The sequence below is a fragment of the Sander lucioperca genome, chromosome 18 (genome assembly GCF_008315115.2).
Source record: "Sander lucioperca isolate FBNREF2018 chromosome 18, SLUC_FBN_1.2, whole genome shotgun sequence".
NCBI lineage: Eukaryota > Metazoa > Chordata > Actinopteri > Perciformes > Percidae > Sander > Sander lucioperca.
In genome coordinates, this window is record NC_050190.1 from 20,527,233 (window position 1) to 20,789,422 (window position 262,190).

The 262,190-nt window shown below is 39.9% G+C and overlaps 5 protein-coding genes and 1 long non-coding RNA gene across 11 annotated transcripts; all 6 read left to right on the forward strand.

Moving 5' to 3' along the window:
• The first annotated feature begins 25,572 nt into the window (after window positions 1-25,572).
• On the forward strand, window positions 25,573-82,568 carry dph6 (diphthamine biosynthesis 6). Its single transcript, XM_031310096.2, has 15 exons — window positions 25,573-25,732; window positions 26,217-26,308; window positions 27,603-27,787; window positions 41,026-41,099; window positions 42,082-42,200; window positions 49,773-49,834; window positions 50,380-50,474; window positions 50,643-50,736; window positions 52,574-52,724; window positions 53,066-53,191; window positions 54,714-54,843; window positions 54,965-55,139; window positions 71,510-71,758; window positions 76,725-77,112; window positions 81,605-82,568. Exons 1-15 carry the CDS (start codon window positions 25,710-25,712, stop codon window positions 81,721-81,723), a joined length of 2,082 nt encoding a protein of 693 aa, XP_031165956.1. The 5' UTR covers window positions 25,573-25,709; the 3' UTR covers window positions 81,724-82,568.
• A 3,091-nt stretch (window positions 82,569-85,659) lies between these two features.
• On the forward strand, window positions 85,660-89,614 carry LOC116057382 (zinc finger protein 770-like). 3 transcript variants are annotated; one of them, XM_035994534.1, is made up of 3 exons: window positions 85,660-85,789; window positions 86,115-87,187; window positions 87,257-89,613. In XM_035994534.1, exons 2-3 carry the CDS (start codon window positions 86,517-86,519, stop codon window positions 89,475-89,477), a joined length of 2,892 nt encoding a protein of 963 aa, XP_035850427.1. In that variant the 5' UTR covers window positions 85,660-85,789; window positions 86,115-86,516; the 3' UTR covers window positions 89,478-89,613. The 3 variants fall into 3 exon arrangements, with proteins under 3 accessions (XP_035850427.1, XP_031165666.1, XP_031165667.1); XM_031309806.2 differs by having other exon boundaries at window positions 86,115-89,614; XM_031309807.2 differs by having other exon boundaries at window positions 85,665-85,695; window positions 86,115-89,614.
• Window positions 89,615-89,795: 181 nt separating this feature from the next.
• Window positions 89,796-146,612, forward strand: aqr (aquarius intron-binding spliceosomal factor). Of its 4 annotated transcripts, none has more exons than XM_035994532.1 (36): window positions 89,796-89,909; window positions 90,399-90,482; window positions 90,997-91,053; window positions 91,328-91,368; window positions 91,475-91,510; window positions 91,618-91,738; window positions 91,917-92,057; window positions 95,472-95,540; window positions 95,692-95,792; window positions 95,909-95,985; window positions 96,954-97,018; window positions 99,314-99,430; window positions 99,560-99,673; window positions 100,120-100,223; window positions 103,037-103,139; window positions 105,763-105,883; window positions 107,427-107,568; window positions 108,164-108,342; window positions 109,341-109,508; window positions 111,407-111,576; window positions 112,480-112,721; window positions 112,930-113,079; window positions 113,776-113,845; window positions 115,368-115,478; window positions 116,066-116,175; window positions 122,591-122,726; window positions 124,591-124,800; window positions 126,821-126,958; window positions 127,038-127,109; window positions 127,983-128,170; window positions 128,323-128,494; window positions 134,405-134,575; window positions 140,091-140,176; window positions 143,986-144,160; window positions 145,433-145,543; window positions 146,126-146,612. In XM_035994532.1, exons 1-36 carry the CDS (start codon window positions 89,850-89,852, stop codon window positions 146,390-146,392), a joined length of 4,479 nt encoding a protein of 1,492 aa, XP_035850425.1. In that variant the 5' UTR covers window positions 89,796-89,849; the 3' UTR covers window positions 146,393-146,612. The 4 variants fall into 4 exon arrangements, with proteins under 4 accessions (XP_035850425.1, XP_035850424.1, XP_035850426.1 ...); XM_035994531.1 differs by having other exon boundaries at window positions 89,797-89,909; window positions 146,123-146,612; XM_035994533.1 differs by having other exon boundaries at window positions 89,801-89,909; window positions 90,378-90,482; window positions 146,123-146,612.
• Window positions 146,613-149,408: 2,796 nt separating this feature from the next.
• Window positions 149,409-152,512, forward strand: LOC116057715. The gene is made up of 2 exons (XR_004106876.2): window positions 149,409-149,626; window positions 151,886-152,512. It is a non-coding gene; the product is annotated as an uncharacterized LOC116057715 (long non-coding RNA).
• Window positions 152,513-173,419: 20,907 nt separating this feature from the next.
• On the forward strand, window positions 173,420-176,749 carry LOC116057592 (actin, alpha cardiac muscle 1). Its single transcript, XM_031310128.2, has 7 exons — window positions 173,420-173,521; window positions 174,049-174,192; window positions 174,451-174,775; window positions 174,858-175,019; window positions 175,370-175,561; window positions 176,172-176,353; window positions 176,432-176,749. Exons 2-7 carry the CDS (start codon window positions 174,064-174,066, stop codon window positions 176,573-176,575), a joined length of 1,134 nt encoding a protein of 377 aa, XP_031165988.1. The 5' UTR covers window positions 173,420-173,521; window positions 174,049-174,063; the 3' UTR covers window positions 176,576-176,749.
• Window positions 176,750-178,668: 1,919 nt separating this feature from the next.
• On the forward strand, window positions 178,669-181,840 carry gjd2b (gap junction protein delta 2b). Its single transcript, XM_031310188.2, has 2 exons — window positions 178,669-179,146; window positions 179,872-181,840. Exons 1-2 carry the CDS (start codon window positions 179,076-179,078, stop codon window positions 180,713-180,715), a joined length of 915 nt encoding a protein of 304 aa, XP_031166048.1. The 5' UTR covers window positions 178,669-179,075; the 3' UTR covers window positions 180,716-181,840.
• The last annotated feature ends 80,350 nt before the right edge of the window (window positions 181,841-262,190 follow it).

Consider the following 262,190-nt stretch of genomic DNA (forward strand, 5'->3'; position numbering starts at 1 on the left):
TCTACGCAGTCTTTCTTCCCTCAAAAAGTTGAAATTTTAAAGAAAGAGAGACAAGAAGCAACAATGTAATTTAGTATAGGTGAGACTGAAAATGTATTCGTAGTCTGTCTCTGTGACTGTTGCATAAATCCATTAAACGATCTGACATATCAAATAAAAGTCCCTTTTTTCATTCCTTATCCCCTCCCTCTTTCTCTGTGGGAGCTTTCATGACAGAGAAGGAGCCAAGGACACTCTCTCCAGGCCAGGTCACTTCTTAAACTTCGCTTAGCCCCCATTTTACTGCCTATGGGCAGTTTAAACTGATTAGCCTCGACCCTACTAAGACTGGCTGACCTCCCAACGAATCCAATACCACTTATTGATCAATATTCATATTGATCCAGGCCCCCCATGCCGGATCAAGGGCGAATATTTCTATTGATTTGACCAGATTAGAGAAGACAAAAGGTTGCCAAATCAGTTTAGATACACCCTGCCAACGGGATATGACAGCGGGCTGCATGAGGATTTCCAGCCAGGATTAGATTTGATGAGCGTTAACTGTGGAATTAATATAGCTGTAGGACTGTACCGGTCGGTAGCTAATCAAGTAACACAGTATGTTAATGCAGTCATGCTTGCCCTTTAAATGCATAAGGTTATACCAATCGATCTACCTGGCTAAACCCAGCGTTAGATCAAATGCAGATTGAGTCATTCATAAGTTATAGCTGGATTTTGATGAGGGTGAAAAAGAAGGCAACCGCAGTGCAGTGAAATATTTATGGGTTGGCGATTTTATCCCTGGCTCCTCCTGTCCACATGTCGAAGTGTCCTTGAGCAAGACACTGAACCGACACTCCCGATGGTGAGGCCCAGAGCCTGGCATAATAGCTTGCCTCTAAGTAAAGTGCTAATTGTTTAATCATGGGTTGCTGTATACATTGTTTCAATAGCTCAGTAATTCCTTTTCAAAATCAATAAATAGTCCTTATGTTACAGTAATTAGACATTAAATAATATTAAAATAAGTTATTTTCAGAGTCACTTGCAATGAGTAGTGTATTGCTATGGTAACGGAAATATTACACTTGAATATCACTTCCATGTTTTCCCTTTTCAAAAACTAAAAGGAAACACCCTAAGTTCCACATGACAGAAATTAACTGGGCTTATATGAAAATGTGGCATAAGCAGCTAACAATAATACGGAAATTAGACAGAGGCTGCAAATTGACCTGACTGCAATGTTTTTTAATTACACTGAGGCATCACAATTAACTTGATAATGTGTAAAAAGCTATATCCAAGGCAATTAAAATGACTAATTTGTATAAAGTTTACATACACTGTGTTGTCCTGCCTGCTGACTGCAGGTTTGACTGAAGACTCCACTGACACTGATTGTTCTTCACCATACACGTAGAGATGGCAGAGAATACAAGCTCTTATACCGCTGCAGACAACACTCACATATGCATTCACATACTGTGCATGTGTGTGTTGTGCATGCACACCGTATCCATCATTAAGCCATGGGAAAACATGCTTTCATCACCATTAAATATTGATGTCTTTAGTGGGATAAAATGAGTGAATAAGTCATGAAATACTGACAACACAACACTCAAAGAAATAGAGAGCATGCGGACATTTGCAATGTGTGATGTGTGAATGTTACTACAGAGAGTGCGAGGGAGAGAGAAATACAATAAAAAGGAGAGAGGCATTGCATAGTAACATCTGTGGTGGTCTTTCCACATGACAAACGTATTTAGGAAGGGGTACACCAGAAGATGTGACCATTCCATCTAAGCCGTTGAGGTTCGTTGACACTGAATAGACCCCACTTTGTTCCTTTAAAGTGGCTCATGAGTACTATATGCTAATGGAATAGCTAGTTTTACTAGAATATAGATGGTTTCTCCATACCTTTGCCTTGGCTAGCCTTATGTATGAATTGGCAGCTTCCCGTTAGACAAATAATCCCTAGTGGGGAGTACCTTTTCTCTTTGAGAGCTAAACGACAGTAATTGAAAGATCAAGGTTCACCGGCTGACTTTGGCCCGAACAGCTGAAGAAAAGACTACTTCTCTTCCATTGTCCCTGGTGGTCTCATTTTGTGGACATCACTTTTTTGGGTCAGTGAGTTAATCCCAAAAATATGTCCTGCCAGAACCTTGCCATTTATCTGGGTGGGTATTCTGTGTCAAGCTCAGCATGGCTAATTCTCTCCGGGACTCCCCTCTGCTATGGAAGACAGACCTGACTGGCAAACTCACAAATTAACGCCACAGTCATCTGATCCGCCTCTTCTCTTCTACTCCCCTCATTCTTCCACTGTAGAGATCTGTAATGTGCATCAACAAGCAGCAGGTTAGATATGAATGACAATGAAGACTTCATGTGTTGCAGGATTACAAATATAAATCTACAAATATAGCTTTAATGAACTTAGGTAAACCCTTACACAAACCGTATTGTTGCCTTAGGCCAGGCATTTGATCTTCAAGGACCTTTATATAGTAAGCACTAAAAACGTTCCAGTCTTATCAACTGGATTAATCATACAGTATACCATAATGTTTGAGCAACTTCTCACTTGCCCGCTACCACTTCCAGTTTAACCTTTTTTGACATCCAAAAAGAGAACTTATACCATCAAGCTGAAAACCATTTAAGTTGTTCATACAAAGTCTAAACGCATTTACAGAATGCGCTCCCACAATCCCAGACGCAATGGGTATTTTTTCGAATCAGGCCTTTCAGGAAGAAGAATTCATAGGCCTGTCAAGTGCCGCACAGGGGTTGAATGTGGTCATTTATAAGAAGCCGAATGGAGCACAAAACAAGCAAGAGAAGCCATTTTGGTGCTGTCAGAGGGTTTTGTGGCTCTAAAAGGCTGTGGTGATATGCTTTGACATTTGGAGTCTTGTATGGTCCTTTTAAGAGCTCTGCGTGGGCACTCTCTGCATCACACACTGCCGAGCAAGACAAAAACATACCTGTCACTGGCAAACACTACTGCTGCACTTAAAGAGATTCCAAGCTGATTTCATGCCAGCAGAAGTCTTGAGGTGACTTTCTGACATTTTTGTTGTACAGTAAAATGGGGATTTGTGTTGCTGCTGGACATTGAAGCCATAATTCTTTACGTTTGTTTCTATAATTCCTCTGAAAAAAAGAGTTGAGTCTACATAAAGTTGTTTTAGTTTTGTTTTAGTAAAACGAAATTAAAAAAGATATATAATTCTCACATTTTTACACTTTACAATATTGTAAATTCGGTCAGCTGAGAAGGTGATTGGCTGCAATCTGCCACCGCTCCAGGACCTATACGCCACCAGGACTCTGAAGCGTGCTGGAAAGATTGTGGCTGACCCCTCCCACCCCGGACACAAGCTCTTTGAGACACTCCCCTCTGGCAGGAGGCTGAGGTCCATCAGGACCAAAACCTCACGCCACATAAACAGTTTTTTCCCCTCCGCCACTAGCCTTATTAACAAGGCCCGGAACCCATCCTGACTCTCTCCACACCCCACTGTAAATACTCTGTACCTACTGTACCTACTCTGTACCTACACTGTACCTACTCTGCTGTAGCGTTCCTTTTTACTACTGTTTAACTTATTTTACTATTTATTTAATTTTATTTTATCGTTATTAATACATACTGTGTGTATATGTTTATACTTATATTGTTTATATTCTTTTTATCCTTCTTATATTTGTATGTGTGACATGCTCCAACAACACCATGACAAATTCCTTGTATGTGCAACGTACTTGGCAATAAAGCCCTTTCTGATTCTGATTCTGATTCTGATTGCTCCTGTAGTGTGAATACTGATTGGTCAACAGACAAGTAATGTAATGCTAACCATTTGTTATTTGACACATTATTGCCCATGAAAAAATAAGTGCAATACTTTTTTATTTGGCACAATATCACATTTTTAGAGAAGTTCACTTTTTGCTTAAATGAACTGTCCTTCATTTAAACCCATTGCTTACAGGAAGGTCACAGTGTGCAAAACACACAAGAGAAAGGACAAAGGAGAGATAATCCTCCATTATGCCCCCCCTTACTTCCTTCCCTCCCTTGCTTTCTCTTTCCCTTCATCCCCTGCTACCTTTATTTGCTGCCCTATTAACAACTGTTACTGCAGCTTTAATTACGCCCCTGTGATCTCCAAGAGTGGCGGGCACGTGTCATCTCCTTCCCAGGGGAGCCTGGGTAATTACCAGCATTCATCCAAGGGCCGTTGCTCCTGTTCCTCGGTCGCCGTGGCGATAATCACACTGCCGCCGCTAACATCTGTTCCTTGGGCTAGAAGTCCAAGTGGCCTAAGCCTGTCACACCATGCCTCCCTGTGTCAGGTTTGACCTCTGACCCCACCCATGGCTCGACAGGGCTAATTTGTTTACTCTCAAAGACAGGAAGGGACAAACCAAAATCCCTCCAGAATGCAAAAGCTTTCGATCTTTAAATATGGACATTCTGTATGGACATTCTGAATGTTCTGTATGTGCTGTATGTCTGATCATTGCTCTTATTTCTTTACCCTTACTTCACATATATACAGGATTTTTGTTTGGAGTTAATTGTTGAATTGTGCAGTTTTGCTCATCATTTTGGTCTTTAATTCTGACTCAACTTCAGATTTTCAATTCAGAGTTTTAATTGTCAGCTTCCAAACACCCACTCCTTATGTCATTTGTAAAATAAAGAAATGATGATGATCAGTTACAGAGGTTTTATCATATGCATTTGCAAACCTTGGCATAATGTATTTAGACCAATTCATTGCTTAAGTGATTACTCGTTTTATATCAGATCTTTGATGTTTCCTTTGCAGCATGAAACCATTCCAAAGTGCACCGTAAACTCGATAAAATCAGATGCTTGACAAATAGAACAATATTTGATCTGCTAAAAAAACAGAGATTTTTAATGCAGATTATGATCTTCAGACGCAATGATGTATTTGTTATCCATTTCATAATGTCATAGCCATTTACTGTTGTGAATTTCTTAAGTCAGAGTTGTCAATCTTAAGAGGGAAATGTTCAATCTCTATCCTGAGCTCTTATGACCCTTTCTCCTGTTTGCAGTAGGCTGCATCAGTACTGTCACTACAAACCATAAAGAGATACAAACCATCCAAAAAAATACAAACCATCCAACAATATTCTCAGTTGGAGAAAACCATGGTAAAACCACAGTTTGAACTACAGTAAGTTTAATCAAAGCTACTAAATTAAATCTGAAATTTTACTGATTGTCTCATCTAGGCCTTTGTTTAAGCCCCACAGATGCTGTACAGAGGCCACACTTAAAGCAAATCTCTCTGATGGGACTATTTGCCCGAATCAGAACTGAGATTTTACAGCAGAGTAGGACTTGTCCAGGTCTATATACATCTCTTCAAAAGTCTTCCTCTCATGTGCAGCACTCTGCGATTCTTTGCCAAGTTTTCATGGGAAAAGAAAGACACAGTTACAGAGCGCGAGTCAGAATTAGGCAGCAATCAGCATTCAAATCCTCAGAGACTATAAAGCCATTTCCCTCTTTCTCACTGATGAGACCCAGCAGCAAGTTTGCCCCTCTCACAAACTTTTCCTATAATGAGAGCACTTAGATGTCTCTGACCACACTTGGACACAAGAAAAAAGTGGGAGGATTAAGTGTGGGTACAGTAGATGAAGGGATAGGTAGTTACTCTAAATAAAGTTATATTGCATATTTGCAGATGAGGTGGCAGAATATAAAGAAGCATGCAAGGCTTAAATAATGAAAAGCTTTCTGATCAAAGGGACAGGAAAAGCGATGTAGTTAAGCAGGTCAGAATCTTTAAAAGCAGTTTTATTTATGCGCTTTTTAAAAGAAAGTCATAGTCAATATTTGGCAGCTGTGACATTAACGAGCTATGTATTATAAGGGAGGGGGACTCATAAATATGCATAAAGATATTAGTGGGGTGTTAACAGTAAGCACCTGTCTACTTAACCGTGACAGGAACTCTGTGAGTGACTTTACAGAGACCCCCCCCTCACCGAGCCACATGTGTCCTTCTATACTTAACGTCGCCTCTCCCTGCCAGTGACAGTACCACTGACAACCCACACTTGGAAAAAAAGAACATGTTTTCAGAGATGTCAACCAGCGATGGTGGAAGCTCAAGGTTAGAGTTGCTCGTTCACTCGTTGGCTGGCACATCCGCCAGCCCGTCCGCCTGCCTGCCTGCTCGCCTGCCTGCCTGTTCTTCCTTTGCACTCTATGAATATTGGCTATCCACATTGTGAAATTAATAATGCATTTTCATATTTTTCCCATCTCAAGATGTGGGAAAAAGCATAGCATCTGTCAAGTCGGCTTCTACATCCAAACTGTCGAAAGTCAAAGGGTTATGCATCTTTTTATTCTGTTTTGACATCCTGAAGTGAAAAGCTGTCAGGGGTATTAACTTTGACAGGGAGCGCTTCTTTACTCTTGGCATGCATAAGTATGTTAGAAGTTTTATTAGAGAAGGTTAATCATCATTCTTTGTCCCCTCTGATATGAAATGTGCAGGTTGTTAAATAGCATTTTCTCTCAGTCAGATAAAATGCAATATAACAGTTCACATATGTTATGTTTAGTTTCTGCAATAACACAGATTTACAGTATGTTACTACATTAACTACCGCATCAGTAACAATTTTTTATTTTTTTTAATTACAATTATTACATTACATCTGAAAATATACTGAAGTCTTTATATGTGTTTGGTAAAACCAGCTTCACCACTTCCCAGTGTTTTTTTTTATACTTATTATACTTTCTCTTGTACACTTTAAATCAATGTGCCTAAACTGATTCAGATTTTAATCTGAACTATTAACTAGCTAACCTTTTGTAGTATAAGTGGTAAAATATCTGACCGTAAATGCATGCTGGCCACTTGTTCGTTCCCATTCCTCAAAGTCACACCAGAGTGGCTGTCCTTGGGAGGTGGCGAAAGCAATGGAGAGAGAGAGAGAGAGAATGAAAAAGAAACAGAGACAAGGAGAGGGGAGGAAAAAGTGATGGCCATCTGGGATGACTCAACATCCATGTCGGGGATTGCTGAATGTACCACATGCATCTCTGACTGTCACACGCCGTAGGATGCCAGGCTCAGACAGATGCAGGACAAAAAGTGTTGTTGTTTACCGCTATGTTTCCCTCTCTCCTGCCCTCCCTTCAGCCTCCTTTCCTATGTTTGTCTCTACGGGAGACAGGCCCCTTCCTGCTTTAGTCAAGCAGGGCGCTGTGTGGCTGATCTGAATGTGATGGCGGAGGATAAAAGGAAGGCAGGTTGGTTTGTAGAGATTGAAGGCTGTGGTGGGTCAGAACCCAGCAAGCTGTGCTGGGAGGCTGTGCTATCTCTTCTCTTTTTTCTCCCAGCACCAGGTGGTGTGTTGCCTGTTTCCACCTGCTCACCTGAAATGCCACTGTGCCTCTCCTGGACGATCACCACATGTCATGCAGATTACTTACCAACACAAGGCAAAGAGGCAGACATGTGTGTAGGACACGGAGGTTGGTAAACAGGCATCCTAACTGCCACCCACTCTTGTCAAGGCTGACTTCTGTTCCATCTGTGCCTTTAAAATAACTTTGAGGACTTAGAATTCAAACACAGACTTGGTACACAAAATATCTTTCATTTGTAGCATACTGTGCTGTTTCTATGTTGCTTTATTCTATTTCTTAATTAAATCATTTTAATAGTATTGCAATAACTCTAAAACAGTCCCATTGAGTTGCCTTTTATAACAATGACTCTTGACCACATGATTCATCAAAACACACATTCTCAGCCTTACTGAGAGTGTGTTATACTTGTTTTTCCCTTCCTCTCTCCCATCCGCTGTGTTTGTTCTTTCCTGTGTTTTGTGCTCTTTAAGACATAGAGAGTTGGGCCTCGCAATGCCACGTGGGACCGCTGAGAGCCAACCTTCTCAGACTTCTGGCTAACCTTCATGTTCAATCAATAACTCTCTATAGAGGCTCCATCTTTGGAGTTTGTTTGTTTCTGATCTCCTTCTAGCCGTGCTACTTACATCACAGCCAAGATGATGAAATTTATCAACCTTGACGCTTTTAACCCCAAAATGAACTTGAGCATTTTAGAAAGGGGAGCAGAAGAGTTGGTTTCCAACATGTGAAAAAAAATAGAATCTTTTTGCTTTTCTTCAATTGAACTTGGCTGCCAACTGTAGTTCATGTGTTCTTTGTCTTAACATATACTCACAACTGCAGCCACGCCATATTATACCTTTCATAAAATCATAAATAATCTCTTCAATTGTGTAGCCTGGGGTTCCAATTAAGTCTTGCAAGTAAAAAGGTTTCCCCCTCACCGTCAGCTATTTGATACCCAACAAAAAATACCTTCGGCCCTGAAGATGGATGGACTCTGGCTGCTCCGACAGAGGTCAATGATTTCCCTTCCCATGTTAGCTGAGAAGTAAACACCAGGACACAGGCAGCTATTTCAGCTCAATGTCTGGACCCATGAGCTCTGCTGTGAAGCTCAAGATCCCTATCTCTGAGAAAAGAAAGAGGGCCTGCTCTCCTCCCACTCTCCTTCTCTCCCCTCCCCTCCATGCCCACCCCACCCCACACCACCCCGTTCTCTGTCCTCTTACCTTCATTACGCATTTTTTGTTTATGCTTGGGCGCAACTGTGGCTGCTCCTGATGGTTTGAGGTCAGGCGTGACTGGCCACGGGTTACTCTAAATAAATACACACGGACTAGCCAGGAAGGAGCGGGTAGGCTGCGCTTGCCGCCGAATCACCCTTGATTAATCAGCTGGCAGATTCAGGGTGACTTTTTGTCTACACTCCCCACCGCCACTGTTCCTTCCCCCAATCGACCCCCACTCCCACCACCCTCCAAACCTATGGAAGGTGATGGAATCGGGGCGGCACAGACAGAGCAATCCAGGCAGCCAGGCAGATGGAGCGTTGCCACACAGCCCTGCCTCTGCAACAAACATACATATATACACGCCGGAAATATGAATATAAACAGCACCTTGCCATAGTTCCTCTGACCAACTATACCAGCTTGTGGTCTCTCACTACACTACTCTCACAACACTGCAGTGAAAACAGAACACATGGGCTCCTGTGGTGCCAGCTAAGTGAATAAAAACAGCATTATTACAGTGTGAATAGTGAAAAGTGGTAGAATGTCTACCACTTGACATCCAACATTGGTACTATGAGTACAAATTTTGCCTATCAAATGCATTTCAGTGGAGTTGCATTGATGGATAATTATGTGGTGGTTCCGCTACAGCACAACAGCTGCACCGCAGTCACAGCTAGGCTGAGGCCCTGCAATTGATCTATGATTCGAAACATCAGTATAAACAAAAGCTTTACACACAGCAGGCTATAACGGTTGAGTCAATCACTATCCACAGCTCTGTGTCCACCCCTCACTTCTTTCCCTCCTTTCACCTCACCCCTCTACCACCCCATCAAACTCACCTCACAGTGCAAGAGTGCATGCCAACCTGCACGAACATCTCCCCCAACCCCTTCTGCCATCATTAGGGGTGGTGCTGTTCTCTAAACTGTCAGCTCCACTCGACCATGGATCAGTAGAGCCTCAGCTGGACCGTGCAGACCCCTGTCACTAACCCTGACCCTTCCTTCTCCTCCTGGCTCTGTATCCCTGCCTCTCACCCCGCTCTGCGCCCCCTTGCGCCTGCCCTGACCTTCAGGCTCATGCAGCTGCTGTCCCAGCATACAGCTCGTTTCCCCCCTGCTCCTGCTGCAGTTCAAGCTCCCAGCCCCGACTCTAGACCTAGCCCCCGGCTTTAGCCCCCTGGCCTCTGCGCCTCTGTTGCCCCCAGCATGGATGGACCTATCCTCGGGCAAGGTGTGGCCCCATGTGGCAAACCTGTCCAGAATACAGGTTATCAGCTCTGATCGCCACAATAGAATTCTACCCGAACCTGCTGCCCTGAGGGGACTAAGAGATGGAGAAACTGAAAGAAGAAGAGAGAGAGGGAAACTAGATTGAGCAAAAGAGGAAGTTGATGAGGGAGGGGAGAATGAGAATAGAAAAACAAAAAAAGAGTGGAGGTAGATATAGGAATGGAGTTTTGCCTGGAGGCAGGGATGAGGCAATGAGTACCCCTCAAAAACAAGCAGCAGTTGGAGACCACCACAGGCACTTCTACAGAGAGAGAACATGGGGGCTTTCAGGTACGTGTCAAACACTAAGCAGCATGCTCTTTGTTCTCTGGTTCCTCTCCACAGCGACATGCTTTAGCCACCCCATGGACATCCTATGGGAAACTCAAACCAGACAGCTGAACTGCCGTTTGATGACTGTTTGATTTTGTAAGCTCCCCTTTTTTATTTATTTTTTATTTTCATATTATTTTTTTGTTTATCCAGTTACTCTAAATGAACTTTTAATCTGAAATTAATATGTTTATGTGGTGCCATATCACTTCCAGTCCAACAGATTTCATATATGTTGCTGGACACTGAGTGTAAAACCAAACCATATGCCACCAATTGCTGCAAATTACCCTGGATCCAGATTATCAGCAGTAAAAAACCTGTCCGAGTTTGAAGCGTCATTAATTCTCCAGCCGTTTTGTTTTGCAATCAGATTGCCAAGCACTCTGTAAGGGTTGGTTTGTTATCGTGGTCGCAGACATTGTAATCAGGCCTCAATAATCACACTTCCAGAAGCGGAATGCGCCTGGGGTCCGCGCCAACAGGCCCTAATGTGGGGCGCCGCGGGCCGCTAGCCTGCAGACACACAGGGCTGGCAGATGGAGGCTGCCATTAAACACGGACAATCAGAGAACACAATCACTGAGCAATATGTTGTGCACAGAGAGAAAGACAGTTGTAGATATACAGGCTTATTGTAGCTTTAGTGTCATTACAGGAATCTGTATGATCCTTTATTGTGGTTGATGGCGTATATAAGATCCAACACATGCAAGTTCATAATGAAAAGACTTATTTTTACAAACACCTTTTAAGATGTTAAAGTGCTCATATTATGCTCATTTTCAGGTTCATAATTGTATTTACAGGTTGTACCAGAATAGGTTTATGTGGTTTAATTTTCAGAAAACACCATACTTTTGTTGTACTGCACATTGCTGCAGCTCCTCTTTTCACCCTGTGTGTTGAGCTCTCTGTTTTAGCTACAGAGTGAGACATCTCACTTCTGTTCCATCTTTGTTGGGAGTCGCACATGCGCAGTAAGTAAGTACTGCTAGCTAGTCAGTTGCGGAGCATGAGGGAGTGCCATGCTAGCAGCTAGGCGAGCATTATAACATGTGTTACAAAGTGATGCACGTTCGTCACGGAAGTAAAGGCTGGACTACAATAGAGCTGTTTGGAGCAGTTTGTAAACAGTGTTTTCTGTTGGAGATGGTAAGTCCCTTTGGGATGGACTTTGGGCTTTTTCACTTTGTAAACCTATAACGTGCACAAAAACATATATAACACAATAAAGGAGCCAAAAAGCATAATATGAGCACTTTAAAAGATGACAGTGATCCTGACAGTCTCGACTCCTCATGTAGCGAATCAGATTCAAGTGTTGGGATTTTAGCAGTACAATCTTTACCTCACACTTAAAAAGTAGCTTAGGATCAAAGGCCCGAAAGGTCAGTGGTGTTTCAACAAAATAATGTATGTTGCAAGATGACGTAATGAATGCTGAGCAATGCAAAGCAACACATTACTGTGAAAAGATATAATTTGAGTCATGACAGAGAGGGCAGACCCAAATTTTACTCTATTCTCTAGTTGTAGAAAACATAACTGGACTTGTTTTTGGAACTATTGACAAAGTATGAACTGGGATCTACAATGACAGCTGAGATTTGAAATACAGCCACAACATTATCTGCTGAAATACCAACATACTGTAGAATTTATCTAGAATCCATTCAAGTCTTGAATGAGTTTAACCACAGAAAGTTTTTTTAGACAAGTTGACCTGAACATTATGTAAATGTCATTGTAATAATTGCTGTATGCCATACATGAGATATATTTTTAATATAGCTGGGTGTCATCTGCATAGCAATGGAAGGCTCACATGGTTTGGCCACTTGACTGCATTTAAAGTGACAGTTAGTATACGTATATAATAATAATAACAGAGATTTTCTTTTATAGAACATCTGCACCAGCTTTTTCTTTCTCTGTTTCTTTTTCTTTGTCCCTCTTTCTCCTTTCATTTTCTCCATTTTCTCCATTGTCTCACTGTTTCCTCCTTCACCCTGACCCTCTCCCTATCATGCAGTCTTATATCCTTTCTGTGTGTTACAGAACTTCGGGTTCCTGGAGTCTTGGAACATGACTACAAGTGTTTCCTGTTTCTCTTTCTAAGTGGAGAGGTTTTGGTGGCAGTGGTTGCAGGGGTAGTAATCTAAAAGACACCCTGTACTGAGCAAGCTCTGCCATCATGCCATATATCTTATTGTGACTCATGACACGTATTACATCTGCCTATGTTAACACGACAGTGAACAAACAAAGAGGACATGTCAGTCACAGCACAGCACCATGGAACCAGAGAGGATGTAATGAGGCCACCAGTTTTAAGTGATACGTGAACATAGTCCTCTACTGAATCAGACCATCAGCACTTTCTAATCAGACTTTCAATTTAAAAAATAGCACCTCTGTAAACTGTAAATCTTTCTCTGGAGAGCTCTAGGCTTTTGTGTTTCCCTTTCTCTAATTGTCCGGTGTCTCTGGATCGTAAATCTCTCAGGGAAGAGCCATTAGCAAAAATGGCTGGCAAGGACTCTGCCACAGGGACATTGCTGGTCAATTCACACTGAGAGGATGTCCAGATACTGACTGAAGACACAAGTGTATGGAGTTGCAGTCCATTTACTGGGGTCAGATGACAGCATGTCTGGCTTGGCAGCCCTGCTTTTCATGTCAGCAACTTGCCAGCTGGTATTTGGGATTTCTGTGGTTAGAATGGTTTCCTTCCTAACTCTCAGAAGAATTGCATTTTGGTATAATATGCCCTCTGAATGTCATTGTGTTTAGTGCTGTATTCTAACTGCTGCAAATAGTTTACAATGTGATCTGTTTCCTGAGCTCATTTGCTTGATGCAATGTGTCTCAACACAGCACAGTAGGTACAACACATGACTGACTCACTACATTGTAGACAAAAACAATGGCATCAAACAAAGTCTGACTAATTCAGTACTGCGGAACACAGCTACCCAAGTCTCTAATGACTAGCAGGTCTTTAATATTTTTTTTTACCATGTAAGCAGTGCTGTGAGTTGTGTGTTTCATGTGTTTAGTGCTTAACCCCGGGTGACGGCCAGCTCTGGGAAAACAACATGGAAAAAGCCTTCTCACAATCAGATATCCTGTCTTAAGTGTTTTGGGGGAGTTTGTGTACATATGACCCAGTCAGTGCAGCAGTATAATGATTTCCTGTTACAAGCACAGTGGTTTGCTGATGAACATCAAGAGGGACACAGCAGGAATTGGCATCATGTGACACAGGCATGGAAGCAACATGGAAGAAATGGAAGGGCGTTTTTGCACAGGCCACATGACTGTGACAAATATGCATTATTTCCATGTGGTGGTGATTATCTTTTCCGTGGTGCTTTTCAGCATGTGTCATTGTCTGAAGAGGAAAATATATCATCTATTTTTTAAGAAATGTCTTTCTTCAAATTTCCCCATGCTTTTAAATAAATGTAAGTAATTCCCTTCCATATCTGAAATGGACAGTAATATTATCTTTAATATGGTAATCATTGCAGAAAAAAAACACCTTTTTGCCTTGACTTTAAGACTGTACGTAAGTGTGGGGGATTTATCACTAATATATATAAGCATACCTTATTATTACTATTAATCATTTAAGAGCAGAGGAACACGAGGTATAAATGACCTTAACCATTTCATTAAATCTAATTAAATTGAATTGACATTAAAAGTCATAATTTCTGCAGATTAGATATGAGACATGCTGGATCTCCTCAGTGTTAAACACATACTGCGTACAGTATTACAGAGTTAATGGGACAGATAATTGACAGTGAACCATAGGAGGTTAATAATAGATGCTTAATTGACTCCTATCAATTTGTAACACTGAACATCACTGTCTAAAGATCTCATTCATTCAGGGAGCAGGCATATTCCCAGCAATGACCATATTTCTTTTTTATGATCAGCATAAATACACAATACAATGAAGTGCTGCATTAGGACAGTGCAAGACAGACAGATGTGAAAGACAAAACAGGTAACAGTGACAAAGAAAATACATACACATTTAAAATACATATCTGTATAGCCTAAATATCTGAATACTTGTTCATTGCTGTAAAGTATAAAGTCACTTTATATTGATCACATTGCATTGGACACAGGTAGATGAAGAGTGAAGAAAGAATTTGACATGAACTTTGTACCTCTCCAACAACGATATAGATATATATATATATATATATATATATATATATATATATATATATATATATATATATATATATGTAAATTACTTCTTACATGGTCCTGTCACTTACATACAACATTGAAGTATATGTTATGTACATAATATGATAAACAACATACATCGTAGTGTGTTGTCCTAAACCTGCATACACAAAGTGAAAAATATAGGTATAGAGATGTTGGAAATCTGTATTTAAATGTCTGTATTTTATTAAGACAAAGACAAAATGCTCAAACATTGTATATGGGTTGGCTACAGTTCCTTAAGTGAAGCACAACTCACAATAACCTAATGTATACTCTATTACTGTATACATATTCTGTACAGCCTGACGTGTGTATGAGAAATGTTTCCCACTGGAGTATGAATTTGTCCATCAACATTGGAGGAAGTGAGAGTTTATTTTTTCTGACGCCACTAGACAGAATAAGACAGACCTGGCTCCTCAGTGTTAATGGTGAATATGACAGGTCAGCTACTGTCCCAGGCCCTCTAGTCCTCTCTCGACTTTCTGGAAGACCTCCGCTGTTTATACATATCTGTTTCACCTTTTTCCTTCTAAACAATTAGTGTGCAGGCCAAGAGGAAACCCGTCCTGTGAAAGCTCCAAGCACATTCCAGTCAGTGCAGCCAGCTGTAGGACATCATGGACATGGACATGAAGGGGTGAATGTGGACAAACACTTTTCTATCTGTACAATTCACATGTATTCACTTTAAAATTTTTATAGTAAAAATTGTTTGGAAAAGAAGACAAACACAGTACGTTTTGATGTCATCATTTCAGCTGACACACAGGGAAAATTCCCCATTGTTGCACAATGAAGTTGAAACAATTAAATTGTAAATACTCTGGTCCGCTCCCTCTTTTTACCTCTTTAACTCATGGTAATTTTATGCTCCAGAGGCTCATCGACTCATAATTTGAATGGATGTAAATATTTTGTGTTGAAACAAAGAGTTGGCAGTGTGCCATGCATCACTCGGAGGACCTAAACAGTTTGAGAGCAGACTGATAGATGAACCTCGCTGGAGATATGTGGCTGGATGGAGAAGGGAAGGTGTTGGAAGGTTGAGAATATTAATCATAGCAATTATTGAAAGTGTTTTTCGCTGACATCATCGTGCAGGCCCATATATCAGCCAGGAGCAGCATGCTTATGACTTAGTGACACGGGCTGAGTGGAGGACATTGAGCAGTAAAAATTAGCAAGTTATACCGAGTGAAAAATGAAGCAATCAGAGAGCCATAAGCAGGCAACATTTGTTGTTCCAAAGAACCCTATTCAGGAAGTAGTTTTTATGGATGTTAGTGTGTGTATCGTCGTTGTCTTTACTGTGAAATACCTTAACAGAGTTACATCCATTGTGTGCAATCATAGTTTCTTAGGAAATAAGTGGGCCAGAAGACGGAACAGCAGCTGAATGGTATTTCATATCTGCAGGAAACAAAAGAAGCACAGGCATAAATTGATAATGTCAAAGATTCACACGCAAGTAATCTAAAAATGCTAGAGGACTCTGTGTGCATAGATGTTGGTGTTCTCTTTGTCCTGCAGAAGGAAGCAGCAGATAACAGTCTCTTGAATCAGTGTTCTCAAAGCCGGAAGACACTTCCTAAAGTAGAATTCAGCGGCAGTGGGGCACAGTCCTCCATGGAATTAGCTTAGAACTGAAATAGAAAGAAATCCACCCTAATTTAGATGCTTTCTGTAAAACACTCCATAATTTCACAACTTGTTCTAATTTTCTTCCTTTATGCTGTCTCTTCTTTATCTCATTATTTATTACTTATTTTTATGTCTTTATTTCCCTCTTTTAATTATTTTCTCCCCAACTGGCCAGTAAGTGGAAGGAAAGGTCACTACTGTGTCTTTCATTGTGTGTTCATCTTCAAGTGTTTAGAACTTAAGAGAGATTTAATTATATTACAATAAAATACCTTTTTTGTACAGTCTATGGTGCGCACTTAAAAATAATAATAAAATAAATTAGGGTTTGAGTCCCTGCTCTATATCAAAGAAGCCATCAATGCGCATGTCATTCTTTTATCTGCCACCATTCAGCTGTTTGACTGCAGTGAAAGAATCAAATACTTGTTTTTACGTGACACTTATTTATCCACTGTACTGCTCTTTCGTCATGCTCTGTGTAAGCCTGTGCATCACTCCTTCCCTACCTAAATTAAAGATGTTGTAAACACACTGCAGCCTCTCCGTCTTTGGAAACTCTCGGGAACATCAGAGGGGTCCCTGGGTCTCTTACGTCTCACCTGCTGCTCACGGCTGCATCAGCTCCTCTGGGCAACCGCCCAATTTGGCTGGGAGTCTGCTGCCCTGACCCTGAACCCTGAATATGAGGGGTTAGCCAAGGGCCAGCGCAGAGGCTGAGGGTGGGTGTGGTGGCGGAGGTCAGGATGGAGGAGGTGGGGAGAGGGAGACAGCTATTAAACACAACAGAGGAAGGCCCATCAGGATGTGTCTTTTATAGCTGGCTGGTACTTGAAGGCATCAAACCCCACTCCCACAGATGAGAGGCAGGCAGTCCAGCCAGCAGATGAATCCTGTAAGGGTGGAAATGATGGGGTCAGGGTTTTTACAAGGTCAGGACAGGGTTAGTGGAGGGGCAGGGACCCAGATAATCCCTTCTCTTCAGTCCAGGACATTGAATGTCTGTTAACTTCTCCACACGTACCTCCACACGGTATTATTTAACACATGTTAAGACGTAGGTGACTTAAAACAAATGTTCATACCCATATTTGTTTTCTTGCCGGGAGTTAGATGAGAAGATCAATTCCACTCTTGCGCCTATACAGTAAATATGTAGCTGAAGCCAGCAGCAGCTTAGCTTAGTTTAGAATAAAGATTAGAATAGGGGGAAAAAGCTAGCCTGAATCTGTCTAAATGTAAAAAATCTGCCTTACAGCACATCTAACATGAAAGCGAAGTGTAAAACAACAATTCACGGTTTATGGATGTGCTTGATTGTTTCTTGGCTAGGAACAGTTGCAAGGCAACTGACGGAGACTCCAAGTTACTGAAAAAATAGTCCAGCACATGACATCCCCTGTAAAAATGGAAATTGTCATTTTTGCACTTCTTTTTTTGGACATGTATAAAAGCAAGATATAACTACAAATCTCACATTATTTACTTTATTGCAGGCCAACACATGGTTTTAAAATCATTTCTTTTAAGGCAGTTATTGTACCCTTGAGATTTTTAATCTATCAAAGTGATACTTGTATCAACTGCTGTTTTTTATTCTCTGCTGGTTGTAGAAAGAATTGCCCCATTCGGGGATTATAAAGTTTACTTGACTTACTGTACTTGACTTGATACTTTTGTAACCTTCGTTTTTTTTACCAGTGTTATATTTAAACAGTGTCAATATGGGACCATTTTGAAAAGCTTCTTACATGCGTTCATTTCATGTATGACAATCTGCTGCCAAAAATGAAGAAGACAAACAATAAGCAAACATGTTTTTAAAAGTTTTTCATTTTTTACTTAAACCTTTGCTTTTTTTTTTTTTATTTCGCAGTGAAATGTACGGATCTCAAAGGCTCACCACAAGGTAGGAAATCAATCTTAAAACTTGTGACAAGGGTTGCTACTTGTGTAATAGCTACACCATTTAACCTACATATCCTACATCCACAAACACATAAACTCATACAGCTGAAAATCTGCAGCCATGTAACACTATCATCATCGTCACCACCCTCCAGATGACCCCATCCCACTCACACCTCCTACCCCTTCACAACCTCTCGACCCTCCAACCTCTCCTCCCTAACACCCTCTCGTTCCTTGTTTCATTTTCATTACAACCCTCCTGCAGCGACTTGAACTTGTTGCCCCGCCTGAACTGGGGTGACAGCTCACTAAATCACTGCCTTTTAGTGGTGCTGCCCCCTTTTTTATACACTTTAATCACCAGACTCCAGTAACCAGGAATATTGGGCTCAGTGTATGGAATTCTCCTGATAAAAGAAAAGACAGAGGCCACTGATGTGCTTCTCATGGCAGAATCGCGGCTAGAATTCATCTCATTCTTGCTGAGACGGTGGTGGGGAATTGATGGAGGCGGGGGCTCTCTCTTATGGGTGACAATCAATTGCTCAGGATCAACAGGTTTTAGGCCGTAAACTTGAGGCCATCTCCTATCTAGCCGACAGTTTCTCATCTGGCAGTGCCGGTGTTGATGCTGGTGGGAGGCCTTGGATTTTGTTTGTTATTTATGGTTAGTCACAGGTTTAGAAATGGTTCTGAATGATCGGAGGCTATTTTTCACACAGGGCCTGTCACAGCTCTACAATGGTTAACCCCCTGTGTACACATTGTGGCTAGGAAGTGTAGAAATACAAGCTGGTAATGTGGAAAAGTTTTGTTTTAAGAACCTTTGCATATAGAAACATTTTTAACATACAAATAAGATAACTCCATAAATCCAATGCTGAATGCTTCTTTCTTCTCATCCTTCTCCTCCTCTGCTTGTCATCATCATACACAGTATCTGCCTTGATCAATCCCTTTTCTCAATGCTCATCCCGCCGCTGTCCTCCTCCTCCTCTCCCTCTATTTCATCTCCAGCCCAGCATTAATCCTTATCCTCCCTAAGGAAGCCCACTTCGTGCAGCAGCGAGGGGTATTTAGAGCCAGTGTTGACATTGGACAGCACGTTAGACAAATATCTCCAACTCAAAAACCACAAGACAAATGGCAGACCCGAGCTTGCTGTGTTCTGGCAGTGAGCTGGCTGGTCTGACTCAGCTGTGGCCAGCTATTCAGCACAGGTGACATCTTACTGCAAGAAAAGAACTGACCACAGAGGAGAGTAGGTGGATAGATGAAAGGAAACGTGGGGACAGAGTAAAATGAGGCAGAGATGGATAGAAAATGAATGCTGAAAATGAAACTGTAATCAAAAACAGAATGTTTTTGGATGGCATTATCAAGAAATACCCCAAAAGGTTTAACATACAGCATTAATACTTTGTCTGTGGCACAACTGTTGCAGTGATGATAATGTTTGATCTTCAAATAGAAGGAAAAAACATTACTAATTCATTTGTCTCCAGAGACCATAGGTGGAGGGTTTTGGAAAACCAGGAACTCCCACAGACAACCAGGTGGTGGCCTTGATTATGGGTGCACATTACATCATTTCAAGGTGGAAACAAACACACATACCCACACACAGACAGCACTCACACGCAGACAGTGCCCTGCGACTGTGACAAGCTATCTACACACACTCAACACATTACCACAGGCATACACACAGCAACACAAGCACCACACAGACACGCTCTTCAGAGATATGGGGCTCGTTTTGACAACCGCCAAGTTGACTTGGCATTGGTCGGACTGGAGTGATCCAAGAAAAGCAAAGCGGACCCACGAGAGGGCTGGGGCTTTTGTGTTTGTGGAGTGTCACACTTCATCATGAGGGAAACCCATAACAGGCCCAGGAAGACCTTTGAAGCTATGGGAGGAGTGTGTGGGAATCGCCTCTGTGGCTACCTCTGATGTCAACTCCAATATTCTGATTGCAGGCTATTTCCTGGATTAGGATTGTGTTTGTCGGCTGAGAGGGAAACTGTTCTAGGATTGTATATCAGAGAGCAGACGAGCTAATTACAGCATCCCACCAGACAATTTACAGATTAAAAAGTATTTTCACTAACGTCGTAAAAGTTAGTCAGCTCAGTTACAATATTTTTTTCATCAGTTACTATAAGCAAAGCCAGAATTGATCATTTTAATGTAACACAGATAAGATGTGAGGAAACTCACACTCACTTTTCATTTTTTTTATTATGAAATTATTCTTCCATATACATATTAATAAATATATCAATCTGATGATTTTATTTAAGGAATGTGTTTGCATATGCTATGTATTAGTAAGGCTTTTAATTATGGTTTGACCATAAAGACAGGTATATAAATATACATGTATATATAGTAAATGTGGTTTTATTTAATGCAGCTGTATGTCCAGTGGTTTGGATTGTCTCTGTAAACCATTACACTAAGATCCTGTGTATAGAACAGTGTTTGGCAGCAGGGTCAGATGATAGCAGTGCATGCTGTTTGCTTTGGCTTCTTCATAATTAGTGGAATGGTGGCGTACTGTAATGGACCACATCCTTTTGGCTGGAGCTTCACAGGGCTCAACCACTGAAGACATGATTTGATTCTGGGATAGTAGAAACAGGGCAAGACAATTTCAAATCAAGGAGAAATATTCAGGAAATTACATTTGTACCTAAGGAGGGTTGGCTGGTTTATATGTTGGAAAGTTTCTTTTCCTGTAGGGTTTGATGGGTCAGAGCATGATTTTTTTTTTTTATTCATTCTGAAATTTCTGATTGATGCAAAAATCATTTTTGAGACTATCATTTAAGAATTTTATATTTGTATCTCCAGATTAGAAATGAATAAAGACACTTGTTTAATAGTACAGTCGGCTCACAGTGTGGTATAGGCATACACAAATCGGAGTTCATGATTTGATGCACTTACAATATTTAATTTGAATGCAGACAAACTATTACTTACATAAAATCTCTCATGCATTACTTTTAAGCCATAAAAAGTGCCAAAGCAGTTTTGAAAAGTTCTCAACAGCTATCATTGCTTAGTCTTTAGTCATTGCTCTATGGATGGCAATGTCTGCCAACTGGTCTGTCGGTTGGTTGGTCAGTCGGTCAGTCAGTTCAACACTTTGGTTAACGCTTAAATAATTCAACAAATATTGGATGTATTGCCATCACATTTTGTAACTAGAGACCATCATGCGATGGGATCACGCCAGCCTTGACGCCAAATCGGGCTAGGGGTGTAAAGTGGGGGGGCCAATGCCCAAAATCAATCCAGGTTGGATAAAAAAATTAGACATAAATACAAGTAACACTGAATAATAAAGTAAATAATAGTTATCAGCAAAATGGTCTTGGCTTTTACAAAAGAGCAGCAGCTTATGAGGCAAACATTTTTCATCCATTGTAATGCTTTTTGGAACTCAGAAGCCAAATGGAAGAAGGGTAAAAGCCAGATTTTCATTGGGGGATTTAGAGGGAAAAAAAACTCAATTACTGTTTGCAGACTAGGGCTGTTGTTAAGGACGATGCCGTGATCAAACACAATTTGGATCAAACCACGACTTTATTTCACATTCTCTCACATTTCCAATCAAGGACCGATTAGCCTCAGACATTAATGAGCCTACTAATCCATTTGGGCCCCTCATGATAACAGTTAATTGTCTGTAAAAATGTGTACAGATCCCCGTTTGGGTTGTTTACTAACTGATTTGGATGTGGTTAGGCCCTAAAGAGGTATCATTATGTTGATAGTTCTTTGGAAAATGAGCCCCTGAAGGAGGCAACACCAGAGTGGAGCAGAGTTAAGAATACACAGGACTGCTTTCAACCGTTGCTCACTTGAGTGCAAATGTATCACTATCTTAAAATAACATTCGTTTGTCATCAGCCCTCATTGAACTTCATCTATAATTAGCATGACATTTCTGTTTTGCTCAGTACACTATAGTGAAGGAAGTAAACATTATTTTACATAAACTTCTGACGTTTGGATAGACGGTGATTCACACTGTAAGGTCCAGGAAATAAATCCAGGAACTGGACTACCAGATGTTCCAGGCATCGGTTTGATTTGGTATCCTCTGTGTCCTCTGCTTCATGTTCGTGGCTTGTTGAAACTTGAATCCAAATTACAGTAAAATTCAAATCCAATTTGTGTTCTGCATAAAGTCAGAAGAATACTTCTACATTGGCTTGAGTTGTAGCAGAAAGTTCTGTTTGACATCAGTTCCTAATGTTTACTTAAATGAGAGGAAATTGGGATTACTATGACAAAGCTGGGAGGAGGCCTCGGGGAAGACCCAGGACTAGGTGGAGGGATTATATCTCCAACCTGGCCTGGGAACGCCTCGGGATCCCCCAGTCGGAGCTGGTTAATGTGGCTCGGGAAAGGGAAGTTTGGGGTCCCCTGCTGGAGCTGCTACCCCCGCGACCCGAGACCGGATAAGCGGACGAAGATGGATGGATGGATGGATGACAAAGTTTGCTGCTCACATTCTTTATGTCATAGAGAAAAGGTCTCTAACAGAATGAAATCTTATAATTTTGCTACCGGTTTAGAGTTCAGTCACACATGTTTGCCCAGATTAATATCAGTATTCCTAACCATATTAATATCAGCATCTCTTTGACAGAAAAATCAACCCCAAGTATATCCGGAAAGGATTGACGTAGTTTGAGTAAGTGTGCAAGACAATTTAAATGATGCAATAAAATAAAAAGGAAACCGTTTTGTGGGTCTGTAATGTATCGTATGGAGGGTAAACTATGGACTTTATACTGTACAATTAGTGTATCTGTTTTGTTGAGAATGTTTACATGAAAATCCATGTAATAAGTGTAAACTATATGTCACTTTTACATTAAGTATTGCATTATAGTTGTCAGAGAACTACAGTATATTGTCATCACATAAACAAGATGTAAACCTTGTCAAATGCATTTCTGCATTACAATAACTGTGATAGAAAGTATCAATGATAAGTAATACTAAAATGTCCATTTTTATGCTCCTAATGTTACTGTTGTCATTAAGTTGAATTTTTATTGGTGAGATTGTTTTCATCATTTATACCTGTATACCTACTATACGCTCAAACATCACAACATTTCAAGTTTTCTTTAAATTGTGCCTGCTTACTGTTGCATGTCTAATCAATAAAAAAGTAGTTTTATTATCATGAAACTTAAACTTTGAGTTTTTATTTTGGTGACATTACCAGCAAACGTTTTGCAGATACCCACAATCCACTTCTCCTATTCAGAAAGAAGTATACATGATTTACTGTGTTCCTGTGCAGCACATGTACTTGCTTTGTCATGTTGTTGAAGGGACCACAAGTGCGTATGCGTGTTTGTATTCTGGCCACTCAGCGTGCAACCTTGGCTGGCCTGTTCTGACACTCAATTTATCGTCTTGTGATTTGAGGCCTTAGTTTCTCATTACACCCAAAGTTTTTGTGTCCTTGTGCGACAAAAATTAGTTTGTGTGTCTGTGTAAATCACCTGTCATATGCACATGCTCCTTTAAGGAAAGGCCAAGGGTGTCATTTGATTCCTGCTGCCTTGCTTTCATATTTATGCGTCTCATATTCACGTCCATTGGCTGTGTCTCAGTTGGCCCATCCATCAACACTTTTTATCCCCATCACACCAACAATACGGACATAAAACGCTCTTTTACGTCAGCAAAATGCTGCCACAAATAAAACCGGAACAACACACCTCTTTATTTGTCAGGGTAATAAGCTACATAAATTAAAACTGATAAGTGACAACATTTGCATGAGTCATATCCTATGGGCCTGTTGGAAATGACCAGAGGCAGTGAAGCTGTATTATAAAGTACTGCCCACAAAATTGGAAAACATAGGTGATATATTAATGAGTTTACAAAACTGAGGGACAACCAGACCCAAGGGGATGTGTCCTGCTCTCTCCAAGATAAGGCCATTTTTTAAACCAGCATGTCAAAGAAACATTTTGAAAACTATATCACTCATCCTGTCAAATGAAATGTCCAACACTTTTGAAATATTCATTATACAAATGTATTTGTTGCTTGTTTTCGTGGTTTATGTATTGTATTTTGGTGCACCCAGGGACGGAGGATGAATATTACCTGTCTAGTAACTGGTATCTCAATAAAATATGTCAGACTTCATGGAAGTTTATATTTTTATTGAAGCCACATCACGTAATAAAAGATTAATGGTCCATGTTAAATAACTAGAATTAATAATACTGTACATGTAGAAAGAAGGAAACAATTAAACAAAGAAAGAAGGAAAATTTACCTAACAGAACACATTTCATCTTTTATTTACTCACCTTTTCGCAAAGATTTGGAATACAAAAATGAATCATATCATATGTGCAAGAGCACATTCATTCACTGTAAAAGTGATCCCATGTGATCTCATTCTGTACCGCCTGTGCCACAACACAAATGGTGCTCATCTGCAGGTTGTAGATTTTGCCATATATTCAGGATGAATAAAACAAAAACCAAACAAAAACAAAAAAGGGAACCTAGTTAAAAGCAATGGGTTGAAGAGACGTCTCTCTCAATTTTGTACACTCAAACAAAATCAGTTGCCTTTAGCCTGCTTAGGGGTAGAAGGTGAGGGAAGCACACAAAAGCAGTGCAATTATTCTGCTCTGGCACAACAACAGAGAGCAAAAAGAGCATCAAAGGCTTTCCTCTGAGCAAAATAGGGCTCCCTCAGAGGAAAAGCACAACCTGTGTGTGAGTACCAGTGCATGGACTTTTGGTCCTCTCTTGAGACACAAGAGGCAAAGGATGTGTCTCAGTGTCAGTATTAGAGTTACAGTGCATGTCCGCTTTGGTTATGTTATAGTAGTTTGCATCGGCAGTTTTTTTTTTTTATTTGCTGACAATTTAGTAAGTTTATGAGAGCTGAAGAATAAAATAAATCATTTTACATATAAAATGTCCAAAACCCACATTTCCAACATTTGTTTCATGCACTATTACATGTGAAATTGTTGCTTTCATATGTGATGTCTTACATGTTACTCACATTTGATATGTGAAATAAAAAATAACGTGCATATGCTTAAGCTATTTAGTTATTTGTGTGAATAAAAAGAGATTTGCATTTTTATTAATCTATTTTTTTAAACATTTATTTCATTGTTTTCATTATTATTGTTATTAGTATAACTATTATTCATTATTACTTATTTTAGTTATTGTATGTTATTAAATTACTTATTGTCATCGATTTGTCTTCTAAATTCTAAATTAGTATAATTGCATGTTTTACTTTGAAAAACCTGTCAATGCTTGTACATAAGTATGGCCATGCCTGTTAAACAAAACTTAATTTAATCGAAAAGGGAGAAAAATGCCAGGGAGCGATTTTCTATCAGGCATATTAGAGGGCAACTCGGTATATAAAGGGGTCCTTTAACAACCCGGAAGTCTAACTCTCACATGTTGTTGTGTACATCACATCCCGGTGTACATTTAGCGGTTGCTAAGCACAGTTATCACGTTGTGTACCATTATAGCCAATATTTTTAATGTCATTAGTTTTTTGAGCAAAAAAATCAGAATATGAAAGTTGTCGCGTTAATAAGGTAACCACGTTTCTTTGCTGTAATTGTCTCATAGTTCTATCACTTATATCACTGATGTTTTTTCTAGCGTGGCATTAACTAAATCTCAGATGGATTGCTGTAAACAAATGCTAGATAACTTTTTCCTATGAGGTGTAAGGTGTTGTATTTCGCCTCTGACTTTGTTTAAAGCGAGAATACCATGTCACTTGTAGAAATCCAAAGGTATCGACTATAAGGGTGTTGAAAACCACAACAAGAGTCGCACACAGTAGCTAACTCTTACTGTATGGTCAAGACTGTTTAGAATAGAACATCCTCAGTGTAGTATGTAACATTAAAGCCAAAAACAGGTTCTTCATCACTGAATATTAATGCTGCTGCATCACTTTCCTAGATCTCTAAATGTACATCCCTGATAATGGCTAATAATAATGGATAAAGGGCTGCATAATGATTCAAACACAGCTTTACCTCTATGCCTATTTCTCATGCTGTGTTCCAGTGGGGGCAAAGACAGCTGCTACAACATGATGCAGTGTGTTGTTGCTGGGCACCGGATCGTAGCTTTGGCCAACCTACGTCCTGCTAACACAGGTGAGAAAGATGCGCTGCAGGGGCTAGCTGGGCTATATGGGCCAGCCAGCTGCACTTCTGCGGACCAAGAAACTAAGAACTGTACACAATCCAAGTACTGCAGAACTTTATGTAGGCTACTGTAAATCCCACAGGAGGGTTTGTAGCATGCTAGCTTTTATACTTAGAGCTGCAACGATTATGCGATTAATTAGTTGATCTCCAGAAAATTAAAGGTCCACTATTTTGATAATCGTTAATTTTGAATAAAGAATTCCTATAATTTGATGATTCCAGATTAATTAATGTAAGATTTGCATACTTTGCAAGTATTACATTATTGTCAATTTTATAGGTTTTTGATCACTTTGGTAAATATGATGCTCATGTTTCACTATTTTCTGATGTTTAATTGAGAATCTAATCTGCAGATTAATGGATAATGAAAATAATTATGTTCTATATATTATAATATTTATTTTAAAAAGGTTTATGGTTACTCTTGCTGAAAAGAAGATGGATATTAGATAAACACATGAATATAAAACATGAATATGTTATTAAAGTTATGATTTTTATTATCTTCTAGTCATCTAGTGCACACTGTTCTGGTTGTTGAAGTATGGTCCAAAAGTAAATGACTAATGAAAACCCAATGAAATAAATATTCATGTGAAATACAAAATAATGAATTGTGAAACACTTGAGTATGTTATTAAAGCCTAGCCTAACTTTTATCATTCGGATATCTAATGGTGATGTTTGTTAAAGTTTATTTTTATATCATTACAGTGATTTTTTTTTTGTTTTTTATTCAAAAGGCTTGTTTTTATTACATGTTGACATTTTTTCACAGTGACACTTTTATTTCATTGTGTCACTTTACAGAATAAAGTTAATATCATGATAAGTTGAGTTGGAATGATTTCAATTTGATTTAATTATTTGCTTCATTTTTAACACATTTTGATTTCTTTATTTTACTTTGACCCATATGGATCTTAATTTAACTACTCAGTATTTTGATTTCAATACATTTATCCATGCCATTAGCGTATTGTTGTATAATTAATGGTTTAAATTGTGAATGTCATAGTTCTCCTGTTCATTTATGGCCCTGTTGTCTCATGTTATTTATTGCCAGTATTTGTACAAAATTTTGTTGACATCCGAAATGACCTTCTTGATAATTGTTCACCCTTAACTATTTCCATGAAAGTGCTACATCACATACTCATTATTACTGTTTATCAGATACATGATCAGGGGTTGATAACCAGACACTGGCCTAACTACCCTTTCCTCCATGCCACAGATGAGTTGGACAGCTACATGTACCAGACAGTTGGCCACCAGGCCATAGAGCTGTATTCTGAAGCCATGGATCTGCCCCTGTATAGACGCACCATTCAGGGCTCTAGCCTGGACACCAGCAGAAACTACAGTGTGACGGAGGGGGATGAGGTGGAGGACCTATATGAGCTGCTTCACCTCGTCAAGGTAGGCCTCCCTGCCCCTACCATTAGTGAGAAATAAAAGGATTTTATTATTACTATATTGTATTCATTATTACTGCCTGACATTCAGGGCTCATCCCAGGTCCTCTGGCCAAAATGCCTTAATAATTAAGGAACCCACCCACTTTTATTTTTCCATACACACACATACATTTAACTAGTTTATTTATTTTAATGATAATGATTTTAATGATTTAAGTGATACTTTTATCACGAACAGTGACTAATACAGCAAACAAACTGAAGGATACTGTATTGCTGTATGTATCTATTACATCATTCCAATTAGAAGAACAATTAAGTGCAAACTGCCATACAGCAGGCCAAAGCAGACTTGTAGCAACAACTGTAGTAACAATTGTTGGTAAGCACATCAACAATTGACTTACCTTTTGCACACACAAAAGAAACAAATCAGCATTGTTGTCCCACCATTGTTCTTATTCTTGCACCTGACAAACTTAAGTCCAATTTTCAGATTTGATGGCTCCTTAGAAACACATCTGGGTCTCTTTGTCTTGCTAAATGTTCCAGTTTCTTCACACGCCATTTGTTTGCTTGGCTTTTTTCTCTCCATTTTGTACTGGGCAGATACAGTACAATCGGATTGAATAATCCCTTTCTATAATTTCATGTTAAAAGATATACTATATGGACACACACCTTCACATAGATGAACACAAACCTACATACGCATAAATGTATATATCATAAAAAGCATCTGACCATAAATCAGGAAATAAAAAAATAATCATTCACACACAGTGATATAGAGAGGGAATCTTATTCAGAATACTATTATAGTACTTCATAATTATGTGAACTTACCATTGCAATGCTTTATTGAGCATATACAATAGTCATCGTTTTGACTCCTTGCCACCACTGACATATGCTTGACTGTTTTTTAGTGAACAAGCTCTCAGAGTACTACTAAGCTACTCATCTCGGCTAAGGTTCATGACATGTCACACTGTTGAGATGTTTTACAAGTCATTCTCTGTGAATTCAGAGTCACTTTGTAGCCCATCAGCACCGTCTCAAAGAGACCCTGCTTGTCTAGTTTCATCTGGCCTGCTATACACTAACAGTCCTTAGCACCTATTGTAAAGTGCAACCAAGCTGCTCAGTAGATTAAAAAGCTATGTTAGTGCTTTTAGGCTGTCTCATTTAGTATGTCTTGATTTCACTTTCAAAGTTTTCTTTTGATCTTACTCTGGGAAAATAGTGTGCCTGTTGTATCAGTTAATCAAAGTTTTACGTGTGAAGTTGGAGAGAGGTGCCCTTCAACAACTGGCTACACAGGAAAAATTCCATTCTTTTTTTTATCTCACTTGACAGAAGATCAGATGTAAAAATTAATCACCAATTAATATTTCATCAAATACCACTTTTGCCCGGACGTTGAAAAAAATATTCATTTGATGCCAAATTATGTATGAGACCTCGGTGGTCTGATTGTGCGGGGTGGCTGACTGACAGGTTTGAGACAACTGTGTGTGTGTTTAACACACCTCTGGCACTGCCTGCCTACCTGACCGCCTGCAGCCATGAGGAAGCTACCTGGACACGCACTTCAACAGCTCTCCCTGCTGTCAGCGCAAACAGGGTGTGGGATTGATCCTGTGTAACACTTTTTCCCCTCTGCAGCCCCACACAACCTCTCATTTTAGCTTGCAGCATCAAAATTTAAGAGCTTCTTATGGGATGGGGGATAGGAGTTGGTTGTTGAGATGGGAGTTGGCTTGACATGGTGTAAATGAGAGAGGGGGGTTGCTTGGTTCTTTCTGTAGGTCTGTGTGGAGACATGTTCATCCGGAGCTGAGGGTTGCTCCAGGGCCCCTGCGTGTCCGCACACCGCCTGGGTGGCAAGGGCCAGTCAGCCTGCCTCAGGGCATTTCGCGCCCTCTGCCTGACTTTCTTTGTGGTCTTCTGTATAAATCGCAGGCTTTACACATGCAGCCACATGAGAAAGCTCTTGTTTGTGAGTGCGCACACATTCACACAGTCCGAATTCTCATTTTGGGGCTCTCGTGAGTATTCACCGTCAAATAGTGGACATCTCTCTGGTGCGTGATGCAATATACCGTCTCTGGCTGTGGTCAGGGCTCTAATTGCAAAGAGCTGCTAATTTCCCACTTCCAGGGCTTCTCTGGTCTGACCTCACCAGTCAGACGGGCCATAGATCAGGGCAGTTGGACTCCCATGGGGCCCTCGCAGCCTAGCAGACCTCCAGTCGTCTCTCCGTTTACCCCTCTCACCATCATTAACAGACCTGCACCATAAACAACAGGCTTCCTCTCTCTCTCTCTCTCTCTCTCTCTCTCTCTCTCTCTCTCTCTCTCTCTCACTGAGTGATATCAACCATAATAACAGACTTTCTTATCTCAAATGTCAAGTTACCTGCTCTCTGAAGTTGCTTTTTTAACATTTTCACTAATTGGTAGGTTTACTAACTTGTACCATTTGTACCACATTGTGAAAGGTAGTAAACTCATCCCCTGTAATTATAAATTCACACAATTCTATCAGAGCATCTCAAATATCCTCTTAAAAAGTCATGGATTATAGTCACAGTTAGTTATGTTGAACACACATACCTGGTTTACTAGGGTTTTTTTCACCATAAAGTTTGTGGTGTTGTTGATTAGTGAAGGAAATGATAGATGGGGGAGAAAGAGAGAAGAAACACTTCTTTTGATAATGAGCTGTTAAATCACCCTTACTGAAAAAAGAACAATTTTAGCATGAAAAAAATGTGTTCAGTTTGGAAAGTGTGATATTTTGAAAGATTTTTCCTTGCAGTTTGAATTAATTAGAAGTTACACGATTATATTTGGCAAATGACACTTGAGCATAGATGAAAGATTTTTTTTTCTCAGATCCGGAGTTGATGAGTTTAAAGTGGATATTCTTCCCTCCTCCTCCTTTGCATTGCTGGGAAACAGACCCGTAGCATGAGCCAACAGTGCCATCTATGGATCAATCCCAGAAGCTGGCAAACCATAGAGACTCTCTACACTTTGGCCTCTTGGAGAATGTTTGGAGCCATTGAAAAGATTCAAAGGAAGAGATCATATTCTTCAGAACCATTGTTGATGGAGGAAAAAAAGCCCAATTATGATAGAAAAAATGAGCCGTCCATCCCCTGGCAGTAGTGATAATGGCAGAATGACAATGTGGCCCTATCCTTGGCCCCTTTGCTCTCATCGCTGGCTGTGTATGGCAGCCTGCCTTTGAAGTGTGTAACCTGATAGACATGCAAGCCACAGCATACCCTATCCCATCCTGCTAGGTGCTGATCTTTGAACCCGCTCTTTGAGGGGGAGAAATAACAGTTTTGTCTGTGGCTGAAAGAGTATTTTTTTATAGAATAGGTGACTTCCTTGTGTCCTCTGCCAGGCTTCAAAGGCAAGCTGGAATATGAACATTATGTGAAAAGATAACAGTGTGTAAGTCTAACATTTAGATTTGTAGTTTATTTAAATACTCACTTTTTTTTCCATGTCCTTTTTTTGTGGATTTAGAAATTGGATTTCGTAAGTTGTGTGTCCATACTTCATGTGTGTGGTTGGTCTGCTCTCCTCTGCTGTGATCTGCTCTGATGTGTGATACAGATCAGCAGTGTCAGTCACCCCTGGCTGTAACGCCAATCCCCCCGAAGGCCAGCAAAACCCCTCATATTAGTCATATCACATCCCTCAAGTCCTTTATCCTTCTCTCTGTGCTCTGTGACCTGACACAGTGGCTCTTTATGCCCCGTGACCCTGCTTGCGTGTGTGTGCACACACACGTGCACGCTTGTGTGTTCAAGGTTAGGTCAAATCGGGCCTCTGTTACATGATAACAGGTCTATCTCTGTTCTCCTTGCACACCTCTGCCTCTCTTCTTTGCCCCAGTTTGTCTTCTTTCAACACTCTATGGTAGAAAGAAGTGCTCTCACTGCTCTCATCCATATACACTTATTTCCTCTCTGCCAACTGTAAAATACTCAATGTTGCGCAGAAGTCAATGTTAGTATGTATTACTAGCTTTTTAAAAACAATGTTCTCCAAGACATTTAGCATTTTTCATATTGTTTTCAATTTCAGCAGATATAACATTTTACAAAACAAAGATGTTGTGCCTTGAAAGTAGCACAGCCTATAGGGCACGGATGGCAGTGCGTTTTGGGAAGATGCAACCAGAGCTTCAATCACTTGATGTAGTAATAGATGATATATAAAAAGATAGTGACTCTGCAGCAACTCTGCAACCTCTGAGCTGATGAATAAAGACAAAGACATTTAAGCTCATTAGAGTGATGAGGAACAATAGATGATATCTACGCACACGTTCCTTTCTGCCAGCGCTAATTAGCAGCACTGTGACATCTCTGTCGTACTGAGACCCAGCTTTGAGAACGATGGAAATGTTACTTTCAAATCTAATTTCATATCCTGTAATGCGTTCGACTTTTTAGAAACACTGCTTCTTTTATTTTTTGGATAACTGATATTGCGGTCAGTTAACACCCACCTTTCTCCCTCCCTTTCTTTTGTTTTTGGAAAACCAGTATTTTTTTTTTTTTTTCTGGAGACGTCTGGGAGAAGTCTTGAAGAGGTGCACTGAGACCTTTGGCCTTTGTAGATGAAACATTCCCTTCTATTGGTGTGTGTTAAAACACCTTGTTTTTAGTGTGATAATCCTTTTTTTTTTTAAACACACACACACTTCCCCCCCATTCCCTGATTCTCCTGACCTTTATTACACACACACACACACACACACACACACACACACACACACACACACACACACACACACACACACACACACACACACACACTCATCCTTAGTCTCTGCCGCCGCTCTATTATCGACATCAGCAGACAAGAGGGCCCTCTGAGATCGCAGAGGCAGTCTGTCCACAAGTCCAAACATTCTTTTTCATTCTTCCTTCTCCCTCGCTCCTTCTTTCTTCCTTCTACTGGCATCTTTGTCTCTATTGTATTATCGTCGCACTTTCATCTGGACCCTTCAGAAGCCTGGCACTGCGTTGTTGCGAGTGCCCTGATGGAGGTGTATCCTGCTGCGAGGAAAGAAGGGAAAGGGATTGAGGGAGAGGAGAAAGAAAGGAGCAAAGAGGAGGAGGAGGAGGGCAAGCTGGCTGGCTGGCAGGCAGGCGGAGGAATCTCCAGTTGAACCAAGAGCTCTGCGGTATTGATTAGGCAGCTGAGGTGTTGTGAGACAAGTCGTTGAGGAGGGGTGTGAACTATAGAGGGAGGGGGGGGGGTCAAAATCAAACACGTAGCCCTTCTCTGATTACCGGCATGGTGCAGCATTAGACGTACATTGGGGGCTCAACAGGAAAATGGATTTCTTTAAAAAGCTGCTTAATACATAAATCATGACCTCTGGGGTCACAGCGGGGGTTTAGGCGATCAAATCAATAACAAAGCTAATGCAAGCTTGTTGTAGCAGGTTTGTGGTGCAGAGAGACCTCTAAATGGTGTTTTTGGAAGTAGCTTACAAGCAAACCGATGGATAATCACTTTGTAGAAAGTTTTCTTTTATTGCATTTTCAGTGCAAGTTTAAAGCACCGCACTTAAGGATATATTTCAGCATGGGCTAGTATAGATTCCTTCAAACAGCTGTCTCTCTGTGTCGCCTCTCTATGTGATAGCCATTGTTATCTTTTCCTTTGGTCTGAGAGTGCTTGTATTTATGTTGGTCGACACAGTGGCAGTGGGGTTGAGATTGCAGGCTTGTTTTGCACATGAGGAAGGATAGCATTAGCGCTGAGATAATGGTGCTGTGTATTGTTCGCTGGCCGTGTGGAAGTGGTGGGACAGGATCTATTAGATGCAGGCCCATTTCCCTCCAACTGACGCTAACAGTCCCCACAAACATTAGATAAAGAGCCTTGCCTCAAGCCTTTGTAATTTGTTTGTATTTTTCTGCTTAATGTACTTTGCTCAATCTTGTTTAGTGATGATGGAAGCTGATAGCCTTATCTCGCCTTGCCAAGGGCATGAGCCACTACCACTGCTTGGTTGAACATTGTTCCAATGAAGAATATGTGTGTGTGTGTTTATGGTCTTTTTTTCAGATTTTATTTTGATGCCTGATGAATTGTAGACGCATCTAGCGGTTATTTGCATTTGAGATATTGGCTAATACGTTTTGTTATGCACTGATGTAAATACAGCATTATGGAAAGTCTATTACTATAATTTCTCTTTTGTTTGATTGTTCATATTAAAACTTTAGGGAAATGCTGTGATCATTTTCTAAGCCTGGCTGACCAAATTTGATTTCTTTTCTTTTTGTCATTGTGTGTTTTGTCATTTGTGAATTCTTTCTTCAAAATGCCTTTGGACGTCCTTCCTTTCAAAACAAATTCTACTTTTGATCATCACAGATCTATTGTTACATCTTCACTGTCACCCTTGATGAAATTTTTTTTTTTTTCACTCTGCTTTCTCCTCAAGAAAATTTTAAGTGAATCTGAAAATATGAAGTCAGATTTACATGGCTTCCACGGGCTAACGTATTCCTCCATTTGGATTCTAGCCCTGTGTAAAAGTGTGAAGGATAATGCAGCCAGTCACTGAGGAGGTTGGACTTGTAATACAACCTTGTAAACTCACCTGTACTAACAGCTAGCCCGGCCCACTACTGCCTGTCTCAGAAAACAGCTGAGGAATAGTGCTAAGTCTTTTAACTCCCTGCCATTCATCTACTCCAAAATTAAGATGGCTTTTTTTATGTTTTGTTTTGTGAACCATTCCCTTCAGAAATATTTGTGTCAGGCCCCATCACCTCCCGCAGCTAAAGTCATAACCAGCCGTAGAAAAACACTGTCTGGAGTCTGGAGAGTGGGTTAAACCAGCATCACTGCTATATTTTCCTCCAGTCTCTCTCTGGGGAGGAAAGTGGGGGGGATGGGGGCGGGGGGGTCATGATGTCTGTTGGAACTATGGAGAATAGAGGACAGGAGAGCCAAGATGCCAAGAGCCTGGAACCTGACCTCACCAGAAAAACATTTACATTTTGGAGTGTGTGTGTGTGTGTGTGTGTGTGTGTGTGTGTGTGTGTGTGTGTGTAGGCCAGTTCTTGACTGTGTGTATATACATGGACGTCAATACATGTGCATGCATACACCCTGTGGACTAGGTGGTTGTTATGGACCATGAACTGACATAGTTTACCTCTCTGTGGCACGAGACTCCTTCTTTGATTCTGTCCTACTCGCTTTCTTGAAGCAGCTTCCTGTCTCAGACACTCAAACACTCTTACCTTAGCCAAGTGGGAATGTTGCTATGACAGAGCTGGGGTCATGGCTTTGTTTTATGCTCTGTAGAAAACTGTACTAATGCTTATTTATTGGAACACCTTATCCTTTTAATGACGAGACCTTGAAGAAGTTACATGATTTCTTGTCATCTTAAAAAAAAATCCCATAAAGGCACACAAGTGACAATTTGTTTAATGTAGAAACAACCATTAAAATATAGCATTTAATAAGAGCCAGTAATAACTAAACTTGTTTGCTTGAATTCCAAGTATTCATGGACATGCAGTACATCGATAAACAACCTTGTGTCTCCCCGCTGCTTCCCAAAATTTAGTTTTCCGTGCGCTTAGATATGGAAAGCCTCCTTGTCCTTGGCCTGCTGAAACTAGTGCTTTGTGCTTGCTTTGGCCAAGGCCCTCTCCCTCCCTGCCTGACGACTGGCTGGGCCTGTGTTTACGTAACCATATATATCTGAGAGGAAACTCGTGAAATGTTAATCTCTCTACTTTTTAACCCTGATGAATTTCTACATTTTCCAGCTGTGCGGCATGGCATATTTACGCTCAGGCTCTATCACTGAAAACAGCTCTGTCATTGTAAATGAATCACTATCCAAGACTAAAGAGTGTGTGTGTGTGTGTGTGTGTGTGTGTGTGTAAACTTCAGGCTAGGAAACTGTACAAATACAAGCTCAGCCATGAAAAGCTGCAGCGGTACCTTCATGGATTAAATTTGCTGCTTCTTTTTCATTCCTCTCCTGACCCAAATCAGTGCACACTGGCCTGTCACTTTTCACATTTCTGTGGGCTGATAAGCGTCCCTCACTCATCGCGTTGATGAGACAATGTCTCATGTCATATCCTCTGTTGGCTGGTCACACCTGCATCGTGGCCCCAGAGGAGGATAATACTTTCCCCTATTCTACTTCCTCTCTCCCCTTCTTGTAACTTCTCAGGAACCGGTCGGGGTATTTAGGTTTATGAGCAGCTGGCTTTGTGAGCCGTTTGTTTTTCTTTTTCCACCACTCCGTATGGTTGAGGACTGACACGTGGTGAGTCATCCCGCCAGCCCATCCACGAGCACAAAGGAAGAGCCCGTCTTTCAACAGCTGCTTCAAACAGACAGCCCCACCAATTTACCAAAGGGAATGTCTCTGAAAGCCTTTTAGATCAAGGTTTTGCCCGATGTTTGTTTTACAGACATTCGCTAAGCTTGCATGTCCATTTGTTGCTTTATTTTGATGGATCAGGCATTGTTCATAGTATTTTAGCCTCAGTATATATAAGCAGCGTATAATCTTGTAAGCATTAGGTGTAACTTATAACATTATAATTGGTCCAAACTAGAGCTGCACGATATGAGGAAAATATGCGCTGTGCCATAATGCTGTTGAAACTTGCGATAACTATATTACTTGCGATAAATAAATATTAAATATTAAAGTGCACTCTAAACTGCTTGTTGAATTTAAAACAAACGTAAGGAAATCATTTCCAGCATTCTTTTATTGAACAAATACATTGAACATTGAATTGAACATAAAAGGCACCACTAAAGAAGAATTACATTACGTTACATTTTAAAGTGCAGTTTTCTTCTGATATTCTCTTTTGACTAACACAAAAAAATCTCGGCCTTTTGCGATATGTCGCAGTCTTTAGCAATGTGTATATTGCGCCAGTTGATATAGCGATGACGATAAAAAAAACAATATATTGTGCAGCCCTAAACTATATCCTGTACCTTGTGCACACTTCTTCCACACCCTATCACTCCTTCACCAACTCAGGGAGTCACCTTGGAGTGTAACCGTACAGAATGGTAATGAGGAAGCTGATTTAAAACAAATAACCAGTGTCTCCTCCTACTAAGCTTCCTGTCAGTTTGGCATGTCTGAGTTGTCAGGACAGCCCAACACGCCCCGGGACTATGTCCGCATTACATTAAACACAATCGCTTGACCCTAGCCGGCCCTATCCCCTGTACCACATCTACTTGAGCTGCTACAACAAGGTACAACCTCCTCCCACCATGTAGGGGAACAGGGGAGAACAATCCCATTACATTACAACAGGCCCAGAGCTGATCTAATGGAGAGAACATTAAAACCATGTCGCGTCCACTCACTTACCTGATGGATCCTGGAGGAGAGGGATGGAGGGGTTGGAGAGAACGGGGGAGGGATAGGAGGCTGTGGGGTCAGATGTGGTGTTGATATGACAGTGCGGAATGGATGCGGCAATGGAAAGCTTGTGATGGTACCCCTGTGCCCTTGAGCAAACTGTCATTCAAACCACTTCAGTTAATTTCTCCACTTTATCTCCTCCCTGCTATCACACACAAGCATATTACACAGGAGGCAGTAATAGAATAGAAAGTATGTGTCAACAACATTAGACCTGATAAAAAGAGTATTTTGTAATGGAAATATGTGGCCTTGTGGCTGTAATAGCCAAGATCTGCCAATGCTGGCTTTCTAGTTGTCAGAACAGAATGAAGCAGGCATTTTGGAAACCCACCATTTGGCAAAATGGAGCTTTGTATTGTTAGGGGTGTATAATTAAGTTCTCATTGTGACAACCATTGAGAGAGAGCTAATGAGGGTTCTGATGTATTCCATATGAACATGAGTATTGAATTTTTAATATTTTATGGCTTTCTAATTGCCTTGGTTGCTGTTAATAGTTTTGACTGTTGAATATTACCCTGACTGAATGTGTGGCATGCGTAAGTATCTTTAAGCTGAGAGCTGATGAAATTCTCATTCTCAAGCTGAATTTTTTGCTTTATGATTGTCGCCTATGTATCTTTGGGGCAGATACATATCTTTACTGACGGCATGTCTGTGACTGTGAATACATTTGAACCACTCATTTACTCCCTTACTAAGATGAATGTATATATAATTACAAAGTATATCACGCACGCTACCTTGATATAGAGTTTAATGGCCGTATCGTTTCTTTGTGGAGCATGTCTGCTGGCCTTAATCTTCCCCACAGCTGACATCTTAATAACTCAGTCCTCTCCATCCATTTCCACCAGAGACATCCGGATGTGGGGGAAGGATTAGTTTAATGAATTTGACAATTAGTAACAGAAGTTAATGACTGCATGGGGCTAAGTACCCTGATGGACATGGCTGGGGGGACTGAGGGCTTCCATTGCTCTCGGCCATAGATCCTCATTAATAGCTTTTCTGCCCGCTGGAGAGGACAGGGGAAGCCAGGCCAGGCCTTTGTTTAGTCTGCCTCTGAAGGCGCTGCTACGGGGTTGCACTGTTGCACAATGCCATGCCAGAATTAGTCCCGCTCAGGGCGTGAGTTAATGCAGGGCCTCAGGTCCTGGATCAGGTGAAGCTTCTTTTAATGAGCTGGGGTCATTAAATGTAGAAAAAAGAAAAGTGACATGGAATCTTGTGCCAACAGTCATGAAAAAAGAAAAGTGGCTTGCGGGTCACAGGAGTCCTGATGACCTCTGCCTTGATTTATCGTTATGTTAGCTTCCTACTCGGAACCCACCTCTAATGTAGTCAAAACATCGTTTAGCCAGATAGCTCTCATAAAGATTTTATTATTATTTATTATTATACTGTGCTTCATGACTTACCTTGTCGCTTTGTCAGGTATTCCCACTATAAACCATTTTGATAAATTTTTCAGCTACCATAAAATCAAAGTTTGTATTTTTTATGGCATCATGAATACACATGAAACAATTCCCATAATATCCATCAATTCAGATTTATACATAGATATGCCACTTCTCCGCAATCATTTATCCTACCTTTCCCACAGAGGATGAGAAAGTATGTCTAGAATTTGTAAAATGGCGTCTGGAGCAGCATTAGCTGCCCCCTCATTCCTGCCTGTCTCCTGGTGATAGCTTTAATAGCGACAAAAACATAACAGCATCCAAAAATAATCATTTTCCAAAGCTGTTTGCCAAAAGGTCTACTAGCTGGAGTCTCCATTGAAAACAAGGGGATGTGTGAGAAATTTGTCTTGTGTTATCATTAGTGGTGAGTATGCCTGGGTATTATAAGGCTGCATGATGTAATGTAATGAGAGCCAGTGAAAAGAGAAGCCATTTAATTGGTCGAGGCTGAGTCGAACCTCAGAAGCCTGAGTACCTACAACAGTCTGCCTTCAGAGAGAAGTGGAGACAGAGGGAGACGGAAAGACAGAAACACAAGACGAGGATGTTGTTTGCTGATGCTCTGTCGTGCTGACTCCGGTCCTGCCAAGTTTAAAGCCAAGGGACCAAAATGCTGTTGATGTAGCGCACTTCTTCAACACTTCCATTCCTATCTCTTTTCCTCTCTGTCTCTCCTTATCTCACTCTTTACCTCCTAATATGCCTCTTTAGGAAGTGACAGTTGTATTTAGGGAAAAGGTTATCATTGTATTAGAATAGAGTGCTGGCCCTGAGGCTTACCTAGAATTACATGACACCGCCTGCAGCCCCCTTCGCTCTGTGCTGGGCTGAAATGTTATCAGTCTGACTTAATTACTGTCACCGGGCAGTGGAATTGACTGTAATGTATATTCCCGTGTTGGACACGTTGGAGAGATATTAAAACTTGAGTACTGAAACCCAAGTTCTTAAGATCTCTTGGTGTTTAACTTTAGGTCAAATAGTTAAATCCTGGCTGTGTATTTGTCTGTATGTGTTTAACTTCAGCTTTATACCTCACATCCTTTGCTGCACCGTAAACACCACACACACACATACGCACATGGCCACACACACACAGAGCACATCCTTTATCTGATTAGCTGGCACGCCTACATGGAGCTCTGTGTGTGAGGCACTGTGTGTTGCAGCGCATTGTCAGGCCCCAGGCAGGGCATGGATTTCATTTAGGAAAGTATCAAAGGTTTACACGCTGTTCGCTTTAATCAGCATGTTTATCAGGCAGAGAAAAATTGCAGGAAGGGACCACAGGGAGAAGGAGGGGTGGGGGGGGGGGTTATCTTAAGGACCAGTAGCCAGGGAAATTGATAATGGCTACAAGGTAATTTACTGGAGACTTGTGCATCCCTCCACTGCTTCTACTCTTGCCTCTCATTCTAATTACAGCCCATGTAATGTTCTGTAATGAATCTGCAGGTGTGCGTCTGTAGGGTAGGGTCATGAAGGTAGGGAAGGGGGTTTTGCATATATATGTATGTGTGCGAGCATGCACCCCTTGCTTGCACCTACTGTAGGTTTGTTTGTTTGTGTCACTCCGGATCAAGCCTATTTCCGTGAGAGAAGATTGAACGCATCTCAAGGCTGTGTCAGTATCTCTCGAGTGCATAGTTGTCTCACTGTTTCTGAAATATGAATATACTATGAAAAGTAATTAGATTAGCCCTCAGCAATATTAAAGATACATGCCACTCACAGACACAATGCTCCACTGATACTTCAAGTTGTCACTGTGGTTCCGTCTTCCAGCTGGGCGCGTAGAGGATGGAACTTGCGGCCAGACGCACTCCTCTCCCGCTCACACTAGACTGCTGATAAGGTCCAGGGAACTGCCTTTAGTTGTGCCGGTGCCTCCAGTCACACACACACATGTACGTAAAAACACACATCCACACACAGAGCTATGTACGAAACCGTCCAGGGGATATGGGCTGGACCATAAGGCCTTGATACAGTCAGAGTGTAAACATCCCCACAGGATTGCGGTCCGACAAAAGGAAAGAGCCGTCAGGAATCTGATTTCTTTGTCTCTGTTTCACTCTGTGTGTGTATAATGTTTACATGTGTTTGTGTGGTTTTGTTCAGATAACACTTTGGGATACCATTGGAGGTTGTGCAAAGAGTATTTGGCCCCATGGGACAGTGACATCATATTGCTGTTACATTGCACGTTGCACATACTGTATAATGGAAAAGGCAAGAATTCTTTGCGGTTAAATTTCCTCCCTCCATCTTTTCCTCCCCACAGGAAAAAGAGGGTGTCGAGGCAGTGTCTGTAGGGGCCATTCTCTCCGATTACCAGAGGGTCCGTGTGGAAAATGTGTAAGTCATACAGTACGCACACGCACACTGATGATGCAGAACACGCTTTCTAACTAAAGTGCACACACACCCACTGTTTTAGGCCTCTGAACTCGATTGACGCACACTCTGTGGTCCACTGAAGGAAAAGAGTACATCCTCTGTAGTCACAGTGTGTTCCAAAACTTAGACTGATTTTGTTTAAACACACACACACACACACACACACACACACATATACACACACTGAGTTTTGTTTATGCCATTTTATTTAGACTAGCTTTGATTTTTATGGTGCAGCTCTGTTTTTATGGAGCAGTGATTTCAAGAGAAGGAATGAAACTGGTAGTTTCATAATCGTCATGTGATTTTGTTACATATAAAAAATGCACATTCCCGTTATGGGTGAAACACAACAGTCTTATTAGCAGAAAGACAAGATGGTTTCCTTGTTACACATGTAACCCATGTGTTGTTTTTTTTAATTCTTGTTCTTATTTTATTGTTCCTCTCTTTGTTTTTCTTTGCCCTCCGTCATCTCTCTTTGTTCTCTCTTGCTCTAAACTTACACAGACTGGACTCAGCACAAAAGCTCCCTTCTTATTAACAAACCCTGCTGTCAGTCAGCTATTGTTTCCCCTTATACACACTGGATGCAAACACATGAACATCTCACGCGTTTATTGAGCTGTAGAAATTTGTGTGCAGGCTTTTTGGGTCCAGTTACCTGCTGTGGATGCGTGTTTCACATGAGTTTTTTCGACAGACAAGCCACAGCTTAAGATGGAGTTTTTGTTTTGTCTTTGAATAAAGCCACTGGCAGGTGGGAGCATGTCGTGTGGGCCTATCAGGGTGGCAGCCTTCCCGCAAATAGAGAATGTGCCTAGCCCAGTTGGCTTTGAAGTAGTTCTGAAGCTGGCAAATTTTCAATATTAACTGCTTTACATAGCCTTCTCTGTCTTCAACCTACTCCTCTCCCTCTTCCCTTTCACCTGTTCCCCAGATGTTTGCGGCTAGGTTTGCAGCCCCTGGCCTACCTGTGGCGCCGAGACCAAGAGTCCCTGCTCTCTGAGATGATATCATCTGACCTCCATGCTATCCTCATCAAAGTCGCCGCCTTCGGTGAGTTTGTATCCCACTCTCTTGTGTGTCAGGCAGCTGTTTAACTCTCTTTTTACTTTCTCTGAAGGTGCCATGTTGGTTAAGTGGTGGCACGGGGATAGAAGAGACATAATTTGGATAAGTGAGGGATAGGAGGAGGAGAAAGGGAGGTGTAACCAGAGAGGAAAAAGAGAGGCATGCAGAGTAATGCCCTAATCATTAATCTGTGGCTTAGCAGCGGTGTTGAGACTTGTGCCAGCGGCGACGGTATTGAAGCAGAGAACAATATGAAAAGATAAGAAGCACAGAAGGAGGAGGTGTGAGGGAAATGCAGTTGTATTGGGTGGGTGGGTGGGAGTAGGGAGGAGGGAGGGTTGGCAGTTGAGAAGTAATCACAGGTGATTGCCCCTCACATTAATGCAACCTGTCAATAAGCGACGCATGTCCCCATTGTGTGAGAGAAACACTGCACTCTCTGCTTATGCATAGCTCAGAATACATGTTCCATGAAGCGAAGATTAAAATCGCTCATTTATGTTTTTCAACTGCTTCAGCGGCACTGGGGGAAGAGGTTAATGTGGTATCACCTGCTCTCTACCTGCCTGTTTTGGAGCCCGAGGACAGGAAGATCAGATTACTGAATAACAAGACAGAGTAAAAAAATAAGTTTTCTTTTTCTTTTCTCAGGTACATGACATTAAGATCCCTACCTGTGTCTACTTGAAAGTGCAGCAGGATCCCTTTTAGACGGTGCCAGTGATAAATGATAATTACGGCTACAAATGGTTCTTTTTACTCTCAAACTACTCACAGCGATAGATCATCATGTAGACACTGTTTACGTGCTGTTAAGTGCTTGTTGTCACCTTTGGTAGCAATCAGTTGAAAAGGGGTCCCCAGCTGACTGATGACCCTGAGAGCTGAGCAGCGCGTTTAAGATATTCTGCCTATGTCTTTCAACGTTGCTCGAATAACCTCTTATGGAATGCACTTGTCAAGCCATTTATCTTTGGTACTTTATTTGCTGGACCCATTTCTCATTTTTAATGGTCTCATGATAAAGGACTTTTTGGTAATAAATAATATGACTTGTCAGATGCCCATCAGAGGAGAGATGATGTCAGATTTGAGATTTTTTTTTCCTGCGGGATTATAATTACTGTTTACCAGTCAAAATGTATTTTTATTTCCATTGCACTTCTAACAAGATATAATCAAAGTCTGCATTTCATATTAATTTATCAATCATAATGCCAAATTACCCTTCTGGAATAAGACACATGTAAAGAAAAACCACACCTTAAAGACCTCAGTCACCTTGTAACCCAGCTACCTCCGCCAAGCCTTCTATTCTAAACACAACTTTGTCTAAAAGCAAATTCTTAACATATTTTGGAAGATTATAATTAGAAAGGAAAATCACCTCGGGTGCCTCTGAGTGTGTATCTTGGCCTCCCAGTGTAGGTGTTTGTGTGAGTATGTGTGTTTTGGCTGCAGGTAAAAGGGAAAGATCTTATCAGCCCTGACTCCTCACCTGTCCCGAGGCAGTGGTAATTAGAAAGCAAAGAATTGAATAGGGGTACAAGCGCCCAAGGCATTTTAGGCAGCACTCACATAATTGCAGCTTTGGTGGGAGCAGGTCTGAGCAGTGAGGTGTGCTGTTTAGGGGAGATTGGGTGACAGAAGGGCGTACCTGGTGGCCTTTTGTGTGTGTGTGTGTGTGTGTGTGTGTGTGTGTGTGAGAGTGTGAGAGAGAGATTTGGAGGGATTTACTCGTGCAGACCTCATGAGGAGAAAAACATAACAACTCTCACAGGGCAAAGGTTAAGTCTGCATCTGAACTGACGGCCAAAACGCCTTATGATTCTGTAGTAGTATGAAATGGGTTTTGGTGAGCTCTGAATAGTGAGAAGTCATTCAAGATTAATATTCCTTCATTAGGCACTCAGAAAGACAGGTGGAAATTAACAATGAATGGATAAAGAAGTACAAAAAAATACTATCTGTTTTAAGGGTGGATATATTCCTTGATGTCAAATCCCTGCAGTGAAAAGACAGCTGTCCAAATACAGGATGATCCTCTAAGTGAATTCTCTAGAAGTGTTCATTTGCGTGCTGATGGCAGCCTAAAACCACAAAAGGGAGAAAGAGGATTTTAGTCTTTGAAGATGTAGAGAAGTAAGTTCAACTATCGGAGTCTAAGGCTATGAATGTCAGAGAAATGCTTCTAATTAGCAAAAATGCATTTCTCTCAAAGGGAAATGCATTTTTTTTTTTGGGAAACTGTCTCTTTGAAATGCAATATCTCTTGAGCTAACCACAATAATTGGCAATTCTAAAACCCAGTATTAAATATTCATGTAATTAGTTAATTGATTGATTAGCACAGGTGTATATGAGGGCACAGGTTTAGCAGTTAATTGGTCCTCAGCTCCAGAGATAATTGGCATGTGTGAAATTAAGGTCTATCTGAGGGAAAACCTTTTATCACTGCATGATCTTTTACCCTTCACACGAACATAGCCTTTGTGCTATGAAGAAGGGAATTTATGTCACATATTTGCTTTCACTGATCACCTTACCCACTTAAGGACATTGAATAGAATTGAACATATACCTAAAGGACAAATAATGTTCAAAGACATTAAAGAATATGTACTGAAATGTTTTTTTCAATGTGGAATGCAATACATAAGCAAATTAAATAAATGCATTCTTTCTGTTATCTAAAGAAACTTTTTTTTTCAATTACCTGCCGTATATAAAGTAAAGCTTGAGATATAGTGGCAAGGCATATGGATATGACATACATTTGTTTTTAAAGTGACAAGGTAGTCTCGCATTGCCAGACCTATCTCCACAGCGCTGTGGAGGAAGGTCTGGCCCTTCCACACAACATTCCTGGATAGGAGAAAAACGTGCTCTGGTTTATTTCTTTTAACCAATCACAGTCGTCTTGGGCGGCGAACAAGCAACGGCGCCTCTGCAAAATAGCCTCGGGAAGGAACCTATTTTGGTGGAACATGTGCTCGTTCAAAAGTTGTTTTAGTCGTGCAACAGAAAACTCAGATTGGACCGCTAGCTGTCTGGATTTACCCTGCAGAGATCTGAGGAGCACTTAACCATTGACCGGAGTTTAGAATGCCAACACAAAGAAAGCAGAAGGTGAGGTCCGGCTGAAAATGAGGGACATCCTGCGGATCTTCCGGCAGCACCTAAACAATCCTGGAAATGATATATAGGATATATACTAGGGATAAAGTAATGGGAAGATAATGACATTAAACAAGGTTGCTATTAGAAATTCAGTGTGTTAAGCCCCTCACTGGTTTATCCCTTTTTTTGAATGAAAATTATAAACTTCCATATTACTCAAAATTTGCTAACCCACAATAAGAAAATACACACGAAATGTTAACTCATAAAGTTAGGTACCTGGACAAATGTTTTACCTGCGTGTGCTGTTAGCCACTGACCAGTTCAATTTAAACAGAACGGGTTTCAAAGCAGCCTTAAAGGTGCAGTAGGTAAGACTTATAAAACTAACTTTCTGTCATATTTGCTTAAATTGACCCTATGTTCGAGTAGAACTACATGAAGCAGGTAATTAAAAAAATCTGGCTGCTCTGGCATCACCTACAGCCTGTAGTGCGATTTGCAAAAATCCACAGCTCCCTGTTCAGATGCACCAATCAGGGCCAGGGGGGGTGTCTAACTACGTGTCAATCACTGCTCATGCACACGCAAGGGAGAATGAATATTCTCTCATGGGAGAATGCCTATTCTCCCTTGTGGGGGGAGGGGCTTAGGAGACCGTTTTGGGCTTTAGCAGAAAAGGGGGAGGGACTGAGAAGTTGTTGATGTTCAAATGTTTTGGCTAAGTCCTGGATCTTCACAATCCTACCTACAGCACCTTTTAAATAGTTTAAGTATGATGGAAGCAATTGCTGCTTTTTTATTTTAAACCTGCTACACGTTGGATATTCATGTAAATTCCTTAAGCTGAAAAAAAGATCTATTAATTTACACAGGTTAATTTTGTCCGGGTTAAATTCTGTATGGTTGAAAGTACTCCCAGTTTCTCCTTTTTGATTTGTTGGACTGAAAGGATTTCATCTTGATGCAATTGCTACAATTCATGCTGCCTATTATTCTGCTCACAGGCACTGAATTTCAGATAAGAGCCTGACAAATTTCACATATAACCTTAATCTTATCCTTTGTACGGTGCCGCCTCCCTCCCTTCTTTCTTTCTTTCCATTCTGTATTTCTCTTTCACGCTCAAAGATTAGGTGATAGTGAACAGCTATTGTTTTTGCGCGGGTCTTTGAGAGTGTTGTTTGAAGGCTGATGCAGCTCACCTACTAGGGAGGAGATGCTTATTTCATCCATTTAAAGGCTAAAATGTTACACATCATGAATCCAATTTTCTCTGCCTTTTCTCTCTGAAGGCAGGGATTAAAGCCGAGCTGTCAGCCGGCATGCCAGATCTTAAGACAACCCGTGGATGTCTGCGATACTGCGCTCAGCTCAGCTCAGACAGTATCTAGAATCTCCCGGCTTTTAATTTAGCATTAGGCTCAGTAAGCAAAATCACAAGCATTTTCAATTACTCACTGCAGTGGGTTTACATGAATCAACCTCTTCAAGGTGGGAAAAGTCCAATCATGATCGTTAAAAAGGATTAGTGCAAAAGTGTGCTCTGGAAATAATTACCATTGACTTCTATAAGGGTAGAAGTGAGAACAGCATGTTTTTTATCTGGAAACTTTAAAATCTGAAAACGCCTTTTGGTACAAGAATTGACTTCAAAAAGTGAGTTTCTAAGCAGAATCAAAGGGTTTTCTAGATTTTACTTCTAGTTATTGTAAGTGTTCTGCTGTAGGGTAACTAGTATTATGTCTAAAATGTTCTGCATCCGTTTTTCATATCCCCGTAGAAAAACTAACTTGAATGCCTAAATGGCTTTTGGTTTACTGGTAAACTTTTTATTCTTGGCTAATTTCAAGGCCCTAAATGTCAACAAGGTTTTTGAAAAATGCTCTCCCTCATTACTGGGCTCCCTGGTTTTAAAGTTCACTAAATTTAATTGGAGTTTTATAGGATAACACGAGGTAAAAAGCCCTTTTAAAGGAGAGCCATTCCTCTCAGTCTCTCTTTGGGAAGCTCCTCTCTCTCCAAAGTGCGGTCTTGCTGTCTCTGGCGGCAGACTAATGGCAGCTTCTAGTGGGCTTATTTGGGTTTAATGTGGCATAATGAGGTTAGGTAATTGGGTTTAGGTCAAGTTGTATAACAGGTTCAGAGGAGACAGAGATGTGAAGATCATGTAAATGAGTGGTGTTAGATCGCTGAAGGCTCACACCAGTGGCTACTCAAAGACTTCTCAAGGCATGTATTGTACAAGTGCAAGCTCATTCCACCTATCCTCATTTCCAAAAGGTTTCAGTAACCTTCAGTCAGTCAGGAACTTCAATTAAGAAAACACTCATACAAGTGCTAAGTGGTCATGGGAGAAATGCCTTCACGTTAATGCCATCTTCATATCATTTTATCAGTCACTCCTGTCTTCCAAGATTTTCACCGTCCTCTTCCCCCCTTGTAAATATCAAATCATGTATCATGTATTATTTAAGAGCAGAGAAGTTAATGAACATAATAAAAAAAGTGGCATCCCCTCAGCAATTTGGAGCCAATTATTAAAATTTGTTAAAAGGCATGACTAATTAAAGAGGATATTTAAATGGGATTGAATTTTAATGCTTTTTTTTCTCTCCTGTCTTATTACCTTTGTGGCAGGGTTAAGATGAGAGGATGTTGAGATTAGATATTCTCACACTAATTAAGACCACAGATCCCCTGGGAAGAGAATAAGGGCCTGCTCATTCTCTCCCTCCACACTCTCTCCTCCCTCCCTCCCTCCGCTGTGGCCCTCCATCTCTCCCCCGTAGTGCTGGACCACCGGGGCTCAGAGGACAGACAGCTGGGATTAAGATGAACCCAGGATCGGATGCGACGTCCTTCCTTCACGTTCCCTAACCCTATTCTCTAGTCTCCCATCCATTGCTCCCCATGGGGCCCACGGATGACACCCTAACCTTTGAGGTTGTCAGGCCATGAGAGAGAAGATATTCTCACATTACGATTAACTTTGTTCCTTTAATTAAACACATGAACGTGCCGATGAGCGGGACCACGTGAAGCCTCGGAATAGAGGCGCTACATTGGATTTTCAGTGAAATTATTAGGGACAATTTCAGCTATTTCTTGTTATTGCGATGGCATTCCTGTCACAACTGCACGTCACTTCATATAGGTCATCAGTAACTTGTTAATGATTCTGTCAATCAATTAAGAGCCACAGAAAAAAATTAATCGTAGGAGAATAAGGCGAGCATAGTCAGTGACCATTAAGATGTAATGGTTTGGTTCCAGTAACTTTGCCGTCATATTTTTGATAGCAATCAGGTTTTCCGCTACACATAATGGCAGGACTATATAACTACACAGTTTGGAATTTCCTAAAATGTAGCATTTTACATTAACGTCCTGTTGTGTTTTTACTGTTCTATTCTTTGTAGAAAGCACCTGGCTTTTTTCCCGTCAGAACAGTGAGGTGTACATTCCTCACTGTTCCGACGGGAAAAAAGGAAAAGGAAAACGCTGGCTGCACTTTTTTGGTGAAAGGACTTGTTTACAGGGTGAGCTGGAGTTCAGCGTGGTGCCATCAGGAACTGCCGTCTGAAAGACAAAATCGGGATTTAGTGTCACGAAGCAGTACAAGCTTAACAAGCTGAGAAAAGTGTTTATGGTTTAAGTACACTTTTTTATTCCTGCTAATGTACATAATCCCAAAATGAGACTGATCAAAGTGCTAATCTTTGGGTGAAGCTATGGTCTAGATTTGGATATCTTATTAAAAGGGCAGGAGGGTTTTTCTAGAAGTCTGCTTGGTTGGTTTGTTGGTTTTACTTCTTTTTTTTTGTCTAGGGGGTGAGCTTGTATTTTGAGTGTGGCACCACTGGGTATTCATACAAAGCTCTCCTCCAACCTTCTTTCCCCTCCTTCTTTTCTCTCCCATGCCTTTGAGTCACTTCCATGCACCATTTCAGGGGAAGGGGAGGGAAAAAGGCAAATAAACAAGATCTCTTTCCAGAGTTTATATTCTCAAAGGGAACTAGATGAGGGGGCGGGAGGCGAGGGGGCGTGGGGGGTCTGCGGCCAGCAATTGAAAACTGTTGCCCTTACCCGGAGAGATCTGTGTACACTACTTGCAAAGTCAAACAAATAGATCCAGGGTGCAGGTTTACGTGTGTGTTTGTGCGACTGCCCGTAAACCTCCCTGCCTGTCATCTTCAATCACTACTCTGTTCCTGATCAGACCTCTCTCTCTCTCTCTCTCTCTCTCTCTCCCTCCATACGTGTGTCTGTGTGAAATTGTGTTTGCGTGTGTATTGCTGTCTTTGTGTGTGTGTGTGTGTGTGTGTGTGTGTGCGCATGTGTATTGCTGTCTTTGTGTGTGTGTGTGTGTGTGTGTGTGTGTGTGTGTGTGTGTGTTCGTATGTCTCCTGAATGCGTTTCCCACTTGGGTGCCAGGCCTGGATCCAGAGAAGCACTTAGGAAAACCTCTGGCTGACATGGAGCCCTATCTGAAACAGGTCACAGACTGGTAGATACTCTGCCACCCAGTTTACACTCTTGACTGCAGTACTTACATGTATTCTATTTGCACATCATTTGCTCAAAGTCAGGTTACCTGATGTTCAATGTTCAAAGTCTTAAAACATCTTGAAGTGCTTAATACTACAGTGAAATATAGTTTTCTTTCACTTTTAGCTTTAGATGATTATGATTATGATGATTATATTCTCTATTCTTTCTGTGCTTACTGTGAGAAAGTATCCTAGTCATACCAATGATATTCTGGTACAGGTGCTGTTAAAATGTTTGTTTTTTTAAACTGGTGTCAAAAGTAAAACACTTCTAAGATGAACATGAAGACACTCTTGTTAATTTAAGACTTACTTACGTTCAATTTATAGTCTAGAAATACCATACAAGTACTTGTATGGTATTTCTATAAATTGAAATGTTCGGGGAAATTATGGAAATTGGGAGTGGAAATTGACAGTGAATAGTGTGTTCAAATAAAATACAGGAGTTTCGAAGTATTTTAATAAGGTGTTTTGCTTCCACTGATTAGCTCTCCCAGAAGTATGGAGTTCATATTTGTGGAGAAGGAGGTGAATATGAAACCTTCACCCTTGATTGCCCCCTCTTCAAAAAGAAGATAGTTATGTGAGTAAAGAAATATAAACTTACAATCATTTGTCTACATTAAAACTCAGTTACACTTTTTCAGCATGTGGCTGCTGTAAGTTTGGAAAGTGAAACTTATTTTCGTGTGTGTGTGTGTGTGTGTGTGTGTGTGTGTGTGTGTGCGTGTGCGTGTGCGTGTGCGCGCAGTGATGCAGCGGAGACAGTGATCCACTCAGCAGATGCCTTTGCTCCAGTTGGCTATCTGCGCTTCACCGAGATCCACACCGAGAACAAAGATGCCGTGAGTCAAACGTCTGAAGGAATCCATGAGTTTAACTTGTTTTGTAAATAAGATCAATGCATTGCAATGCTGAATCAATCATTTCACAACAAAAGTTTGAGTCACTTTGGGGTTGATTACTTCAAAACCCCTCTGAGGGCAAAACAAATACAAGAAGAAAACCTTTCGGTGTCTGATAACTTTGTTGAGCAGAAGAGAAACACAGCACTGTAGGGCAGGGTTCAGATCAACCTCCAGAGGGCCTCTCTCTGTCTTTCGCACACTCTTGCTCTCGGTGTCTCCATTCATCCCTCGTTCTCTCTCTCCTCTAGCCCCACATGGCCTACTTTGACGTCTGCAATATTCACTGCAGCCTGAAACTAGGCCCAGCTTAATAAACATGTCTGCTCACATTAAGGCGCTTTGCATTCAGGTAGCTGGCTAAGCGGACACAGGCGGGGGTTGCGGGGAGGCAGTAGGAATTGGCTTTTGGTATATTAGAAGGAGCTGAATGGGGCTTCACAGACAAGAAGGGTGACACTTTGAAGCATTCTACTTTCCCTGCAAGAACAGACAACTTTATGATCCTTAAATTATTGTCACAAATTCTGTGATGGAGACATTGACCTCATTTATGTGTAGTTTTAATTACTCTGGTTTCATTGTCTGGTTTAATAAGACACCTACTAGTTGATGAGGGTTCCTGGCGACATGAAGTGCTGCTTGCATGCCGTGGTATTTGTTGCAGCGAGGTAAGACTATAAGGGGGTAAAGCATGCGATTTGCACATGCGTTTCTTCGCACGTCACACAATAATGTGCACATTCGATTTTGTGTTCATGTTTGTAGACCTGTGTGTGTATGTTTGTGTGTGTGTGTATCTGCATGTTGGGTGGGGGCTGGGACTGTTATGGACAGAAAACATACCCCCATCCCACAACCTCCGTGACCCTGCAGCCTCACTCCCTACAGCTATATATTTTTTCACTCCCTGCGCCGCCGCTCCCACCCCCTTCACACAAACACACACGCACGCTCACACAGCCCCTGTAGCCCCCCTTAGGTTGCTGGGGGAAGAGCAGGGAGATCCAGGGCCTGCAAGGGGAGGGGAAGGAGGGGGCAACCAGGGGAGAACCTGCCCTGGTTCAGCCTTCTGAAGCTCTTCTCGTCAGGGTGACAGATCTGCAGTGACACCAGCACTAGAGGAAACTGCACCGGGCTCAGGGGGTGGGGATGGACCACCATCATTTGCCCTCCGTTAATGCTAGTCAAGCTATTTTTCATGCTGGCTAGGAGAGAGGGGCTGAAGTATAATTAATTTGATTATCATATGGCGTAATGCAGTTGACAGCAGATGAGGGGGGTGAATGAGTGTTGGACAGGGTGAGGGGGGCATTGAGGAAATATGAAATATGTATTCATATGTGTGACGCCCCAGCAGGATTTGGCAGGTAATATGTACGCCTTAGAGAATGGTAATGATTTGTTATTTAAAGAAGTAGCAGGCACAGTAAAAGTAAACAGAAGGAAAAGACTGGTGAAATCCAAAACATGTCTCACCCATCCAGTCATGAGTTTTGACTGACAGCCAGCATGATTGAATCTACAGTATCAGAAAACACCACTCCCTATTCGCCTGAACCACGAATATGTTAGCATGTTGTTTCATATTCATTCACCTTGAAGTTATGTGTGTCTGGGCCCTTGTCATGAAAGACTGACACACACACACAGCCCGCTTGGTGGGGTATTTGAAAAGGTTGGCTAATTATACAGCGTTTTGTCTGTCTTTGCAAAAGGCTCAGCACTCTTTGGTGGGCGTTTGGCCTGATGTATTCCCTGTGGTGCTTTATTGCAGGATGTGGTGGCGAGCGCTTTGCCCCATGGTAGTTGTCCTTGCCAGAACGCCATTGACAACATGACTGAGGAGGTGGAATATGCTGATCAAGCTCAAGACAACCAGCAAGAATTTACATCAAAATGTGACCTTAGTTGTCAGCGGGGCCACGGTGAGTTTCATTTATGGTGAGGCATGCACATGCTGACATGCAAGCTTGGGTGTGTGTTGATGTGTGTGGTGTGTGCTTCCTGAATCTGTGTCATGCGGCCAGCATCATGATGCTAGTATTTCTGAGTGATAGTTTGACAAGAGCTGTCATTTCAGCAGCGTATTTGTGACAGTCTTTAAATTCATTCCTCCTTTGACATAAACCACCTATGCATGAATTACCTCTCATACAACATATGCCCAACAAACATTATACAACCATTTGTAGTGCTGCCTGTACAAAGTACTTGTGGAAATCCAAAACAGCTAACCCTCTACCTCTTCATGTATCTCTTCCTGCAGATCTCCCTCCATCCTGCTCACCAAGAAACTCCAGGGGCTATCAGTGGATCTCTGGCATCAATGGCCTTCAGAGCAAAGATCCCGCAATCCAGGGCCAGACATCGGCGGCTTTTACACAGCTCCAAAGTAAGGGAAAGTGTGAGGGAGAGAAAGTATTGAACAAGGGAGTGAACCTGTTTGAAGAACATGGTGTACCAGAACTGTGGACATGCTTTTAAATATCTCTACACTCAGGAAAAACACGAGGGTCTACTAAATAATTCTTTCTTGCCTTCCTTAAATCGCAGAAGCAAAAGGCACACAGAATGACACTCACAAGTAAACTAACCTTAAATAAGTTATGTTTTCTTCAATCAAATAAAAATCTTCTTCTTTGATATGATCAAGCGGGGATGATACAGAATTCCTTTGTCCAAGGTTGATTTAGACAGCTCAGTAAAACAGATTCTGCAGGGCTTACTGTACAACACTCCCTACTTTAGCCCCCAAATGGCAATGGAGAGAAACATATGTGGAAATCTTCTTTGTCCCGTGGGTGTCTTTCTTTCTCCTTGCTGTGTTAGTTAAAGACACACAAGGAGGTGTGGCAGTGCTTAAGAAGTCGTTTCTTATTCAAAAGTGCTTGTCAACCCAGCAGGCAAAACCCTGTGTGTCAGGGAGTCAGAGACTCTGTCCGTCACAAGATGGGGATCGTGAGTTGGCCACCAAACAAGGACAAGCACTTCAAATTAACCCAAACCAAGCCTTTTTTAACACACACTTCTGACCTGCAGAAGTTTAAAAGCGCACGCTTTTACAGTGTATCTAAGTCTTTTTTTTCTCTTTCTCTTTTTTTGATGGAGAAAGAGGAGTGAAAGATGAAAAGCATATTTAATGTTTATCGTGGTGCTCGGCTGAACAGCCTTCACAGTGCAGAGACAATATTAAACAAGTTAATATTTAATGAACAACCTCTTTGTATGAGGGCGAAGTAGTCTGAGACGCTGGTGTTGGCAAAGGAAAAACAAACTTGAAGCTCTTTTCAAATGATTGTAAGGAGACGGGCTTTGCTTTGAGCCCTGGTGCCTGTGTTTGCATCTAAAGCCCAACATTTGCACACATACTGTGTTAGACTGCTCTTTATAGAAGGGGACAAATACCATTACCACTTTAATGCAGTTTCAATGGATTTCAGTGTCAGAAAAAAAAAATTTGAAACTATCCACCTCTCAACTACAATAGTGATAGCCTTGAAATTACTGTTTAGACTCTGTGAGTGTTTGTTTACTGGCAAGCTTGCCTGTTGCAGTGGGAGTAGATACAACTCATAACTTCCCCAAAACAAGATATCAAAAGAGAATAGAATACGTTTATAGAGGTAAACCAAAATCATGAGTCCCACAGAACCAATTGCATGAAATTAGTGAACACTTACAAACAAGGATGTACTCAGGCCAAATGCAGCACTTATTTTGGGTCACAAGCCTACCATTTTGCAGGAGTTTAAGCTGCTATATATAACTTATATGTGGTATACAACAACATTTACCCAAATATGCATAAGTTAGCTTAGCCAAAATGGGAGTAAGGTTATGGTAGGTTAGGCTATGTTACTCCAATATACAATATGCTACAGTGATTTACAGTACAATGTGTTTCCTGTATCCAGGTGAGTTGGACAGCAGAGGCTGGAAAATGAAGGACATCATCCTGGTTCACCTATATGTGAGGTCCATGGAAGACTTTGTTCTACTCAACACAGTCTATAAGAAACACTTTGGCATAAACCCTCCAGCCAGGTAAAGGTGCAAACACACATACAGTACAGACCTTTCCTGTAGTTTTTTCCTCTCTCTCTTAGGGAACATCTTTACACTCCAAAGCATTCATTCTACGTTTCCCCTTTTTTTTTCCTCGTAGGGTGTGTGTTCAGGCTCCTCTACCTGCTGGTCAGCTGCTGCAGATGGACTGTCTGCTCCATGACTGGACCGAGCCCCTGGAGGAAGGCTGCTTCCACCAGAGGGAAGCCCTGCACGTCCAGAGCCTGTCCCACTGGGCCCCAGCCAACATCGGGCCCTACAGTCAGGCCCTCAGGGTAAGGCTCCAAGGACCACAACAGGGAGCGGTGGTGTTCCTGGTTGTGGGTATGAGTGTTGACAGTTGACAGTTTAATATATTATATATATAAATTCTAAACGAAACTGTTAATAGACTCATCCATTATTCAGCTAATCATTTCAGCAAAGGCAAATGCTTTGCAGGCCAGGTTATTTACATTTTCTTCAATTTATTTATTATTTTCTATTTATCATTTTCTGTTCATTTCACCCCTGTTCTTCACATAACTTGTTTGGTTAGTAATTGCAAATGATAGTGAAACTTAATCCACTGAATCCCTTGATTCTTGTCTGGGGGGCTGAGCCAAAAACATCGTCATTGTCATTGTTAGCAAAGCAATTCAAAGTCACTTTATGAAGGTGAGTAATAGATCAATGGTGGAATACCAAAGATTATTTGGATGAATGATGAATCTGGCTGGTAATTCTTATGATGCTTCGTTGTGCTCAACTCTAACAAAGCAATTGAAGTGTCTCCGATTACGTGCAGTACTTTGTGTTTGTCTCTGTTGTCTCTGTTTATGTAGAGATGCATGTGTGCAGCTGCATGTGATTGTTGTTATGTGTGATAGTTTGTTCTCAATACTACTTTTACGCATACATGTAAATATGTATCCCTATTATAGTGGGCAGTGTGTATCCATTTTTGCACATGTTTGCAAAGCTACGAATAGAACTTCTTTCATATTGTTTCAAACCCAGGAAGAATGTCGAATTCAAAGGCAGATCAGAGGAAGTGTGGGCCGTGGTTGCACGGTTGGCTTGGTGTTTTGTTTACCCAGTGTGTATTATATGGGATTACACTTGTCAAGGTACTGTCAACAAGGATAGTGTCCGTCTCCTCCACACTGTCCTTGATCCTGCAGCCAAATCCGTCTATGAGTGAGAACATGTGTGGATTAGCCATTCATTTAGAGCTTGACGGCATATCTCAACAGTGTTTCACTGAAGCTCAATGGGTCTTGTGCAGTTTGGATTCCTGAGATGTAACCTACAGAGTCAGGTTTGCTTTTTAAAATGCCAGCAGTGTTTGATTTCCTCAATGGATTCTCATTGAGACATGAAATTGAAGTCAGCTGTAGGCGCGTGCTATTGCCTCTGGAAAACAGTCTAATCTCTTATTCCTCTAATGATCATTCATATCCAAAGCAATTTGAGAAAACAATGAGTGGAGTTTGCTTGCTCAGAGCTGTGCACGGCGCTTCACACGACCCCTGCGTCGCCTCTGCTCCTCTTCCACGCTACAATGACTTAATTTGATCAAAAATGTATTAACAACTCCTCAGTACAGCAAGAGATTTTTACATATTGATACAATTACCCCCTTGCTGTGAGCAAGCATGCAGTGCCACCCTTTCTCTCACCAGTACGTTGACTCCATCTTAATGACAATTTTCCTTGGTGACTGTTTGCGTGTGACACCATGGTGACAGGGTTTTGGCAACAACTGAGACAGAAAAGCTGCTGTCTGAGACCAAATAACCTGGAGCCCTCTGCATTCACTGTCTGTGGAAAAGAATTAGTAATCAAAAGAAGGCTATATAAGGGTGTTGGAAGGGGGGTGGGGGGTTGAACTTGAAATGATTAAAGGATGAATTTGTGATCTTAATTATGTCCAGGGAGTCGGTTTTGTGCAGCAAAAATGTTTTTGTGATGAGCTCTTTGATGGGGCAATGACTTAATGGAGAAAAGAAATAGAAATTGAGAGTCGACTTTGATGAATAATTGTGTAACATTTTACTTCCTTGTTTGTTATGTTAACCATTTGAATGTGCTGCATTCCAATAGGGCTATAAACTGATAAATGTTCAGCTCTATTGGGACCAGTTTATTCTAGGGCTGTCAAACGATTAATTTTTTTTAATCGCGATTAATCGCCAAATTTCTATAGTTAATCACGATTAATCGCATGTTTTATCACATGAATACAATTTTATTATTTTGCATTTCAGAACTGTTTTAAGTACATATTAACAATGGAAAGCAATTCTTACCAGTGTATCTTAATTGGGAATCAAATTAATGCAAAGAAAGTTACTTTTTGAACTTGACTTTAAGATTTGTATTTGTTTATTTTTTATTTACTGTAAACAAAAGAAACGTGTGAATCTGTCATTATTGCACAATTCCTACAAGTACCTAACCTAACTGAGATGTAACACTAACACTTTGCTTATACAGTACAAACAAAATGGTCCAAAAACCAGATGCCACAGCAGGACATTTGTAACCTTTACATTTTTCTAATAAGGAATGTAACAATTCTCCTGGACAGAAAAGGGGGTGGACAATGTCCCAAATGACAAAAACAGTCAAAAAAACGATACAAACAACACAGTCCTAAAACCGTATGCTAATATACTGTCAGTATAGTGTTTAGTAACTCCTCAATAATGTTGATTACTCACTGACGTCCAGTGATCACCGGTTGATGAGACAGCGTTTGCACTCTGCATCAGTTCCCATTGGGCTGCTTTCTCCGTGTCACACAGGCTGTGTATGTGTGAAACTACTATCCCCCTCGACAACTTTTTAAAAGTAAACTTTCCGTTCAGAATCTTATTGACATCCATTTCTGCGTCTCACGCTCGCCATCCACTCAAAACGTAACGTTAGCCTACTACTCTTTGGCCGGCTCGCAAGCCCAAACAAGTGCAGGCATGCCTGTTGTTTTGTTTCTGGTCTAGCTAGATCCGGTGTGGTGTTGTAGTTTCTCTATCGTTACTAGTTGTTGCAACAGCATGTGAAAAAAAAACTACAAAGTTTGTTTGGCCAAAGAGAACGTTAATCTCGCGATAAAAAAATTGACGCCGTTAAAATGGGTTTGCGTTAACGCAGTTTATAACGCGTTTAACTGACAGCACTAGTTTATTCTTTTGACAAGTGTCCAGTGGTTTGAGAGACAGCACATGGCTGCTGACAGAACGTGGCACTCTGGCCCTGCAGGATTGGACCACAGTAGGTCTCCACATTAAGAGCGTGGTACCTGTGGAGGTAGAGAGAGCAATGGCATTAAGGATTGGCACGTGATGGATGCTGGACCTTCAAACTCCATCCATCTCTTCATCTATCTGCCTGGCTTGTCATGTCTCTCAGCTTCAGCTCTCGGGAATGGCAAGCTGACTGACTGTCGACTTGGCCTGGCAAGCTGACAGATTCAGATCTGACTTGATTTAAAGAATTAGTTAACCTTTACGATATCAAAGCTGCAGGCCTCTTGGTGTATTGTAGTTAATGTATGATATGCCAGTAGTTTAGGTACAAGCCGCAAGCTATAAAGACAAAAACAGTGATTTAATATATGCTTTGTTTTTACACTTTCATATTGTTTCGTACCTGATTGACGTGTGTTTAGAGGTTGTATTCACCATAATATATTTTACCTATAGTATAATATATAATTTCTGAGCGTGGCAGTATAGAAGCTCTTTCCACTTGTTATTTTTGTTTTGCTGTCTTATTTATCAGAGGTCTAATGCAAATTTCGCTGTCATTTGTTTAGACACAATTTGCATAATCTAATTAAGATATAAGAAATGTCACCGTTTTATTACATCAATCAATTCTTTGAAAACAAAAGATACTCTTAGACATCCAGTATTTTTGTTGCAAAATATCAAAACAAATGATCTCATTACAACAAAAGCCAAGCAATGGGCATGCTTTTAGAATAAATAAAAGTTATTACTGAATTTTCTGTCCATTGTTTCTTAAAAGGAGCTTTTAAACAATTCTGTTGCATTAAGATAATGGCAGGAAAAAAGAGCATGGGTTTCTTTAGCCAGCAATGTTCCACATTTTTACACAGAAATCCATTTGTACTAATAACAGACGATTACGCGTATGGGTTGCCAGATGGAAAAAATTGACCTATCATTAACTAAAGTCAGACTTGTTAGCAACAGGAGTCTCACACTGCAGGACCTTTTCCACATCTATTTAGATTAATGCTGCCTGTTCCATTACATTCCCTTTGGAGCCACATTTACAGAAGCAAACACAATAGCCAAACCAGGTCTGAATAGAAAGACTATCAGTTGAATGGCTGTTAAACATCTCCTCTTTCCTGTTAAGGTAAGTGGCTCACCCCTGGGATATTTGCTAGGAAATTATACTCACTGATCAGATTCTGCGGGGTGTGTTTTGGGAGCTGACTGCACTCGCCTCAGGTTGCTGGTGAACACTAACCCCTTGCCTCATTCCCCTAATTGTGAGTGACAGTCAATATTGTGGAAGACCGTCTTGCACAAGCCCGCGATAGGATTTGCATTGGATTTTAAAAATTGTCAAAGTGGACTGTGAGGCATCAGGAGGGAAGTGGATCTGACGCTGCCAATTAGCGTCAAAGGGAGGAGTGTACTGTGGCGGGTGGTTGAATTTGAATAATCACCTAACAATAATCTTAATGTTTAAAACCAATGAGCTGAACTTTGTCTGACCCTCTTGATGAAAAGTCCAGAGGTCAATCGGAGCCATAGTGAGTTTGGGCCACCCATGTAGGAACAGAAAGGGTGTGCAAGAATGACTAAAAGAAGAACATAGGTAGAAGTTCCCTTTGTGTGTTGGATGCCTCATTTGGATTTTGTTTATTTCAGCCAACAAAGTAGCATAGATTATATTATCAAAGATTACTTTAAGGACTTTTTAAGGTAATTGACAGTAGAGAATGACAGCAAAGAGATGGGAATGAAATGTAGTAAAGATCCCCAAAGTGAACATAGACTTTGTGGTTACGTGGTATGCAGCTGAGCCTGCTGCCTCACATTAATATACATGTTTTAACCTATCATTCCACCTGTGTTTTAAAAGAAACCGTGATTTTCATTCGAAATGTAGTAGGAGAATGCATAGTACACGTTTGTGAAGCTAGCAGCCCTGCTTTGTGGTGAACAATCAAAAGGGCTGACAGCTAAATATGAGCTAGTGTGGTGAGTGAGAAAGCAAAAAAAATTGTGATGAATAGCAGAAATTAAGCTAAGTGCTTTATTTTTACGGTGTGTTGTTCTCACCCACAATGTTTCACTACTGTAAAAGAGCCAACATGCACAATTCAGCAGCGCCCCCCCCCCCCCAAATCCATCACATCAAACATCCCTCCACCTCCCCAAACTTCCTCAGCCTACATCTAGAGACTGCATCTACCTCAATTACCACAGAAGAGTAATTAGCCAAAAAGCAGTGTGTGTGCGTGCATCTGCGTTCGGGGAGGTATTCATGCAGCACGAACAGATTAATTAGGACGTTTAACTTCATTTCTAATACAACAAAATTAATCCCATAAAATATGAGGGATCTCAGAGGAGGTGCCTGTCAGCATCTGACGCCTCTCCCCTGTTTGCCACAATCTATTAAAACCTTGCTTTTATCTCACCTCTCCCCTGTCGTACTTTATGGATTTTTTCATAAACACAGCCCATACTTCATAAATGTCTCAATTTTCTAGTCTATTAACATTACTTCAAAAGCGTTTGATAAAAGAGGAGGGCATGCGTGAAATAATGCACCAATAATACGAAGCGCTGGAGGCTAGAACAGTAGGGGCGGCTCTCTGGCGTGCACACTCAGACAATGCAAGGGATGTTATCAACTTTAATAAAGAACAAATGATCACTTCCAACCAAGGAAGAGGGGGAGATGAGGCAGGGAGGAAGGGGTGGAACCAGGAGGGGAACAATTGTCGAGTAATTGAGTCGATGAAAAATTAGGTCTTGAAGGCTCAGCGGTTTGAGCAGTCATGAGATTGAAGGCTTCTCAAAACTACGGTGTTCTTCAGCACTTGTAGTTACTTGCTCCTAGTTGAAGTGGAGAATGTTAACACATATTTGTTTTTTCTTTACATTTCACTGAAGGCACAAGTAGAATAGACTGGTTGTTTCCTTTCCTGAATGCCTGAATGGAGTGCAATGAGTTTAACCTTTTGTCTGGGGAGAGTCAGAAAGGTTTTTGACTGACAGTTGGGCTTCACCTCACAGCCTTTCCCCAGCGAGCATCGATTCAGTTCCTGTCTTTGTACATCACCCGAGTCTGTCTCTGTAGGCTTTACTCATCCTACCCAAACAGTGGGGTCAACTGTCTTTGCTTGAACTGGACACACACAAAACACACTGATCAAACCCAGTAAGACCTTACCGCGATGGCATGTCGGCTGTATGCCCCGAGGCCAGGTCTTACGCACACACACACACACACACACACACACACCTGTGTGCTCTTTGTGAAAGGCCCTGGCTGTATGACAAGGTAAACTGGTTTGGTCATTACAATGAGTCACAGTTGACTCACTGTAACACACTCATGGCTTACAGGACAGGTATACAGCACTGAAACTGCTTTGATTGACATGCAAATAGATAAAGATGCATGCAAAGGCAAACAAAATGGGCGATTGACTGTTCACCCGTTATCTCAAACCATCAGCACCTAAACATTTGTTGGCAAATGTTTGCTTTTGTGCAGGTCTGTTTACCCACAACATGCATTCATACTCTTCAACACTCTTTCATGCAAAAATGGGGACTTCCTTCCCCCTTGTCTAATACAGCTCCGCATCACAAGACGTATATCTGCGTTGACACATTGTCATAGCTCTGTCCTGGTACATTGCTGGAACTATTGGACGGGGGTTGTGCACTTGTGCCTGTAAATGTGTACGCATATATGTGAGAGGTCATATGAGACTATATTTTTAATCTGATGAGGGGGCAGTTTTATGGGAAGTGGTAGACGGTAGAGGAGGTAATTATGTTCCACCCCACCCTATCCCACGTGCCCCCACGTCCGTCCCCCCCCCTTTCTCTCCTGCTGTGACCGCGTAGAGGCTGACCTGCCATAGCGGTGGTCATTTTCAGGAGTCAGTGCGTTCTTTAATACATTATACTGCGCCACTGCTGCTGTAGCACCACGTGGGGACAGACTGGTATCAGCTTGTACCAGGCGAGGACAGGGGAAGGACTGGATCTGTCAGAGTGCATCGAGTCTCACGCGGCCGCGTACGCCGCCGCTGTGCCTCTGCCCCGGCCCCTGCCACACTCCCACTCATTAATGGGCCCGGCCCTGACAACTGATCCTAATTGCCTTTGAACAGCTCTTCATGTATTATTGGTGCCTGACTGCCTTGGTTCATGTCAACAAGGGACAGGATAGCCAGAGCCGTCGTCCCTCTTCCTCTTTTACATACTGAATGATGTGGAGATACACGTATACTAGATATGCATGTAAATATATATATACATCATGTGTGTACATGTACCACTAGACCATCCTTAATCACCTGAATGTAATCAGTTATGATGTATGAATATGATTTGATAAATTGTAGACTTTTGCTTTCTAATTTGAGACAACGCATGCTACATGAGTGTGTGCGTGCGCTTGTTTTCTTTTCAGTTTGTCACTGCTGATGAGCAGTGGAGGGGTGAATGGTTCAGAGACATCAATAAGCCATCTGAAAAGCGTCATGTAAAGATCCCACCACAGCAGATATCTGCCAAGACACTCGCACTATTACAATTGCAATCACAAACACTCAGTCAAAACACATCATTATTTGTAGTCCCATGTGTGAATTATTACCCCATATCTAACTATTTACTTCCCATTTTACCCCTCTATTTGAATAAGGAGAAAGGAGAGGTACAGTGGCTTGGCTTTTTATTTGTGGAATGAAATAACTGAATACCAAATGCATAGATAAAAAGCATAGCGGCGTGTCCTGTCCACTCCCATCACTGTCTGAGAGAGGAGAGACGTATGACCATCCCATTACTATGGTAACTAGCCACTATATTCAGAGCTGCCCGGGTGTGTTTCTTCCCCCTGCAGTGACGAGAGGGCATAGCTGACAGGGCCTACACACAGAAACACACAAAAACACACACATCGGGAGGGTCTGGAAGATGCTCCTTGTGAAATATACACATGTGTGGCAAATACAGACAGAACAAAACAGGAGCCAGTTCCCACACATACTAGTTTGGTGACATACAGAAACTAATAGGGAACAGCGTTAGGCAGAAATATATCCCCCTAACTTTTCAACATTTCACTAGCCAAAATAGTTAATCCAAAACATAAGAGGAATCTAGCAATAAGATAATTCAATTAAACTACTCACAATAAAAACTGCATAATGCTTTCATATTTGTGATGAACAGTATAGCTATCAGTCAAACAGAATTGAATAAAAATGCCTAGCATTGTATTAATAGAGTGCTTTGTTAGCACATAATAAATGTAGTAACAGAGAAACCATGATTGATATGTTACCAACAAACACAGGGTTATAACACTAATTGTCACCAATCCAGATTGAGTGGCTGTTAGAGACAGCCTGTTACTGCAGCAGATTCACCTACTCACTGCTGCACAGCCCTGCACTGTAGTATTGTGTTTTTTAGAAAACTGCTATTATGGATGAGTTCTGTAATTATTATGCTTTCCTATGTTTCTGCCATTCCATAAGTTGGACACATTAAAAGTGGCAGTCAGCGCCTCTGGTTAGAAATGCTTATTACATCCACATGCAACAGTGTGTGAGCATTGCCATTTTGTCTTCATTTATTAACAGATTTTTTTTTTTAGCAGTACTACAGATGAGTCAGACAAGAGTTAGCGCTTACATTCCATTTACTTTTGGCCACTCGCTTCATCATAAATTTCACACGGAGCAATTTTTCGGAGTAGTAACTTTTAACCTGGGTCATTCATTTTTCAAATGCCATTGTCATCAAAGCACGCTTTACTGGAGTAAAAACTGCTGCAGATTAATAATATACAGCCTTCTGTTTTTTTCTGCGGACATAGCATGTTCACTTTTAATATATATTTATTATTGATATTATGGATTTATTATGTAAGAGGGTGTCAGGCCCCGCAAGTCTGGGTAATGTAATGTAGTTGAGATGCTCAGAGTATGAGTTCATTCAATATAATATAGTGTACACAATATTTTCCACATGTCAAAATTTATTGAGTTGAACGTGATGCTCCGACACAAATTTTAATAATTGCTCTATTTTTCAGTGGGGATTCACTTCATTTTCAGGCTATTGTATTTTATCAGTTTGCTTTAGTGATTGTCTCTGGTGCGCATTTACAGTAAAATAACATTTTTAATCATTCCAAAGGATTTCATCAATAAAAACTCTTTATTTTTCGCTTTTCAGTTATTTTTATTTAATTCTTTTTATAGACACATTTTCGCTACATTGTATTTTGAGTTTTTGATGATAAAAATAAATCTAGAACAATGCTTGTGTAGCACAAACACAAACAATTTGTATACAGTTTTTTAAATCATTTGCCCCCACATGTTCCTTCATCCATATTCATCAGCATCTCACTGGTGGAATTCGTGGCTTATTTATGCAAACATTTTGACTTTGCCAAAAAAAAAAAAAAGGAAAAGAAGAAAATCCAAGACGACTTCGATGCTGTCTAGCCAGCCTGTCCATGGTTTGAGTGGACTTTGTATAAACAGCATTGTTGATACTCCAGCTGCCTTTTTAATGCAGCCATACTGCCATCTGTTGAGTACAGGAGGAACTACATCTCTTTTTTTGCTCTCCTCTGCATTTTCTGCACCGTCTTGTTCAGTCTGTCTTTCATTTTTCTTGTCTGTTATTCATCTTTAATTTGTGAATACTGAACTACATATTGTGTCCATTACAAGCTACAGAGTAGCATCAGGGCAGAAAAGAGAGGGTTTGTGTGTGCATGTGTTTAACTGGATGGACTCGCAGCTTCATGTCGCTGGGTCGCAAGCTGATTTGTTCTTGACATTCACACTGTCTCATGTAGAAAAGACATTTCACACTGTGGTCTTACCCTTCATATCACACACACTCCCACACTTTGTCACACACAGACTAACTTAACTTCACCACTACTGACAGTTACACTTTAATGGTTGTGCCACTTTGTGTTGATATCATTTTTTGTGCCCAGGTTAAGTTAGTGCTTCCATTACCAGCCAGACCATGAGATGTAGCTTCAAAAAGAAGAAAAATATGAAAAGACAGAAGAGACAAGGTGGTCACAGCTGGGAAGGGAGAAATAACGGGGGTTGAGGGTTGCAGTTTCAGCATCATTCAATCAGACAACATGCCCCTCAGCTGAAACAGCGAGACCCTCCCATATTCTCTCGAATTAGGGAGATTAGCAGGAAAGCGCATAATGCAGGATGATGGAATTTGTCATAATTTGCATTGTCCTGGAAAGATTCGGTTTGATAGAGCGATGCATGGAGGGGCTTGTCATGTCCCACGGGCAGGTCATAGAGGAAGCTTGGCAGAAATGATTTTTGCGATATGTGCATCAGTCGTAAAAGCCTCACAACCAATTTGTCAAAAAATGTGAGGTCGGGACAGTTGAAGGCAGCAGGGCATTTTGCCTAACGCAATGAAAATCCATGCACCTCCATCACTCTTCATCCACAGCCCAGCTCTGGTGTGGCACAGTACTCAACAACAACAGACAATTTTAATACATCAGCTATTGAAGAGTATTTTTTATTTTTTATTTGATCCTATTTCTTCATTTCAGCATCATAAGAGCGACAGTAAATTTACACAAGAACGAAACACGAATCGTATCAAAACTAGTTGTATTTTGTGTTTAGGAATTCTTTTTATGATGGTGGAAAGATGTATTTATTTATTAGTTCATTCATGCCTGTTGGCATTCAAATGTGTCTCCCTGAGCATCCAGCAGTCAGGCTCCCCTGACCTTGGTTATAGCGATGAGCGGCAGCTCCTGACCACTAAAAAGTTGAACAGAACTGACATGACAGTGTTACTCTTCCACACGGTTCAGTGTCTATGGAGTGGGCATGTCGAGGGCAGACATACAGGCACAACAGAAAATACACATAAGCTTAGAGAAGGTGGGGGTTGGGGAAAGGCCAGTGTCCCTGTCTCAGACTGACCACACATTGCCTCAACAATGGCTCATTGTAATTGTGTAATTGTAAGTATACTTCTAGATATGTCATTGTAATAACCTTGTGTTTTGAACATATGCGTATGGTTTGTTTTCTAAATAAATGTTCAGTTTCAGACCTGAGAGAATGCAATCAGAAGTGCCCTATACTAGCCTTTCTTTGTGCACTTCATACGGCTATTTATGTCGCCGTTTAAGTAACACTGATTTTGTGTGACAGTTGAGCATACAGGGGTTAGGCTCAAACTGGAGCACAAACAGGAAGAAAAAAAATAGAGATAGTAGAAAAAAAAAGAGGAGGGAATAAAAAAGGCAAATATCTCCCTCCCCCTTCCCATGAAGCCTTAAATGAGAAGCCTAACATGGGGAGAGATTCTGTAGAGGGAAGAACGGTTGTGGTTCTCCTGAAAGGTTTGTATTTGTAGAAATGAGGTGTCAGAAGAGGCAGGATTTCCTCAGGGCGCAGCACAACATGAGCCCATCTCTTATCATTTCCCACTCCCAGACGTGATCTGCTTTGAATGCACTAATGCTGAAAGAGCCCCACAGACTTGAAGCCAGTTCAAGATGAAATCACAGCACACATCCCTGACAAACTGCCATCCACCACACAAGGATTAAACAGTCGTTGCATATAAAATCCCCGCCAAAAAGCAGAAATAATATATGCACTTAAATACATTCAACAAAACTTCAACCTTCGTTTTTTGATCCCCACATTTTGAACTATTTTGAGCTATTTGCCAACCCTAAAATATTCAAGAAAAGAAGAAAATTACTGTAAAAAAAAAGAGTCAAGACAGAAGTTTGGAAATTTGTCACATATATTAAGAATGTTCCATCAGGGATTAAAAGTGAACCAAAGAGTGTCCCGTTTAAAGAAAATTACAGTTTACAAATCAACTTTTGAATGGAACATACTATGTAAATGCAGCATCCTTAGTTTGAATGTGTGCCAGTGCTACTCACACGTCATACTCCTTTTAACATTTTTTCTAGATTCACTAGAAACTATTTAATGAAGGCATACAGCTATACATTTTTGTTAAGTTTTAGCTCTGAGTTAGAAAGCCTTGTGCTCTTAGGATGCACTTATTACCCTTACTCATGGTGAATCTGTAAACAACACTCAAAAGATGTAGTAACATCTCCATGAAAGGACATATCACAAATATGAACAACATTTTGCATTTAATTACTCACCCTGTAGCTGATACTGTGCTGCCATTACCCTTTTAGCTTGGTTACATGTGTCCTTGCATAAGTGAAAAGTTACACCATATTAATCTAACCTATTTAACACATTTTGTATTATCATTTTCCTGGTAAATTATGCATGAGGTCTCAATGGGGAGAAATGTGACCATTAGCATATCTGATAGGAGCGCTGGAGCAGTTTTCCACCTCTCTCTGTCCTTGGAACCAGGCAGAAAAACCTGACTGTTCGTCAATACCAGGTCATTTTATCCAGGCCAGCCCAGTTCATCCATACCATTCCAAAGCTCTGCTAATAACACTCGGAGACATCCTTAACACAATGGGGGCCCAGAGGGCTCCAACACCAATGTGAATAGTATAGCACTGTCTGGTCATCTCTGGAAGCTCTTTGACAAAAACTGCAATTAGAAACACCTTAGACACACCAGCCTGAAACAAGACACCATTAAAGGTTGGAAGTGGACACAGCAAGGCGCTTCCTGAGGACATTTACATATATGTTACTGTCTGCAGCTCACAGGGATGGAGAGAGAAAATGTCTTTGGGGAAGGTGACCTTTTGACATGTCATTGGGTTTATTAGAAAAGTGATGGCGTTTTAGTCATAAAATAAAGGTTGATAAAGCATGAATAAAAAAAGTGCTTTGTTAATATCAAGCAGGACAGCGTTGTGGTCCATTTTTTACTGTTAGGGCTGCTTGATCACTCAGTATTGTTTTATTGACTCACAATGCAAAAAACAATGACAAAATTATCAGAAAGAGATGTTCCATTTTTGTTGTTATTATGTTTAAATTAATTATAAATTTTTTTGTGAAACTTTAAAAAAAAACGACAAAAACTAAGCTTTGTCGACCAAATGGTTATTTTTTTTTATCATAATTGTTGTTTGTAAATATCATCAAATATTGAAAATTAGATACTGCGTTGATATTTATTGTGATATGAATTTGGTCCAAATTGCCCACCCATAGACACTCTTATGTTTTTTCTGATGAAAAACTGATCTAAGATACAATAAATAATATTCATTTTTGCTCCGAAAGGCAGCTAAAGCCTGACATTTCAAAAAACCTTTAAAGTTACGACAGGAAATATCAAATATTACTAAGAAGCAGTAGAACAGAAATAAACCAACATGAACAAGTAGTATTGATTCCCCCTTTTCTCTGTGGGCCATTTAGTCTGCTATGGCTAACATTTGAAAAATACTTACCTTGTTATAGAAAGTTTAATGTCATATGCAATTGTTTGACCCTTATGAATATTAAAGGATCCCATCTCTGGCCTATTAAAAATGCATGTGGCATTGTGGTTGTTGATCACGTTTAGAACGCCCATGCAAATTGGACTGTCTTCCCTGTCAAGGCCTAAGATGAATAATGTAGTTGTGTTGTATATTCAGGGACACACCATTGACAGTCAATTAACAAGTTTGATTGGTGTGCGAACTCATTCTTTTGAACTGTTAATTTTATGTAAATAGTATTCACTCTCCCTTCTCCACTGTATCTCCCCCATCCAGGTTCACCACAGAAAGATGTAACCCCCCCACCACCACCACCACAAACCCCCAAATTCCCAATTCCACCTCCCACTAAGAGTAACCAGAGAGGGATCCTTAATAATTGATCATCACACACCTGCTTGGTAGAAGCTATGGGAGTCTGCCTTTAACAGTCAAGGGGCTCCATGCCAGCTCCTTTTGATATTCAAATTGACAAATGGTAGCCAGCCTTTATGAATTCAAAGTGGAGCGAGCTCTTTTCATGGGGACGAGCTTGTTAAAAGATTCTGGCCACCCGTCCAACCTGATGGAGCCCTTTTTGTTGGGGTAGATATGATGGCATTTGATGGCTCATAAATGGAATGCCAATGACAATTTGTTGTTGATGTGTGGGAATCTGGCTTTTATGTACGACTCGCAGACATAGTAATGCAGGCACTCGGGCAGATTGTGCTCGCAGGTAAATGATCCGGTGATTGATCCAACTGGTTGAAAGCAGCGAGGGCCTTATGTACTCCCTTTCTTCCCCCTCACTCACTCGCGCCCCTCTTCCCTCCATCTCTTGTCTCCCGCACTGTCCCAGTAATTTGGAGCAGCAGAGATGGAAGCTGAAGATTCATCAAAGTTGACAAGTGAACCCAGGAGCTGGGGATCATGGCAAACCCATCTGATTATGGAAATGGCCATGACCATGTCTGCCCTCTAGCTAAACAGTTGTGCAGCTAGCATCTTGTTCTGCCAGTATCCCATTAAAGACATGTATTGCAGTAAGGGGGAAATATTCCATTTTCAGTTTTCCTCCTTTGAACAAGTTGTATCGTGGCCTATATCTGTGTAGGCCTCAAACTGATCCAAGTAAAGGAAACAAAGGGCTTGTTTAATGTAAGCAGGAGAGGAAGATTGGTTGAGAGGGTGCTAAGTCTTAAGTAATACCTCTGGTCCATGCTAACTCTGGTAATCTCACTGTGAAACATGATACCCCTGGCTGTGTCTTTGGTAATCAGTGAAGGACCTTGTCTCAGGTCATGTATCAATTGATTCAGGCCTTCTTGATCCTCCCGAGAGATCTGCGCGTGCTCCAGGGTCCCCTAGGCCAGAAATTATCAACAAGTCACCAACAGCTATTTGCATTGACCGCCAGCTATTGTCCAGCACTAATGCCATCTAACCTCAAGCACTGGTGAGCTACAGGGTCTCTAAAGACCTGACCTCCTTAATGCCACTCCTCATCCCTGACCATCTCTCTGCATTGAACAGATAGATTTTTTTAGGTTTCATTATACTAGAAGCTTAATTCTAACAGAGGTATTTAACTGAGAATTGAGCTAATTATCACATGGTTTATTATTCTCATAATTAACACATGTGCAACGTAGATGCATTTGCAGGCTTCTCAGAATACCTGCTTGTGAAATGGGAATTGTTGGTGTTAAGATGCTGAAAAATGGCAAGAGGTGAAACCTGTTAATTAATGCACTGCTACTCAAATATACACTTAGAATGAATGTTAATTTGATTATAGCACCTCATTGATGAATATTGTCCTTTTTTTATAAAAGTCATTTTGGAGTTTGATGACTTGTTTCTTACATCTAGTTTTCTGGTTGAATAGATGTGTTCGTTCATAATTGTCAAATTAAAAGTTCTTTTTTTTTTTTTTTACTTTTTTAACCCACTTTCACTATAAAGGCACATTTCCACAATCACTGCTGGGGTTACATACAATTACATTTATATAACTTAAATGTTACCAAATTAATGTATTTTTAATTGACATTTATGACTCAAATTCATGCTCTATGGCCCTGTAGGGAAGATTTTCCACTTAGCAATAAGTCTGTATTGCTTTTGTTAAGATCACTTCTAAACACTGCCTTACCAGAACAGTTCTCTAAAAGACTGTAATTAAGTGTCAACCATGGATTAGTAGAGAGATGAAAGCCTTTAGCCTGTGTGCTTTTGTGAAAGTATGATATGAATAAGTTCAAGCATTGGATTGGTGGCAATGACATTAATCTTAAACCTTATGTTGGAATACTTATGTTGATCGTATTTATTGTCTGACTCTATGGTTTGTATTTCTGTTTGCCTTTTCTTTTTACTTGCTTTATTTTTTATATAGATATATTTTGTGTGTGTTGTGTTTCCCTGTTTGTTTGTTGCATTGCTTGTTTTATTTATTTTTTGTAGAGGAATTATCATGTTTTAGTTTTTTTTCTCGTTTGTATATGGGAGGACTCTAAATAAGATTTTTTGGGCTTCTTTCCTCTCCTGCACTGAAATTGCATTTTTTTTTTTTTTAAATCTATTCTATGTGCTTTATAACTCTGTGCAAATAAACAAAAACAATAAAATACCTGAACAAAACTGTAGCAATTACTTATCTTACCCCCAGGATGAATTGTAGTAAATTTGGTGATTACGTTCCATCTAGCACCACTGTCAGGTTAAAATTTGTCCAATATTTTGGTTTTCAACCAAATACAAAACTAATTACATTTCTATGAGCTGTACTTTGTGTTTATTGCCAAGTAGCAAATGTTAGCGTTCTAACACACTAAACTAAGATAGTGAGGTACAAAGTACAGCCTCATTGAGCCGCTAGTTTGGCTGTAGACTGTTAATCTTGTTTTTACCATGATAAAGCCAACATTGTTGTGTTTTTCATGTATGCTCATTTCTCTAGGTGGAAGAGTCGGTTTTCTGTGCAGGCCAAATTGCTTTGGTCCCTTGTACCATGCAGCTGGTAAAGGCTGGCACCAGGACGCAGGCCCATTTGTCCTTCAGCTATGTGAAGAAGGTTTTGGAGGCTGTGATCAGCAGTCTGACTCTAGCTCACGTTGTCCAGGCCCACTGCTACACCACAAGACACCAAGACATCCCCATCATCAGGGCCGTCTGGGAGAGCATGCTGAGGGCTGCAGAGGAAGAGAAGGTCAGTCTCTGTGGAGTGAGATTTTTGTTTATGCAATATATACCAGTGGTTAAGAAGAAGAGCAATGACTGGCTGTTTTATTATAGATGCAGAGGAAATATTGATCATACTTATAATACGATACTACTACTACATATAATGAAAACATATTTAATGGATTAGAAGATAGTGGGATCCATGTGTCGATGAATAAGTAAAAGAAGAGGAACTTTATACGGTACCCCAAGTTTTTCCATAGAGGCCTTTCAGAATTGTGTTTTATAGTTGTGAAATAAGGGAAAGTTCCTCGCCCCTCTCAGCCCCCTTGAGACACAAGCCGCTGCGACTTATATTTACCAGTGAGTGCGCTCATGAAAAGTTGATGATGTGGGAAACGCTGGTGTCTTTGATAATGTGGAGCTTGGCACAGAAGCAGATGTCTTCCTCAGAGCTTCCCTAATCCTTTGCCCCCACACACCATTTTGGAGCGCCGTTCAACTCTCAGAGCAGCTTATCCCCCTCTCCACCCCTCTTTCCTGCCACCTCCCTCCATCCTTCCCTCGATTCCACCGCCCCAGCTTACAACCCCTGCTCCATACATCTAATAGGGGCACCAGTCTCCCCTGGCAGCCCTTCTCCACCCACAGTAATCTGTCTCGCCATGGGAATAGGGCCTAAGGGAGAGAGTCAAGAGCCCACCTCCAACATGTGGCTCTGTTCAGTGGTGAGAGGTGTTAAAGACAAGAGACAGGGTATCTTCTTTGTGTCAATTCCACAATAGTATAGCAGTATATATAAAATGTGTTATTGAAGGCCAGCAGTCATATTCTTAAATCTTTAAGTGATAATTTCTGAATTTAAATACATATACTGCAGTTCAGCTTATCTCAGTCAAGAGCCGGTGTCTATTTGTGAATTTATTTGGCTGATTAAGCCTTATTGTACTTCAAGCGTTGACAGTGTAACAGGGTTGTTCTTTGGGAGGTGACAAGGCTAGGCTCATGTCAGAGGTCACTGAAGATGGACAACATCCTCCATCTGTTGTGCTTCCATGTCAGAACAATCAAAATATTCATTTGACCCAGGATAGTCACCAGGAGACCATGTTTTATTTTCAACTGATTCCCAGATTAAGCAGCTCTAATTGACAGCTCCATCTGCAAACAGGTGAGTTCTTCCCTTAAGAATAGATCTGGCTGAGATGGTGGGTTACTGAACTGACCTTACGCTCCTACTTTGCCTGTGAGGCAGATCATCTTGATGTGTCTTCCCAGCTTGGCCCTCACACTTTCTTCTCTCTTTCACTTCAAGGAAAGATAGGGAGAGCAGCCAGGGTGGGTGGGTGGGGGGGGCTACTGTTTCATCCTAAACTAGGTGAAATGCTCTCTCCCTGGGGTGGGGATTGACTGTAATTAGAATGTTTAACTTAGGTCAAACACTGATAGCACAACTCCCACAGACAACAGAAGAACTCCGTTGGCTAGCACTGGAAAAAAAGAGTTCAAATGCACAACACTGTTGTAGCTCTATAAGTTAGTAACTTAGTAAACCTAATTTATATAGCCATTTTCAAAACAAAAGTGTTTTACAAAAAGACAAAAGAAAATAAGACGGGCAAGACAATATGTTAATACAGGGACAAATACCAACGAAAACATTAAATTATGCTAGGCAATAATGTGATGTCGTATTTTGCTGTATAACTTAATCTATTATGTGTAATCTAATATGTTTACTTTTGGCATTCTGGTCCATGAAACTGAAGTAGTAACAAGTACATTTAAAAGTAAAAATAAAAACGGAAAGTTATACCTAATATTTTATCTTAAACTTTCATTGACAAATAAAAACGAATTAAATATGTCATATTAAGTACTGAAATACATTATATTGCATTTTGTTTAGAGTCAGTATAGGTTGAAACAGTGAGCGCAACATATAGAGCGATATGTGGTTAAGTTATGGATACTAATTGATTTCCAGTTGTCAAATGTTGGGTTATGTAGCATTACACTTTTATATACCAAAATATAATTGGTATACTTTTCAGTGTATTTTTCAGACACCAGACCTGTGTAGAAACACTAGTGCCTGGCGTGTTTGTGAAGCCACAGGGCCATGTTGTTGTTGTGCGTTGATAATTTCTCTAATCAGGTGGATGAAGAAGCTTGCAGGGTTAATTGGGAGCATACTAGAGTCGCTACAAGTGTGAAATTGTATTTACGGTGCATTAAACCACAAAGAGCCTGTTTGTCTGTGTGTGTGCAAAGGGTTTGATGAACAGGGAGATGTTGATGACATAAGTCAAAAAAATTTTAAACATATGTGTCTTTGTGTAGCAATAACAGGTTCTGAAAACATGTCAAAAAAGTAAACAACAATTATGAAGCCGGTTTAAATATACTTTTGTTATAAAGTGTAAAAATACTTTTATATTGTATTACACACTAATCATAAACACTAAAGTTATTTTGGGAATGTGGAAACAAAAAAAAAAGATTGGTTTTGTTGACATTTTGATTGGTGAGACATTTAATTTAATAGTACTGAATGTGCAGTGTGGAGAGTTTCCTCCTTGCATATCACAGTAAAACCTTTTTTTTTTTTTTTTTACATTATACCTCTCCTGCTTACTTGGGACTTTTGAAGTAACTGTGGCTTCTGGCATGGTTTTATAATGCCATTATACCCTTAAACTTTTCTTCACCCCACTGACATGGCCCTGTGTGTTTCATTTACACAAACAGCCTGACGAGCTTCAGAGTGGAATCTCAAGAAAAGTCAGTGAATTAGGGAGTGAATGGCAAGGGATATTATAGCAGACTGACAGCACTACAGTAAGTGCTCAGACATAGAGCCACATGCTGAAGGCATCCCGCTGGGCAGGAAATGTAGGGGAACTGGCTAAGCAGCGCAGTCCCATCAGCTCCCCGCTGTTCCCCCGCCTTTACACCACTTCCTTATTACCGTGTTTACCGTTCGGCTTTCACGCCTCTTGGCCCTCCAACCCACCGCACGCTCCAGGCGCACGGACGCGAGTTAGAGGGAGGAAAGTGGGGAGAAACAAAACAAACATAAGGAGAGGCAGGTCACACCCCATCAGTGTAGAGAGCTGAGTGCAGCAGATCCAGACTTCATGCCTTTACCTGCTGCCTATGGAGTGAGAGAGCACTGTGGGAATGGCTGCATGCCCTGAAACTGAAGTGGGATGAAGTAATGAGATGGATTGTGTTAAGTGGCTGATGTAGAGCGGAACAGAGCCCTCTACGCGCACACATTCTGCCACCCGCCTGCCCTCCCAACTTGCCACTACAGCACTCAACTCCACCATATATCAAAGTTTGTGTTTTATTGGATTCAGCCAGTGTTCCCCCTCTCACTCCTCTGGCAGGGTAATGGAGTTCTGACCACAGTCGAGTCTGAAATACATACACACACACACAATAATGCACCTTTAGCACATTTAGTTCCACAGAACCGCTCAACAAACTTCCCACCTAATGTAACATTTTGGCGGATACATTAATAAACAAAACAAAAAGGGACTGATGTAACCTCGTCCGACAGCTCTGACAAAAAGTCAGCAACTGTGCCGTGACAGTAAAGTCCTGCCAGAGGCTGGAGCTGCAGTGCTGAAGTCCCCTGATCTCCTTATGGTCGGTCGGTTGGGTATAGTACCTCAGCACCCAAGGCCTGCAGGGTGGCCTTTAAGCCTGGCTGAGCAGGACCCCCTGTCCTGTCACTTCTCTCCCCAGTTCCCACTCTCTGTTGCATGTTCAATCACTATTGACAAGTGCAGGAGCAGTTCCCTCAAGGGAGAATAACTAGCCTGTGCCAGAAGTGCTAATATAACATTTATCAAAGCATAGGACACGTATGTGTGCTGTCACTTAGTCGGACATCCTAAGAGGTCTGTGCTGACACGGCTATTGTTCTGTGCTCCTGTGATTGTTGATCACTGCAAGCTAGGCTCTCTTCAAAATGAGCAGAGTGAAGAAATCTTAACCCATGCACACATACGCATTCAGGACACTTGCTTTTTTTCATGTTTCACTCTTCAAGGCAAGATGTTAGCTGTTGATACACAATTAAGCGTTTACTAAAGTTTAATCTGAGGGCTGAAGTGCTGCTTCAGTGAATCTGGCTGATTGGGTCATGCTGGGTTTGTCTTTTGAAGGGACAAAGAGGCCGTTGTCTGCTCTTGTCAATGATTTCTCTTTTTTGTGAGTGAATATCAAAATAAAATGTAAGTAACCTGTTATTATTCTGCACTTACAAAGTGGGGTGTAAGTGGTTGAAAATTGATCCAGCGAATTGAAGAGGGGGTTAAGTGTTTTTGCCCTATCGACTCAGACTGAAATGGCATTTATATAAAACACTCATTTCTCTCCCATTAGCAGATGAAGCCACAGCCAAGTATTATTAGAGGGCCACATTGTAGCACTGCTCCAAGACATTTTGTTACTGCTAATGGCCCTTAGTCCAGAGGAGAGAAAAATAAATAGATTTTGGCTCTATAGATAAAATTGAGGCAGTTTTCCGCTAAATGTGTGGTGAAAACTGCCATAACATGTTGTGTGAGTGATCTTCTTAGAGAGGTGAGAAGTCATCTTGGATAGGACCTGTCATGTTAGCAAATGCAGCTCAAAGTGAATGCATTTGTGCATTTTATTCACGGTGGCTGCAAGCAGTATGGCTGCTTTTTGAATTGTTTGTACACACTATCATTACCAAGGGTCACCTCACAATCTCGTGTTACTTGATAGCCTGTCAGTCTGTCAAGTAAAAAGCCTGTCTTAGTGCTCTGTGGTAGAATTTTACGAAATGCTTTGCAATAATGTTTAATGTTGATGGAGCAGTGTTTGTGGTCAGAAAGCACAGCATGTATCCCAGCAGGAGGGCCATACATTTGATTGTGGTGTGTAGCACAACACAGCATATAATTTGCCAGCCAGTTGAATATAAATTCCATCTGTCTGTATTGCAGGACTTGCTGTGGGAGCCTGAGACCAAAGCCGCGTCGTTATTGGTCGTAATGGTACCAGCCTTACCCAAGGGTGCAGCTGTTGAGCTTCATGTAACTGCAATTCAGGATGACCCCACCAAAAGGACTTCCTGTCACGTGACTACAAAGGTGGCGTGCGGATCCATAGAGTGCCACACTGTAATGTCTGCTGACACATGTAGTGCTTCACTCTCACTTTCCCTGGCTGTGCCCGGCGATAACCTGGAGGTCACTAGTGTGGAGGATGTAACAGAAGCAGTTGGCGCTACATTTAAGAAAGCCATGACGAAGATGGATGCTGAGCTGGTGCCACTGTGTGCCAGGGTGTTCTACAAGTGCAACCACTCACTGGCACAGCATATTGTTAAAGGTATGTCACTGGACATGTTGCTTACATCACATTACACATGAGCTTTGCACTGATCTACTATTTAGATTCTTTAAGAGGATTTAAGCTGTTCCGTTGAAGGCAACACTGTTATTGTAAGTTAACCTCCACATCACTATATTAATGGAAACAAAGTGACAGCCCATCTCTCTCTGCAGTCTCTTTTCAAAGAAAGTTTGAGCTGACATTGGTTAAGTAAACTCCATAAGATATTCTAGGAAGCATTCTCTCCAGAGGATCTCCACTTCTTCCTGTGTTTAATTATTGTAAGCCATTTGTTGTGTCGGCGCTGTGTACAGTAACCCAAGCAGCTGGCACAGTCTTTTGTCATCATTACACTTTTATACGCCACCATCTCCTGCTCCCCGGATTGTAGGTTCTCGTCAAGGCAAATGTGGAACGGTATTTGTTTTATCCTGAGAGATGTTCTCTCGGAGGGAAAAGGGCGACGAGCACATCGATCACACAGGCTCAGTTGTCAAGTCATCGCTAAGGCAGTCAATTAACATTTTTGAATCTGTGCCAAACCAGCCATCTTACTGTCATTTTTAGCTTTGACATAACTCATCTTCCAGAGGACGTGAAATTATGGTTACCAGTGATGAATGGGGAAAAGGTTGATCCGTTTCGAATACGTGTTGATATGCATGACAAAACGAACAGCGCTATTTGTTTTTTTACCTAATTATATAATTGTTATAAAACACTGTTTCATGATATATGATGCATGTCATTTATTTCTTCTGTCGTCCACAATAGAAGAGAGGAGCGACGAGCAATTAGGAGGAATCTTGTTAAAATATTTCATATATAAATTTTACATGCAAAATTGGTAATAATTTGTAGATATGGCAAATAAATGCTAAATGTACATATATATTATAGTACAATTGAAATCAAAAAGTACTATTGAAGCTTCTCTATAGAAGTACTCCAAAATGTTGTGTATGTTGTGTGTGGTACTGGGTCGTTGGTTAACTTTAGCAAAGTCAACCTCAATCTTCACCCTTGAAATGTAAGTTTCTTTGATTATGGACTGCACGGACTGCTCCCCTAAAACCATTTACTGACTCATCATTGAGCTGGAATCTGTTACCTTACCCTGCATGCACAGCCAAGCCCCCGGAAGCTTACCCATGGGCGTTTTTATGGGTCACAGCCTATGCTCATCGGGCGATGAATCCAAAAAGTCAAAGGAGGAAAAGTAACACCTCTGGCGCTAGCAGTCACAGCCTCACAACTGCTGCTGTCAGCGGAGCAGACAGACAACAACTCTGGAGCAAAATGTGACTGAACCCCCCCCACCCTTGGGTTACTTGCGTTAGGATTCACAGCTGATAGACATGACATATGCTCCAAATGAAACCTTTAAACATCTTGTCTCAACTTGTTACTTACGATAGAAAGGTTCTCTCAAAGATAGGCCCCTGCCACTAAAACCTCAACTTTTAGAGAAGGACCAAAATAAGATCTTGTGATTAAAGAAATCCACTATTTAACACAACAGTAAGTCAAAATCAAATGAGTTATGATGTCTTTACTTTAATGCTAAAATAAAAAGGGTGCCTCATATACTTAAACCTGCAATAACTGATTTTGGCCACTTGGGGGTAGCTGAAACAAACTGTGAACACAACATTGACATGTTTTGAAGTTTTAAAATGGTGAACATATTAGCAAACAGTTGCTTATTTACACATCCAGCAGATACAGAGCACACAGCACATTAGAATTTATTGGAAGCTGTGTTTGTATACATCTAATGAATGAGTTCAATACCCACTCTCCTTTAAGTTCTGTTTTGGTCTCCACCAATTCCTGAGGAAAATATCTGGTGTCATTAGCAGCTAAATGCTCCACAATGTCCACTTCTTGTTTACTGTCTGTCTGTTTGGTGCCGGCAAGGTAGTGTACAGTGTTTTTTTTTTTTTTTACTTTTTTTTTTACTTTTTAGCTTTATTAGCCGCAATGAGATGGGTGAGAGTGAACTAAAAAAAAAAACAGTAAGGTCCTGGGCCGGGAAACCCAAACAATTAACTAAAGGACGTATACATCTTCGTAGAGTTGAGGGAAACTGCAGTCGGGCGATATTTTCTTTGGATTTAACACTATGAGCCACTCCTTTTCACATACAATTAGGCGTGTGATTCGTTGTTGCTATACAATTTTTGATTATGGCTGCTTTAAAGGAAGGCGAGGAAGCTTTCTGTTTCTCTTTTTCATTACTCTACTGCACGCACCCAGCCCCTCGTCTTTTTCGTTCATTCTTCTTGGACAAAATGAAACATTTTCATGAGCCAACACTTGCTAATTACCACCTTGTTTACCGGTTATTTTGACCAGTATGGAAGTCAGTGTAGCACAACTAAAAACCACTGGCTCTGGGCCTTGGCCACTGCTTAAAAGCCCCATACGCCCAGCAGGCATCAATCATTCCTCTCAGGAACCCCCTTTCTCTCTCCTTTTCACCACTGCCTTCACTTACACACCACCTTCTATTCACTTAGCCTTACAATATTTATATTTTAATCAGTTTGAACAAAAATGGCTGTCGATGTTTAGCATAAAGTGGTGTTGTGGGCATTAGTAATAGTGTGTTTTTGAAAACAGAGATTTAACAGCAGCCTTCTCAGCTCCCTGTGTGTTCGCCGTGAAGCCGAATAATGGCTCGTCCTCTTGGGTAGATGGTTTAGTTCCATCCCATTGCTAATGTGATGGCTTTTTGAATCTTACAGCCTCTGTCCACTGGGCCTCTCAATGAGGCTCCCTGTGTAGCCCAAAGGGGGGCCGAGAGACCAGAGGATGGAGATTGGGTGTGTGGTGGGAAGTATTCATAGGATTTTGTGTGATTTTACAGAAGCATTTATAGGGATTGGGGAAAAGCGGTCCGTGGTTTTACTCGCTTTTCACTCACAAAGACAAAAGAACACAAAGTTGCCTGGTAACTCTAGTCACCTTCACCCCCCTCATGTCTCTCATTCATGCATAAGCAGGAATGTCTGTGTACACAGACACTGAAAGTGACTCTCAAAGAGAGAGTGCAATTATTTCCTATCTGTTAGTACAAAGATTAAAACGTTGTGACATAAAACAGGCTTAGTGTGCGAGGTGTGATGAAGGGTGTGTTTCTTCTCTTAATAAAACCATCCTCTGTCTGTGATCTCCCTAGCTCGTTCAGTTGTCAGCTAGCCATCTCCAGATGATCCCGCTTACCAGGGTGCACCACATGCTCTGATAACTCATATTTAGGCTTTTAACGCCCTCCAAAAAGCCTCGTGTTCAGTGGGGGTATTTTAAGCTGTAGTGCATATTAGCTAATTAGGGTGTGTGGGCTGTTTGTAAGGATGTGTGGCATGCTGCGTGTGCTTCAAAGGAAACAGAATGAGGCTTATTAAATAGTGCTGAACTGCTCGCGTAACCTCTCTGTCCTAATTTCTCTCTCTACAAGTTTACATAAATGTCACATTGTGGTACTGCAGTACTAGTAGATGTTATTAAAATGGCATTGGTTTGTGTTTCTCCACTGAGACTCAAGATAAGTGGTCAGGAATTACATTTTGATATACATCATATTACGCAGATGTTGTTGTTTATGGAACAAAAACAGATTGAGTTGCAATAGTGATGGTACAAAAGTGAGACAGCATACTTTCCTGGATGTGTATCTCTATTCTAACCATGTCAGATCACAGTGACCACACCCAAGTCCCATCCTACATGCTTTTAAATCAGAAGGAATAAGCCAGGACAGTCAACCATGAGACAGGAACACTTGTGTCCAATTAGTGCACGAAGCAGAAGAGGGAATGGGCAACATCCCAGCGGGCTGCTGCTAAATAGACAGGCTGTCATCAAGACCAGGCTCTGAGACGCTCAATGAATTCTCACATGTCCACTGGCCGTCTGTAGTCCGGCCACATTCGCACGCACGCACACACACACACACACACACACACACACACACACACACACACACACACACACTAACAACATCTCTCAGCTCCTATAAAACTGAGAGGTAGTCCCAACACAGCTTCTTAACATCCCAACACAACAGGAGCAGAGGATCCATTGCACTAGATCCCCCTAACAAGCTGCTCAATTGTCCAAAAGGGCATGGCAGGGTTGCGCCCCACCCCCGTACTTCTGTGTGTATGTGTTTGGTTGTACATGGCTCTGTGTGTGAGTTTAGAGTTCTGTCCTCGCTGACCATATGTCTGCACACTGCAGGGAGTTGAATTTGGGGGGGGGGGGGGCTACAATCTGCCATGGATTTAAGAATGCCAATAATTTGTAAATAGGTCTGTGTTCCCTGGTCGAAGGGTTAAGTGCAGCCTCTGTCCTGGGACGGCCCCAGTGGGGCAGCTATATGAAAACCTAATGTCCAACTCCAGCCAAAGTTCTCATGAAACTAATCTCTCTCTCTTTTTTTCCCCCTCCCCCCCTGATCTCCCTCCCCATCTCTACCCACCAGGACTTGAAGAAAGTTTGAGAAGCTCTCTAGGAGAGTCCAGTCCGTCCATGGCCCTGGTTCCAGTCCTGGACTTGCCTGACTCCCAGATCCTCCACCTGTCCTGCTGGCTCAGTTTATAGAAACACAGCCAGAGTCAACAACCAGACTCCAGTCATCCATAGCACCGGAATTCAGTGGGGCTTTTCTAGAGGAGCGACTCTGACAATCCAAAACCTAATGACTTACTGTCAGGACAGGACATCAGTGCTCATTAATGTTGACTGTTTATCACTGCTGATTGTTGAAATGTAAAGCTTTGTCTGTCTCCAAGTGGTTTTGATGATGTGCGGTTTTGAGGATGTGTTTATTCCACTTCACATCCCAGAACTTAGGCCAATAATTCACTTTGTCCTCCCCTGGACTTGTATATTGCAGCAGCTGTCGTTCTGCCTCGGAAACAAGTCTCATGGAACTTCTATTAGCTGAAGCTGCATACCAGAAGACTGGAGACCATAGTCTACAAAAGGAGACACCAGCAGTGTCTCATTCCATGAGGCGATAAACTGTATCCCCTGATATCCCACTGTTTCTGGTGGAATTTCTCTCACCACGTTAGCTAACACCCCTCATAAAGGCCTAGCGCCACCGCTGACACCATCTGTTCAGTTGTAAACCTATAGATTTACTGTGTGACTGGTTTGTGAGAGTGTGTAATGTGTATGGATGAGGTGACTGTGTTTCTCCCTCTCATGCTTCATGGGATTCAAGGTGTGTTATTATTGTGTAATAGGCAATCAGCGCCAAGCACCTGAAAAGATTAAGCCTCTTTATGTTTTCTATTGATTCTAAGGCAACCTGGTTAATAGGAGAGGGACACTGCAACACACAGCTGCAGGGCAGGTGTGTGTGTGTGTGTGTGTGTGTGTGTGTGTGTGTGTGTGTGTGTGTGTGTGTGTGTGTGTGTGTGTGTGTGTGTGTGTGCGTGCGCGCGCGCGCGCGCGTGCGTGCGTGCGTGCGTGCGTGCGTGCGTGCGCGTGCGTGCGTGTGTGTTGGTGCTGTCAATGGACATTGTGACGATGTGGGAAGAAAATACCACTATTAACCATTGCTCCTGGAACATTTATTTTCTCAAAGATCATGAACCATATTGATGATCTGAGTTGGAATGCATCTTCACTCCGGCTATTCTCTTCATCACGCTTGTGATGGCGGGGGTGTGGAGTTGGCTATTGATCTTCACCAACCGCAATGTTGTTTTGATTGTTGTTATCAAAAATTGAACAATAGAGGCAGCCAATAGAGCCTGAAGATTTTTATTGAGGGTTGAAAAACACAAACAAGCAATTATTTATGAGAGTGAGCAAGCCCCATAAATATACAGTGTGTGTTAATTTTCACCTGTTTGGTTTTAAAGGGCCCCGCCAGGGGGAGATTCAGAATTGTTGAATGATGCAGCTGTCAAATAAGCTCTAAGGTATGGGTATTTTTAATAGTACTTAGAAGTACTTTTATTATGTACTTGTACATTTCAGTCAAGTAAACACCCATACATTTAATCAACAAATATTTGATTATATTTCAGTGTTTTCAATAAATGTAGGTGTAGCCACAGATTTGGCAATGACACAAATAGCCGAAAAAGACATGAATCAAAAAACAAATTATTTGTCAATTTTTTTGGTACCTTAAATTTCTAAATGTGTGTAACAGGAATGCCAAGCACATTGTTGCCGAACAAGACTGTGCTGGGCAAACATGCACGTTCAGCAGTCTTCCCTGATAAACAATGGTTTACAGGGAAGATTGAGAGGGGGGTTTTGTTTAAATTGAGCAATGAATATGAAGAAAAAACACACACCAGTCAATGGAAATGTATTTCAATTATATATAGGCACTGGATTTAACTTCATTATTAAAATTCCACATTTGCAAGTTGTTTCTGTATTGAGTTTTGAATGCATGTGCTTTTTTACTTAGTGGAACAATGACTAAATTTCAAGGAATTTTATGTCACAAAACACAAAAATACAAGACTCAACATTTCAGTAAACACAGAGGAGGAAATCAGCCATTAAAATTCAGTGTACGACAACTTATTGTTGATTGCACTGTAAACATTACATTCTGTCTTTCAGTGTGCGTGTTTTCATACAGACACAGGCAAAGCCACAAGTATATCATCACAACCTCAACATAGCTGATGTGATGGCCTATGGCAAACACTTCTTTGTGTCTTTACCAGTGTGTTTTCTCACAAAATGAATAAAGACAGGGTGACATTTAGTTTTCTTGTGTGTTTTGTCAAATGTACATTTTAAGCTGACCTGCAACCGCTCTGCAAACAGACTGGCTGTTGTGGCTAACATTGTCCTTTGTGCACAGTGTACAAAGCCTGCGGCTCTTGTCATTGTGGCCTTGCACATGGACTTTAACTGTGTGTTTCTTCCTCCAGGCTAACCAGGCTGATGTGTGTGACTCTCTTTCCCCATAGCAGTGGGCTACAGTAGGGGAGCCCAGCTCAGGAGCGGCCTCGCTGCATGTGATGCCTCCTGACATTGTGGTCTGTGTGCCTCAATGGCTATGGTTTTGTTTGTTTGCATATTTCAATCCTTTTTGTTTCATAATGTATTGTTTTCTTCTCCTGACACATTGTGAAACATGTCTTCATGGTCACAGCACTTACTAAATGAAACTTGTTTTATCTTCTGAACTGGCAAGCCATCGCATGCTATTGAGTGGTGTCTGCTGCCCTCTAGTGGTCAACATAAATGGTGCAATTTAAAAGCATAAAAGTTTTCAGTATTTTCACTAATATACTGAAACAATTTTATTTATTTATATTACAGTGAAACAATTTATGAATTAAGAAATGTAGCATTAGAACTACAAGTATTTAACATTTTTCTCTCTCCTATAATAGATCACTGATATATTTGGTTCAGTGCTCAATGTTCCATGTTAAGCCACAAACATAGACTTACAATAGAATTATTTTCTAAATGTTCACTATTTTAATTGTTTAGGTATTTTGAATTAATGGTGGTTATTGCCAATTTTTTTTTTATATATATATATATATATATTTCTGATTCAATTCAGATTTTTTTCTTACTTTGTTATAGTAAAATTATCTTTAATTTCTAAAGTTTTAGACTTATGATTTGATATTTTGCTATGCACATTACATCTTTCAAAAACTTTCTTATATGACAACTTAATCAATAATCAAAAACAGCCGTGATTCATTCTTGTCGATTTAGGTGAGAAAAATAGAAACAGCAGTACATCCAACTGGGTTTGAAAACCTGTGGTTACTCTGGGTCTTACTAGACCAAAACCCTAAAGCTAGACGCAAGATGGAATCATATTGTCATCTCCCAGTTACCTCTGAATGGTAATGGTCTTATATTTTTTTTAAACCTGAGGCATACTGTGTATATATGTATATATATATATATATATATATATATATATATATATATATATATATATATATATATGTATATGTATATGTACATTGACAAAACCAAACAACACAAACATTTGGCGCAGCGGGTAAAATCCTTTGGCTCAGAACTCAAAATTGTTTATCCATTTATTTAAAAAAAAATAATAAAGGTTTGAGGACCAAATGGACCATATCAGAGGGGGCAGATGGTTTAAATGAGGAGTGAAAAGGGCCATAACATGTCAAACTAGAGAAACACTCGGTTACAGAGGAGGACTGTGAACCCACCTGTCTGCTGCTTACAACACTAACACCACTGCCTTTCTCCAACACTCCTCCACAGCCCTGCCCTGGGGATATTACAGTCAGAATGCATATCAATTATGGAGCCATCTGAATAGGTAAAATGTAGGACTATACATTGTATGTCTTATGAGTCTTGGTCTAACTTTTTACACTATATAGGTCATGGATGTATTAAGAGAGATATAGGTTTGTAGGAATTTCGCATAGCCTCCGTATCGTCAATGTAGAAGATTAAGTATCGCGAGAATAACATCCATAGCATGTGGTATACCCGCATCTGCAGGTCTGCCACGGATAGGAACCTTATACCTTTGTTTCCCGCCGTACATTTTGAGGGACGTACATGCTTGTTGCCAAGGTAAGTCGTTAGCATCGTTAGCAAGAAAGCTAACAAGGCACATTGTCAGCTCATAATGAATACATTAGTTGTAATAGGACTTCAAACGTATATAGTAAGTACTTTTGACTTATACTCCCTCAAAGCAAAGGGTTGTTAGCCAGTTCCGACGTTTGCTGCACATTTTGGCTAGTCCCTGCTAATGTTAGTTAACGTTATAACGTTATGGAAATTAATGCACGGTTTATTACAGCACTATATTTTAGACATTATACATATTAAACGTAATTCTGGTCACAATTTTCGGTTTTCGAAGACAAACATAATAGGACATAATTTGAATATATATATATATAATCATTTGTTTCCTATTGTCAGTTGCACTGATTGGAGTTCCTCCATGCTTGCTTTACGTTTTAATTCCATATGCTTTGCTCTAGGTCTAATGAGAGGATCGCTACTCAGGGGGGAAAATCACTAAGGTGGTGATTTAAATATGCATCAGTGACCTGTTTGTCCAAAATATTTCTCTTCGCCACATAAACTTCAAAAACATGATGTCATTCATACTGGCCAGAAGCCCTTCATCTGCACAATCTGTGGAAAAGCCTTCAAGCAGTCTGATCTTTTAAAAAAGCACTTGCAGAAAGTCCACCATTCAAGGCGTCCAACACATCGTCTACGGGATGACATTGTAACTCATAACCAACAAGCAAAATGTGATAAACCAGCTGCGGGGATTAACACACATGGCAATGGTTATTACACTTTAATGCCTTTGATTGTGTCAACTTCTGTGGCCTCCCAACCAGAGTGGAAAAGGAGACTGGAAATGAATATATATGCCACATGTAAATGATGCCTCAGTGATTCGGAGCAGTATCTTCAATTTTATGGATCCAGTACCTCAGAAGCAAGTTGATTCTGCAAATATAGACACAGCTGCATTCAATGCCCACAATGGATACACCTGCAAAGTCTGCTTGAAGTCATTTTCTTCATCTCTTCAGCTTTGGATTCATTCGCCAGCTCATAACAAACTAAAACAATGTGAGGGGGGCAGAGAGTCAGGCCAGACTTTTTCTAAACAGGCTTATTCGAAAGAGCACCTGCAGTCACAAGAATTGAGCTCCAGCAGAAGCAAAATGACTTTGAATCACCAGTGTCCTAAATGTCTCAAAACCTTCTGCACACCATCCAAATTACAACGGCATTTCCTTATTCATACGGGGCAGAAACCCTACTCATGTATGATCTGCTTGAAAGCCTTCAGACAGAAGGTACACTTGAAATCCCATTTAAGTACAGCAAATAAATGTTCACTGTCTGTCGGCACTGAAAGGAAAAAAGAGAGGTTTGGCAATAGCAGACAAACCACAGGTCTGCAGCCTCAATCATCACTTCATCTTCAACCCACCAGCCATCACACTCCTGTGAATTCCTCAGTGGAACTGGAGCAACAGTGTAAAATAAGTGTAAATGCTGTGCAGGACCTGAACAAAACCGAAATCAAGTCGGATGCATTTGTAAAACCAGAGCAATCTTTAAATAGAAGCAGTCAGTGTTGGAGTATTTGTCACAAGTCAGATAAACAAGAGCAGCAACACTTAACACACAAAGACTTGAAACCATTCCAATGCATGATCTGCAGCAGGTCGTTTCAGTTGGAAGTTAATTTAATACGTCATCATAAAATTCATAGGAACCAAAAAGAATTGGGAAGTTCTACCACTGAGCAAAACAGCAATGATGTGAAAATGTCTGATTCCGAAGCAATACAACATTTACCTGAACCCAGGCATGCAGATCCTGTTGACTTGAACATCTTTGTTAAGTCAGAAACATGGAGTGGAAATTGCAGTGACTACAATGACTCTCTTCCCCAGGATTCTGTGTTCATTACATCAGCAGAACAGCAGAGGGAAACCTACCATGCCACCAGTGAGCAGCAGAGAATTTACTCATTAAATCAGTGTCATGAATGTTTAAAATGTTTTCCATCGGTATCAAAACTTCAAAGGCACATGATGAGTCATACTGGACAAAGGCCCTTTGGCTGTGAGATGTGTGGAAAGAGATTCCGTCAGAAAACACACCTGAGGGTCCATTATCGCACTCATCTGTGGTCTAGATATCACAAGCAACGATCATTGTATATCAATCGGCCACCTTCTCGCATAGGTGGGTTTAACACAAGGACTGCAGCAGATGTCCCAGTACAGGAAATGTTACTACATAAGAATGATTTTGAGACACACACGGGCAGTGATGTAGTCTTTGTAAAACACCTGGATCAGAGTCCTTCTATAATAACTATTCAGAATAACAACAGGGAATCCGATAACAAGTTGTTGCCACATATCTCAAAGAAAAATGAGGTTGTGCGAAAGGTTTCTAAAGTGACTGTGAAAAGGACACAGACTGCTAAATCAATGCGTCATCCAGGCAACGTGCAATACAAGTGCTTCCAGTGTTTAAAGTGTTTTCCAAGTGCCTCTAAATTACAAAGGCATGAGATGGTACACACAGGCTTGAAACCATTTCAGTGTGTTTTGTGTGGGAAAGCATTCAGGCAAGCTCCACATCTGAAAACTCATGAACGGTCTCACTGGGAGAGGAAACCACCCAGGCCAGTCAATCTACAGGGGAACATCAGAAAACTGAAAGCAAATAGACAACAGCAGCTTTACCCAAGGATCAGTGTCCATATCCCACAACAGAATAGATCTGTGAACACAGAAACTACACTTTCAAATTCTGATGGTGCTGAAGATAATGGAGTGAGAGTGTTGCTCCGCACCAGGCGTGAAATATCCATCACAAAAGTTAACAGTCTCTTTAAGACAGAAAAAAATAGTAATGTAATTGGTAAAAAAGGGAAACTTAACACATCTCCAATATCAAGGCACCCGGTCACTCACTCTGGGGTAAGGCCATACAAATGCACTATGTGCAGCAAAACCTTCACACAGTGTAGACATCTAAAAGTTCATGAGCACAGATGCAGACAGGCTTCACATAATATTCAAGGAGAAATTAAAATTACCAACAGTCTCCAGGATAAATGCATTGAAAACCTTTCTGATTGTACAAATTTGAATGTAGATGCAACAAAAGAGCAGCCGGAGTCACATGCCAGTGTTGGCCATCACTCATTTACTGATGGAGATTTATCTTATTGGTCAGAGGCAATAAACACTGAATGGTTGGCAGTGCCAGAAGTGGGCTTACAAGAGGAGAAAAATGAATCAGAGAAAAGACAGAGAGACCATTATGATCTGGCTACAGACCATTATAGTTATTCCTTTCCCTCTCAACTTACCTTTGAAATAAATAAGCTTGTCCAAAATCAAAACACGGCAGCCCCATCTTTGTCACACCAACATGACGGTACTTCTACACATAATGTAGAAGTACCATGTCAGCCTAAAGGAGTTATGGCTATTTCAGATAGCAACAAGCTGCTCAGTGATGAACTTGTGAGTTCTGTAGTTGAGAATCAAATGCAGCCAGATAATTACTGGTGTGAACCACTATCTGTGTTTGAATGTGAGAAGTGCTCTGCGAGTTTTACGAGCAAAAACAGTCTTAAGCAACATATTTGTTCAACCAATGTTCAACCTAAAATGACAGAGTCAGCCCAGAAGTATCGTTGTGACATTTGCTTCAAACATTTTGTGTCTCCCTCTAAACTTAAAAGGCATTATCTCATTCATACAGGTCAAAGGCCGTTTAGGTGTGACATTTGTGGCAAAACATTCACACAGTCGGCACATGTCACAACACACCGGCAAACTCATTGATTATCAACATGTTACTTTTTTGCAGTGTAAAATTGTATTTATGATTATCATGATTTGTCATTAGTGTGATGTTTGTGTATACTGTATGTATGTAAAATATATGTAATATTAACTGTAAATAAATTAAACGTCTTTCATATGGTATTTTGTAGTCCCTCTTGTTGAATTTAATTCAATATTAGAATTAGAGTTATATTATTATTATTATTATATAATTTAATATTTTATGATAGCCTTTTTGTACTTCAGTTAAGACTCGTTTTTAAGAACGTACACAATAGGAACGGAAGATTTGCTTTTGTACCTGGGGACGATTTTAGCGACGTACCCATTCAGGAAGTTAGTCGCACACTGCGCGTTTTGGTTGTGTACATGCGCAACCGCAACCAACCGTCCAACGGCAGTTACACTGATGCTAAAACAAACATAAAGGTTTGTGAGCTTAATTTATTATCGTCATATATTTGTGTACGCCATGGCGCTAACAGTAACATTATATAATGTTATTTCGGAGGCAGCCTCTTAGTGCTAATTAACGTTAGCTTAGCTCACCAACTGATATTGTGAAACAGCTAACGTTTAACGTTACTAATGTTAGTGTTTTACGACGCTTTGTTAATAATAATACGTTATAGGAACGTAGCTATATCACTAATATGATGTATATTAAAGTATCGGGAGGCATTAGAGTTATTGTAATGTTTGGAATTGCACAAACTGATGAAGTTTTTAACCTAGCTAGCTAACTTTCTCAGCACTATTCTTGCGTATGGTCGCCCCATATTGTCAAATAGTAGTAGTAGTAGTTCAGTTAAAATAGTTAAGTTCAACGCCTGCTTGTATCGATGAGTAGCTACGGTTACTTTCCTACAATGTCGTATTTCCCTCTTTTTCTGGCAGTCATCATTGTAGCTGCTTCAGATGGCCACCATGGAGAAACAAACCCCCGCTAAAAAGGCTGCTGCGCCTTCTGTGTCTCAGATTAATGCAGAATATGTCACACAGGTAATCATTGTGCATGTACACTACACTTGTGTGCTGGTCCAGCACTGTGTGTTGTAATACGTTCTCACATGCTGTTTTTATGCTGCAGTCAGTTTTGTTTTGATTTACCTGTAATTGATCTATGTCTGTTAGGTGAACCTGAATTAAGCTTGCATAGAAGATCCTACTACATACAAAAAGTACTAATGTGAGAGGGAGGTAACGGGCAAATGGGAGGAGTGAACCTGTGACAGAGGATTTGAGTCTGTGCTGTGGATCACATACTGTTCAGTTTAGTAGAGAGTCAATCTAAGTTGGAGACATTTCCCTTCTAGATAGTTCACTATTAAACCAGAATAATATACTGTATATCTAAACCACAAAAGAATATATCTAGTTGAACCTCTGAATTTTCCACAAATACACCACCCTGTAATGCATCATTTGTACCAACCTTTGTGTTGCTTTATGAATTTCTCTATGTTTGTGCTGTCATTTTTACTACCTTTGATGTTTTTCTTATTTCTGGTTTCAGTTGGCTAATAAATATTGGGCTCCTCATGCAAAGAATAAACTACCGTTTGACCCTAAGGTGAGTTATATTCATTGCTGCATCTTAGATATGTCAAAATATATATATATATGTATAATTTTTGTAGCTGAACTACTTTCACAACGTAAGTTGCAAACACATGTCCTATATACTTTATTTATCAAAATGTTAGTTGTGTGTTTTCGTTGTATACAATAAAATAGCCAGTCACCAGTCAATGAACTAATCACACATGTTGTGTTTTTTGCATTGAGGTGTGCTCCGTGTTTGTCTTAACCCCTAAGAATTTTAACATTCTTTGCTGTTTGTTTAGGTGATGGAAGATGTTTATGAAAAAGAGATTCTCAAGTCCAAGTAAGTACATATTTAGCATATCTGCCTTAAAATGCTATGTTTAATCCAATTAACACATGTTACACTTATTTATCTTTCTGTTGTCTTCTTTCCCTTACGCTTTCAGATTTGCCATCAGAAAGATTATGCTGCTTGAGTTCAGGTGGGATACTTCAATTCCTCCTGTTCTCTCTTTTTATGAAACAGCTAATGAATAAAAAGTGTTAAAACAACTTATAGATATTCATATATTATTTTCTAATTTTTCAGCCAGTATCTTGAGAACTACTTATGGGTGAACTACACTCCCAAGGTGTCCAGCAATGCCTACCTCATGTCCATTTGTTGCATCGTCAACGAGAAGTTCAGAGAAAATGTCCCAGCCTGGGAGGTAAGAAATGCAGTATCTCATCTTAAGACTATGTGTCATTGCATGGTGACCCCAGCTTCTGAAGAGACCGTACTTACACAAGTTACTTTAAGCCTGTACGTTCACAATCTCTACAGTTACCATTTAAATGGATGGCTATCTACAACATTGTTTTTGTTTTTTGAATTGTGTGTATCAGGTGTTCAAGAGGGAGCCCAGCCATTTCCCATTCTTCTTCAAATGTGTGATGGAAGCTGCATTGGCAGGAGAGGAGGCCTGCCTCACTCTGAAGGAACAAACTGTGCTGCTGGTCTTCCTCGACCACTGTTTCAACAGTCTGGTGTGTACCACTAAACGGATATTCAATGCCTTGACTCACTGGAGGAGTATGTAACTTTTATTATTATGCTGCTGCTTGTAGGGTCAATAAGGGAGGTTTGTTTTCATGTCAATACCTAGATTACTGTGAGTTAATCAGCTAATATATTAATTACAATATTTACATGGTTTAAAGTAATCACGATATTTTTGACTAAATACATCGATGTCGATATTGTAGGGTTGACTATTGGTGCTTTCACAAAATATTAACTAGTGCTGTCTAACGATTAAAATATTGAATCGCATTAATGTCATAGTTAACTCGCAATTAATCGCACATTTTTATCTATTCTAAATGTCCCTTGATTTCTTTTTGTCCCATTATTTTTTTCTCATTTTAATGCTCTTATCAACATGGAAAAGTGGATCTGCTTGCTTTGTGCAAGTGTGCTTCTGTCTGAAGTCATCCATTGTCGCCTGGCTTTGACGAGGGGGCGGAGAATTCGCATCAGCTGTGTGCTTGGTATCAAGTGGTATTTCAGACTGGACGTGCTGCGATGATAGCTCAGTTCACAACGACAAAACACACAGATCACTTTGGTCTTGTCAATGGCAATGCCATTTGGCAACTTTTTAAAAGTAAACTTTCCATTCAGAATCTTATTGGCATCCATTTTGCCGTCTCGCGCTCGCCATCCACTCAAAACGTAACGTTCGCCTACTACTCTTTGGCCGGCTCGCAAGCCCAAACAAGTGTGTCCGGCGTGCATGTTGTTTTGTTTCCGGTCTAGCTAGATCCGTTGTGGTGTTGTAGTTTTTCTAATGTTACTAGTTGTTGCAACAGCATGTGAAATAAACTACAAAGTTTGCTAGGCCAAAAAGAACATTAATCTCGCAATAAAAAAATGTACGCCGTTAAAATGGGTTTGCGTTAACGCCGTTAATAATGTGTTTAACTGACAGCACTAGTATTAACACAACAGATGTTCACAAGTCATTTTTTGGAAGTCCAAGTCGAGTCTCAAGTCTTTGAGGGGCAGGTTCAAGTCAAGTCTCAAGTCTCTGGCCATCTGATCTGTCCCTACCACTGTATTGTTAAATCTTATGAATTCAAAGCATGTCCTGTAGCTACCATCCATACAGTACAGTATCAAAATCAGTTGTAGGATAACTTTATGGGATCTACTTAACACATCCCTCTAGTCCTCGGACCTGGTGAAATATTAACCTAAGTCTGTCACATCATATGGATACAACTATAAAGATACAATTTGCCTGTTCCCAGCATTAGCACAATACTTTGCGATGGTTAGCTTGTTACCTGTGATGATATATGCTAAATGTAACGTCTCTTTCACTCAAAAAAATGTCTAATGTCGAAGTGGAAATCAAGAGAATACAGTTACAGAACAACATGCATCTCAGAGTCAGTCCAAATTACGCACAATAAGCAGTTTGAACTCACTGATGTAATGGCATTTATTTTCTAAGTGTTAGTACGCTCAGTGAAACTGAGTCCAGCGCGAGGGAGATCCGACTCAGAGGAGGAGAGGTTAGTGAGGCCAGCGTCTCCACAGTAGGTGACCGTGATAGTTCATAGATAGTTCATCCACGCATGGATGAAATAATGAAATATTAAATAGGACTACAGTAACAGAAATATATGCAGAATTAAGACAGTCAAGACGGCCCAGTGTTTGGTGGACCAGGTACACCTTGTTCACTTAATAGCCTACAAATCAGCCACGGGATCAATTACGCATCACATGAGTTTGCCCACCCGACACAGCGTTTGTTCCTGGGGAGATGGATCCGTGCGTCCCGCCTCCTGTGCACCATGGATGTCTGAGCCTCAGCAACTACTATAAAGATACAATTTGCCTGTTCTCAGCATTAGCACAACACTTTGCGATGGTTAGCTTGTTACCTGTGACAATATATGCTAAATGTGAAATGAAAACATCTTTCACATTGCAAGTGACTGACCTATCTGGGTGCGTTTTGAGATGCCTGATGAAGTCCGACGTTGTTGATCCGTCATCATTTATCTTGGTGCCACACACCTTGCATGTAGCTGTTGACTTACTGCCACTGTTTACCAAGTTATTGAAAGCAGAACTAATGACAAAAGGCACAACTCCGGGAGGACTTGGTGTCGCATTCGTCAATGCATTTCTTTTATATGTGAGTGTGCGCACATAAGGCATAACGCATGTGTTACGTGGAACATTATGGCAAAGGGCAGGGGACATGTTGCTCTTCATACGTTTCCCCAACATATATGAGCCAATAAAAGAAAATAGAAATACATGAATAAATTTAGATTTAAAAAGCAATAATTGCATGAAAACAAGTTGTTGACGAGTCTTGAAGCTCGAGTCCGAGTCAAGTCTGAAGTCTTTTGGGTCGAGTCGCAAGTCAAGTCTGAAGTCAGCTGTTTGTGCGACTCAAGTCCGAGTCTCAGACTCGAGTCCCCATCTCTGTAACACAATGAGAGTTTTGATAAATAATCACCAATAATGTTGATACAATGACAAAGTGGGTAAAGGCAAATAATAAAACGGTTAGTAAATCTGGCAAGTTCAGAAAATGACATTACTTTACTGTAATGCAAAAATTACAGGAAAAGACAACACTTGACATATCACGATGTTAGGATATCCAAAATTATAGACGATATCTAGCCTCATATATCGATGTCGATATAATATCGACATATTGCCCAGCCCTAGTAAGATGGTTTGTCTAATAAACTTGGGTTACACAGATTTATTTTTAAATAAGCAGCCGGCCTTGGTAAGCCTTAGCGTTACTAGTCTTGGCTGGAGTGTTTATTAGTGCATGTCTGGATAACAAGATAATTAAGATGCTGTGTACAACATCTGTATCTAGGGACGGATAACCACGGTTTGTCAAATATACTGAAAGATGGCAGAAAAGTGTTCATCTACACCATTCTGTTGTTACTCTAAATATGATCTCAATGATTTTACATGGGGATTTGAATAATCAGGGTTTTGTTTCAAACAGGTTAAAACATCTTCCCACTCATTAATGTAAGCAATGCCAAAATACCTTGTTGGTCAAGATAAATGTGGATATTAAGGCAATTGTCCGTAATGTCCACTAGGCGGCAGTAGTAGCCTAGGCAAAACAACTTGGGTCAGCTCCCACCCATCTGTATCCTCTGCAGCCGCATTAAACCACAGGGAAGCACTGCAGATTTCTCACTTTAAAATATGCTGTGATAGCCTGCTACACTTTGATTGTATCCTATAAAGCCCTCTAAATATTTTAGTTGCAGACTTTTATTATGGGCTGAAGTATAATAAAAATCTGTCATACACAGTGCATTTTGATAACTTTCTCTCTCTCTCTCTCTCTCTCTCTCTCTCTCTCTCTCTCTCTCTCTCTCTCTGCGCCTCTTTCCCAGGAGGTAGATTTGATCAGAGAGCAGGTGCAGCAGCTCATCTCTCTGCCTATGTGGATGTGCCTCCTACCAGTAAGATGTCAACCTATTACTCTATTATTTTTTTTTCTGGTGGTTATTGGTACACCAAGTAATGACGTTGTTTGATAATTTCATTGGAAAGAATTGCCTCCTTGCCATCACACGAATACTGTTTACTGATTTGTTTCTGTCATGTTTACAGTCCAGACTTCAACAAGAGCTTAAGAAAGTTCCAAAGCTGCAGAAGTTCTGGAATCTAATCAAGAAGAAGTGTGATAAGATGGATGCTGACCCAGCTGAGCAGTAATATTATTTTCTTAACTTACATTTTCAGATCTATACACACTAGGAAATTGTGTTTTTTATCCTTTCAGTGTCTAAGCCTTATTTCTGATCTGCTTTCTTTGTGTCTTCCTAAGGGCAAAAAAAGAGAGGACCTTCCTCTCAGCTCTCATTAAAAAGTTTCTTGGAGTTCTCATGTCAATTCCACCATCAGGTAAACAGAAAAAAAAATGTATTCCCTTGGGATTTGATAGTGTTATTGTGTACAACTACTTAATTCCTTCGGCACGAGGAATGACCATTCGAACCTGGTTCTATTTTAATATAAAAAATGTGTTTCCTGGTGTGGATTCCTACCTCCAAATATTGAGTAAAATTAATGATACTGGGTGACTCTCCCTTTGGTCCCAAAGCAGGTATTTGCATGTGCTCTTTCTACCTTTCCCAGCATGATTAATGTACTTAGGATTTTCTAAAGCTTGCACAGTCAGAGAGCACATCTCTTCAGTCCCGGGCCATATTTCCAGTATGAAACACAATATTGCCCTTTTTCATCACTGTTTTAGTTGCACTTATCCCTTTTTTCTTTCTGCGTCGTGCAGCCGCCGAAGGAGCATGTGCTCCAGCTGCCATACAGCCAACGGCACTAACTACTATGTTATAATGTAGGCCGACGCAGAGGCCCCCCCACCTGAATGCTAAAAACAGAACGTGGTGTATTTGTGTGTTTAGGTAGAATTCAAACCTGACAGAGTAGATTACAATCTGAAGCCCAGCAGGATCCACATCACTCTAATGCGTGCTGCATGCCTCAACTTTAAGTACACACACACACACACACACACACACACACACACACACACTAACATGCTTAATGAGGGCTGATGCCCCAGCATGCTGCTGTGCTGGCAATGCAGTATATCATAGTGAGGCTCACACACTCAGCATGGCACCTTGGTGTTGTCCACATGCATTTGCTGTCCTCATATCCTCAGTGATAACTACACAACCTCCTTTCCACTGCTACATCTCATCGTTCTTGTTCCCAATCTTTTTTTGGCCTTGTATGTTCAAATAGTCATGTCTGCTTGTCTGTCAGATTGCATTTATCATTGACAACATGCATTTACTGATATGAAGTGAAGTGCTAACCGCCATGATTTCCTGCTCCCCTTTCAATAGGGCCTGTATCCATGGACAAAGTACATTACTGTGAGAGATTCATTGAACTCATGATTGATTTGGAGGTAAGGCACATCCTCCCGTTCCAAAGCCTTATTCAGTACATTTTTACAATCCTTTGCCATTTGAACTTTTTCTCTCCCTAGATTTGATTGCTTTATTTAAAATGTACAGTGCAAGATGATGCACTCAATCTTAACCCAGACTAAGCAGACATTCATTTCCACTGTGTATGTACAGTGTATTTGCTTAATCATGGTATTCTGATGAAGGAAGCGGTGTAGACATCCGTCTCTGCTGAGCTCATTTGCCTTTTGTCCTTCATATTTATAGCTAACTCAGGTCAATGCGTCTCTGACAGTGCTGTCTGCAAAGCTATGCAGTATTTGAAACAGTAGTCTTTGATTGGAGTATGGCTATTTTCAGCCTGATGGCTTTAACATCTGGTATAAGGTGTTTGGAGTAATGTGCAGTGTCTGCTAGCCATAAGGGTTGTGACCTGAGATACAATTCCTTTTTGGAATAATCCCAATGTTCAAAGGAGCAGTTGATACACACATGCATTGTATTTTCCATTTTTTAAATTAACAACGACCTGTTTTCAAATACCTCACCTAAAATTCTTAATTTATCTGCTGTGTGCTGTTGCCATCAAATTTGAGATAAATGTCTTGTAGGTGAAATACACTCTGGCAGAGAGCATATTGTAGTTGTTTTAAAAAATGGATTATTTCTGCTATCAGCCATATTTGTTTTAATCTGCAAATGTATATTTGTTTTGAAAAAATATATAATAATCCAACAATCTAGATGAAAATCAAAGAGTACTTTTACTCTTGTCCTGTCTATTTATTTCATATTTGTTGAGATTGGCTGATATGTAGCTCTACTCTAATGTAGGAACAGTATCCTCTTGCCCATTTACATCGGCAACGTTGGTTTAACCCGCCGCACTGCAGTGGTCTTAAAAAGGGTTTTAGTTGTAAGATATCTACTATATACCACAGAGAGCAATATTTTGTTGTTGCTGTAGTTGTCATGCAGTGGAGTATAATTTGCATTGGTACTCATAGTGCATTGTCAGTCACCTCAGTTATGCAGTAAGACTTGGCATTGTCAGGGCGTTATGAACTTTCATCATATTTGTTCATTTAAAAGAAATAAAGGAAAATAGAATTTGTTAGTGTTTCAGGGAGCAACTTGCCAATGAGGTTGGCTCTCTGGAGTGAAGACACTATGTCACATAAGATTGTGGCTGCTGCTGCCTGTGCAGGTCTCCTGTTTCTAACGAGGGAGCTCAATAGATTTCATCTGGCTGTCCTGCTGACAGGCCGGCCTTGCTGTTCCTGGCAGCGGCTAGTGGCCGGCCAGCTAACTGTCTCCAGAGACATCTCTTGTCCTTCAGCGCTATCCTTTTACAAAGCCTCAGTTGCCTGAAATCCATACTTACCCTCTCTGATGACGACCTGAAAATTAATGCAGGGAAAAAGATCCCTGTTTTCATGTCTCTTGTATGCTGGCTGTCAGGACTGTGTTGAGATCAAAGATGGCTGAATGGATATAAAGGTATCTGCTCTCTTGTGTTTAGGTATCACTTGCTGCACCTGCTGCCTTTGAAGAGCAGTTTTTAATGAATAAAATAATAGATATTGTTTTGTGTTTCAGTATTTCATTTCATATTCTATTTCACAATGCAGTTTTTTTCTGGACTGTTCTTCTTTTTCTGCCTTTTATAATGTGATAGTTTGAACCCCTTTGTTGTTTTGTGTGCACCAATCATTCGCTCTCTTAAACTGTCAGTTCATCAGAATTTTTTTCTTATATTCCTACCAAAGCAGCTCTGTTATCTTATTTTGACTCAGATTGTTCTGCACTTGCCTTCATGTCATGTTTGTGTGTTACAGCAAGCAAATAATTGATGGCAAAGGAAGTCTTCTTCACATCTCACAGCCAGTTTGCCTTATCGTTTGCCTCTATATCATATGTTTCAAAACAACCTCAAGACAAGAAAAGATCATGGATCAATCAGATGTATAGATTGTCATGGTCCAGATGCTGGGAAATGTGGTCGTTCTTGAGCCAATTGATTATTTAATCTCCTGAGAGATCTGTTCATACAATACCTGATTCTTTTTTTTTTTTTGTGATGGAGGGCCGTCAGACCATTTTCCTGCTAATTTGGCTTGTCTTTCTTAGTTATTTTAGTCCTGTCCACTGAAATAGAATTTCCTCCTACATGTTTATGTTACCAAATGCATTCCAGTTACATACAGTTGTTGTGTGAACTTGAAAGGGTATTTTAGCCACAACTGTGTAAGCATGTAGTCTAAAGCTGTTAACATGGTGTCCTGTGTGTCTAGGCCCTGCTGCCCACCAGGCGTTGGTTCAATACTGTGTTAGATGACTCTCACTTGGTAGTCAGCTGCCACCTGTCCAGCCTCACCCAAAGAGAGAAGGAGGGACACCTCTTCTGCCAGGTACAACACTAGCAAACACAACAACATGCAAACATGTAAACCTGAAATTATTGTATGGAAGCACTGAGATTCAAATCACCTCTGCTCTCAATTCAGTGTGAAACCTGTATTGTTGTCTTATCTCTGTAGTTGCTGGATATGCTGAAGTTCTACACAGGTTTTGAGATCAATGACCAGACAGGAAATGCCCTGACAGGGAAAGAGATGACCACTCTGCACTATGATAAAATCCTCTCCTTGCAGGTAAATAGCATACATAAAGAGCAATAGACAGACATGTAGGGCCATATCTCAGCTGCCTGCTTTGGTTCTGCTGTTGTTTTTCACTGAGAATGTTGAGGATGTTCTTCATTGATCTCTTTAGGTATTATTGTGCATCAGGGGTACGTGGCTTCATGTTGTGTGAGAGTGCAACATAGATAAAAAAGGATACTGCCAGCTTCCAAGTCTGATTTTCATAGTTGTGATAAAAAATGTAAGGAATCCTTGGTGTTGTGTGTGTATATATATATGTAATGCCAAATTCTGTACTAGTTCTATTTTTATAATGTTATTCCATAATAATAAGAGTTGTTTATCGTGGTCACGCCAATACAGTATATATAATAATGAGTAAAATATTTTTACAGTGGTGGTGTGTATTTGGACATCAGTCTTCAGTGTTTTACACTGTGTTTTTTGTCTTGCAGAGGGCAGCTTTTGCTCATTTTCCAGAGTTGCAGGACTTTGCTCTGTCTAACGTAGCAGCAGTAGACACTCGAGAATCCTTGACGAAACACTTTGGGCATCTCAGGTAAATCAAAACATCCAAAATGAATCATGAAATGAACAAGTGCCCAGATGGAGGGGCGTGGTGGGAGGATATGCATGACTGGATAGAGTACATTTCAGTGAACTGTTAATACTATAATGCTGTAGCAGCAGAGTGTTGTTTTAGTTAAGGGGACTACATCGTGATGTATAAATGTACTGCATATCTACCTTGAGGTGGTTTAAATTCTGCATCATGTACAAGCACTACTTACTGTATGTACTTGATGTCCTTAAGAGAGCACATCATAATTTCTCAAAGCGCTGTTGGTGGCAAAGAGTTGCACAGAAACAAACCCTCCAGCAGTTCGTCAGCAGAGGTTCTTCTGATCACCAGAACATACAAGCCCCAGTTAAAGTACAAGCACACATGCAGACTACGTATCTTGGTCCTATGTTGCAGTATAGCATCAGCACCACCGTTGCTGCCTGACTTCCTGCTAAATGGCAGCTAGTGAGCCCTTGAACAAGCAGCTGGTACCAGCCAGAGAGAGAGGCACGCCTCATTAATTTAATCGATTTGCAGTGGCTTGAGAATAAACTCTCTGAACAGCTGTGTTTGTCAGATCATATTAGCTTGCCAAAGAGCTAAAAAGCACCCTTGCTTTGATGAACTGGCCTGTGTGTTTTTTTTTTTGTTTTTTTTTTTTGTTTTTTTTTACTTGTACACGTGTGAAGGGGAGTGAAAAGACATTGATTTATTGGTAACTTGTAATTATTCAGGATTTCTAGCCTTTCTTGGCATTTTGATTTCATAATGTAAATTTTAAATTATTGACCCAAGGTCTTTAAGCCACGAATGTTTTGGCTCTACAACACACTCTAAGTGAGATTTGTTTGTCCAGTATTTAATGTCTTCATTTGCCATGATTGCTCTGAGTTGGATCAACACAAATTTCCTCTTTGCAGTCAATGTTTGTATATCCATCACTTCTTTTTAACTTTTGTAGTATACATTTTTAAACCCCAAACTAAGTTTCTTTGAGTCAGGCAGAGGGTTATGAGCCGAGCTGAGCTGAATCAGGTAAAGACTTAGCTGAACCATTTAATGTATTTGTAGAAGCTCCGCTCCTTTTCCCAGAATTAAGGTTTTGAATATAGCAGTAACTGCATTGTTCCCTGCTCTACAACTGTCACCAAAGCAGCTCCTGGGTAACTCCAAATATGCCGATCAGATTTAACGAGGCACATTTCATCCAAACAACTCACGCTAATGCCAGTTTATTCCAGCTGCGCTACCCACAGGCTTAGCTCCCAGACACCCGCCGCTCTGAATTTATCCGCTAAGTCCCCACACAAACGCAGCATTATTGCTTAGTCTGCCCACACATATACACACCCATTCTCACATGTACACACACACACACACACACACACACACACACACACACTCACTCTCTCTCTCTCTCTCTCTCTCTCTCTCTCTCTCTCTCTCTCTCTCTCTCTCTCTCTCTCTCTCTCTCTCTCTCTCTCAGTTTCATAAAACATGTAAGTTTGTGTGAGTGTCATTTCAGGCCAAAATGAATTGACTACATGATCACTTTGTGAAATGCTAGCAAAATTGAAGAGAGTCACCACTACTGGAAATGCCAAAATAATGGGTGTAATTAGTTCTTCAGCGTGATCCTGTCATTACAAAAAGAACGGCCTGTCGGGCTTGTGATGTCTCATGTTGTGGCTGTGTGTACACACGTGTCAAGCTGAATAAAACTGCCAGGTAATATCTTTTGTTAATTTGCCCTTTGCAGTGATGAAACTACACATTAGCCTAATAAAGTTGCTGTTTAATGGCTTATCCAAATTCTGAACAAGGGTCGAGAAAGCCTTCAGGCTGAAGGGTAAACTTACTGTAGACCAGTTTCTATTATGTCCCCATCCTTACCTTACCCTGCCAGTAGCTCAGCTGTCAGTCATGACCTGGTCCAGTCATCTTCATTACTCAGAGTGAGTTGTTTTGCCGTTGTTATTTTGTTGCTAAGGGAAGAAATGTCCACATGACCTATGCCAGGTCATCCACTGGGCCACCAAACCGCAGCATTGGCAGAATTGCCACCCCATAACTCAAGCACGGCATCAAGTAGCAGAATGCATGCACATACACGAATACAGTCGGTCAGTGCCACGTGTGGCTGTCCAGGGCTGTCACAATGTGTCCGTGTCCTGTCCTTCGTTGTGTACCAGACCCTGCCTGTGTCACAGTGTGTCAACCTGATTAAAACGGGTCTGTATGCAAAGAGCCATGCCTCAGCTTTCTGAGACGGAGGTGGGCTTTGATTTTCATAATCCTGTCACATCAGTGTGCCCCGGCCCCTTAACACACACATGCTGACAGGGCGGGAGGGAGTGTCAAAGCAAACAAGACAATTTCTTTGTGCCGCAGTGCTAACAAGCACAACGAATTTGATAAGGCTGTGTATCTTCACACATGTAGTGGTGTTGATTGTCGCCATTTGACATGTCTTTCTCAGAAGTAAAGGTAGTGTCCCAAAAGAGAGGCTGAAACTACACATTTTTTTCTTTTTGTATATATGATGCACTGAAATAATGATACATAGTCGGTGTTTTTTTTTTTTGTTTTTTTTTTATCATATCGTATGAGTAGACATTCTTTTGTCCCTGTCTCAATCTTAATCTTCACATTTCACTCATTACCAGGACAGCAATTATTATTTCATTGTATTAATTATTTGCTTACTGTCATCCCTGCTCTGCATAAGAGTGTCAGCTAAATGTTTAATTTGCAAATGCAACTTTTCTAGCTGACTAATCACTTGTTTATCTTATCTTTCTCCGTAGTCCCAATACGCTCCACCAGGTGGCCTCATATCTGTGTCTGCTGCCAGAGCTGCCTGAAGGTCAAGACACCACCTATGAGAAGGAGGTTCTCCTTGAGCTGCTGGTAAGTGCAGTCTTGGCTTTCAGTAAATTGTCCATGCGGGCTTTTGAGTTTTTAAGTCTCAGTGGTCATGGTTTAAGCTGGGACCAATTTTAACAGAAAACATGGTCTTATTGCTTTCCAGTACCTCAAATATTAAAATATTTATCCTAGACCATATTCAATGCCTCAGACATTTAAATTTATAAAAAAAGTGGAGTTGTATGAGGGAATGAAGCAATACTTCAGGCACTATGTGCTTGTCACCTGGCATTATAAAAGATGCATAATTGGTATTGGTGCACCTTTACAAACAATGTTGGTGCAGTTATTTTCCAGAACAATAACTGGCCAGTCAGCGCTACGGCATAATAGGTTTTGTGTTTCTCATTTTAAAGTCATTAATTATAGCCCTTGACCTTGGAATACATATAGTATCCCCTCTCTGCTACCCGTCCCTCTTGAATTTGCCTTCTAATCCAATTACTGCTTTATGTGGGCATTTGTGTGACGTAGGGTAAATTGAAGACAGTGCTGATGAGATAGAGAGCCTTTTTTTCTTTTCTTTTTTTTTTTTTTTAACTATCTCTTGAAAGGCTAGAGCTAGTTTGATTGTGCTCTCTGGTTCCCCTTCCCTTGCTCTCCCAATTTTCATTTTTAAAACCCCTCCGGGAAACTACTGGACCCTTATCCCGCTAGTCTGCCCAATACACATTCACGCATGTGTTGGAGACCTCTTGATCAAAGTGGCTGATCCAAGGCTGCCCTGAGGTTATTCATAATTGCCCACTCAGACCCTCCCCAGGTTCTCTCTGAAAAGCAATGGAGAAAAGCTTTTTCATAATTATCTGATTAGATTGTTGCAGAAGACAATATCAGGGGACTCATTTGTTTGCGCCTGAGGTTGCCCCCAACAACCAACATCTCTGACTGAGTGGGTTTAAGTGGAAGGGGCCACAGAACTAGAACTCTGCCATAGGGGTCGAACGATACTGTTTTTTTTTTTTGTTTTTTTTTTTGTAGTTAATGAAACCGATAACCGATATTTGGAACCAATATTTACAGTAAAAATGAAATTTTCTTAGTCAAAATTAAGATTTAAATAAAATACTTTGATACAATAGATGTCTTGTATTAAAAATCTTAAGTAAATGTTATTGTAACAAACAAAAAATACTAAATTTAACAACAGCAAACGTCCATTTCAATATAATATATAATTACTGATGCATTAATGCATTCAAAACTTAAATGTTGCAGTTGGTAAATGTGGAGCTCATTTTAATTGATTTTAAGTCATAGTTTTAAGTGCATGCAATGTCATCATTGACCTAACATTACGTAATCTGGCTATAGGCCTAATGAACCAGCAAATGAATTCATGGATGTTTGCAAAGGCGTTCAAATTAGCTGTGAGACTCAACGTTGTTGTCAGCTAACATTGCATATAACTTGAAAACATTGTCTCATACAGATGAGTAATCTTCCGTTTGCAGGGTGGAAGCTTAAGTAAGTCACTGTTGCACTGGAAGCAATGCTAGTTTAAGATTAAACATTTAACTATCGCTCCATATTGATAAACTCCTTTTATGCTAATGGTCATGTTAACACTTCAAGCTAACATTATCACCACAAAAAAGTTCATTATTCTGGCTTTTAAGTGATATAACTGGGCAGGCTTGTCATTATAGAAATAGATCACAGGATTGGGGTTTTTGCAAATTCAGTGTGGAAGGTTATAATGTTTTTAACTTTGGATATTCCGGCAGCCTACCTTCCAAGCTTAGCGCGACCAACTCCACTGGAGCAAAGACGCCTCTGCTCGAGGCTGCTGCATGTCAGCAGCAGCCAGGTTGTTGACTATTGATTGGCTATTAGCAGCGAGGTTGAGTGTTGATTGACTATTAATCGTGTAACATCTAGCCAATCAGATATCTAAAACGATTTTGTCTCCTCGCAAATCTTTGGTCTGAACTGGGCTTTATAGACAAAACAAACGATTAATCAAGAAAATAATCGCCAGATTAACTGATAATGAAGTAATCGCTAGTTGCAGCGCTAGTGTATACATATGAAAAAAAGCCAGTGACATCATAATTACTCAATAACTTTCATATGTGTTGACCATCTTTATCTAACATTAAAAGATTATAATACCTGCATAATACTGTTGCTTTTGTTGTAGTACTTCTAGATATCCTATGATGTGGTTGCCAGTCCTTCTAGACACAAACACTTGTAAACAAATATATAATGGTTTGATTATCCAAAATATGTTGATAATAAGTTCAGCCCTTAACGTAGCCTTTATTTATATGCTCATTAACAAGCACACACATTTTAAAACACACTGGCCACCGGAAGTCTAGCTGCATCCTCTACATTGAGAATGACAAGTAATAAAAGGCGTCCGTTAAACCAGACGTTTACCGTGGGTATGATGTAACAGATTTGTTGTGTGACCTGATTTTGTCAATGCTTTTTTCTTTATTCCCTGGTCTGTCTTCTAGTAAGAGAGAGGATATAGATCCTAGACATTGAGCCAAAGGGACAGAGGAACATTTTGGTAATTAACCCAATTTTTTCTGTCTGTGTCCTCTGTCTCTCTCTCTCTCTCTCTGTCGCTATTTGCCACACACACACACAGGTGTCCCGTCATGAGCGCAGAATCTCTCAGATTGAGCAACTTAACCAGATGCCTCTTTATCCAACAGAGAAGATAATCTGGGATGAGAACATCGTCCCGACAGAGTACTACTCAGGCGAAGGTGTGTATTGCATTTGTAAATTGTGATTGGGTTTGCATGTTTGTGTGTGTCTGTGTGAGTTAACGTGCACTTGAGCACGCATGCTAATTTCAGTGTCTAGTCGGTGCCTCCTACTCCCAAGTCTACACCCTCACCTTGTGTTATCACTTATCCTGAGGGCACTCATCTGGCACTGAACTGGCACCTCTCTTGGAGAATCCTCTTTAGTTGGCAAGGACACCTTAAACAACTTGCATACCACTGACCTTTAAAACAAAATCCCTTAAGTATATTACTTTGGCTGTAACAGGTAGGCATTAGGGGTGCCACGATTCTCCAAATCCTCGATTCGATTACATTTTCGATTCTAAGGTCACGATTCAATTCAATTCTTCAATTCTTCGATTTACCTTCTTTTTTTTAAGCACAGGTTGCTATGCCATTTTTAGACTAGACTTGTATGTAATATAATATCTGACCTTTGTTCCACATTACATTGTCAAATTTAAAACATTTATTAACAACATAATGTAACAATAACATATCTTCAGTCAATTGGAAACTTGACAATTTGTCAATAAAGTAAAAAGAAAAAAAAAGTTTACAGACAATCCTGAGGGCAGACGCTTCGCAGCACACAGTTTGGTGTTTGAAGCCCCCAACGTTGTCTTCCAGGCAGCGCTGCCTGGAAGGCACTAGGATTAGGCAATGGTTATGGTTGAAGACGACAGTCGCAGCGCTACCTTGAAGGCCTAGTTGGGGGCTTAAAACACCATCGAGCCAGCACAGCAGCTGAGCAGACAGAGAGCAGAGAGGGCGACTCAGCGGACGGTAGTCTGCTAACTTGTTGCTCTCTCTAATATAACCAATATAAGCTGCTCTGTTTAGGCTACAAAACGTGCATGCAGGCTGAAATTCAACTGTGCAGTTTTGTTGGGAAAAGCTATAAGTAGAAGGAATATCCACTAGCTGCTAGGCTAATGTGCAATGGTTAACACACAGAATATGGTACACGCACATAGCAGAGCTTCCAAACTGTGTTTTTTTTGTCGACAACGCGAACGTTAACTCACTGGAAATCCAAAATACTTCCACACTTTCATACACTTTAGTGAAAAGAGTAGGGAGCTCAAGTTCTGTCGAAGGGTCTCCTACATCTGCAGTTGCTATCTTTTGACTGGCTCTAGCTAAGTTACAGGAGGTTGACTGACTCGCACTTCAACACGTGTGTTTTTTTTCCGCTTGACAAGCCAACTAGATGTGACATGGGGGCGTGGCAGTATCGACTATTCCATTCTTTAATTCGATATTCAAGATTGTGACTTCATTTCGATTTCGATTTAAAATCAAAATCATGACACCCTTAGTAGGCATTCAGTAGTCCGTGTAGAAGCAACATTTTACACAGTTGATATTACAGCCGTAGCTTCATATAACTTTGGTCATTTTGTAATTGTATAGAAGAAATTATTATGAGTTTTAATGACTGTGTGTAATTACTCACATATTTAAATTATTATTCACTCTGTCCGTCTCTGTCTATTCATTTGTTTTGTCTTTTTAGGCTGTCTAGCACTACCTAAGCTGAATCTCCAGTTCCTGACTCTCCATGACTACCTGTTGAGGAACTTTAACCTCTTTCGTCTAGAGTCCACCTATGAGATCAGACAGGACATAGAGGATGTGGTGTGGCGTATGAAACCATGGTGAGATGTCCTCAATTCTGTAAAGCTACAGGAAATTTGATCCAGAATCTCTTATTATTATCTTAGTGCAAAAATGTAGATGTTCTCAGATTTTTAAAAAGATACATACACATACTCATATTGTCAATACATGCAGTGAAATGCTGGGTGTAGATACTCAAAAGGAAGTGGTAAAAAGTTCATGTGCAATAATAATAGTTAGAACAAAAGTTTAACTTATCATATAAAAGTTACAGGTTCTGAGTGTTAAATAGGATTCTGGCACACAGATAAGCATCTCTGGTTCCTTTTTCTACCTAGGTAGAACAAATTTCTACCATTAACTCAGCTACACCTTGTCTTTTTAGATCAATGAATGAAGATTCTTATCCTCTGTCTACCTCTCACAAGGTGGCATGGCGCATTAATAATATTTTGATAGAATTTTATAAGTGCTCCCATTATGTCAACTTATGTAGCAACTTGTTTGTTGTTCCTGCAAAAGTAAATAAGTAAGCAGTAGTGCCATGTGTTGCCCTAAATCCAACTGATTTCAAACTTGACAACAGCCCACAGTGCTTGTCTAAGTTGTTGTTGTGTCTGTCCCTCTACGCAGGCAATCAGAGTACGGTGGAGCGGTGTTTGGGGGCTGGGCCAGGATGGCTCAGATGATCACCTCTTTTTCCATAGTAGAGGTTGCCAAGCCCAATATTGGAGAGAGCTGGCCTGCCCGTGTTCGAGCGGATGTCACTGTTAACCTCAACGTACAAGATCATATTAAGCACGAGTGGGAAGGTAATAGTATGTGTGTCTGTCCATTATTGGTAGACCATTTTTTGTCAATGCCTTTTTATTTTAATCACATTTGTCTGTCTAGCTGTCCTGCATTCTCTATTTATTTTTTTACTCACAAAGGATAACGGGAAGGCAAAATAAACAAAAAGATAATTGATCACAAAACGCATCCTCATACACCTTATGACTATTATTCATCATTACACTCCCCTTTCATTTTGCCTTGCTACACCGTTTCTTTTCGTCTAGTTTCTCTTATTGTGTCTCCTAACAGTCTTCCTAGTAAGCAGTTTATAACCTCCATAAAGTCTTCCCTCACCACTCACTCTATTCCATCCCACTAGGCCTTGACTCATGACCCTTACCTACCTCATGTCTGTGTGAAGACATGCTATTTCTGTGTAGCCTCTACCACTGAGCCTCTTTGTTTTATTTTCTGATCGTTTTTTTTTCCATCTCTCTGTGTGGCTGATAAGGGCACTGTAGATAATGTTAACAGGAGCTTGTCAGCCTTGAAATACATTGAATTATTGGGAACATAGAAAGCACAATGAAGCCTTCGGCAAGCTGACTGCTATAGCTCTCCAAAGAAAGATATAGGATATGTTCACACGCCAATGTATGCCAATGGTGTATTGCACTAATTCATTTAGAAAAGAAATGGGCTCTTTCATTGGGTTAATCCTGTAGAGGTAATGTAGTGAACGCCCAAATTGATGTCTTCACTTTCACCCTTTTATGGTTTTACTTTCTCTCTTTTAATTCTGTGGAGGTATGAAGTATTACTTCCTTCCATGTACTAACTCTTCCCCCATCGTATAATTAGAGCTTCATGTTTTAAAGATCAGGCAAATGCTGACAGGGTGGTTTCTGTCACATCTCCAAAATCCCCCACACTACTACTCTGTCTCACCCTCCCATCACTTCTTTCTTCCTGTGTCCTCTCTCTCTCTTTCCTCCCTGGCTCTAACCCCTCTATCTATCATTTTTCCCTATAGGGCTGCGGAAGCATGACGTTTGCTTTCTGATCACGGTGCGGCCCAACCTGCCCTACGGCACACGCTTCGACCGGCGCCAGCCCTTTGTGGAGCAGACTGGCCTGGTGTACGTGAGAGGCTGCGAGGTGCAGGGTATGCTGGATGACAAGGGACGCGTCATTGAAGAAGGTATGCTCATATCGGCCCCTGCCTTCCTGCACACACACACACACACACACACACACACACACACACACACACACACACACGCACACACACACACACCACACCATAACACATGACACATCCACCTAGTGGAACCCCACTGACAAATCTTCGGTAGAGGGTCAGACTGGTGTTGTCATGGTGACAGTCACAGTGAGACCTGACCTGTTTGCATTAACATTCCATTAACCTGAGGTCAGCAACAACACCTGAGAGATTTGGGCCCTGCCCCCGTTTTCTTTATTGGATTTAACTGAAGAGCTGCATTGGCTATATCTGGATGTGCTTCTGTAAGAGAACACTGAATGGGCTTGTCCTGCAGGATAGAGTAATGTGTCATATAGATACGCTCACCTATATCTCTGAAACAAGGTATTGCCAGTAACAATGCATTCTAGCATTATTTGAGCACAGCATGAAATTGTATCCGTGAACTACCATATTTCGCTAATAAAAGCCTCCAAATTTGCTGTCAACAAATATAAGACTCAGAAAGTCTGTTTTGTGTGTGTGTGTGTGCACACAGGAGAAATCCCCGCAGATCAAATTCAAATCGCTGGTCTTCCCTGGGAAGTAAAATATGTTTATACAGTAACATGATCTCCTCTGTTTACTGTGTCGTTTTCTTCCCCACAGCCCAAAGCATTCGGTCTGAGTGGTTGCTTCACCTAAGCTAGCCTGCAGCCCTGCTATTTTAAGTGTTTGCCGGAACATGTGTCCATGCACTGAAGCACTCTTTCCCTCTTATCTGTTTGGATTAAATATGTAGAGGGCAGGGCCTTCTACACAGACATGCTGCCAGTGTCTGTCAGTGTCCGCTTGGTTAAACTTTCAGATCCCCAATGGCCTAAGTGCTACTATAGGTAACTGGTAGGTAGGGTCAGACATAAATCACTGGGCACTTGGCGAAGGTGAGACGGAAGGTGAGACGCAAGCTGAGAGGTGCATTTTGGGACACTAATAATTGACTTACATATTGTCTTATAAAAACTGTATTGCTCGAAAATGGAATATTTGTGTCAAATATGTTACAAACATAAATTCAATGCATCTATGTTAAAATCTAATTGTGTATTGATTTAATCCCACCTTTTATTAACTGACAGTTTAATACAATGGCACATAACATGTTTTAACTGCTCACACACCTTGTCCCAGCTTTGTCCACATTGTTATCCCATGGTGTTGAGGGTGTAGCTTCCACTCTTAAGCTATCACCACTCCTTTTAGTAAGGGGGATTTGATGATCCCCACATAGCTGTACACGTGCGCACAGACAGACGTACACATGGATGGGCACACACACACATCAGAGGCCAACAGGATTGAGTTTCACTTTCCTGCTCTGTGCCCTGCAGCTGCATTCAAGAATCTATTTAGACGTATGTGAAAGCTGCACTTGCTGCACCACACAGGCTCCCTATGGGTGTAAGCCTAAAGCCAGTGGCCTGTCAGTCAAGCATCTAAGCAATTCCTGTTCCTGAGGAGCCATAGTACTGTAGCTAGCAAGGCAAGCCAGGGTGAGCTCTTTTTTAAAGGGTTTTGTCTTTAATGGAAGGATAGGGTGGGAATTGTTATTGAAACCATGGTTTTAGAATTAGCTTTAGATTCAGTTGTGATATTAACCTTTGTCCTTCTAAAGATTTGCCCTGCCATTTTCTGTTAGTTTTCTGTTTTAATGTCCTGGCCTATGTTACATTTGTTATTTAGATTGTATAACACTTTGTAACAGTGATGTGAAAAATGGCATTTATTAATTATTATTATTAGATTATTATTATTTATTAGAATTATTATTTATCACTAAGGTTATCATTACTCTGTCGCTGTAACAAGTAGTCTCCCCAACCATTCTGGTCTAGGACCTGACCCAAAGCCTAAGCTGCGAGGAGATGCCAGAACCTTCCGTGTATGGCTGGACCCAAACCAGTATCAACAGGACATGACCAGCAGTATTCAAAGTGGCACCGAAGACCCATATGAGACTTTCAACATCATCATGAGACGCAAACCCAAGGAGAACAATTTCAAGGTTTGGACAATATGCTGAAGCAAACAGATCAGCCCTCACTGTACGTTGTATTTGAGTACTTTATCTTCAGACCCTGAGCTCTGGTCCTACCAACACCACCCCAGAGTGATGTATCGCACATATTATACTCTCTTGGGTATTGTAGCTGTAAGGTTGGGGCCAGGGGAACTCTGAGATTACCACCCACTCATGGCCCTCCCAGTGATCCCAATGAGAGACACTTCTCACTAGAAGTAGTCATGTGAAATGTACCTCCACCTCTCTCTCACCTTTTTAAGAAACCATCTGTGGTAGCAAGCCAACATTGTATAGTAGAGCTTTCTATAGCCATGTTATATTGTCAGTGTAACATTCAGGTGCCTGCAGCAGAACTGCTGTTAAGAAAAAGGTTAAGAGAGATACATCTGGTGTATGAAACTTTTGTTAAATATCTTATCTTCTTATGTTGTTTTGCTGTATTTTGTTTAACTTATTTTTTGGAATGTTAATCATGCAATCATTCGACAATGTTAATCATGCACAAAAGCATTTTTTTCCTGCTATTTCTAATTCTGCACACCCATTTCTGTCTTTCATAGCCAGAGCAAATGACAGATGATTTTGAAGTTGTTGTTTTTTATGAATTTGAAAAGAGCAGGAACTAATGGGTATTCAAGAAACATTCTTCTCCATCTTTGATGTGTGACATAGATAAAAGTTAACAAGTTCCCTTACCCAATGTTTGACGCTCAGGGTATTAAGACAGTTTGCAGTTCATTAAAATATAATTGACAGACATACAAATTACCTGCTGTCCCATCAGCCCACCACAAAGCTATTCTTATCCAGCTAAACCACCTCTTGTGGGATGGTTGTCTGTTGTCTGTGCCTCAATGCTCACATTTCTCTGTCTCTCTGTTTTAGGCAGTGCTAGAGACCATCAGAAACCTGATGAACACAGAGTGTGTTGTCCCAGACTGGCTTCACGACATCATCCTCGGCTATGGCGACCCAGGCAGTGCCCACTACTCCAAAATGCCCAATCAGATCTCCACATTGGACTTCAATGACACCTTTCTGTCCCTGGACCATTTACGTTTGTGTTTCCCTGGTTACACCATAAAGGTCACCGAGGAGAACCCCGATCTGCAAGTCTTCCCTTTCAGGTGAAAGTCAAAGATCCAATAATCAAATGATAAAGAGAAGGGTTTTGTTGAGGTTGATTTACCTTGATCAAAGTAAATGTATAGACATTCATATTTTATTGAATTGCTGTTGTATAATTTGCTTACTAGGTACAAATGAGAATACATACATATTGCATTGTATTATATTGTATTACAATAATCCATCTTCTTCCTTTTGCTTTACCAGAATCAAGTTTCCCGTCTCAAACAAAGCAGACAAAGTTAAGAAGAGAAAGGCTGATGAAGAAGTGGAAGACAAAGAGGAGGGCATGACCTTGATCGTTGAGCCCTATGTCACCCTCAACCGTGGCCCATATCCCTACAACCAGCCCAAACGGTGAGAGGTCAAGGCCAAGAGTCAGGCCTTCCCATTCACAATTCAACAAGGTTAGGGGTCAAAAGGTTGTTCAGTGTTTGGTCAAACCTTGACTTCTCTCTGAGGTCAGTGTACTGAGCATACCTTAAGTCCTTAACCTCTATCCAAAACATCTTTTTATTATAAAACAGCACAGAGGCTTATTATAGGTGCCCTACTCTGGCCCTGACTATTTTTATGTTTGTCCGTGCTTGTCTCCATGGTATTTGCTCTGACTTGTTTGCCATGTAATGTGTTGGTGCTATTTTGGTTGTTGTTATGCCTACAATTACTGATTTTTTTTTTTTTTTTTTATGCAATTAAAGGTGAACAGAATAGGCTTTAATATTCCTGTACTAATTATAACACCACAATATAATTGCCCTTCATGAAAATGTAAGACTCATGTGGTGGTGTTTTAGTATTTCCAGTTTGCACTTTGATATTTAAATGTTGATAGGAACAACGAGGCCTTTGGGGATGCCCTGACTTAACAATCTTTAAAGATGGTCTCAAAAAACCACACAACAAAACTTACGGCATTAAGCATCTCTTTTAAAAAAACAACAACAACTTGTGAAAGCTTTTGAACACAAATGTGTTTATGCTGTCAAGGCTATTAAGTAAATCTGACTAATTACTTGATTTATTAATATCAGCAATCTACATGTGTTACAGGAATACAATTCAGTTCACTCCTACTCAGATTGAAGCCATTCGAGCCGGGATGCAGCCAGGACTCACCATGGTAAGGACTTTGTTTTTTTCAGGTTTTATTGTATACATTTCTGACATAAGTTTCAAGACTGAATAGAAGCCACCCACAGAAAATCTGCAAGATCTAAATGATCTATTTGACATTTCAACGGACTCAACCAATCATACATAAGCATAAGTAGTTATCATGGATATCTGGCTTTCATGGAATACTTGTGTAGTATATTGTATATCTATTTTTCTTTGGAAGATTAAGTTGATAGCAGTACAGTCAATCCTAATGTTTCATTTTGTTTTTTGTTTCTAACTTTATTCTACAGGTAATAGAAAAAGGGAAAGTTTATAGTAGTAGACTTAATTAGTCTTAATTAGACGAGCTATGTGTTAAACCCATCCCTATAAAATCATCATGCATATCCAGGAGTGTGATGCTGTCTGGGTAAAGCCTCTAGTCAGTCCATTGATGCTGATACTGCAGATGCATACTGTTCCAGCTTGCTGGTATAAAGCCAAAGATTTGCAACTATTAATCTTAGTGTTGTACACCAAGGGATTTTCCTCACCAGTAAATAAGCTGTTGTTTGATGTCCCTATTCCATCACTCATGTAGAGTGATGAAAGATTTCCCTGAAATCCTCTCTTTTGGCATTGTCAACCACACATAAAATGACATATTACAGCTATGGATACACCCAGTTCATACGCACATCTACAGCTCTGTCATTCTAGCCTGCTGTTGTCATCTGAACAGAAGTGTAACACACACTTGTTTTGACAAAACTGCTATTCTGATGTGGTGATTGGAAGCTGGCAGCAGGGTCTGAGTAATTTATTGTGCAGCTAGCCTAGGTAAATATGGCAAGTAGGCTATCAGCAGAGTCGTAAAACAAGTCTACAACTCTCTCCTTTCCTCTCCGAACCCCCTCTAACCTTCGTCCTTGGCATATGTTGTTAGCAGCCATAACAAACACACACACACACACACACACACCCTCTTATGTAGGGGAAACAAGAAACTGATTATCTAGATATTCCTGATTTATTATTATTATTATATTCCTGATTACCTGAGATACCCAGACTAAGAGTAACTGTTTTACATGAATATTTATTTGGTAAATGATATGCTATTCCCCCCAGGTAAATATGAGGCTCATTATCATGGTAACCTGTATACATAGATGAAGTGCTACTAGCATTCAGATGACAAGTACAAAAGGAAGGCTTGAAAGATACTTATGCCTCCTATAGCTTTTCTCCATTTTCAGTAGCTCTGTGTTTTTACCCATCCGTGCAGTCATTGGGTCTTTGCATGCCAGGCAACACTGAAGTCCTGATGCATTGTATATCTGAGCACGGCCAACGATGGGGCTCCAGCCTAGCCCGTTCTGACATGCCCAGGGCCTAGCTGTCACAACCACTAGGGTGTCTCCAAGGCAAGCGCCTTTCCCCTGCGACCGAACTTCTGATTGTGCTTTTCTTCTGCTTCTTTCTGTTAATTTTTTTCATTTCCTTCTTTCCACCCCCTTCTTCGCTTCCTGCTGTGTCTCTAGGTTGTTGGACCACCAGGTACCGGAAAGACAGATGTTGCTGTTCAGATCATCTCAAACCTCTATCACAACTTTCCTGAGCAGAGGACCCTCATAGTCACACACTCTAACCAGGTTAACCCATCACACACACGCAGCACATCTACATCCAAACCGGCTCAGCACGTCTCTAAGCTAAGCTATGAAAAGTTTCCCTAACGCCCTACTCAAAAAACAGTGAAGCTGTCTGGAGAATTTAGGGCTTGTACTCAGAACTGCCCATTAATCCGGCAATGACTATATTTCAACCATAAAGGAAAAATTAATATCTAAGCTCCCTTGTTGTGACCCGGTCCTCTCCCCTCAGAATTTAATCATAAAGTAATCTGCTGTTGTTATACACCAGTGCCAAAAGGAACCTTGGCCACAAGAAGCATTGCTGGCTATAATGATAAAAAATCTTATTCTCCTGCAATAGTTCCCCCTTCCATTTACATTCCTTATACAATAATAGACACATGTTTGATAGCATTATAAATACCTCAAATATATTACAAACAGCACTGTATGAAGAATGAAACCCAATCCATAGAGACTGAAAAAGACACAAGTCAAAACAGGTTCATACGGACAAGTACTGTTGAGAAAATACACACACATTAATGAAATGATTTTCCATGTCTGATCATGCTTACATGTTGACATGGTTCATTCTACATCAGGCTCTGAACCAGCTGTTTGAAAAGATCATGGCTCTAGACATCGACGAGCGCCACCTCCTGCGTCTGGGCCACGGAGAAGAGGAGCTGGAGACTGAGAAGGACTTTAGCAGGTGATAACAGCAGGGGACAGGTGGGGAGGGAACAGACACAGATATATGTACCTAACCCAACAGAAATGCACATGTGATAATTGAGACAATTTTAATTCACACATGCATCTGTGGTGCATTGAACAAATGGTTACATACTTAAAGTGCATAAACATTGCAGAGGCAACCCTTACAGTTTGATCAAAGCGGACAATACACTCACGCATACGTACACAAAAGCAGTCCAGCTGCCCACATACATAATCAGTCTGACCCAACATAGTGACAGGGCTACTCGATACTCCCATATGCCAGGGCATGGACCTGGTTTGTCTTCATTAGGCGTTGTTGGCCCCTCAGGCCATTCCACCAGTGTAAGGGATCTCTTTCTACAGCCCTGCACTCAGAGGCAATTCCTGTCTGATTAACCCTCTCATCACTGGTCTGGACCACAAGAACTGACCTCATTCCATTCTTAGTAGGAGGATGGCAACAAGCTGTGTAGAGAGACATAGGTAGATATGGTGATGATGATGATCATGATTTTTGAAAAGATTTTCCAGGGCTGGCTAAATACATAATTATTAGGGCTGTCCATTGATTAAAATATTTAAAATTTAAAAAAAATTAGTCGCACATTTTTTATCTGTTCTAAATGTACTTTAAAGGGGTGATAGATATTATATAGGGTATTTCACACTGTTCCTTAAGGTCTCCTAATAGGGTATGTAACATTGGTTGGGCTGAAAATTGCCCGAATGCTATTTTATTAGGCCCTTAACTACCCTGTGAATATGGCTCTATTTGGAACAAGAGCTTTTCTTCCAAATATGGTATGCTCATGAATATTTAGATGAGCTGCGCGCTGATTGGTTTGAGCGAACCCCATAGAAACACATTGGAGACGAGACAGAAGGTCTCATATTTCAGACACTGCAAAGTTATACATTGTTTGTCGGGCTATTTCGTTATTAAATTCACTTCTGAGACTTTTTTATGCGAGAAATCAACTATATAAAGCTCAAATATGGGCCGTCTTACGAAAATTGATGGCTAATTGCAAATTTGGTAAGACGTGTCGGACTTTAGGAGCTCCACACAGTCTGACGAGAAAACGGCAACCTCCATACCCAGTGAAACTCACCGTTTCTCGGTTACTGGACTACCGGGGCTCCGCGGAGCTGGCTGGCTGCCAGCTGCCGGCATAACTGGAGTATATTTACAGTTTGAATTTCGTCACGCCACTTATATAACATCTACCCCAAGGTCTTATAAAGCTAACAATGGTGTCCGATTTCAATTTAATGCATTTTTTTGAACATTAGGGATTTCGTTAGCTGCTACTGTCCCTTCAATCCTATGGGTAAAGATCGCAGCTAGCTGCAGGCCCTGGAGCTCCATCAGGGCCTCGGCATTTTGTAGTCCAGTAACCCAGAAACGGTGACTTTGCGCGGGTATGGAGCGCCGCGGGCTTCCCTTCGTGACGGAGATCCAGCTAGCTCATAGCGAGCCGGAGTCTATGAAGTAGGACACACCGGGCGGCGAGGCAGCACCGGCCACTGTCACATAGTCTGCTGAGCTCCTGCTGAACTGCGACACACAGTCGGACAAAATTTGCAATTAGCCATCAATTTTCGTAAAACGGCCCATATTTGACCTCTACATAGTTGATTTCTCGCATAAAAAAGTCTCAGAAGTGAATTTATTAATTCATAATTAATTAATTAATTAATTAAATAGCGTACCTCTGGAGATCTGCATGACCTAGCTAGATTCAGAAGACTAAGCTGACCTCAGGTCGGTGGTGTAGCCTATGCAAATGTTGGGGCGTGACAAAGACTAGGAGTTGAGAAGTTGACGTCAACTTTTAGCTTTGTTCAGATTCGCCCGTTTCCAGCGGCAGTTTCAAAATGTGAGATTTGCAGAGTAAAGGGGTATCAATGAGATTTTGAGCTTCTATGTATGTCCTATTTACCCACGAACTGTCGTTATTCAACTATGACAAGGTAAAATCGGTTTTACATTCTATCACCCCTTTAAAATGGATATTCTTTAAGGTTTGAATGGTCTTATCAACATGGGAGCAGACAAATATGCTTTATGCTTTATGCAAATGTTTATTTCTATTGCACCAAAAATCGCATTTTGATGAAAACTTGTCAAGAAGCAGTATTAATCCAAATACCACTACCATTCCGTCTACTAAATCTGTAGTTAGTTATGGCTGACCAAAATAAAAACATTCATTAAACAAACAAATGCTTAATCCACAATGTTTCATGTAATGTCCAATAATTTGCATCCGTTTGATATAAATTTAGTCTATATTCACGACGTTCCACTTCCGGGATTACCCGACGCGTGTCTTTTTGCCGATTCCTTCCGCTTTCTTTGTGTTGGAATTTTAAACTCCGGTGGATTTATGAGGACTATGGTTAACTGCTCCTCAGATCTCTGCAGGATAAATTGAGACCGTTAGCTAGACTATCTGTCCAATCTGAGTTTTTTCTCACACGACTAAAACTATTTTTGAACGTACATTCCACCAAAACAAGTTCCTTCCTGAGGCTATTTTGCAGCGGCTCCGTGCGGAGCTTGGTGCCGCCCATGATGATTGTGATTGGTTTAAAGAAATGACAATAAACCAGAGCATGTTTTTCTCCCATCCTGGAATGCTGTGTGGACTAGCCAGGCCGCCCTCCGCAGCGCTGTGGAGAATGGTCTGGCAAAGCGAGACTAATATAAGTTAAACAGGGAAGTCGCTATATTGATGTAATTTTCCAAGTTCAGGAATACATTAGGCCTTTTTAATGAATAATACATTTGCAACAATAAGACTGAATAATTAAATGAATAAATACACATAAATAAATAATTACATGGATAAATACATTTAATTTCAGGTTTTTAGCTCAGTCAGGAAGGGGCCCTCTTAGATTTTTGGTGGGGGCAACATTACCTGATAGCACAGGTGGCATGGCCAAGAACATGCCTCTGACAAGAACCACTGGAGTCCTATTAAAGAAGACCCAGAAGGTGTGTGTGTGTGTGTGTGTGTGTGTGTGTGTGTGTGTGTGTTGCCTTGAAGGATAGTGACTCAGTCCTTACTACTGAGACAGAGTGAGCCAGGAAAAGAGAAGTTTGGGGGCAGCACACTGTAAGCACTCATGGCACACTTGGTAAATAGAGATTATCTCAAGATACCCAAAACATTTACAGTTCTACATGACTGCTGCTATATTTAACAGCTTTATGAGATGAATCTGCCAGAACCTTCTTTTTTCTTTTCTTTTTTTGCTTGCAAAGCTTTTTAGCCTGCTCCTAAATATAAATTGGGCAGTGTTATTGAATATTAATTAAGTTTTTAGGCTGTTACTTTATAATGTAGCCTACATTAGTAATTACCACCTTATCCATCTGTAGCACTGAGCAAATTGCACCCTATAGCTTTTAGCAACACTTCCAGTGGAGGAAGGGAGGGGTGATGCATGCATTTGCTATACTCTGTGTATGATTACTGCTCACTTTGAGGGTATGACTGTAGTATGAATAGCAGTGTATGGGAACAGGTGTCTGCACATGGAAGCAGTCTGTTACATTCTTTAATTATGCAGCAAATAACTCCTACATAAAAGAAAGAGCTTTAGCTAGCAGCATTTAATATATTCCCGCCTGCCTGGCTGCCTCATAACAACATGCAGACTCCACACTCCTTCCACCCCACTGACACCAGCGAGAGGAGAGAGCCAGAGAGTTTTAATTAACACTATACGAGATGGAAAATGGAAGGCAGTGCTCCCCCGAATGCCTAACAAAGGGAAAGCTACAGCACCATCAATTATCAATGCCTCCCTGCATTTCATAATGCATTTTTGTGCTGTTTTAATGAGATTGTAGGGAGTGCATGTGTTTTTGTATAGGGGAAATCTTCAAGAAATACCAAGTCGTATGTTCAGATGTGGACAGTCTACATTTGTACCCTAGGTTCTAGGTCAAAAAAGATTTTTTTGTAGAGGTGTGACGTGATATCGCGAGATTAATCGTGACGAGATTTCTCGTCAAGGTAAAATGTGTCTCGCGATATCAGCACACAAGTGCAGAGCAACAGCCTTGAAATTAGCATAGAAGATCCCCCGCCCGTTCTCATCGCAGAGCGATCGCGGAACAAAAAAGCTGCTTGTAAAATCCAGCGTTAGAACGTTAGAGAGTACCGCCGCTCTCCGTCTCCCTCGCTCTCTCTCTCGGCCGGGACACACGCGTCCGCAGCGTGCAGTTCACTGTGGCGCTGTCTCGCGCAGACCACTCTCTTTCTCTGTAAAAATGAGTCGGAAAGCGGACAGCAAAACCTAACTTTACTTTTAATGATACTAAACAAAGAGAAATGTTCTCCGTTCGTCCTATAATGGTCATAAATTGATTCTAGAGTAGCCTACTTCCTTATTTATTGCTGCAATTACTAAAATGCAGAGGAGAACAGAGCATCTGTCTTCACAAAAATCATCTTTTGAGTGTTTGATGGTAATTTATTTGTGCTTTAGAACGTAATCAATGTGAAACAATAGTAAAATAAGCTTTATTTCTCTCTGTCTACTGTACAATGACAAATTTGACGACAAATCATTTGGTCTCAGCTACTGCCAGAAAACACTTAGTTATGTTGTAACCTTGGTTCTCTGAGTGAAGAGACTAGCTCTCCATCATACATATGGAATAGGTAACCGTGTTAGTTATACAGGAGAGAAGCCAGTTATGAGTTTGTGGCAAAACCTTTCAGTGCTCGGTTTTCATTTTGGGACTTTCGATTGAATAAAGGTCTTTTTTCCAGTCTTACTTCTTTATTGTAGTTTTCTGTAAAATAGTGTTAAAATCTTGTCTCGATCTCGTGAACCCAATCTCGTGTCTCGTCACACCCCTAATTCTTTGTCAAGAAAATGTCATGATACCACTTTTGCTCTTGTTGGAAAGGAAATGCAGCATCCTCATTCAGATTTAAGAACAGTTGTTGCTGTTGTGTGCAAGTCTTATATTTATGGGATTTTACAAAAAAAAAAAAAAAAAGCTATTCTGTCGATAACTGCCGTTTTTCACACCTGTGTATCTATTCTGGGTTTTCTCTCTCAGGAGCTAAATTCATTACAGGTCCTGGGAAGCAAGGTCACTCCAAATGTTTATTTAATTTTATTCAGGCAAAACAGGCAGTCCACTGTGATGGTCTTTGAGTCATCTGCTGACTGAGGTGTTTGCAGATGGTCTAAAAATAGAGATCACCTCTAGTATTACCCTGTGACCCCTCCCATTTCCTGTCTTCCTGTGTGCTGCTTGTCTCGTTGCCACCTGATAATTGCTTTTAAGAAGTATTGTTTAGCTGCACAGTAGGATGCAGGATAGAACCTAAACAAACCTTGTGTACAGTCAAGGACAGTCATTGCCCTCTTTAAACTTTTGTACTCCATTGGGTCATATTTACAATATACAGTGCTCAGCATAAGTGAATACACCCATGCTAAAGTTGACTAAAAAGAGGAATAAAAAATTAATCTTTTGGAAATTGATCTTAATGCCTTAATTAAAAAAATGAGGAAAAATCTGACCTTTAAGGACACCAGTTTTCTTTGTGAATGAATAATGTATCGTAAATAAATAAATGTTCTTCCTTAAAATACAGGGGCCATAAGTAAGTACACCCCTATGTTAAATTCCCATAGAGGCAGGCAGATTTTTATTTTTAAAGGCCAGTTATTTCATACCTAGAGATTGGCATGGGGTACTTTCCATAAAATCATCTCTCAATGTAAATCAAACCAGCTATTAGGCTAACTGAAATAAAACCATGCCAATCTCTAGGTATGGTGAAGGGTATGTGATGTGATGATATTGTGTTTGCTGGCGCAAACACAATATCAGTAATTACAGCAAAAATTCGACAACTCAGAAATCACATAATCACTGTTAACTCTGTTCTATTAATCCACTCATGGCAATTTTAACAAGCTGATGCCACCGAGGAAAATTATCTATATCAGATCAGAGTCTGAATCCACAGTTAGAAGAAACGTCCGTTTGTTAAATACAGTAGTTTGTCTGAGGTCTCTGTCGGGGTTGCCATACCAGCATGTAGGTCGATGAACCTGGGTCTTGATACCAGTTGTTTTGTAGTGAAGTTGATACTGGAGCACAGGAACAGACAGGACTCATTCTGATTACGCAGTGCATCAGAAGTTTACATTACATTAGCGTAACAGCATTAGCAGAGTGTATTTTTGAAATGAGACCACGACCTGATTTATACATTTAATTCTAGAAACAGCCATTTGAACCTTAAATGTTAATCTTCTTACATCATTGTACCATTCTTAACCTTTTGTCCCTACGGTAATAATAAATGGTAAACTGTTAGCAGATTGTTGATTAACTATGCTGTGCTGTCTCTCTCCAGATATGGCCGAGTAAACTATGTCCTAGCCAGAAGACTGGAGCTCCTCAGAGAAGTGGGGAGATTACAGGAGAGCTTGGATGTCCCAGGAGATGTTTCTTACACCTGTGAGACTGCTGGACACTTCTACCTCTACCAGGTAAGACTAAAACTATGTGTGTATATGTTTCTGCAATGTGCAGAGAAATTCACAAACTGTAATTGTCAACCAATGTTGCATAGGCTATGCTTCTGATTTTGCACTTAGCATCGGTTCATACTGTGCATAATATTACATCAAGCTAAGAGTGTGTGTACTGTCCAAGTAAAATTCCTAATTGCATACAGGAAACAAACAAACCTTAAAAAAGTCTAGATGTTTTTCTGCCTCTCAAAATCCTTGAAATTTGTGTTTGGATATTAATATTGATTTTCAAAGAGAGCGTTAAGGGGATACAGAAGCTATTTTGCTGAATTAATTAGGATGGATTTCTGCATTGCCTGTCCTGTTCCTCGGAGATATACACGGCAATCAAACCCAGACATTATCAAAGTTTCCATTCCCCAGACACACTGCTCTTTTTGCCTGGACTGCAAATACCCTAGAAACAGTCTCAAGCCTTGCTGTTTATTCCTGTTACCTAATTATCACTGTCCTCTCGTGCTGCAAGAGAAATGCCACTGCAGACAATTACGTACTTGCATTCCTATGCTTCTTTGGAATGGTTCTAAAATAGACATTATTGTCAATTGTGACATAAAGAAGTGTGGTGTGTAGCTGTCATCGTCATCGTGTTATGGGGAGCTCAAGTTAATATCCAACCTTTTCAGTCATTAAGTATCACATCACATCTCAACAGCAATGCGAGACATACAGTATAAAAGCAGTGTAAAGATGGCAGTTACATAGTTCTTAGTGATGGTCATAGCTCAAACTCCATTCTATAGCACATACTTCACTGGTGAATAAAAGTCATAGCAAATACTTGGATACAATGGTTTTTAGTGTCAGAGTTTATGTCTGATGAAGTTCAGGCTGCGATTTTTGCACCTTGCCAGAAATCTGTCACACACACAAGCACACCACTTTGTTTCCTCATTAATTTGATGTTGCTTGGAGACTGGATTCTCAACCCACACTTAATTTTAGTATAGCTCTTGTGTTTATTTTAGCTCTAAAAACTGGCCAACAGTGTAGTTCTGTGACATTTGATGATGTAAATGTCAAGAAGCTGAGAGTAGTGAATCTGTGACCATTAGCAGACTACTTCGTCAGTGATCAATGATAACAACGCACATGTAGACATACTTAAAGTTTCGATAGTGATCCTAATAGTGCAATTAGGCTGAGTCCTCTAGTAGACTCGTTAATGTTGTTTTTCATAGGGGTATTTATAGAACTAGGCTTCCCCGCTGTTTGGTTGAAGCTGGTTTATTAAATGCTCAGCGGGGGCACCTGTATACGAGTGAGGCTATCGGTTCTCATTTGTTTTGCTATAGTCAAATAATAATAGAGAAAATACAGGCTGGGCAGAGCCATGCAGAACACCCACTGTGTGCTCGCATTTTGGTAGACCTCAGAAAGGCATCACCTAAGTCAAGGCTCATGCATACCAGAAAGTACCTTATTGTGTTTCTTTATGTTGTCGCTAAATCAAGTCATTAATTAAAACACTTGTTTTGTTGTTGTCCAAATGTAAACACCACTGTGCTGCCACAGTCCTTTGGTGTGAACAGGTATGATTTTTCTGTCAGTATAATACCACCAGTCATGCACACGAACTCACTGTCAATCAATCAATTCAAGAAATCAATCAATTTTATTTGCCACATGAAATCATACAAGGTACAATTCCAGGTTTGTATTTGTGTGATCACACAAAAACACATATAACCCAAATTCATACAAGCCACGATCATGTGTGGGAATTTTTAACATACACTAAACACAGACTATCACTACTGGAGCTCAGCCTCTTTACATTGGCTGTAATCTGTATGTCTGCTCTCCCTCCCTACCACAGGTGATTTCTCGCTGGGAAGAGTACATGAGCAAAGTCAGGCCTAAACAGGGCAAGACTGTGGAGGTGCAAGCTGTGGCTGCATACTTTCCTTTCCACAAGTACTTCTCCAACGCCCCCCAGCCTGTGTTCAAGGGCCGGTCATATGAAGAGGACATGGACATCGCAGAGGGCTGTTACCGCCACATCAAGAAAATATTTACCCAGCTGGAGGTAAGAATCTCACACACACACACACACACACACACACACACACACACACACACACAATACTAGTTCCCTCGCTGCTGAACAACACCCAGTGGGATGTAAGGAGGTTACTTCAGTGCAGTAAGGCAATTTTATTTATAGTGCATATGTCATTAAAGTTAAATTCAATGTACTTTACATTCAAATGCTCACAGCGACAAATAGCATACACAGAAGCAAACATCATCTCCAACTTCTCTCAAACTGAGGTAAACATATATAGCCCTTTCCTTCTTTTACTCAAACATACACACACAGGTTTATGTCAGCTGTATTTGATGGTACTTCTGCCACTTTTGCATCTCTGAGTTTTCATCACCTGTCCCTTTGATTCAGTTGATAGAGTGAATCATTATAAAAGATACTTAACAGTACTTGTACTATTTATTCGTAGATATGATTGCTGACCATTTTGAAAAGATAAGCAGTACAACAAAGTAATGAAGGCTATTACCACTTCTCTTTTTTACTCTCCCTGTCACTCTTTTTGACACTCTTTCGCACTTACAAACAGCTGAATTTGTTATTCCGCCTCAGTCCATCGAGTGTTTCTATAGGGATAACAATAACATTTCAGATTTATGGGAACACCAAGAAGGTCTCAGAAAAGCAATAAAGAAGTTATTGGCTGGAGGTAATATCCCAACATGTGTGGTGACCTTGATTTATCTGGCTGGCCTCTGTATCACTGCATCACAGCACCTCTCCCTCCTCCCTCAGCCTCACCCATGCTGCAGTGAAATCTGTACACCTATTAGGAGGTATTGCTGTCTATGGTACAGGGTAGACAAATCAACATTCTGCTGAATTTGCTTATCTGTCTGCCTCTTAAAATGTAAAATCTGTTTGGAATAAGCTGTCATAGGAATATCCAAAGAATGTATTGCTAGCTAGACAGACGGCAACAAAGTGTGCCTCCTGGGTTCCTCCTGTATAGACATCTCCTGTTCCTCCTCTGCAGTCCCACCACATCTTTACCGCTATTTACTTTTTTTCTCTCTTCGCTCTCTTCTCAGTGTCAGTGAATCCTTACCGTCTTGATTTCACCCTTCAACCGCTCTGGAGCCATGGGGGTTAAAAATAGATCTCATCAATATTGCATGTTTTGATTGGTTTAATATTAATGCTAAAATAGTAACGCATTAAATATTTATATCCTAGTGCTGTCCGAGTCTACTTCTTCCGTCTTCCCTTCCTCTCTCCCTTCCCTACCCCTACACAGCTAGTGTGGCAACCTGAATATAGCACCCCCTCTCATATTTCCCCTGTGTGCGTCTCCCCACAGTGTGGTTTTCATAGTGCCATGATATTGGCTAAATCTGTGCTAAAGTGCTCCTCAAGCTGCAGCTTTCGAACAGCAGAGCAGCCCTGTGGTTTCCTGACCTCTGTTACACTGCATCATGTGAAAAGAGGAGACCATTTCCTAATGAGGATAGGAAGCAGAGGGATTATGTTAATAACAATATGTTAAATGAAAAGGCGAGTAGGTTGCCAATCACTTCATCGTTTATGAATGTCTTGTCTTGAAAGTTTGGAGTTATAGGGAATCAAAAGTAGAGGCAATTGGAGCTATTACACTACTAGGGTTAAGCCACTGAGTTTTCTACACCTAATTTCTTTTTAATTGTGACACAACTGAATCTGAATATTAAACTGTGCCTTTCTTTTAGATGTGTGATTATTTCACCCTATAATCACCTAATCCATCATCTTCACCAGATCATCCATCATTTTGTCAGAATGCCATTTAAGTTTCACAACCCCACTGTATAAAACATGAAAGTAAAACTTTAACTTTTTCATTTAGAACACATCTATTTAAATCCATGATTGTCCAAGTTCTTCCCAGAGGTCATTAAACAAGTAGTTTTTAATTACCTTTTAGGACATTGCTCTTTTTTGTTGATTTCTTTTTGCTATTTGTGTTCCCAAACATTTCTGTGTTTTTTCTGGATCCTCACCTTTTCTCCTGTCTATCCTGTAGGAGTTTAGGGCCTTTGAGCTGCTAAGAAGTGGACTGGACCGCTCCAAGTATCTGCTTGTGAAGGAAGCCAAAATCATTGCCATGACCTGTACACATGCTGCACTCAAACGTCATGACCTGGTGGAGCTGGGATTTAAGGTACACTCTTTTCAGTTGACATAAAGACAATAACGTGGCTAAACTTGTATTTATTATTTTTTTATTTTATCTTTATTAGTATGACAACATCCTGATGGAAGAAGCTGCTCAGATTCTGGAGATCGAGACCTTCATCCCCCTCCTGTTACAGGTAACCCTATTCAGACTAAGTCTTAAGCTTTATGACTAAGACTGTGAACATTTGAGCTGTTAATCTTGACTATTGAAAAACTACAGACATGCCTTGACAGAAAACTCACTGCCAGGCCATAACACTGTCATAAGTTCTGACATCAAACCTAGTTTAATCCTTTACTCAGGACTCTACCAGACTTCTACCACCTGAGTTTCTCTGTTAAGGTCTGACTGATGGGCTCCAAACACAGTAATGGTGCTTGTCTTTGGTAGTTGTGCCTAATTGTCCGAGATAGTGCTAATGTCTGTTTACAGATGAGCTCATTAAGCACATCAGCCCATCCAACAACCCTGCCAGAGCTCCTCTCTTTATCTCTCTTCTGTACTGAGTCACAGTCTGAGAATGCCAGGTATATGTCACAGCGAAACTGTTAATTCCTCCTCCTTCTCCCATTCCCTTTCATTATCAGGCCATTCAACCCTTATTTCAGTGATCAAATCAACTCTTGACTTGCCATGGTTGGTATATTAGATTTGTCTGAGGTCAAGCTCCAAATAAACTAAATCTAATTAGCAAAACCTGGCAGCATGACATAAACATTAGTAGAAAAAAAAACTGTACAGGCCCTTCATGCTTCACTGCCCTGCTGGACCTAAATGTTATTCTATGCTGAAGATCTGATTTTACATAAACTATTGAATAAAGTTGGACAACGTGGTAATCAGTTAGACTATATAGGTTAGTTTTTAATTCATACAGCTAATATACCGATCGATTACAGATCAAAGTCTATTACCTACATTTTAATAAGACTAGTACAGACTCCTGCATTTTATTTAGGTGTAACCAGGTGTACCACTTATTTTTTCTATCTTCCCCTTTCTACAGAACCCAGAGGATGGCTACAGCAGGCTGAAACGTTGGATCATGATTGGAGACCACCACCAGTTGCCCCCTGTTATCAAGAACATGGCCTTCCAGAAGTACTCCAACATGGAGCAGTCTCTCTTCACCCGATTTGTGCGCCTTGGAGTGCCCACCATAGATCTGGATGCACAGGGTCGTGCACGTGCAAGGTGGGTCACCCTGCTGCAGCATCAAGCTAGAATCACTTTGGACCAACTCAATTTCACAAATGATGCAGTATCTTAGTGATTGGTACTGTCTCCTCACACAAAGGACATGGCAACAATGTGACTTAATGTGTTGCTATCTTCCTGTCCCACAGCCTGTGTAACCTGTACAACTGGCGCTACAAACACCTGGGGAACCTGCCTCATGTTCAGCAACTGCCTGAGTTCCAGGTGCCCAACCCTGGCCTGACCTTTGACTTCCAGTTAATTAACGTGGAGGACTTCAATGGAGTGGGAGAATCTGAGCCCAACCCTTACTTCTACCAGGTCAGTAGTAGTGCACACCACAGTACACAAATACAAACACAGCACAACTGTTATTTGTGCTATGGATGTCTACCAGTTATATTACACATTCAAACCACTCTTTCTACTTTAGAAAAATAAAACTATGACCAAAACTGAAATAACATAAATATCAAATGAGTAATTTTTAGAAAATAACAACTTTTAATGTATTGTGGAAACTAACTAAAACAAAACTGGAATTGAATACTAAGGGTAGACATGATTTCAACTGTAAATACCCTGCTGCCTACAGCATGAACCTACACAGACCCATATATGCATTACTTCAATTTGGAGAGCTGTGAACGCACAGTATGCAACACAAAATTCAGTATATCTGTAGCACATACACAATGTTATAAAAGCAGAAATAGTTTGTGTTACTCAATGGGTGGCAGTTTCTAAGCACAATTTATACACTCCTTTAAACGGATACACACTCATGCACACTTAGTTCCACTAGAGCAGAGAACCGTATTCCTCCGTGACCTCCATTTCCTCTGAATCGGTTGTTGTACAGCAGTTCATTCATTTTAAATGTTTAATGGTTTAGCTACTGGTCCTTATGATATATTCATAACCCTGCTTAGTCTGTAGCTAGCACTAGCTGCCCAGCACAGACCAGTGTGTTTGCCTTTCACACCAAGAGCTAGATTGTGTTTCATCATGACATTGCTGAGACACTCAAGACTGTGTGTGGACGGAGGGCAGGGTCGATAGGGCTGCGTTAAAATAAAAATGTTTTCTTTGGCACCACACCAGCACAGGAGCACAAAAATTACTGTCAAATAGAACAGCATAACTGTGATAAAAACATTTTGAGTACATGTAACATGAATCTAGTTACATTAACTGGATTAATAGTGGTTCTGAAAAACTGTATTCCTTTTTAATAAAGGAAGGAAGCTAAAACCTGAATAGACACGACATACATTTTACAATAAACAGAAAGACTTCCAGGACACAACAGTTTGTTTCAATCAGAAAGTCAGCAACACTTGATTTCAAGTAAAGTCTATTTGTCTAATGATTACAATAGATACTAATTAGTAAATACATCAATTAAGACACTAATTTGTTAATAAGCTCATGGCCAATGAACATTTATCAGTGCTTCATGAATGTTACTGCAGCGTTCAACACTGTGCATGCTCATGTCCCTGAAGCTTCTTATTGTTCTTAAATCCAGACCATGTGCACTTCTTGAGGCACCAAGTCACATGAACCTCAATTCCATTTGCCTGTTGCCATTTTCAAGCTCCTCAAGGGAATTGCCAGTACCACTGACTATGCCTTTCGCACACACTCTCACATGCACTTTCCTAGGAACCTGAAGAGATAAATTGGACACTAGAGAAGCAGTTGTACCCAGTGCATGCTGAATGCCTGTCACAGCTGAACAAACAGTGCCACAACCCTACTTTGCACTTACACAGGAACTGCAAGACCATCATACACACAAACACATATGCGTTGTGCACTCAGACACTCCATAGTCCAAAGGTCTGTTCCTGCTTCTTCACCTCATTTGTTAAAGCCCTTTCCATATTAAGTCTCGGCCCATTGATAGTATTTCCTAAGTTGTCAAATGGCTCATAAAGGGTAAGATGCTTATCTACAGTGCTCAGCATAAGTGAATACACCCTTATGCATTGAGAGATAATCTTATGGAAAGTACCTCATGCCAATCTCTAGGTATGTGATGATGTGGAGCTATTTTAATTCCATAGGCCAAGGGAACTTTATCAGGATGCATAGTATCCTGGATCCATGAAATAACTGGCCTTTAAAAATAAAAATCTGCCTGCCTCTATGGGAATTTAACATGTATTTTAAGGAAGAACATTTATTTATTTATTGATTTATTTACGATACATTATTTATTCACAAAGAAAATTGGTGTCCTTGAAGGTTGGATTTTTCCTCATTTTTTTAATTAAGGCATTAAGATCAATTTCCAAAAGATGATGTTTTTGTTCCTCTTTTTAGTCAACTTTAGCATGGGTGTATTCACTTATGCTGAGCACTGTAAATCCACATCTTCTGTTGTTAGAAAATGGCTTTTCTCAGCCACTAGGCTTGTTAGTATAAGCTTTTGTGCTGCACAAGTTACATTTTAAATAACCTAACAGCAAAAAGCATTGTGGGCTTTACTCACAGGTAGTCTAGATTTATTTCTCTCATATTACCCCTTATGCGTTTGTATCTACATCACAATTTCCGACCCTTTCTCCCCTTCTGTCTTGTCTATATTTCTGCCCATTTTTGTACCTCCATTCTCTCCACTCCTAATGGAGCCTCCAGCCATTGGCTCAAACTCCAGTGGGTTAGGTCTGACCTTGTTGTTAGGGTTAACAAGTTCTCTGGGGTGTTAGGCTATTAGATTAGTATGGTAAATATGCATACCAGGTAGGCAAAGCTGGAAAAGCTAACCCTGTGTCTATTTAGATATTACTAAACAGTAGGGCTGTCAATCTTCCTCTATAATAGTATTCAAATTCCATTCCTTATTTTATTTAATATTCGAATAATTTTCGAATATTAAATGCTCAAATTCATCCTATAAATATTTACGACATTACACAGGCTTATGGATCGCCAATGCCACTATCAGCATGTGGTTGTTGTTACAGGTTCTGTCCACTAGAGGGACTACTAACATTACAATACAAACATTTGTAAACAGGTGATCGCTTTCTTTTTAACAATAAAACAGCGGGACAAAATGAATGACTTTAATTTGTCAACTTTAATGTACCTTGGCTCAAGCTCGTGAATAAAATCTTTAAATCCAGACCCCTGCGTGATGTTGATCGGTCTCATATCTTTACAGATGAATCGTGTCAGTTTGTCTTTTATCGCCTTTTGGCGGACAGCTGTCAGGTGGTAAGCCCCATGATGAGGAGAGAGGCAAAAAAGAACCTATTCTTGCCTGTTTTAGCGGCGGTTCCTCGGACAGATCGGCTAGCTTGTCAGGGTGTAACGTTGTCAGGTGTGCCCTCAGGTTGCTCGTTGAGGAGTGATATTTCATTCGGATTTTGCATATTCTGCAGATTGCCACTTCTTTATCTGTAATTTTTCCATTTATGGATTGAAATCCAAACACCTTCCACACATCGCTTCTTAAATTGTCAGGTGCGATGATCTCCGTTTCCGTGGAGACGTCGCGGGAACATGTACGATTGTGATACGATTCAAAAACTTTATTGTTCGTCAGACGAAACAAAAGCATTTCATTTTCACATGCGTGTTGTGGCGAGAAAGGCAATGCATATATATGTATAGATATATATATATATATATATATAGATATATATGTATATAAAATACATTAAAAAAAAGCAATACTCAAATAGTAATTTTAACATTCGAATAGTATTGATTTTTTTAATATTCAAATTATATTCAAATTTCGGAATTCGTTCAAACAGCCCTACTAAACAGTAAGGGTACAGCCAGAATGAACACGGTGAGGCCATCGAGCACCACATGTGCCTCCAAAATCACTCCCATGATTTTCAACCATTTGTAGATAATGTTGAATATTTTTCCTTAAAGGACCAGCTCATACCTTACATTCACTGCTAAACTTGAATAACATTTCTATCAGTGAAAACATGGTTTGGTCATTAAAGTTATGAATTTGTGCCATTCCGAGAGATGTAATAGGGGAAGAAGAACAAAGGATGTCACTGTTTTTGATGTGTTGACTCCAGTGCAGCTGGATCAGGAACTGTTGATGAAGCTGCATACATTATTATCATAGATGTAAGGCTGAAATCCAGGCTTAATAGAAACTGGATGAATAATGCATGCTGTTGCTTTTTTTCTTGTTTGGTCCCATTTGAAGGGCAGAGTGTAGCCTTGGAGCCAGGATGCACATGCACATGCTGGAGAATTTGTTGATTGTAAAGTGGGTGAATGCTGCATGCAACACTGGCCTTAACATTTAGACACAGTGTTTCCCACAGGTTGAGAATTTACTTGTGGTGGTGGGTGACGCAAGATGTGACGGTGCAGCGCTATTGTTCATAGGGTTCAGTAAAAACTAGTCAAAACGAAGGTTTATGAACTATTTATTGAAAACAATGATAGGCTACATAACATTAACAGATACTTTCGAAATAAATAACTATTTACATATTAAACATATCAGACTAAAAGATGATACAGATGAAGTGTAGCCATGATGTGCTTTGTCAATTAAATCTGGTTGGTTTGTCAAATGTTATGGTTCATCAGATAAAATACCTGAATACCCAGAGCCCAAATAGGCTATTATATGTAACTTAACCTTAATACTAAAAAATGTTAATAAAAATCTCAACACTGTCTCCTCCTAATTCCTGTTAAAGCATATAAGACTAAGGCTAGCTAGACTAAAGTTACTTTTTTTGTTGTTTTTGGGTTAGGTCTTTGTTCGTTTTTTTAAAGTGTTTTAATCCGTGTTTTGGGGATCGTAAACACACTGTTTTGTAGGCTACTACAGCTATGTCCTCGTTGAATTCATTAAGGTCTAATCTGAAGATTTCTGTCATTCAAACAACTCTGAGTTGTAGTTTAAAACTTTTACAGCCAACTTAATAAAATCTCGGATTTTAATCGGGCTCAAGTTCATAAATACATGGATTCAGGCACGGAGAACGGGAACTGAAGGCTCAGTTAGCAACGATTAGCTCCATTAGCGGTTAGCTCCATTATAAAGATATAGAGTGGAGGAGACTGCCGCGGACAGGGGTAACAACCGAACTCTGATAAATGAGGTTTCACAGCAGTGTTTCTACGGTTTGTTAATACAGTTAATCCCATGGTAAGACCACCAGCAGCATGCTACTACTAACAATAGCCTCTGAGCCTGAAGTGAAGCATTGACGCTGTCATGCACGCGGAGCGCGACTTCATAAGGGGTAAGGGGCTGGAGGTCACTGGTCTAGGTGCGCTGTAAAAATACATTGTTGATTGGGGAAAAAATGTAATTCGGATGTTATCTAGCTGGGCTGGTCTCAATCTACCTGGGTGGTGCGCGTGGTGGTGCAAGTAAAACCTATGTATGGGAAACACTGAGACACATTTGGAGGACAGGATCTTGTGGTGGTGACCTCGGGCCTGGACATTTGGTCTGATGTTTAGGATAGTGTTTGTATGAAAAAAATATATATATATATATATATATAATTTTATTTTTTCAAGTACCAAGCGCTCCTGTAACAATCATCTTTGTATAGAATCTGGAAACAACTAGAACCAGCTGTTCTTGAAAATCTTGCTTTTCCTAGTTAAATTTAAATCATGTGATATTGGCAGTATATTGTGATAACATTCTGCCATTAGACTGAGTAATGAAACCTTTGATAATGCGGCCTTTCCTCACACTTCTAAAAACACAATCAGCTATTCCCCACTTAATGAATATCAAAGCCACGGTAGACATATGCCATTCACCCTCCTCGCTTCTATGTAGGGGATCCTAGATTGGGACATTTTGTCCCAGCCTAGCTAGTGGTGGTGTTGAACTCTGTCCAAGGCAATTAATTCCAACCCAAATCAGATGGTTACTCATGCATGAATGAGTGGGCTTTTATCTGGCTGAAAAGTTAAACACTTGACAGGCGAGAAAGGGCTAGAGCATGATGTTAAAGTACAAGAGAATGGGAACAGCAAAGTGTCAAACACAGCAGACAGCCCTTGCTGTGCTGATAGTAAGAGAGACCCGTGTGTTTGGGTAACTCAGCGTATTGCTTTGATTCACTACAAGATTACCAAATTGATATACGATAGCAATTCCCAAACATCATTGTTTTTCCTTCTCTCATTACTTGTACAATAGTGTATAGTTAAAATATGATAATGTTAATCTTGCCCTCTCCTTTTCTTTTTCTTCCTGTGAAGAACCTGGCAGAGGCGGAGTATACTGTCGCTTTGTACATGTACATGCGTTTACTGGGCTACCCTGCTGACCGCATCAGCATCCTCACAACCTACAATGGACAAAAACACCTGATCAGAGACGTCATCAACCAGCGTTGTGCTGGCAATCCCTTCTTTAGTCAGCCTAACAAGGTAAGGAGGACACACATGCACCAGTTGACACTGACCACAGGGAAAAGTGCATACAGCTGCATCCAATGATTGTATTATTTAAATTGTTATTAAAGCAAGTATAAGAAGTATGTCCTCGTGAAATGTAAATTAAATTGGAGAAAACTTTTTATTATACAAAGGAAGCATGAACGCGAGTCTGTAAGCTGAAATATGCAAATGCATCATCTTGTAATAGAACAGGATGTTTATGGTATTCAATTGTACAATATTCAATAATGGGCTACAATCTAAATCAAAATGGTATCTTAATGTAATATCAAACAAATGGTACATCATCATACAGCTTTTTTTTCAGTAATACCATACATTATAAGCACAGCAGTATTAAGTCCTGTTTTGTTTAATCTCCATACAGTACTTTCTTTGACTGTTCTCTTACAAGGATGGTCTTTAATACACCTGAAAAACTACTTAAGCTTTATTTTGGTTCCAGACCTCTGAATCACCAACCACATCTCAATTTGTTCAGCGATCCTAATATAATGAAACAAAATGGCAATTCAGTCTAAATTAACAAGCACTGAACACTGAAACACACCTACACACTTCTAATATCACTTGAGACACATTTCTTCTCTCCTGTCAGGAAGGAATCCACAGTCCCACAGGCATGTTTTCACCTAAATATATAAATTCGCAGTTCTCAATTCTCACATGGCTTTTGCTGTTTCTGCCTCCCATTACCACAATCATACACAGTCTCCTCTTTCTCCTTGTGCAATTTAATTAGATTTGTACATTTTACCTACAAGTTTTCCCAATGGGTCTCATACTTGAATTGTGACATACAGTATCTCCTAGAAATAAGTGGATCTGTGTGATTCTTGCAGGGTGAAAAATTAATGAGCAGCTCATGGAGGTTCTTTATTCACTATTCCCTGTTGTAGGTAAAGCAAAAGAGTTTTTTTTTTCTATTTCGCCCTGGTCTTTATTGTCTTGCTCCATCAAATCATAAGACCATCAGGACTGATGCAGGTCATAAGACCCAAATAGAGCAGGACCTTTTGTGCCCTCTGTTCAACAGTTTATATACCAGCTGACTGCATACCTCTGTAAATCAAACTAACTGAGTGTGTCTTTGTGTGTGTTGAGGAAAGGATTTAAATGTGCATACTTTAAAAGTGGGTGTAGTCTCCATGATGTGTTCATCCCTGAAGAATACTGTTGGATTGTTTTTCAGCCCACGGTATTCCCCCCTACTCCTCTTGTCTTTCTTCTCTCTCTCCTTCCTTTACACAGTGTTAAATCAGCAGCCCGTTGGCACAGTTTCCCATCCATTTTCTGTTTGTACTGCTAAATGCTTTTAGCCTCAGGTTATCCTTTCCTCTCACTCGTTTCTTTTTCCCTACTCACATTCTCTCACCTTTCTTTGGTCTCTGTTCTTCAGGCCTTTCACACACTTTACAATGTCACATACTATTTAGGCATGCCAGCGAAAGTTTCAAGATCGGAGTGTAAATGGCACATCACCAGTCAGTTGGCATGTCATTGTGCCAAAGTGGCAGAGTGTGTGGGTAAGCATGGTGGTTTCCCCACTGGCCAATGAAGTTTCAACAGTATATGTCAATACAGCAGTGTTCAGCCCAGACTCACAGTATATTAGATACAATTAAGTTTCTTCATCTTGCAGGGTTTTTATGGAATAGATAATGCTGTTGATTTCTAAAAAAAATATTGTCAACAAATATAACGAAAAGACCAAAACCTGTCTGTCTCTTGATACATTCCATTTGCCCAGCCTGATGTAATACGTAAATCTTACAAAACGGGTCACAAATACATAATTGTTTTTACAAAATGGAGGTCTACGGCACAGAGGAATACGCTGTATTTGTTAGTAGGACAATTTTATTGTTGGTTTTGGTCTTTTTATGGGATTTGCTGACAATAAGAAAAATATAGAATATCATCAGGCTTATCCTTGAACGCATGAAGGCACAAACACAAACCGCAGATGTTACGGTTAATTAATTGTCTAACAAGCAAGCAGGACGTGAATCCCTCTTATGTTTTTGTGTTTATGGTGCATTCTACCACCTGCAGGGCTGGAGTCTTTAATCTGCTGTTGGTGTGTCTGTATTTCGTGCTGTACATCCATACCTTCCTTGTTGCTTTGTCTTCTCTGTTCAGACAGCTAGCCAGAAATTGTGCTTGGTCATGTTAAATGTCCAGCAATGTTGAGACAAAGTGTCATTCATTGTGCTCATGGCCTTAGTCAGTATGCATGCCTAGTAATAAAGTGACAGGGGTGACAGGCTGTTAGATTTGCTGAGAAGAAAGATAGCCAGAGAGGGAGGGAGATGAAAAAGAAAGAGGGGCTCTTGCGGGAAAATGCTGACCAGCTGAAAGGTCATGGCGCAGAGCGTTGGGTCCACAGAGTGTCTGAGAATGTGTCACAATAGCTAAAACCAAGCAAATGTCAACAGCCATCCCACTTTGCGGCTATGACTTTAATTAGTAAGAAAAGAACGGGCGGGACAGTTAGCACCAGTCACAGTCTCAAAATCAAATAAACACACTAGCCTTAGCTGTCTACTGAATTTCAAACACAACAGTTGCCATGCATATGCATGCAGTTTTGCATTTATGCATCTTTAATGATGTTTTTTTTTTTAGTTTACTCTATTAATGTTTACAGAAAATGTCCACTTGAATTTGCTTTCTTTTGGTGTTGTATATTTTAAACACTAGAATAGTGTTAATTCATTCAGGTCACTAATCAAAACATTTTTACATAAATTCAAACTGGATTCAAAATCACAGCATGTGTTCATCCCACCCAAATCTCAGCCCAGTCCTTACTAGCAGCCAAGCAACGAAACAAAACAATGTTAAAATGTTGAGCAAATGTGATTTAGTTAACCTGTGTTTAGTTAGTCAGAAAGCACATCAAAAGTCAAAGATACCATAGGTGACTTAAAAGGGAAGATTGTGCATGTTGAATCTTTGAATTCACCTTCTGCATCCCTCCCTTCATTAATATACATGGCTGCAAACACACACACACACACACACATACACACACACACACACACACACACACACACACTTTCCCCATCCCTCTGTGGGATTCCTTTATTTTCTGAGAGCAGGAGCCTCTTTAAACAACAGGAAACCAAGTCTTGCTGTGTGACCAGAACCAGGACATCTTATAACCAGATATGTTGACATAGATAGGGAAATGTCTTCCTAACATGTTCCAGCATGCCTTTTTTTAGACAGATATGAAATCCTGAGACATGTGGATATGAAGGCACTTGGAATGAAACATTACACTGTTAACTCTCATCCCTGAGAGTCTCTTGTGAAAAATGTAACAATCTGTCTGCCTTCTGCACATTCCAGGGCATAATTGCCATGAGTCAGACATAGCAGGATGGATAGAGTGAATAAGAACGAGAGGAGAGATCCATGTTTGACCATTAGCTTTGTATCCACAGACATGCATGTGCCACAATGACATGACCTCTGTAATTCACTCCCTGGAAGATTTCTCATAAATAACTAAACACCATGCAAAATGCTATGCCTTCGGTAGATTCTCTATCTGGGCTTCACTGTCTGTGGGCTAAGAATAACTCCCTCTCTTAAGTGCCCCATCTCTGCTAAACAAGTTGGACTGTTTCGGTTAAAACCATGCCGTTATATCCTCTTCTAATCCACAGTTATAGCCTTTTTCAACAAAGCGTGTACTGGCGTGTTGTCTGTGCGACATTTGTGTGAACATGTGCATGCATGCATGCATACCGCGGCTGTTTGAGTTGAACATTAAGCATTTGACTTTAACATACAACCCACGATGCCTCATGCTACTGTAAAACCAACATATTGTTGCCTCTGGTGCTGCACCTGTTCTACATAGCAACAGGGATACGTAAATAAATATTGGTCTACTACATCATTAGCCTCATCTCTCCCTCATTCACAAGTTCACACACATTTTCTTCCTGTTGCCCAGGTTTTGGATGGGTTTAGCAAAGGGACTGAAAGTCACTGAAAGTTGCATTACCTAATATGAGGTAACCAGGACCACAGGATGATTTATTTAGCATGGCTGGTTCATAGGTTGGTTGCTGTAGTCCTGGGCCTGTGTGGCTTTTCGATGGTAGCTGATGTCCTACTGATCAACTCTACAGGATGGATCTATAGAGGAAAGGCCAACCTCTTTCTGCTAGGCTTTTGATTTCGCAGCATGTGGTCTATATAACTAAATAGTAGTATTTTTGTTCAATAGTAAATAAGGAGGACTTATGACGTGTTTTGTGTATGTAACCATTATTTACATGCAGTCTTATTTTATGTAGGTTTAGGCTAACAAAATTGCTTCTTCCTTGGTTGCCATTACCAAAGACCCTTATCACTTTGTAATAATTTATTTTCCCTTTCCTCACACGTGTAAGGGCTTACACACTATGTTTTGTATTTAAAGTCATATAAATAAATCATAAAGAAATAAAATAGAGAATAGGAAAAAAAGCTAAAATACAATAAGACAGGTATAATTGTGTATATATGACATAAGTGATGGCCCGTGGCAGATTCATCCTGCTTCTATCACAGTTTTAAACACTGTTATTTTAGTTTCAATACAATGTGTTTAGGATGCCACCGTAGGTTTTATGGGCCCATCATATTAAACTAACCTGCTTATCCCTTGAAGAAAAGAAAAAGAAAACACGGACCGGATGGAAATCCAGGCTATATATGCACTTGAGAATAAAAAAAACTGCCATGGGTTGTGCATTGAAGTTCGTGGAATGTTGGCTGTAGGAGCAGTTATACATACAGTACAGCTAGTACTTTATGTGTAATGGGTTCAGTTTTACAGAGTTGCATCTCAATTTCTTCGCTTTGTATCAAGTTGCAAGTGCAGTATGTTTTCTTTATTATGTAAGTTGTAACAGCACTGGCAAAGTCACAACACAGCTCTGTTCTTAATGTACAGGAATAAGTACGCTTCTCAGCAAGACAGGATTACCAGGGTATAAAAGCAAATTGGCTGACACAAGGTTCCTTTTGCTTTGGAAAAAAAAAAAACTTTCTCTGTCTCCCTGAAATAATCTCTGATCCAGTCAAGCAGTGTGGCCCCCAGTACCTTGGCCCAGAGTCTCAGGGGCCCAGGTAAGAGGCTAGTAGCAGCAAATGCCCTCTAAGCCGTATTAGCTCGGCTGGCTGCCCATGTGGCCCAGAGCGATAACAGCAGTAACAAGAAAACACAGGCACCATCATTTATCCCCCCCCCCCCCCCCCCCCCCAAAAAAAAAGAAAGAAGAAAGAAAGAAAAAGGTGAATTTAAGACAGAAAGCAGTCTCCTTCATGTTTCTAAACATATCCAAATCCCTCCACCTACCTGAAATGCACACACCTATTTACTTTGCATGGCTTAGTTAGCATATCTTTGTAGTTAGCATATTTATGTGTATATTTGTGAGTTTTTTTGTTCAATAATGAATATGTTTGTGTGTCTGTGCAGGTGACAACAGTGGACAGGTTCCAGGGTCAGCAGAATGACTACATCATCCTCTCACTGGTCCGCACCAAAGCCGTGGGACATCTGAGGTAATTACTTCAATGCATGCCAAGCACAAAAACATGCCTTACCCAAAATAGACACCTTCAGCAGCTATTCTACTATAAAAATACTTGTGTAATAGGATCTACACCTTAGATACACATCCTCCAGGGAAACAACACTTAACTCTCTTGAGACAGCTGCTCTAAGGAGGCTTTCTCCTTTTGTCATGTACAACTACTGAATCAAGTTTGCTAAAGGAAAAAAAGACACTGGCTGTCTTGAAGTATGCATGAGCTTAATTTGAAGCAGTGAGGACAAAGGGTGCTTCAGGACAGGAGCATGTCTGTGGCGCTGACTGTACTTTTTGTCCTGGTTAAGAGAAGCCATTGTGCTCTGATGATTGGGGGTGAGACTTTCAAACAAAGAGCTCCGCTCTGATCAAAGACATACCATATAACAGTCATTAAGAGACATGATGGTTAACCAAACTGCAGCGGTAGTTTTTTTTTGTCTTTTTGTTCCATGTCCTATTGCTATCCACTCAACGATACTCCCTTGCTGGCCTTTCTTCTTAGTCTTTAGCTCTGTCTCCTTATCTCTCTGCTCCCTCTTCTCTTTATTACCACCTCTTTTCTCATTTCACGAATTGATTTGTAGTGAAATGGGCTACACCTCGGCTGCCATGACATCCTGATGAGCTCTTCACACCTAATACACTCCATGCTGTTATACCAGACAATTGAAGCTGAACTCTTTCATAGTACTTCAGCTTGCCATGCTGGCCTCTGGCTGTAATGTACAGTGACTGCTGTTGGAATTGCATTGCTTACAGCTTTATCACAGCTGTACTGCCAGTGCATTCACCCGCCCTCTCATTGGATAGTCTGAAAATTGGAACCCCAGTACGAATAATAAGCCATTCCTTTTGTAGCTAAATACATACTCTCCCCCACCACCCCCCCAGTCATTTTTAGCCGGCAGAGAAAACACTTAAACACTCTATTTTGTTCTTTCCTCATCTCACAGATAAATTAATGAATTGATGTAGCTGGGAAAGAAAAGTGCAGCGGGCCACAGAAAGTGGTAGTTTATCTTGCTGGCAGCACCTGCTCTCCTCTCGGTATCATTCATTTGATCTTGTCTTACACTGAATATTACACCCTGCCTTATACACATTCTCAGCCCACCCAAAGTGGGAAGGTTGTCCCTTTTAACAGTGTGCTAAAACTCTAGTTACCAGTTGTCAGTGAAGGGGTACAATAGTACTAGAGATAGACTTTGAGTAAAATTGACACACTTCCCCTTTATATACTTATTATTATTATTATTATTATTATTATTACTTATATGCTTTGTTTTGACTTAATATTCATTCATATCTTGGCCCCCCTTACACTTCTGAATGGTCAGCTGAGTGGTTGAAAGAGCAGTGGTTTATGGTAAATTCTCGTGTTGTCCATTGTGTTTTTCCCTTATGGGATCACTGTGGTGTACCACTGAGTGCTATCTTCTGTACTCTTCCCCCCTTCCTGCATCTGACCTCATGGTAATCTGCTGCCATGACAACAGGGGACCCAACTATATGATAAGATGACCCTTGCTTTGACAGGAGAAGCATTCCTGCTGATACACACAGGCACGCTCACATGCTGGAGAACATTCTTTGACAGGGAAGCCCAGATCCAGACACACTCTGACACGTACACACACACACACACACACACACACGTGAGAACACACATGCAAACGGTATTCGTCCACTTTGCCATGCCATGTCACAGCAAACGCAGGTGGGCGTCTCTCAGTAGTGCCATGTCCACAGGCTACCATGCTTCATGATTGGTTCAGCCTTTCTAGAGCGCTGTGCTCATTAGTTGTAGGCTGTTGTAGTTTGTCTCTGTGGAAATGTGCGTTCAAGTTTCATTTTGTACCATGCTTGAAATTTGCAGTAATTTTACATAACCTACCAGCTGCACTTGTTAACTCACTCACTCATAAACCCTGCACAATGATTTCCATAAGCCTTTTTTTTCCTTCTACATATTTATGGAACTCATCATGCATATTGCAAAGATTAATCCTCTTAATATCATGAAGTGCTCAGGTGGACATATTCCACATTTGTTTGTCTGCATTTCACCGTGTGTGTGTGTGTGTGGGTGTGTGGGTGTGTGAGTGAGTTAGTTAGTTAGTTAGTTATCTAGAAGATGGATACCCGAACCGAGCCCGACAGATATTTAGAAATGATGTTCGGGTTGGGCTCGGTCATCAGCGCGATAAGGCATTGAACATTTTAAATTTAAAAAAGCTTATTATGTAGGTGCGTGCCTGTGTTAACGTGCTTTTGTTGCCCCGTGTGTGCTGATGCGCTCATCTGTTGACATTTCCGAATGCCTTCCTACAAACGTAGATGTGTCATTAGTATGAGAAAAAAATGAGATTTTAACTGTGTCGGGCTCGGGCCGGGCTCGGTTACTGCTCTGTCGGACGCGGGCCAGGCTCGGACAGAAAAGTGCGGCCCGATCCACACGTGGGGGGGTGTGTGTGGGTGTGTGTGGGTGTGTGTGGGTGTGTGTGTGTGTGTGTGTGTGTGTGGGTGGGTGGGTGAATGGGTGTGTGAGTAAGTGTTTGCCAAATTCTCGTGTATCAAACTGAAGATGTTTTCAGTATTGCCACAGCTGCTTGCGTGAGCGGTTTGCTCTTCCCTCTTGCATGCTCTGCCTTCTTTTGTGCTCTGCAAATTTCTATAAGCCAGTATGGTTTTGTCTTGAAGATTTATAGGCCAGCTGGTCATATTTTTGCACAGCTCCATTAGGTTGTCATCTAAACACCTAAAACAATACAAAGATTACGAAGAGTACAATTACAAAGGTTTATTTAATACATAGTTTGAAGACTCTCCCTCCCTTTTTTTATTGGTTCACTTTGTGAAAGAGTAAATTTTTGTGGCTTTTAGAAGTTGTCCAAGAATTTCTCTTCCACCTTCCTCTAAAATAGGGCAGGTAAACAACCTCTTGGAACTCATCATGCATATTGCAAAGATTAATCCTCTTAATATCATGAAGTGCTCACTCTTTGGCCACTACAGCAAGCCAAGCATGATTCCTCCATTCTCTGGGAAATGACTCCTCTGTCTCTAATCTCTTAATTCTACTGGATAGCAAGAAAAAGTAACCTATGTTACCTCTCTTGTACTCTCCCACATCTCCCTCTTTTTGTCTGTCTTGTTTATCCCTGGGCTGCAACTAACGATTATTTTCATAGTCTATTAATCTGTCGATTATTTTCTCGATTAATCGATTAGTTGTTTGATCTATAAAAATGTCAAAACCTGGTGAAAAATGTGGATCAGTGTTTCCCAAAGCCTAAGAGGACGTCCTCAAATGTCTTGTTTTGTCCAAAACTCAAAGATATTCAGTTTACTGTCACAAAGGAGAGAAGAAACTAGAAGATATTCACATTTGACAAGCTGGAATCAGAGAAATCTTATTTTTTTTTAATAAAAAAAATAACTCAACGATTAATCGATTATCAAAATAGTTGGTGATTAATTTAATAGTTGACAACTAATCGATTCATCGTTGCACTTCTACCCTGGTCTTTGCCTTTCATTCCTTTATTTCTCTCTTAGCTTCTATATTTGTCCCCTTAACCTACTGCTGCTTATCCTTCACTAAACCTCTATCCTCCTACTTTGCACAGCTTTGATCCTTCCACTTTGATTCAGTTTTTGTTTTTGCTACACATGATTTCCTCTCTTCTTACAATTTTACACTTTCATCCCACTTTGATTGTTTCTTCCATTTTGTCAAACCACTTTATTAACGATATGTTTTCTTCTATAACTCTACAGGGATGTAAGGCGTCTGGTGGTGGCCATGTCAAGAGCCAGACTTGGTTTGTACATCTTTGCCCGGGTGTCGTTGTTTCAAAACTGCTTTGAGCTGACTCCTGTCTTCAACCAGCTCACTGCCAGACCCATGCAGCTACACATCAGGCCGCATGAATACTACAGCCAGGAACAGCCGGTATGTACGCCTGCATGCACAACACTTTCTTAAAGCACCATAATCTTGTTCTTAATTAAATTTGGCTGATAATAAAGCGCTCAAGCTCCATATTTGCCGATAAGAACCAAGCTTACTTTTCACATCAGCTCCCATTTCCATATAACTGTTGCACTCTCCCAACATCCTAACACAGCCCCCTGACTCTGCCTAATCCTGCCTCTATATACTGAATGGCATCCTCTTTCCCTTTAGTCCTTAACAGTCCCAAGTCTTACAGCAGCTTTACCCATTGGCTCTGGCCTGTTAACAGCATTCAGATGGGGCCATCTGCAAGCATGGGAAACACGGGCCTGGCTATAATTAACCCTGGAAGGTCAGAAGGCAAAAACACTCCCCCAAATCCCGCCAGGCCAGCATGAGTCGACTGTTGTCTGGTAACTGTGTCTCTCTGACTGGCGTGTGTGGCAACCGGGGTGTCTAAAATACCCCATAGCCTCTGACACTTTCTCTGACTCTAGAGTGTTCATCCCCGTGGGCGACAGCTCTTTTAGGCACACACATGCGGCCCCTGCTTAGCCCGTCTATCTGGAGTCAGTAAACCCCTGCTGCTTACACGCAGATGCAGTTAGATTTTTGTCTGGCAGTACTCGACCAGAACTTTCACAGGCTACTTAACAGTGCTGTTTCAGAAGCAGTTATAAAATAAGCGACAACACTGCTGCGTAATGCTCCATATGGATATATACATATTTACAGCGCTGTTGGATAGTATTTGACAGATGGTAAAGCTAAATGTCTAATCACACTCAAATCACTGGGAGACTCATAAATGCCTTGATGTTTTTACTTAGTTTTACAGTAATAAAACCACACACAGTTAAGTTTTACAGTGCTGAAGCCATCAGCGCATTCACTTGATGCCCTAAGGGCCTCTGTGACCATCACCCCTGTATTTAGGAGGTAACAGCCCAGCAGATTGAATATTCTTCTCGCCTCACTCCTCAGTTTAGGCTGTAAGACTTTGTCTGCATACTAATATTGTCAAATTACGAACTCTGCATTCTCGACTCCTTTTGATAGTACGTGAGCAGTGATCGCTGTGAGCAGCAAGTGAGAAATTTGCTTTCAAATACCAAGCAGGTAGCCGGCAGTTGTAATTTATGTCAGATCAGTAGTTTACCATGTGGTTCCTGCTAACAAGTCAGGTATACTTCTTCATTACCATTCTTTTTTCATCCTGGATTCATAACTATCTTTCTCTTACTGATATTTTTTCTTTCCTTTCCTCAGAGAGATGCTTCTGGACAGCCAGACCAAATCATCAAGAACATGCCAGAGATGACCAACCTGGTATATAATATGTACATGCACATGATCCAGACCTCCCAGAAGTACAAACAGGTAAAAACCCTTGATGAATTCAGTGTCAAATGATATACTACTGTATCATTCAAAACAACCAGCAGTGCAGCACTGTTGCTGTCTCATTGGTGTATCATAGAAGACAGGCTGATATTACTAAAGCTATTTAAAACGGGTACTGTTACTATGTTAAGTGTACACACATTGTACTAACACGTTTGTATTTAACTTTCTTTAAGTCATTTCATCAAGTCAAGTCATCTTATGATATTAAGCACTGAAGCAGTGCTAAAAGCTGCCGCTGTCTCTCCCTAGTCACTATTTTAGTTTTTTTAATTTTAATGCAGAACAGTAAATAGGTCAGATGTAAAATAGTTGCTGTAGTTGTGCATGTGGAGAATTAACAGGCCACAAGCCAAGCATATTAAGTGATTTTTTTCACTACACTTAATGTCACATTGACATTGTCTTGTGCCAACTTAAAAAGAGGAATATGACATGACGGAGGGGGAAAGGTTTGCTTAGATGGTGTATGTATACTACATTGCCTTGAACATTAACAGTTAATATTATAATAACTAAAGGTCGGAATATTCTCCTTTTCCTTTGGCTTTTTAGCAGCAACAGCAGAAACTGGCTATGCCTCCACAACAAACCAAGACGGTTGCTGTGGTCGAGGAAGCGCCAGTTAGCTCTGGGGAGCCGCAGGAAGAAACCCCCATGGAGCAGGACACCCCAGAAGGAGAGGCAACCTCAGAGCCAAACTCGGAGGACACCAGTGAGAAGGAAGAAAATCAAGATACAGTGGGCCATGCTAAGATGCCAGAGCATCCAGGCAGAGACAGCGACAGTGACGGGGAGGACAGTGGAGAGGAGCAAAAGCAGTAGATCATCCACATATGGGACTATTGTTAAATTAAGGGCCCTCAGCTATTTAGGGGACCAAGTGGACTGTCCCTTAAAAAAGGATTCAGGCGAATCAGTGATTCTGAATTAGTTTTCTACTGAAAGGAGATCCTGGTGATAATGTTTCATTAATTTTTCTAGACTATTCAATTTTGTAACCATCAGTACTTTTTTTATAAAAAAATAAAAATGCAAATCCTTTATTGTCTCTGACATGTTTCATTATATGTGCAACCACCAGAGCCTATAATACTCTAAAAGAGGTTCTAATCTATATCATTCTCACACGCACACTGACCGACAAATACAGTGTATAATCAACATGTTTAAGCTTTGTTAAAATATCTCTGCCATGATACTTCCATCCATTCATCTGCTTTCCAGCTTTGCTTTAAGCACAACTCAAATCTGATTGGCTAAGCCTATACCAGCTACACAAGCTGCGACTAAGCTGCATTTGTAGGTCAGTCACTTCACCCAAGGGCCAGTGTGCATGCTGGGGGATTTCGCCCTCTGGATGTACACAGTCACTTAACCAGCAAGCCTTAAATCCTCTGCCATTCATAACTTTGTGTAGAGTACTAACATCACAGTGCTCTGCAGAATAGCATATATGAGCTGGGTCATTTTTCAGGGATGAGGTTTGATGAGCAAATTTAAGAAAACAATTTCAGGCCTAATATTTGTGTGGACATCAAAGCAGCTGCTCAAAAGTTCCAACCCAAGTCTTGGTAATTTAAACATAAGTTCACTTAAGATGAAGAGGTTAACCAAGTTCACAGCCCTGCAGGCAAAAACACAGACTGGAAATTCATTCATTATCATGCACCAGAGGTTGGTTGTTGTTACATCATACCTCAGGCAGGCTGAGAGAACAGGTCAGCTGCACAGCTGCTCTAGCCTGGGCCAGTCTAAAGACCTGATGGAGTACCATGTGTTGATAGATGTGGAGAGACATATTTTCTGCATTTAGTCAAGTATGGAGCCATGTAACTATTTTTCTATCTTCTGAGAGCAGGGCACTCCGGGTCAAAGTTCTCATGAGTACAGTATTCTAGAGTAGTAGGATATGCCTCTCTCGGCCGAGGAAAGGATTACAATGAGAGGTCAGAAAAGGAAGATAATCCCTGTCGGCTGCAGTTTTGGCATAAAGCCCATAAGACAAGACCACATTTGTGTTATGGCTGCATACAAGTATATTGTGTCAATGTACATTCATTAAGTATAAATCATAAAATATTTCAGCATCATGTGATATACACTGTGTTCCAAAGTATTATGCAAATTATATTTTACACTGATTTTCCTAAATAGTCAAAGCAAATGACAGTCAGTATAATTTTCAAGTCACCAACCATTAGGGTATAAGTCGAATTTCATTGAACAAACCACCCAATGAAAACAGGATTTTTTTCAAAAATAAAAAACTCAAAATGCACTGTTCCACATTATTATGCACAACAGAGTTTCAAAACATTGTATAGGTTGTAAAGAACTGAAAATGGTCATTTGCTGAATTTGCAGCATTAGAAGGTCATATTTACTGAAATCAAAAGCTATTTCAATCAAACCCATCTTAACAGGGCCAGTTACATGTTAACATAGGAGCCCTTCTTTGATATCACCTTCACAGTTCTTGCTTCCATTAAACTTGTTTATGGAGAGTTTCTGCTTGAATGTCTTTGCAGGATGTCAGAATAGCCTCCCAGAGCTGCTGTTTTGATGCAAACTACCTCCCACCCTCATAGATCTTTTGCTTGAGGATGCTCCAAAGGTTCTCAATAGGGTTGAGGTCAGGGGAGGATGGGAGCCACACCATGAGTTTCTCTCCTTTCATGCCCATAGCAGCCTATGACACAGAGGTATTCTTTGCAGCCTGAGATGGTACATTGTCATGCGTGAAGATGATTTTGCTACGGAAGGCACAGTTCTTCTTTTTGTACCATGGAAGAAAGTGGTCAGTCAGAAACTCTACATACTTTGCCAAGGTCATTTTCACACCTTCAGGGACCCTAACGGGGCCTACCAGCTCTCTCCCCATGATTCTGGCCCAAAACATGACTCCACCTCCTCCTTGCTGACATCGCAGCCTTATTGGGACATGGTGGCCATCCACCAGCCATCCACTACTCCATCCATCTGGACCATCCAGGGTTGCACGGCACTCATCGGTAAACAAGACTGTTTGAAAATTTGTCTTCATGTATTTCTGGGCCCACTGCAACCTTTTCTGCTTGTGAGCATTGGTTAGGGGTGGCAGAATAGTAGGTTTATGCACAACTGCAAGCCTCTGGAGGATCCTACACCTTGAGGCTCGCAGGACCAGCAACTTCAAATACCTGTTTGCTTTGTAATGGCATTTTAGCAGCTGCTCTCTTAATCTGATGAATTTGTCTGGCAGAAACCTTCCTAATTATGCCTTATAACCTGTGTGTGCTGTGAATCAGCCACAAATCTCTTCATGTAATTTGCCCTGTTAAGATGGGTTTGATATAAATAGCTTTTGATTTCAGTAAATATGACCTCCTAATGCTGCAAATTCAGCAAATGACCATTTTCAGTTCTTTACAACCTATACAATGTTTTGAAACTCTGTTGTGCATAATAATGTGGAACAGTGCATTTTGAGTTTTTTATTTTTGAAAAAAATACTGTTTTCATTGGGTGGTTTGTTCAATGAAATTTGACTTATACCCTAACGGTTGGTGACTTGAAAATTATACTGACTGTCATTTGCATCGACGATTTAGGAAAATCAGTGTAAAATATAATTTGCATAATAATTTGGAACACAGTGTATATCGCATGATGCTGAAATATTTTATGATTTATACTTAATGAATGTACACTGACACAATATTCTTGTATGCAGCCATAACACAAATGTGCATAGTGTTCTATCATATATATCACTAATTACACCTCTACAAACCCATGACAGCAAGCATACTTCTTTTTGAGTCACATGCATTGTGTAATATCCTCCCTCTGCTAAGCCTTCCAGTTACTATCTTTCTGTTTTCTCCCAGCTGGCCTCTTGAGAATTCAGTTGCCTGTGGTGCCTTGTAGTAAATTAGAGCTAACTGGTGGGAAGTGGCTACTGCTCTCACATAACATCTCTGCAAGTCTCGAGCAGGTTCTGGGAGACGGGAAGGAATAGCTACAAACAAGAAGGAATCAGGAGCACACTTTCTCCAGAACCTTTCTTTGCTGAAGGTGAATATGTCTTTTATACTCACACGACAGGTATTCCTTAGGTTAATAGTTACTTTGCAAAGCTCTCACTTCTAACCTTTGCTATGGGCTGATGTGTCACAGAGACTAACGGCATGCAGTAAAACTGATAATTTATATTTGGTCATGAGCACAGACGGTATGTTATTGTTTATACAGACTTGTAATTTGCCACAAAAGTATTTTATGCTGCAAAAAAAAAAGTTTCAAATTGAAGGACGCATTTTTACAAAACATAATTTTGGTTAGGGACTGTTCGTTATTTATTTCAGGGGCCACCGGAGGGGTTTTGGGACCTTTAGTCAAAATAGACCTGACCCTCTCTTCACCAGCCATACATTTTGGATAACTCTCCAAAATGATGTGAAAAAAAGGGATGACCCTCCCCAACAATGTATTGGTGCCTTCTGTACTGGTTTGCACTTGGCAAAGACATACAGATAGCCATTGTTTTTTTACAGCCATGATATACACGACTAAACCTCTGCATTCTCATCTTACACATCACACTCCTCTATATATATATATATATATATATATATATATATATATTAGGGCTGTGGTGCAGTCCGCAAGCTTTGACTTTTCAAAATAAAAGCTTGTGTCTGGTCCGTTATTGTTTTGTACGGTGTTTTGGATGTTTTTATAACTAAACAGTACGGCACTCATGCTAATAAATACAATTATTTTTTTCATCAGATGTCTTAGTTACAACACGATGGAGCTAGCAAAACAGTTTTGTGTTTATATGTGCGAGCGGGATTTATTCAGTTTGGGAAATCCCACAGTAAAACTACAGTTCAAATTGTCTGGCTGACTAAATAGGGAGGGACCCATCTGCTAGCGATAGGGGCCGAGACTGAGAGAGCTACATGGAGCTACATGGATAAATATGCACCAAACAAACCACTTTGAAATGTTGCTGTTCTCACGAATACAAAAGTTGGGTGACCCTCCCCCCTAGACTAAAAAAAATTGGATGACCCTCCCCTCAACAAAGAATAAAAAGACATGACCCTCCCCTATTTTCCTCCGGTGGTCCATTCCATAAATACCGAACGGTCCCTTATTCAGTCATTTTAAAGGGCTTGCAGTAAATGTAACAGTACACAAGCAAGATATATGAGGTGCAAGAGGAAGAATTTAAGGGAAGTACAGCAGAGAAAGATGAAGTCATTTATTTGAGGTTTAAGGCTATGACAGTTTGTGCAATGCTATTCTGCCCTTTTTTTACTTTATTGTGAAGGCGTTTTCCAAAAGCACAGGATTCACCGTAGGACACACTTGTGTTGAATGAGTCGTTTATTGCCCAACCATATGTGACACTAGTGTCACAACAGGAAATTACACATTACATCGTCAAGGCAGTAGTGCCCAGAGGGGGGAAACATCTGACCATTGTGTCTTAAAGCTAAAACAGGATTAGGGAATCAGCATGACAGTGCACAACACTTTCACACTTCTAAAACCACCAGTTCTACAATCTCAACTTCAAGGCTGGGCCTCAGGGCAGATTTTTCTGGTGGATTTAAAAAAAAAAAAAAAAGAATCCTCTCGTTTAATATTGCATTTCTTGGGAAAAATTAAATTCCATTGTGGCGAACGTCTTCTTATATGTTTGCCACTATATATATATATATATATATATATATATATATATATATATGCACAAATCATCTGGTAGGGAGTGTTCACACATTGCACAGCATTCCAATTTTACATCACAGATAATACAACAGGCATTTTTATAGCTCAAAATAGCAGCAAATCATACTCCTGGCCACTGTTTCTTATCAGCATTGACAGAGAAAGTAATGCTCATTACCAAAATTATGCATGATCTCCACTGATCTGCTATTAGTGGCTGACTAATGTGCCAGCGTCGGTCTTCAACACCCTGTAAGTGGGCGGCCTGTTGACCTCACCAGGCAGACAGGCCTGGTGGTTATTGCTTGAGGTTGCCAGCTTATCATGCTTTGTCAAGGCCACTGCCTAATCCCGACAAGTACATCCATATCATCAACAGGGCACGTTTCAATCTGATAATCTCCTATCACCGCTGAAGAGGCATGGCCGCTCACAGGAACTGACTTTGATGCTGTTGTAGTGATCCTGAAGTGCACTTCTGTCAGCTTTCCTGCCAAATTCCAATGATCAGTTATAGTTGTATGTCTCTGGCTTTGCAAAGCATGCGGATGTCCACTTTTATTAGCCACTCTCATCTTCCTCCCTTTCTCTCAGACTAGGATGGCCAGTTGCGTGTCATGTTTCTGGTCCATGTTCTGGCTGTTGGTTCTGTTCTTCATTGGCTGGCCCCTCAGCATCACTATAGGGGGTATCTACGTCCTCGTCGCCCCCCTCCTGATCTGCCTTTGCCTTGACCAACTCTCCAATCTACTCCTGCAGGGGACCAACCTGGGCCGAACCTGTGCTTATAACATGAAGCACGGCAAGCCATTTTGTTATGATTGACCCTAAGTGATCAGGACCAGACAGCAGGAACAGAGATCATTGTTTTTTTTACAAAGAAAAGTATTTGCTTTGAGAACTGTTAATGTTTATGTGGATATATCATGGGATGACTGGCAATCAGAGAAGTTGAGAAACTTTTTAGCAAGTTATGTAACCAAAGGTCCGGAAGGTTTGTAAAATGGATTCCACTTGTTCTGTTAACATGTAATTAACCACGGATTTCAAATTTTTATGGATTTGTCAGGAAGAAAATAGGCTTTGTGTTCATGGTCTGTGTTTGCTGTTTAATTCATGATGACACTGCATGGAGAAGATAAGAATGAAAATGGCAATTTAACAATGAAAATGCTTAGACTTGTAAATGAATTAATGCGATTAAAACTGCTTTGAACTTGCCCTCTGTGTTTGTTGACTGACTTATTGTATACAATATTTGGTAGAGAATCCATGTTGTGAAATATTAAGGTGAAGGTAAATAGAGAGAAGGTGAAGGTAAATAGAGAGACAGAGAAAGCTGGAGATCACAGATGGATTTCTAATCATTTTGTTTACCTGCTTTTTTCCTATTTAGGGTCATTGGAGGTTGGAGCTTATCCAAACACTTCGATGAATTTGAATTTGATGGAAGTGTCAGGGAGATAATTTTGAGACAGTTTGCTAGGTCAAGCCCAACACAGACAGGTACACAATCACTCACATGAATACATCAACAACTTATGGCGGTATTGATTTAGATTTTTGAGGTAAACAAAACATTGGGATATTATGAACATATGAAGTTGTCGGAATGCCGAACACGTTATCAAACACTTGCCTGATTATATATCCAACAGACAATAAGCAACATTATCATTCATTTAGCTTCATGTTTTTTGACCACTTGAAAAATATAAGTCCTATATTCAGCTTTAGTCTCCACCAACTCTTTAAATAGTGCAGCTTCGCAGTCTGCAATCCAATTGTTTTGGTTGAGGTTGAAAATTAATTTCATTTAAATTGAATCAATGCAATCAGACATTGTTATGGAATACTATACTATGATTTTTTATGACATACTATATAATATGATATTTTTATGGTAAACTATACTATGACTTTTCATGACACCTATGATTTTTTTTATAAAAACTAAAGTAAGTAAACTATTATGTTATGTGACAATTTTATGACAAACTATACTGTAACATGTTATGATATTTGTATGGTATACTATTTTATAGCTTTTTATGAAATTGTTATGGCATACTATACTATGACTTTTTTTTTTACTTTTTCAAGACATACAATACTATGACTTTTTATGACATTTCCATGACATACTATACTATGACTTTTTTATGGCACACATGACTTTTTGATGTTTTGTGACAATTTTATGGCATACTATATAGTCTATGGCCATGACGTTCCACTTCCGGGATTGTTCAGGTGCTGCCGGACATGGTGTCCGTTACCTTCCGCTTTCTTTGTGTTGGCATTTTAAACTCCGGTCAATTTATGAGGACTAGGGTTAACTGCTCCTCAGATCTCTGCAGGGTAAATCCAGACAGCTAGCTAGACTATCTGTCCAATCTGAGTTTTCTGTTGCACGACCAAAACAACTTTTAAACGTTCCACCAAAACAAGTTCCTTCCCGAGACTATTTTGCAAAGGCGCTACTACACTATGACTTAAATTTTATTTTAATGACATACTATACTATACTATGACTTCTTATGATACACACATAACTTTTTATGACATACTATACTATGACTTTTGAAGACATACTATACTATGACTTTTTATGACATTTTCATGACATACTATACGATACGTTTTTGTTGTTCTTTTGATGTATTGTGATTATGAATGTATGTATTCCAGCTTATGTAATATTTTTTATGAAGTAATAGACCCCAGGAAGAGTACCTTCTGTTTAAGATAGAGAGAAGCTAATGGGGATCTAAATAAACAAACAAACAAACAAACTAACTAACTAACTAACTAACTAACTATGAGACACACATGACTTTTTATGACATGCTATACTATGACTTTTGAAGACATACTATACTATGACTTTTTATGACATTTACTATAGTATAATACTATTTACGGTTTTGGGCTTGTGTTGAGTGTTGTCCGATATATTGTTTATATTTTGTTATGTTATGAGTATAAATGTTATGTACTTATTTATTTTGTTTATGTTTTATTGTACCTTTGATGTATGTTTTTTGTTGTTCTTTTGATGTATTGTGATTATGAATGTATGTATTCCAGCTTATATAATATTTTTATGAAATAATAGACCCCAGGAAGAGTGGCTTCTGTTTAAGACAGACATAAGCTAATGGGGAACTAAATAAACAAACAAACAAACTATGAGACACACATGACTTTTTATGACATACTATGCTATGATTTTTTATGACATTTTCATGACATACTATACAATGACTTTTTAAGACATGCTATACAATTACTTTATATGACATACTATAAACTATGATATTTTGTATGGTAAACTATACTATGACTTTTTCAGACAGACTATACTAGGATTTTTTTATGGCACACCTGACTTTTTTATGATATACTATACTATGATGTTTTGTTTATGGCACACCTGACTTTTTTATATCTCCAACCTGGCCTGGGAACGCCTCAGGATCCCCCAGTTGGAGCTAGTTAATGTGGCTTGGGAAAAGGAAGTTTGGGGTCCCCTGCTGGAGCTGCTCCCCCCGCGACCCGATAACGGATAAGCGGACGAAGATGGATGGATGGATGGACCTGACTATTTTATATCATATTATACTAAGACTACAACTTTATGGCATACTATAAAATGATATCTTAGGACACACTATACTATGACTTTTTCATTACATATTATATAATGACTTTTCTGACATACTATACTGTTTATGACATTTTCATGACATACTAAAGAATGTCATGAAAACTATACTATGACGTTTTTATAACTTTTTTCGACTTACAATACTATGACTATTTTTGACATACTATACTATCACTTTTTTAGAGCTACTATAATATGACTTTTTTCGACAAACTATACTATGTCTTTTTTTACTTTTTTCGACCTCCTATAATGACCTTTTTTCGACATACTATACTTCGACTTTTTATCACTTTTATGAAATACTATAATATGAATTTTTTCGACATACTATACTATCACATACTGTGACTTTTTTTCTAATTTTTTTCAACATATTATACTATGACTTCTTATTAATTTTTTCGACATACTGTATTATGACTTTTTTACCACTTTTATTGACATACTATACTATGACCTTTTAATCACTTTTTTCAACATACTACACTATGCCTTTTTATAACGTTATTGACACACTATACTATGACTTTTTTGACATACTACACTGTGACTTTTTTATCACTTTTTCAACGTACTATACTATGACTTTTTCGACGTACTATACTATGACTTTTTTTGACATACTAACTATGCTATGAATTTTTTATCACTTTTTTTGACAAAACATACTAAGACGTTTTCCTGACATACTATCACTTTTTTGAGATAATATTCTATGACTTTTTTCAACATGCTATACTGTTACTTTTTTCAACATACTATACTATGACTTTTGTCGACATACTATACTATGACTTTTTTAATACTTTTTTCGACATGCTATACTATGACTTTTTCCGACATACTACACTGTGTTCCAAATTATTATGCAAATTATATTTTTCACTGATTTTCCTAAATAGTCAATGCAAATGACAGTCAGTATAATTTTCAAGTCACCAATTGTTAAGGGTATAAGTCGAATTACATTGAACAAACCACCCAATGAAAACAGTATTTTTTTTAGATATTTAAAAATAAAAAACTGAAAATGCACTGTTCCAAATTAGTATGCACAACAGAGTTTCAAAGCATTTTATAGGTTGTAAAGAACTGAAAATGGTCATTTGCTGAATTTGCAGCATTAGGAGGTCATATTTACTGAAATCAAAAGCTATTTCAATCAAACCCATCTTAACAGGGCCAGTTACATGTTAACATAGGACCCATTCTTTGATATCACCTTCACAATTCTTGCATCCATTGAACTTGTGAGTTTATGGAGAGTTTCTGCTTGAATTTCTTTGCCGGATGTCAGAATAGCCTCCCAGAGCTGCTGTTTTGATGTGAACTGCCTCCCACCCTCATAGATCTTTTGCTTGAGGATGCTCCAAAGGTTCTCAATAGGGTATGACTTTTTTGACATACTATACTATGACTTTTTTATGACTTTTTTTTGACATGCTAGACTATAACTTTTTTCGACACGCTATACTGTGACGTTTTTCAACATACTATACTGTACTATGACTTTTTTTATCACTTTTTTCGACATATACTATGACTTTTTTCGACATTCTATACTGACTTTTCGACATGCTATACTATGACTATGTAATCATTTTTTCGACATACTATACTATGACTTTTTTAATACTTTTTTCGACATACTATAGTATGACTTTTTTCGACACACTACACTGTAACTTTTTTTCGACATACTGTACTATAACTTTTTTCAACATAGTAAACTATGACTTTTTATCACTTTTTTCGACATACTATACTATGACTTTTTTATCACCTTTTTTACATACTATACAATGACTTTTGTCGACATTCTATACTATGACTTTTTTTTTCGACATGCTATACTTTGACTTTTTTCAACATACTATACTATGACTTTTTCTGACATACTATACTATCACTTTTATCGAATTACTATACTATCACTTTTATCACTGTTTTCAAATTACTGACTTTTTTCTACTTAGAAAGAGACAAATATGACTAAAACATAGGTATTTGTGTTAGGGTGGATAGCATAGGGTAATAAGACTATGACTGGAAGACAGAAGGTTGGGTGTTCAAATCTTACATGTTTCAGTGAGTTTTAAGGTCCAATATACTAAGTGAAGGAGACAAATACGCTACAAAAATAACATTTGTATCAGCTCAGATAGCTTAGGGTGATAAGAGTATGATTGTAAAACAGAAGGTTGGGTGTTCAAATCTTATATGTTTCAGTGAGTTTTGAGGGCCAATATACTGAGTGAAAGAGACAAATATGCCAAAAACATATACTACTCTTTCAGGTCAAATAGCTCATTCTTTATGACTTTTTTTGACATACTATACTATGACTTTCTTTATCACTTTTTTCGACATACTATAGTATGACTTTTTTCGACATACTATACTATAACTTTTTTGACATGCTATATTATGACTTTTTTCAAAATGCTATACTATGACGTTTTTCAACATACTATGACTTTTTTATCACTTTTTTCGACATACTATACTATGACTTTTTATCACTTTTTTTGGCATACTATACTATGACTTTTTCTGACATACTATACTATGACATTTTTATAACTTTTTTTCGACATACTATACTATGACTTTTTCTGACATACTATACTATCACTTTTATCACTGTTTTCGAATTACTGTACTATGACTTTTTTCTACTTAGGAAGAGACAAATATGACTAAAACATAGGTGTTTGTGTTAGAGTGGATAGCATAGGGTAATAAGCCTATGATTGGAAGACAGAAGGTTGGGTGTTCAAATCTTACATGTTTCAGTAAGTTTTAAGGTCCAATATACTAAGTGAAGGAGACAAATATGCTACAAAAATAACATTTGTATCAGCTCAGATAGGTTAGGGTGATAAGAGTGTGATTGTACGACAGAAGGTTAAGTGGTCAAATCTTATATGTTTCAGTGAGTTTTGAGTGTCAATATACTGAGTGAAAGAGACAAATATGCCAAAAACATATACTTCTCTTTCAGGTCAGATAGCTCATTCTTTATCACTTTTTTCGACATACTATACTATGACATTTGTCGAAATACTATACTATGACATTTTTTGATATACTATACTATGACATTTTTCGACATACTATACTATCACTTTCATCACTATTTTTGACATACTATATTATGACTTTTTTATTACTTTTTTCGACATACTATACTATCACTTTCATCACTTTTTTCGACATACTATATTATGACTTTTTTATTACTTTTTTCGACATACTATACTATAACTTTTTTGACATGCTATATTATTACTTTTTTCAACATGCTATACTATGACGTTTTTCAACATACTATGACTTTTTTATCACTTTTTTCGACATACTATACTATGACTTTTTTCGACATGTTATACTATGACTTTTTTATCACTTTTTTCGACATACTATACTATGATGTTTTTCGACATGCCATACTATGACTTTTTTGACTTATTTTGAAAATGCTATATTATGACTTTTTTCGACATGCTATACTTTGACGTTTTTCGACATACTATACTGTACTATGACTTTTTTATCACTTTGTTTGCATACTATACTATGACTTTGTCGACATTCTATACTATGACTTTTTTCGACATGCTATACTAGACTTTTTATCACTTTTTTTGGCATACTATACTATGACTTTTTCTGACATACTATACTATGACATTTTTATAACTTTTTTTCGACATACTATACTATGACTTTTTCTGACATACTATACTATCACTTGTATCACTGTTTTCGAATTACTATACTATGACTTTTTTCTACTTAGGAAGAGACAAATATGACTAAAACATTGGTATTTGTGTTAGAGTGGATAGCATAGGGTAATAAGACTATGATTGGAAGACAGAAGGTTGGGTGTTCAAATCTTACATGTTTCAGTAAGTTTTAAGGTCCAATATACTAAGTGAAGGAGACAAATATGCTACAAAAATATCATTTGTATCAGCTCAGATAGCTTAGGGTGATAAGAGTATGATTGTAAGACAGAAGGTTGGGTGTTCAAATCTTATATGTTTCATTGAGTTTTGAGGGCCAATATACTGAGTGAAAGAGACAAATATGCCAAAAACATATACTACTCTTTCAGGTCAGATAGCTCATTTTTTATCACTTTTTTTGACATACTATACTATGACTTTCTTTATCACTTTTTTCGACATACTATAGTATGACTTTTTTTCGACATACTATACTATAACTTTTTCGACATGCTATATTATGACTTTTTTCGACATGCTATACTTTGACGTTTTTCGACATACTATACTGTACTATGACTTTTTTATCACTTTGTTTGCATACTATACTATGACTTTGTCGACATTCTATACTATGACTTTTTTCGACATGCTATACTATGACTATTTAATCACTTTTTCGACATACTATACTATGACTTTTTATCACTTTTTTTGGCATACTATACTATGACTTTTTCTGACATACTATACTATGACATTTTTATAACTTTTTTTCGACATACTATACTATGACTTTTTCTGACATACTATACTATCACTTTTATGACTTTTTTCGACATGCTTTACTGTGACATTTTCGACATACTACTATGACTTTTTTATGACTTTTTTTCGACATGCTATACTATGACTTTTTCTGACATACTATACTGTCACTTTTATCACTTTTTTCGACATACTATACTATGACTTTTTTGACATGCTATACTATGACTTTTTTCGAAATGCTATACTATGCCTTTTTTATCTCTTTTTTTGACAGGCTATACTATGATTTTTTAATCATTTTTTTCGACATACTCTACTATGACTTTTTCGACATACTATACTATGACTTTGTCGACATGCTATATGTGACTTTTTTATGACGTTTTTTTGACTTGCTATGCTATGACTTTTTTAGACATACTATGCTATGACTTTTTCGACATGCTATACTATGACTTTTTTAGCACTTTTCGACATGCTATAATATGACTTTTTCGACTTGCTATACTATGACTTTTTTAGCACTTTTTTTGACACATTGTGCTATAATTTTTTCGACATGCTATACTATGACTTTGTCGACATGCTATATGTGGCTTTTTTATGACGTTTTTTTCGACATGCTATACTATGACTTTTTTAGCACTTTTTTTGACACATTGTGCTATAATTTTTTCGACATGCTATACTATGACTTTGTCGACATGCTATATGTGGCTTTTTTATGATGTTTTTTTTGACATGCTATACTATGACTTTTTTATCACTTTTTTTCGAGATACTATAATATGACTTTTTCGACATGCTATACTATGACTTTTTTTTAGCACTTTTCGACATACTATAATATGACTTTTTCGACTTGCTATACTATGACTTTTTTAGCACTTTTTTTGACACATTGTGCTATAATTTTTTCGACATGCTATACTATGACTTTGTCGACATGCTATATGTGGCTTTTTTATGATGTTTTTTTCGACATGCTATACTATGACTTTTTTATCACTTTTTTCGACATACTATGCTATGACTTTTTTATCACTGTTTTCGACATACTATACTATGACTTTGTGGACATACTATACTGTCACTTTTATCACTTTTTTCGACATACTATACTATGACTTTGTCGACATGCTATATATGGCTTTTTTATGACGTTTTTTTCGACATGCTATACTATGACTTTTTTTATCACTTTTTTCGACATACTATACTATGACTTTGTCGACATACTATAACTTTATTATCACTTTTTTGACATGCTATACCATGACTTTTTATCACTTTTTTTCAACATGTTATACTATGACTTTTTAATCACTTTTTTCGACATACTATACTATGTTTTTTTCTCATTCTATAAATTGACTTTCTTCAACATGCTATACTATGACTTTTTTATCACTTTTTATCGACATACTATAATATGACTTTTTCGACATGCTATACTATGACTTTTTTATCACTTTTTTGGACATACTATACAATGACTTTTTCGACATGCTATACTATGACTTTTTTAGCACTTTTTTTGGACATACTATACTATGACTTTTTTCGACATACCATACTATGACTTTTTTAACATACTATACTATGACTTTTCTGACATACTATACTATGACTTTTTCGACATACTATACTATGACTTTTTTGACATACTATACTATGACTTTTTTGACATACTATACTATGACTTTTTTATCGCTTTTTTCGACATACTATACTATGACTTTTTTGACATACTATACTATGACTTTTTAGACATGCTATACTATGACTTTTTTGACTATACTATGACTTTATCGACATGCTATACTATGACTTTTTCGACATACTATACTATGACTTTTTTATCACTTTTTTCGACATACTATACTATGACTTTTTCAACATACTATACTATGACTTTTTCGACATACTATAATATGACTTTTTTGACATACTATACTATGACTTTATTGACATACTATACTATGACTTTTTTATCACTTTTTTCGACATACTATACTATGACTTTTTCGACATGCTATACTATGACTTTTTTGACATACTATACTATGACTTTTTCGACATGCTATACTATGACTTTTTTGACATGCTATACTGTGACTTTTTCGACATACTACACTATGACTATACTATGACTTTTTTCGACATACTATACTATGACTTTTTCAACATGCTATATTATGACTTTTTTATTACTTTTTGTCAACATGCTTTACTGTGACTTTTTCGACATACTACATTATGACTTTTTTATGACTTTTTTTTCGACATGCTATACTATGACTTTTTCTGACATACTATTCTGTCACTTTTATCACTTTTTTTCGACATGCTATACTATGACTTTTTAATCATTTTTTTCGATATACTATACTATGACTTTTTATACTGACTTTTTTATCACTTTTTCTCAACATACTATACTATGACATTGTCGACATGCTATATATGACTTTTTTATGATGTTTTTTTCAACATGCTATACTATGAATTTTTTGACATGCTATACTATGACTTTTTTCGAAATGCTATACTATGCCTTTTTTATCTCTTTTTTTGACAGGCTATACTATGACTTTTTAATCATTTTTTTCAACATACTATACTATGACTTTTTCGACATACTATACTATGACTTTTTATACTATGACTTTATCACTTTTTTCAACATACTATACTATGACTTTGTCGACATGCTATATGTGACTTTTTTATGACGTTTTTTTGACTTGCTATGCTATGACTTTTTTAGACATACCATACTATGACTTTTTTAGACATACTATACTATGACTTTTTCGACATGCTATACTATGACTTTTTTAGCACTTTTTTTGACATATTATACTATGACTTTTTCGACATGCTATACTATGACTTTTTTTAAACACTTTTCGACATACTATAATATGACTTTTTCGACATGCTATACTATGACTTTTTTAGCACTTTTGTTGACACATTGTGCTATAATTTTTTCGACTTGCTATACTATGACTTTGTCGACATGCTATATGTGGCTTTTTTATAACGTTTTTTTCGACATGCTATACTATGACTTTTTTATCACTTTTTTCGACATACTATGCTATGACTTTTTTATCACTGTTTTCGACATACTATACTATGACTTTGTGGACATACTATACTGTCACTTTTATCACTTTTTTCGACATACTATACTATGGCTTTGTCGACATGCTATATGTGACATTTTTATGACTTTTTTTGACTTGCTATGCTATGACTTCTTTAGACATACTATGCTATGACTTTTTTAGCACTTTTTTTCGACATACTATACTATGACTTTTTTTCGACATGCTTTACTGTGACTTTTTCGACATACTACAATATGACTTTTTTATGACTTTTTTTCGACATGCTATACTATGACTTTTTCTGACATACTATACTGTCACTTTTATCACTTTTTTCGACATGCTATACTTTGACTTTTTTCGACATACTACACTATGACTTTTTTTTCGACATGCTATACTATGACTTTTTCTGACATACTATACTGTCACTTTTATCACTTTTTTCGCCATACTATACTATGACTTTTTCGAAATGCTATACTATGCCTTTTTTATCTCTTTTTTTGACAGGCTATACCATGACTTTTTATCACTTTTTTTCGACAAGCTATACTGTGACTTTTTCATTACTTTTTCGACATTCTATACTATGACTTTTTTAGCACTTTTTTTCAGCATACTATACTATGACTTTTTCGACACACTGTGCTATAATTTTTTCGACATGCTATACTATGACTTTGTCGACATGCTATACTATGATTTTTTAATAATTTTTTTTCGATATACTATACTATGACTTTTTCGACATACTATACTATGACTTTTTATACTATGACTTTTTTATCACTTTTTCTCAACATACTATACTATGACTTTGTCGACATGCTATATATGACTTTTTTATCACTTTTTTTCAAAATGTTATACTATAACTTTTTAATCACTTTTTTCGACATACTATACTATGTTTTTTTTTCTCATTCTATACATTGACTTTCTTCAACATGCTATACTATGACTTTTTTTATCACTTTTTATCGACGTACTATAATATGACTTTTTCGACATGACTTTTTTTATCACTTTTTTTGACATACTATACTATGACTTTTTCGACATGCTATACTATAACTTTTTTTAGCACTTTTCGACATACTATACTATGACTATTTTGACACACTGTGCTATAATTTTTTCGGCATGCTATACTATGACTTTGTCGACATGCTATATGTGACTTTTTTATGACGTTTTTTTCGACATACTATACTATGACTTTTTTATCACTTTTTTCGACATACTATACTATGACTTTGTGGACATACTATACTATGACTGTTTCGACATGCTATACTGTGACTTTATTATCACTTTTGTGACATGCTATACCATGACTTTTTATCACTTTTTTTCAAAATGTTATACTATGCCTTTTTTATCTCTTTTTTTGACAGGCTATACCATGACTTTTTATCACTTTCGACATGCTATACTATGATTTTTTAATAATTTTTTTTCGATATACTATACTATGACTTTTTCGACATGCTATACTATGATTTTTTAATAATTTTTTTTCGATATACTATACTATGACTTTTTCGACATACTATACTATGACTTTTTATACTATGACTTTTTTATCACTTTTTCTCAACATACTATACTATGACTTTGTCGACATGCTATATATGACTTTTTTATGATTTTTTATCAACATGCTCTACTATGAATTTTTTGACATGCTATACTATGACTTTGTCGACATGCTATATGTGACTTTTTTACGACGTTTTTTTGACATGCTATGCTATGACTTTTTTCAACATACTATACTATGACTTTTTCGACATGCTATGCTATGACTTTTTTCAACATACTATACTATGACTTTTTCGACATGCTATACTATGACTTTTTTTAGCACTTTTCGACATACTATACTATGACTATTTTGACATACTGTGCTATAATTTTTTCGGCATGCTATACTATGACTTTGTCGACATGCTATATGTGACTTTTTATGACGTTTTTTTTCGACATGCTATACTATGACTTTTTTATCACTTTTTTCGACATACTATACTATGACTTTTTTATCACTTTTTTCGACATACTATACTATGACTTTGTGGACATACTATACTATGACTGTTTCGACATGCTATACTGTGACTTTATTATCACTTTTTTGACATGCTATACCATGACTTTTTATCACTTTTTTTCAAAATGTTATACTATGACTTTTTAATCACTTTTTTCGACATACTATACTATGACTTTTTCGCCATGCTATACTATGACTTTTTTTTAGCACTTTTCGACATAGTATACTATGACTATTTTGACCTACTGTGCTATAATTTTTTCGGCATGCTATACTATGACTTTGTCGACATGCTATATGTGACTTTTTTATGACGTTTTTTTTCGACATGCTATACTATGACTTTTTTATCACTTTTTTCGACATACTATACTATGACTTTTTTATCACTTTTTTCGACATACTATACTATGACTTTGTGGACATACTATACTATGACTGTTTCGACATGCTATACTGTGACTTTATTATCACTTTTTTGACATGCTATACCATGACTTTTTATCACTTTTTTTCAAAATGTTATACTATGACTTTTTAATCACTTTTTTCGACATACTATACTATGTTTTTTTTTCTCATTCTATACATTGACTTTCTTCAACATGCCATACTATGACTTTTTTATCACTTTTTATCGACATACTATAATACAACTTTTTCGACATGCTATACTATGACTTTTTTATCACTTTTTTTGACATACTATACTATGACTTTTTCGACATGCTATACTATGACTTGTTTGACATACTATACTATGACTTTTTTATCACTTTTTTCGACATAGTATACTATGACTTTGTGGACATACTATACTATGACTGTTTCGACATGCTATACTGTAACTTTATTATCACTTTTTTGACATGCTATACCATGACTTTTTAATCACTTTTTTTCAAAATGTTATACTATGACTTTTTAATCATTTTTTTCGACATACTATACTATGTTTTTTTTCTCATTCTATACATTGACTTTCTTCAACATGCTATACTATGACTTTTTTATCACTTTTTATCGACATACTATAATATGACTTTTTCGACATGACTTTTTTTATCACTTTTTTTGACATACTATACTATGACTTTTTCGACATGCTATACTATGACTTTTTTATCACTTCTTTTCAACATACTATAATATGACTTTTTCGACATGCTATACTATGACTTTTTTAGGACTTTTTTTTGACATACTATACTATGACTTTTTCGACATACTATACTATGACTTTTTCGACATACTATACTATGACTTTTTTGACATGCTATACTATGACTTTTTCGACATGCTATACTGTGACTTTTTCGACATACTACACTATGACTTTTTTATCACTTTTTTTCGACATGCTATACTATGACTTTTTCTGACATACTATACTGTCACTTTTATCACTTTTTTCGCCATACTATACTATGACTTTTTCCGAAATGCTATACCATGCCTTTTTTATCTCTTTTTTTGACAGGCTATACTATGACTTTTTAATCATTTTTTTTCGATATACTATACTATGACTTTTTCGACATACTATACTATGACTTTTTATACTATGACTTTTTTATCACTTTTTCTCAACATACTATACTATGACTTTGTCGACATGCTATATATGACTTTTTATGATTTTTTATCAACATGCTCTACTATGAATTTTTTGACATGCTATACTATGACTTTGTCGACATGCTATATGTGACTTTTTTACGACGTTTTTTTGACATGCTATGCTATGACTTTTTTCAACATACTATACTATGACTTTTTCGACATGCTATGCTATGACTTTTTTCAACATACTATATTATGACTTTTTCGACATGCTATACTATGACTTTTTCATCACTTTTTTTCGACATACTATACTATGACTTTTTCGACATGCTATACTATGACTTTTTTTAGCACTTTTCGACATACTATACTATGACTATTTTGACATACTGTGCTATAATTTTTTCGGCATGCTATACTATGACTTTGTCGACATGCTATATGTGACTTTTTATGACGTTTTTTTTCGACATACTATACTATGTTTTTTTTTCTCATTCTATACATTGACTTTCTTCAACATGCCATACTATGACTTTTTTATCACTTTTTATCGACATACTATAATACAACTTTTTCGACATGCTATACTATGACTTTTTTATCACTTTTTTCGACATACTATACTATGACTTTTTCGACATGCTATACTATGACTTTTTATCACTTTTTTTCAACATACTATACTATGACTTTGTCGACATGCTAATGTGACTTTTTTATGACGTTTTTTTGACATGCTATGCTATGACTTTTTTCAACATACTATACTGACTTTTTTATCACTTTTTTTTAACATACTGTACTATGACTTTTTATAACAAAACTTTTTATTGACATACACACATTACTTTTTATTGACATACTATACAATGACTTTTATGACATTTCCATGACATACTATACTATGACACACAGACACACAGACTTTTTTATGACACCAAAACAAGTTATTTCCCGAGATTTATTTTGCAGAGCCAACGCCCCTGCGTCCAGAGCTTAGCGTCACTCAAGACAGTTGTGATTGGTTTAAAGAAATGCCAACCCAGAGAGTTTTTTTCTCCTATCCCAGAATATATGTGTGGTGTAGCCAGACCTTATTCCACAGCACTGTAGAGTAAGGTAAGTAAAATGTGAGGTCTGGCAATGCAATAACTTCACTGTGACATCATAATGTTTTGCAAAAATACTTTTTGTATTATTCAACGCAATAACTCAGGAACAGAAGTAGAGATTGTGATCATATTTCACATTTGTTTGTATACTAAATTGGTGAGACTAATCTTAAAACTGTGGTGATCGTATAGATACTTTGTGTTGCCAGGTTTATGTGCATTAAGCATCCAAAATACACTTAATACCTTTTATTAAATTGCTTTAAAGTCTTCACTATATACAAGTCTGGACAGACAAATTGATAGGTTGGCAGAGGCATCCAACCGCAAGGTTGTAATTCTAGTTTCTCTAGTCTTTGTTAGATCAACTGCCATGAAACTTAACTTTGAAAGTCAAGTTATGCTATTATACCATGCAGTGTCTCAGTGGGACATCAGGCTATGTTTAATTAAATTTCTTTAAGGCTAGTTATTAGTTTCAACTCATGTGACTCAACCGAGTGTGATGTGACTTATCATGACAAATAGGGGAGGGGACGCTTGTGCTTGACCAAACATTTTAGAGCATTATCATGGTAAATTACCATTTTCATCTGGCACATACTAATTTAGTGACCTTAAGTCACCCTTTGCTTGATTGCTGCTGTTGGGGTCAGTTTGGCCTGCTTCAGTAGAGTTTTTGTTGGGCTTTGAGGTCAGAAGTAATGTTGCTCACAGGAGTTAACATTTCATGAAAAAATAAATGAACTGTTTTATTTTCTTCTGGATTTAGTGGTAATATGGATCCAGAGGTAAAAGAGCCACTTTAGCACCATTGATTAGAGGTGACTGCCATGAATAAACACTGAAATAATGTATTGTATTAAGAAGAGGGATGTCCATGTTCGTGGAATGTAACTGGGAACATTTACTCAAGTACTGTAGTTAATTACAGTTCTGAGGTAAGTGTACTTTGCAGTATTTCCATTTTTTGAAAAATGATATTGTACTTTTAGTTCTGACAGCTTTAGAGACTGGTTCTTTTGCAGATTTTTGTCATACAAAACATATGCATGTTATAAAACAAGATTTACTATTCAGTGAAAAACCATCTCCCTCTTATCAAGTCATTTTAATTTGGAATTAAAATTGTATTTCCTTAAAAAGTGAAAAGATCAAATTGTAATATTTCCACTTCTTTCCTAATTTTCTTTTTCTAGTGTTGCTTGCCTTATTGTGTCTTGTTTCGAGGAAGACACTTAATTCCAAAAAAAATGGTGGAAATATTTAGACTGCACTTTTAAAATAAGGTTTTTGATTTAGTCATATACATGTGTTTATACATTTGGAGGGTTTTGCTGATTCAACTGCCCATCGTTTGGTATTTAAAATCACCTTGACCAACCACAACAAAAAAATGCTACTCACAAGTTAATGCACCGGTGATAATTATCCTATATGACACTATGAAATGGGTAATTTTTCACAATGAGTACTTTTACTTTTCATACTTTAATTACATTTAGCTATTCATACTTATGTACTGTTATATTGTTGTAGTATTACTTACTAAGTAAGTAAATTATCTGCATAGTTCTTCCACCACTGGAGATGTTTGTTTATAGGTAAAGCCCTGTAAGTGTGAAAGTAGTCTGTGGACTTTCAGATTACTTTTGAATCTTTCAAATTATTCACAGCAAACTTCACAGTAAGTTCATTACAGAAGTCTATTGTGGCTGAAAGTCCAACTAAGGAAACTTTTTTTACTTTTATCTTGTGATACACTTTTAAAGCTAGTGAGTTTTGGGGGCAAAATGTGAAATACTTTAAGTAATGCTTTATTGGTCACTTTCGAGGCTGGAGCAGATTTAGCTTCATAACAGCATCCATGAAGCAGATAGGGGGGATGCAATATTTTATTGCTGTAGAAGCTCAATTAAACAGTTTAAATATATGTAAAATATCAGAGCGCAAAAGCCTATTTAGCTGAACTTCTTCTAGGTGAGGTGTTTAACTCACAAGCTTTCCTATCAGTTTTGACTGGCACTGCACATTCGCTGCTACCACCAAAATAGCTCAGGATTCAATACTTAGGGACCCCTATAAAGAATTACCAAAATACTGTTGCTGAGCAGCCTACCTTAGCATCTGGGTAGTTGTCTTTTTTTTTAGCTTATTTAAATTTGATTCATGAATATTTCATTTCAATCCAAAGTGCTTTTTAACCTCATTTTCTACCCCTCACTTTTGACTGATGCACAGTGACAAAACCTCACTCATTTATTTTATTTTATTCATTATCATTATTCGGGGGTTATTATGTGAGAAAACTTATTTAAAAAAAGGAGGTGACCAATGCCCAAATTTGTATTGCGATATTTATGTGAGTGTCATAGGAGACCTGGTTAGATTGCTTTCTTGTCTGCCCAGTTCTGCTCCCAAACATCCTGAGGATAGAAGCCACTTGCCAAAAAAAACCACCCGATTTTAATTCAACTTTCTCTGTTTTTCCTCCCAGAAGTCTTGGCAGAGGACACAGCAGGCGATAGGCCTTAAAGCCAAACTGAGTGTGCTTTACTGAAAGGCTAAGAGAGAGAGAGAGAGAGAGAGAGAGAGAGAGAGAGAGAGAGAGAGACTGAGACTGGCTGTGCAAAAAGCCTGCTCCTACTGGCTGCAAGGAGACCTGGGAGAGAGAGAAAGAGGATAAGTATAGGCCTCCCTGTTCAATTAACCACATACTGCTCTGTAATTTCACCCTCACATTCACACACGGGCACACATGCACACACACAAACAAACACATCGTGGAGTGGGTAGACTGTTAAATGGCTATGTGAGGAAATGTCAGTTTGCAAGGCCTCAAAGTGGACCACTTCTCCAGTCCACAAGAGGAAGAGCTTTTCCTGGTTTCTAGTTTCCTAATGACAAATTGGGCAGGGCCATAGCAAGCATTGAGGACACTGAAATCTCAGTTTTAAATGGGGGTTTTAGCAACCTAGGAGGAGTTTACAGTCTAATAAACCTAGTGGGTATTTTACAGACTGGTTTTAGTACATTTCGACTCGATATTTAGGACATTTTATACACCTATTAAAAATGATCAACAGAACAATCCTTAATAAAAATAATCATTTGTTGCAGCCTTAATTTGTTGAGAGACATTCTATATATTTCCTTTCCAACTTTGATAATTTGGTATACTTAAATATTAATACAGTAGCATTGTGTTTTAATGAATTTCATCATGTTGCAGTTAGATAAAAAACATAAAACTTTTATTTTGACCTGCACCTGCAAATCTAATTCTCTTATTTTCCTTGTGTCTTTTCACTGTAGTCCTAACACGTGTTGCCTATGAGCCTACTACAAAACCGATGTTCATAAAGTATAAAAACTTTAAACTGTGCATTTTAGGAAAGTGAGACTTACTATCCAAAGTATAAATGATGAAGCAATATTTGCTGTATAACTGCAGCCACACTGATAGCTATCCAAGCCCTGTGCTCCTTTGAGCTACCCAGCAGAAGACTTTAACATAAGCCAACAGCTTGTCACTCAGTATTCAGTGCACTAGCCAGAGAGAGAGAGAGAGAGAGAGAGAGAGAGAGAGAGAGAAGGAGGACACCCAATTTTCACTGAGCAATATGTTTCATGTCTTCTTTCTGCTGTGACCTTTAAATAGCCCCTGATGCTCAACACAGATATATGTGCTATGTTGGAAAGAACAAAGTGCTTTCAGACCAGTTGTATTGAGCGAGTTTTTGATGAACAGCTTGAATGCTACAATCTAGCATGGGGACATTCCCATATATGTGCACTTTATTGATTTAGATATAAAACCTTGCCTGCATCAGGCAAATAACTTACCCTCAGGGTTCTTTAAAAGGGCTTGTACTCTGTTTATGATGTGAAATTCCCATAGAAAAATCAATAGTTTGTTTTTTCTGGACGGTTTTGTCCTCATTATCTCATCTCTAGTGCTGAGCAATGAGGCCGATTTCCTGAGGGGTCATGAGTAGGAGGAGAATGACCGTGCCACAATGATTTAATCTCAGTAGCAACAGCTAAAGTAAAAGTCACACTACAGGACTATTTGAGCAGCCTCCAAGTGTCTCTGTCTAATCCCGAGTCTGGCATGAACCTTTCACACCCGTGACTGCTCTGAGAACAAGCACAACAAACAGTTTACAGTTTAACAAATACCACTATATACATCCTGAGCCCTTGCCCTAGCAGCGACAGTACCTGAACACACTATGAAAAAGGATAGCGGCAAACACTGAAATTAAATTTTAAAACGACTTAATATTTTGGCAGAAGGGCAAACTCATGTTGAAAGTCCACCGTTCCTTCTTCTTCTTAACAGTTCTGTTCTTCTTAGACAAACTTAACTAAGCTTTGGTCAAAAAATGTTAGCATTATTTGAATACCGAGGCAAAGGATGCTTAAAGCAGACCACAGCCTACCATTCATTACATAAGACCAAAACAAAGAGTCACACAGTGAAGGGTTATGGCTCGGGGTCGGGTGACAGCAGCATATGATTCATGGCTTGCTGTGCCCTTTTGTCTTGTCCTCCTTGTGGTGGGACCATCCACTGCTCTTAGCCAATGTTATTTTACAGCCTTCAGAGCTCGCTCCCTGTCCATTTCAAGTAAACCGGCAATGTCATTGTCTTATGTCTTATTCTTTCTTAGCGCAGAAATAAAGAAAGAATATGGCATGTGTCACAACAAGAGATGTTCCTTTTTCTTCATTGTTTTGATGTCGGGAACAACAAAAAGTATCAACATTGGTTTTGATTTATCTGTAAAGGTTTCTTACACAAAACCAGACATTGCCTTGACTTTTATTACATAAAAAGGTAATTACAGGACCAGTGGATGGTGTTTGAGGTACCAGTATGTGTTCAGACAGAAGAAGAGACATATGCCAAAGAGAATGAATTCAATGCACTGCGATAACCTTTGATATTACACTCAGGCCAAAGTATTTCGTCCTGTTAGATCTTTATATTTTTTGATATTGTGCTTTCTAGTTTGAATTTTCTGCCGAAGACATTAAAAAACATTTTAGTATCTAGGTTTGCATTAAGATTTCTCATATAACAATCAAAGTGAAAAATGCAAATGGGAAACCAAGAGAGCATGACTAAAGCATTCATTTGAATTATTTCAAAATTTTCCACATGCGGACACAGCATGTTGCATGACCACCACATCAATAACGTCCAAGTAGCTCATTAGAATTATGGAAACTCATTGATTTTATGCTAATTAGATATATGAATGTATCTGCAAATATATCAATTTTCATTTGTCATATGGTGAGTCCAGCAGCATATTTTTTTTCTTTTTTCATGAATATCTTATGTGCATGAAATGTAATAAAACTGTTTTGAGTGGGGGACACTTACGCTGTACTAAAATAGGAATGTTTGGTCTGCTGCAGTGGCTTCCCCTTCTTTGTTCAGACAAATTTGAAATGTGGGGCTTGGAGCTTCTAATAGAGTCAAACAGCTGCTCACACCAGCTGTGCAGCACAAGTGGTCTCCCCATTTGGTATGTAGGGCTACATGTGTCCTGCCAGTCTAAACACTAGTATGTTTAGGAGACCTTTCCAGAAACACAGACACAAAAGAAGTGAAATACTTTATTATTTAGAATACCAAAAAATGTAAATATATTAATTTTACAAGTACCCTTGTTTGGATATCCAGATACAGTATAGATGTGGCTTAGGTTGTGGCTCTTTCTGTTTTCAATTGATTCTACTTATTATGGCCTGTGTCCTTCAAATGGACGTTTTATTCCGTTTGCCTTTGTTAAAACACTAACATTATATAATTATTATAGGCCTACTGACATTAGACAGAACTGAGTCATACTGTTGCTTTCATTTACTAAAATATGCCTTTCACAGACACAGAGTGGTTTTTAGTAATATTATCGTGATTTATCGGTCGGAAGAGATCAAAAGGAAGCCTGTCATCGTCTGTCTGTCTGTCCACGCCGCTGTCTTCCATAGACCAGCGGCAGGCACAGGTGTCCACGCGGGAGTTCACTCTCACTGTCATGTCCTTCATGGAGTGGCTGTTGTCAATGTGGCAATGGGCTACCAAATATGGACACTTGGTAGGGTATAAATTGGTCCGACGTGACAATTCGGCACCCCTGGTTTACACACTGAAGATCTGGCGCCTGGTGCTGATCTGGTGAGTACCTGCACTGCTGACCGAAGGACTAAAAACGACCTATTAGTGGATTTATCACAAGAGGATCGATACAAGATTTGAACACGAATGGCAGTGATTTCCATCTTTGCTTAACCAAATGTCATCACCTAACTGAAACGGATCATCTCACATCATCGGCATGAGGTTCATCTGCTTCTTTACTTTTGCGGATTACAGTTGTTGTGAAATACTAAAACAATATTAACTTTTAACAGTTCCAGTGTTAGTGACCCATCGAAGAAATCTGAATACTAACACAATCCTATAACATGCACTTCCACAGTATATAAAATCAGCATCAGCAGGGCCACAACAAACCACTATTCCCTTGGTTGTTTGTCCACAAAAATTGTGTTTTTGTTGGTCTATGAAGAGAATGTAATATTTTCGATCAATCATTGATCGATCAATACAATCGATCAATACAATCAACCAAACATTGTTTGGTTGATTGTATTACTGGATCTAACCGTGCGTGTGCGCGCACGTCTTCGTGTGTGTTGCAGAGCTGAGCGGACACCATGTGCGACGACGAAGAGACTACCGCCCTAGTGTGTGATAACGGTTCTGGCCTGGTGAAGGCTGGGTTCGCCGGCGATGACGCACCTCGCGCCGTCTTCCCTTCCATCGTTGGTCGCCCCCGTCACCAGGTAACCACACACACACACACACACACACACACACACACACACACACACACACACACACACACACACACACACACACTAAACATAACTATCACTTTAAGTCGAACATTACGCATCTACAACTAATAATTTAGGAAAACAGTCCATTTATTATTCTAAAAATACAGTTTAAATCTGCTTATAGTAGTAGTAATGATGCTTTGTGGTGGTTAGTAGTAGTTCTCCACCACATCACAAATTTCCTGACCCTGCTGTTATCAGGGCGTCATGGTTGGTATGGGCCAGAAGGACTCCTACGTCGGTGACGAGGCCCAGAGCAAAAGAGGCATTCTGACCTTGAAGTACCCCATCGAGCATGGCATCATCACCAACTGGGACGACATGGAGAAGATCTGGCACCACACCTTCTACAACGAGCTGCGCGTGGCCCCGGAGGAGCACCCCACCCTGCTGACAGAAGCCCCCCTCAACCCAAAGGCCAACAGAGAGAAGATGACCCAGATTATGTTCGAGACTTTTAATGTCCCCGCAATGTACGTGGCTATCCAGGCCGTGCTGTCCCTGTATGCCTCTGGACGTACCACAGGTAAAACAGATTCCTCAGGTGTAAAAGCGATTTTGTTCAGTGAGTTAATATATGAATGAAATGTTTACGTATTCATCATCAGGTATTGTCCTGGATTCCGGTGACGGTGTGACCCATAACGTGCCCATCTATGAGGGTTACGCTCTTCCTCACGCCATTATGCGTTTGGATTTGGCCGGTCGTGACCTCACAGATTACCTCATGAAGATTCTGACTGAACGTGGATACTCTTTTGTCACAACCGGTGAGTATAGACTACTAATTAATATTTCTGACTAACTTAGGTCGGCTATAACGCATCACATACTGTATTTCCAAATTATCATTACTTTAATTTAGTTACACTCCTCGACCCTAAACATTCACAGAAGACAAAAACACGAATCTGTTTGTTCCAGTCATCCATCTGCACGATAAAACTGGTAAAGAAAAAAGGACATGATGTAGTTTGTTTTGGAGAAAGTAAACTTTTCATTTTAAGAAATTGTTTAAGCAATTGAAACCAGGTGAAATACTTATCACGCGCATGTAATTATTTTCACGTTTTTTTGACGATGGACATTTCACTGACAAAACAAATCTGATCCTCTCCAGCTGAGCGCGAGATCGTGCGTGACATCAAGGAAAAGTTGTGCTACGTGGCTTTGGACTTTGAGAATGAGATGGCCACCGCTGCCTCCTCCTCATCCCTGGAGAAGAGCTACGAGTTGCCCGACGGTCAGGTCATCACCATCGGCAACGAGCGTTTCCGCTGCCCAGAGACACTCTTCCAGCCCTCATTCATTGGTGCGTAAAGGCGAGCGTAGACATCGAAGACTTTATATTTAGTTGAAGTGACACTGTCCCATAAACTGTAGATTTAAAGGTTTCTAACAGTGACTTTGCTTTGGGGTCTTTACTATAGTCATTTTAGTATAAGAGTTAGCTAAGTATTACATTAACGTTCTTATAAACAAATGACACGATAATTTCACTTATTTTGTGCGCACATAAAAAAAACGGAATAATGTGAAACTGTTTTGAAACAAGCTAAAACTAAACTCGCCTTTTTTTTTGCCAAGAGTTTCAGGCGAACATAAATATGTTACTAAATCAGAATAAACACTGGAGGAAGGGATTGTTTTCCGAAAATAGACGTGCTTATTGCTCATATAAGTGGGTGGCTGTCTAATTATGATCACCAACTGGAGGTCATAGTTTATCCAACTTCTGCTTCGATAAATAGACATGACAGTAATCTAAAGCAGGGGCTTATTGTTCACATTTGCGCCACAGAGCGCGCAGCTGTTGGCGGAGCTGTCCATTTCAGCACCTGTTACGACAGCTGAAGTGGTGTCAGATGTGTTCTTTGCAGCAGGGGGTAAAATCCACTAACTTGTCCGCTGTGTTTGCACAGGCATGGAATCTGCTGGCATCCACGAAACCACTTACAACAGCATCATGAAGTGTGACATTGACATCCGTAAGGACCTGTACGCCAACAACGTGCTGTCTGGCGGCACCACCATGTACCCTGGTATCGCTGACCGCATGCAGAAGGAGATCACTGCTCTGGCCCCCAGCACCATGAAGATTAAGGTAACTTTGACTGTTTAGTGAATGTGACTGACATTTCTATGAGCAGAGTCCTAAATGAACAAGTGTGTTTATGGTTAGATCATCGCCCCCCCTGAGAGGAAGTACTCTGTGTGGATCGGTGGCTCCATCCTCGCCTCTCTCTCCACCTTCCAGCAGATGTGGATCAGTAAGCAGGAGTATGATGAGGCTGGACCCTCCATCGTCCACAGGAAGTGCTTCTAAGCGCCAGACTGCCCCCGTCCTCACCCTCTGTTACCTCCCTCCTTTCTGTGCCAACAACCCAAGCAATGGCTCCAAAGCAGGAATTCGTGTGTTGTCGTCAAATTCTTTGTTTACACTCAAGTGCAATTTATATGTGGATATGTACAAGTTTTTAATAAACGAGAACAGTTTGAATCTCAAGCTCAATGGTGTTTTTCAGGATTTGAGGATCTCTCTCTGTCTCTCTGTCTCTCTGTCTCTCTCTCTCTCTCTCTCTCTGTCTCTCTCTCTCTCTCTCTCTCTCTCTGTCTCTCTCTCTCTCTCTCTGTCTCTCTCTCTCTCTCTCTCTCTCTCTCTCTCTCTGTCTCTCTCTCTCTCTCTCTCTCTCTCTCTCTCTCTGTCTCTCTCTCTCTCTCTCTCTCTCTCTCTCTCTCTCTCTCTCTCTCTCTCTTGCTAAAATAAGAATGTTGCCAACATTTGAACATTAAGACAACATTGATTGATTTATATTTATTGTATATACAGTATATCTTTTGTGTGCGTGTAGGTGTGTGTGAGTGTGTGTGTGTGAGAGAGAGAACGAGAGAGAGAGAGAGAGAGAGAGAGAGAGAGAGAGAGAGAGAGAAAGAGTGTGTGTGTGTGTGTGTGTGCGCGCGCCTGTGTGTGTGTCTGTGTGTGTATTTGTATGTGTGTTTGTGTGTTGTTCATTTTCTCTCTCTCTCTCTCTCGCTCTTTGCCTCTCTATGTCTCTCTGTCTCTCCATCTGTCTCTCTCCCTCTCTCTTTCTGCCTCTGTGTGTCTCTTATCTTTCTCTATCTCTCCATCTGTGTCTCTCTCTCTCCCTCTCTCTCCCCCCTCTCTCTCCGTGTCTCGAAAGCAGCGAGGCTCTGTCCTTCTGTCACGTGATGGATGAGTAAAGGTTATTAAAGATTTGAATTAGAGAAGATTACAGTGAGCGGAGAGGATAAGCCACCTCATGAGAAATCAACCACACAAAGTTTCAGCTCCCCCTGCCTACCTGTAAACCTACTGGATACATTTAGATGACGCTAACAATAATAATATATTAATAATAACTTGGTTATCAATTAGTGAAACAAATCCCTAAGTAGATACCAAAGAACTTCCTGAAAGTTGAATCGGATTCCAATTCAATAAATACATTATCAAATACTGCTGATTAAAAGCGCATCAATGCACTATTTTATATATTTTTATATAATAATCAAGAAACTTAATAATATGCTGTGAGTCTCTAAGGCTACATGCAGTGTTAATACATAGTGAAGCACTCATTTAAGTTTAAAGAGACAATCGCATTAATAACTGACATGGATGTCAAACCACACAATAGTCTAATATTAGTGTACACATAATGCAGCGCTCTAAGTTGATCAAATCTCAGAGCTATATACAGGGCGGGGTCACATATTTTGCTTCTATTTTTAAACCTCCACACAGACAGAGAGACAGACAGGCAGGCAGGCTGCCTTGTAAAGCGATTAGCAACTCGGACGGTACTTTCACTCTGTCAATGTGTCCAGCATCATCTTTGCCCGAGGTGAAAACAACAGCTCTACCAGCCGGGCCAGCAGCCTGCTGAGGGATACCTCTGGGCATGCGAGGCTGTCCGCTCCAAGACGGGAAGATTGGGTCCATTTATTTTGTTAAAATTATGTGATTTGCTGCATATAGGCCACATGTTATTGCAACTATCTGCATAACAGTGGCAAGTTAAAACACACGAAAGTCACCTTGACCCTCGCGCACAGACCACGGTACATCCACAAGCCCATTGCCGGAAGGATGTATATTGTTATATGGTGCACATTTGGTGGTTTGGTGGTTCTGTAGCTCCACGAGTTTAGTTTAACAATACAGCCAGGTTAGAGGTTTGCTTCTCACGTAAAGCCACCCATACTAACATTTACAAACTCAAGGCATTGAGGCTATACAACACTCTGGCCACGATCGTTCTGTCCACTGAATAGCTTCGCTATATACAGAACTAAAATATAAAAAATCAGAAGCCCTGGTACTCCTGGCTGCGCTCCACCGACCTGTCTGCGCGTATGTGACGCATGGGCGGGGGGAGACTACTTAAAGGCGGATTAACGCTGGCAAGACATTAAATCCAACCTCCCTCCATCCACACGCAGCGCGCAACCCATCAACCTGATCTGAAGATCGAAAATAGGAGGGCTTATAGTAATCAGCCCTTCAGACTCCCATGACAAGGAATAGTGTGGCAACGTCGTGGGAGCGCTCGGCACACACAGCAGGACGCTCACTGGCGCTGCGCGCTCAGCACATAACCAACCAGATAGCGCGCAGAGAGACGGAGAGAAACGGGGACGGCAGCAGCATCTCGTGACAGATGCATTTTTTAGCTAAAATCGGACGCTTTGGAGACTGAAAACAACGAGAGTCAGAGAGAGACAGGACGGGAAATAACGCGCTTTTTTTTGGAGGGATTTGAACAGAGTGCCGTTGTGCTCTAGTCTTCTCCGGATGCTCAGAAATGGGGGAATGGACTATACTAGAGAGGCTCCTGGAGGCTGCTGTCCAGCAGCACTCTACTATGATAGGAAGGTAAGATGATCAACAAAAACCAAGAACCGAAGAAACGCAGCAGCCTCCAGGATCGTCTTTAGCATGGTTCCCAGTCCCCCGTTTCTGTGTTGTGCTTCAAGGATCTTCTTTAGCATGGTGCCCAGTCCTTCGTGTCTGTGTTGTGGATTCTTCTGTCTTGTTTCACAGATATCCTTTTTTCCCTCCTCCTAAACGAGTCAGCTTAGTAAATCAGTTGACAGCTGTCGTTTCAGAAGATGGGATGATGTTGCAAACAGCCTTAACCAAACTAAAATTCATGTGTCATTTCATGTATTCATTCATCCACGTATCCATTTGATGTTTGTTGGTGAGTTTGAGTGGTGGTTGTGCACTCATGGGTGGCAGAAAGAGATTGAGAGTCGGCGGTAACCCCTCTTTCCATTAACGAAGCTCACACAGGTACAGTCAAAGCGACGCTGATTGCTTACATGCCATTTCATTTCAGCCATTAAATCAGAGAACACAAGCCACACAAGCACACACACCGAGACACGCATAACACTAAGTACACAGTACAAAAAACACATATCCCTAAAGAGCATCCTGTTTCAGCACTGGACAGCTCCCTAAATCCAACACACCCGAATTGAACTGTGAGCGCTTCAGCCACCGACGCTGCGCACAACTCAACCACATTTGTATCAGTTAACACACATATATCTACACTTATTTTCACATTGTTTGTTTGTTTGCTTGCTTTTTAGGATCCTACTAACAGTGGTGGTCATCTTCCGGATTCTAATCGTAGCAATAGTTGGAGAGACTGTCTATGATGACGAGCAGACCATGTTTGTTTGTAACACCTTACAACCGGGCTGCAACCAGGCATGCTACGACAAGGCATTTCCCATTTCACACATTAGATATTGGGTGTTTCAAATCATCATGGTGTGCACCCCGAGTCTTTGTTTTATCACGTACTCGGTGCATCAGTCGGCCAAGCAGAAGGAGCGGCGGTACTCAACAGTCTATCTGACACTAGATAAGGATCAAGATTCACTGAAGCGAGACGAGAGCAAAAAGATAAAGAACACCATTATTAATGGAGTACTTCAGAACACAGAGAACTCCACCAAAGAAGCCGAGCCGGACTGTTTAGAAGTCAAAGAGATCCCTAATTCGGCAATGAGAACTACAAAGTCCAAATTGAGGCGACAAGAGGGCATCTCCAGGTTTTACATCATCCAGGTGGTTTTCAGAAACGCGCTGGAAATAGGCTTTTTGGTGGGTCAGTATTTCTTGTATGGATTCAACGTCCCGTCGGTGTACGAATGTGATCGATACCCCTGCATAAAAGATGTCGAGTGCTACGTCTCCAGACCCACGGAGAAGACGGTGTTCCTGGTCTTCATGTTCGCGGTCAGTGGGTTTTGTGTGGTGCTGAACCTGGCAGAACTCAATCATTTGGGGTGGAGGAAAATCAAAACGGCCGTGCGAGGTGTGCAGGCTCGGCGGAAGTCCATTTATGAAATCAGAAATAAGGACTTGCCGAGGATGAGCGTGCCTAATTTTGGCCGCACTCAGTCCAGTGACTCTGCTTATGTGTAACACATGAAAAGGAAGGAGTGAAAACATGTAAAAAACAACAACAACCATGATGGACATGATGGACAGCTCCGCACGCCTAATTCGTGTCATGACTTTAAGAGTGGGCAGATTTTTTTGAGTTGTTGGTCTTTTAAGAACTTCATGGCAAGCGTGGCTTACACGTTTGTTTACTTATTTATTATTGCACTGATGCAACTTTTTAGTAACGTTTATACTCTGTAAGATGCTAAACGGAGATCATGTTAACGTGTTCACATATTTACTCTTTGTGGGCTTGTTCTGCTGTACTTGAAGAGAGTAAATGCAAAAATTGCACTAAGAGGTGAACACTTGAGGGCCTGACCTTATCCAAAATGTGCTACTGACCTGACGGTGTTTTTAAGACCTTTTCTTTCCACCTGTTTTTGGCATCAACCTAATTAAATGGCACCATACACAGTGGTTAAAGGACAAATCTATCATCCAGATTTATATATGCATAGATATATAAATTCTTACTGACTATGGTTCGACCTAGTTGAAATACATCAGCGTAATTCATGTTTTTATGTTGCCTGTGTTGCACCACCGACCTTAACATATGTAATCGTTCCATTGCTTTATAGCTAACTTGCAAAACAGTATCTGGTGAATCTGCTGCAAACGCTAACGTCTGTGACTTCCTTAATTTATGACACACCAAAGCGCCCACTGCTTTTATTTGTGATGTGTTTTTTTCTTGCTTTTGTGTAATCAAGTGCCATACTTGTATATAAACATAATATATATGTATACATATAAATATATAAATATATAATAATCATCATGAAGGCTGATTCCCTGCTTGGATTATGCTAAATGCAGCCCAATTTTTTTATTTGCTTTAAATGTATTTGTTGTGATTTAAATGAAGAAAAAAAATAATAAGATATACAATTTTCTCTGTTTTATTTTGCAAATGACTGGAAAAATAAACAAAGTGCTAGTCTTTTATATATATATATAATAAGTAAATGTTTCTCCCTAATCAAAGCTGATCAAAACTGAAAAATGGCACACAATTGACATTTTTATCAAAGAATGGGCAATAGAATCTGCTCTGGTGCTACAGTTTTTCATAGTGGTTTAAATGTAACCAAAACAAACCAGAAAAAAAAAGACATCATTTTTTTTCTGTGAAAAATAAAAGTGGGATTCATGTACACCAGCAATGTGTGAGGTGCAGTACTTTGTGTCTGCTACTCTAGATTGTGTGACTGACCTATCACACAGATATATATCCAGTGGAAGTTTTGCCTTGGTGCAGTGAAGATGTTAGCCACACCCACGCTGTACAAAAAAGAAACCCCCACTGCAGGACACACCTTGTAGTACAGGATTTCATCACTCTGCAATGTGTTGCAATACTGATGCTGTTTCCATAGGACACGTCAATACTTATGCTACAATCACAGAGTGGTCTAAGGGAACTTTTAGTCTATATGCATCAAATCCAACACTGCCCTCAGCCCTTATGGTGAGCTATACATTCGCAGTGTCTCACTATGAGCTTAGTTTGTGACTTCCCTTGCACTCTGCAGGAATGACAAAAAGCTGATCATGATTCTGAATACTGAGGGAGCTGCCCTTTCTACAGCTCTGCCCATCCCTTCTTCTCTCATTTAAGAAAGGATGTAACAAAAAGCAGCCTGAAGTGAGGGGAAGGTTGTGTGCTTCTTGTGAAGGTCAAAATGAACATGATAGGGAGAGGAAAAAGAGAAAGTGCTCACGAATATGCCAACACCATACAGAGAGAAAGAGTGGGAAATAAAGACACAGAGATAAAATGAGATACATGCAGCTGACTGTTGCAGGTGATCTGGAGAGGGCTGGTCTCTTCATGATTCCCCTGCCAGGATGACTGCAAAGCTTGGAGAAATCGAAGGGTGGTGGCACCTGCACATCATTCTCTAACTCAGCAGGGACCCGAGACTTCTCCCTAAGTCATGAACTTGAAAAAAAGAAAAACAAAAGAAAGAAGAGCTGTTTGTCAATTTTGCTCTGATGCAATGCGGTGCACGCCAGTGTGCATCTTTATCTCCCTCTCTTTTTTATCCCGCTCATCTCTATGTTTTTTAGGCATTCAATTACTCCTCAAATGCCTTACTACAAAACCTGTTAAACTTTAAATATACTTAACAGTATCACAGAATGAAAGGAACATTATAAATCAACCTTGGCTAAAAAAGTGTAAATACAACAAGCATAATGTTTCAATGCAATTGACACCGTTTGTGATGCTATAGTAGTTATATTTTTCTGCAACATTCAACCTGGTTTCAAATTTCAGCATAATGGCAAAATTATTGGGGTATGTTCCAATTCAATTATGCATGCTGTCATGCATTTACATCATGTGAGTGTTGCAGGACTCAGCAGAGATTAAACTGTACCTGTGTGTCTGCATTTCTTGTTCTTCTTACAGGCCACATAGAGGCTAGCAGACGGCATCTAAAATGTGCATGACGATTCACTTGGTTCAGATTTACACATCTAAGAAAATGCAAACGTGCTGTATGAAGATCAAGTAATCTCAAGGCCCTATGCATTTATCTACTGGCCTTACCCATCCTGACATCTGCAGTAGGACACAGCAAGGCTGCACGCAAGCTATTTTAAGACTACAAGGCAGAACACTGCAGGAACACCTCCAATTTCATGTGATTGCAGGTGCTCTGGGTGAAGGCAGAGATTGTTAGAGACGAATTTCCCCCTTAATGTGAGTCATCGACAAAAAGACAACCTATCAAAGGAAAGGTCTTCTCCTTGGGTGTATACTGTAGGAGTGGAAGGCACTTAGATCATGAACAAACTGCTTTTTTTATGAGCAGTGTGGGCCACCTCCTCATAACTATATATCCACCATCATTCAGGTTAAAGAAAGATTATTAAAGATCATGTGCTGCACATATTCATTTGTAGTTGTGTGTAGTGTGGGGGTGCCATTGTAAAAAAGTAAAAGATTATTTAATTTTAAATTAAATGCTTCGCTTCCACATAAAATGTGCACATACTCATAGAAATTCATATAATTTAAACACAAGGCAGAACATAATATAACATACATTTTTAGTATTTACATGTAGTAAGAAAGGTCTTAAGTTTGAGTATAACGTAATATCATATTCATAGGTCAACAGGCAGGCTGTTCCAGAGTAAAAACCCAACCCTATATGCGTTAATTTTTGTTTATCGTTGCAGTATGAAATGTTAAACTCACCAGAATCATCTAAGGAACATTTATTATGAGCCCAAATCTGACTGGTGCAGGTCCATAGTAGCGGAAACAGCAGAAATTGCAGCATTAAAATTGTGTGTTGCTATACAGCAGTTCCTTCACATTTTAATGTAATATTCAAACTCAAATATTTTGTCCAAAGGCACCTGATCTAATAGGAATTTTACAGAAGTGTAAAATGCTGTAGGGGAGGATAATGAAAATGAAAAAATGCCCCTTCATTGGAATCATTTATGTCCTAAATGTGTGGATTAAACTATTCCTCATCTTTTGAACACAGTTGAAATGACACCAGTCAAAATGATGTTAATGTTGTATTACGTATATGTTTATTAGTAAAAAAAAGTGTTCTACTTGTAAAATAACCATTAACATTTTGTATTAACATTATTTATGATTTACAGTAGCAAGCATGGCATCATTTACTTAGCTACATAACAGTTTAGCTCCAGGCCTGAGTCGGTTGAAAAGAGCCAGGGGAGACTGGGTAAGCAGTTTGGGGTTTGATAAGCAGACCTAACTGTTTCTTGGATGTTCTCTTATGAGAAGGACAAAGAAAGTCTATTTAGTGGTTTGGAATTGCAGATGTGATATATATCGTGACCAGAGTGTGTTTTTATTTGAGGGACAAGGACGGACTGGCAGAGGTGAGTGATGGAGCTGGTGTGCTGACACCTTTATTAACAATCATGGCAGCCACCTTACATCATACTGACAACTCCCCTGGAATAAGGTGGAGGACAGTTGGACAAATTCCAAAACACAACCAAATCAATCAAAAGAGAACTCAGAATAATTGAAACTCTTGTCTGGTGTCTGTCTATTTGTGATTCCTTTGTAACTTCTTTTCTTATTGATTTATATTTAATTACAACTACCCACCTGAATGTAACCATATGAATATTGTTTGGAAGAGAGGAAATACCAACACAGGACTGTTTTTCTTCTAGCAGCCTTTGCTTTGTGTGGTGTTTCAGAAAATGTGACAGATCAAACCAGAGCTTTCACCTGAGAGGGAATCCTGCAATCCCTCTGCCCCAAAACAAGCATGTCCTCCCAATTTCCCCTCCAATCTGAAAAGAGAAGGCTGGCTTTGGAGGGACGCTGCTTTAATTCTGCCTTTTGCACAGATTACTGCATGAAAGGGGGAGAGCAAACAGTAGAAAAACAGTGAATGTGGGTCTTTTTGATCCACTCAGCCAGAAGCAATGAAATTAGCCTGGTTACTGCAGCACATATGCACGGCATAGTATGGCATAGGCAGATATGGCAGACATTGAAACAAAACACACTTGATGTTTGCATCCATGTGGGGGAGGAAGCCGTAACGCATTTGCACAGTTCGACCAAGTTTCTAACTTTCTGTCTGCCAGGGGAGTGTAAGCACATGCTCTGTTCTGGCTGTAAAGTAATTTTCTGTCTCTAGCCACAATAGTTTCTCTCCCTCCTCACCACTGCTGCTTTATAGCAGATCAGGGAAGCAGAACACCAAGGCTTCGTTCTGTGTCCTGCGCTTTGGGTGTTTTGTTTTTAAACTTCTCCACTTTAATGAAATCTTCACAGTACAAGGACAAAAGGACAGAGGACATTTGATAGAGTCTGTACAGAGGGATTTGGGTGGCTGGTCTGGTTGGTTTTTGGGCCGTAATGGCTCATAGAGAAGGATTTGGTTGAAAATAAGCACTGGCACTGACAAAATATACCTGACAGACTTGACAGCAGATTAATTTCTCATTCATTTTTTAATGTGACCCCAGGATTAAGAACATTAGGGGATTATACACAGATTTGTCAACTAGAGGTTCACTGTGGGACAGCCAGCACCTGGGTGAGGACACAATGCACCCAATCCCAAAAAAAACGGATGTATTCATCCTCTTTTGGCCAGGTAGGTCAGGTTAAGCTAGAGTTGGGGTGAAGTTCAAACTTTGAGAAAGAGACCAGATAACTATAAGTATTTTCTCTACATTCAGCATTGTTCTTTTATGAGGCTCTAGCATTTTGGAAGCCACAACCCTCTGAATACTACAACTTTTTGCCATAGTGCACCAACTTTCCCGGTAAAGTAGTTTGTCATTAATGCAAAGCAGACAGGGCCAGGCCATGCTGCAGCAAAAACAAACCACAAACAATTTCCTGCTTGTGACATCTTTAATTTCCCTCCAGATGTGACAGTTCATCCTGACACAGACTGCTTGCTATAACTTTCTATGCCCACTCACATCCTCTGCATTCTCTAATAGCTTGTACTACAAACAGCCCATCGACCCTGATAAATGTTTAGGTTCTGCACCATTACACAACCAATAAAAATCAGTGGCTGGCAAGTCTTACTCGGACACGGAGCGTTCGCCGGCCAATTGGACTTGTACCGATATAGGAGGTACAGGATAGCAGCGTGCTTAGGAAGATGGAAGAGACATAGAGGCAAAAGTATAGATATATTAATTTACAGCTACCCACACTGAAATGCAATCACACACAGAGAAGAATGTGAATCACTACTGTGTATTACAGAGGCACACAGGGATGGAAGATAATACTCATCTTGTAAGATTTGTGGCTGCAGAATAAAAGGACCACCTTTTAACTTGTCTGCTTTGCAGCCAGATGAGTGGGGAAGCTGCTGCTATAAAAAAGACTAGCAATAATGAAATGCAAAGAGAAAGAGAAACAAAGAAATATCACTCATCAATAAAATAAAATAATTAATAATAATCACCAATAATTGATGGTGAATTCAGTTGTTTCTTAATCCCAGGGGAAGTGTAAGATTACACAATGTGGGTTGGACTCACTGACTCCGCCGCTGCCTGGATCGTTCATCTACTCTACCTCACTGTGGTTTACCTTTGGACTCTGTATGAACCAGCCACAGTGCTGTCTGCTTTCTCTCAGTTGAATTTTTGCGAGTATCTCTATTTCTCCTTCTTTCCCTCTTTTCCTTTCTTAATTCCTTGCCCTCCTGCTCAATAATCTACATCCCTCTTACTCCAACTCATCCCCTGCTTTAATCTTCTTTCTCTCTTCTTCCTTGGTGTTTTTTTTTGTTCTCTCCCTTCCCACCTCTCCCATTCCTTCACCCATCCCCCCACTACCATGTGAATGTAATGCCACATGCCGCGAATCACGTGGCTGCCGTTTTACTGAGCCTCAAAGGCAGGTATGAGATCACACTTTACAATGCAGCACTGTCTTTTATTGATGCAGCACTTTTTTTTAGAAATACCATGGTTGGGTTTTGAACCAAAGCTTAGAAAAAAATAGGTGGGGGACTGAAGGCAAATCTGGCTACATGTTTGCTGTTATAGCAAATGTGTTAAAACATAGCATACTTTAGCCCAGTTACTCTGCTGGGTCTCCGCTGGAAGCAGGTTCTTCCTGCTCTCCAGTGATAACTTATATTTAAAGTGAACTCACAATTTAATTTTTCTCATCTACATACTTTGATATTTACCTGGGTATTCTACCGAGACTCAGACACATATAGGTTTTACTCATTTAACGCTTACCCAAGACAGTGCAGTAGATTATCGGTAGACTTAAGACTCAAATGTGAGCTCTTGAGAAAGCTGACACAAAAGTTAAAACCTACCTTCATCATCAAAAGTCACAGAGATACCAGCATCCTATGTCTGTCACTTTGCCATAAAAACTTTAGATTGAAACCTCTGATCTTTGTGCATCTTGCCAATATGATGCAGATGGTGGCAGTAACCCCAAGGTGCCTGTTGGCTATGAACCAACAACACTCCCAATAGTGTGTCAGAATAAAGCATTTGCACAAGATGACCTATAACAGGACACACACACACACACACACACACACAAACGCGTGCACACGCACGCACGCACGCACACACACACACACACACACACACACACACACACACACACACACACACACACACACACACACACAAAACCCACATTCCCCATAAGTCTCCAAGCACACATGCTGAGCTGCTCCCTTGTCAGTGTTTCAAATGAAAACAGGGCTGCTGGGAAATTTATGTAGAAACGTATGTTGGCGTTGTTGTTGCTGAGGCGTTAATTAGACTGAGAAATCTTGTCTTAGACCCTCCTTCCAAGCCGTCCAGTAACAAACACACACACACACACACACACACACACACACACACACACACACACACCAGATATGTGTGCCAAAATATGTCTTAGCTGTGAGCCACTTGCAATGTGTGTATGAAATTCCAGTTGATCAGGAGAGAGCAATTGTAATCTGAGTGTCATTCATTTCTCTGACGAAGCTGGTGTAAATTTGTGAGCTGGAAGAGATCATAGCATCCGGGCTTTGGCATGCAGCAAGTGTTGATTGTGCTAATGATTCTCTGCTTTCTCATGCCAACTTGTCTTTACAGCCAAAGGTAACACGGCCATGATTTCATAACATAATTAACATGCATGTATTTGGATGCTGCAAGAACAGAATAGTGTCGATAAGATTCAAATACAAAAGAAGGTATTCATATTATACAATAAAAGCACAACCATTGTTAGCAGAGATCAATATATTACACCTCTATGTGACCAATGTGTAGTAAAGGTAAAGTAAAAATAAATGTAGTGGAGTACAAAGTTATATTCCATCATTCCATCATTGAAGAGGCAAGTCAAAAATCATTACAGGGGTGGTAGGACCAATGAGGACCTGCACGAGGCCAGAGGAAGATATCCTAGCTTCAGGGTGCTGATGCAGTGGAATCCTTAAAGAAATGACTTAATGGTATTCTGGGATCAATATACCAGCAGCAAACAGATGGGCTCTACCTGCTGAAGTTCGGTTTCTCCTGACTTTAGCTGATTTATGTTCTCACACTACAAAAAATGTCTGTCTTTACAAGTCATTTAGCCTTAAACCTTATTTTCTGCCAGTGATGCGAGATAATTTCATTTCTGTCCACTACAGCTTCAGCTGTTATGGAGAACACTGTTATCTTGAAAAATGGCACCTTTGCACAGTTTAGTCCAGTATTAGGCTACAAAGAGTCTGGAAGACAACTTTGATCGTGTCGATTTGCAAAAGACAAGTGCAATGTGTACTTCCTTACTTTTAGGAAAAAAACTAAGGGTCTATATATACTCTGATGAGGATTTTTAAGTCCCTAGAAGCAGTATCAGCCGATATCTAAAATGAAGAGATGAGAAAGTAACATGAAATGACAACTGTTTATTTAATGGCAGGCAACATTTTTCCACTTTCTTTTTCATAATTTCACAACAATGGGTTGCGCACACTTAGCTTATATTTAATTTTCTTATACAATTTTATTCCACAGGAAAACTACATTTGTTCAGCTGAGCTGCTCCCAATAACCAAATGTAGGCTGCTATGATTTCAGTTGTCAAGGTTAAGATTAACTTTATTGTCCCACAAGGTGGGAAATTTGTCTTGGGCACCTAACCCATGCTGCAGCCATAAAAAAACAACATATACAACATGATACGAATACAATACAACAAACAATAATATGACCCTAATGGTGTGTAAACCACAACATGTCACACAGTCCATATTGTTTTAAATAAATAAACATTAAAAACTAAATAAATAAAACAAAAACATAAACATTACTCAAAAAATAAATATCAGTGCGTGATAACAAGCACAACAACAGTGCAAAAACGCAAATCACCATCATCAACCTGGGCCTGTTCTGGCTTTTATCTGCAGTTTATTTAAAAGCTTAATAGACACAGGAATAAATTAGTTTTTGAATCGGTTTAGTCTGCAGTGAGGAACACTAAAGCTCCTACCGAAGGGCAGCAGCTCATATTCTGTGTGCAGAACATGAACATCACTAACAATTCTATTGGCTTATCTCAAAGTAGCCTGTTCATAAATACCTGTTCATAAATACTCTGCATGGCAGTGTATCTAAGAGAGAGTGGAATATTCACAGTATTCCCAATTCTGAAATAAAAAGTTTTCATTACTCACCTGCTGGCTCGCACCGGCTACTGGGGGCTGGCTAACAGCTAACGATTGAGTTTCTACGGTGTGGAGCCACGCTTCCAACATGGCAAATAAACTACATAGCCTAATATTACATGTGCCATTATCACTTAAGGAGGTGGAGGCAAGGGCTAAACTTTGGGTTCAACATTGTAACATTTGCTCCACTTTTGAGCAAAATTAAAAATGTTAACACATCAAAGATTTAAATATCTTGCATTATGGTGAATTTTTCTGCAACAATTTGTGCCATCTCTGCATCAGGTTATGGTGAAAATGTCTTTATTTATGTAAAGGAAATTATTATAGGTTTTTGGGGGGGTTGCACTGGCCAGTTTTGATTATTGGTGTATATATGTTGTAACCCCCCACCCCCCTGTAAATAACACCTATGGGTGGAGGAATAGCTAAACATTTGACAGCCAAGCCAGAGAGCAGGAGAGGGAGAAGCCATCGCTAACTGCTAACGTTGAGCTAAACTACGGTAAATGAGTAGCAGGTAAACAACTGTGGGATTAGTGATAAAGTTGTAAAAGAAGAAGGAAGCTATGAGTGCTTGAGCAAACTTATGCAAGTTTAGATATATAGCGGGTAATTAACGTTAGCAAGAATATGACAAAATTAACTGGGTTTAGCCAAATATTCTCTTTAAATAAAACTGTGTCTGGTTGAGCTAGAGATGCACGGCTACCAACACAGCTCAGGCTAGTAGGCAACACAGGAGAAACACCTGCAAACCGGAAATTAAACAATACACAATAACACGTCAGCACGTATGATCATGAGATCGTCTCTTCTAATTGGCCTTTTTGAGACCACCGACCCGATTATTTAGAACGAATATTGGCACCCATAATTTTCTGATCTATGCTTGTATCTTGACCTGGACCTTGTTTACTGTAACCTGCAGTGATAATTGTCCTCTTACATTAGTAAACACAATCTTCAAATCAAAAGTTTGGGTCGTGTATCAATAAAAACGTACTAGGTCCTTCCATCAGCTCCATAAATGCATGCACAGAAAAATCAGGTGTATTTAATCTGATTTAACTGTGTTTCAATCACGAAACAATGATCCATTAAGCATTAGGTGATCAGTCGGTGATATCCGACTTCATTTATCATCAATCAATCAATTTTGTTTGTCACATGAAGGGTACAATTCCAGTGAAATGTAATCCCATCAGCCAGGGTTATCTATCATTGCCATAGTTGTGTGTGCACATTATTATTATTAGTGTTATCATTTATCAGTATTGATGCTCATTGTATTGTTTTGTTTTTTAACATTAGATTATGATGAGTGATGCATAAGTCATGCATTTGTATACCTTAGTTACCTATGGATTTATGTACTGCATTTTTCAATTTGGTACAATAATATAACACAGTTGCAACACTATTTGTCATGAAAGCCTAAAAAAATTAATTATTGTAAGTGAAGTAAGTGAATATTTTCTATTTAACATTAGCTTTCAAGCTTTCAAAGATGTAACCTGAAATATATTCCCAGTTGTATCGAGGTGTTTCCTCTTTCTATTATTTCCTTGTTTTCTTTTCACTGGCATGTAAAAGGAGCTCGTATCGTGCCTTTCCAGTGAGAGCTGCTCTGGCTCAGCCTGACTGGGAGCTCTCCCAAGGCCTTAGGAGGCACAACTGGAGACAAGCTGGTCTCCCTCCAAACAGAGATTTGGGTTCACATGACCTGAGCAAGCAGCTGTCCCCCACAGTCCTCCCCTGCAGAACCACACACTGCAGAATGGGAATGTCCTCTGTGCTCATGTGCAAACCATGATTTACACAACGCAGTGCCTGCTCTCTCTCTCTCTCTCTCTCTCTCTCTCTTTCTCTCTCTCTCTCTCTCTCTCTCTCTCACACACACACACACACACACACACACACACACACACCAGCCATCATGGACAGAACAATGTGTTCTCCCCATGTTGACATAGGACTATAGAATTGTCTCATGAACATCACGTTTTGGTTTGTAGCTTGCCAAGTCATTACTGAGAGCTTTTTAAACAGCCAGAAGGCATTGAAGACATGAATGTTTAAAACGGGTCAGGAATATATACTTTAAGTTGAAAAGTGGCTAAATCATTTTCTAAAACAGCTGGACACTCTAATGTTTACGTTCAATGTGTCTCCCTGGCACATGCATATCAAATTCTGATTGGGCCATCAAAATAATTGACAACGCAAATTTTGGCAGATGATAGTTTGTTCATGTCGGGCTCCATTGCTAAGATTAGGAAGGGCCTTTAAGGCTTTTAAAAACTGTTTAAGTTCGACATTTTTCAAATCCAATGCAGTGAAAAAACTGAGACCCTGGTGAAGATGCCACAGATGACCAATTCCAGTCCGGCAGTTGCAGTTATCATTAACCGTGTTCCTTTATTCCTCACCTTGCACTCCCTCTTTTCCCTACACTGAACAAACACTCTTTAACCTCTTGTACACACAAAGGATATTAACCACACAATATGTCTGAGTAAGCCCATGCTCCATGATTGTCTGCAAACACATACTGAGTGCAGCCTATACTGTAGTCGTGGGCGACCATTTTCCTCCAACAGTTCTAACAACAGGACCGACAGTCCATAGATACTAGGAGACACATTCACTGCCTTCCACTCTTACTGAATCCTACTGCCCAGCTTATTAACGTGACAATCAAAACTTCAGCTGCCATCCCGCCTTGTGGCTGCTGTAATGCCACACAGGGAAAATTGACGCTGTCTGCATTTGATAGACAGGAGCCATCAATTGTGCTCTCTGTGCTTATGTACAGTATGTCATCTTAGCTAAAGGCATGTGTTGCATATGTGTGTGGTGTGTAAGGGGAAGGGGGCTGGAATTGGTTATCCATCAAAGCTGTCTCTCCCCTCTCTCTCTCTGATTGCCTGGGCATGAGGGAAGGTTTTAATTATGCTTTCTTTTATTCAAACGATTAATCCTGAAGCACAGTGCACCATGGGTTCCCCCTCGGGAGATGTCACACATCTGGCAAAGACTGTGCTATTATCATCACTCTCTCTCTGGGTTACTGGAGCCCCATTCTTTCTCTCTTTCTATCCAGAGGTGTACTTCACACATAGACATTAATACATGCAATCACACACAAAGAGCATTTACTGTATTTAAAACTGATACTAATTGTTCTAAAGCTGTCTGCTTTTCTTCTGCTCAGTAACCTACTCCTAGGTTTTATTCTGCTAATATTTTCCTTTCTTTATTAACATCTACAGGGCAGCATCTAACAATCATTTTCATTATACATTGTATCAATTCATAGTTTTGTGCAGAATTTTAGAAAATTGTGCCCACAAGTTTTTGGAGTGACTTCAAATGTCTTGTGTTGTCTAACCAACAGTCCATAAACCAAAGATATCTAATTTACAATATAAAAGCAGCAGTAAAGCCTCACATTTGAGGAGTAAACATTTGGCATTTCTTGCTTGATAAATGACTCCAATGATGTAACAATTATTAAAATTTTTGTAAATTGAATAACAGATTAGTCCTTTCAGCACTAAACATATTATATTAGTTAATATATGCAAACTAATGTAAATGGTTGCACTGCATACATGCCTGAAACACTATAGATTTATAGCTGCCTCCATATGTTCATGCAAATGTCCAAATGCAGTAATTATTGTAGAAATTATAATCTATGCAATACAATTTATGTAAACCTTTATGTGTCTGAGGTTGTTCAAAATGTTGTTTTACTTTGCACTCTATAGCATTTTCTCACATCCACAACTGTTTAGATTTTTTTTCTTCACTGGAGTGGAAGCACAGGACAAGACCACATGTGCACACCCAAACACACACTTACTTTATGAAAATGCTCAGTCAATCCTGGCTTGGCACTGGCCTCTCGCATGACTGAAATAGAGTGTAAAATGTCTACTCAAACATTCATGAGTGCAGACCTGCATTACATCACCTCTGTACCTCCTCTTAGGAGCTGTGAATCAGAACAAGGCCAGAACTGAGTAAATGTAAAGAACGGTAAATGGGGGGAATATTACACATCAATGGTTGAGAGAAGCAAGAGAGAGAAAGAGATGCAGAAAAATAGAGGAAACAAGTCGAAGGAGCATTGGATGAGGACACATGCATGTTTCTCTTAGACTGCTGTCTCTTCCAGCTAGCCAGACATGACTTCACCACAGCTTCCTTGTTCGTAGATATGACCTCACTCAGGCAGACGGAGCCTATGCCATCTAGCATTAGCTAGAAGCAGCCAAATACTTTAATGCAAGTTGCTCTCCTCCTCTGCGGGAACCTGCAGCAGTCATACAAGCTGTTTCTAGCCTTTGATAAATCATGCAGTGTTTACTACTACTACACAGGGTACAGAGGAGCAACCCAAATCCCCAAAAATGTTTGTGATGATCCTGAACTGCATAAATGAATTATTATATAAACACTGCATGGAACTGAGGTGCAACTGTGCTCCAGCACAAAGATGTCTAGCAGGAGATACCTATCTTTACACATTCAGAGCTAAGCCTTGTATTCATTTACAGTGTTGTGGTATTTAGGCCGTGTTTTACATAGATTATAAATGTGCATTTTGGGTTTTGTTTTCATAGATTTGGCCATTATTTCTATTGGTTATCATAACATTGCTGAGATCTGGGAGCATGGTGACATCGCTAAAGCAAAGGGGCAAGAAACACGAGCGGTCTGAAGATTAGACAGAGTTATCAAGCCAACTTTATTTAGAGGTAAATCAAAAGTGTGTGCCGTAGTAATCCCTCATTGCACAAGAAAAATATGTGCACACACAACTATGGCAAGTGCCGTAGGTAAAAGCTACAACTAGGTTTCTTATACCCTTTAATACACTAAAATGTTTCTGTGTATCTAAACGTAAATGTTTTGGTATCCACACATTCCATATGGGCCATATCACAATTTTCTTTTTTGCATATTCATTTTTTACACAAAAAAGCCAGAAAGCACAGATATTGTCAAAATACCGAATAAGAATAAATAAATTTGTTAACGTACATAGGTTGTTAACATACATATAAATTACAATATATTCAATATTGTATACGTAAGTACAATGCCAAAAGAAAAGGAAAACCAATGTATATGACTTTTTTGTGAAAACAAAGCATGGGCGCCCTAGGTTAACAAGATCACCTGGGAGATAATAGAGGAAGGGTTGCCAAATATTAAAAGAAGGTTGTCATTACCCTTTAATGTAGCACTGAGGTGTTCCATAGAAAACCCTTAAATGTTTCTCTGTACCACTGGGTGACTGAGGGATGCTTCTCGTCGATCCAGTGGAACAGAATGCATTGCCTCACTAGAAGCAGAAGTTTACCCATTAAAGTCAGCTGTCCAGCAGATAAAGAGAACTGCCATGTAGGTTTTCAGGAGAAACAAGCCTGCTTCCATTTTTGCTGTTTTGTGGAAAATTGAGCTTAGCACCTTGGCAATAATTTTCCAGGACCTGGATATCAAGGGACATTGCCAGATACAATGATAGTGAGTTCCTACTTCTTTTTATACTTTACACAGAGGGGAGTGATCTGGGGATTACGTTTGTTTAGAAAATGAAGAGTGTGATGCAGTCTGTGTAATATTCTGTACTGGCTCTCTGAGTCTATTAATATTTTCTGAGCAGCATATTACTCTTTTCTTTTATCACTCTTAAAATCTGCATGTCTACAATCACCTCAAAAGCCCCTTTGCCCCTTTATACTTTTGATGGTGACACAGTTTGCATGACCTTGTTTGTTGTCCCCATTCTGACAATTTTTTTGCCAATCTGGCCCACTCCACACACCCACCTCTGGGTGCCCATGTCTGCCAGCTGAGCAAATACTAACTGTCAGTCATTTCTTTCGGTCAAAAGGCTGAGAGCGTTCCCTTAGGACTGACGTCTCCAATCAGCCAACCAGTTTCCCCTCTCTCCTGCCCGATGTCCCAAAGTACATGTTCCACTTTGGCCTCTCAAGTGACATAAAACAACAGGGTGGGGGACAACTGGTGACGCAGGATGTCAGGAAAGACTAAATGATGAGAATTAACACACACACACACACACACACACACACACACACACACACACACACACACACACACACACAGAAACTTCAGCTTGAAGTAATGATTCATGGATGTCTTCAATCAGGGACTCATGGGAGCCTCTCCTGAGTCATTCCATTGCTCACCTGAGTCCGCACCTCCACTCTCAGCTAGTGACATACTTTCTATTCATTTAGTTTCCGTTTTATATTGTAGCCTATGCGGAAGTAATTTTGAAAAATAGACCTTTTTTAAAATTTAATTTGAATATTCTCTACTAGAGGGGTCAGGCTTGACTGCAGCACCCCTGGGTAACGAGGGTATAATGGGTCTGGCTGAAAGGTCTAGCTGTTTTTCCTTTTCTTTTGTGAAGCATCAGTATGGAATACAGAATACTGTTCTACTTCTACTGCAATATCTAATTGCATTTCTCCCAGACAGCTTTGCTTACACTGCCTAGCTGTGGTAAATAACCTGCACTTCCTGTAGTCTATTTTTATGCCTGTTAATATCACATAGGTGATGCCATAAAACACTCAGTCTGCTGAAATGTCAACATGATTTGTTACCTGACAGTCAGAAATGCTCAGTGTGTAGGGCCACACCTCTCTGTGTGAACCTACAGTATAGACATGCACAGCTGCAGGACCATAGAGGCACGTGCAGCTCCTTAGCTCATTCCAAAGGCTTTTAACACCTTCTGCATCATTCAGCACCCAACACATGTGAGTGAGAGTGAGTAAGAGAGAAGACACACCAGCCCGATAATCGGGCGTCGGGCCGTCTGGTGAGGTCCGTGACTCGAGTCTGTTCGGTGTGTCCCGTGCCGTCGGCCGTCCGAGGAGCCGTCAGCATTCATTTGGGCCGACCCGACATGTTCAGTCGGGGACAAGGCAGTCAGGACTCACCCGGAAATGGGGAGCGGATGAGCTGCTCAAAATCTGACGAAAATCTTTTAAACTGACCTTTGTCATTCTGAAATGAAGACAGATTCAGCAACTGCATGGCCTATTTCTCGCTTAAAATGTTTTCAGAAACACGTTTCGGTGAACTATTTTAGTACAATATGAGATCGTATTCTGAACAAGCCGCCATGACAGTCTGGCTGTGTATTTCCGGAGAAAAAAGAACCACGTGACGCGTTCGTCCAATCAGCTGCCGGTTTTCATTTTCTGGGAAATAATCAGACTGTTAATGGAAACAATACAGAGCAGCACCGCCTGCTGCTATGGAGACGTATTACGTTTCGCGCACGCGCAGAGCGTACGCTTAAGTCGGCGTCGCCTCAGTGTGTTCTGAGGCATTTTTTGGACCTCGGGACCCGACTGATCAGTCCGACTGGCTTTTCTGCTGACGGTCGGCCCGTCTGGTTGGTGTGTCAGGGCCCTAACACATGTCATCCTTGCATGATGGACTCCAAACTGCACCGGCTCAGCTTGTCTAAAGAAGCTACGGTGCCATAAAGTGACCAGGCTTGCAGTTTACAGGAGGGAAATGGGAGCTACTGGACTGCTTTCTCACACTCCATTAGCTTCCTCAAGATGAATAGTCTGAGTTCCTATTTGCTCTATTTTGCCAATACGGTAACACAGGAACTCTAGGACCCCAAACACACACTCACATCAAACACACACTTACATCCAGCCTGAGAGCTGCCTAGTGAGACATCATGCTGATGCCTGTCAGCCACGACAGTCGGCATCATAGTGGGATAGACCCAATCAGTACAGTGCTGTAAAAAAACACCAAAGACTACCCTCCTTCCATCCTTCGTTAGTTCCTTCCTATCACAAATCTGAGAATGTCTCCTCTTCTTCATGTCTCTTTGATTACTTGTTGTGTCATCAGTGCCAGAACTCAGCTGTGGCCAATGTGCCGTCCTCATCTCTCGTCCACGACTCTGTTTTCTGAAAGAGATGCCAGAGGCTATTCACACTGCAAACATATTAAACTACAGAAACATGCAAGCATTCAGAGTACACACACAGACATGCAAATGTTGTTATTGGCCCTTGCAGGTGTTAAACTTATGTTGCGACCACTATTAAACTTATTGCCTGGCAAATTGAGGGTGATGCTGTGTAACGCTAATGCTATAAATATAATTTGATAATCAATCACAAACAAAAAATTAAACTCACCATCTAAACGTCACTGCTGAGTGTCTGTCTGTGGCATCCCGCGTCGTAGCTGCAAACATAACGGAGATGGCCAAAATACACAGTGCTAGCTACAAAGCCATAGCCCCACTGAGCGGAAAAGTCAAACCATGCCACTGGTTACTAATGCCCATTTGTGTATCCACTCCATTATACACATCCGCTCCAAAGTTCAAGGGTTTCTCCCTTTGCACATGCTACACCCTTAAAACCAAGTTTCATTAAAATTGGGCCATTAGTTTTTTCGTAATCCTGCTGACAAACAAACCAACCAACACACAAAAACAGAAATCAAACATTGTAAGCTTCACAACGGCATTATTGCGTCCAAACACGGTATGTTAAACCTTTAATAACTAAAGAGATAAGACTTGCAACATGCAAAAGTAGGCAGGCTTTGTTTCAGCAATTATGATAAATGTAATGCTCGTCAAAATGACAATGACACTTTGCTGTACGGGTGAGATGTCCCAACATGACTCAAAGGTAAAAAAAAAAATCCAGAATGACTGAATGTCAGAGTTATCATAAATGGCTCTGTTCAATTACATTGAAAAACCTAAACTGCTCGTTAATGAAACTGTGTGATTGAGTGGTTGCCAAATTAGCTGTATTATGTAATAGTCACTTTATACCTGGAGCAAGTTGCTATGGTTACCATTTTGTAAAGCATTCTTTCCACTTAACCTTTGTTTTCCCCACTTCCTCATGTCCATTTTCTGTTTGTGCACCTGCTGAAGATTAAAGCATGGTCGACAGTCCGGAGCTCTTTTGAATGTAGCAGGGCCGAGAAGCAGCCTGTTTCCATTAGCAAACATGAATTTGTGTGCTCAGGACTCTGTGTTCTCTGCCTCTTTCAGTTTTTCTTCCCTTTTTACCCCCACAACCTCTCCTCTGCTCTACAGGGTTTACACTAAAACCTGAACATTTTTCCATGTACAAATCACTTTAAATGTTGTTTGTGTCTTGATTCCTTACCAAAATTTCAATGAGAAACATCTCATTTCGATGTCTGTTCCAACACATTGTGCTTCGTCCTTTTCTGCCCTCACATCCTAATACATTCGTTGGTATTCTACACAGCACGGCTTATATTCGGTGTAATACAGCAATGTCATTCAGCTTCACGCCTCTTTCTCAAACATTACCATACAAATAAAGGCAGGAGAACAAAAGGATCAGAATTGATGTTCTGCATAAATCTAAATAACAGCGCCAGTGAGCTTCATGCATCACATCCTCGCTAATGATAATAATAAAAGTAATAAAAAGCTGTCCATTACTTACATGCAAGATATGGATTTGACTAAATTGACCTAATAAATAATTCTCTTTTACTGGTGAGCACATTCAAAGAGGGAATTAAATATACATACTACATTGTTGCATTAAGTGTGTTTTTTCAAGCTATGTTTACATTCCAGGTTCAAGAGTTCAGTTCAGGAGTGTATTACTGGATTAAACTGTAATATGTTTTACAAACACACGCAATGGTCTGTATATTCTTGAAATTTATGATTTAAATATAAACATAATGTTAGATGAGTTACAAATCAATCAGGCGAACTGAAAGGACTCGGGTAATGGAAACATCACTGACATTAAGGCTAAGTAAGCCTCAGTATGCTTCAAACAAAATGCATATTGCATCATCTAACCGCATCTAAACTCCCTCCTCCCACACCTTTCCACAGTAGAACCAGGGGCGTGCGTCCAACCTTTTCAACGATCATGCCCGCTTTATGCAGAGATTAACCAGGTGTGTGCAGGATAGAAAGTATGCAGGATTTCAACGTCTCTTTCAAGCTCTCTCTTTCGTTGGTTTATGTACATAGAAATGGCTTGAAGGAAAGACTGTCCAAATGCGTGATAAGAGAGTTGTGTAGGTTGATTACGGCTAATCGTAGGCTAGGATCATGCCACTGAACCTCATTCAGTTGCTGTGGAATCACCTATTGTTCTTTATACTTGGCAGTTTTCTGTACCAGAGACTACCAATGTGCAGATTTAGCTGAAATGCATGCCCCAGCTGTTAAAAAAGAGCCTGGGTACTTCATCCATTGATGTTTGAGATCAGTACTTCATGAGGATTATTTTTGTCCAAAATGCTAAATTTCATCATCTCCAAAAGAAGTCAGGACAATAGATGGAGAATTTGCAGCTGTTGTGACTTTAAAGAGCTGTGCAATTTTGGGATTCAACACAAAAACGTTTGATCCACACTATCTCCCTCTCCTCATTTGGAGCATGGCTTAACTGAGCCGAATGAAAAACAACACTATCTCATTGTTTCAAAAGCAGATTATCTGTGACTTCAAAACCCCCACTTTAGGCAATGCAACACATTGCTGCGCTGTATCTGTGCCACTACTCTGTTTCACGCAATAAAAAATTCTGAAAAAGGAGGAGTGTTAATCTGTTTCCCGATGCAAGCCCACTGGAGGAATCCGCCTTTGTTGTTTTGGAGAATGATCTGCAGTAATACAGACTTTGTCTCTATCTATCTCCATCCTTGCATACATTATCTGTTGGTGTGTTTATGTGAGTGTGTCTGCCAAAGGATTCACACAGCGATTGGCTGCCACCTTGTCATTCAAACGCTGACAGGGGATGAGTGGGTGAAGCATATTGTCACAAGAGTGTGAATGTATGTTTGCACGTGGGCGTGGGTATGTGTGCCGCTGTGATGCCCAATGGCACCCTGGACACACTTGTTCCCTGTGTTTCTGTCTGGACCCTGTGGAATTTACTTCTTGAGCCCTTTACCCTAATCTAAAGTCTCTCTCCTCCTGTCTGCCCTGCTTCCATTTTCCCTGTCCTCCTACATGAAATTGAGGATTTACTGCCCTCATTGCAAAAGTTGTTCTCTGCTTTAGAGCCTCTGCTTTCCATCACGAAATAAGTTTCTGCCAAATTGAACAAATTTAGATAACAGATAATGTGGCATCCGTTATATATGATATAGGCTTCACTAATATACGTATTTGTATATAAATATAAATATGTATATAAAAACCACCAGAACTACTACTAGTACTTCTTGACATAGCTTATATAAGTCTATGGGACTACCGGATAGATAAAACACCATTCTTCTGAAACATATTCCTTCATTTGGTATTTTGATTATGGTGGTTGAGAGTGCTGTCTAATGTGTCAGTCCAAAATTTCCCATAAGCCATAGCAGGATTCACATAATTTCCAAAATGATCAAACCATTCAGTGAGCCCTCATGCCCTGTATGGAAACATTTTGTTTTTCCACTCATTTATTCATGTTTTTTCTCCCATCTGTAAATATTATTGATAATACATTCATAGTACCATTACAGGACAATCTCAATGCCAACATTCAATATAACAACATTAGCATCTAGATTATATTTTTCTGTTTTGCCACTGGCAGTTTTTTAGATAAACATTCTGTTACTAGCAACCGCTACTTGACAAAGTCCTGTGGCAGTTTAAGTTTAACTGACATTATTACATCATATACATATAATATATAATATTTTGTTAGATCTGTGACCAAACAAATATTGCCCTAACCCTTTTTCTGCTATTAGTTTACTGCTAGCCATTATCTTGCTGTCTGATACTAATGTGTGTTTTTACTATAGTGGGCTCTAACACTGCATGTTTAATATATGAATTAATGTGTTGTACTTCTTATAAACAGAGTAAACAAAGTATCCTTAGTAAAAGATCAACAATAAGTCCCCTTATTGTTGATCTTTTACTAAGGATACTTTGTTTATTCCTGGCATGAGTGGCAACGTAACTAATCTGACTCTTTGTCATGGTACTAGCCTTAATTCATTTTTAAAACACATTTGGTCTAAGTAATTTATTGTATCTCACTGTTTTTTGATTTGTAATCACTATCATTTGTTCTTCAATACTGTTTTCACAGTCTGCTTCAAGTTAACTCCAACTTGTGTCTTCAAACTTTTTTGAAAGTGTGTTTAGCTCACCTACATGCATAGTTTCAACAATGTCACAATGAGTTTTAATTATTTGCACCACTCTGGGTCGCACCAGTAACGGCTCATAATAGCGACAGAGAAATATTACTACAGGTCAAAGTTTAAGATAATACATTTTATACATTTCATACAATGAAATGGACCTTGTCTTGCATCCACCATTTATTTATCGTCTCTATATTGTATTCTAAACTATCAGTATCTACCTTTTTCCCATGACAAAATCTTATCTTTCCTGCATTCCAGCGTATATTATCTGATGAAATGCTGCAGAGTTCTGCTGTGTCACTCTGTCTCACTGCCTCAGGGCTGCAGCAACAGATATATCTTTATTCAGAACTGGCCCTGTTCAGGGGCAGGACATCAATCCGCTTTGTGTCTGCAGCCTCTGCCTCGCCGTTCTGCTTCTTGCCTCTCTGGGTGGGGCCTGGTTATTGAATTGTCTCTGGCTTTGTTTTGGCTGGCAATCTCTTCTCTTTTTTCCTCTCTGCTCTAAAATCATGGCCCATTTATTCTAACCCAATTATTATTGAAGCCTGGCTGAGCAGAGTGATAGATGGTACTTTGTTAAAGCTTGGCTATTGCTGACACACATGCTACTCGTACTGCTTCAGTTGCAGAGGCACCGATTAGGCGCGCGCACATTCAGCAACACAAACACAGAGTCCAGAACTTATCTTAATTTATGAGGGATGACAATTTTATTAATTAACATGGCAGTGTGAGGCAATAAAAAAAGATGTGAACATGAATAGCCAGACTAATTGGGCAGTGAGTGTGAGGGAGGGTTTGTGTTTTATTGTGTGTGCTTTGTTTTGACACGCCTCATAAGTCACAACACAATGGGGGAAAAAGACAATGTTTAACTGAAGAGAATTTATTTGCAAGTAAAAAATGGAGAAAACAACAAACTCTCATTACTACTCTCTTCTAGTCCAATTACTGATTGGTACCTTTAATCAGCCATTTCTCTGAACCGCTCATGATCACACTGCACATGTTTAGGAGATTGCTGGACTGTACTAATCCCACTGGATGATCCTGTCTGCTTGTTAGACTCAAACAGACTGGAATCACATCACAATGACCTTCTCTTTACCTGCAGCGCTAACTAGCTCACTGTTATACTGTAGTGAGCCCATAATGAGGACATCACCTACTTGTATTTTTGGAGCTGTCCCTGTCCTATAATGTATCAGTGTGGAATGCTTTGATCACATTTCTGTACATTGTACTTGGTATTGCATTGGATGCACGATGCTGGTGGTATGTTAGGTTTTCAATATTTAGCAATAAATCCCATGGAAAGACCAAAACCAACAATGAATTTATTCTACTAAGAACTACTGTTGTTTATAATGCATATACTGTATATTGTGGCTTACACCTGCACCCAATGTCGTCCAGAAACACATACAATAACATCACACGTTGAAAGCTCCGAAACAAGAGAGTAAGTGGAACTTGAGTTAAGATTGTTGTGTCAACAGCTGTGACCAAGGTCAAGAATTAACTGTTAAGCTCTACATTTTCAGTCTCTGGAGACTAGGTCATAGTCAGAGAAGTGGACTGCTTTGATAGTTTGCTTTGACACAAAAGGGAACATAACTAATACCATGTTCATCATAATGTCACGTGTTGTTCATACTTTTTAATTTAGAGTTTGAGTTTGAGTTTTGGGGAATGGAGGCATATGCTTTATATTGTCTGACAAATACAATTTACGTAAATGTGTTCTTTTTATGGAATTGATAATGTGATTATTTATTGATAATTATAAAACAAATGAAATTACACCTTCCTTGATGTGATTCTTGATCTAATTTTGATTTCATAACCTCATGCTCTTGCATAATTACTGTGCGGATGCCTGAATGGACATACGGAAGTTTGTAAAGGATGGATGGAAATAAACAGTAAGTGAATGGGGAGCAGAGTGGACATGTAATACAACAGAATAATTGGTTGGAAAACAAAATTTAATGCATAAGCACAGATATCTAAATCATGAAGAAGCTAAAATCAAGAAGCATTTCACTATATATTATATTCAAAGCCTGTTAGCACAGGAGCTAGCTCACTTACTCTGTCTTCATTAAACATCACCACTCAACTACTACAAGGACTGTTACACTTCGATTGTGGTATGTTAATTGTAAGCCTAATATTATCTCCTCCGACGACAACGGGGTGATATGAAGTCAGGGTGTAATGAACATATGGTCATCATAGCTTGTGAGCTAACTGTATCCCAGCTCATTCCAGAGTGAAGCTTACTCTGCTGGACTGGAGGAGAAGCGCTGCCTGCATGTCAATGAGCCCGATCCCCTGTTAACCAACTGAGCGAGACAGGGTCTCTTGTCTCACACACACTAGCTGCCATCTGCACCCTGAATGAGCTGCTCCGAGGGTGTGTGTGTGTGTGTGTGTGTGTGTGTCTATGTGAGGGTGAGGGTGGGGGGGTGAGAAAGAGAGAGCTCTTCAGAGGATGGGCTGTAGTTAACCCCATGCACACGCCTTTCTTACAGCCTGCTGCTTTGAGATGTAGAGAGATCATTGAGAGAAATATCTATATTTAGACATGAAATAGGGAGGGATAAGCATAAGCGGTGTGCACATAGACTTGTGTGTGTGTGTGTGTGTGTGTGTGTGTGTGTAAGGCTGTTTCTGATTCTATGGGTGAGCATGATGCGTAGTGATAGTCTTTTCCAAAACAACGTTGCAGAAGAGGCACAAGCTATCTTATACTTCACACGCAATCATATAAGCCACATATCAGACACACACACACACACACACACACACACACACACACACACACACACACACACACAAATCTGGATATCGTCCTTTTGTGCCTGCAGCTAGGCCTGACAGCGGTGTTGGACTTACATCACATACAGTCACATACACACACACACACACACACACACACACACACACACACACACACACACACACACAGCCTCCCTAGCAACAGGACACGTGATGCTAGCATTGTATGCCCAACCTTTTCACAATCTCTTTCTCTGTCTCTAATCCATGTCTTTCATCCTGACAGGTGCCAGCGGCTGGTGAACCAGGCTGCAGATTGATGATTAGAGTGGGCAGAATGGACACATGGTCTGGTACCAATCTGAGGTCACGCAAAAGTCTGTTTGTCTGTTGAGAAAGGACGATTTAGTAATTGAAACTAAGGCTAAAAGTTCATCTTTCGCTCAAAGGCTAGTAGGTAATCATCACAGTACACACAGTATAATCAAGGATTTTCATATAATCCTATAGAAAAACACTGAGATTTGTTGTGACGAAAAGATTATTTTATGCATGGGCTAAAGAAGTATTTCCAAACCTGGGGGCCAGGTAAGGTGTCACTTTAGGGGTCATGAAATAATTAATATGAAAGCTTTTCTAATCTTTGCTTTTATCCCTTGTGAATCGACTGCTGGCTAAACCCTGCCCACACACAGCGATTGTCCAATCATAACTTAGCAACCGTAACTAGGCATGGCAGGCCTGTCAAGCTTTGGATTTGTCAACATGAAGCAGTGTGGATAGGGCTATAGTTAAGAGCTATACTTCCAAAGAGTTTAGAGAGTTGTGTATTTTTTATTTATTTTTTTACCTTTCCCACACCTAACATACAAGAGCAAAATTGTAAGGAATGGATTAAACATTGTGTTTGTCGGCTCTAACTCTAGCTGCAACCATTAGCATGCCGGGCTAACAGCAATGTTTCTACTACATTTACAGGTTACGTTAGAAAAATGTATATTTAGGACATAAACTGCATAGGAGCTTTGATGCTATTATATCACAGTTAAGAAGTAGTTGAATGACTTGTGGTTTCTGCACCCATCACCTCCATAAGTAAGGACCATGTATCATTCTTCTACTTACACAGCCTAAAAAGCATCAAAGCTAATCTCCTGCAACACACGGGATGCTGCTTAGTAGCCAAAGTGACAACACATTGGAAACATTGGCAATCAAACATGCACGTGCATGCGCACACTGTCATTCACATTATCATATTTTCATTTGCATGTAGGCTTCACTCACAAATACCCCTCCCCACAATCTTTACAACCCTCTTCATGTAAAGAGGCATGTAAACATTACTGCTTTCAAATGGAGAGATGTCGCTCTGGGTCTGTAATCTGACAGAGAGTCTGACACAGCATCTCCGAGACAGAACAAAGACAAAGTGGTAATGCTATAGCAGAAATCCAAAGTCTTTTGAAACACCCTCACAGTCATGATCGATTTCTCGGGCCAATCACGCAAACCAAGATATCAATCCTTTTTTGTAATAACTCAGAAGATCAATCCGCCCTCTCTAAATCCAATTCAAGTCATTCTTAGCCCTCATCCAATGTTCCACCCCCTCCCCCTTTGTCACCAAATCTCAACACCACACCTCCCTTTCATCTGTGCACGTCGCGGCACCAGCTTGTTTTCATTCCCTGCCCCCTTCAAAACAGTGTCCCCGCTCTCAACCTTTCCTACTGATTGTGCGCTGACCCTGCAAAAAAGCAAAGGCGTTCTTTCGGTTTTAATTATTCATGTGTGATGAGAGGCTCCGGCTTCTCTTCACTGCAAGCTAAGAAAAAAGTGCCTCTACAGTAAGTGTGTGTGTGTGTGTGTGTGTGTGTGTGTGTGTGTGTGCGCGCGTCCATCCATGTACCTACTATACCTTTTTGTTTCAGTGTGTCTGCTTTTATTTGAAGCGTTTATATGGATCTTTATAATTTGGGACTTATTTCAACAGATTGGAACATCATTCCTATCCATAATTCTAATAATGTAGTTTTTGAGATCTAGGAATGTAGCGAGCCACGGGCATTGCTAAAAATAAGTCAAACGGGGCAAGAAACACGAGCAGTCAGAAGATTAAACAAACCTCCAGGTTAGCAAAAGATAATTGGGAAAAGAAACAGTGACAAACAGTAAAATTATTATCCAAAATGTATATTATATTATATTATTTAAACTACCATCATACTTACCGGTTCAACTTTGACCTACCGTAATTAGTTGTGCTTGTACATGGTTTGTCTGTGCAACAAGGGATTATTGACAATCGTATTAATATGGCTAAACTGTTGCCTTGTTTACACCCTGACTGAGTTGTTTGAGCAATGTCTCTTGCGCCGTTGGACTTTGTTCTCATCAGAGTAATAGTTGAGATCTGGAGCATTGCTACAACAATGTTATCATAACCAATAGAAATAAAGGCCAAAATTACAATTATTTTTTTAAGTTTTAATAATGTAGAGCTATCCTTTAAGTGTCGGAAAATTAACTTACAGATCTATAATTAATGTGCAATTTAAAGCATGCATTCCAGCGTATTTGATGTACAATATATTAAAAATATAATTTATATACAGTATACTGAAATATACACAGCCTCACTGAATGCTATGCCTCCATTAAGCCGCTCTAACTTGTCCAAGTTTAAAGTGATTACTTTTCACACTAAGCAGCAAAAGCACTTCTTTCCCCGGTGACACCGCTGACAACTCCACATGACACCTCTAGGAGATGCATGAATTTAAACTCCTTACAAATTTCACCATTAGGCTGACAAATGAAATGCAGGCTTTAAGTCAGCAGAGTGAGCCTCAAAAGCTGGTATGGAGTGGATGCAAGGAGATTATAGAGGGCCTCATCTCACCAATACGGGGCAAAAATCACTGACAGTCAAGGCGATGCAGAGCGTCACGCTTCTGATGCATAAAGTCTGGAAGTTCATTACCCTGCATATCATCACTGAGCACACCAAGGACCCCCGAGCTCTCCACATTCCTCTCGCTTCGGTCTCTCTCTCTCCCTTTTACACCCTCACATTCTCACTGTCTCTCCCTCATTCTCTCTCTGTTGCTGAAGATGATGAAAGACTGGGGAGCTCAGAGTCATCATTATACACCTCAAACCCCTAAATGTGTCATGGTTGGGCCTGTCAGGCAGAATAATGGCCACTTACTGAGACTGCTGATGCCATGTTGTGGTACAGTAATATGGAAAGCAGCAGAAATATCATGAGCTAATGTGGTTAAAATTGTAGTTTAAATGCAAACACAATTGTTTTTTTCAAACAATCTCTCACATCAATAGCTTGTCATGTTATTATTGTACATATATGTGTATTGATATCTACATGCATGCAGAATGTAGAAATCAAGTTGATTAATCCCCCTCCAAAAGCACCTGCATGACACCATGACTCAGACCCTTCGCCTCCGCATTTCCATGGTGACACCACTCCTCTCGCCAGGCGCCAGGGTCACCTACTCAGGCGAGCTCATTAGGGCTGTTGTCACATTGGCCATGCCGCCTCTGGGTGCCTTTGAAGATGACACTGTGTGTGTCACTGTGTGTATATCGCATGTGTGCCAGTGTGTCCTTTTGTGCAGTAGCAAGCGCGTGTGTGTGCGTGCTTCCAAAGGTGTGTGTGGGGGGATAATCAGATATAGTGAGACAGCACTGTGTTCTTAGCAGTAGTTGTTGTCACATATTCATGTTCAATCCCACATCATTCATAAATAAGCAGAGATATGGGAGCTGTAGAGGGTGAATTTCACCTCAGTACCACCCCCCCCCCACACACACACACACACACACACACAAACACATATACAAACACACACACACACACACACACACACACACACACACACACACAACCCCTACCCATCGGGCACACAAAGAGAAGCTTCTGAGGAAAGTTAAGTGAGATTGATTGGTTCAGATGATTTCAGAGCAGCTTTTGCCAAAGGGCAGCAGTGATAGCAGTGCTGAGATGCTGACAAAAACAAATGACAATAAATGAGACAAATGAAAGCCAGAGCTCACAAAAGGAACATTTTTAGTTGGGAGGATTTATTTCTGTTTGTAATGAATTTATTTCTTTGTAATTTGCTCAGGGCTCCTCTCAACCTCTGGGGTCTTGTCTTTACTTATTAATCAGCTGTGACTTTGTCAGAGTGTGGAAGAATACTCAATAATACATTGGGAGACAAGTCATGTGACTCACAGACACATACACACAAACAAATACAAAATGTACATGCAATCATGTAAGCTGTTTAGAACAGAAAAGAATAAAGGGAGTAGAAACAACCACCCTGCTTCTACTCTCACCAACATGGGATAACATTACATACAAGCTCCTTGGAGCTGCTCTTAATCTAACCTGTCCCCTGGCTCAGTCAATTGAGGTAATCTAGCAATGTGCAGAGTGAGATTGAGTAAACAATACCTCATCTCACTTATCAATCATCCTCCTCCTTTTAATTTTTTTGGATTTTGACCAACCATGTTTGGACATTACTTGTCAGTCACAGCTCTTAATAATGATTTGTGGTTTAGCTGTACTTAACTAATATTAACATAGCATATATAAAAATATATATTATATGAAAAGTATTACAAGATTAAAATATATTCATTTGTATGTATAGATTGCCTATTAATATGTACATATTACTGAAAATATAAATGAAAGTGCATATCAACAAACACGCTAGGCAATTTGTCTCCTGAGATAAGAAAATAAACCACACTACCAGAAGAGATAAAAGCAAATTCACATGGCTCCTTATTTTAGAAGGACTTAATTGCTTATTAATTGACTGTGAGCTAAGCCCTGCCCTCCTTAGATACTGTTGCTATGGCTCTCAAGCTTTCTGTTCTGGTGTAATGGTGGCAGCTTTACTTTGAAATAGCTTGAAATTCTTACAATATTTTCTTTAAACAATGTGCCCTTGATTTCAGACAGTGGTGAACAGGCTTTTAGAATGAGGACTTACTGATGTTTTTCAGTCCCTCCAGAAAAACGCGATTATGCGATCGCATAATTCAATACATAATCAGCCAAAGTCCGCAATTTATGCGGGGGCTGCATTTTTTCAAATACGCCACACTTTCACCGCATAAATTGCAGATTTCCGTGCAAAATATGCGGGGCTTGCATGATTTCATAATCCCCGCATTTTCTTTGCAAAAAAGTCACATATATATCTTAGCAGAAAGTAGAAAAATGTTGCGTTTACTTCACACAAGAGCAGCCATTTTCCCCTGTTGCCATGGGAACGTTATGAAGTGACGTAATTACGCGACATGAACATCATCGAAAAGCTGCAAACCCCGCGATGAAGCTGTGATGAAACCGCAGTTTTTGGAAGTTCCCGCAATTTTTGCAAGTTCCCGCAATTTCATTGCATAAAATTGCATAAATATCCCGCATATTCCATCGCATTTTTTAAGAAAACGTGCCACATAATCAAGGATTTTTGCCCGCAACAATCACAAAAAAACTCTGCATTTTTCTAGAAGGACTGGTTTTTGTTAATGTTGACGCTATCTCAGGTAAAGTTAGCTGGGGGTGGCAGTAGCTCATCAGTCCGTAGGGAGTTGGGTTAGGAACCGGAGGGTCGCTGGTTCAAGTTCCTGTACGGACCGAAGTACGGAGTAGCTGGAGAGGTGCCAGTTCACCTCCTGGGCACTGCCAAGGTGCTCTTAAGCAAGGCACCAAACCCCCAACTGCTTGGGGTGCTCTTCCAAGGAGCAGCCCCCTCACTCTGACATCTCTCCATTGACATCTCTCCAGTGTGTTTAAGTGTATAGGTCCTGAGCATGTTTGTAATTCAGGCCTGTGTTCATTGTGTGTGCAACTGTACTAACAAGAGTGAAAATTGTGAATTTCCCCTCGCGGGATAAATAAATGCATTCTTCTTCTGAAGTTGCTGGAGTGTAAATTTCCCCAAGACCAATAAAGAACAGGACAAACTAACATTATCCTAAACTGATAATATCTCGGACTTGCTTCCATGCATTCCTTAGGAGAAATACTATACAGTGGATTAGGAAATCATGAACGGGGCTTGTTTTAATGTAGTTAATTGACCCAATCACAATGTTTGTTTACAATAACTTCTGGGTAGAAAACCCTTGCGTCCTGTACATACAATTTAACAGCGCTAAGCAAACGGGGGTGAGGAACAACTTGATATACTCTCATTTCATTCATCTGTTGGAAGTGAAATTATTAGTAAATAGGTAGTAAGCTAGTTAGCCAGCCTTACATTTAAATGGATAAACACACTATTTAAAGCATTCCTTACACTTTTGTTGTTCATGTGTTTTTGGTTTTGGAAAGGCTAAAAAAAGACATACTCCACAGTTAAGGGTAGGCTATTGTTTTTACAACAGCCTCATGTACACAGCTTCGTATACATATCGCACATGTAGAATTACAAAGCTGTCTAATAGTCACAGTTGTTTATTATATGGTATAAAGGTTGCTTAAATGAAATCCTAACAGCTAACTGATTGTAGTAACTGGATTTTTTTAATTCACATAATTTCTATATCTTGTTCTCTCTCTCTCTCTCTCTCTCTCTCTCTCTCTCTCTCTCTTACAACACTTGTATTGCCATTATAGTTGGCTTTTTACACACTACAGATGCACAAACTACAACTCCAATGGTTGGTTTCTTGTGTGTTCTCTGAACGAGGCAGACTGTGCTGGCCAGTCTCCAGAGTGGATTCGCTGTGACACTGTCTCTTCAAGGGCCTCATGAAGGGAGCCTCAGCTCCACTCAGAATGGCCTCGGAGCTTGTCAGTGGGCTGGCTGTCAGCACACAGTCAGGCCGGGGACGTTTGATGTACCACACAAGAGGACAGATGGGAGGAAAGGCGAGATGGATGGAAAGGAGACAGAAAAGGAGGTAAGAACAGGTGAAAATAACGTGTGCCATGGGAGGGCAATTGTGGGTACAACCATTATGAGGTTTATTATTCCCTTTACACCCAATATTTTTATGTAGGACAGGTGGCAAAATCCAGAAAAAGCAGTACTGAATTGCAAGAGGAATTGATTAATATCGGGGCCGGTAGACACTTCCTTGTCTTCACAGTATATGGAAAGACAAGCAGGCAGAAGTGTGGTTGCTAAATAGACAAGTATTGACTTGGATCAACGTCTACTGCATAACCTTGGGGGTAGAAAGATGGAAAAAAAGAAAAAGATTTTCCAATTCAGGCCTGACAATGTCACAAACTGAAGACAGTGGGGATATAGACAATCCTGCAAACTTTAATAAGGTCTGCGCCCAAGCCAGGCTTTGTGATCACAAAAAAGCACAGTAGGCAGATCCCACTGGGTGCTAGAAAATTGTAAAACATTGCATATTCCACTATAATGGCATTATAACTTTTATTTTAAGTGCACCCTGAGAGTGACCATGGATATTGCAATTAAACACTGCTATGTAGTAACATTACAACATGCTCATACTCATTCTAATCATGACCTACATTTTAAAAGAAATGGAAACAGAGGGGAGCTGCATCTCTTGTCTCGACCCTTTTCAGAAAGAGCATTACTGTTTCTGCTTCAATTACATGAAGGCAAGAGAGAAATAATGGTCTTTTGGCACTTTAAAATTCTGTATTCTTGGTGTCCTCATTATATGCACATAAATAGTCAGACTCACACAGCTGTATTTCCAAATTATTATGGCACATGGAATCTCAATTCACACACTGCTGAGCGTCTCATTTATTCAGGATGCTTTCCATCAATAAGCCAATCATACCGTACATGAGAACAATAAGGATTTTTTCTGTAAAGCTGAAATCTGCCTAAACTCCCTCCAGTTGTCGCATTAGACACATGAGTACATGCATGTATATGATGTACTGTATGTGGCAGACACTATCACACAGTGGAATGATTACCCATGTTTGCCGCAGTCCAGCACATAATCAGCTCAAACGTGGAGTGTAGGTGACTGGCCTCCAATTTCTGCTTTGGGAACGCTCCAGCCGCACTGAAGCCACTGCACCATTTGTTGCCCTAATTAAGAATTAATTCACCACTAACAATGAGTTCTGACCTCCATTTCCTGCACCTTTGCCTTCCCCGCTGCGTAGTAAATCAGCCCAGAGCGATAGGCTTGACACACACACACACACACACACACACAGACAGGATGATTGGTATACTGTGGCAAGCAGCAGAAACAGGAGGAAGAGGGAGAAAAGGCAGGAGGAGGGAGGAGAAGGGGCAGATAGGATAAGAAGAAGGGGAAGAAAAGGGGTGAAAAAAAGTAGAAGGAAGAGGGAGGAGATCAGGTAAAGTAGACAGAAAGAAGGGGGAGGAAGGAGGAGAGATGAGTTGGCCAGTCTCCAAAGCTTGCCCTATAAAGATGCAGAGTAAGGCTGGCATAAATGTGGAGCCTTGGGGAACGCCTCTGGTACTGATAAACACATCCAACTGTCTGTCTGAGCTCTGTTATCTGTTGCACTGTGCTGTATACACCACTGTTTTCCCTGTGGGAGACAGGAACACCACTAATCTCCCCCTGAGGTGACACTTGCACCTTGGCATATCCCCAGATGTTGGAATGCTGATCCCTGTTATTACTATTATCTTTATTGCACACATTGATAGAGCTACTGGAGCTGCGATCTATGGATCTGCCTCCTGTTGTTTAATCACGCATTCTTGTAGTTATCACTATTTGAGTCAGCCGAGTCAGTGGGTTACAGAATTTAATTGACAGATGGCAATAACAACACCCAAAGGATGATAGTAACTTGATATCTTAAAATGTAAAGGGAAATTCTGGTATTTTTCAAACTGGGTCTTCCAATTCAATTCCAATCAAGGGGGCTAATTTGTATTGTTACTATTTATCTGACTCATACAAGCATTTGAAATTGTTTATGTAACGTTGACGCTTATTTGAAAAGCTTCAAGAAGGCACATGCTTTCCCCAATATGCTTTATTTCACTGGAGGCTCTGTCTCCTGAATCTCTAAAGTGGAGGTGGAAAGTTAGCATGACCCATAGTCAGAAAAGATTAAAAAAAAATACAAATGTGATTGTGACTGTCATATAGTTTTTGGAAAATGATTTTTCTTTCCTAAATTTGAATAAACTTCAAACTCTAAATTTGAATAAACTTCAAGTTTAACAAGTTCACATCAACATTACATCAAGTTAAAGGAAAGCAAATTTGCTTTTGATGTTAGTGTAGATGAAAAGATTGTTACCACTCAAGAATGTGGAATAAATCTTCTCATCTAAGACTTACACACTAAACATTACAGAGTAAACCTTCTGAAATACAGTATTATTGCTGCACTATTATAGCCTATTTCTATTAAATTAGTGTGTATTTGCAGGTTTTTTAAAAGCGGGACATCCCAGTATGCCTTTCTGTGTTTTTTCTGGGTGTCATGTTCGACGTCACAAACGAGACAGAAAACAGGGTTAGTAAAGAGTAGAAAGCAGTATGGAGGCTAGTGACAATGCTACGGTGGTTGCTTCTTTTTTTTATCGCTGTTAATTATTCAATTTTTCTTTCAAATTCAGTGCTGACTAATTTGGAACAATGGAACAATTTGTAGCTGAGATGACAGAAGTTATCGACGGAGGTGACGTCATAGCATCACGCCGGAAAAGGGGTGAAAATTAGCTTGTCCACTCGGGTGTCATGTTTTTCTTGTTGTGGAAAATCTCTCTGGTGTTTGGTGATGAAGCTGAAAATAAAGATCTGTCTGAAACACTGGAGCTGCGAAAGTGTTCAAAGTACAGTCTTACACAGAGGTTTTATGGGCGAACATGCAGAGGGGGAGAGGGGGCTGTGTCCTTGATGGCACAGCTGCTTATTATCAGTTAGAAACAGGGGAATTCCACACATACTATATTTGGTGTTATTTTAACAACTTCTTTCTAACAGCTTCTTAACACCAGAGACACAAGCAATACCCTATACGGTATGGAGAAGTTTGCATAGTTGTTCTGTCTGAAGCACACATGTAGTCACACGTAAGCACACATGTAGTTCCAATAATTTCCAATACACTCTCACTGCCGATCGGAAAAGGAGCGAATAAACGATTGTAACCTTTCCCACTGCAGATAAAAGCCAAATGTTAGAAGGTGTGTTTTTTTACCATTGTAATACGGGTATTAGATGAATTATCATTGTCTTCATGTTTTTTTATCGTTATGTGTTACTGTGCATTGTAGATTTGTTTTCCTCTGCTGCTTCCACTGTCCAATCTGTACCTGGATTGGCGTCTAACAGGGATACTACTACTCTTATTGCTGCAGATGGCAGAAAACAAAGAGATATATCCTCAGCATAAGCACTTCCCACTGCCAGAACAATGTCAACTGATTTAAACCGCCATGGCTTTCCTGTCACCATATGCAGGGCTGGGGCCAGGGCTGGATATGCTTGGCTGAATATGAGCAGGACAGATTGCTCATGCACGCAACACAACGACAAAGACAGATCCTTCAAAGTCCCTCACTTGCACGCGCACATCCAAATGCACCAACTGGCATGCAAACAAGCACTCTTCACCACAGCCACACAAACACACACACTGCTCGGCATGATAGATGGGAAAAGACACAAAGGTCAGCAGTCAGCAGGGCTTCACTTAGACAGGACTTGGGTTATTTTACATCACCTTGACTTAGGAGATGGAGCTGACCCAAACCGATCTTTTCCACAACCGTTGCACTGTAATATACAGTACAGGTCAGCAATTGTTTTAAAGAGCTAGAGCTCTAAAAGGCTCCAAGTATCCCCAGCGCTCTTTAACCTGCGCTGTGCTGGCTACTGTCAAGACCGGACTGTTTCTCATTTCCCGTCCTCTGGCATATGAAGAAGGGATCCCATGTGGTTGTGAATGAGACATGCATTAATCTTTTCCCCGTTTGCAGATCAGCACTCCCGTCAGTGTGATGGTATATCTTTCTGAAAAAGCTACCCTGCAGGGGAAGTGATTTACAGAATACATCATTCACTCACACACACACACACACACACACACACACACATATACATACACATGGACACACAGTAATTACACAACTTGTCACAGAGATGGTGAGGTGTCTGGTTGTCACACCCGTTGACCCTCAGCCTTTACTCTGCTGTAACCACACAACATGAACTGCAAAATAATTAAAGCAAACAGACACTGGAACAATCATACACGAGAGCTACTATTTGTGGTATTATCTTATTCAGTTTGCCCAATTGTCAACATTTTTAAAGATTTTGAAGGCGTAATTACACTATCTCGTCATTAGTTTGTGCAGTTATTATTGGAAGACCTTTAAAAAGCCTGGATTTGGAGTCACAATAAATGATAGAACCTGTTATAGGGCAGATTGTGGTTACGCTCCTCTTAAATAACTTTGTTTTCTCAGACACAATGGCATTGCATATGCTCCTTTGCAAGGATCTAATTATAGCTCCTTTCATTGGCCTGACCTTGGCATGAGGCGTCAGGGGTCAGGGTTTAAAAAAAGAGAAGCAAGTCGACATGGCAACCATAAAACACTGATGACTTTATTATAAGAACTGTCAATAGGCTTAGCTGGTAATGTGACAATTCTACACATACGTACAAAAAATGAGGACCATGTGGATTCAAGCACCACATTTCACATTTACATTAAAGCTGAACTAATCAGTTTTTATAACAATTAACGATTGAAGAAAATATTATATATAATGTGAAAGGTGTAGTGTTGAACCTACAGATAATTTCCTCTGCTGTTCCCTTCAAATAAGTTCAATTCAAGTATTTAATAGTGTCTTCACCGTGCTCATCTTTTACTGTTAAAAAGCACTGATTATTCCACCGTACACAACCTGCTCAGCACCAAACAATGGACAGCCAAAATTACTTGAGTATTTAGTAGCTAAACAGCCATAAGCAATTTGTCATAACTTTTTTATTAGGTAATAATCAGTGCTTAATTTGTAAAGTGGGAGGTCCCGGATAGCAGAGGGGGGGTGGATCCGGCGACTCAAAACGGGGGTTGGAGGTAACGGAACAAAAAAAAACATTACACTGCCTACGTAGCTTCTCTGACAAAAAAACCCCTAAACAACGCTGTGAGTACATCAGGGCAATGTTTTTTTAATTTTTTTATTTCAGAACACTGAATGCACTGCATCGGTGCGAAATGTAAACAAAACAAAAAATACACAGCAACAATCGTTTTCACAAGCAGCAATTATCCATCGGACTATTAAATTGACCAAAAACCCCACCGTGGTCTCCACATTCTTGATCGGCAGAAACGGTTTTTGCTTGTTTTTGGATCCAATAATCCAATCCAATTGGATCCAATAAAAAAGGTTTCGGATCCAACGTCGGAGGTGCCGGAACATGTTCCGGCGTGTTCCAGCTCAAATTAAGCCCTGGTAATAATATGTCAATGTTGTGTTTTCAGCTGGTTGTATTGCCCCAAGTGGACAAAAAATGTATGCAGCTTTATTACATTTTTTTTAGTACATTAAATCTCGAACTAAACATTACTTTAAAGCAGCCATATTATGCTCATTTTCAGGTTCATAATTGTATTTTAAGGTTGTACCAGAATAGGTTTACATGGTTTAATTTTCAAAAAACACCATCTTTTTGTTGTACTGCAGCGCTCTCTCTCACTGCTGCAGATCCTCTTTTCAGCTGGTCTCTGTTTTAGCTACAGAGTGAGACCTCTTTTCTTCTTCTTCTTCTGTACTATCTTTGATTGCACTGCACATGCTCAGTAGCTCAGATGTAGATCATGTCAGCTAGCTAGCTCCATAGACAGTAAAAGAGGCTCTTTCTACAACTTCGGTCAGTTAAAAGGCAGGATTAACTGGGAGACTTCTAAATGAGGGCGCACATGTAAGTAGTTCTTTTGTAGATTATGGTGAACTTGTGTGTGTTGTAGCAGTGCTTTGCTATTGAGAACGAGGTAGCATGCTAGCGTTAGCATGCTAGCATTAGCATTAGCATGCTGACGCTAACGCTACGAGCTAATGGTTGCGGTTAGCCTGCTCGTTTCGGCTTGTGACGTCACAAGCCGTGCCGATTTTGAACAGCTCACCCAGAGACTGAAGGCAGGACACATTCAGAAACCGTATCTCACTCTAAACAGCATGGATGGATGTTTTCAAAGTTTGTATGTGTTTGGAAGCACCAGAGACACAACATAACACCCCAAATCCCAGAAAAAGTGATTTTTTTCATAATATGGGCACTTTAAAGGTGCTCTAAGCGATGTTGGGTGACGGCACTTCTTGTTGACATTCAAAGTATTTTCAAACAAAACGAGACTAGCTCACCCCTCACTCCTCCTCATCCCATCCCCTCTCCCTCCCTCCCTTCCATGCTTCTGCGCACTAACCCCCCAAACCCCACACCCAAATCCTTCTTGTCTGTTATTGGCTGGAACGCTGGAAGACTGTTATGTTTCGTGGTGCACGTTGGCACAGTTTGTTTTTGTTGGCGTTTGTGGAGTCTGGGCTGTCTACAGAAAATTTACTTACCATTATATTTTACAGAAGTAAATTTAAATATTGTATAACCACAAAAATGTAACCAAAACTACCCAAAGCAATAATTTAGTTATGCAGCAAAATTTTGTATTAAAATATGGATACAAGAATGAAGGTTTTTCATAGGAGAAAAAACCTAAATGTGTGTTTTTCAAAGGATGAACTGGAGTTAATGACCATGGAAATATGTTGGTCTACTTTATGCGAGTGCATAATGAACCCATGATCAAAGCTCATGTTTTAGTGACATTGTTTCAGTAAACAGAAGTGCCTTTTTTGAGTAAATGGGCCAAGGCGGACTCAATGTGTTCATCCAGTGTGGGTTGGAATCTGGCTTGTTTTTGTCTCCCATGCCAATCTGCACTGAATAAAGCACAAACACTGTGGCAAATTGTCTTTTGAAAACATGAGTTCACTGAAAAGCAAACTAAGATTGTTGTTGCTTTGGTTTGTTTGTAGCTTAGCCTTTATCCCTATGGCGGCAAGGGATGAGGTAGCATGACCAAGAACATAATCAACATGGTAACCCTCATGACAAACCAGCCAGGCGCTTCTCTAAAGGTATATGGTTCCTTCTAGGACACACGGCGGGGACTATGAGTCTAACGGGCAATAAGCTTGGCAACCTGCAGCCTCAGGTTGAAAAGAAGGCTTAAAGTAACAGGATTTTAGGAGATTGCAAGAGTTTACCATCTGAAGAAGGGATCGTACAGTGGATCACTGTAAATCATTCAAGATCTTTTTACCAGCTGTGGTGCTACCCCATGTATCATCTGCAACTTGATGCTCATTTGGCGGTGTTATGCAACATGGAAAACATACATGTGCATGTAAATTGACTGCATGAACATTCATGTGCTGGCAAGATTTACACCTTGCATTACTCACATTATACACACTATACAAGATAATCATCTACTGTATATACAGTACTAATGACAATATCTTGTTGGAATGCATGTCATCTGGTAGAATTATGTCAACGGATGCAATGGATGCTTTGTTGTGGTCTAAAAATTTCCATCAGCTGTTGTGTGCTGCTGCTACATGTCAACTTAAACTTCATCAGTTGGCGGCGAGTATTCACTGAAGGGATGTTTCCCCAGCTGTGGATAAGCAAATAAGGGTGCAGAGATCTTCTTGGCCATGGTTGTCAGTGTGGCAAGATAGACAGTGTAATTAGCACTTAGTGCCAGCATCCAGGGCAGATATACTGTCTGGTGGGAACCCACTGGGAGAGAGAGGAAGATGCTTGCAAAAGGCCTAGAGGCTGACTGACAATGGAGAGAATGGGAGAGGCAGTGAAAACAGAAGGAGAAAAAGAGAGATGGCCAACAATAATGAGTTGCAGCTCTGGGCTTCTGAGTTTTTCCTCCTCTTTTTTCCCTCCCTCCTTCCTCCTTGGCATTGCATCGAGGGCCATGGGCTTCCAGTGCTGTGATGTCCCTTTTGCTGCATACAAGTGTCTGTTTTGACTACATGGAGAGGCAGCAGGGACTTCATTTGAGAAACGCGTGTTGTTCACGCACCCAAACACCCATTTTCTTATGTATAATGCATGTCCAGTCAGCATATTTATTCCCGATAATGGGAATGCAGCAAAAGCCTGCTCACAAGGAAGGCCGTTTTGCATATGCAGTCAATGCAGTTTAGAAGATTATGTTCAGCATGCATATTAGAAGGCTGACTACAAATGATTATTAATATTAATTAATAATTCAACCAAAAGCATAACATTTCTTTAAATCTTTTTCTGACAGTGATTTAACATGTCAGGGACAGGCAGCCAAAGAGACACTTGCACCAACAAACAAAGGGATTTTGGAAAGATATGTGAAGCTGTAAGGATGAAAATGAATATGGAAAGAGCTAAAAGAAACACCCTATTTCACACATTTTAAATTAATAAGATGCATCCTCTAGTGACATAGCAACCTTACAGACACTTTAAGGTGCATATACATAATATCATGGGTGATCCCCTACGTTACATGAGAGGGGACACTGACTGACATGCTAATTCAGTATAATGAAAGGTCAGTGTGACAAAGATGCGCCCTCTCTTATGGGAACATCGGGACAAGCAGTGAAGGCTACTGTGCGCTTTTGACATGATGTACTGCTATGCCATTAGATATACACATACGCAGTGAAAAGTGTAAGAGAGGTGTAGTGTGTGTGTGTGTGTGTGTGTGTGTGTGTGTGTGTGTGTGTGTGTGTGTTTGTGTGTGTGTGTGTGTGTGTGTGTGTGTGTGTGTGAATGCATGTGCCTGTGACAAGCGAGCAAAGTACAGTGTATGTGTGCAGGGTTGGGTGGGAGATTTTAAGTGTGCTCCTGTTGGTGCAAGGCTGTTTAAACAAGCACATCGTGATTAACCTGCAGGTCAGTCTGGTGGTATTAAGGCCTTCACTCCAATCTGCACATATCCATCACAGGCTTTCCATCCTGGATTTACAATGCTAGACCCAGCCTGACAGGTTAAGGCTGGGCTTCCACTGGGCAAGAAGCCCCCGTTTTTGGCTCTAACTTATAGCTTGTGGTGCTGTTTGACACAAGATTCATGGCCACCCTCTCTGCAATACTTCAATACTTAAGACTGATGAAAATGTGCGATCAATAACCAAATAGGAACTGAAAGGGCAGTTGGTATCTTAATTCATTGGCATGTGAGACTGGGATGAGCCACGGTGTGATGGGACTCTGGATCTAGGTGTTCCATCAATCCTGTGTCTGGACACCAGCCAATCTGCTTCCATTTGAACTGAAAACCAGGACGTGGAAGGTCTACACCCAATCACTGTTTATTACATCTCACTCAGAGCCAGGCATCTGAGTAATCGTTAAATAAAGATACATTAATACTAGAAACCAGGAGAACGAGCCCTAATCCCCCCAAAATTCAAAACAAAAAATGTAAACTTAATAAATCTATGTAGAAACCTAATTTTAAATGGAATGATTGGTTCAAGCTTTCAAACATCAATTGAATCATGTCAAGTTAGCAATTACAAAAGATTGACCACTACAGCTTGTGTATAGATATAACCAAAGTGTTTTCAAAACCACCACCAATTGGAAAAAAACATTTAACTTAGCAAGTATTTACAGCTTATGTGCTATAAAGCAAAGTGCAGGCCTATAAAAATGGTGCAAATGCAAGCATTAAAAAACATAGTAAAAAATAACATTGTGTTTAGCCAGAGAAAATGACTTTTATTGAAAATGACGAAGATTCTTAGATTGGAACTACTACAACATATTGAGGGGAGACCCTGACTGCGCAATATCAAACAGCTCAAATCTGCCTGTTTGTCTACAAGGAGAAGATTAATTCAATCAACAAATCACAGCAGTCAGAGGACTGCAGGAGTCGTCTTTACTAAATCAGAGCAGTTTAAGATTTATAACCAGGCTACGGTCTAATTCCTCATTCTGGAAATCACACGCTTTTCTGGCACAGAACCGTGTCAAAGGTCTTGGGGAAAGGAGAACAAAATATGAGAAAAAAACTATAAGGTTAAGGAGTAAAGAAATATTGTATATACAGTAATATCATCATATGTCATTAATATAATCATATGTCATTAAACATTTAATTTGGAGCACTGGTGAAAACTGGAAGATTAAAGTAACCAAACTCAACTCAAGGCATTTATTTGGACAGAAAAGTCAAAATTCATGTAGTGACATGAAAGGGGCCCCCATGTTCACATTGCTATTTCTTTTTTTTTTTTTTTTAAGATTATTTTTTGGGGCTTTTCCCTTTATTTGAAAGTGGATAGACGGGGGAGAGAGATGGGGGATGACAAGCAGCAAAGGGCAGCAGGTCGGATTCGAACCCTGCGCCGCAGCAGGACTCAGCCAACATGGGGCGAACGCTCTCACTGGGTGAGCCAGAGGACGCCCCCACATTGCTATTTCTTAATGAGGAGTTTGGGGCTCCTCGGGGGGCTCATCCAACAAGTTTTCCGAAACAGACAATCCGACAACCATGACCACTTTGAGGCATCTGTGCAGAAGGATGAAAGTAGGCAGGGTTTGAACTTCTCCCTCAAGCTCTCCGTTTTTGTTCTTCACATTAACTACTTACACCACATTTTGTGTGTACAAATGAGTGCAACATCAGGAGAGTGTGTGCTGACCCAAATTTCTCAAAGAGTGATCAGGGAGGAAGTGAGATGTGGCTATGATTAGGCTAACAACAGCAGGCTTCCTTCAAGAGTGGCCAATCAGAAAAGTTATAAACCTTGTTGTGTTTAGATGTGGTCCGACCGCATGTTGTACAAATTAGTTGATTTGTACATAGCATGCAGAGCATACTAAGGCCTTTAATTCAAATCCTATTCCGGCAGCATAAATGTGCATACATGTGCCTGACCACATGACACCCACAATTAAACATCACTTTTCAGAAATTCGGCATTGCTAAAATAGATGTCAGAACTAAAGATACAATGTTGAAAATAAATAAACTATATTTATCAACTCTATCTTAACAATCAGAGAACATAAATTACTGCAGAAAGGAGCTTTGACTGAAAATACTGACACCCTATTTGAGGTTTAAAAAAATGACTTTTGTGTCCGCTTCGACATATTTGACATATCCACCAACATACATATGATTCCAAAGCAAAATAATGCAAGGATGGATGAATATCTACTTATTTGCTTCACAGCAGCATTCATATGAAATTCACTACTCTGATGTGACATGTTTCATCCTCGCCATAGGTTTGATGTCCATAATCTCTGTGCTGTCTTGCAGCCCAATTCCTTTATCAGAGGAAAGGGTGGAAAGAGGAAAGGGGTGTTTTTCTGTTTACTCAATCATAGACTCACAATTCTTTAATCCATACTTTTGAAATGACAAATTGGCAAAGGATTATAAAGAGAGATTTGGACATAGTACAAGCATCATGCAAAGTCTTCTATATGTGCACAAAACCCTTTTAGTGTGAGAGCTAAAAGTGGCAAACACTTGAAATGAAATATGGTGCACACCCATGAGTTTGTGCATGATACTGTACTGTTTGCAAATCTATTAAGCACTGAATATATAAAATAGGCTAAAAAATATGGTCTAAATGTGGATTCCCAACAACCAGAAGCTTCTGTTAGCCTCATTTGCACAGGGTGGGAAATTAATTACAGCTAAAACAAAAAGTGACGAGATCAAATCCCTCAACACGTGATCCGTAGCTATAGGAGGAATTTGTGCACACACTCTCTCTCCACTCGTTATGGCTATAATTAATTAGCTGCTTCTGGAGATTGTCACAAATACATTTAGTGAAATTAATCTTTCTTTTTCTCTTTTCTCAAGGATAAAGCAAGACTCTCTCAGGTATTTCCCCTCACTTGACCTTTTGTTACTGCACTAAAAAAAGGAAGTTAATAAGAGTGCACTCAAGTTCAGTTTATAGCTGCAGGACAATTTCTGCATCATCTCTCAGCAACAATTCCACTACTATCACATATATCTGAAAGCTCAGGAATCTCTATTTTAATGTGGAGAAAAAGGCCTCAGAACGACATTAAGCTCTTCACATCAAAGAAAAAGAGTTAATGGTTTTCTGAGGGCTTTTCACTGTGGAAAGGGAGGAGAAGAGGCTGATAAAGCATGGCAGAACTGCATCGCAGACGCTGAGATTGAGATATCGACCTAATAATGTACAAAGGAGCCCTTGATGTACAATCTCTTTCGGTCTGCCCCTATCTCATTCTTTTTAATCTCTCTTTTCACTTCCGACTCCCACCGTTTCTTTTCCACTTCCTGTTTCTTTTTCAAGGCCTGATTTTGCACCTCCCAGGAGGCTGGAGAAACTTCTGAAAGTACACTCATTTATCCCAATGAGTGGCTTTCAAACTCAGCTCCTCCTTCAGGGACTGACACTACTAGTGTCCAAGGAGGAGGAAGAAAGAGCAAGACAGATGGTGGGGTAGGAGTGTCTAAAACAAAGTAAAGAGACTGAGTAGCAGAGGTATGAGAGAAAGATAGCAAAGACGAAGTGATGGGAGCCAGAGAGTATGTGACTCACCTAGCTCAGCAGGAGATCAGAGGAAGGACGAGCAGGTGATAAATACAGCAGGATATCACCTCAGCACCCTGGAAAGATTTTCTTACGCACTTCCCCTCAGTTCTGCAGAGCTCGATACCATGGAAACAATACAATGGCCTAGTTGTGCCACAGCAAATGCAAAATTATCCATGTTTGATTCCACAATAATAGTTTTAAAAGCAGGTATTCAACAAGCTTCTGGAAAAATTTCAAAGTGATATTTGTCCACTGTGAGCTTTACAGAAAAATGTATCATGTTGCTAGAACAATCTTAAGATGATGTGACATAGTGCAGGGGTTTTCAAATTTTTTGTGTGTGTGGACCACTATTTGTAATCAAGAATTTTTGCGGACCACCTCATAATACACATAATAAAATGTGTCTACACACAGTTCTACCTGAATTAAGCAGCACCTCTTAATAGGCCTACTAGCACTAAAACTAATTTAATTTATTTATTGACTCTAGTGCCCGAGGGCATAATCAGGTTCATTTGAACAACAGGCTTATTTCCATAGCAATGGAGTATTAAATCTATACAGTAATAAGAACACTTGGATATAGTCAAAATTTCAATTTTAGGGGATTATTAATCTTCAGAGTTTTACAAGACCTCAAAAAGTAGGCTATGTGAGTTTGTCCACTTAACAGCATATCCGCAAAACATTTCAGAAACGCGAGATCAAGAAACTAACTGGAAATTAAAATAATAATAGGCCTTATTCATTCCATTTATAATTTAAAACAGTTTGTTTCATATAAACTGACTATAAAGGCTATGCGTGTGATGTGATCATGACAACATTCTTTGCCTCTGGCCATATACACATTTAATGAAAACACAGTAGGCCTACTCCTGGTTAAAAATAAAAATAAAAGTTGTTTATGGGAATTTCCTGGTAAAATGAAGGTTAAGAAACTATTATTTTATATTTTATTTTGCTTTTCCATGGACCACCTGCAGTACCCTCACAGACCATTAGTGGTCCGCAGACCACAGTTTGGGAATGACTGACGCATAATTCTGTAGCTACGACACGTTTGACAAAGGCTGAGAGAAGCAGTAATACTTAGGTTTGCTATGGCATTCAAACAATGGAAGAGTCTTATATGTAAGACATTATTTAAGCTCGATTTATAGTTGTGTGTTAAGGTGTGCGTGTCAAAAATGTAACTACACTTATGAGATACGGCAGCTAAAGCGATACCTTGTGGAGACAGTTTTGGATATTGGTGGGGATAGTTGATATTAGATTTAGCGTGAGAAAAGTGGACAAAGCCATATTTACTACAACCTGTTCACTGGTGATTGAACAAAAAAATAGTCTCACATTCATTAATAGGTCAAGGCAGAGATGGGAGTAAGTCACACATGGGCAAGTAAGTCACAAGCAAGTCTCAAGTCTTAACCTTAAGTCTCAAGCAAGTCCAAGTCATTTTTTGTGACAATCAAGCAAGTCAAGTCAAGTTATAGCTTTGGTCAAGCAAGTCACAAGTCAAGTCATACAAAAGTTTCCATTTTTAAACAAGCTAAAGACAGTGGTTATGAACTGCTGGAGTTTTATTTGCATTTTTTCCTACTCAATATTCAAAAGACATTGTGTCCAAGCCACATACATCTGAAGAGTTTAAATTTATACAGATAAAAAAGCACAGCCTAAAACTGATATTAGGCCAACAATAAATCAACATACGTATTTGTTCAATATGCCTCAAACATGACATCAAATCATGAAATTCACTCAAACAATTCAAGTATAATGGTTTCTAAGTCAAATAATATTATTCAAACATGCCTCACTTTTATGGGACAGAAACACATCCTTTAACCTTTCCTTCTCTTAAAGAAAAAAAACACAATCTTTAAGAGTAGCTGAATCCCATCACCGTTGGTAATTTGGAGAGATTGTCTGAGTGTATTTATCACATGGAATGAATAGTGTTAATATTTGTCAGTGTATTTGTGAGTGAATGTGTGCGTGTTCGAGAGTGAAAAGTTATTAATACTGGTGAGTGAATGTGTGCATGTGCGTGTGTGTGAGAGTGCAGTGTGTTGTGTGTGTATGTGTGCCTAGCTTTATTCACATACTTGCGTCTGCGTGTGTGTGTGTGTGTGAGAGAGAGAGAGAGAGAGAGAGAGAGAGAGACAGAGACAGAGAGAGAGAGAGAGAGAGAGAGAGAGAGAGAGAGAGAGAGAGAGTGCAGTTTGTGTTGTGTGTGTAATATGTATGTGTGTGCCTAATTTTATTCGCTCTTACCGCCACCTTGAACAAAGAGGGGAGGGTGTGTGTTATTCCTTTTCTTTTTTTTTCTTTTTTCTCATCATCCAAATTTTTGGCCAGATGGCGTAAAGGATTTAAATGAGTAGACTTGGAGTTACTTGGAGTATGGACAGTGTTTTTGTTTAGTTTTGACTCTTAATGGACAATAGTTAAAGGATACATTCAAACTTCAATACGGATATTTAAGTTTTATGTAATTGAGGCGGAGCTGACTGTATACCATGCAGCACCTCTTTCATTGCATAGAGGGGGACATGTACAGGGAGTATATAACGTTAGGGGGGTGGGTGTTAGGTCTAGGGGGTGTCGTTTGTAAAGTATGTATTTTTTTTCTTCTTTTTTGTGTGTTTTTTGTAATGCATCTTGGTTTCATAAGTATTCATATTATGTTGTTTCTATGCAATGCCGAAATATAAATTTCTGAGTTGGAATCTTAAAGGGTTGGGGAGTTCTGCTAAAAAGAGGAAAGTCTTGTTTCACCTTGAAGAAAATAAAATAGACATAGCTTATTTACAAGAGACTCACCTCATATCCTCTGCTCATGATCATCTTAACTCGAGGTGGTTTGGGAAAGTGTATCATTCGTCATTTACATCTAATTCGAGAGGGGTGGCTATTCTTATCTGTAAAAATATACCTTTCTCCCTAGAAGAAGTTAAATCGGACACATGTGGTAGATATGTATTTGTTAGAGGTTTTTTAGCCTATGAAGAGGTTATTCTATTGAATTCATATAGTAGTTCTAATTATGATGATCCCAAATTTATTATTTAATGTTCTTTATATTATGTTACTCCAGTATGATATTCCAATATTTTGGGGTGGAGATTTTAATTGTGTACTGGACGCAAAATTGGATAGATCATCTCAAAATAAATATGCATTATCTAATATGTCAAGAGCTTTGGTAAATAATACATGAAATTTAGGACGCTATGAAGCATGGAGAACGCTTCACCCAGAGGAGATTTGTGAAATAGAATTTGGAAATCTAGCATTAAATTTCAAGCCATGGAGATTTAATACTATGTTACTCTTAAAAGAGGAATTTATGTCGTATATGAATGCGTATAGAAACATTCATTGAGGTACATCAAAATAGCTCAGAGTGTCCATTGATAATATGGGACATGCTTAAGGCGTATAAGGCGACATAAGAGGGTGTGTGATAGCCTTTTCATCATTGAAAAAGAAAACAAAAAATAAGTTGAAATGCATTGAAAACAATATAATTAATCTGGAGAAGCAACACTATGTAAGTAATGACTAATATTTTATTGCAGATAGATGAACTTAAGTTGAAGTATAATTCTATTAATAGTTATGCATGTGAATTAGCATTCATAAAGTCCAAATTATCCTATGTAGAACAGGGTGAAATGGCAGGCAAACTATTAGCTAGGCAGATCAAAAAAGATTCGGAAGATAGAACTATTCTTAAAATCAAAAAACAAGATGGCGGCACTACCATCGACCATCTTCAGATCAATTATGTTTTTAAATCATACTATAGTGAACTATATACATCTACTTCACTGTGTGAAGAGTAAACTTAAAACTCTCCTCTTCGATAATGCTTACAGTAAGGGAGTGAGGAGTTGCAGCGTTCGCCTAGACCGGCGGGGGAAGGTGTGTAGCCACAGTCATGGCGCACCCCCACCCTATCTCTGCTTCTCCCCATAGAAAGCTTACGTATACTTAGGGAGTAAGGAGTCTCAGCGTTAGCCTAGACCGGCGGGGGAAGGTGTGTAGCCACAATCACGGAACACAGCCTCCCTATCTCCCCTTCCCTGCAGCTCTTAGTTATGCGGTTACAGTTCTAGACTACCGGGGTACCTCCTTTGACACACTGAGCTTCTCTCTCCTCTCTCTTCCCATCTATGTGTATTCATGTCCCAGAAATGCTTGTTACTAACCTAGCTCCGGGGAGCTTATTCCCCAGAGTCCTTATGTTCTTTTTCCGCCCAGCATCATCATCTTGGATCATGATGGCACCTACATCATGGTGGCAGCTGTCGCCGTGGTCCTGCCCTATGCCCTGCTGTGCCCTATTACACCCTGCTACTCTCTGCAATGCCTGGCTTCGACTTGCTATGTCCGACCAACGCCCTGCCACGCTCTGTTATGCCCTGCTTTGCTCTACGACACCATGAACTATTACAACTACTACTTCTAGTCATTATCTTTTGTTATTATTATTGCCATTGTTCATCACACCCCCAACCGGCACCATCAGACACCGCCTACCAAGAGCCTGGGTCTGTCCGAGGTTTCTTCCTAAAAGGGAGTTTTTCCTTGCCACTGTCGCACTTACGCATTCATGCATGCTCTTGGGGGAATCACTGGAATTGTTGGGTCCCTGTAAATTATAGAGTGTGGTCTAGATCTACTCTCTGTAAAGTGTCCTGAGATAATTCCTGTTATGATTTGACACTAGAAATAAAATTGAATTGAAATTGAATTGTGACCTGGGCAGATGCGGATCTTTTTTGGATAACACTTTATTACCTACCTTAGCACAAGAAGATAGATTATTATTAGATGGGGATGTGTCTTTAGAGGAGCTGCAGACTGCAATAGCCACATTTAAAAGTGGTAAAGCTCCGGGTTTGGAAAGACTGCCAATCGAGTTTTATAGACATTTTACAAGTTATTTATTGCCGCTGTTTCTTGCTATGATTGATGCTTGCTTTAGGAAAGGTCACTTTCCGCAGTCCATATACCTGGCCTCTATAATCTTACTCCAAAAAAAGGGTAAAGATCCTCTTCAATGTTCTTCATATAGGCCAATCTCAATTCTAAATGTTGATTACAAAATTATTGCCAAATTTCTAGCACTGCACCTTGAAAAAGTTTTGCCTAGTCTTATTCACTTAGACCAAACAGGTTTTGTTCTTGGTCATACTTCTATTGATAATTTACGCAGGTACTTTGATATTCTTTATCGTACTAATGATTTATTAATGAAATAAATTTTCCAAATGTAATACTCTCTTTTGATGCGGAGAAAGCATTCAACAGGGTTAAATGGGAATATCTTAAGTCTGTTCTCAGAAGATTTAATTTTGGTCTTAAGTTCTGTCATTGGATAGATATTCTTTACAGTGCCTCTATGGCAGTGGTTAAAACTAATGCCAACTACTCTAAACCCTTTGTACTTACTACCTAAGCATGAGACAGGGTTGCCCACTGTCACCTGCATTGTTTGCTATTGTTATCGAACCTTTAGCTGCATCAATTAGAGCTCATGATCATATCAATGGTGTGGAAATTGGGATGGAGGAGCACCTCATATCTTTGTATGCAGACGATATTTTGTTGTATATTCACGACCCAGTGAATTCAATTGCATTTTTGTTATCTTTGTTTGAAAACTTTGGAAAGTTATCATGCTACAAAGTTAACTGGGATAAAACTGAGATAATGCCAATTTCCAATTTTGATTGTACTTTACTCAAGAATCAATTCAATTGGAATTGGTCTAAACATTTTATGAAATACTTGGGTTTGTTCATCCCTAGAAGAATGGAAGATACGTTTAGTTTGAATTACCTTCCAGTATTTAATAAAGTATCAGAGGAGTTAAAAAGAATTGGCCAACTACCCATTTCATTTATGGGGACAGTAAATATAGTTAAAATGTCTGTTTTGCCTAAATTTTTATATTTATTTCAAAATCTCCCGATTACTCCACCACAATTATTTTTTAAAGATTACAAAGTCTTCCTTTATTTGGAATAACAAATCCCCACGTGTCCGGGTGTCTGTTTTGCACTTACCGTATGACTCTGGTGGCCTGAAGCTTCCCAATTTTTATTATTATTTTTGTCATCTCAGCTCAAACAGATAAAATCATGGTTTTTAGATACGACATGTTCGTAGAAAAGAATAGAATCCTTGCACATTGGTCCATATAACTTGGAACATTTACCATACATTGATCTTAAAGAAGTGGTTAAAATCACTAGAAATCCTGTTATACTGAATAGCCTCCATATTTGGAAAGGGTCTCATAAATTGTTAGGATATAAAAATACTCTCTCCCCTTTTCCCCCAATTTGGAGAAATCCAGGTATTTCTTGTTGTGGGGATGATACTTTTAAACTTTGGTATGATAAAGGTATAAGAGAAATTTCACATTTGTTCGAAATGGGGATTTTTCTTTCATTTATTGAGCTTCAGCAGAAATATGGAGTTCCTTCTTCCCATTTGTTTAGATATTTTCAAATAAGGCATGTAGTCAATTTGGAGCATGGTTCTTTGCAAGAACCTGAACCATCAAAAATTGATTTTATAATGAACAATATGGAGAAAAATAAGGATAAACTTATCTCAAAGATTTATACTGTTCTTATTATAAGCTCAAGGGTAAATACAGACTATTTAAGACAAAAGTGGGAACAAGATCTTCATATGGAAATACAGCAAGAAGATTGGTCTTTTATTTGCAGGGAAGTACATAAATGCTGTTATAATTTAAGGCTTAAATTAGCCCGATTTAAGATAATGCATAGGGTTTATTATACCCCAGAGAAATTAAATAAAATGAACAGTGAGATATTCCTCTGCTTGCGTTGTAAGAAATATAAAGGTACTTTTTTTCATATGCTTTGGTCATGTGAACAACTTTTGTTATTTTGAAAATTTGTTACCAAGTCTCAGTGTCCAAGTCTCAGTGTTTAAATGTATCTGTTCCCCTTTCACCTTGTTTATGTCTTTTGGGAACCAATATGTCTGACAAGTTAAATAAATATGAAAGTATGTACATAGATCTTGCTTTGATGGCAGCTAGGAAATGCATAGCTTTAAAATGAAGGCTTCCAAACCCCCAGCAATAGTCCATTGGTGGAATGAACTCTCAAGCTACTTTGTTTTGGACAGAATTTATTATAATAGTAAAGACAGAACCTCAGACGTTTTGAAGATATGGCAGTCTCATAGAGAATTTGATTTTATAAATTTTTACATTAATGTCAGGGATTACGACAAAAGTGTTATCTGAGTGCATTTATTATGTTGTTTGATTTGTATGTTTTGTAGTTTTGTGTCTTTATTTAGTTTGTTTTATTTTAATATGTTTATTTATGGCATTTCTTGTCTGTTGTGTCCTAGTGTGAAGAATCTGGAATAGGAATAATGAGATGTATGTTTGAAATATCTTTACACTGTTTATGCAAAATAAAATAAAAATAATATAATTAATAATAATTAATAAATATAATTAAAAACAAAAAAAGAGGGGAGGGTGTGCTTATTCATGGCCCAAAACTGAAGGGAGTTCTGTCCATCACACACGTCCAAATAGTGGTTCAGCTGAATATGGGGACTGGAACCCGAATCTCTCCCGATTTGAAGTGTCTGATGAAATTCAACGTGGTGGTGGTTGACATCGGAAATTTTTGTAGTGCAGACCTTGCAAACTGCCGTTCGTTTCTTCTTTGCCTGGTCAGATGTGTAATCCTTATAGCCAAACTTTATTATTTTTGGTGCAGAGGTATCCATGACATTAAGTTACTAGCCGTAGCCAGTCTCGTTTACTGCAGGTCTGCCGCCGCATGCCGCGTCATCATATCAACGGGTTCCCGCGCATGCAACAGCACTAAAATCGTAAAGTTAACTCCTCCTCAATATCAGAGGGGAAAAAATATATATTTATTAAACAGAAAGTCAAGTCATTTTGAGTTATTTGACTCAAGTCTAAGTCAAGTCATGAATATCAAGTCAAAGTCAAGTCGAGTCTTTTATGAATGTTTATCTAGCAAGTCTCAAGTCCTAAAATTTGCGACTAGAGTCTAACTCGAGTCAAGTCATGTGACTCGAGTCCCCCATGTCTGGGTTAAGGCAAATGTTCCCACCATTAGTAGTATCACAAAGTAAATGACAGAATGTGAACATGTGGGAAATATAATTAAAGAATAATTTTTCCTGATCACGTACGATCCATACATCCATAGTAAACATCGTCCATAGATCCATAGTGTTGTGGTCACCCAATCAACATGTGAAATCAGACACCAAACTATTAATCAAATACTCAAATCCAGCTTTACACCAGAAGCAGCCTGTATCCTACACACCCAGCAAGGTAGGATCCAGAGATTCATGGTGTTAATAGCCATAGAAAATAAAAAAAAAATAGTTTAGACCGGTGATGCTTATTTGCACCAATGGATGACTTTCAGTACGTTTACATACACACCAATATTCCACTATTATTCCGAACATGACAATATTCCGAATTTGTTACAGTTCATGTAAAGAGCATGTTCTGGTTGGATACATTGAAAATGTTACTTGTAACATTTAAGACGTCAATGAATTGTATACTTCATGTGTAGATTTACAGTACAATACTGAGAAAGCAAGTTTCAGGCCTTTTTATATTTACATTACATTTATTTAGCAGATGAGGATAAGGAGAAACACAGCTACTTTTAAACTTCATCAAAGACTTGGATATCAACAGGTTTTTGGATAGGCGCACACATCGCTACGCCGACCTTTTCAAGAAGCTGGTTAAAGGAATGAAAGAGGGATGCTGTGTTCGCTCGGTCCAACAAGTCCGCCACTGCTGGTAACCTTTGAAAAAAATCATATTTTGCACGGCTACATATAAACGGGAATATTATTGGAATACTCACTTTCATTAGCCATGTAAACAGCTTATTCGGAAAATGGTCTTTTTCAGAATAAGGGCAAAAACTTATTATGTGATATTATGTGCATGTAAACGTAGTCAGTGTTGCTTTATTCCAAGCTGACTGGGGTTGTATGGTCCTCTGCTGCATTTACTTATCCATTTCAAGGTTTGTGTGATCTGAGATACTACTGTGCACATTAGGGTTGGTGAATTAATCAGTAACCGAAACCAACATTGTGGGGCGTGTCCAAATCCAATTTTGCTAGTTTGACGGCGGAAAAAAGGGTCTGTGCGCCGGGCGCATGGTTCAAAAGGGTTGTATGTGTCTTCATCAATTCATGTTCAGGTGTGTTTTGGGTGTAAAGTGCAATAAACCAATCAGAGTGTCATCTCCCATTCCCTTTAAAAGCCAGGCGTGTTTGTACTTTGGCGCATTGCTATTATGATGGCGGATTTGCACCGTAATATTTTTATTTGTAATCTTTTGCACGTTTGTGTGCTGCTGCGCTTCCCTGTGTGTAACAAGCATAGTGTGTGCGCGCTGTGCATAAGCCTAGGTGCATTTTACTAATGAGCTGTTAAAATAACAATGAAATGCTGCGCTATTGACTTTAGACCAGGTTTTGGTTGGTCAATGGCGCGATCACTTCCCGCTGCCTCAAGATGGCAATACACCAAGAATTCACCTGAACACACCTCCCTGTAAGACCAGCAAGCCCATGGGCGCCAAGATGGGCGCAGGTGCATTTGCTATTTAAACGATGCGGGCGCTGGACGGGAAATTGACAACTGCGTTGGTCTTAAACTAGCAAAGACCCTTGTGTCAGGCTGTGCGCTGCACTGCGCTGGGTGCAAGATAGGGCCCTGTGTGTCTCTAACCGACCTATTTCAGTCATATTGATTTCATAATCCATGATTTTCTGTTTATTTTCAGTACAAATATTTAATTACAGCACCACTGTGAATACAATGAATATTGTGCACAAGTTAAGATATTGTATATTATTTGTTACCAAGGTGAATGTGACAATTAATCACAATATTGGTTTTAGGTGATATTGTCCAGCCCTAGTACATATCTCTGTTGCACAGAACAAGTTAGTCAACCCTGCCTTAATGCTAATGCAGGCTGTATTATTATCATTTCCATCATCTGACTCTGTATATACTCTCTATATGCATGGATTTGTGCCAACATATCAATCAATAGCTCACCTACACAACAGAACATGCTAGTCGTGTGACTTAATTAGAATTGGTTTTTCCTGTTGTCTAAAGACAGGCGAGAAGGTACAGCTAATGAGCTTCCCACCCTTACACCAGGAGTCATCCGAGGGAAAGATCAAAGCTCGCTCACACACACACACACACACACACACACACACACACACACACACACACACACACACACAGTGAGAGAACACAAGGATTCACACAGGACAGATGTGCAGACTAGACAAGAAGATGAGTAAGAAGAGACCACCATGAAAGATCTGGTCAGAATCAATATTAGAATTAAGTCAGAAATATACTACAAATGAAGCTGATGTGCGCTCTCACACAAAATACGGTTCATTAATCACAGATCAGAACGTTTCTGTCCTCCAATGTGAAGGTGACACCAAGATATATACATTCCTGGTAGCTAGGAAAGATGTCCATAGCCCTGTAGTAAGCAGGTGCCTGAACGCAATCTACCAATTCCTGCATGCAGCCAGTGAAACATCTACATTTAGATATAAAATACAGAACAAAAATGTAGCATGTAATGACAACAAAAAGGAGCCCTGATCCGAAGACAGGCAATACAAAGAGACCCCAGGATAATTAGTCCCAATCCAAAATGCAGTTGACCTGAACAGACCCTAATAAAGAGAGGACAACAATGCTGGCAGCAGCATGATGAGCCAACAATTAGCAAGCACAAGGTGCCTGCACTTCACTGGTCACACTTTCCATCTCAGAGCTGACAGTGAGCTCAGATCCCTTAAGTTATTAGACATATTTAAACACCAACCTGAGACCCGCTGGAATACTATGGGACCCCAGTGGACCTGGTTAGACTGAATATAACCACGTATTCGAGACCTGTGAGGACTACCTGACACACACAGCGATTAATGTCTTGTCAGTTTTTCCTTTTTTAGTAACAAAAATGTAACTGCAGCTGCATTTAAATTATCCTCTGCCTTCTGTATTATTATCTTTTACTTCACCACAACCATTACAGCCACTGTTGAATTGCTGAATTTTACCATCAATATATTACAGTGAAATTTCCTCCAGTATACTATACTGACATTTAAACCTAGTCACTTATTCAACTGCCTTTGAGAACACAGACAATTTGCATTAATTTGGAGTGTACTAGAGGGTTTACACACACACGCATGCACACGCACACACACACACACGCGCACACACACACACGCACGCACGAACGCACACACACACACACACACACACACACACACACGCGCACACACACACACACACACACGCACACACACACACACACACACACACATGCACACACACACACACGCACACACACACACACACACACACACACACACTAAGAGACAGCACTGTGGGTCATAGAATCATGTTTCAACACATCAGCATAAAGCCTAATCTGGAAGTGGCACAGTTCTAAAGGAAATAAATTATACTTGTCTTTAATGGGATAATATGTCTCTTTTGGTGTCTTGTTGGATATGGATGGAGGGGTTTGTTGACTGACTGTGTCCTGCTCCTGAAAGTACAGGCCAGGTCAGTAGCTGCCCATGTGGGATGACAGGTTACCCTGCTGATGTCTGCCTTTTTTAGAGGTTACAGCGCGACAGGACTGAAAAGATCTCTGCATCCACCCGATGACATGAAATATCTGCCGTGACACCCTGTTGAGAGGGGGAGATTCCATAAAATATTCTGCTGACACCAGCAAATGTCAACTTCTATTACTCAGCAGACATCAGCAAAGTCATTTTCATTGGATAGTCTTCCATGGTCACCTGATTTGTTTGCTCTACAGGTTCCACACTTTCCCTTTCCTTCTTCCATTTCCGATTTAACTATTCCTTAGCATGCCATTCATTTGCTGTCCTTTCTAGCCATTGCTGTATGACTGTCAGTGTCTTTTTGGCATACCTCTCTTTTTGCCTTTTCCCCCTCTATTTTTAGGATGAGGATATTTTGCCCTCTGTCCTCAGTCTATTTCCTGACACTGGGTGGACATGGGTCACCAGCTACCATCAATAATACTGACAACTAGTGTTTAGACAGCAACTCCCCTGGTTTATAATGAATGACAGGATTGTCATGCAGTTTTCTAGCCACATGAGCAATGCAAGCACTTCTTCTGGATGTTTGGCATCCAATATAAATCTGAAAATGTGTCTGCTCCAACATTTAAGTATATATATATATAACCTATGAATTGAACCTTATAGTACTTCCTTAGCTCCAAGGGCACAGTTTTAACTAAAGTGTTTGTTGGTTGGTTGAAAAGCGTCTGAAACCCCCTTCACATTTCCGACATTGGAACAGCAGAGGGCTGTATGCGATTGCAACTTGTTGAAACTAACAATCCCACATTCACAACCACTTTCTGTGACAACTGGCCAGGTGTAAAAAGATGAGGAAGTAAGGTTTAAACTTGTGAAGGTTGAACACAACAGAACTATTTCTTGCAGTTTATGTGTTTACAACCGAGACACCATGCATGCCTTCCAGGAACTTTTGTTCAGAAGTCAAATGCTGTTTTCGCCATACATTGCATCAACACAGTTGCCTGTCTGGTGCTTATCCTCCCTAAGTTTTCCCAAACCAGGCTGCTTCTCTCTTCACTCCACTGGCTGCCTTTTGCAGCTTGCATCCAGATCGACACTATGGTACTAGCTTACAGGGTAGTGAAGGGACTGCTCCTTCCTACCTCCAAGCCATGGTAAAACCCTTAACTCCATTGCATTATTTAGCTTCTGAATAATTGGTCACACCGCATGTTAGCACTTACTAATGTCCAATGTCCTTTAAAAGACTCTTTAAGTGCTTGTATTGGACCACTAAACCCACTTGTAGTTCTTTGTTTGAAAGGAATGCACTTATAATGTTTGACGACATCTTGCTCTTGCTCCTGTAGAGATTAAATGCACTTATTCTAAGAAACTTTGGACAAAAGCATCTGCTAAATAAATGTAATGTAAATATAAAAAGGCCTGAAACTGGCTTTCTCAGTATTGTACTGTAAATCTACACATGAAGTATACAATTCATTGACGTCTTAAATGTTACAAGTAACATTTTCAATGTATTCCTTAGACTCCTGCTCTTATTTTCTTGGTCTTTTTTCTTGGAGCTACACATAATAGTTTGACTCAAGGCCATAAAATGTCAAAATGATTTATACTTGTGAGTAAAAGGCCATGAATCAATATTTAAATAGCATTTGTTCTTTCAGACTAACAATCATTCCTCCAAGAACATCTTATTTACTGAAATAATTACTATGATCCTAACTCACATGAATGACAACTAAAATGTTAATATTTACATGATCACGTATATCCCACTCATTCTAAACTGCATGTATACCGCTAACATCATGTGTATGTTTGTGTGTGTGTGCGTGTACAGTGAATTTCATACAGTTTGAGGTTTCATACTTAATACCACAAACATTCATTAATTCAACCTTGAGGGCCAATAAAATCAGTAAAGCAGAGGCTATTAAGAATGCTCAAAATGGTGTGCGTATTACAGCTGCAGGGACAAGCTTATATAGCATCTAGATGTTGCTCGTTTATCTCTTTTTCAACCTTTATAAAATCTAACATGCCACCATCCTTCGTCTTTTTAAATGCTGTGTCTCTATTCCTACAGCACAAAGATGAATCTCTTCTAAATTGCAGAGTCTGTTTGCACCCCTCGTTCTCTAAACTTAAGATATGTCTAGCGGCAGTTCAGCTCCACATCCAGCTGCTGAAAAAGCATTTGCCCTTCTGCCACTCCAAAAGCTGGAATAATTTATATACAGCATTAAATGTGACTATTTAGAGTCACCACTGTTAGAATGCCACTGAGTGTCAGAAAGTTTGAGGATACAAAGTTAGTTAGGGTGTCACATATTCTCTCAACAGACAGCTAAAAGTCTGCAGATGTCATTTCACTTGTCTCAGATACCATCTGCTATTCCCCTAGCCACTGATCTTTTCTTTAAAACGTATTCTCTGCTTTTCTGACCATACATCTACTTTATACCGCCTTCTTTGTGGGAGAATCCATCTGTCTGTCTCAAGCAACAAGCAACTTCAACCGCCCCACTTCATAAAGTGTTCTTTGGTTTGCATATCACAGTGCTTTTCTTCCTTTCTCTTTTGCTCCCAGCTCCATTTTAATCATTCCAGCTCCATGTCAAAAATCAACGCATTGTCATTCAAAAATATAAGCATTATGAGATTTGCATTGTTTCCACATGAAACCGACTGGGGGGGGCTATTTTTTAGCTGTGTCAAAACAAAAAAAGCACCCATGCACGTCTATACTCAAATCCAGACGTGCACACACACCATACACACGTTCATGTAGCTGTACAGAATTAGGAGTTTTAAATACAAGGTCCACACCGGGATTTGAGAGGGAAAGATCCCAGCAGTAGGCTCTCTGCTTTGTCCAGCTCAGCTCTCTACAGCACACATCATTAATAACCTCATAGAAGAGGAGAGAAGAACAACTGTTACTCCTTTTGATTTATGGCAGAGTCTCTGTATTTAAGAGTGGATCCAGAGTTTCACAACACAGGCCCCGAACAGCGGTGAGTAAACCACAGTCCCTGGAGTGCGAAGGTCAAGGTTTGTTCTCAGAGAGGTCATGTTGTTCTAGATCAGGAGATGGAGAGAGACACAAACAGAGAGAGAGAGAGAGAGAGAGAGAGAGAGAGAGAGAGAGAGAGAGAGAGAGAGAGAGAGAGAGAGAGAGAGAGAGAGAGAGAGAGAGCGAGAGAGCAGGGGAAGGGGTGTGGTTTCCAGACTGACATAACATCCTGCTGTTTCCCATTCGACTTCTGGAAGGTATTTGTCCCTCCAGCGACTCTCTGTGCCTCCGTCGGTGCTATTTCAAGAACAGCATGCCTACGCTTAGATCAATACATTCCTAGAGCAAACAGTACTGGGCATATACCCTTCCTACTGCAGTGCAGAAGGGAGGATGAAAGGTGTGCTAACTCCACAGTGTTCTGGGACATGCTGTTCGAAGCTGTTCTCCCTGGCAGAGAGGTTCCCAGGTTTGGAGAGATCCAAGAGGGCCAAGTCAGGTAGACGCTTTAATATTAAATAAACAGTATGAGAGTTCTGTATGTTCTCTTCCTCTAAATAAACTTTATTCAATCTCAGAGAGTGAGGGCAATATTCAAGTGGCAATGAAAAATAACCAAACTTAGGGGAGGTTGTAAAAAAAGTGCAACGAGTTTCCTGAGGAAGGAGTAAAGATGAGGAAGACGTGTCTTTTTCGACAGAGCGTGCAGGCACGACCTGTTCTCAAAAACAGCATTGGATCAGAGTCAGCATCGACTTGCACAAGGAGGCGAGAATGGAGGATGTCTGTCATGCTCTCACTGAGAACCTAGCTGGGCCTGTCAGCTATCTTCCCCATATAGGCGTCAGGAAAATGAGAGAGCAAGTGAGAGGGGACAGAGAGGGCAACAGACAGAGAGATGAAAATATAAAGTCAAAGGCAAAGACATCGACTGTAGGGTATCACAGGAAAAAAAGAGAATAAAATAATGCAAAAAAGCCCTGAGTCATGCGAGAGTTGGTAGATAAAGCCAGAAAATGTACAAGGATCAGCACAAGAGCAAAGTAAGAAATTTCTGTTGCAGCAGCAATTAATAAACACTATCTCTTTGGGCATGGGTGGGAGGAAAAGATCAATCCTGATCATGTCAAGTTTTTGTGGTTCTGGTGGATTTGACAGCTCAAGAAAGGATCAGATTCTATTCTCTCATCAAACCTTATCAATAATTCACGCATTGAAGTTTGCCTTACATTATCGCCATGCATAATGAAAGTGCACCAAATCTGGCTTGAGGATCCTGTTTTCAATCTTCAGCAATTTTATATTTTTTAATCACATCCTGGGAGGAGTAAAAGCTTGGGTTTAATTAGATTTCTTTGGTATTATCCTGGCTCCTTCAGGGGAAACACCTGTGAGCTAGATACCAGTTTATAATTCAGCTATACAGACATAATGAGTTTAACAATCAACAAGCATATAATTAGGCTGAAAATAACACCTCTCTCTCTATTAGCTACTGGCACTTGATGTAGATCAGAGTACTGATCTTACAATGTTACACATGATTCACTATTATTATCACCATTATTTCATAGTTGTTTGATTGCAATGTATCTTAAGATCACAACAGCAAATGTACATTGACATTTTTGAAAGGTCAATGTTAATTAATGCAAACAATAAACAAACTGAATTTAAAAGAACATTCAAGGTGTAAGTTGTAAAGGCAGACACATCTGGCTAAAGATGTTTTGCCTGATGTATTTATGATTGTGGTTGACTTTGGGAAATATTTGCTGCTTTAGTTGTTTCATGTTTTTAATGTTTTTGTGTACTTTGTGTACTTTGTGTTTGTGTGTATGTGTGACGGTACTGCTGCCTGTCTTGGCCAGGACAATGTTGTAGAGATAAAGACATTTTTAATCTCAATGAGTTTTTTTTTCTGTGTCCCAGCGTTAATTTGTAAATCGAGTTGTTTGACAAATATACAGCATGTCAACAAATCATTCTTGAATGTTTCAAAAATCAGTCAAAATTACTTTATTTCTGCTTCCTGTAAAACGTGTTTATAGTTTTGATGACTCATTTTGAACTTGGGGGTGTATACATAAATGTATCCTATCAAATGTGATTTTGGGCAATGACTTGACCATTAGCTGCTGAGTTGTTGTATCTAGCAGAGCACAATAGGTGGTATGTGCTTCGATCTTAATCTGAAAAGACATTGTTTACATTTCCAAAATAGCATGGTTGAGGTCAACTTTAACAGTTTCTCCCCGGTCCGCTTCCTCCTGATCTATCAACGCAGGTGTGGGAGGTGTGAGAGAAAGCCAACAGTCCTCTACAGCTCCTTATCACGCCCTATTTCTATTGGTCACTCCAAGTCACACCCACTTTTGAGCGATTTAATCAAATCCTGAGGATTAAATCTGATTTAACTCACTCACATAACTAAAACCCGCCCACACATTCTGTAACATATTTCACTTTACGGAAGATAAAGATGCTCCAACTTCTGTTTCACTGTGACTTTAAGTAGTGCACTGGACTGTATTGCATTTCATTCAGTTATGATATCCTAACAAGGCAACACTTGTCTCTAGCCTTTTGACCCGAGACATGGCTATTTCAAGAAAAATACACAGCAAGCAAAGCTTTAAACTGAATGAAGGTGAACAGCTCTAAAATCGTATGTAATCCTGATGACACAAAAGAGCTTAGGGGGATTTTGGGTGTAACAACGGTGACCTTTTACCAGGTCACCTCAAAAGCCAGGCTGCTAAATAATACCCCGCTGGTTCAAGGAATATCCCCCTTACCAGAACACATAATTCTCATATTCCCCTGCTGTAAACAGAACGATAGATACTTTGTCAGCACTTCTGTCACATCATGCTTTATTACAAGGTTAGCCGAAATGTCAGCTGCTCTCGCTGCTGTGGCATTCAGTTTTATGGCTACATTGTAGCGTGCACAGAAAATGTCTCTTCCCCAGAAATGGACTTAACTCAGTATTTTATCTACGTGCACTCAGAAGTGGAGGCATAGCACCACAGATCAGTACCATACCTGATAGAGCAAATGTCACATAAATAAATAAAAAGTATAGCTTAGCTTTATATCCATCACAAATAATATCAATCAACTAAAGGGCCATGGTCTAGAGAGGGATAATCTAATAGTATAAATTAAAACAATTATTACAACTATTCAAGCAAGGTTAGTATGAGCAGCAACAATTGCCACTAAACAATTATAGAGAATATGCTGTAACATCTGACACAAAACATTCATGTTTTAAACATTCAACGTTTTGAATGAAAGCTCTGATAAAAAGCTAATAAGTGAACCGTGAGTCAAATTCAAGGTTTTATTTATAAAAGCTTTCATCCTGTCTAAAAAAACCCACAATTACTGCATAATTGGTGGTTAATATATTAGGGTGTACAGTGTTGCAGCCTTTAAGCTCCATTAACCCTCTATATAGATCCACAGCTCACTTTATGGGTCTTGTTGGCAGAATGCTTTCTATAAGGGAGATTTTTCAAGGGCCCTATCAATATCCAATTGCATCCCAAGCTCTGAGGGCAAAGTAGTGAGTGATGAGCACAGCGCTGGCATCATGCAGGGAAGGCTAATGGGAAAACAGTTCCAGCGCCTGGTCCTGCATTGCACCTATGATATTCGGTGTGAATAAAGAGGTTGTGTTAAATGACAGTGACGACAACAATATGAATTCTCTAGCTCTAAAGGCATAGTATCAGTACCATAAATACTGTAATCTGCAGCCTGGTAGATTTTCATTGAGGTGTAAAAGACGAGATTGAGTTACAGTGACCTGCCTGGTTCTCTGACGTGGCTTACAGTGTGTGGGTGGATGTGGTGCTGGGTGGAGGAAGACAAGTGTGTATGGGGTTGAAGGAGTCAAGGTTCCCCAGATGGGGGGTTGGATGGTAATATGGAAACGGTTATAATTAATCTCCAGATGGGTGAGGGGGCGCTGGGCAGTGGAGTGTCTGCATCATGCCTCTCTATGCTGGGGTGTTTCGTGATGGCCACCACACCCTCCTCACCCTGAGCCCCTGGGGCCATCCTTCATTCTTATTTATGAGCTTTCAAACAGCCACTCAGCTCTGCTGTACCACCTCTGCATCGATCCCTCAAGGTCGACAAGGAGCTGAGCTGCTGCCGGTGAGCTGTACACACGAACAGCAATAGGAGGAGGGGCCTGTGTGTGTGTGTGTGTGTGTGTGTGTGTGTGTGTGTGTGGAGAGACTGTTGCGGCTTCCGACAGTATTTCCGTCTGTCTTGTTCAGGAGGGGGTATACCTTTGAGCAGCCATGCAGCAAAACCCCTGGGTGCCACACCCAGTCCTGCTGCAGAACCACATCAGGACAAGGTTTCCTTGTAGAAAACACACCCTGCTACAGTACGCAGGATTCTTTAAAGCCTCCTGGAGACATACCACTGTTTAGAAACCTGGCACAACTGCATGTTACTTCTCTGTGAAAAGTGACACAGAGGAAACATAAAATACCAAGTAATTCTTATCAAAGGAGCTTAAAATAAAAGTACAGTCTTCAATGGATTAATGTAATGTTGCTACACTTCTGTAAGTGCAAATCCCAGCAAAGTGCAGCAAAACCACAAGAATCTCAGGAATGCAACAAAATGTGTGCACTTAAGATAATGCAGTATTTCAACTGACAGACACATACTTGAATTAGAGGATGGTAGAATGGTTATGGGTGAAAATTACATGGTGGACAGGCCTGATGACCTCCACCCCTTCCAGCTCAAGCCTTTCTACTTCTTACAACTCTATTTTCCATATGTCAGAGCAGCTGCAGCCTTGAGCCTGTTATATCCTTCTGTAACTCAAATGACTAATCTTCCAAAACTCGTTGCTTCTCAGCATCTGCCACACATGCACGCCTGGTACTAGTGACTTTGGCTGCAAAGTTTTCAGTCGAGCTGTGAGCAAAAGTCTGCAGCGTCATTCCTCCTCTAATAGAACTTTGTGGCCTTTTTGCATAAGTGAGCGGCTTAAGGTCATAGGTTAGCAGGGAGGGCAGTGGGATTCAAGTTGGGGGACAATGTCATCGCTGTTTCCAGGCAGGGAGCTTCAAACTGCGGGTAAGGAACTTCCTGCTCTCCCCTCAGGGGTGGACAGGCACTGGGTGGGTGAGTGACGCAGAGCTCAAAGAACCCCTGTGGACTGACGCGCTACATTTCACGATCTTACCCTGTGACTGTCAATCTGTGAGTCACAGCACAGTCAGTGGTGTTTCCATTGGTTTCCATTTGTCTCCGGTTTTGACTTTCATAAAAAGAGATGATCATCTGTTCTTTCTCATGGGACCTTCATTTAAATAGGAGACGCTATCACAGCAATAACCATATGGTTTGCTGTCAAGAAAATGATTCTCAGCAGTGAAAACAGAGGAAATACTGTATTTGTAAAGACAAGTGGAGGCAATGAGCAACAGCACAAGTATCCCCGACTTTCCACACCAAATAAAAATGGAACAATTTCTCACTTGCATGTCCTTTTTTATATCCTCTTGAGTCTTGCTTTCTTTACTGAACGTACAGCACTGTGGCCATTTCCTGCATTTTCATTATGTTGCCCACTCTTTTGATTTATGACGCAGCTCAACTGATATTGATGTTCACTAGAAAACCGCAAATTTGGTCATTACTCTTATCGGCTTGTACGAACATTGCTGTGTGGAATTGAATTATATTGCATGTTGTACAGAGCCTGTGCAGTTTCTAATACAGTATTTTACTGCCGTCCAATGCACTTGTCTGCTGGTTTGAGCCGTCGTAAAAACATACTGGCCATTTATGGTATATATTGTATCTCCTCTTGCAAAATGTCCTCAGACGTGTTTCTACTCACATATTGAGAGCTTTATCTAAAAAAAAAAACGTTGGGGTATGGCAGAATGGGGGCCAGTCTTGTCTCTTGCTCCTACTGTGCCATAAATACAAGAGTGGAAGGAACACAATTTAGAGAAAACAACCAAGTACATGCAATTTCTTGCTTACGATTTCAAAAACAGATTATCTCCTTGAGCTTGTAGGTGCTGTTTTCACTCTCATTTTCTCAGAGTACTGTAAATGACATTTAGTTACACTCATTGACATGCATGAAAAAGTATACAAATACAGTAAGTCACATTTAATGGAAGCTCTGTATTGCCTCACATCAATTCTTTGAATCATTCATAATCTACTGCACATTTGTCTTTACATTAACAGCATCTGTCCCTTGATGTACACACATTACATGTCATACAGGCTTTTTAAACATGTTTGCACTGCTCTGATATGATTGTCAGGATGAGCCTAATTAAACACAGCTAATTTAAGTCATTCCACAAAATTGCATTATTGTCGTGATTCACATATTCTCATATACTGTATGAGGCAGATGAAAAATGCATGGCAAAAACACGTACGGGAAATCATCAACCTTGATGCTACCTCCATTCTTTTTCCATTCACCGCAGTGCCAATGGGCCTTGAAGATGCCTCACCATTGCTTATTAACTTCAGTGGCATGCTAATGATGTGGCCATTGCTTTAATTTCATTTGCATCAGGAAAAATATCTAGCAGGCACACAAGCATGAATACCATTAGGGTACAACCCATGAGGCAATTCACTATGGAATGAGTTTGGCGAGTGACAGGTATGCTGTGAAAAGAGCGTGTGCAATTTCTGAATGGAAAATACAAAAGTATAATGTATTTGCTCAGCGTGATTAAAATTTCTGCGCAACAGAATCTTTGTAGAATAAAAACGGCCACTTTGCAATTTGAAAGTGGCAAAAAGGCGATATAGTTTGACAACAACCCAGACAGAAAGAGGTATACACAGTGGGTAAAGGTGTATGGAGTTCATTTTCAAAAAGAAAATGTATTCAAAATTAAATGAGACAAGTTTTTATACATTCAAACAATAATTTACTTTATAATGTTTTATTTATCTCATATTGGTTAAAAAGAAACTCAAATTATGATATAATAACGAATAATTTCCCTGAACTGCCTTGTACATGGTTCAGCACATTTTGCGCCTTAGGGGACACATTGTGAAATATATGACTGTCCGTCCATTCATACATAATAAAGGACGTGTCCATTCATACATAGTACTGTCCATGCATGCGTGTATTTAGTTACACTAATATCTCCTCTCAGCACTATTTAACCGGATCACAATATGCCTGCAACCCAAATTGGCTCATGGAACCAATATGGCTGGCACATTGCATAGTGAAGAGGCCGAGACGAGCTTGAAAAGAGCTTTGTGGGGGAAATTGAAGAATGCTGAGAATAAATGTTTGCTCTATAGGATGTACTGGCCACAGTGTGCTGTGTTGGTGAATAAATGATGAAGAGGAAGAAGGCCCTGTCCTGCTGAGCTTGTCAGCTTTGGATAGATTTGTGTGTGTGTGTGTGTGTGTGTGTGTGTGTGTGTGTGTGTGTGTGTGACAGGATAGCTGGCCTAGTTGGATTTATACCCAGGCAAGTTTCAATGTCAACATTTTATGGGGACTGAAATTATTTCTCTACATATTTGCAAAGATTTGTACACAGAGCAGCTACACCTTTCCATTTTACAACAATCAATATGTTTCCGCCGTGAGCATCTTATTACATTTCTATGTCTCTGTATTACCGTACCATTCATAAAGTAGAGTTGTTGCACATGGCCTGTAGAGCACACAGACTGTGATTACACTTCTGCATGAACACTTTAGTTTTGCAGGTATTTTTCTATAAACAAAAATGTTGGACAAATTAAAACTTTCACCTTCTGGTGCCACTAGATCAAGTCAGGTGATCGCCTCAATGATTACAATTCATCCTGAGTTGGATAGGGATGTCTGTACCAAATTCCATGGATATTCAGTCAAATTCATCTAAAAACCTCAAATACAATACCTGGTGACGGTGGTTGTTAGGATCTGTCATCTGCTGTACATAATTTCACGGCAAACCCATCAAATAGATGTGTAGATATTTTAGTCTAGACCAGCAGACAGACATTAAAAAATCTCAAACAATTTCTATTGGTGTTAAAATACTGGAAACCAACCTCCACAGGGATACTTGCAATTTTGCATGGTTCAGTAATGAAATTAAAACAGACAAACAAGTTACCCATTCTCTATGCTTTGCATGAAAAATGACAAAATATAATCAACTAGTCTGAATTTGCTGGTTGTCTACCAGCATCACTAATGCAACATGGAAACAGAAGAAGAACTTCTCACGTGCCTGTCTAGTGATTTCTCTCTAGGTTGAAGCCACTTAAAGACTGCAATTTATACACAGAGTCTCTGGAAGCTCTTTACTGTACGCTCCAGATGACAGACTCTCCAGAAGTAAGCAACGATGCGTCAGACAGTCACAGCAGATACATGGTGGTATGTCACTAATCCATGAGGGATTTAGTCTGTTGCTCCCTCCACCAAAGTTGTCGGGAAAAAACAACATATCCGCAGTCAAAGGTAGGAAGCTGATGTCATTTCTTATGGCATCAGTAAAATGATGTCACGGAGGGAAAGCTGACATGCACCAGCCCAAAAAACGTTTTTAACTCCTTGGGAACAAAAATAGACAGATCTTCAAGGACATGTTGAGTTCATTGTCATGTGCAAGATGCAAATTGATTTTTGAAGATGCCTTAGACCTACAACCACAGCTACAAGGACACACACTCCAAACTTGTGGTGTGAATGTGTGTGTGTTTGCATACGTGCAGTATTGTGATGAGCCATGGAGGTGTCACCTGCTACTGCGTGTGGCTGCGTTCCTCTGTGGTGTTGACAGGGAGAGGGGGGTTATGGGATAGGAGCGGCGACAGCGGTCTTTCAGACGGCAGCAGGTGCTGTCAGCCCACTGCGTTCCCTCTGTCTGCCCCTTTATCTTTCTCTCTTTCTTCCACCAAACTCCCTGTTTCTTTTCCCCCATCCTCCACTGGGCTCCCCACCAACATGCATCTCTAATTCACATGTGTGAATAGGAACCCTATATATAGTAGATTTGAAAATCATTGTGAGTGACTTCGACATCTTTTTTCTTTTTTTCAAGTTAACTAGGAAAAGAAAAGACTATCAAACATGCCAAAGTTGAAGTCAGGGAGGTTATCAAGCAGCAGCTATATAATGCTATTTCAAATCTAGTTAGACAGCTGGAAGATTTATGGGATCATGACTTCTAATCAAGCACAGGCATTTCCCATGATGGCCCAACATATGGAATGCCAGCCTGACCACATGTAACATGTTTAATATCATCAGATAAATGAACAAACATACCTAAGCCTGATTAATCTGCCATGTCACACATTTCAGTAAACACAGCATAGCCTACATGATGCATAATCAGTTCTACACCATACTTAAATATATAGTAAATATACAGCGTGATTTGTGGTAGAACTGTATAGGGAATGATAGTAAGCTGACAGCTGTCAGTCAGTGTTTTATGTTCCACAAAGGATTAGTCTGTGCATTAACAAACACCTAATTACCCTCAACTGCTTTTCATTCAGATTCTATGAATATTTAATAGCACACAGTAATGAAATTGCGCAGGAGTAAATTCAGCAGCGCGGGGCTAAACAACAATGCAGAGTAAAACTGCAATTATTAAATGGCGCAGGCCATCGCAGCATGAGGCCTTTTAATGCAAGAGTAATTAAAACTTGGCAAAATTATTGACAGCAATAACAACGCAATAATACTCACAGTTGATGGATTTAAAACATGATTATTTGCATGCAGTTCTTATCATAAATTTGTAATGTAATGACATTTCTAAACAACGGCGTAAACACCAATAAAGACTGAAAAGACAAAGTGGATGGTAAACATCATTTATATGCTAAAACCCTGTGCTGGTCAGTCAAGCAGCTCTTGGTTAGCAAACCATGCTAACTATTAAAGGCAATAGCACATCTTGCCATTGAAAACAGTGATCCGATGCTTGACGATGCTCTCAGTGTGAGCCACCAATTATTGTATTTTTTTCTTGTGAAACCCAGAAAAAAAGATATCAGAGGGCTTGTTCCCTGATTTTCAGCTGCGTGTTCACATGCATTGTCCTGGACAGGTATTGATCCACTGAGAAATGAAGAGGAAGAAAATCAATAGCTTTTACATGAATGCACATCAAGCAGTTTTAGTACGTGTGTGCAGGATGAGGGCCGAAAGGGTAAAACGCACAGTAGCACTACAAATGCACACGCACCCAAACACATACTGTAAGTATCTACAATTCACATGACCATAAGCCTGGATACACAAGTACCCATAGTCATAAAACAATTTTTGTTAGGGCCACATGTAACCTGTTCCTGCATTCATTACTGTACTTGAGAAAGTTGGGCTGAGCCGGCCACACTCCAGTGGAGAGATTAAAGTGGCCATATTATGCTCATTTTCAGGTTCATAATTTGAGATTGCATCAAAATAGGTTTACATGGTTTAATTTTCAAAAAACACCATATTTTTGTTGTATTGCACATTGCTGCAGCTCCTCGTTTCACCCTGTGTCAGGTCTCTGTTTTAGCTACAGAGTTAGACCTCTCAACTTCTGTAACATCTTTGTTGTCAGTCGCATGCGCAGTAGCTAGGTAAGGATTACATGAGCTAGCTAGCTGTTTCTCAAATTTCGGCCTGTACAAGGCAGGATTATCTGGGAGCCTTCTTCTAAACAAGGGCGCACTTTCAAGAACAGGGACATGTAAGTAGTTCTATACAATTTATTTTGTAGATTAGGGTGAATTTGCGTGTGTTGTAGCAGTGTTTTGCCATTGAGAACGAGCTAACGGTTAGCCCCCTAGGTCCCTCGTTTCGGCTAGTGACGTAGAAAGCCGTGCAGATTTTGAACAGCTCACCTGGAGACTGAAGGCAGAACACATTCAGAAACCGTATCTCACTCAAAACAGCATGGATGTTTTTTTTTCAAAGTTTGTATGCGTGTGGAAGCACCAGAGACACAAAATAACACCCACATCCGAGAAAAAGTGTTTTTTTTTCATAATATGGGCACTTTAAGAGGTCTTTGGATCAAAGCCAGGGATTTCATTTCTCTGGAATATCAAGGCTGACAGTGGCTTAGGTTCATAGTGATACACACATTAAAACCATCAAAATGCATCTTTCAGTCCCCTTCTTGTACTCCTTCTACCTTCCTTGCTGTCTCACTCTCTTTCACTCCTCTTAGTGAATTGAGAGACATGCAGAGCAGACATAGGGCTGTGACAGATTAGGTCTAAATGACCTGTCATTATATTTGAACAATGGCCAATCAGACCAGATAGAGACATGGACAGACAGGCAGACGCCTGTGTAGATCTAAATCTAAGAGCCAATGTGCCGCCCTAGCAGGCCAAACAGATCACCCAAACCACCCACTGCATCAGCCATCAGCTGCAGGTCTTGATAGAGTTAGTCTGGCAGATGTTCATCACAGGTTTTAGGATTGCAGCGCTGATGTAAGGGTCTGCAACCTTCTTTGGGATCATCAAATTACATTCAATCTTTCTGCCATGTTTTCCTCCACATTTATAAAAGCAGTTTTTACTATTGCTCTAGAACTAGAAAATGTCTGGCTAACTGCAGCCTCATTTAAAACCATTTTCAGGATGCAATTTTCACACTAAAGGCCTGGTCACAGCAGTATTTAAAAATGTCAAAAATCTTGTGGTGAAATGAATTCCTCACAATTAGCAAATTTTCTAGCAAAGTGCTGACCTTGAAAAGAAACTGAGCCCCGGAGAGTCCAAAATGGAGGAAGCTATCATAGCTTATTAGCTGTGTTGCATCATCCACTCTTATTTAAATGTAACCAGTGCTCAAATTATCTTTTTGTCTTTAAGGGGGTCTCTATCTCATAAAAGAAAGTTGGCACACCCTGCACATAGCCTAACAAGGCTATACAATTAAATAGCCTAGACGTGAGTGGCGCTTTTGCGCAGTATATGCGCACGGTAGGCCTAGGCTATAACTTCACACACGCACACAACAGACAGAGAGAGGATTCCTTTTAATTAATTTCAACATATTATTGATTGTAATACTCCATATTTCATTTCAATTTCGCAATACAAAGAACGATTTAGTCCGAGTGTCATTCTCAATTTCACAATGAAATAAAACGTAACTCATTTGAACCAGACCACCGTCTCAGATATCCTCAGTGTCAGACACAATAATGCATGTAGTCGTTAACTTATACACAGGGAAAATGCACTAACTGACAGGAATGAATAAAGCCATTGTACAGCCAAACTATGTTCTAGTCTTATAATGTACACGTAGTGATAACAACACCTGGGTGTTCAGTCGTCTCATGTGTTGAACCATGGAAATAAATAGACAAACAATTTTGGAATTTGCACTGCGATGTTGTCGGGAAGCCTATTCACTGAATATTCCGCCATCAGAGATTGCATTGTATTGCTAACAGGTGTTTCAAAATATCTGGGAACTTTTCCGGAGCTCTGAATGGCAGAGGATAGCTAAAGATGTATTTATATTTAAGATGCATTGGTGGTATTTACCTCAAAAGCACATTAAGCTAAAAGCAAGGTGACTTCTTCGGACTTGCGAGTGCTATCAAATGGATCATAGCCTATACGGTTTGCTCACATAGCCTAGTGGTGTGGTGGTGAAGTGCACTCATGCTGCCTTCATGAGCGTAGGGTAGGCTCAGGTCTATGTCCCGTAGTAGCCTATATTTTATATTTTAATTTAACGTCTTTAATGGTAAGAGACCACACAGGGATGGATAATGAGCGTTGTTAAGATTAAATTACAATGCCACATATGGCAGACACCTTCCGATATGAGAGACCCCCTCAGATTTTTGACTTTGTTGCTTTCATGGGAGCCAGTCCTCAATCTATGGGAGCTCGGCTCCCTCTGGCTCCCATGTAATTCGAGCACTGAATGTAACCCTAATCTTTCAGTGTATAAACTACTCCAAATAACAGGAATGGTTTGCAGATGAGACTAATATGTCCTTCGAATAAACCGTGTCAACCTATTGGCCTGTTAGCAACCAAGTTAACTAAGCTTGCCGACTAGCGCTGCCCAGCTGGCTAGCTTGTTAGCAGTTAGGTCTCATTCAGCTTTTTTAGCGAAGATATGCGGATTAGTTTTTCTGTGCCTCTTCCTGATTCCTGAACCTGATATACATTTGTGAAAGTGAAAGAGTCACGCACAGAGTATATGTTTTACTTTTAGTTCCTTTTTGTTTTTAAACATTATGCTGGATAGCAGGATAATGGTGGTGAAGAAGGCATGCACAGCCAACAAAGTGCCACATCAAAAGCTCCTATGAGTTACATTAATCAGAAGAGAGCCTCAAATCTGCCAGAGTGTGAGGCAGTGAGTAATTAAGCCTCGCTGGCATAGCAAATGGTTGGACAAATGTTTTATTTCACTAATTCCTTCTCTCTTTGCCGGTGTAAACTTGTCAAAGTACACGGTGTGTGTGTTCATATGTCTTTTCCCTCCAGTAGTCTCCTGAGGCATTATACTATCTGTAGCTGTATATTTAATAGCATAAACGTGTAATCATTATGTGCTAGTGTAAGTATCCTGGGTTAGTCATTCCAGTCACATTCAACGCGTGCACGCACACGTGCGCACACGCGCACGCGCACGCACACACACACACACACACACACACACACACACACACACACACACACAGTGAGTGTAGGGTGTCTTGCAGCTGGAACAGAGGCTGTCATAGGGACACAATGTCAAAGAAGAGCTGAAGTCACAGTTGAACCTGAAGGCATAACCAAGTTCATATCAATTCTTCTTCCTTTCTGTTCTCCATCTCTTCATTCTCTCCTTTTCTTCTATGATGACAAAATAAAGCTCTGTTCAGACTCGTTCGGCCCTTTATCTGTTTTTCCATCACAGATCACGGGAGAGTGGTTTCAATGTCTTTCTAAATAACCATTTTAAGAAGCAGTCGGTCTGATAAGAGATGGGACAGTAGGGACCAGCGGTAAATGTTTGTGGGGGATTGGAGTCTTTTCCTTGTATGACACGTGTCTAGAAACCCATGACCCCCACAGCTCAGTGCTCACAGGCACATTAATCACTATAGGCACATAAAGCCTATCTTGCCTCTGCTTTGTCAGCTTGGGGAATTGGATTACATCACATCTGAATCAGAGTATTCTTCTTTGACCTTCTTTGGCATCAAAAGCAAATGAATAAGAGGAGCTCAAATACTGTAGGTATGTCTCTTAACCCTCCTGTTGTCCACGGGTCAAATTTGACCCATTTTCAAAAAGTTTCTATATCAGAAATTTGGGTTTTCTTTCAACCAAATTGTCAAAAAAAAAAAAATAACGTGGATGGTTCCATACAACGCTCCTCACAGGTAAAATAAATGATCAGTTCACTACTTTCATTGAATTTGGGTGTTTTATTCAATTATATACTATCTAAAAAAGAACTGATAGAAGAACGTTGAAAGAAGTAACCAAAATATTGGGAAAAGCTTTAAAAATGTGGGGAGAAAACAAAAAAAGCGCAGAAAAAAAGAAATCAACAAAACAATTGAAAAAAGTGACAAAAACACAAAAACGTTGGGAAAATTTTCATTTCAAATTTTGACCCAGAAAAACAAAAAGTTGCATGGTTGACGGGAAGGCAACACAAGGGTTAAAGATAGAGCAACTTGCTTTCATGCATGTATATGGTAGGGGTGTGAATCACCAGTGGCCCCACGATACGTATTATCCAGTACCAAAAAGTTAAATTATCATGTGCAATTTATATAATAAAAGATTGATACTTGGCATCTGTCTATCGATACAGTATTGCCACAGAAAATATTGCGATACTGTGTTGTATCGATTTTTCCCCCACCCCTAATATATGGCAGTATTTGTTGCTGTCTTATTATTTAATAATAATTTATAATAATAATAATTTATACTGTTTATTGATCCCCAGTGGGGAAATTACAATTTACACTCTGTTAGAAATCACTACACACAGGCCTGAAATACACACACAATGCTCAGGACCTATTCATGCACAAATGGAGAGATGTCAGAGTGAGTGGGCTGCCAGTGCTTGAGCCTTGCTCAAGAGTACCTGACAGTGCCCAGGAGGTGAACTGGCATCTCTCCAGCTACCAATCCACACTCTGTACTTTGGTCCGTACTGGGACTTGAACCAGCAACTCTCTGGTTCCCAACCCAAGTCCCTACGGACTGAGCTACTGCCATCCCCTATTATCCCTCCACTACTCTTTCTTCCTCTTCAGATATGCTAACTCTCCTTCCCAGATTTGGCTTTATTGGGATTTCTTCATTCAGTGTACATTTTTGAAAATTTACATTAACATAAATATCAACCCCACATTCGTTTTAACTTCATCAGCAAAAATCAGTTAATGGGTTAAAGAAAAGAAAAAGAAAATATAACTCTGCGGACCTATAGTCAGAAATGAATTGATAAATAGCTTATTTTGACCCTTTAATATAAAATAGGCCCTCTGCACGATAAATGTAATTGAATTATTAAGGATTATTTTCAAATGTGACTTTATGCATAGGTCACTATGTACTTTACTTCTATACTACTGTACAGAAGCAGTTATGAAGGCAAGCATCTGGCAGTGAGAACTGATTCTTGTCTGTAGGGCAGCTCTATTGGTTTCGCTCTAATAAATAGGTGCATCTCCCTCCAGCTCCTCAGTAAACTGTAGACCCGAAAACAGCTTGTCTTGCGAATTGAAAAATGAAGACAGAGAGGATGAGAGAGAAAAGAGTGTTCAGACCACACATCCATTTCAGAAAGACAAGGAAAAAATAGACCTATGATGAGAAAGAAAGTAGCACGTTGTAATGGACTGCTTTGGGGTTAACAATTATATTCCCAAATTACATAAATATTTAAATTAAAATACTGTAACTAATTTGCCTTAAAGTAAAGTCTCTCCTTTACTTTAAGGCTCCATCCAGCCGTGTCTGTGTATTACGGCGCTCTAATAGTTTTTGTTTTTTTTATTCAGTGATGTGGTCACACTCAGCCATACATACATACATACATACATACATACATACATACATACAGAATGTTTTAAGGCTGCCAATGTGGATTAATCTCGTAAAACACATAATAAGTCAATTAATTAGATACTTGAAAATTTTTTATTCAATAAAGGTTTATTTTAGAGGGTGTCATCTGCAGTAGATTGGCAGAACTGGAGTTTTAAATAGTTAAACTAATTATGAAACTAGTTTTTAAAAACACATTTTCTTCTTACTATTTCATCAAAAAATGGTGTCAAGATACAAGCCTTTTCATAACAATTGACTGACAATAATCATGCACCGCTGAGTTTCCAGCGTTGCCTAGTTGAGCTGTGACATCATCCCTCCTACACCCACACAAACACATCAAAGCAGGTGTGAGAGGGGAAGGGCAGTGCATGGTCAAAAGGGTGAGTGAACCTAGCAACTGTTGCCGCATTAAATTTGTAAGTAGAAAGCTGGAAGTTGAAGGTCAGAGACTCCTTGAGAACTACAATCCTGATCTAATCCACACGTCTAATAAGGAGCAATCAGCTTATACTCTTAAGGTACGCCAACAGTACCTGGACCTGTAGACACAACATGCACAAGCAAACAAAGACAAACAAATTCAAACCAAACTACAAAATCATTAGCTAAGATAGAAAAGTGTCTAAAAGTGACACATCTCTAAAAGTGCTTGTATGGTGTAAATGTGCATATGGATACATTTCATGATGCACATATACTGTAAGTAACCTACTGTATGGAGTCCTGGTATAAGAGTTTCAACATACTCTATTGTTTCTCTCTGTCATGACCGCTGTGGTGCCTGCTCTGCCCTCCAAGTGAGAATGTGTATGCTGTCCAGCAGAAGCAATGGTGATTGCCTTGAACAACTTCCATAATGAAGCACCGGGCCGTGACTCTGACACTAGATTACTCCCAGAGACACTATTTTCACCAGCTGGCCTCGCAGTATAACCGGAAATGTGTTTATTTTATCTGCCTGAGTCTGGTAAATGAGCTTCTAAGAGGAAGACAACCTCCTCTGCTTTCTCTAATTGCAGTTTCACTCGTACTATGATTATCAGGGTCCCAACAAAAAAAACAACCTCATTACACTCCATCCCTCTTGGTCACTCAATCCTCCTTTTTATGCTGGTCCCTTCCTCCCCCTTCCTCTCTACACTATTAGTTTGTGCTCCCGGCCCGCATCAAATCAATCTCGGCTCCTTAGCAGTGTGAAGTTTCTCACTTCGCTTCACCTGCTGCTACGCTTAAATGGACATGGGACACTCTTATGTGACCTATCCATCATGCATGTCTCACACTGGATGTGTGTGGGTGCTGCTGCATATACAATATGGACAGATGGTGATCTGATGTTTGGTTCTGCATTTGCAAAAATAAAACATTTGTCGAGTGCACAGTAACATTTGACTGGCTAGGTCTGGATAGGCTTTTTTTTTGTATGTTTGAATGCACTTGTGCGGTTTTATTTGTAAGGATGTTTAAGTGTAAGTCAGTTGAATTGGGCATGTTTTTGGGCAAGGTCTCCAGACGTGACGCATGTCCAGTGGTCTCCAGCATAACATCTTATACATCGTCCCAGGTGATACTTGTCAATTTTTGTTTGTGTACGTAAAAGAAAGCTAACATGTTGCATTTTCATCTCTCCACACCAATAAATCAGCTTTCTTAATTATACATGCAACATGGGCATCGTAGCGTGAGGGTCTGGATGCTTCATGCATAAATGTTTTTTCTGTGAATAACTTTCTGTCTGCGCTCTGTCTGTGAATTGGACAGAAATAAATTTCCACTCCGATCCCTGCTGTGTCTACCTCACTCAACTTTGTTTCTGCTTCCTTACTCTCCATGTCTCCCCATCTGGCTGGCTGCTTCATTTTTATTCTCTGCATCTCTTTTAATTTAGTTTTTTATCCCACCTCTTTGTCTTGTTTTTTTCATTTCCTCCCTTGAATCCCTTTGCCTTGTTCACCTTGAGAGGTCTCTCCTCATCCCCCCCGCACCCGCCAACCTCTTCCTGTGTGAGAGAGTATCTGTTTCAGAGCAGAACAGAAACATCACCAACACCCTCCTCCCGACCCGCCTCTCCCTCCATCCCCCTCCTCCTCTTCACAGGGATCCATGCTGTCTAGATAGATGTGAATGAAGGTCATCATGTAGCTGACTAAGAGCCAAACACGTTGCTAGTCTTCCTCAGCAAATCAAATACTGGAGCACTGCTCTGTTTTCTCTGCTTAAGCTATGTATACAGCTGTGTAGACAAACGGCATTGACAGTTACTGCAGTACACTGATACTACAGGGTGTGTGCATGTGTATGTGCATGCATACGTTTGTTTGTAACATGTATTCGTCCGTGTTGTTCATATGTAAATTGCAGAGACCTGTGGTTGCAAGGGGCAATTATAAATAACAGCTTAATGGTTGATGCAGAACAATCAAAAATGGGCTTGTGGCTTCAGGGTAACACTTCCGTTATTGATCCTCAGTAGGCAACACCCACCAAGGCACACAAAGTGGCTGTTTAAATGCCTGACATAGGCTTCATAGGTAGAGACTAAATGGAAAATAACTGCAAAATGTAGTGATTTTTGAGTGAAATGAATCTATATCAGTCCTGTAAAGCTCTTATTTTCCCTTTCAGCTGTGACCGTTATATCACTGCAAAAAGTAAATCCCCAAGCCCTAGCACAATGAATAATGCTCACATTTTAATGCAGTATATTACTGTACGCCCGTGTTCCCTCTCCACTGAGGCTGTTGGACTCTGCCTTGGCTTATAAGAAAGGAAATTAACAGGGCAAATCGGTCATAATGAGTCTAAATCCGCTAATAAAGAAAATGAGCCCTCAATCAGTCAACCGGGCAGTTTTTATCTCACCATCTCCCTCCCAAACACTCTGAAGTAATGTAAGAGAGGATCTCAGGGAAGACTTAGCAGATATATTGCTTGCTGTATGCTTTCATAATCCCTCTCATGTTTCGTACATTTCCGCAGAGCATCAAATAGTACATGTGCTCTCTGCAGGATGTACTGTACACCGGTCTGATGCAGATTTTCTACATGTTCTCCATCTTCTCCCAAAGGCTTTCACAAGTACAGGTTTTCTGGGGGAATATAACCATCCCAATATGGAAATTGGATATAATAGACAACACAGATATGTGTTTTTTTCTTTCTTGGTTCATAAAATAAACCCCGCATATAGAAAAATTGCAATCAATCAATTAAAAAATAAGATGTCACAACTCCACTCTTTAGACTCACTTTAGCCCTCACTCGTGCTTGAGAATTTCATGCTTGATTAAATCATTACATGATAATAGCAACGTTGTGTATTGATCTCCATTTTGGCAACAGGGTCAATTATTGATCTGCCTTTGATTATCATAAGGGTCATTTATTGACGACTTCCAACCACGATCAATCTGCGCCCTTTAGACGGTTCAATAGTACGCTGCCTCTGACTCAACCTCCTGCACCTCTTCATATTAGCTACTGTACCAAAACAAAAAGGGGATGGGAGGATTTAAACAGAAAATTGGTCTGTGTGCTAAAAAGAAAACAAGGATCAAGATACGTAAGTATTGAGTTTAAACATTTGCAATGCCAGTTCCAAAACATTACTTGACTTTCTGGTATCGATACCCAAGAAAATACTTAGACCTATAGTTAGAGAAATATTTTTTTCAACAAAACACTCTTTTTTTTGTAAGCACACGTATGCAAAAGATTGACCAAGAATTCAATGTCAAGTTTGGATACTAGAGTGTAGAGACACATTTTAGTCGTAGGGGAGTTGTTGAACATTTCCATAGCACAAACAAAGACTGTACAGTAAATGTACAGAAATGATAGTTCTTCACTTCCAGAAGACAATATCTGTGTGTGTTTGTGCTTCTATGCCTGCAGTGCAGCCTCAGCAACCAGATGACGTGTCCCTAATAGGATCCCTGTGGGATTCCTCAGCAGCTTTTCACAGTGAACCTGCACACTGTCAGCAGTCAGCACTGAGAGCGCTGGAGTCTAAAACTTAAGATGGGACATACTTCTCTCTCTCTCTGTCTCTCTCTCTCTGTCTCTCTCTCTCTCTCTCTCTCTACCCACACATACACAAGCTTACATTCAGTAACACACAACCATCAGTCATCAAAATGCATGTCAGTTTCCAGTGGAGTGTTTCAGAGTGGTGAGATGAGTCAGGCAGTCATAATTTTTGTAGCTTGCCAAAATGTTTACACCCTCGTCTACCTTCCAGAATAATTGGATGTGTCTTCTTTCCTGTTTTCCCCCCCAACTTGTACTCCAGTTGTTGTCTTATTTTCCCTCTGACACAAACATGGAATTGGACAGCTACTTAAGCTCTCTAATGCAGAGTTGTTTGTGTGTTTCCTTGACAGGTAAGACACTGTCAGAGATAGTTAGACTTTCAAAGCCACTAATTGTTTGTGTTTGTGGCACCAAATAAAGGCAGCAATGAAGAAAATGGAAAACACATAGGTGGGTTATTAGTCAACTTTTATGTATAATAATACCATTATTACATACATTTAACAAGGTACTTAAACTACCTTATCTGTGGCCCATTAAAATAAGAAGTGAAATAAAATAGGTCCAGACAGAGCTGTTTCTGTGGGCTGTACAGGGGATGTAGGAACATTAGCTGACAGAATCACCCTCCCAGTGCAACATAATGTATCTCAGAGCCTGAAGGATTGGCTGGTGAACATTATAAGAGGTAATTAACCATCTCCTCTCTTTAGCTTATTGGAGATTGGAAGTGTGATAGTCATTAGCAGCTCCCATTTTCTTGTCATGGCTGCACAGCACAAAAATAAGAAAAAGGGTGGAAGCATACACAATACAACTGGCATTTTCTAGAAGCTAAGGTAGATAATATAAAAAGAAATTAACAGCACATAATACTGTATGAAAGCCATTTTCCTATTGAGTCAATAGCCAGAGATCGCTGTCTCTGCCAGCTGGCTTTAATCCTCGCTCACCCTTCATTGTACAACCGATGTAGTGAAGACATCCAGGATAAAAGACCAATTCAGTGTATCCAGCAGAAAGAGAATCTCTCTTTGAGTGCATTACATATCATCACATCTAGCAAAGCAGAAACAATTTAGAAGCCTTTTTGCCCCTCTGTATGTTTAGTATCAAAACATAAGACTCCTCAGCATAGATACTCTCCAAAAGGTACAGAGAAAGGACACATCATCCTGCTAATATAACTTGGCATGAGATCAATGCTGCCCAGCTAAAATAAGCTGCCGCCATGCCTGGGATGATTTCAATATGGTGCAAATGTTCTACTTCAGGAGGCTGGAGCAGCTTGGAAGTAAAGGAAAGTTTAACTGGGCCTTTTGTTGCTGTTTTTCTTGCCCTCTCTCTCTCTCTGTGGTGCTGTCCTGAGAGTTTGGCTGGAAATCTAACTACCAGAGAAGCAGAGTGTAAAAAACAAGGACTCCACACGAACACCCCAAAAACAGATCAGATCTTTACTGCTTGCCCAGATTTAAGAATTTTTTAATTCAGTTCAATCTACTGTATAGTCTCATGTTCATTTCATTAAGCGTGGAATTTGATACTAGCCTTGGGCTCGATTTTGTTATTGTTAAGCATCATTTGATCATTCTTACATTATGCAAAGCACGTTCATGAATACAATGAGAATAAAACTATTGCCTTTTATTACAAGAAATCTCAAACATAATTTTAAAATACCTATATTTTGTTTTTTGTTTTTGTTGAATTTCGACAATCACAATTTTACTAATACAATATTACAGTACATTATTCAAATATCCAAAGTGCTATGCATTTGGGCATCAAATAATGGTTTGGATTTACTTTTAATTTAGCATATACCAAATTTGAGTTTTGTATAGTTTTCTTTTTTTTTTTTTTTCCAAACCACACAACTACCACCCACAAATACACAGATATGTTTTCCTATAAGAAGAAAAACTGTCCAGGAGTCTGACTCTCTGTCTCTGGCTGTTTTATCAGATGCCTCCTTGATGACAGAATTACTCCTCAACACCTTCAATCTTTATTTGGTGACATCCTAGGTCCTTCACTTTTCTGGCTGTGTTTGTTTACAGCCCAAGGACATCCATGCCACAAATGCACTACATGTCATATGCCTGAACGTATGTGAGCGTGTGGGCGTGTGTGTGTGTGTGTGTGTGTGTGTGTGTGTGTGTGCGTGTGTGCGTGGGTCAGTGTGTGTTTATGTGTGTGTGTCTGTGTATGTGTGTGTGTGTGTGTGTGTGTGTGTGTTTGTGTGTCATCCTACTGCCCTCCCAGCATCAGACACATATCCTCAAGGTCACAAATCAGGCCAGGTGGCCATTCGGAAAGATTAAGGGCACATTCCTAAAAAAGAGACACCTTTGATTTATCATAACGTGCCAATAGCCAAGGCGGTTTCTGCTCTAGGAGGGCAGCAGTTCGAGGTTATGCTAAACCCCTCACACCCCAAAATGATGGTGGTGAAAGCAAAGGAAGGGATATTAGGAAGAAAAGTGGGAGAGGGAAAGAGAAGGGGGAGGGAAGAAGAAGGAATGAGACAGAGTGTAAGCGAGACAGAGACATTAAACCCCCACTAGTCCCCTCTGACAGATGCTAGCTAGGGCGGCATGCCAGGGAGGCGCAGTCTTAAGGTGACAGGCTCTGCCATAGTGAACAAAATTGATAATGCCATATGGCTAGAGGAGGGCGGCTGAGGATTCTAGTCACGAAGCCATGAACGAGGAATAATCCTTCT

Bases quoted from the DNA above. Each gene is read 5' to 3' on its own strand.
- dph6 (XM_031310096.2), top strand. From the start codon at position 25,710: ATGAAAGTTGTCGCGTTAATAAG. The intron at 42,201-49,772 runs GTGAGTTTGTAT...CTTGGGTGCCAG, and splicing joins CATCAAAGTCGCCGCCTTCG to GCCTGGATCCAGAGAAGCAC. The intron at 55,140-71,509 runs GTAAGGCTCCAA...TCATTTCTCTAG, and splicing joins CCTACAGTCAGGCCCTCAGG to GTGGAAGAGTCGGTTTTCTG.
- LOC116057382 (XM_031309806.2), top strand. From the start codon at position 86,517: ATGCCACATGTAAATGATGCCTCAGTGATTCGGAGCAGTATCTTCAAT.
- aqr (XM_035994531.1), top strand. From the start codon at position 89,850: ATGCGCAACCGCAACCAACCGTCCAACGGCAGTTACACTGATGCTAAA. The intron at 91,511-91,617 runs GTGGGATACTTC...CTAATTTTTCAG, and splicing joins ATTATGCTGCTTGAGTTCAG to CCAGTATCTTGAGAACTACT. The intron at 99,674-100,119 runs GTAAATAGCATA...TTTGTCTTGCAG, and splicing joins ATAAAATCCTCTCCTTGCAG to AGGGCAGCTTTTGCTCATTT.
- LOC116057592 (XM_031310128.2), top strand. From the start codon at position 174,064: ATGTGCGACGACGAAGAGACTACCGCCCTAGTGTGTGATAACGGTTCT. The intron at 174,193-174,450 runs GTAACCACACAC...TGCTGTTATCAG, and splicing joins TTGGTCGCCCCCGTCACCAG to GGCGTCATGGTTGGTATGGG. The intron at 175,562-176,171 runs GTGCGTAAAGGC...GTGTTTGCACAG, and splicing joins CTTCCAGCCCTCATTCATTG to GCATGGAATCTGCTGGCATC.
- gjd2b (XM_031310188.2), top strand. From the start codon at position 179,076: ATGGGGGAATGGACTATACTAGAGAGGCTCCTGGAGGCTGCTGTCCAG. The intron at 179,147-179,871 runs GTAAGATGATCA...CTTGCTTTTTAG, and splicing joins CACTCTACTATGATAGGAAG to GATCCTACTAACAGTGGTGG.